Raw genomic sequence first — 288358 nt, forward strand, 5'->3', positions numbered from 1 at the left:
GGAATCACAGTGTATCTCTTCTGCATATCCAGCTGGAGATTGATTCATGCTGGCCAACATAAATACTACACAAGACCAGAGAGAAAGACATGCAGTATCAGCCTTCCCAGTCTTGTGTATTGGAAAGTGATCAATTAAATGGTCCTTGTTGAGAGGAGAAAGGGGGATGGCTTCTCTCCATGTGGTGGGCTAAGGGAACAGTGTGATCAGAAGTATGGTAAACAGACTCAGCACAGGCTAGACGTGTGTCAAAGAATCATATAACGTCTAGCGTCATTTTATGTTCTGTGGGAGACCGGAGTCAAACTCTTCCACCCGCTGCGGTTTTACTTGGAATCTGTTTTGGACCATCTGCTTATTTTCTGTCCTGAATCACCATCTCTAAGGGGTAAACATCAAAACAGTTATTCCCAATATAAAATGTACTTTGTTTTAAGAGGATTCATTTCATTCTAATTCTATTTATACAGGGATATAAATCATTTATATAGAGATATAGATCAGAAATATTCTGGTCTTGAATGTTTCAAGAGACAGCCTGATCAATGACTCCTCCAAATTGGCTACTGACTTGAATTACTACTGGACATCCTACAGGCACCACACTTTATAGATATTGGACTGGAGACACAACCCCCTTGTGGCCATTCTTAGGTCTACCAATGTTAATCCATCAATTCTTCATCACCAGGCACCTTGCAGTGTAATTGTAAATACACTTTTTCAAAAGAATTTAAAAGAAACATGGACAAGCCAACTGCAGTGAATTGAGACAAAAAGGCGTAGAATTACATTTGCATTCTTATATTTGTATTCCTCTGTTAGTTTTTAAGATTTGGATTCATGCCTAAACCTGGAATATTTTGTGTTTATCAGAGACTGTTTAGAGCTTAATATGGATAAATATTTGTTGCTAATAACTCTTTCTGAGCCCATGGTCCTGACAGTAGAGAAAAGCAACTCAGATTTATTTACACTGCAAAAAGTTAAATGTAAGCAATCTTATATAGAGTAATACATCACTTGGTTTTTTTTTTTGCGTGTTTGTTTTTTCTTTTCTTGCCAAGCTAAATGATCTAAACGTCATTGGTAGATCATTTGGCTTCTTTTAACCTTAAAAAGGCTTAATACAAGTCATTTAAATCTTATTCCAATGTATTTTACCTTCATTGTCTCGATTTACTTGATTCTGACAAGCAGCAATCACTTCAAAACATTTAGACCTACTTTATGGTAACCAAATGACTCATAATTGCTCAATCATCCTTTACACCACAAAGAATTACATTTTTGTCATCCATCTTAGAGGGAATTTCAAGGGGAAGAGGTGGGGTAAAAGATCTAGACCTCCTATTACTAAAGTGGTTCTACTTTGAGCTTGGGCTTTAATCTTTGAGTGAAAACACAAAAAAAGCCACTCAACAAGTGGCTGCTTGGCACAGCTGCTGGGAGTCTCATCTGCCTAATTCCACTCTAAAAATGTTAGTGATTTTGTATAACTTTTGATATCCCCCAAGAAGTCGATATTATTACCCCCACCCCCCAACCTCAGTGACTGAGCACCAGGGAGGGAGCAGCTTGAGGCGGCCTGGAAAGAGGCAGATTAGTGTTCCCACACACCAGGGCTTCAACACAGCAGCATCAACCCAGCTGTTGCCCAGCAACCAATTACCCAAGATATGCACTTCCTCTTTGAAGATTAAAATCCACTAACCTCCCTGCTTGAGCTTGGGTTTGTAGAGACCCGTTTTACATAATACAGTACAGCAGCGTTTGCTATATGTAGACAGTCAACCCACTTGCACCACTATTTTCGTGTTTGTTTTCAGTAACATACAATGTGTTAAATGATGAGTGAGGTATTCTGAATAGCTGACAGATTAATTTTAAGCGGGACAGCAATTACTTTGATGCGTAAGTAGGAGTGCAGAGGTTTTTGGTGCAAAACACACCAAAGAGTACCTGAACGTGTATTCACCAACTATGACTAAGTTTTTTGAAGTACTGCGTAAAATAGGATTGCAAATGGACAACTATCAAGGACATTGTCTGTTTACCTAGGATTTACAGGAAAAAACATGACTTCAGCCACATGATTGAACCCCAGAGGGCAAAACAGTAGGACGTTAATGCTGTTTTAGGTTTACTATGACCTTCTTTTTTGCTAATCAGGCACGTGTTGACAGGTCACCTCCACAGCAGCCTCATGACCAATAACAGGTTAGGCCTTGAGCCTTCAAATAGGTTAAAATGGGTGTTATGGTCGTCAGCATGTCGACAGTCAACAGAGAACAGGAAGTGATTTGAGTATACTGTAGTGGATGATCAACTACATACCGGTAGCTCCAAAGCAAGTCAGAAAACCCAAAAGGTTTGCAATTCTACATTACATTCAACATGATTATTTTAGCGCTACCTTTTAAAGTCGGAGTACACCGTTTGAGTCACTGCCTCTGATAGATAGCTCTTTAAATACAGTATCAGAGAATTTTCAAACATGATCAGGTTAGAAACTTTATTAAACAAATGAAGGCAAAGCACAGCTTAAACTCAGTCCTAAATATGTTTCAAGTGCTACTGTAGGTGCCACACCACATTACAGTTAATATTAGAATACCACAGCCACTCAGATATACTTCTATAGACCTTTGCAACATAAATAGCAGCTACAACTGTGTTTAAATAGTCTTAAATAGGCTCGACATGCTTATTCTCTGAAGTCAGTGCCCCACCTAGTGGCACCTCAGGACAGTACCATCAGACAAACAGGAGTGCAGAGAGGAGAGGGTTAAAGTGGGTGTTTTTATAGGCACAGAAGTGCTGCCCTCTAGTGGGCAGGAGGCGAAGGTGGAGACTGATGCAGCAGGGTTGTCTAGGCGACCACCCACTGGAGGATGCTGGTGTCCTTCCCGCCGGTGGAGATCAGGTGACTGTCGTCGTGGAGAAAGGCAACGTTGGTCACATGGCTGCTGTGGCCACTGTAGGTATGGCTCGGGGCCTGCATGGCGTGACAAGGAAGGGAGACAAACAAAGAGGTTAATAATTCATCCACTTCTGTCAAAAATGTCCCCTGAATGATTAACTTTGTTTAGATGCAAACAAGTTCATTTAAGTGGATGAGAAAACACTAACATAAAAGCATATAAGATGTAAATGACAACAAGCGTACCCTTGGCTGGGAGCAGGGGTTGGAGAACAAGTGCACTTTGCCAAAGTCATCAGCAGAGGCCAGCAGGGAGGAGTCATGTGACCTGCACACGGCGTTGATGTCTGTGCCGTCAGCACCGTCGGGCCAAACACCTAAATTGAACCAGCGATGTAGTGGTAAAGAAACAATAGCTGGGTAAACTGTGATTGCCAGTCGTGGTGAAGAAAAAAAGTCACGCTTAAGTGTTTGTACTTTCAAAGCAATCTTCCGCAAAAGGTGGGTAGACGGTAAACACAAGTAAACACTCTACTACTCCACCAGATAGAACCAAACCAGAGGCAGGAAACAATATAGACTCCCACTTGATACAACTGCAAAGACTAACAGCTCCATTTTAAAATGATTGACTGCTGTCACAATCACCAATTGCTAGAGTGACCTGAACCGACTGTTTAAAGAACTCCGTTACAGTTGGCGCATAGAAGTTTCATTTCTTGGATTTATAAAGCTACAGTCTGGTTTTGCCATCATTGCCCCATATCACAAGTGAAAACAGGAAGTGGTGACTCACCAAAGACGCTGAAGCCTAGTACACAAGTGGAGGTTGCCCACTCCACATTACGAACTAGGTCCATGCTCGTCACATGTTTGCCGCTGGAAGCTTCCCCTTTACCACAAACAGAAGATAAGCTAGAATGTACCACAACACTACAGTTACAGACAAGAGTTACCCGTTTGGACAAAACAGACTCACAGAATAGGATCTCGTAGTCTCCTGAGTTGGTTACAATGTATTGGCTGTCGACGGACCAATCCAGGTGGGTGACAAAACTGGAGTGTCCCTAGGAGGAAAATAAATAAACAAAAATGTTAGTGTACTAGTTTTTAAAAACAGGGATTTAATTTCCCATCAATGGGAATGTCTATTACTTACAGTGCATTTCCCCACGCGGCTGTACTTCTTGCCATTCTCCGTCACGGCATAGATGTAAACAAAGTTGTCATGGGAACCCACGGCTAGGAAGTTGCCATCTGAGAGCAGGAGAGTTAGGTTATTTGTGATTGTAGGAGGTGGTGGATAAGTACACTGTACAATCCTGTACCGTTCAGTTCAGACAGATGGTCAGCCATTTTCTGAGATTTCACTTATTGGCGCCATTAAACAACGTGTATATTTAAGGCGGGATTTGTAATATCGGAAATGACTCTTGCACGGTACCTGGGGAGTACTTGACATTAGAGATGATCTCGTTGCCATCAGTGTGCATGTACACCAGGTCTTGTGTGTCCGTGTCCAGCACTAACCACCTACAGACAGGATGAGGTAATGTAATCAAATTACATAGCAAATCCTTCATCCTGTCCAATTGAATTGTGCCGTTAGCGTTTCACTGTCCAATAAGAGATGATCCTCAAGCCAGTGCGTGAGGATCTGAAGTACCTTCCTGTCATGGTCCCCACTGCCAGCACAGCTCCACTGGGATGGAACCCTGCAGAGCGCCCTGGGTCCTGTAGGAACGGAGGGAGACATGGAGGATCAACAGGGCTGCATGGTGCCCATCGCATACAAGACAACTACTATGGACTGATGTAAATTCACTAAGCTAGATGTTTCAAGTGCCTTTGTCATTACAGCAAGGTAACCAAGTGCGGATCTGGACCAAGTACAACTCTCTTCTTGAAGCTGGTGTATATTCAAAAGGAGAGTAGCTACAGAGAAGAGCTGGAAGATTGAGCACCTCGGTGGTCTTGCTCCAGAGAGGCTGATGGGAGTTGGTGTCCCATAGGTGGACCTGCTTGTCCTGGCCACAAGTCACAAACTGCTCCATGGAAGGATGGATGTCCAGGCCCCACAGCTCATCTGTGTGACCCTGAGAGATTAAGAGGAGGCGAGAGAGGTGAGATGATAGAGAAAGTACAGAAAAAGCAAAATGGAGACAGACGAGGACGAACGGTAAAAGAGGAAGGGAGAGAAGAGAAATACGGGGGTTATAAAACAGGTAAAAACCATACTTCCTACTGATATGTTCCATTGGCAATTGACAGGTGGTGTACCTGTACTATAGGGTTGAGTGTTTCAGGGAAAGACCCTGTAAGGACGGTGTTCTTGGTGGTCCCCACTAACAGCTCCCCCTGCTTCCCCTCAGTCACGGCTCTCACTGGCCCAAACGCCTCAGGCACCTGAGAGAGAGGACACACGACAGCAACAAGCATAAAACTATACATCTCATCGGTCATTCTCAGGTAGAATTACGGCTGCCCAAAGGACACCTATACAGTTAAACGCTTGGTCTTGCTAACCGTTGTGTGCTAAAGGGGAAAGTCAAGGGAAGCTATGAGCTCAGCAGTCTCAATTTTGAGTCATAAAGAGTACAGCGTGTCCTTATCTGCATAAGGTTTACTCATCCTTCGGAGTCATCCACACCCTCTTCTCTCACCTCCATCTCACTCTGCTTGTTATAGTCGTGGTCCCAGAGCACCATCCTGCGGTCCTTCCCTCCACCGGACACCAGTGTACCATCCTTCAGCACACACAGGGAGAAGATCCCGCCCTCGTGGGCCTTCGCCACCACCTGGCTGATCCGGTTCCCACCTGTCAATCACAAACCGCTGTCAAATAATATGCTTCAAGGAGGGATGTGAGGTGGACTTCTGCGATGAGTGCTTTTTTTTCTTAATAAATTGCTTTCATATAAGAAATGGATGTGTGAACTGAACGACTGGTTGCAGAGCACTGAGTTACAGTGGCTGAGAAGGCTACGGTCTTCAAACAGACCTTTGGCCCAGACGTAGATGTTTCCACTGGAGTCTCCTGTGATGGCGTCTCCGTTCTCAGCAAAGGCCACACACAGCACGTACTTGGGCTTCTCGTTTTTCTGGGAGAAAAGGTTTAACACTTCCGTTATAATTTTAAAAAAAGTTAACAGGAGGCAGAAGTTAAGTTGTCTTTCGCTCATCCACAGACCTCAAACAGCCCCTGGCGCTTGGTGAGAGTGTTTCCGTCCATGGTCCAGAAGTTCAAGTGGGACTTCCCACAGGTGACGATCAGGTTGGCGTCCATGGGGTGGAAGGCTGCGGCCAGCACTGAGTCATTAGAGCACTGGAGGGGATGACAGCAGGAATTAGACCCCTGAACTGGCAGACGATGGTGACTGATTGCGCCACAGACTACGACACTTATTCATACCCAGGCCTACACTGCTGACGCCTTCACTTTTCTTGATTTATGATCAGTGATCAATCATGACTCGTCTTTATATGCCATGCAATACCAAGGAAAGCAGCTCTCGTCATGCATACTGTAGTTTAGTCTGAGGCCTCGTCACCTTCACATCCGCCAGCTGTTTCTCCTTCTGCCAGTTCCACACAGACAGGATGTGGTCATTGGCATCGTCGACGGCACAGAGATGAGCACCACCATTCTGTTGAAGGACAGGTGTTAGTCAAAGGCATACGCGTCATGTAAATAAATGGCTCTATTCGTTTCAGACAATTTATAGATATTTAACATATACATGCCGGCTAATGTCATGGAACATGTTTTCAAAGTACTAATGAATGACTGACTTTCTCAAAGTTCGGTCTGTAAGCAGGTTGGGGAGGGCTTACCGACTTGGAGAAGGCCACACAGGTGACTGCCCGGTCAAACACGCCCATCCCAATGACATGCAGGGTATTGAGACTGACCGAATCCCACACACGCACATGAGGAGGCAACATCTGAGAGAGAGAGAGAGAGCGTGGGTTTGAGAAAGAAATTGGATACAGTGCAGTCATGCGCTATAATTAAATATAAATATTATACAATATAAGATGGCCATAAGAGGATATAACAGGTCATTTCTTCAGAAATTGTTGATTTTAAAAGTACCTTGCCCTCTAACAGCTGATAATGAAATGAATGAAAGAGAGAGAAAGAGTGGGTCTGAGAGAGAGAAATTGGAACCACTGCAGTCATACATACATACTACTGTGAACCACAATACGATTCCCATAAGAGGTCATTCCTCCAGAATTGAAGAAGATTGTTGATTTTAAAAATGTACCTTGCCATCTTTGGAGGTTCCGGCGACTTGTCCAGTGGCTATGGTGACCATGTCTGGATGGATGCCTAAGCTGTCGGGAAGACAGAACAGTCACAGTGATGTGGTGAGTCATAAGGCCAAGCTAACCTTTCCCACTGTCCTCTGGGGAATTCTTGTTTGTTTTGTTTCTTGTTCTTGTTTCTCTGTATACAACGGGCTAAAATGCCGTCAAAGTCAACTCATTTATTCAGCCCTTTAATGACTCATGAAATAAACAAACTGTCAATGATACTTCAAAAAGCAAATAACAGGCCCTACAACAAATACACTGGTATGAAAAGCCCTTGAAGCATTAGTGTTGTGATGATAAGTAATACTTTCATGAACACATTTGCACATTTTGAAGATAATGATGTAGAATTTATAGCCACACTGAAAACAGTCCACAATACAAATGAAAGAGTATTCTGGTCAGGTATGTCAGAGTTAGCTATAGCCCAACATGTATGAAAATGATACTGTGCAAGTAGGACATTAACATATACCAGCCCAACCTTTGTTTGCACAGGAGACACCGAGCCTCGAACAAGACCTCGTTTAAATAACGTTTATTCTGAATCAATGTGTCATTTAAGGAAGTTCTCTTGGCACAGTAAGCCTTTGGAAAATGCAAAACTATCTTGCCCCGATTTAAATCAAGTGATAGCTGATGATTATCAGACAAAACTGTGAATGCCATCTAGTGTGCAATCACATTTAGCTAAATAAATTCCAGATGACACATCTTGCCCTTTGCAAAGCTTATGACGTGCATTGCTGCACTAAATGCAGTGGGGTGTCACCATCTGGAGTCAAAGCTAAAGCTAAGAAGAAGTAAAAAATAAAAATAAAAAAAATTCCAGAAGAAAAAGTTGTATGCCTACACCAGTCATCTAAAAAGGTTATGGTAGTGGGAGCTGCTGAACCAAGCACACCAACTAGCCTTACCATTTGACATCGTCGTTGTGGCCCAGGTAATGTCTCTGCTGCTGTTCCTCCACATTGTAGAGCACCACCACGGAGGCATTGAAGTAGACTATCTCCCCTGTGGGGAGCAGGTAGAGGTTGGAACGGCAGTCTCTGCCCCTGTACCCATACCTGGACAACCGAGGGTTAAGGACCACAACAATAATCCTGTCTGAACAATTATACTGTTGAACAGTAGGAGGCTGATGCCATCTCAGAACTTATGGGAGGTGGGTACAATACAAATCAAAGAAGTTACTCTCCAGAGGCCATAAAAACACACACACACACACACACACGAGTAATCAACTATAAAAAAAATAGTAATGTGGTACTATATTCATTTGTGATGACAGTACTGCAACACTGAAATGTTCTTTCACAAATGCACATTATAAACTGAGTGGTTCAAGCCCTGAACACTGATTGGCTGAAAGCTGTGGTATATCAGACCGTTTACCACAGGTATGACAAAACATGTATTTTTACTGTTCGATTACAATGGTGACCAGTTTATAATAGCAATAATGCACCTCGGGGGTTTGTGGCCAAACTCCGCGTTGCGTGGCGCCTAAGAACAGCCCTTAGCCGTGGTATATTGGTCATATACACATACACCCTCCGTGTCTTATTGCTTAAATATACTTCTATAGCCATTGTCCCCCACAAGCTTTCCCTGCCTCATCTGGGGTGTAATCCTTACTCCAACCCTATGAAACTGGGGGAAAAAATGCAACAAAAACAAGCTTATATTGGAATAGTTCAGGTAGGTTCCACCCTGTTTGTTTTCCGTTTGGTTCGTAGTGAATACACCCCTGTATGCCTTGCAGCACTATTCTCTGTTTGTCAGTGACAGAAGGATACACCCACTGCAGTTTGAGCTTGTGCTCAGGCAGTGTCCCCTTGTGGTCCAGTCTGTAGCTGTCCCTCTTCTGGTCAGGCATGTGCATGGTGACTGGCCGACCCCTCAAGAACATCCTCACATAGCCATCCTCTGATACAGGAGAGGGGGAGAGAACAGGGAGATAAGAACTTGCAGGAGAGAGAGAAATTGTTCTTTAAAAAAATGGTGAAACACTTCCTATCTATACCGCTCCTTGCTAGCATGAACGGTAGATAGTGAAATGTAAGTCTTTTGAACATAAGCACGCCGACAAATCCTGTTCCACCAGCCATGTAAGAGGCAGGATTTGTGCGTTGAATCACTGAAGCATGATGGCAAAAGATATAGCTTCAGTGTATGTCATTTCAAACGGCTCTGAAGCTTTGCACAAAAACATGACATTGAGGCACCACAATAACTCGGGGGTACCCCATAATACGGTCTCTCTTGGCTGACATAACGTTATATTAAAAACAAATTGCGGTTATGGTTGGCATTATAGTGCTGCGGCTGCTGTCATAACGGGAGTCAATTGAGCTCATTAACGGAGCAGTGTGCTGTCCTCTCTGCGGTCCCTAATCATCTACCCAAGCACTCAGAGAGGACATGGGAAAATTAGGGTAATTGGCTTGTTAAAAATGAATATAGCCCCAACAATAACAGACAGGCTATTGGTTGTTGTTTATTGGACATGTTTCATGGATTCCCATGTAGTACACTGGTCAATGCTTATTTTTTAACGGGGGGGGGGGGGGGGGGGTAGTATTTCTAAATGCTCAGTGCCTGGAAATTATGTTTTTGTTTGCATATAATGAATTATCTTGTACACTGTATTCTTCAGTCAAACTGTGGGGTATAAAAGGGCGCCGGGTATGGTAAAGGAATCACACGCAGGCCTGTTGCCGTGCTAAGACGTACCTGCATTGACGGAGCATTCTTTGCTGAAACGAGAGAAAAAAGAAAGAAGAGAAGAGTGATTTTCTGAGATGCCGTTTTTAACTCATGGTATTGCTGCAATGGACTAAATTATTCAGTGACCTCATCCTTCATGCCTCTGACTTTTCTGTCTACAGTAGAACCCATCTACCTGCGCCACAATGCCCGGTGAGCATTATCCAAATAGTCTGCAATATTAAAAGTAGTAGTTCATACTGTAGAGCATATAGAAAACAAACATTAAATACAGTATTCAAACAATGCGGACGGGAAAATACTGTATTCATGATATAGAAAATACAACTGGTGCTGTGCCATGACATAAAATAAGGCCAGTTACGAGAGTAATAGAGAATAAAATAAAGAGCAAGAGAGAGTGACTGAGACAGCACAGACAGTCAGTATCCTGTCGGGGGGCCTCTCCAGCACTCCCCTACATCAGCTGAAAAGCAATGAGTTTCTGTCAAAGCCACTGAAAGGTTGCCTAGCTAGGACAGTTTGAGATTACCATGGCAACATAGTCACAGGAGTGATGGTGCGTAAGATAAGAGAAAAGTCTAGGAGGAACATGAATTGCCAATCTGTGCATTTTAACCAATCCGAGAGTATAGAGCAGTAGGTTATTCGGAGGAAGACTGGATACAATTACAATACTGCTGCAGATTATTTTCTTTGACAACTTGTTTCATTAAATCATGCTATTCAAACGGACACTGTATTAGTGGTACATTTGGGCAAATACCAGTTTGGCTAATCGCAGGGCAGACTGAAAACATGAGGGATAAAGTGCAAGTAAACAGAGAGGCTTTCATGTTTCTGTCTTTGGCTGAGCATTCATTCACTACAGTGTATTATATCTGGAGCCTGGTTATTTGTGGGACAACCACAGAGACAGTCAGGGAAGGGCTCTCTTTAAAGTACCCACATAAAGGCCTGTTTGTCTCCCTGCATGCGGATTTTCAAAAAGAGGAGAGGCGCCGGTTGTGTCCAATGGGAGTCGCTGAAAGATCCAAAACCACTAATTAAAGCAAGGCTTGATGGCAACTGGCAAACAGGAAGGCCAGAGAGATAAATAATGGGGTGGCTTGAAAAGCCTCCGACAGTGCAGTTTATTTCTTTAAGAATCATCAAAACAAGAAATACTGTACCATTTGGTAGAACGTTACCGTTGAAATCTATGAAGTAAATACTAAAGTACCCATTATAACCTACCATCATAAGGCCTACCTAGTAAATTCCAGGTGCTACCCGAATGCAGAGAACAAAAACATGCAAATAGATCCATAGTCGACTTCAGTACAGATTGCTGCTTCATCTCATTTAAAAAGAGCAAGAGATAGAAAAGTGGTCCAACAGGCCATCATTCACTCTTCCTCTATCAGAATTTGCATGCACTCAGACCCCCCAAATCAAATTTGCCATTCAAATACATGCAATCTGTTCCTCGTCCTCAGGCTCAGCTATCCCATCAAGCCAGTCTGCAATCAGGGTGCGTCAGTCGAGATGTTTAATGCATGTGGATGAGCAAGAGTGCCAATCAAGTCATTCTGCAGAGCAAGAGGAATCCGTAATCCAGATAAACAAACTACCCATCCACCCACAATCCCAATGAAACATTGCATCAGCAAGGGGGGGGGGGGGGGGGGGGGGGAAATCAACCACAGATAGAAAAATGCCCATTCTTTTTGGTTTGTTGACTTACACATCCGTAATGCAAACTCATAAAGGATCTGCCTAAAACTGGAATGGGACATAGCTCCCTTTAGCCTATTCATAGACGCTAACCCTAGTGTATATTCACAACGGTATCTTCCGTTCAGGGAGGGTTTCAAGAGCCTCGACGCTCGGTCTGAACATTAGCATGCATCGCTTGCGGTACAGTTTTGGAAGCATAAGGACCTTATCTTTCATATCAGTGAGATTATTATTATTTTAAACAAAAGGTTAAATTAACTACACACCTTTGTGGCTAGGGTTCCCACACGGCGCTTGTTTCCGGAAGACAGAGGCGACTACCTGCGCTAATTAGCTATCTAGCACGCATCCGAACACCTGTGAGTAACGGAAGGAGGACGCCAGAATAGTGTTTGAACTGAAAAATACAGTGGGTTGCAACTGTTACAAATGGTTAAAACAGCGTACAGTAAGTGTATATTTTTGTATTTGTGAAATGAATTTGATGTGAGAGTAGAGTTTCTAAAACGGTATCGCAAGCGAGAATTAACGTTTCTAAACGTTAAAACAGTGCGTCGGAATTGCCGTGCACATGGTCCCAGCTGATGGCCAATACTTACAGCTGAGAACCCTAGGGAGAAGACAGAATGCTCCCTTGGGTTCCCCAGAGCAAAGCTCCCCCATGCAAACACTTATGTTCTTAAAGAGACGATACAATAGACAGGTCTTTGTACAGTACGAAAGAAACGTTACTTGCATTTATTTTGATTTCGTAGTCATGTGTTATCTATGGCTTTAGTTTGTTGTAAATCACAAATGGGTCTTTGCATCATTCTGGCCTTGTTTCTTTGCTGCCCCTCCCCAAACCCCATTGAAAGATAACTCATCAAAAGGTCCTACATAAGATAAAAACAGTTACTGCTTCCTGTTGGATTAAACTACCCAACGACCCAAAATGGCTTGTCAAACAATCACCTGCAAAATGTTTACGTATTAATTTACCTGGGTGATCTCTTCATGGTAACTTTTCCGTTAGGTAACAGCAACGCAGTTCACACAACAGAACCCTGTCGACAACTAACAGGCTTCCTTGTTGATTCAGTTAACTTTAGCTGTGTCCGGAGTCTGGGCACTTTTTCCACCAATGGGGAGGCACTTCCTGACTCTGCTGGACCTCCCTTCTGCTCAGTAACCACACCTCCGTTACCTAAGCCCCTTAAATTTGACACCCTCAGCAGAGTGAGCTCATTGAGGGAAGAGGGAGTGGATGGACTGACTGTATCCACCTGTCTTTCAAAGCTTAATAGCACCTCCATAAAACCAATCAGATCTTGTTATCTACTATTCAAACAATGAGCAGGTGTGGGGCGTTTCTGTTTGGCACACGCAACCATGCATGCATTTGACTGTGAATACACTGTTCCATCTTCCTTTATTAAGCGACTGATTCTGTTAAACACAGTAGCCTACATAACACTGCACCGGACTAAAATTATGGAAGTACACGTTAAACACATCAGTAGATCTGAATTTCTATATGTATGTAGACGACAGAGAGGTCAGATGACCTCCACCCGTCTCCTCTCCTCCCTAGACATTACACATACAGGGGTCTAAATGATTCAAGCCAGTCAAACATCCAGCGTCCATTCACCTGCTCTCTCCGTAGAAATACAACACCACAGTGTTACACGGCAATGCATCAGTGGTGCATTTACACAAGTTTTTTTAGGATCATTTGTCATCTGATCTGAACAGCGAGAGGGTTAAAAACAACGATCGGTCTACTGATCAGTGCCCTAAATTGGACGTCAACAAAAACCCCTGAGACCTTGGCACCTCTACTCTCGGAATACAATGTCAGCCCGAGGAATAGCTGAGAAGAACACAGACCCACACCATATGTCACCTGTCTTATCAAACAGGGAGATAGAAAGGGTATTTTATCTGGCAAGTGAGGCAGTTACGGCTGCTCAGGACGTGACGAGCTGTCTTGATATTTTCCTCAGAGATCAGAGATGAGCTCTATACCCATTCTCAGATGTTGGGTAGACTTCACAGATGTATACGGTATGCATGGATGCTCTACGCTCAGTTAGCCAGATGGAGCAGGAGTGTTTGCTGTGTCAGTGTCTGTGTTTAGGGGGTTAGCGGTGTCTGTGCTGTATCAGACAATCACCTGCTCCTGCCACATGTGGAGCTGCTTGACGAGGTGGTTCTGCTTCTGCTGTCAGACACCATCTCTCTCCTGACCGTGGACAGACGCTCGGTCGACATGCTCTTCCTAGTTGGGGAGAATAGGTGAGAGGGAGAGGAAAAAGACGAGAGGTGGAAAGAGGGGGAGGGTGAAGAGTGAACAAGGATATTGAGAGGGATATGAAATGTCTCCGGTCATAGGTTTGCAGTGCAGACTGTAGATTCAACGCCACACTGCCACCCTAAGGCTGGGCTTGGAAATGCACAATAGAAGGATACCAAGAAAAACAGTATTAGATCCACACATTCGGATGTCTTACCTTTTGATGGACTGCAACACTTCCTTTTTGGGAGAAGAGGGGGAGGAAGGGTATCCCCCCATCTGTTTCTGCTGGACATAACCATTGCTGAGAGTGAGAGGCTTTGATGGTAAGGCTTGCAAGAGTTGGCGCACTGGCATCAAAAGAGGGAGAGAAGAATGGTTCAGTAAACAGACCTTTGTTGTTGAAGTTTTTCCAATTCGACAATGCAAATTCTTACCAAAAACTACATACAGTACATGGTGTATCTCTCCATTGCAAGTTTTAAATTCATTTAAAAAATATATAAACTGTATAGTGATATTTCTTATATATCTCAGAAATAGGACAGACACTTCAGAACAAACTTCCTTAAATTATATATTTTTGACTTTCTTTATTCAATGCATTTCTTTGGGCCAAATTAAATGTTTAAATCAAATAATTTTTGTATATATATATATTTTTGATACCTTAAGGGGTCCTACAATTCCAAATCAAATGGCTAAATTATCCTGGGTATGACAATCTTAAAACAATTCCCCCTGGCTGGCAACTAACACTCTCCACGCCTTGTGCATCAGGTTTATAATGCAACCTCCTCAGTAGAAGCTTCTAGACTCTCCTCTCCTATTACAGCTAGTACTGTACGTTGACGAGACTACGGTGGTCTAACGTGGTCCCAGGCTCCCAGCTCCTCACCCTTGGTGGGTGCGGCCACGGTAGGCCTCCTCCCCCCCGCTCCGGCCCCAGTCTGAGTCAGCTCCTCACAGCCGCCCAGTCTGCGTAGCGCGTCGGCCAGTGCAGCCTTCAGCAGCTGGATCTCATCCTCCTGCAACTGGACACGCTGCTCCAGGTGGGACAGGCGGTCGTCCACCTCCATGGTGCTGCCCGCAGAGACGTTGTCATCTGGGAGACAGGGAGAGAGAGTTGGGTTTAGAGGGAGGGGGAGAGAGAGGGAGAAGGAAAAACGGACAGAGACAGAGTCAGGGGGATGGAACAAAGATGTTTTGTTGTTCACCCAGTACAAAAGCAGGAATTTGCATAATTCTCCAAGCTTTATGTGTTAGTTTTTGCTAATAAAGATTACACTAGGTTACTTCCTTGACAAACAATATGTTGGTCTTAAATTCCTACAGCAAAGAACAAAAATGACAGCGCAGTTCTGACATTAATTAAAAGCAGTATTTGCTTGAAACAAAATTGAGGCCAACCCCGTTTTGAAGACTTTACTCTTTTATGTGTTGTCAGTAGCACATCATACCTGACCCTAGTTCTAGCTCCATGGCGGCAGCAATTTGAAAAAGTATATTGTGCTGACTTGATTAGCGCGTTGAACCATGTCGCGCATCTTACTTTAAAAACTCAGTGGATAGTGCGAAAACAATGACGTCATTTCTGACGTCAATTATGCACCGTCGCCAGCTAGACCCTAACCTCTCGTCCTTCACTGGGATGGCATCATGTGGCTGTCCAATTTAATCCTCTGTTCCAGCTCAAATGCTTAACTGTGCAATATCAGATAGGATGCCCTGTAACTGAAAGGTCTGACAATTCTTTCAAATGTCTTTCAACAAAACAATGCCATTAAAACAGATTTTGGGACAATGTAACAGAATGCTGTACATACATTATAATGTTGAGTTGACGACTGTTTGCCACTTGACAAAATTCCAGTGCTTGTTATCATCATATCCCATTCAATGGTGGAAACAGTATTCAATTGTCATACTTGAGTAAAAGTAAAGATACCTTAATAGAAAATGACTCAAGTAAAAATGAAAGTCACCCAGTAAAATACTACTTGAGTAAAAGTCTAAAAGTATTTGGTTTTAAATATACTTAAGCATCAAAAGTAAATGAAACTGCTAAAATGTACTTAAATATAAAAGTAAAAGTATAAATCATTTAAAGTTCCTTATATTAAGCAAACCAGACGGCACAATTTTTATTTGATTTTTATTGACAGATAGCCAGGGGCACACTCCAGCAAACGAAGCATTTGTGTGTAGTGAGTCCGACAGATCAGAGGCAGTAGGGATGACCAGGGATGTTCTCTCGATCAGTGTGTGAATTTGTACAATTTTCCTGTCAAAATGTAAGTACATTTACGTGTCAGGGAAAATGTATTGCGTAAAAAGTACATTATTTTCATTAGGAATGTAGTGAAGTAAAAATAAAAGTTGCAAAAATATCAATAGTAAAGTAAAATACAGATACCCAAAAAAACTACTTAAGTACTGTAGTACCTTAAAGTATATTTACTCAAGTACTTTTCAACACTGATGCCATTCAAATGACCAAGAACCATTGTTAGATGAATGTGTCTTTGGAGAAGGATATGCAGTACTACCAACAGGATTTCTTAGTATAATGCTGCCCTGACTGACATGCCTATTTACTCTGCCTGTAACATGCCTGACCCAGTAGAACCAATTACCTCATCTCTCAGTCCGAAAGATTGTGGGTGAACCCACATTCAAATTGGGCATAGTTGAGAGTTTGACTTTAAAAATCCCAACACCTGTTAGATGTTTTTGATTCAGCAGGAGGGGAAATGAAAGAACATGTCAAACTCAAATCAAATTTTATTTGTCACGTGCGCCGAATACAACAGGTGTTGTATTACAGTGAAATGCTTACTTACAGGCTCTAACTAATAGTGCAAAAAAGGTGTTAGGTGAACAATAGGTAAGTAAAGAAATAAAACAACAGTAAAAAGACAGTAGTGAGGCTATATACAGTAGCGAGGCTATAAAAGTAGCGAGGCTACATACAGACAAAGTGACTATGCATACTGGATACTCTGGTTAGTCAGGCTGATTGAGATAGTATGTACATGTAGATATGGTTAAAGTGACTATGCATATATGATGAACAGAGAGTAGCAGTAGCGTAAAAGAGGGGGGGTGGTGGGTGGCGGGACAAAATGCAGATAGCCCGGTTAGCCAATGTGCGGGAGCACTGGTTTGGTCGGCCCAATTGAGGTTGTATGTACATGAATGTACATTTAAAGTGACTATGCATACTGGATACTCCGACCAACATAAACAAATACCTATTTACTTGGCTGACGCTGTCAATTAACCATGGCGTGCTTTTATAACCTTGGTCACAATTTGAAATCTGCTGAGTAAAAGCATTGATAAGATTTCAATCGCCTCTGCAGCAAATGTCAATTACACTGCCTCTGAACGGCCAAGGTACAAAACAACTACATCTACGGGGGTTTACTCCACCCATCCCCATGTCAAACTAAAAAAAAACTGCTTGAATTGTTTCTGGTAATGAAGTAATTAAGTGTGATCATTCATTCATTTAAACCTACCTAATTTTTAAACAATGTTTCCACAGGAATGCCATCCCATTACTTTGTTAATGAAACAACCTTCCCCCTCGCACTTTACACGCAGTAGCTGTCCAACAGAACAGACTGCAGGCTTATGATGCGTACTCAATAACTTTCTCTTTATTGCCTCCAGCAGATGACACAGCACAGGCAAAGGACAGCTATAGCTAGCACAGTTAAAGCAGGTGGCAGCTGTGTTAAAAAAAAAAAAAAAGCATGGCTACTAATTATATAATATTAAAATGACTAAATGGAGAGAGGGAATGGGAGGGGAGGAGGGAAGGTTAGCTCTATGGCGTAAGGTGGAGAGGGATGAACCCCTGTGTGATGCGAGAGGACAATGGAGGTCAGGGCGAAAAGCAAAGCCTGCTGAAATATTCATTGGGCTCTGGAGTCTGCTTGCCTGTCCCTACCTGTCATGCTCAGTCACTCAGCCAGTCAGCCAGTCACTCAGTCAGTCTGACAGCCTGCTCTCCTCTCCTTAGCTCTCTTGGGGGGTCCCGGGATGCCAAATCTGGGCTTCTTTCTGATGTAGGGTTTTCCCCTCGTCTCCTCTACAGCCAGTGCCTGTTCTGCCTCTCTCTCCCTGGACCAACCCCCCCTCCTTCTACTTATTCTCCTCCTCCTTTCTAGAAGTGCATGCGGCTCACAAAGAGACAGGCAAGTCACTGTTTGTAACAGGACACTGCTCCCGGCAGTCCTGCCTCCACAGTGGCAGCAGCAGTGGATGCAGCCAGAGGCTGGCTTGGCTGGGGGCCAGACATTTACACCGCTGCAGAAACAGCCAGGCACAACCAGGAAGTGAGACTGCAGTGGGTGGAATCCGAGTCTCCTCCATTCATGACACACAAATGCACCCACGCACATGCGCATACAGAGAGAGAAAAAGAGAGAGAGAGAGATGTATGTATGTGCTCACATCAGGCACACCATGGCATGGCTGGAATCATACTGTACATAATATCGATGACAGAATGACAAACACAATTCAGCCCCCTGCCTTCATCTCCAAGGAAGTCACTGAGGTCTTCTCTATCAATAACACACACACGCACCACTGGGACCAGGGTCTGAGTAACAATGTGAGCAAACCCTAGAGAGGGGATCGTACTACCTGCTGTTACACCATGTTGAGTCAATGGTTAATACACCTAAACGCTGACCTGTAGGTATTAGATTTCATGACAGATGAGCCATGGTTGTTGCACGCAGTCTGAGGCAGTCAATAACACAAATGGGCCAGATGGTCACAAGTTAAAGTGTATTTACCTTTGCAAGCCTTTTACTATCTATTGTTTGCATTCATGATAATCAATAGCTTGTTGTGGGATAAAATACACCTGTACACAATTGCTATCTCAGCTGTTAAAGTACTTAACCTATAGTGACTGTAGGAGCTAAACTGTCGCTGTCACCACCAGCACCAGACAATTCAGAGTCCAGACTAGAGCTTTGGTCACAGACACAAAGGCAGCAAACAATCTACAGTAAAGGTCAACCCTGACCAAGATGGCTCCAAAGTCAATTCTACCTCCCTTTGGCAGAGAAGCTGAGCTGCTCCCCTCTGTATTCCACCGTCTGGGGTGATCTGCAGCCTGGAACCGATCCTAAGTCTGCAGCACATCCAGGCTACCCAGCTAGCACATTTGGTTCTTTGGAAGTCGTGGGAACATATGTTTTTGGTTTCACATTGGTTGCAGGAACAAAGCCATATGTTTCATGACCTGGTAAAACTGACCTGGTAAAACTGATCCTTTTTCAAATGTTTTTCCTCTTCTGGGAATGTTTACTTTTAGGTTGCTGTGAGGTTCTGAGTGTTTTAATCTGGTTCCTTTATTTCACTGCACCTATCTGGTGTATGTGACAATAAAACATCATGTATTTGAATTTTTTATTTTTTTATTATTAATGCTCTGAGAACAGAAATTATAGATTATGTGGAGGTTTAACTTAATTAAACTTCCTTTTTTCAATAGGACTTTTGATAACACTGCTAGCTTATGAGGTTAAAAAAAAATGAACTTCGAGCACAGATAGGACACATGGAAATTCATTTCCTTTGGCATTATTTATGCAAACATTTATTTTTTTATAGCAGCATGGTATCAGTGAGATTTAAACCTATAATCTTCTGTTCTCTAGCCATGGGAATTAGTCAACTGAGCCACCAGGATGTAGCTAGCATACCATGTTTTTAAAGCATACAAAGCTGTTAATTTTAGTATTTTCAAACACACACCATTTTAAAAGTGACTAGCCATCATTAAAGATCAGGTGTGGCCAATTAGTGGACACGGGACAACACACCTAAAGGGAAACTCAAAAGCGATATTTTGGCATTTGTTTGATTAGTCCACTGTTGATATAGTCCCAAAGTGTTTTGCAGGTCTTGACATAGAATTTCAACCAGATTTAAGTCAAAACTGTAACTCGGCCACTCAGGAACATTCACAGTCTTCTTGGTAAGCAACTCCAGTGCATATTTGGCCTTGTGTTATAGGTTATTGTCCTGCTGAAAGGTGAATTAATCTCCCAGTGTCTGGTGGAAAGCATACCGAACCAGCTTCTCCTCTAGGATTTTGCCTGTGCTAAAGGTCCATTACGTTTCTTTTAATATCCTGAAAAACTCCCCAGTCCTTAACGACTACAAGCATACCCATAACATGATGCAGCCACCACTATGCTTGAAAATATGGAGAGTGGTACTCAGAAATGTGTAGTATTGGATTTGCCCCAAACATAACACTTTCTATTCAGGAAAAAAAGTAATTACTTTGCCACATTTGTTGCAGTATTACTTTGGTGTCTTGTTGCAAACAGTATGCATGTTTTGAAATATTTGTATTCTGTACAGGCTTCCTTATTTTCACTCTGTGAATTAGGTTAGCATTATGGAGTAACTACAATTCTTATATCACAGCCATTAAACTCTGTAACTGTTTTAAAGTCACTATTGGCCTCATGGTGAAATCTCTGAGTGGTTTCCTTCCTCTCCAGCAACTGAGTTAGGAAGGATGCCTGTATCTTTGTAGTGACTGAGTGTATTGATACACCATCCAAAGTGTAATTAATAACTTCACCATGCTCAGTGATATTCAATGTCTGTTTAGTTGTTTTACCCATCTACCAATAGATGCCATTATTTGCGAGGCATCGGAAATCCTCCATGGTCTTGGTGGTTGAATCGGTTTGAAATTCACTGCTCGACTGAGGGACCATACAGATAATTTTATGTGTGGGGTACAGAAATGAGGTACTAGTCATTCAAAAATCATTTTAAACACTATTATTGTACACAGAGTGAGTCCATGCAACATATTATGTGACTTGTTAAGCACATTTTTACTCCTGAACTTATTTTAGGCCATAACAAAGGGGTTAAGTACTTATTGACTGAAGACATTTCAGCTTTTCATTTATTACATTTGTAAATAAAATCGAAAAACATAATTCCACTTTGACATTATGGGATATTGTGTGTAATCTAAATGTAATAAATTTTCAATTCAGGCTGTAACACAAACAAATGTGGAAAAAGTAAAGGGGTGTGAATACTTTCTGAAGGCACTGTACATAAGACAGAAGGTTACTTCTGCAAAAACTAAATTAGGGTAGTTGGTCGGGGTGGATAGTGTTAGCTAAGATGATTTTTGAAAATTGATGAAATGAAATATTACATCTTGAAACGCTGCAGTGTTTCTACAATATTTTCAAAATCATCAGATATGACACAGGTCTTCTTTTGAGAACTTTCCCGAAATTCAGGCTGTCATAATTACTATTATTGTTGAATGTATATGTTCCAGGTACAGCATCAGTGTCTACATTGTCAACAACCTTTCAGTATTCAGATTACAACACGCAAGAGAAATTCTGCAAAATGGCGGGGGCATTTTAGCTGCGGACATTGTTGTTCTATAGCAGATAAAAATGGATTGACTGCTCAAAAATGTGCATTTGTTACTATCTGCATGTTGTTCCTTGATCAAATGCAAAACATCATAACTGTCAGCGATGTTGTTTAATTTCAATTTAACATTATGGATTTTTTTATTATCAATTAATCAAGAAGCATAAATCAAAGAACAATGATACATGGAAAGTTATACAGATAATAGCAGATAAACAGTTGTACTGATAAATACAAATCAATAAGAAATATTCACAGTGACAACAGTGTATTTATCCTAATCCTGCTCCTTAACTCCCTATCACTGTCGACATCTTAGACAGGGTTAGACGATCAGATTAAACCAACCACATCCCCAGCTAGCCTGGCACCTAAGCTGTTTCAAATCAAACGGGAACATCTCACTGTACTTCACTTTAGAGAGAATGTTTCTGTTTAAACCAGGAAATGCTGTGAACTCTCTGTCTGGTTGGGTTTTAACAGCTCTGCCTCCCTGACAACCTCCACAAAGGCTAGAATGTCCCCGGTCTGGCGACCAGCATGATGGATGCCACTGGACTTTGATGCCTCGAACTCAGCGTCTGTGGTGTCCAACATGTCCTCGACAACAATGGACTTGCTAATCCTGTCGGTTGCTTGCTCAGTCATGTTTGGACCCAGGTCCTTCAAAAATGACTTCAAGACGCTGAGGAGTTCCAGGTGTAAGTCAAGAGGGATATTCCTTCCCTTCACATTCTAGAACCTGTTCCAGGTAAGACTGTGTGCCAACAGAAGGGAAAGAGTGGCAATGACTTGCAAGGTCAGTAGAAGGGTACTGTAGGCATATTGGCTATGATCATAGGCCTTGTAGGACAACAGAGCTACAGTGTATAACCACAAAAACATCTCCCTACATGTTGGACAGGAAGAAGCCAAAGCTGAGTTTTGCCTCTGTATGTTTTTTTTTGTGTGGTCCTCCTCACTAGACTTTGGTGTATTCATTACGGAAACGGTTTACCATTCAAGAACCAAATGGAAGCAAACAGAGCAGATGGAACGAAATGGGGAGGGACCTACCTGTTTATGTCCAATTGAATAAAATGTCCAATGAATGCCCAGAATAGAATGTCCAATAGAATTTACATTGGAGTAAACAGTTTGTTGCAAAACGTTTTGCAACAGACTAAACATTTTGCAACAGAATTTGCATAATGATTAAACTCCTGGTTGCATCTGGCACTGAATCCACTACCAAGTCATGAATGTTTTCTCCCTTGCTCCCTTGTTTTCTCCCTGATGGTTCTTCCTTGCTTTTCTCTATGAGTAAAAGAAAAACTGCAACCTGGCATACGGCATGGGAGATGCTTCCTCGGTAGAGGTTGGCCCCTGGACATATTGCTGACACCGGTGGCAATGTCAGTGATGTCACCAAACATGATGAATATGTCCACGATTTGTGACACAGAGACAAGCAGCCAGCTCCTCGTCACATCAGGCGAACCACTAATGATGTGGTCGGGAATTAAACAGTTTGGGACATCTCTTAATACAAATTCAAAAAAGTGTAATAACGACAATGATAAATACATATTAGTTAATGCAATAGACATGCCAAAAGAACTATGATATTTAAAAAATATAATTTAAAAAAATTATATCATGGTAAACCAATTGTAAAGGTACCATCTCATTGTTTTCTAGGATAAAAATATATTCTCAGATATGTTGGACATTTTCAAGCATTTCATTTTTCCTTATGCACTACTAGCTAGCTAGTTAGCTAGCTAGGAGTCCAATTAATGTTCAACATAGCGTGGACTTAATTCATATCAAATTATGTATAGTTACCATTTGCATGTAACATGAACCTTCTCCACAACAATCCTCATGATGTTCTCCATACACTGTTGATGCCAGCATATTCCACCACTTGTTGTTCAGCAACCAAGACTCTGGGTTACTGAAAACCTGGCAACGTCCATGGATCCCCAGCAGTGATCCCCAGTTTCACAACCTCTCTGATCTGGTCCTCCATGAAGGGCGACCAACGGCGACAACAACGAGTATTGGGTTCTCGATCCACAGATTATTAGAGGATGCTGATTGGTCCGGCCATACGGTGGATAGAAGGAAGGGGCTCAAACGGTTTGACTCTTGTCGTGGCCAGACTGCATCCGTGTAGCCAAACATAATGTAAGCTTGCGAGGTCAGGGTGGTTCGCAATAGGCTAGAACATTACAAACATTGAAATTAGATGTAACCATATTAGATATTTTAGGAAACGTTCTTGTTAAAGTAATGAAATACCAAGAAAATAATGATTTTGTTTAGGTCAATTTACTTAAATGTGCTGAGAATGTTCCAAAGCCAAGCAACTATCCTGCGCCATTCCCAGAAAGTTGTGGGAAGGTTGTATGCAAAATAACCATCGGACAACCACACTCTCACCAAGCTCTAAGAAACATATGGTTCTTGGAACGTTATGTGCTAGCTGGGTAGGCATTGGCCATGGGAGACCCTGGCAGGACACCCAGGCTGGGTACTGGGCATACCAGACTCTGCCATGGGAAATATCTACCCAGACTTACAGGGTCAGGACAGCCTGGCCATTTGAACATATGACATGTCTCTCTCCATGTCTGTCCACCTGTCACTGAATATGATTTTATAGTAGGCTATCTTCTACATATAGGCTATATGTAGACCTACATGTAGCCCAATACACAGAACCTCTGAGTTTCACAGATTTTTGTTAATTGAATACCTTGCAAGTCTATTTAGATATGCTACACTCGCACACTGCTTACATGGCAAACGAGGCGTTGATGCATAAGTGGATTTGTGAACTATGTGAAAATGTATTGGATAGCATGGGTGCATAAAATTTAAATAAATACTTTACCGTATAAGACATTACCGATAGTGTGTTGTTTGTTTTCTTCTCACACAGTGGACACTGGACATGCATGAACCTGGTCTTGTGATGTGGCCAGTTACAGCATCATTGCATCAGTTTTTCTTTGATTATGCTCTAATGTTATGATTGCTCTTTACAGTCATGTCCAGCCCCTGCTGCTACTCAAAAAGTGAACACCATTCTCTAATTTACAACACAGTGAGATGAAGCCACAACAGTGTACTTCATCTGCCACTCTCCTCTGGAAGGCAATTCAACTTAATCTGAAACAGTGAAACCATAATATGCAAATAGTTCCGCTATTAAATATCATAGAGATAGCCTATCTGTTTCCCCCCCAGCCGGATAATGTTTTACATATAGTCAAAGAGGGTTGGCAGGACGACCATAGGCTACACCAGAGCCATATGTTTCTAAATAAATGGCTCTGGGTTACACCTATCAATCACAAAAAAACAGTGAGTGAACATGAAGTTCATGACAGCCTGCTCTATGATGGATGGATAGATCCTAGATCATTCTAACGATGCAAGCTAACATTCTATTCAACAATCTGTAGCTCGAAGCACATCTCTGTTTCGTGTAGACTGGTATGAAACCTGCAAACAGGTGCATGAAAACCTTAGTCCCACCACCGTGTGCCACGGTTCATATCAAAACCGGTCGACTTAGATGCCACCAGTCAAAGGTGAACTCACCATTGCAGTACTGGAGAAGGAGTGAAGTGGTATCATAAAGGTTCCCACATGATGAAGCGATCCTCTCCGACATTTCTTTCTTTTCAAGCAGACCCGTCACCTCCGCTTTCTTGCAGCCTCCTTATCCACACGTCTTTCCACCCCACTTCTCCACATCCAGAAACCCTCAACACCTTTCGCTGTTTGTCGCTCACCAGCCAGACTACCGTCTGCTCTCCGTATCTGTTACTATAGCAACAGCCTCACCATTGAGTTTGCCAACCATTCGGAGGTGAGGGGAGGGGGGCACGTGACAGTTAGGACGCGTTCGTAAATTCGCTCTGGCTATCTACTCCGATTTCAGAGCACTCTCGTCTGAGTGTGCTAGAGCGCAGGCTTTAACTGATGAATTTACGAACGCTCAACACCAGTTGAATATGACCGGTGTCAGTAACGTTGGAAAAAAAATAATAATCAAATTGTTGCCAGCAGCACAGTTACAGTCACCAACGCTCTGGATAACATGAAAACAGCTCTGCTATAGGGTAACGTATGTACAATGGTCAGAGTGAGGTGTCCTCACATTTATGTCTGGAAGCTAACTTTAGCCAGTTAGCTTGGGCGCTTGACTGCCGTTGTGAGGTCAGAACGCTTGGATCAACCCCCCTCCTCGGCCACGCTCCGAAGGCGAAACGCTCTGAATTTACTAACGGACAATCTGACAAAGCTCTGAATTTAAGAGCGCGCCCTGAGCGCTCCAGAGTGAATTTACGAACGCACCCTTATTTGATACCTGCATAGAAACATAATTACCTCAAAGGACAATTTGGGATTATTCAATGTGTAGAATGAGGGGATAACTCGGCGCAAAATCTGTTTTCTCTAGAAGGTGGGGTTTGTTGTGTTTTTCGCTTATCAAGCGAGGAGTTTGTGTCAAAAGAAATGTAATGGCTTATTTGATCAAATATACGTTTTTTTCTAATAATTATGTTGTTACGGGTGTACTGATATAAGTAGGACACGGCAACGTTAAGAAAAAAAAAACAATTTATGTCGGAGTATTGCCTGGTCGTCACTAGTTACCATAGCCACAAAGTCATAAACCCCGCCTATTTCTACAATTTCTCTTCTTAAAATGTGATTTTAATAAATCTAACCGTAACCAAGCTAACTGTATGCCTAACCCTAACCTTGAATTAAAGCCAAACAGCACATTTTAGTTGTCATGAATTTGAACTTCTACGATATAGCCGCGATATTTTGACATTGTGACAGGTAACTAGTGGAAACAGTTGTGCCTGTTGATCACACGCGTATCTGCCCTAAACATTGGCTAGAATGGTCCCACCTGATCTTGCCTCCTCCGACCAAGTACAGCAGTGGAGATGGAATGGGATTCTCCAATGTGAGCTGTAGATGTTAAATGTTTCTGTGTTTTGTTCTGAACCTGTTTTATACTTTCTATTCCTCCTGATTTACTACTACTGTTAATAGCACAACAATAAACTTTGTTTTAATCTTTTATAGGGCTGGTTTTCCAGACTCAAATGAATACTACTGGACTAGAAAGCATGCTCGATGGAGAATCTCTATGCCATTGGAACTGAATGTGTGGCTGTAGAAACTAGCCCATAAAGGAGTCTAAGATAAACTCCAATACCTAGTAAAATTAAAATAAAAAAATAAAAACATGACTGCAGTGTGCAATCGGGGCCGGGCTCAACGTTCGACCCCGCCCATTTGTTTTTGTCTGAGGTTTGACAGTCATACACTGAATCCAAACACACGTTTGCGCAAGCCACACGTTGAATACAAATAGATTTCATTTATTGAAGATCGTATGAAATATTATATAAAGTACCAGCAGATGTGTTGTAACACTTTTTGCTTCATGCTATATTTGAGACAAGCTACATATATTGTTGCAGTGAACAGACTTGTTATGTATGTCATGTACTGTTAAAATTGTGTTGATAAATGTTATACCCTTGTAATTATATTATTTCATATATATATATATATATATATATATACACACACATATACATATACATACATAAATCAAATAAATCAAATTTTATTTGTCACATACACATGGTTAGCAGATGTTAATGCGAGTGTAGCGAAATGCTTGTACATACACACACACAGTTACTACCTATCCTGATTTATAATGCTATTTACTTTCCTCATGGGAATGGAGACAGAATATACCAAATAGACATACTGACAAGCTGAATGTGCTTTGTACATTAAGTTATACCAGCTCCAGTACAGAGATCAGAGACTCGGGTGACTTCTACAGCATCTTTACTAAACATAACACAATTAACAATTAAGACAGCAGACAAAAAAAAGGTTTGATAACTCCTCAAAAATGGCTTCACTCCTGCTCCTCAAAAGAGGCAAAGAGTCATTTTCTTCTTGTCACATAGAACATCTCATCTCTCTGTAACATGAATGGTTTCTTGAGGAGCATCTTTAATCTTTTATCTTTAGTTCTTTAAGGGTTAATGCGGTCTTTCATCCATCCCAATTACACTAGGGAGAGAAACGGTGCCTTTAAATGTTTGGTGTTCACATCACCTTGCTGTCTCTAGGGTATCCCTTAGAACAACATCTGTATCTTTGAAGAAAAAGGAATAATTAATTTTAAGAGTAGTGCCTCATTGGGTGATCAAGACAAATTACACCCCACTTTCACAATACCACCATGCAAACAAAATCTACTATTACTAAAGGGGTTTTCAGTGATATCTATAACTACTCAACAAGTCATCACAACTAGTACATCTTGCCATGCATCAAGCCTTCAGCATTACACACAGTAGACTATATACCCAGTTCACAGCTCCCAGTTCGCCATGCGTCTTCTGCATCATCCTGAAATATATTGGAGAGGGGGGGGGGGGGTTAAATCTTTAAACATGTGTTTAAGACTATACCACTCTTCGTATGACATCTACCTGTAGTGTGTTTTGTTTTCGCCGCCTTTTTCGATCTTTCAACCTCTCTTCTTCAGATCTTAGTGAGTGAATGACATATATTACATACATTCAATATGAAAATATATTCAGATCTTAATGAGTGAATGACATATATTACATACATTCAATATGAAAATATATTCAGGTCAGTCTGTCTACAGTGAAAGAAGTGATTTTAAGGATCCATATGAAAAGTTTTTATAATGTTCAAGACTTACTGCATGGGAAAGTTCTGCAGGAGAACTAGGCACCACCATCGCCTAATTTGCTGCATGTTTTCCTTTGAAAAAGAAAATCACACAATCGGATCCCCAAAAAACATTATATCCCCAAGTGATGAGAATTTCCTCATTTATACATACCTCAGTGAAATCACACTGTGCTTCCATTGGAGTGTACAGAGCATACTGTAAGTTAAGAAAGAGTAGGTTGTTAAGTTTGATAGTTATGATAACAACAATAATGATTGCTGTTTTTGAGTTTTGATGTATGAATTGTGTATGTAGTGTAAAAACTGTAGGAAATTGGTCACATAAAGTGTCAAGAATAATAAACAAGAAAAAGTATGAGCAATAACAACAGTGTGCTATGCATGCCGCAAGCACATAAATAATAATAACTCTTCATATGTTATAACAGAAAATAGGACTAATATCATATACTGAATAGCATCTTACCATCAAAACAAACACCCCACAGTTGTTTGAGAAATCTTGCTTTGGTAGGCCCTGTGGTGTGAACAAGGTACAATTTTCAATAAAGGAATGTCAATGAATTGGTACAGTTCAGTGGAATAATTTAAAGGAATATCTAACCTTAACATCATCCACACCAAAAGTCCCCCAAGGTCCAGGGGAGAAGAATCAAGCAATGTTCCTGTGAACACAGTGTATGCGAAAGTAAAGAAAAAGTACAATTCAACAGCTTTTTAATACTCCAGCATGCATAACAGTTTTGAACAGAGTTGGAACTGAATTAGCCCGAGTATTTTTCACAACATGTATGAGTGTTGCTGGACCAGAAAATGTATTTTCTACTGCAAACACACCATTTCTCACATGCCAAAAATCTTTCTTTGGACACGGTTTCAAAGCAATGTGTGTGCTTTCTTCGTAAATGTGTTTTGAAGTTTCTCTTATGGTCCGGTGCGCTATCGAATGTGCCGCAAAAGCATGCTCGTGCGGCAGGGTAGATTTCCGGGTTTTTAAACCCAAGGTCGTTACAATACTATGCGTAGGCTGTGTAGACTCGTTATGTGTAACTAAGGGCATCAACGATACACATTTAGAGCCAGCCAAACACAACAAGGCATACATTGAATAAACACAGAAAATCAACGATCAAATCGATTACATAACTGTACATGTAAACCTGGGCTTACTGCTCATGTAGGCAAATTTGTACAAATAAAGATTCCCTCATTGTGAGCAATTAGCTAGCTCACGTGCAAATGGGTGCAAATTAACGCTATGCTAACATCGGTGCGGTAATTGGTCATATAAAAATATACCACTGCACTGGTATAACATGAATATGACAAAGTACATTATGCATAATGACAGTCTCACTTCCATGGTTTATATTTTTATCCATGTAAGTTTGATTAAGATTTGCTTTCGTTGACGTTGATACCTTCAACGTTTACCTCAATTTCGGTGATCTTTGAAGGAGACGGGAAGGGTTCGAGTTAAACGCGTTTGACTCCGCCCACATTGAGCCCGGCCCCAAACTGCACACTGCAGTCAGGTATTCTCCCTCCGACTGCTTTCCATTTTCGAAGATAATTATTTTCATTGTTAGAGCGCCTAATCTGACTTTAATTTGACTTTAGGCAACGCCCACATAAATAATTGTAAACTGTTGATAGGCCTATTAGGAAACATTAAAATATTTCTTGTTACAAAGGGGAAGTTCAAAATGTTCTCTTATATTTCATCAAGGACACATGTTCCAAGACATTAATATGTGATTTGATGAAAGGCTTCATGTCATGCCTCATAGGCCCAAAATACCAAACCTGCAATGTGTCTACAAATAATATTGGTGATTTGACGGTTTATATTTTCCTATCACTGGAGGGCGACATTACACTAGTCTTTATCACTCCATTGAATCTCAATAGTCTACTGAAGGAAGTCAGACCACCCATCCCTCTTTCCATATAACTAAGGCAATGATCTACCTTCCTGTGGGTTTTCAGTACAACCCTAAAATAACACACCTGATTCTATTTATTAGCTGTTCAACAAGACCTTAACTAGCTGAATCAGATATGCTAAATTAGGGTTGGACTGAAAACCTAAAGGACAGTAGATCTCCAGGAAGCGGGTTGGGCAGCCCTGCTCTAAGACTTCTCCAGAAATGTACTACAGAGAGGATCAGTACACAGTGAAGATGTCATAATAGTCTTTCTAGACAGATGGGTTGCCTCCCATAATATTCCATCCAGGTCTGGGATTTCCGAAAGTACCCTTGGAAGTTGTGGGAATGTACACTACTAGTCAAAAGTTTTAGAACACCTACTCATTCAAGGGTTTTTCTTTATTTTTACTATTTTCTACATTGTAGAATAATAGTGAAGACATCAAACCTATGAAAAAACACATATGGAATCATGTAGTAAACAAAAAAAGTGTTAAACAATTCAAAATATATTTTATATTTGAGATTCTTCAAATAGTCACCCTTTGCCTTGATGACAGCTTTGCACACTCTTGGCATTAATAATGGTATTTTATTGGGTTAATTGAACATTCTCAGAACTATGTGATTTTGCCTACCAAAATAGCCATGTTCCCTAAGGTTCTCTTTGGTTATTAGAAAAATAACTTTCCCATAACATTATGGGAATAGTTTTATTTACAACTATGTGGGGAACGTTATATACAAGTTATCAAATTCCAACAAAATAACGTTATTTTACAAAGGTAATTGAACTTTCTCAGAACTATGTGATTCTCCCTATCAAATAGCAACGTTCCCTTAAAGTTCTTCTTTGGTTATTAGAAACATTTCTTTCCCACAACGTTCCCACAAAGGTTCAAATATGTCTGCAGAAAGAATGGGGTGTCTTCTAAAATATGACACTGTGAGTTTGAAAAACAACATTTTGGTTATTGAACCTGTTGGTTCCACTTTTCTGGGCTCCGTTATTTACTTAACAAATAAGGAAATCTCAAAATGTGCACTTATAAATCACAACCATTTTAATCGAAATACAGCTGTAGACAGAAGTCAAAGATCAAACATCACACATACATCTGATGTCTTTCCTGAGTTCTGCAAAATAGGAAAAGTCCAAGTTGCTTTTAATATGCTACCCCAAGTCAACCCCAAGTGATGTAACTGCCGATGTCAATATCTTCTACTCATGAGACCAAACCCATGCATATACATTTTTACAAACTTGCAGGAGATACAATAGTTCCAGTGTTTTATAAGGGCTCAGCAGTAAAATGTCCACTCCCCAAGTTGCTTTATAGTGGTATGTCTGACTAGTCTCTTATCTCTTTCACTCCCCTGCAGGGTTCTGTGTCTATGTATCTCTTTTAGCCTTGAGGCACTTTCTCACAGACACCCTGTTTTGACTGCAATAACTCACACATCTCGCAGACCGTTTCTTTACAAGAGGCAGAGACTAGAAAATAACCGTGGAACAATATTAAACCTTACAATGATATATACAGTATATATTGTTAATCTGTAATTTAGCACCCTATAAATGTAGTGGGGAGGTGTCTTATAACCCTTCCCCTTCTATTAATACAACATAAGCATAATCAATCATTATAATACATCAAACATTTGGTGCAGCCCCTATCATGACCCCAAGTTTACCCCATCAAACCACAGTAGGTGAAGTGGATTTACATCCCGTAACATGGTCTGCACTATACAGAAATGCATAATTATCCATATGAATATCATGGTGATGTATCCTGAATAGGTACAAGGTAGAAATATGCAATATCCTTCTTTTGCGTAATAATATTCTACACACATACACTTCTGTGCTCTACTGTATAGTAGTACTGTACTGTTCTCTTCTGTGCTCTACTGTACTTTGCTGTCCAAGCTTGTGAAACATAGACGTCTATGATTTGTTCAGATTTGGTCCGTCCAGGGAGGACTGACCAAATTTCAACTACTTTCAACGTCCATGGACATCCATGGACAGAGGATAGGTGGGAGGTGTTGTGGTAGGTGTCAGTAAGTGCCGGGATAGGTGACATTAACTGGACAGAGAGAGAAGAAAGAGAGAGGGGGAGAGTGAGAGGGAGGGGTTGAGCTGGACATAACAGTATGCCAATGGAATAGAGCACAGTAGCAGGTGACCCAACTGTCGTTTTTGACTACTATTTCTTTGCTAGATCTAATCCCAGAGCAGAGGAAGCTAATGTGAAGCTAATTGAACTAACTAGGCGCAAACTGAACATTCCTTAAAATACATTTCTTTGGCTAGTTCTTGTATTACTTATTTACCAAGAGTGGCAGTGGCAGATGATTTCACAATTATACCATTTACAAGGTTGATTAATTTTTCCTTAGTAGCTAGCTAACAATCCAGTTTTCATTACATGGATGGCTATAGGCTCACTTATCATCTAGTTAATTATCATCAACCAAAATTAAGAACAAGAACACACACATGACGATTACAGTAACAAAGCATATTTCATTGAAAATCTTTGTCATTCATTACTTTGTCCTTTTCTGTTTCACGGGAAGCAAAGTTCGAGCTAGCAAACAGCACATTCTTCCCCCTGCCTAGCAATCAGCAGGCAGAGACGACTGCTTCATTCGCTTTGAGAACTAGCACAGACCTCAAACAAAGTTGTTTTTCTAATAATGTAGTTATTGGAAAGATGTCAGTTTGGACTCAGAAAGCGTTCGGCTTGTCATAAAATTTGCCTAAAATGTACTACCGTTACTGTGTGTGGGGGAAATATGTAATATTCGGTTACATCGTATGGCACTCCCATGAGCACAAATGCAATAACGGCTGGCTTTGGTCTACTTAAAGGAAATATTCACCCATGTTGAATGTTATATCGTATTTACACATATCTGAGTGATGTTCTATCATTTCCCGGAGTCATTTCATGTGTCACTGAGATATTCACCATTCAAGCAGGCAGAAAAACAGACGGTATGACAAGTTTTGCATCATACGATCAGATCATCATGCCAACAGTTTTCCCTCCAAGCAGTGAATGGGAAATAGATCAAGTTGTGTATGTGATTTTAGAGTGTGGGTCAGAACATTCTCCTGGTGAAACTTTTGTCATTGTCTGCCTGTTTTAATGGTGAATACCTCAGGTACACGTGGAAACATGAAATAACCCCGGGAATTGATAGAACATCGCTTCAACATTCAAAATGGGTGAATCTTTCCTTTAATAAACCCCTCTCCTTTAATAACACACCGGCTTGCCCAACGGTAACACAAAGCTACACTAGAGGGCAAACTTAGACTGATGTTTTATGAATATCCTGTAGTACTGTTTACATTGCATTGTGATGGGGAATTAACTGTCCATGTAGTGCTGTAGGCTCACATGCAGTAAACAGTACAATGCACTTTAATAGTATTTTTTGTGTAATTCATTACAAATGAACCTACGTTGCTCTATGGTCTTTTTAATCTTGTCACGTCCTGACCATAGAAAGCTTTTATTTTCTATGGTAGAGTGGGTCAGGGCGTGACTGGGGGGTTGTTCTAGTTTATTTTTTCTATGTGGGGTTCTAGGTTCATTTTCTATGTTGGTGATTTGTATGATTCCCAATTAGAGGCAGCTGGTTATCGTTGTCTCTAATTGGGGATCATACTTAAGTAGCATTTTTCCCACCTGTGGGTCATGGGATATTGTTTGTGTTTAGTTGCCTGTTCGCACTGCATTGTCGTCATGGTTCGTTTATTCTTTATTTGTTTTGTATTTGCTTAAGTTTCACTTTATTCATTAAAAGTATGTGTACGCTGCGCCTTTGTGCGATCATTAATTTGAACAACGTGACAGAATATCCCATCACACCAGGGGCCTGTTGCACAAAAGTAGAATTAAGACATCCGGGATAAATGACTCAGCTGAGCTCAATGAAGCCAAAACATGTGCGTCCAGGCTTAATTGGTTGCACAAAGACCAAGCCAGGATGAGCAGACACGGATTCATTAAGCCAGGTGAAACCAATCCTGGATAGGTGCGCGCTCACGGCTCACTCAAATAGACCCCGCCACAGATCACAGATTAACTGATTTACCATGGCAACTAGAGCCGCGTACTTTTCCCCGTCGGAAGCACAAATCCTCATGGAGGCATACGAGGAGGTAAAAGATATAATTAAGAAGAAAGGCAACACCGCCACAGTGATAAAGCAAAGAGAAAAAGCGTGGCAAAGTATTGCAGACCGCCTGAATGCGTAAGTAGTGCACAATTACACACTCACCGCTCCGCTGAAACATCACAATTACAATTCAAATATTTAATTCACATCTCCAAAAATGCAGTTGTACTGTAATTATGAAACGGTTAATTTTTTTTATTGAAATGCACTGCAGATATGAGTGAAATTGTGTAAAGTAACTCCATCACACTGTATAAAGCTATGATAAAATTTTTGATATTTTTACTGAAAACAAGACAAAAATACCAAGTAATTTTTTGCAGTGTGACTCCATTAAGTGTGTGTGTGTGTGTGTGTGTGTGTGTGTGTAGATTAAACATGAACGGGCCAAAACGGACATGGCAGCAGGTCAAAATCAAATACAAGAACATTCTGCAGAATGGTATGGTCCCTGACTAATATTTAACAAAGCACAAGCATATATTGTACCCAGAAGGTGCCTGCTCACACATTGTCTGTACTGTTTTAACAGTGAAAAAGAATACCCACAGACAAGGCACGGGTGGTGGGTCACCAAAGGCTGACCTTACCCCAGCAGAGGACATGGCCTTGGAGCTAAATAAAGGCAGGCCCGTCTTAGAGGGGATCCCTGGGGGGAAAGAGACGAGCATAGGTTCCTCCCAAGATGCCACCCGCTTCATTCAAGGTATGTCCTTCCATCTCTACATGGGATACAACCACATTCATATTGAATCAATTTGGACTGTCTGACTTTGGTTTACCTATTGCCTTGCAGTGTCTGGCAGCACTGTGTTCCTGTTAGAGCCACCAGCACAAGCACCAGACGATGCTGATCCAGTGAGTACTCCATCAAAGGCATACTGTAGGCCTGGCATGTCTTGTCTACTAGCTTCAATATGAATCCGATTAAATGTGATAGGGTGAAGGCCCCAGTGCAGCAGCAACAGCACATGATGGAGACGATGATGAGGAGGAGACCATCTCTCTGGATTCCAGAAGGCATGAGGTATCATGTTAAGACTGTGAAAGTACTATTTACTCTACAATGGTGAGGAGTCCTCATCAAAATCAAAAAATCTAATTTCTTTTACAGGACCCAGATGCTATACAGTGGGAAAACCAGCCTGGCAACATAGTGCGTATTAATAAAAGGACACCACATCCTGCCAAATTCCAGCTGCGCTAATTGTATTGTGTTCACAGAGCTCACAAGCTATCAGAAAGTTGTATGGCAACCACCTCCGGTGCCAAATAGAACTGGCAGACATAGACATTCAGTACAAGAAGAAAAAGATGGAAAATCTTGCACTGGAGTTCGAAATAAAAAAGAGGACAATTAGGAAACTGGACCTTGAAATAAAAAAACTTGAGAGGGAGGTGAGATATGCCTTCAATGTACACTGTATGCTAACTGTAACACAAATGTATTAATCATTATTTTTCTTTCCTCCCCCAGCTCCAAGAAGATGACACAGCTCAAAATAAAAATTAGGTATATTCTCGTAAAGTCAAGTGAGCCATGACATGAGCTCTTATTGTGAGCACACAGGACGGTGGCATCTTTCTAAGGTTTTTTTTATTTTCCCAGCAATCAGTACAACCAAGTCATCGTTATAAGGCATCGCCCTCTTTTGCCCACCCCCCCCCAGCACCAGGTGTGGCCACTAGCCTATATGAAGGCCCAAAATTGTGTGTTCCTTTCTGCTCTGACAATGGCATGCCCATTCGTGCGAGATGTGGTGGATGAAGAAGCACTTGTGCTGAGGAGAGCCTTCAGGTGAGAAAGGGTCTTCAGGGACCGGTTGGACCCACTGGCCTTCCCTGATGACCATCTATATGAAAGATACAGGTTTTCTGCAGATGGCATCAGGTATCTATGCAGACTACTGGGTCCCAGGATTAAGCACTGCACTGCACGGAGCCATGCACTGAGTGTGGAGCAAATGGTTTGTGTGGCCTTGCGCTTTTTTGCTAGTGGAGCCTTCCTGTACTCAGTGGGGGATGCAGAACAGCTGAACATGGCCACAATTTGCCGCACAATAAGGAGTGTGTGTCTGGCTATCAAAGCATTAGCAGATGTCTTCATCTCCTTCCCTGGCCACAGAAGACTCTGTGACATCAAAGAGGAGTTCTATAGGATTGCAGGTAAGAGGATCTACAAATTACAGGACAACTGTTAACACATAGTAGGATACTCATTACTTTGTGTGACAGGTTTCCCCAATGTCATTGGTGCAGTGGACTGCACACACATAAGGATAAAAGCCCCCTCAGGTGCCCATGAGGCCGATTTTGTGAATAGGAAATCCTTTCACAGCATTAATGTTCAGGTGAACATAACTTTTTGATATTGTCCATTGACGAACACTCTGCATTGCCAGTGATGTGCATTGATTGGTGTAATATTCCTCATCTTATGATTTCAGATGGTCTGCAATGCTGACTGTGTGATCAGCAATGTTGTGGCAAAATGGCCTGGCTCAGTCCATGACTCCAGAATCTTTCGGGCCTCTGAAATCTATCAGTGCCTATCACAAGGTAAGCCACACAACCCCTATTTATAACCATCATGGCTGTGTCAAGAATATCACTGTGTTTATGAGGTAGTAATGATGAGATTTTGTGTTGACAGGTGAATTCTCTGGTGTGTTGCTGGGAGACAGGGGGTATGGCTGCCAGCCTTTTCTCCTGACACCTTTCACAGACCCCCAGGAAGCACAGCAGGCCTACAACCATGCCCATGCCAGGACCAGGGCCAGAGTTGAAATGACCTTTGGCCTCCTGAAGGCACGCTTTCACTGCCTTCACAAATTAAGGGTCAGCCCTGTTAGGGCATGTGATATTACTGTGGCTTGTGCTGTCCTCCACAATGTGGCCTGCCTGAGGAAGGAGAGGGCCCCCAGAGTGCCACCAGCCATGGACTGGGACAATCCGGCAATCTTCCCTGATGACGACAGTGGTCGGCTGCTGAGGGACCAATATGTGTTGAATTATTTTAGTTAGTATGTGTGCTTTCAATTTTGGTTAAATATGTCCTGCGGTGGCAGAGGAATTTGGGTTTTTTTGGGTTCGTTTTTTGACGAATTTGGCCTCTTATGATGTTTGTGCGGTATACTGTGTGTAATACAAGGCTGCAGGGAGGCTACTGCATCCATTCATTTGTCTGTTCAGTTGATGTGTATGGATTTGTCCTGCATTTATTTTAGTGTGCAGACATGCAGGGTGTGTTATACACATTCAAAGGTCTGTATATGTATCATTTTGTATAATATGCTTAGATTCTGTGCTTTCCATCTTGTAGAGTCACTGTGACTTCAGTTTTGAAAGGAGCTGATGGTTTACCTGCTTTGTTTTGTCCTTATTCAATAAAGGAACATAATGTTACACATTGTGTTTTTATATTCATATGGAATGTGTATTTGTTTATATGACAGTACTAGGGCCACACTGAAGAAAAAGGATAAAGTCATAAATTTATGAGGCTGGTTCTTTCTGCAGAAAAGCTACATATTGTTTTTACAGTTTTGATACTTATGACAATGTGATACTTAATATTCTGGCACATCAGCATGTCTTTGTTTATGAAACCATACTGAAGTACAATTTCACGAAATGCCCCACATCTGTCATTTTAACAACTGTCCTTTAAAACAACTGGTTACAATATTATGACTTGTTTTTTTCCCCTCTGTGGCCCTAATACTCTAGCATTTTATATATAGCCTTATAGTCTATGGGAAACTGTAAATTATCTAATGATAGCAACATCATCTAAAAATCATTTTTTATCCAAAATCATTGAAATTAATGATCACAAACGTTTAAATAACAGTGGGTCTAGTTATATGTGATAACAATGTATAGTGAGCAGTGAAATAACTATTGGTTTCCATTTGTGGTGACTGCTGACTGACATTAGGGATGAGATTAAATAGATCCTGGAATTTAGCCTGGTCTGGAGCAGGCTAGCTCCACAGAATAAATCTCCATGGTAATTTATACCATAACATATCCTCCTGCCCCCTATCCATCTTTAGTGCAACCGGATTACGGATCAATTGAGCCAGGATCACCAAGATATCCTGGCTTAATCCCTTATCCTAGTTTTGTGCAACAGGCCCCAGGACCAAGCAGCGTGCTACAATGCTGAAAATAAGTTAGACCTGGGAGTAAATAATGGAAGGACAGGAGATCCTTCCTTGGCAGGAGTCACGGCAGACGGAAGGAGATAAAGGGGGCGACACCCTGGACCCAAACTGTTACAGACCTATATCCATCCTGCCCTGCCTATCTAAGGTCTTCGAAAGCCAAGTCAACAAACAGGTCACTGACCATCTTGAATCCCACCGTACCTTCTCCGCTGTGCAATCTGGTTTCCGAGCCGGTCACGGGTGTACCTCAGCCACGCTCAAGGTACTAAACTATATCATAACCGCCATCGATAAAAGACAGTACTGTGCAGCCGTCTTCATAGACCTTGCCAAGGCTTTCGACTCTGTCAATCACCGTATTCTTATCGGCAGACTCAGTAGCCTCGGTTTTTCGGATGACTGCCTTGCCTGGTTCACCAATTACTTTGCAGACAGAGTTCAGTGTGTCAAATCGGAGGGCATGCTGTCCGGTCCTCTGGCAGTCTCTATGGGGGTGCCACAGGGTTCAATTCTCGGGCCGACTCTTTTCTCTGTATATATCAATGATGTTTCTCATGCTGCGGGCGATTCCCTGATCCACCTCTACGCAGACGACACCATTCTATATACTTCCGGCCCGTCCTTGGACACTGTGCTATCTAACCTCCAAACGAGCTTCAATGCCATACAGCACTCCTTCCGTGGCCTCCAACTGCTCTTAAACGCTAGTAAAACCAAATGCATGCTTTTCAACCGTTCGCTGCCTGCACCCGCACGCCTGACCAGCATCACCACCCTGGATGGTTCCGACCTTGAATATGTGGACATCTATAAGTACCTAGGTGTCTGGCTAGACTCTAAACTCTCCTTCCAGACCCATATCAAACATCTCCAATCGAAAATCAAATCAAGAGTCGGCTTTCTATTCCGCAACAAAGCCTCCTTCACTCACGCCGCCAAACTTACCCTAGTAAAACTGACAATCCTACCGATCCTCGACTTCGGCGATGTCATCTACAAAATTGCTTCCAACACTCTACTCAGCAAACTGGATGCAGTTTATCACAGTGCCATCCGTTTTGTCACTAAAGCACCTTATACCACCCACCACTGCGACTTGTATGCTCTAGTCGGCTGGCCCTCGCTACATATTCGTCGCCAGACCCACTGGCTCCAGGTCATCTACAAATCCATGCTAGGTAAAGCTCCGCCTTATCTCAGTTCACTGGTTACGATGGCAACACCCATCCGTAGCACGCGCTCCAGCAGGTGTATCTCACTGATCATCCCTAAAGCCAACACCTCATTTGGCCGCCTTTCGTTCCAGTTCTCTGCTGCCTGTGACTGGAACGAATTGCAAAAATCGCTGAAGTTGGAGACTTTTATCTCCCTCACCAACTTCAAACATCTGCTATCTGAGCAGCTAACCGATCGCTGCAGCTGTGCATAGTCTATTGGTAAATAGCCCACCCATTTTCACCTACCTCATCCCCATACTGTTTTTATTTATTTATTTTTCTGCTCTTTTGCACACCAATATCTCTACCTGTACATAACCATCTGATCATTTATCACTCCAGTGTTAATCTGCATCATTGTAATTATTTGCCTACCTTCTCATGCCTTTTGCACACAATGTATATATAGACTCCCCTTTTTTCTACTGTGTTATTGATTTGTTAATTGTTTACTCCATGTGTAACTCTGTGTTGTCTGTTCACACTGCTATGCCTTATCTTGGCCAGGTCGCAGTTGCAAATGAGAACTTGTTCTCAACTAGCCTACCTGGTTAAATAAAGGTGAAATAAAAAAATAAATGGAGAACAGAGACGACGCCAGGGTTCGCGGCCACGACGCAAGCCCAAGATGCAGCCTCTTAAGAAAAATTGGGGGTGGCACACGAAGTGATCGGCAATGCCAAGGGGTGAGTCAGAGACCGAGGAGGAATATTGGGACAGATTGAGTGAGGAGTGGTCGGCGAAAGTTGAGGGGAGTGAACCAGAGACTGTCAGTGAGTTGAGGGAGAATGTGGAGGAGAGAGAAATTAGTTATTGAATTGGTGGATGATGCACGACATTTGCCCTAAGGAGCGTGTTAGCAATTTAAAGCCACCTGAGTCAGCTCTCCGTACTCATCCTGAGAAGTGTGTTAAAGTTCCGGTACAAGTGATGCCGGCTATGCGCACCAGGTCTCCAGTACGCCTTCCCAGCCCAGTACGTCCTGTGCCAACTCCCCGTACTCATCCTGAGAAGTGTGTTAAAGTTCCGGTACAAGTGATGCCGGCTATACGCACCAGGTCTCCAGTGCGCCTTCACAGCCCAGTACGTCCTGTGCCTGCTCCTCGCACTTGCCGGGCGAGGTGTGTCATCGAACCGGTACCATTGATGCGGCTATACGCACCAGGTCTCCAGTACGTCTCCACAGCCCGGTACGTCCTGTGCTGCTCCTTGCACTCTCCCTCAAGTGCGTCTTCCCAGTCAGGTACATCCTGCGCCTGCTCCTCGCACTTTCCCTGAAGTGCGTGTCCCCAGTCCAGTACGTCCTGTGCCTCTTCCCCACACTCGCCCTGAAGTGCGTGTCACTGGTCCGGTGCCAGCTGTATCGGCCCCACACATCAGGCCTCCAGTGCGCCTCCCCAGTCCAGTATGTCCTGTGCCTTCTACCCGCACTTGCCCTGAGGTGCGTGTCCCTAGTCCGGTGCCACCTGTACCGGCCCCACGCATCAGGCCTCCAGTGCGCCTCCCCAGTCCAGTACGTCCTGTGCCTGCTCCCCGCACTCGCCCTGAGGTGCGTGTCACCAGCCCGGTACCACCAGTGTCAGCCCCACCCACCAGGCTTCCTGCGAAGATCCCCAGTCCAGAGCTTCCGGCGACAGTGCCCAGTCCGGAGCTTCCGGCGACAGTGCCCAGTCCGGAGCCTCCAGCAACGTTTCACGGCCCGGAACCTCCTGCGACGGTCAACGGTATGAAACCTCCAGCTCCATGGCAGGAGCCCTCCTCTACGCCGATGCCCAGTCCAGACACGGCGTCCAGCCTGGGTCCATGGCTAGATCCGCGGGAGAGGGTTCTTCGACCCCGCACCAGAGCCACCACCAAACATGGTGGATCCGAGAGCCGAGAACTGTCGCGGGAGCTGCCTCACACCACATAGCAACCACTATTTTTCTCCATTGATCAGAGGTCCATTACCTCAGTCTCTCATTCTGAGACTTTAGATGATGAGCTTAAATGCACATACAGTGCCTTGCGAAAGTATTCGGCCCCCTTGAACTTTGCGACCTTTTGCCACATTTCAGGCTTCAAACATAAAGATATAAAACTGTATTTTTTTGTGAAGAATCAACAACAAGTGGGACACAATCATGAAGTGGAACGACATTTATTGGATATTTCAAACTTTTTTAACAAATCAAAAACTGAAAAATTGGGCGTGCAAAATTATTCAGCCCCCTTAAGTTAATACTTTGTAGCGCCACCTTTTGCTGCGATTACAGCTGTAAGTCGCTTGGGGTATGTCTCTATCAGTTTTGCACATCGAGAGACTGACATTTTTTCCCATTCCTCCTTGCAAAAAAGCTCGAGCTCAGTGAGGTTGGATGGAGAGCATTTGTGAACAGCAGTTTTCAGTTCTTTCCACAGATTCTCGATTGGATTCAGGTCTGTTCTTTGACTTGGCCATTCTAACACCTGGATATGTTTATTTTTGAACCATTCCATTGTAGATTTTGCTTTATGTTTTGGATCATTGTCTTGTTGGAAGACAAATCTCTGTCCCTGTCTCAGGTCTTTTGCAGACTCCATCAGGTTTTCTTCCAGAATGGTCCTGTATTTGGCTCCATCCATCTTCCCATCAATTTTAACCATCTTCCCTGTCCCTGCTGAAGAAAATCAGGCCCAAACCATTATGCTGCCACCACCATGTTTGACAGTGGGGATGGTGTGTTCAGGGTGATGAGCTGTGTTGCTTTTACGCCAAACATAACGTTTTGCATTGTTGCCAAAAAGTTCAATTTTGGTTTCATCTGCCCAGAGCACCTTCTTCCACATGTTTGGTGTGTCTCCCAGGTGGCTTGTGGCAAACTTTAAACAACACTTTTTATGGATATCTTTAAGAAATGGCTTTCTTCTTGCCACTCTTCCATAAAGGCCAGATTTGTGCAATATACGACTGATTGTTGTCCTATGGACAGAGTCTCCCACCTCAGCTGTAGATCTCTGCAGTTCATCCAGAGTGATCATGGGCCTCTTGGCTGCATCTCTGATCAGTCTTCTCCTTGTATGAGCGGAAAGTTTAGAGGGACGGCCAGGTCTTGGTAGATTTGCAGTGGTCTGATACTCCTTCCATTTCAATATTATCACTTGCACAGTGCTCCTTGGGATGTTTAAAGCTTGGGAAATCTTTTTGTATCCAAATCCGGCTTTAAACTTCTTCACAACAGTATCTCGGACCTGCCTGGTGTGTTCCTTGTTCTTCATGATGCTCTCTGCGCTTTTAACGGACCTCTGAGACTATCACAGTGCAGGTGCATTTATACGGAGACTTGATTACACACAGGTGGATTGTATTTATCATCATTAGTCATTTAGGTCAACATTGGATCATTCAGAGATCCTCACTGAACTTCTGGAGAGAGTTTGCTGCACTGAAAGTAAAGGGGCTGAATAATTTTGCACGCCCAATTTTTCAGTTTTTGATTTGTTAAAAAAGTTTGAAATATCCAATAAATGTCGTTCCACTTAATGATTGTGTCCCACTTGTTGTTGATTCTTCACAAAAAAATACAGTTTTATATCTTTATGTTTGAAGCCTGAAATGTGGCAAAAGGTCGCAAAGTTCAAGGGGGCCAAATACTTTCGCAAGGCACTGTATAAAATGATCACACTGGCTCTCAGCCATTTTAGTGTGTAATATGTGATCTTGATTGATCCTCCATTTTTCTCTACCTCAAAGGGCTCTTATTACAAGTCCCAGGTCCTGAGAAGTCATTTTTTCTAATTCAACGGCTTCATCATAGTCCTGTTTGGAGCAAGGCCACAATGGAACAGAATATTGCACCTTGGTGGATCTTGACTGTGATAGCGGAGTGCAGAGCACTGGCTCACGTGGAAGGCATAGCTTAAGAAAATCTCAGCAGCAGCTATGGAACACATATGACACAGCTCAAAGAAGGTGAGGCTCCCCGTATGAGCACCGCACGCTAACACAGCACTTAAAGTCAAAGCCCAAGGGTAACACTATACAGAAATGGCCAGTGATAACCTTATTTGTGTACAGGAGGAGGAGATGCCAAAGTGCATTCAGTTTCCAACTGCTGCAGATTGAGATAGATAACAAATGCTAGAGAGAGAGAGAGACATGGTGAATAATGTTATATGGTCTGGCAGTCCTATTAGTAATGGCCAGATTTAGAGTACAGCGCCTCTGCATGCACCTCTACCCTGTGATAAGAATGAGAATCACATTTCATTGACTTGCTTTACTGTGCATCAATTTGTGTTTCCCGGTTGCACTTAGTCAAGTTTGATTTCCATTTTGCCTTGAGGAGGAACTTTGGGAAGTCACACAGCGAGCCTCCTACTGAGGCTTAGGGCAGAAAAACAAAACCAGAGGCAGCTCTCCTATCTCTAGATAGGGTTTTAACAGGCTCTGATTCCTCCTGAGTATGTGCATCCACCTCACAGACCTCTCAACAGTGAGCAGACAGACAGGCAAAGCACCCGTGATACTGGATAGACTCATGTCTGCTCCACTCTCCTGAACATGATTAATATGTTTACATTAGACATGCTTTTAGATCTTCTACAGAATATATTTTCAGCAGATGCTCATCCAACCAATGGGTAGACTAACATTATTCGTGCCGTCCCTGGATCAAACCCTATGTTATATAAAGCCCTCTCTTTCAAATGCAATGAAATGGATACATGCCCGAACAGTAGGTTTTCGTGCAACAAAAAAAAATAATAGTATTTTGCTCTTAATATGTCTGTCTTTTGCATTATGAGGAGTAAAAGATGAAGAGCCCACTGGCACCAAAGAATGGACATAGCTATTATAAGAGACAGCACATTTGACACAAGCATTGGAAACACGTCATTGACTCCCTGTGCTGAAAAGTCTCCCTAGACCTCAAATGCTGCCTTACTGAAATCCAAGGACACATCTGACATTTGACAGGAGTGATATATGTCTGGCGCTGGCACTGTAACCAAAACCAGTCTGGGAGGAGAAAGGTTATCCTGTGCCAAATGACTTGCATATTCGGCTTCTACACCCACTCGTATATTTCTGAGCAATTGAGCATTTCGTCTTTGCAAAGTGCTTCCAAGATGTCAAGTAAAACCGTACAAATCTCCAAAAAGGCAATTGAACTTAATGCAAGATGACGATAATAGCAGAATACCTCAAATATATTAACTTATTTTAAATATTAACTGACAAGAAAATGTGCAACACAGTACAAGGAAATTATTATAGAAAGCAATAAAACTGCAAACAAATCCAATGCCTGCACAGCTCCTGAGCACATTACTATACATTTGTTTTATTTAACCTTTATTTTAACTAGGCAAGTCAGTTAAGAACAAATTCTTATTTACAATGACGGCCTATTACTAATCCTGACAAAAAAATGTTGTATCTATGCTTTGACCTCTAATGTTGCACAGTTGGGATGGAACTGTAGAAGGTGAGGATCTATTGCACATCTCTGCAGGTAGTGTAAGAGAATTGCCCCATTGGAGCAGGGGCTCTTGCTTTTCATGGGATTTTGGGTCCTATCCAGAGCGCAAAGCACCTCCCTGAACACTGCAGCTTCAGTGTCTCTTCCTCTACCACTAGAATGTACAGCTGATTAGTACTTCCCCTGTATTGTATTACAATTCTCTTGTGGGCCTGATGTATACACATTTCAGACTGACTCTCTGTCAGACACTCTGTGGCCTGCCATTTTATAGTGAAAATGCATTGAGATTTCTGTGCTTGACGGAATGAGACTGCATTGCAGGCCACAGTGCTGCTAAAATAATTCAGGTGCACCAAAAGGGTCCAGTGACACAGGCACGCATGTCTTGACCAACTGGCTGCTGTGTAAACCTTGCATGCCTTCCACCATGTCCAGAATAATCTATGAGCATGACATCATAATCACCTTTAACACACTCCACATTTCTCACACGACTGCCAAGACGTGTCCTTTCTACCTCCTGAAGGAGTCTGTGCTTGCACCACTGTGAGAGGATAACAAGTCTATTCAGTGGTTCCATTAAGAGGGTGGTTTGTGTATGGAAGATGAGTGATGTGCTGACTGTGCTGGCTGTCTGCCTGGTTGCAGCTGTGTACTGAGCTGTAGGCCTGTGTTTGTATATCTCCCTCTCTGCGGACTTTTATTGGCAATGCACATGCTCTAATTGTCCCTCTGCTGGCCACTGGTGGTTGTTTACTGTGTGTACCCAAAAAGCCACGGAATCTACACCACTTTGACTGCTTAACGGAAAGCTTGTCATGACAGGATACTTGATTTATTTGTGTTGGGAGTGGAGCAGGTTCAGTGAAGGAACTAATTCAACTTCCCCACTTCATTGGTTAGGTTAACATACATTAATTGGACTGTGGTCTCTGATGTATTGTTGTGATTATTTCTATGCCCTGCCTTTGGCTGAACCCCATTTACTTCTACATGTACTGTATACAAGTTTAGTATAGGGTATGTTCACTATATAACTGTAGCAATGTTTTTTTTTCTCCCCCTTTCAGGACACTGTTGTACGCTCTTGGACTGGCTGGATCAGCAGTAGGGGACACAGACCACAGGAAGTAGAGGTGGGGCCCGAAACCACAGACTTAATTTAATATTTCTTTATCCAATAAAACAAACTCCCCTGTCTATTCCATGCCTCCCCTTGTACTGCAACAACAATGAAATGAGTTAAGTAAACCGGTTGCATTTTTGTCATATCTCTCATTTTGAGTTAAACTTAGGCTGTTATTGTTGCTAATCATTTCAATCTGTTCAAAATTAAGAGGTTTATTTCAAACTTATTTTTAGGTGTCAATGTGCCAATGTGCAATTGGAGAAATATAAAACATTTGTACTAGAGTGATGCTTTTGTATGATGGAATGGGGCCCAGTATCAGACAAGAGAGGAACTACTCACTCTGAGCTCAAATACTGTATATTGTACTGTATCTTGAAGGATAGGACAATATCCTGTTTTTTTTTAGAGGGCTATAGATTTTTAATTGTAGAAATATCTTCACAGGGGAACATCAATGTTTTGGCTGAATAACTGATTCTGGCGTTGATGGTGATATTTATTCATCATCCAGGTCACTGTCTTTCATAACAAATCACAAGTGAACACAAATGTTTTTTGTTGGTTTGTTTTTTGGTGCCTTTTCTTCCTGCTGCCAAGACAACCCAGACAAAGCCATTGGTCCAATCACTTTGTGAAGCACCAATTGTGCTCAATGATCCTTGCAACCAGTCTCTTAGTTGATGAGAGGACTGGACTAGATGAATAGACTGTCCATTTCAGGGGAAACCTATCCATCCCCATCAGCATTTAGAACAATTAGTGAAAACAAAGCTGAAACACTTTCCTCAGATATCGGGTCAATGCCTTTCGTTATGCAAGTGTACACTTGCCCTAGCCCGAAGTTACTCACTGAGTGTACAAAACATTAGGAACACCTTCCTAATATTGAATTGTACCCCCTTTTGCCCTCAGAACAGCCTCAATTCATTGGGGCATGGACTACAAGGTGTCGAAAGCATTCCACAGGGATGCTGGCCCATGTTGACTCCAATGCTTCCCGCAATTGTGTCAAGTTGGCCTGATATCCTTTGCGTGGTGGGCTATTCTTGATACACACGGGAAACTGTTTAGCGTGAAAACCCAGCATCGTTGCAATTCTTGACACACTAAAACTGGTGCGCCTGGCATCTGCTACCATTCCTGTTCAAAGGAACTAAAATATTTTGTCTTGTCCATTCAACCTCTCAATGGCACACAAACAATCCATGTCTCAATTGTCTCAAGGCTTAAAGATCCTCCTTTAACCTGTCTCCTTCCCTTCATCTACACTGATTGAAGTGGATTTAATAAGGGATCATAGCTTTCACCTGGATTTACCTGGTCAGTCTGTTATGAAAAGAGCAGGAGGTTCCTAATGTTTTGTACACTCAGTGCACAAGTTACAGTATGCTCCTGTGTTTTGACTGCAGCTGTACAGTCATATTGCTGTACTAACAGCAATATGCCCTGATGCAAACACTATTGATGCAAGCCCACTGCCTTGGGTGTGAGAAAAATGCTTTACAAATTCAATGAATTATTATTACTCATTGCTCTTTCCCTTGTCATGCTCTTTCCCAACATGGCCATTCCTTAATTCTCAGATGGCTGGTCAAAGAGAGACTACACTTGCTGTTGACAAAGGGACCCCTGGAGGATCCCCACCCACAGGAAATTTTCTCTAATAAGGCAAAAACAAAATCTCAGTCTCATGGCAAAATGTGTAACAACAAAATGTTCTCTGTCTCATGGCAGGGTGTGTAGAATAGCATGAGATTAGCAATAAAACTGTACTTATTTTTCTTTGGCCCATGGCAAATGTCAGGGAATTTAGCTGTTTTGTTTTTGGGTTGGACCTGAAAATCTGAGCAGTAGATCTCAGTTTGCATTTTTGAATCAGAAAGTGATCTTGACTCCGAAAGGTTGGTGACCACTGCTCTAGTGTTTGAAAGGACCCCAGGCGTAACATTAATCCAGTGAAGAAGAGTGAATGGGAAGAAGAATATGAAGTCAATCGAAGAGACCAGCTCCATCCAAAGTGTTTACATGCTTGCTGTGTTCCAGCACTACTGGGTCACCACTGTTGCTCTTTGCGTTTGACATGGATGCCCCAGTGTGCTGCCCCCAGAACCCTGGACTGTCTGGCTTTAACATCCAGGAGCTTAACAGAGGGGCCAACATGCCTCCGAGCACTGCTGCTCAACTCCACTCCAGTGCACTAACACCAGCCTGGTCTCATAGGCTAGATGTAACATAGTAAATATAAATCCGGCCCACTCAACTTAGTATGGTTACATGAGACAGAAGGTTACTTAAGGCAAAAACAAAAGTTGGGTGGTTTGGTGGCGTATAAGCAGCCCAAAGATTGCGTGATCGAATCTCATCACAGACAACTTTAGCATTTTAGCTAAATAGAAACTACTTACTACCTTTTAGCTACTTTGCAACTAAACTCCGCAAAAAAAGAAACGTCCCCTTTTCAGGACCCTGTCTTTCAAAGATAATTAATCAAAATCCAAATAACTTCACAGATCTTCATTGTAAAGGGTTTAAACACTGTTTCCCATGCTTGTTCAATTAACCATAAACAATTAATGAGCATGCACTTGTAGAATGATCGTTAATACACTAACAGCTTACAGATGGTATGCAATTAAGGTCACGGTTATGAAAACTTAGGACACTAAAGAGGCCTTTCTACTGACTCTGAAAAACACCAAAAGAAAGATGCCCAGGCTTCCTGCTCATCTGCGTGAACGTGGCATGCTGCAAGGAGGCATAAGGACTGCAGATGTGGCCAGGGCAATAAATTGAAATGTCCAAACTGTGAGACGCCGAAGACAGTGCTACAGGGAGACAGGATGGACAGCTGATCGTCCTCGCAGTGGCAGACCACATGTAACAACCCCTGCACAGGATTGGTACATCCGAACATCACAACTGCGGGACAGGTACAGCATGGCAACAACAACTGCCCGTGTTACACCAGGAACGCACAATCCCTCCATCAGTGCTGACTGTCCGCAATAGGCTGAGAGAGGCTGGACTGAGGGCTTGTAGGCCTGTTGTAAGGCAGGTCCTCACCAGACATCACCGGCAACAACGTCACCTATGGGCACAAACCCACCGTTGCTGGACCAGACAGGACTGGCAAAAAAGGTCGGAATGGTGATGGTCGGATTCATGTTTATCGTCGAAGGATTGAGCGTTACACCGAGGCCTGCACTATGGAGCAGGATCGATTTGGAGGTAGAGGGTCCATCATGGTCTGGGGCAGTGTGTCACAGCATCATTGGACTGAGCTTGTTGTCATTGCAGGCACTCTCAACTCTGTGCGTTACAGGGAAGACATCCTCCTCCCTCATATGGTACCCTTCCTGAAGGGCTCATCCTGACATGACCCTCCAGCATTACAATGCCACCAGCCATACTGCTTGTTCTGTGCGTGATTTCCAGCAAGACAGGAATGTCAGTGTTCTGCCATGGCCAGCGAGGAGCCCAGATCTCAATCCCATTGAGCACGTCTGGGACCTGTTGGATTGTAGGTTAAAGCCTTAGGAGGGTGAGGGATAGGGCCATTCCCCCCCAGAAATGTCCAGGAACTTGTAGGTGCCTTGGTGGAAGAGTGGGGTAACATCTCACAGCAAGAACTGGCAAATCTGGTGCAGTCCATGAGGAGGAGATGCACTGCAGTACTTAATGCAGCTGGTGGCCACACCAGATACTGACTGGTACTTTTGATTTTGACCTCCCCCCCTTTGTTCAGGGACCGTTAGTCACATGTCTGTGGAACTTGTTCAGTTTATGTCTCAGTTGTTGAATCTGGTTATGTTCATACAAATATTTACACGTTAAGTTTGCTGAAAATAAATGCGGTTAGAGGTGAGAGGACGTGTGAGAGGACGTTTCTTTTTTTGCTGAGTTTACTTAGCATGTTAGCTAACCCTTCCCTTAACCCTAACCTCAACCCTTTAACCTAACTTCTAACCTTAACCTTTACCCTAACCTTAAGTCCTATCCCCTAGCCTAGCTAATATTAGTATTAGCCTCCTAGCTATCGTTAGCCACAACAAATTGGGATTAGTAACATATTAAATGTTTTGATAATTCTTAACATATTGTACAAATTGCAATTCATAACATAACATATTAATTGTAATTTCTAACATACCATACATAATGGAGGCTGGACAACCACAAATGAATACATATCATACTAACTGGAGTGTCCCGGACATACATTTGTGACCGACCGGCTCAATTCCGTCTTGTGTAGCAACATTTGAAAGGGTGTTTTTTAAATTGGATAAAAGTAGAGATTCAGATCTAGGAAATGGTACATACTACAGTTGAGGAACAATGGGAAAGTAATTTTGCTTTGAAAGTTGAAAAGTTGAAAATGGTCTTTGAATGTTTTGGTACTACTACTGGAGAACTCTTCTTTGTCTACATCCACTCAGCATCGATCTTAAGTTTTAGCCCCAGCCATCCCTTTAAGGGTTGATCCGAGTGTTCTGTCCTAACAGCAGTCAAGCACCCAAGCTAACTGGCTAACGTTAGCTAGCTTGCTAGCTACTTCCAGACACAAATGAGAGAACAGTTCACTCTGACCATTTTACTCACCCTAACAGAGCTGGTTATCCAGAGCGTTGGTGACTGCAACGGCGCTGCTGACAACAATTTAATTATGCTTTGTTGCCAACGTTTACAGGCCACATTTACTGGCCATATTCAACAGGTGTTGAACGTTCGGAAATGTGTCAGTTATTATGGACTCTGGCATACTCAGACGAGTGCTCTGAAATCGGGGTACATAGCCAGAGCGAATTTACCAACTATCAACAGTTTTTGCAGTGACATTAACATTCTAATGTAATGGTTACATGCATAGTGGAGTCTTTTGTTAAGACATGTAGCTAGCTAGCTAAACAATGAACCATAATCCCACCTCATGACATTACTACCCAGCATGATTCTGCAGGTAGCTAACCAACCTGGTTCAGTGTTAGCTAGCTAAAATTAGGCTATAACTAGCAAAGCAAATGGCACTGAGATACAAATAATATTAATACACAGATCATACACGTAACGTTAGCTAGCGAGCCAGCCAGCTAACGTTAGCTTGCTAGCTAACAGTACACTTTAACTTGAAATGAAAACTACTTTCTGACAAAATTAGAAATGTGTAATATATGAAAATGTAGCTAGCTAGACTATCTTACCTGTACATGGACGGACGCTTCTCACTCTCTGTCACGGATGCCATGGTTGACCTTAGTTTGAAGATGTAATCTGGAGTGTTTTCTCCATCTCCTTAGCTATCATACTCTAATTCCACTGATTTCAAAACTCGGTCCTCCAGAAAGTGTAGAGGAAAACGTTTTATGCAGTTCTACTACACAATATATATATATATTTTAAACGGGTTAGACAGGATTACCTACACATACTGACCGGCTCAAATAGACAGAAGCGTGCTACATGGCAAACCATTCAGAACTCATCTCTCGGCATGTCCAGCCCACTCATCATCTCAGCCAATCATGGCTAGCAGGAAGGTTGCTGACTTTTTCTGTGGCTGAACCAACTAGGCTGGTAATTTAACAATTGTATTCATATTTACAGATGGCATTCAAGTTTGTTATTAAGGCACATGAAAGTAAAAAATAATGCATTTTTCATTTTTTTAAATTAAGTTATGTTCAAATGCCTCTCCTGTGAAGTAGTGACCCACTGAAACAAGTCACATTTACTATGTTAGTCTTCCCCAGTCCAGGTTGCTAACCCAAACAAACATAAAGCCTGTCTTCATGCATTCTGCGCTGTAAAATGTGTTTTTCTGAAAACCATTCAATGTGGCTGATTTATTATAGAGCAGGGTTGTATGTATGGATGAGAGGGGCTACCAGGCTACCAGGCATGAAGGGGATCAGATTCTAGAGCCGTCACGCTCTCAGCAGGAGACTGGTCTGAAGCAGACAATACTAGCTTTAGGAAAGCGCGTCTCTCATCTTCCCCCCTCTCTGTCTGTTCATTGCTCTTTGATGGGGTGGGAGATAGGTCAAATCAAATTTTATTGGTCACACACACATGGTGAGCAGATGTTAATGCGAGTGTGGCGAAATGCTTGTGCTTCTGGTTCCAACAGTGCAGTAATATCCAACAAGTAATCTAACAATTTCACAACAACTACCTTATGCACACAAGTGTAGAGGGATGAATAATAATATATACATATAAATATATGGATAAGTGATGGCTGTGCAGCATAGGCAAGATGCAGTAGATGGTGTAGAGTACAATATATACATATGAGATGAGTAATGTAGGGTATGTAATCATTATATAAAGTGGAATTATTTAAAGTGTTTAGTGATACATTTATTACGTTCAAATATTAATTATTAAAGTGCCTAGAGATTTGAGTCAGTATGTTGGCAGCAGCCACTCAATGTTAGTGGTGGCTGTTTAACAGTCTGATGGCCTTGAGATAGAAGCTGTTTTTCAGTCTCTCGGTCCCAGCTTTGATGCACCTGTACTGACCTCGCCTTCTGGATGATAGCGGGGTGAACAGGCAGTGGCTCGGGTGGTTGTTGTCCTTGATGATCTTTTTGGCTTCCTGTGACATCGGGTGATGTAGCAGTCCTGCAGGGCAGGTAGTTTGCCCCCTATTGATGCGTTGTGCAGACCGCACTACCCTCTGGAGAGCCTTATGGTTATGGGCGGAGCAGTTGCCGTACCAGGCAGTGATACAGCCCGACAGGATGCTCTCGATTGCGGTGGTCTAGAACAGTGGTTTCAAAACTGTGAGGCATGGGTTCCTCCAATTTCTTTTAAATATACTTAAACTTACAGTACATTCAATTTTTTTGGAATGCGCTGTTGCGCCTTCTTCACCACGCTGTCTGTGTAGGTAGAACATTTCAGTTTGTCCGTGATGTGTACGCCGAGGAACTTAAAATGTTCCACCTTCTCCACTACTGTCCCGTCGATGTGGATAGGGGGGTGCTCCCATTGAGTGTGAGGCTATTTTCCTGACACCACACTCCCGAGGGCCCTCACCTCCTCCCTGTAGGCCGTCTTGTCGTTGTTGGTAATCAAGCCTACCACTGTAGTGTCGTCTGCAAACTTGATGATTGAGTTGGAGGCGTGCATGGCCACGCAGTCGTGGGTGAACAGGGAGTACAGGAGAGGGCTCAGAACGCACCCTTGTGGGGCCCCAGTGTTGAGGATCAGCGGGGTGGAGATGATGTTACCTACCCTCACCACCTGGGGGCGACCCGTCAGGAAGTCCAGTACCCAGTTGCACAGGACGGTGTCGAGACCCAGGGTCTAGAGCTTGATGACAAGTTTGGAGGGTACTATGGTGTTAAATGCTGAGCTGTAGTCGATGAAAGGGCGTTCTTACATAGGTATTCTTCTTGTCCAGATGGGTTAGGGCAGTGTGCAATGTGATTGCGATTGCGTCGTCTGTGGACCTATTGGGGAGGTAGGCAAATTGGAGGGAGTCTAGGGTATCAGGTAGGGTGGAGGTGATATGATCCTTGACAAGTCTCTCAAAGCACTTCATGATGACAGCAGTGAGTGCTAAGGAGCGATAGTCGTTTAGCTCAGTTAACTTAGCTTTCTTGGGGACAGGAACAATGGTGGCCCTCTTGAAGCATGTGGGAACATCAGACTGGAATAGGAATTGATTGAATATGTCTGTAAACACACCAGCCAGCTGGTCTGCGCATGCTCTGAGGACGCGGCTAGGGATGCCGTCTGGGCCAGCAGCCTTGCGAGGGTTAACACGTTTAAATATTTAACTCACATTGGCCACGGTGAAGGAGAGCCCACAGGTTTTGGTATCGGGCCACGTCGGTGGCACTGTATTGTCCTCAAAGCGAGCAAAGAAGTTGTTTAATTTGTCTGGGAGCAAGACGTCTGTGTTTGCGACGGGGCTGGTTTGCTTTTTCTAATCCGTGATTGACTGTAGACCCTGCCACATAGGTCTCGTGTTTGAGTCGTTGAATTACAGTAGCAGGGTGTGGTAACCCACAATGGACCTCCACCATGTGACCTGCATTAATACTGATGAAGACGCAAGCAGTGTCTTCATCAGAGAACACTGGCCAGGAGCTAGCCTTCCTTTAGTTCGGTCAGTGCATCACAAAAGAAAATGAGTCTACCTCAGAAAACATGTTGGGGTTTTTAAAGGGTCTGGTTGTCACGGACGTCATTTCCTTTATTTATGTAAATGTCGCCAACAAAACAAGAAACAAAGAAACGACCGTCAAGCTTACAAGGGCTATAGTGCCACTAACAAAGATAACTACCCACAAAATACAAAGGAAAAAAGGCTGCCTAAGTATGATTCCCAATCAGAGACAACAGTAGACAGCTGTCCCTGATTGAGAACCATACCCAGCCAAAACATAGAAACAGAAAACATAGAAATAAATAAACTAGAATGCCCACCCTAGTCACACCCTGGCCTACCCAAAATACAAAATAAAAGCCTCTCTATGGCCAGGGCGTGACACTGGCCATGGAAGTGATGACGTGACATTACGATCACTGTCCAATTGTGTACATGAGCGCTGAAAGTGTGCTACAGTCTACTAAGAAAAAAGACTTGGAGACTTGTAAATACACTATACTCTTTAACTTTTACCTCTAACACAATATCTGTGTATACTCTCAGGGCAAATTGAAATTAACCACATTTTGGCACACGAATGGTTATTTCAACAAAGAATATTTATGACTTTGACAAAGATAATTCTGCTGCTCACTGACCACAGACACCAAATCCAGTCAATGAAAAATGATGGATTCCTTTTAATTGAAACAAAACTGAAACACTCAAAGCTGTTCCATGATGGACCCGTACTAAGTTTATTAAGAGCCAGGTCTCTTTTGGATGGATGTGTTAGTTGGATGCTATGCTGTGTGAACACTGATCAGAGCGGGGTTAAATCAATCTCGGGCAGCCCCGGATGATTAGCGAAAAGCTACTGAGGGTTTCATTCTAATGTGAACTGAGGAACAGGTGATGTTGAATAATGAGTGTAAATCCATTTTAATAATTTTTTTCTCATATGCAAGTGAAAAATGTATTATAATTAAAAAAATATTTTTCGCTCTAAAGAATGCTTGACAAGTATGCATGATTGTTTTTCGTAATCCGTAGTTTAAACTTTAGACGTAGGCCTACTGTGTAGGCTGACTTTCAAAAGGTCTTAAGTCTTTAGTGATACTTTTTGATCTTACTGTAATCCCAACATGGGAGGGATCACATACAACTCTGCTTTCTGTACTACTTATGTTTGGTCAGACATCAGTGCAGGTTACTAAGTCGGGTCACATCAGGAGAATGTATGATGTGTGTCAGTTCAGTTTATTCATGGAAGAATGCACATAAACATAGGCTGCCGTTTGTTCATGTGTTCCTTCATTTCCCTCTTAATTCATTTTATACTGTACTAAACAGTGTAGCTATAGAGCTCAATAGTAATGGCATCTTTTTGTAGACACTAACTCTGCCATGGTTCGTTGGACAAAGCCTATGGGGAAATTAACGGGTTTTTGAAGGGGTTGTGGATAAACGCCAAAAAAAGGTATGTTTTTTTATTGAACCTTTATTTAACTAGGCAAGTCAGTTAAGAACAAAATCGTATTTATAATGACAGCCTACCGGGGAACAGTGGGTTAAACTGCCTTGTTCAGGAGCAGAACAACAGATTTTTTACCTTGTCAGGGGATTTGATCCAGCAACCTTTTGGTTACTGGCCCAACGCTCTAACCACTAGGGTACCTGCCGCCATAGGTGGAAATCCCAGGGGAGACGGGGGGACACGACCCCCCCATCCTGGGAAAAATATGATTTGTCCCCCCCAATATATCACTGTAAACATAACTTGTAATTTTAATAATATGCAATGAAAGCACTTGTGATGATTATAGACACTTAATAGCGTGTTTTTAAGTTTCAAAAGATTGCGACCTACCCACCCTTTGCCTCACAATGGTTTGATCCTGACCTCCAGTAAGTAGTTCAAACAAAGGATATGTTAGACATTTCTTTACTTCTACCACTCAATACAATAAAACAGTCACCTCTTCACTGTTGGCTTTGAGACTGGTGTTTTGCGGGTACTATTTAATGAAGCTGCCAGTTGAGGACTTGTGAGGCATCTGTTTCTCAAACTAGACACTCTAATGTACTTGTCCTCTTGCTCAGGCCTCCCACTCCTCTTTCTATTCTGGTTAGAGCCAGTTTGCGCTGTTCTGTGAAGGGAGTAGTACACAGCGTTGTACGAGATCTTCAGTTTCTTGGCAATTTCTCACATGGAATAGCCATAATTTCTCTGAACAAGAATAGACTGACGAGTTTCAGATGCTCCAGATACTCAACTAGTCTAACGAAGGCCAGTTTTATTGCTTCTTTCATCAAAACAACAGTTTTCAGTTGTGCTAACATAAGTGCAAAAGGGTTTTCTAATGATCAATTAGCCTTTTTAAATTATAAACTTGGGTTAGCTAACACAACTTGCCATTGGAACACAGGAGTGATTGTTGCTGATAATGGGCCTCTGTACGCCTGTGCAGGTATTCCATAAAAAAACAGCCGTTTCCAGCTACAACAGTCATTTACAACATTAACAATGTCTACACTGTATTTTTGATCAATTGGATGTTATTTTAATGTACAAAAAAAAAACAAGAACATTTCTAAGTAACCCCAAACTTTTGAATGGTAGTGTACTTGTCCATAGCTGTTGTTTGAAGAGTTGAGACACTGACTGAACAATAAATAAGTATTTTTGAAGGATATTTTGGTTGATTTATTTGGGTTATTCATTGAAGTAGTTATTTTGCTTTTAGAATTGTACTTATTTTTAGCTTTTTGTTCTTGTAAAGCTATTGTAGTAGACTCAGGCCAGTGGCACATATTTAATGACCATATAAATGTATCGGGAAAAAGTCAAATAAAAAGGTAAATTCAATACTGAGACGTTGGTTCTCAATGGAGATTTTAGATGAGATCTCGCCATGCTCGTTGTATTTACGAAAACTGCACCCATACACAGTGTACAGTACCATTGCTCCATACTGGCTTTTCTTGGTATTGCTGGTTGTAAATACAAATGCCTGCATATATTCTGGACTGCTATAACTATTATTTGTAGTAGTATTATAATGATTTAAACACTTGAACAAGTTGGAACAAACCTTCAGTTAACTATGTATCAATTATCCAGTAGTAGTAATTATGGTTCATCAAAATACATTTAACATATTATAACATAGGCTATGTGTTACAGCACTACTTTTGGTGTGTCCCTCAGGAATTGCTCTTGAGAAAATTTAATGTAATTGTCCACTCCAAAGTTGATCAGATTTCCGCCCCTGCCTGCCACCCCAAACACAGGCTTAGGAAATCTTATTTGTTTTATTCTATGGCATAATCTTCATCCGCTAACGTCCCTTTTTGAGAATGTTGATGCATTTACAGTATGTAATCAAAACAAGCACATAAAGCACCTAAAGGCTTCATAATTCATAAAGGTCATGTTAACTGACGGATATTATCTGGTGAGCATTTGACAGCTACACTGTACAGTAGCTGTCAGGTGCTATGTGGTCCTATGGCTACACACCAGTGTCAGTCAGTGCCATTTAAGATGAGGGAGGATGTTTATTTTTTTTCATGAGCATGTATATATTTCTATTGCAGCATATTGGATGACTGTCGTTAATATTCCATTCTCCCAGTTCAATGTAACAGCGATAGGTTTAGGCTACTAAATACACGATACTCTAATTTAGCCTATGCCCATCATGAGCTTGCTACAACCTAGCCCATGAAAGAAAGTGTACAACTTTGGTGCACACAGGTCGAGAGAAAATGTTGAGGTGGCAGACAGTAAGTAACACATGGACAGTGACACATGGACAGACAGTGACACATGGTGTAATCATTAGTCCAACAGTTGAAAACGAGAGTTTCTATTGGACAAATTCAGGTATGTTTATCCCCGTTCAGGTGACTTCTGTTGAAGAAAAAAAAAAAAGAACAGAATCGGCACAATGAATACAGTCCTGATCACTCGTAAACAATATTCACTATGAAGCAGCCATGTTGTATTCCTTCTCGCATGTATGCGCACTCCTCCTCTTACCTTTTCCCTTCGCTTGTGGACTTCTATGCACAACACATCAGCTGTATGTGACCTGGCGAATAATACTTTCTAAGCCAAACCATATCATAACCGCTACACACAGCCTACATCGTTGTCACCATATTAGCTAAAGTAACATCATAGTCAACATAGCTTATAGAACTAACAAGTTAGTAAACCCGCCACAATCTTGCAGTAGTGGTACAGTCAGTAAGCAGTTTAGCAATTACACCGGGGTGACCCTGGGGCAATAAATTAATAAAAACCAAAAGCTTACCTTGACTTGGAAGAGTGTTGTGTTGGATAGCCATAGCCAGCAAGCTAACATAGCATCCCTCTGTTTGAGCAGGGTGTTTGAGTAGGCTAAACTAGCTAGCTGCATTTGCTAGCTAAGTAAGTGAAACTGAAAATAAATGACAATCTTTCTCTCCATCGCTCTCTTGCTTCTCATTCATTTTGGAAGAAACTAATTTGTTCAAAACTGTACAACTATTGTCTTTCTCTCTCTTTGAGTCAACTACTCACCACATTTTATTCACTGCAGTGCTATCTAGCTGTAGCTTATACTTTCAGTACTAGATTCACTGATCCTTTTTTATTGGCTGGACAACATATGAGTTCATGCTGCAAGAGCTCTGATAGGTTGGAGGACGTTCTTCAGAAGTTGTCATAATTACTGTGTACGTCTATGGATGTGGGTGAGAACCATGAATCTCCTTGGTTTTGTTGAAGTTGTACCCAGAGGAGGACGGAAGCTAGCTGTCCTCCGGCTACACCATAGTGCAACCCTACAGAGTGCTGTTGAGGCTACTGTAGACCTTCATTGTAAAACAGTGTGTTTTAATCAATTATTTGGTGACGTGAATATATTTAGTGTAGTTTAATGTAAAAAGGATAACATTTTAAATGTTTTCAAAATGTTATTTTTATGAAATTCACTGAGGATGATCCTCCCCTTCCTCCTCTGAGGAGCCTCCACAGCTACTCACATGCATAGATGTCATGACTTACTTAACTTTTACTTAATTAACTCCTAGTGGAGCAAAGGGCCTCTGCATAGATGTAAACAACAACGTACAAGTGATACCATTCGCCAAACCTTTTGAAGTGTTAAACAGTTACATTGAGGACAACTAATGTCCAATTTCACTGTGACCACGTGTGCTGTTTGCTCTTGATTCCATATAAATGTAAAACATATGGGATGATTCAATTTAATTAAGATATTTTAATGGCAAGTATAAACCAGTCAATTATGCGGCCAACAAGGGCTGTGGAGCGTGAAGTGAGTAAAGACAACACATTAAAAACAAGATTTAATGACTGCCAGTATGGTAGGCACTAACTCACTGCCAGAGTCACTGCCAGAGGCTCCATCTAATAACACTGTAGCTTTGTGGCTTTGGGGTGTCAATGGTACAATGTCAATGAAACACTAACTCACATCTTAAACAGTATCCGGGTCAGCTAATTTTAACATCACCAGAAAGACAAAAGCTTTTCAGAGGGATTTTCCATATGTCTGAAGTCTGTTGATGATCATTTAATATAGGTATTTTGGTCTGTTCTTCATTGCATAATGAATGTACTGTAGATTATGGTACGGGATGAGGGCTTTCCCATACATAGGCAAATGACTGCTACTGTAACTTTCTCAATCATCACAGTGGGAGTCCAGTATGCTTGTGGCTTTTGTTTTATTTAACATGTTTGCACAAAGAGAGCTGCCACCAGGCTTGTCAACGAGTGGTCAAGTTGGTCTCACACACTCACTACAGCTGAGAGGCAACAGCTGAGCACTTGCTTGCCTGAACACCTATTCATCCTGCATGTTGTGAATCGTTCTGAATTGACTAATTGACTGCTGAAATATCTATAGCTTCTAGTCAGGCGAAGGGGAAACCGTCTATCAGTAGGCTACATACTGTTTTTTCAAATGGTTGCATTTCACCTGAACAACCGGTCATTCTCTAGAGTACTTTTACAGAGTCAAGTCCTTTGCTGTTAGTTAATTTCAGCCTGCAATGTAGGTGTGTTTGCTTCTGTGGAGCCGCATACAGTTCACATAGAATTTAGAGTATGCTGCTAAGGAGAGGGTGCCTTGTAGTAGATGTTGATGGATGCCTTGTCGTTGATTTTGATAGATGCCTTGTAGTTGATTTATGCCTTCTCGTAGAGGTTGCTGGACGCCTTGTAGTCAATGTTTACATGACTGACTTGCTTTTCTCCATTTTTGCTTTTGGCTCAATACATCTGTGTGTGGCATTAAGAGTTAGCCATCTTTGGTTGGACAGCACCTCCGCAGACAGATAATGGGCCACTGACCTTGACTGACCTTGGAGTATTTTCTAAATTACATTTTTTTATTTAACCTTTATTTAACTAGACAAGTCAGTTAAGAACAAATTCTTCTTTACAATGATGGCTTACACCGGACAAGCCCAGACGACACTGGGCCAATTGTGTGCGCCCTATGGGACTCCCAATCACGGCTGGTTGTGATAAAGCCTGAATTCGAACCAGAGTATCTGTAGTGACACCACTAGCACTGAGATGCAGTGCTTTAGACCGCTGTGCCACTCAAGAGCTGTAATAATGTAGACAGCTAAGCGTTGATTAAGAAAGAGAAATGGAAATGGAGCCTATTGGGAAAAGACTGGGCGAGTCCGCTCTGCATGGCCGATGCCCCGGGCAGAGACCTCTCCTTAGGAGGAACAATGGAATGTTGAAAAACAAACTCGCCCACTGGAACGTCTTCCCTAGACAAGATGTGTGGTTAGTACTTGCCCTTACTCGGAAAATAGCTACTCTAGTGAAAATGGGCTTCCATAAAGTTGTTCAACAATCTTCGGCAGATGGCCAGGATATGGATTACATCCGACTAGCTTCTACTTGGACTGTCAACCATCAAACTCGACACTGGTGTATTGTTGTTAAGTAGCTAAGTTTTCTACATTAGCTAGCAAGCTACAAGTCATTATTTGATAGGCTATGCCGTTATGATACTAGGTTGTGATACTGTAATATAACTAGCTAAATACATAGTCTCTCCCTAAACTGTACTGTGAGAGGAAGATTTGCATAGCTAACATTTCACTTGAAGACAAGATGATCCCTACTAGCTAACGTTAACTCATAATCAAGCAAACCTGACGTCATGTTTGATGCGTGTTGCCAGCTTGCTTTCAATAATGTTTCAACTTGAACTGGGTAGCTACTGTCCTTGTTTGTTCTGATTGAATGGCGAAGACACACCCAAGAAACCACCCCATCAAACCACACCCCTAGACTACTCTCGTTTTCCTTCAGTCATTTTTTTATAAGCATTCATGAAAACAAAGTGAAATCAGAAGTGCAGTCGCTCTTAAATAATAATGGATTTATTTTTGATTGAGTCATCATGTTTTAGGAAAACTTAGAGGGTTACATGGAAAAAAGATTGTGGTTTCTCTCTGTTGAAATTCAAAGCAGATGTTTTGATAAACATGAAATGGCTGGCCCTCCATTGCAGACGAGCATCTGATTTGATTTTAGGTGTGTTTGGTCATCCAACATGTTGTACTCATCAGTACCTGACAGACACTCCATGAAGGCATGCTGTTTTTAGATACAGTAAATCAACAACTGTCCCTCTCTGATTGATCCTTGCCATGTAGAGTACATGTGGTTCAATTCCAAAACGGAGCCTTCATTCCTTTACCATTACGTAATAATGAAATACCACATGTTTCTGGGAAAGTGTTTTGGTAACAAACAACACGTTAATGAGTTCTAGGACAGGATGATGAGTGAGGATATTGACCTAAGAAATTATTCTATTCCATATTCCTGCAACATTTGGCATTGCTCCACTCCTATTTGACTACTATCCTTGACTGATGATCAGAAGAAGTGTTTATAAATGCAAGAAAGTGTCTCAGTAACATTGAAATATTTCTTATGTTTGGTGTGACATTCCAGACATTTTCTGTTTTGGCATCCCATTAGGAAGAGCAATGTTTTACATGTAGAAGCATGATTAAAGAGCACCCACACTATATACCCTCACACTGCTGTTTTTGAATTTAGAGAATATATAAAAGTTCTACAATATGTCAATCCCGCCCCTAGATATTCCTACAGACACTCACACATGGTTTAAGATTTTCCTGAGTGGTGACACGCCCTCAGCTTTTCTCCTGTCACACCTATTCTTAATGCCCAGGGAGCAGATGGCGTTGAGAGAAGATCATACGGTCACCGGTCAGATTGCACTCAGGGTCCCCATCCTCTCACTCTGGGTCCCCTTCCTCTCACTCTGGGCCCCCTTCTGAAAGCAGTACTGTGGCTCCTGGAATACCCAGTAGTGTATACACATCCTTGGATTGACTGTTCTAACTCCTGACACACACTTCATTAGCAGTGATTGGGTTACCTAGTGGATAAACTCTATACTGTTAAATGGGTTCTCAGAGCCCTTGCTGATGTTGTGATGAGCTAACAACTTACTGGTCATATGACATGAAGAAATAGCTCTTTGGCCAAGATTACCAGTAGTGGATTTGGCCTTCAAAAGAACAACGCATAAACAGAAAATACCTAATCCCCACCGTAAAATATGGTGGTGTTTCTTTGATGTTCTGGGGTTATTTTGCTTCCACTGGTCCTGGGGCCCTTAGTTAGGGTCAACAGCATCTTGAACTTTATCTAGTTCTAGGACATTTTAGCCAAAAACCTGATTGCCATGAGGCTGAAACTTGTCTGCAAGTGAATCTTCCAACAAGACAATAACCCGAAAGTACTCGAAAATCCACAAAGTTAATTGACCACAAAATCAACATTTTGCCATTACCATCTCAGTCTCCGGACTTGAACCCCATTGGAAACCTGTGGTTTGGCATGAAGAGGGCAGTCCACAAACTATATCAAGGATCTGGAAAAATTCTGTATGGAGGAATGGTCTAAGATCCCTTCCCAATGTGTTCTCCAATCTCATAAAACATATTTGAATCTTTGAGATTTTTGTTCATTACTTGTTACAAAAAATCTATTTCACTGGGCAATTGTGTGATGTATAGAATAATATAATACAACAAAAACATTTTGCACACAATATAGCTCAGTATTTCTATTATTTCTATCATCTTTATCAACGGATCCAATAATTCCACGCCCCATGATACACACTGGGTGTATCATGGTATCCAGGAACCTTGCGTGGGTAACAAGCTAAAGTGTTTAAGAGTCTACTTGTCATGCTCTGCTCTTGCCTGTGATAACAAGGTGTGACCACACACTTGCTTACCGGTATTCATTTTACGGTAAACTGTGTTATAATCACTCAATGTCAGCCTTGGTCCCAACCCACAGGTGAAGGGTGGGGCATGCCTCAGTGTGTGTGCATGAGTGTGTGTGTCTTCATGGGGGCATGTTGATTGGTTATGTATGTTTGATGTTTGAACTGTGCCACTGTGTGGTGTGTGTCACGCAGCCTGCAGTGTTTGGGCTTGATGTGTGTCTTTGACACCTCGTCAGGGACACTAAGTGGGGCGTGTTGTTCCACGGCGTACCCAGCTAGCATACAATGTTCAGAGAACAATACGTTTCTTAGAGATTGGCGCAAGCATGGTTGTCCTATGGTTATTTTGCATACAACCTTCCCACAACTTGGGAATGGTGCAGAATAGTTGCTTGGCTTTGGAACATTATCAGCATATTTCTTGGTATTTCATTACTTTAACAGAACGTTTCCTAAAAGTTCAAACATAGTTACATTTAATTTAAATGTTGATAATGTTCTAGGAACGTTTTCCAACTGGTTTGACATTGGGAATGATCTCAAGTAGTTCAGAGAACATTAAGAAACAACACTCTTCTGTGGGAATTTCAGTTCAATGTTTCCTACAGGTTTCCTCATGGTTCTGTTTAAAGTCATGTTCTCAAATTGTTCCAAGAACATTAAAGCTGCAATATGTAACTTTTTGGGCGACCCCGAGCAAAATTAACATAGAAACGTTAGTTATAGATCTGTCATTCTCATTGAAAGCTAGTCTAAGACACAGTAGATCTCTTCTATGTGCGCTTTTTCTATGCTTTCCAAGTTTTGTTTTTGCATCTTTTACTCTCGTTTTTGTACTCCAGCTTCAAATAGCTGAAAATACAATATTTGTAGTTTTTGCAAAGATATTTCACAGTGGCTTAGATGGTACAAGGATTGTTTTGTCACAAACTGAAATTAGGTGAAATATTAGAATTTTAGTAACCTGGAAACGACATAGCGATTTCTGCATATTAAACCTTTAAGAAACAACGCTCTTCTGTGGGAAATTCAGTACTTAAGCATAACGTGTCCTCATGGTTCTATTTAAAGTTCTCAAATTGTTCCGAGAAACGTTAAGAATACAAGAGAACTTTAGTAATGTTCAGAGAACATTCAATTTTTTTTATTTAAAAACATACATTCCGTTCTCAGCATTTAATTCAACTCTATCCTTTATCTTGGGGTGCATTCGAGCGCAGAATAACTGATTTAATTTACAAATGCTCGGGCCTCCTGGGTGGCGCAGTGGTCAAGGGCACTGCATCACAGTGCTAGCTGTGCCAACAGAGACTCTGGGTTCGCTCCCAGGCTCTGTCGTAGCCGGCCGAGACCGGGAGGTCCATGGGGGGACGCACAATTGGCCTAGCGTCGTCCAGTTTAGGGAGGGTTTGGCCGGTAGGGATATCCTTGTCTCATCACGCAATAGCGACTCCTGTGGCGGGCCGGGCGCAGTGCATGCTAACCAGGTCGCCAGGTGCACGGTGTTTCCTCCGACACATTGGTTTGGCTGGCTTCCGGGTTGGATGCGCGCTGTGTTAAGGAGCAGTGCGGCTTGGTTGTGTTTTGGAGGACGCGTGGCTTTCGACCTTTGTCTCTCCCAAGCCCGTACGAGTTGTAGCGATGAGACAAGATACTAACAATTGGATACCACGAAATTGGGAAGAAAAGGGGGTAAACATTTTTTTTAACGAATATGTCCAGCAAAAAAAGCATAATTAAATTGTGTCAAGAAGCATAGTCACCAACGATTTAGATAATATGAAAACAGCCTAACCAGCTCTGCTAGGGCGAGTTATATGGTCAGAGTGAGGTGTTCTCATTTATGTCTGGAAGTAGTTAGCAAGCTAGCCAATGTTAGCCAGTTAACTTGGGTGCTTGACTGCCATTGTGAGGTCAGAATGCTCGGATCAACCCTACTCCTCGGGCCAGACGTCCAGTGTGTGCTCTGAACGCGCCAAGAGCGAAAGGCTCTGAATTTATGAACTGACAATCTGACAACACACTGAGCGCATTCTGGCACTCCAGGTCGATTTTGCGAACACACCCTTAATTAAGTGTGTTCAGGTGTGATGGCCACGCCCACTAATTGGCCTCACCTGATCTTAATGAGAGCTTGATTCCTTTGAAATGGGGTCTGTTTGAATAGACTAAAATGCATGACTTTGTATGTGTAAAAAAACATGGCATTCTAGCTCTATCCTGTGGGCACATTGGAGTAATTCCATGAAGGGAGAAAAGAAGATCATAGGTTCTGAAGCCGTGTCATTGTCACAATCGTTATAATGAGCGGACCAAGGCGCAGGGTGCGTAGAGTTCTACATATTTTAATTAATAGAAACTCACCAAACAAAACAAACAAACAAAACATGACGCTACTGGTGTAGACAAGATCCCACAAAGCACAATGAGGAAATGCTGCCTAAATATGATCCCCAATCAGAGACAACGATAAACAGCTGTCTCTGATTGGGAACCATACCAGGCCAACATAAACCATTAATCACCTAGATGACCCACCCTAGTCACTATCACGCCCGAACCAACAGAGAATAAACAGCTCTTTATGGTCAGGGCGTGAACGTCATAATAAAAAATAAATGTTTGCATTGTTAATACCTAAGGAAATTAATTTCTATCTGTGCTTGGAGTTCAAAATAGTTTTTTTTTTTTTTTAAAGCTAGCAGTGTTATTAAAAGTTGGATTGAAACGTTCATGAACGTTTTAAGGAAGTTGTTAAAATCTAAATAACCGATCATTTCTGTTCTCAGACCGTTAATAAAACTTCCAAGGAACCAGAGCAGAGTAAAACGTTTTCAGAACCTTGCAATCTAAAAATAAAAATGTTCAGAGCAGGCTAAATTTTCACTTCTGTTCTCAGAACAATAAAATACATTCTGTTTTACCAGTCAGGAAACATATGGCTTCGTTCTTACAACCAATGTGAAACCAAAAACATACGTTCCCACAACTTCCAAGGAGCAAAATTTGCCAGCTGGGTAGGCTGCTTGTTCATAATGGAACACTTCCATGACAATGACTCATGGGCTTCATTCAGCCTCTGCTCCTCTATGGTGAGGATTCTGCTAATTCCCCACAGTTAAATTATTTAAGAAGCAGCCTTTCGCAGTAGTCAATCTGGCATCTTGCTGAGTTTCTGCTGTACTTGAATAATTTTAGTTTATCCATGGAGTCCAAGATGTCCCTTGTTTTTAAACGATGATGTCTTATAGGAGCAACGAAAACAAACATAACATTCTAGTGTAATAGTATCATGGTGGATTCATTGACAAATGTATAAAACGATCTGATACAATCCCACAGAATCTAAAGCATGATGTCTGGCTCAGGGCTGTTCATTGCTCAGTGATCTCTGAGTCCACTGAAGCAGCTCTCTGTGTCTGAACATAAAATCCACCATTGCATCCCTCGGAACAAGCAATATGTCTGTAATATGTCTGCTTTACGTATACACAACACTAATCTACAGAGATGCCAAAATGAGCAATTCCGCATGTTCAGAATAACTGCAGCTGAGGAGAAAAGACATGGCCAGATGCCATAGATGCTGCACAGCAGGACTGTTTGATTGTGGAAATATTCCGTTATGAACCAGGTTCTATAAATAAATGTTTACATTTTTTAAAACAAGATTGATACCACCCAGTGTACCGCAATAACACCAGCTTATTGTTTCCCCCCTATGTTTGTTTGCTCATTGAACTCTGAGTGAATGGAGGAAGAGTTAAAAGAGGAGGGCGGTAAGATAATTAGTAGGTTGTGTGCTTGAAATGAAATTGAAATTTTGTGAACTCGAGTGCTTGTGTGAGCATGACACTGTTTCTCGTTGTGATAGGGCTACCCTGTGTCATAAACATGGGAAGGGGTCACGCCCATGTCTATGAAACGATGCCAGTACCTATCCCTCCAGTCACATAAGCAAGGCCATGAGGTAACAGGCAGCAGCTGGTACCCAGTCTGGTATGGCCACTGTTCACTTGGTGAGATATTAAGAAGGATATGGTCCTCCGTGGCCATCTGCACACAGCTAGGGTAGGATACTGAGGGCGGCTGCAGGGTCGAATGGCGCTAGTGGCTTTAGCAGGCTGTCCAAGTAGATTTTTGTCAGAAATGGGCCACAAGGAAGGTGCTGGGTCCCAGGCAGCAAGTTTAAGTTGGCATAAAGGTCAGTGTCGTGAATGATTTCCATGAAACTCCACAGCCCTCATTCAGTATCCTTTACCTGTATGTGTAACACCTTTATGGTGTATACACCTACATGATAATAACAGCTCCTGCAGTGGAAATTGAGAGTTTCACAAAGAGTTTACAAAGGCAGGTGTCCTAGCTTTAATGTTGACATGTACTGTAGTGTATTTGTATGCACTCTTGCACTGTATACAGTAAATACTTTGTAAGGCATGCACGGGTAAGGGTACATACAGTATGTCCAAGCTGTTCTTGCAATGTGCAGGCAGTTTGGAAACTTTACTTTCTACTCATACATGTGTTAGAGAAAGTAGTTAGGCTACATTCAAAGCTGTCACCACCCAGCTCTCATTCCCTGCCAAGCTTACATTAATAAGGATCGGCCATTTAAAAAAAAATGTTCTCCTAAAACGACATACCCAAATCTAACTGCCTGTAGCTCAGGCCCTGAAGCAAGGATATGCATTTTCTTGGTACCAGCTGAAAGGAAACACTTTGAAGTTTGTGGAAATGTGAAAGGAATGTAGGAGAATATAACACATTTGATCTGGTAAAAGATAATACAAAGAAAAAAACAAACGTTTTTTTGTATTTTTTTGTATCATCATCTTTGACATGCATGAGAAAGACCATAATGTATTATTCCAGCCCAGGTGCAATTTAGATATTGGCCACTAGATGACAGCAGAGTACATGCAAAGTTTTAGTCTGTTTTGTATCAAGACTGCCCAAATGTGCCTAATTTGTTCATGTTCAAAACTGTGCACTCTCCTCAAACAATAGAATGGTATTATTCCACTGTAATAGCTACTGTAAACTGGACAGTGCAGTTAAATGAACAATAATTTAAGTGTTCTGCCAATATCAGATATATTTAAGTTTTCTGCCAATATATGTCTAGATATGTTTATTTGTCACGTGCGCCGAATATTACAGTGAAATGCTTACTTACAGGCTCTAACCAATAGTGCAAAAAATTTATTAGGTGAACAATAGGCAAGTAAAGAAATAAAACAATTGTAAAAAGACAGTGAAAAATAACAGTGCGAGGCTATAAAAGTAGCAAGGCTACATACAGACACCGGTTAGTCAGGCTGATTGAGGTGTATGTACATGTAGATATGGTTAAAGTGACAATGCATATATGATGAACAGAGAGTAGCAGTAGCGTAAAAAAGGCTTGGTGGATGGTGGGTGGCAGGACACAATGCAGATATCCCGGTTAGCCAATGTGTGGGAGCACTGGTTGGTCGGCCCAATTGAGGTAGTATGTACATGAATGTATAGTTAAAGTGACTATGCATATATAATAAACAGAGAATAGCAGCAGTGTAAAAGAGGGAGGGGGGCACACAATGCAAATAGTCCAGGTATCCATTTGATTACCTGTTCCGGAGTCTTATAAAACTGTAAAAACTGTTGGGTAAAAACTGTTGAGAAGCCTAGACTTGGCACTCCGGTACCGCTTGCCATGTGGTAGTAGAGAGAACAGTCTATGACTGGTGTGTCTGGGGTCTTTGATAACTTTTAGGGCCTTCCTCTGACACTGCCTGGTGTAGAGGTCCTGGATGACAGGCAGCTTAGCCCCAGTGAAATACTGGGCCGTACACAATACCCTCTGTAGTGCCTTGCGGTTGGAGGCCGAGCAATTGCCGTACCAGACATTGACGCAACCATGCTCTCGATGTTGCAGCTGTAGAACCTTTTGAGGATCTCAGGACCCATGCCAAATCGTTTTAGTTTCCCGAGGGGGAATAGGCTTTGTCGTGCCCTCTTCACGACTGTCTTGGTGGGTTTGGACCATTCTAGTTTTTTGTTGATGTGAAAACCAAGGAACTTGAAGCTCTCAACCTGCTCCACTACAGCCCCGTCGATGAGAATGGTGGCGTGCTCGGTCATCCTTTTTCTGTAGTCCACAATCATTTCCTTAGTATTGGTTACGTTGAGGGATAGGTTGTTATTCTGGCACCACCCGGCCAGGTCTCTGACCTCCTCCCTATAGGCTGTCTCGTCGTTGTCAGTGATCAGGCCTACCACTGTTGTGTCGTCTGCAAACTTAATGATGGTGTTGGAGTCGTGCCTGGCCATGCAGTCGTGGGTGAACAGGACGTACAGGAGGGGACTGAGCACGCACCCCTGGGGAGCTCCAGTGTTGAGGATCAGCGTGGCAGAAGTGTTGCTACCTACCCTCACCACCTGGGGGCTTCCCTTCAGGAAGTCCAGGATCCAGTTGCAGAGGGAGGTGTTTAGTCCCAGGATCCTTAGCTTAGTGATGAACTTTGAGGGTACTATGGTGTTGAACGCTGAGCTGTAGTCAATGAATAGCATTCTCACATAAGTGTTCCTTTTGTCCAGGTGGGAAAGGGCAGTGTGGAATGCAATAGAGATTGCATCATCTGTGGATCTGTTTGGGCGGTTTGCAAATTGGAGTGGGTCTAGGTTTTCTGGGATAATGTTATTGTTACTTACAACCTCATGCTAATCACATTAGCCTCCGTTAGCTCAACTGTCCCGCAGGGGAACCACCAATCCTGAAGAAGTTTTAAGGAAATAGATTCTAAATGTATTAGTTTTCACCCTTCGACTAAACAACGTTGTTCGGACACATTCAAATAATACCTCGGGCTATTTTCAAAGTACACCACCCACACCATTTACACATGTTCCTTCAGTAGTGGTTAGAATCATGAAAACATATCAAAACAGCTTGAAGACTAAACCAAGGGTTATTTTACATTTAACAGTAGCGTGGTTCATTTGCTGGGTATATTGTTCTCAATAGCCTGTAAGCCACCATCAGCAGCCTTGGGCTATATTTTTCTTTGATATATAGTGCCTTTGGAAAGTATTCAGACCCCTTGACTTTTTCCACATTTTGTTACGTTACAACCTTATTCTAAAATTGATTCAATAGTTGTTTTCCCTCAATCTACACACAATACCCCATAATGACAAAGCAAAAACTATTCTAAACATTTTTGATAATAATTTTAAATAATGAAATATCACATTTGCATAAGTATATATGACCCTTTACTCAGTACTTTGTTGAAGCACCTTTGGCAGCGATTACAACAGTGCGTCTCCTTGGGTATGACGCTGCAAGCTTGGCACACCTGTACTTGGAGAGTTTCTCCCATTCTCCTCTGCAGACCATCTCAAGCTCTGTCAGGTTGAATGGGGAGCTTTGCTGCACAGCTATTTTCAGGTCTCTGCAGAGACTCGAAATTGAACTCAGGTACATCCTTTTTCATTGATCATCCTTGAGATGTTTCTACAACTTGATTGGAGTCCACCTGTGGTAAATTCAATTCATTGGACATGATTTGAAAAGGCACACACCTGTCTATATAAGGTCCCACAGTTGACAGTGCATGTCAGAGCAAAAACCAAGCCATGAGGTCGAAGGAATTGTCCGTAAAGCTCAGAGACAGGATTGTTTTGAGGCGCAGATGTGTGGAAGGGTACCAAAAAATGTCTGCAGCATTGAAGGTCCCCAAGAACACAGTGGCATTCATGATTCTTAAATGGAAGAAGTTTGAAACTAAACACTATTCCTAGAACTGGCCACCCAGCCAAACTGAGTAATCAGAGGAGAAGGGCCTTGGTCAGGGAGTTGACCAAGAACCCGATAGTCACTCTGACAGAGCTCTAGAGTTCCTCTGTGGAGATGTGAGAACTTTCCAAAAGGACAACCATCTCTGCAGCACTCCACCAATCAGGCCTTTACGGTAAAATGGCCAGATGGAAGCCACTCCACAATAAAAGGCACAAGGCACTACTTGGAGTTTGCCAAAAGGTACCTAAACGACTCTTAGACCATGAGAAACACGGTTCTCTGGACTGATGAAACCAAGGTTGAATTCTTTGACCTGAATGCCAAGCGTCACGTCTGGAGGAAACCTGGGACCATCCCTACGGTGAAGCATGTTGGCTGCATCATCATTCTGTGGGAATGTTTTTCAGCAGCAGCGACTCGGAGACTAGTCAGGATTGAGGGAAAGATGAGCAGAGCAAAGTACAGAGAGAACCTTGATGAAAACCTGCTCCAGAGTGCTCAGGACCTCAGATTGGGGCAAAGGTTCACCTTCCAACAGGACAACAACCCTAAGCACACAGTCAAGACAACGCAGGATTGGCTTTAGGACAAGTCTCTGAATGTCCTTGAGTAGCCCAGCCAGAGCCCGGACTTGAACCTGATCGAACATATTTGTAGGGACCTGAAAATACCTGTGCAGCAACGCTCCCCATCAAACCTGACAGAGCTTGAGAGGATATGCAGAGAAGAATGGGAGAAACTCCATAAATACATGTGTGCCAAGCTTGTAGTATCATACTCAAGAAGACTTGAGGCTGTAATCACTGCCAAAGGTGCTTCAACAAAGTACTGAGTAAAGGGTCTGAATACTCATGTATTTGTGATATATATATATATAATATATATATATTTTTTTTACAAAAAACGTTTTTTGCTTTGTCATTATGGGGTATTCTGTGTAGATGAGGGAAAAAACAATTTAAGCAATTTTAGAATAAGACTAACGTAACAAAATGTGGATAAAGTCAAGGGGTCTGAATACTTTCCAAATGCACTGTACATGAAATAAATATAAGGGCCGATCATTGCATAGCTGACTGCATGTATTTTTCTTCTGACTCATAATCACTTCCTGTTAAAGCCTGATTGGACAGTGTTCTGAGGCAGGCTGCCGGCTCGGAACAGATGGTGATGAGATACCACTGGCCATTGGAGCATTATGGAACTCGCTTTACTTGTTTGTTCGTCATAAATAAAGAAGAGCTTCATAGACAACACTGCCATAAGGTACACCTTGAGTGTTCTTCAGTTCTGACTACACATGAGTCATTACATTAATAAAACAGCAGTAGCCTAGGCTATAGGTCATTCTAATTTTAGCATATCCCTCCACCTCTGTGTCATTAAAATAAATGTTACTTTTAAAGATGCACTCTCAAACTTTTGTATAATTTCAGCCACTAGTTTTGAAAGTGGGGCTCAGGAGCCAAAACGCGTCAAAGTTTTTCGTGTACTAATTAATCTAATTGTGTACTATGTCATCCATTTTGTGTTTAGATACAAATTCAGCAATTTGTATGATACCATAAGATATTTGCAATCGCGATATTCCAACGAATCAAATTCGTGCAAGTATGAGTCTATGTAGTATGTAAATATGTATGCTAATGATAAAGGTTTCCTGGGGTTCAAACTTGCATTAGTCACTAGCAGAATACAATCTCCAATACTCCTCAGGTTTCTTTTATCTTCTTTTTCCATGCGGAGTAGTCGAACAGTAAAAGCTGACGTTCTAATAGAGAATCTGACCAGCAGTTGTTAATTCCAGCCCCTGGTCTAAATAAGGCTTACACTTGTGTGTTTCTGGGAAAGTGAGGACCAAATGACAGTTAATATGGATGGGTGTGATTTATAACATTCCCAATACAAAGATGTATGCACTCCTACTGTAAGTCACTCTGGATAAGAGTGTCTGCTAAATGACTCAAATGTCAAAATCTAAAGTAGACAATATTGGTTTTGTACAAGTCCTTGACATTGCATGTCAGACGCCTCCAAACAAACCAGTAACATTCCCAGAACATTATCAAAGCTTCCCATTAGGTTCTAGTTAAAGTTTTATCTAACATTAAGATGATACCATCCCCAAAACATGTTTTTGATAACAAATATATATATTTTTTGAAAATGTTTGCAAATTAAATATCCTTGAAATGTTCACCTAAAGTTCACTAAAATGTTGCCCACAACATCTGTAACAACCACCTGTCACGCCCTGACCATAGAGAGCCCTTGTTTCTCTATGGTGTAGTAGGTCAGGGCGTGACTAGGGGGTGTTCTAGTTTATAATTTCTACGTTGTGTTCTAGTTTATATTTTCTATGTTGGCGTTTTGTATGATTCCCAATTAGAGGCAGCTGGTAATCGTTGTCTCTAATTGGGGATCATATTTAAGTCGCTATTTTTCCCACCTGTGTTTATGGGATATTGTTTTGTGTTTGTGCATGTCCGTAGTCACGTTTAGTTGTTCGTTTATTGATATGTTTTGTTTTGTTGAAGCTTCTCTTTGAATTAAATATGTGGAACTCAACATCCGCTGCGCCTTGGTCCCGTTCTTACGGCAGCCGTGACACCACCACAGATCATTCCCCAAACATTCTCATTAGGTTTCCAGGTAACGTAATAACACAATGTATCTGTCATGTTTTTAGAACGTACTGCCGCAACAAAATGGCAGAGCAATCTAAATGGTTCTGAGAAAACATTACGGGAACATTCTGATAAGGTTGATGGAGATGTCATTAAAAACATGCATAACCACAAGCAGGGAATATTCCCACAATGCTCACATAAAAATATACCGTGACGTTATGACGACAACGTTCCCCAAACATTCTTCAGCAATCATGTCAGGATTCAATTAAATTGGTTCTGAGAAAACGTTACTGGAAAGTTCCGCTAACGTTAAGATACTCCTTAGGTTGCCGGGGGGGGGGGGGGGGGGGGGGGGTGTAATAACACAATGTTCGGGTAATGTTCTTGGAACATACTGCCACAACAAAGTGTGGGTGCAATAGAAGAACAAGACTATTCCTACAATGGTCTCATACAGTTAAGTGTGTGACATTATGACCTGATGGTTCTAATAACATTCCCTGGACATACTTCAGCAATAAAACGTTGGAGCTATTGTTGATGGAGATATTACCACTAACAACAAGAATAAGAATAAACAAGAAACGTTCCTGCAAGACTCTTATAAAGGCATTCTGTAAGGTTATGACATGATCATCCCAGAATTGTTCTAAAAACACACTTTAACGATAGTACAAGTAGTTCTGCTAATATTGATGTGTAATCTAACATTACTATGTGAAGTTGCCAAACTTCGAAAACAAATGGCATTTCAATCTTCTTACGTCATTATATTTTATTAGGGTATTGTCCAAACATACAGTAGCTACAGCTTTTTAAAAGAATGGTAATCAAGTAGATTTGAAGCTGCCATTTTCAAACCCTGCAGGCTACTTAGTCTGCTGTGTCACCAAGACCCTGATGTTTCTAGTGGATTTCCCTTTGTACTGAAATTGTAAAATTATTATTCAAACTATGGCTATATGTCTTAGTACATATGCAGGATTCAGCTAATGAAATCAGTGCTTTAGGACTTTCTCTTAGGCTGTTGTGTCGTTGTCTGCTCTGGCCCATCAGACCATGTGGTTCATTGTCCCTAGATGGGTTTGAGACAGATAGAAACAGTGAGCCTGCCAGCCAGCCTGGCATTTAGCACACTATTATCCACCCACCCAACCACCCACGCACAGTCAAAACCATGTAGCTTGTCCATTGTTGACAGGCAGTAGTGTCGTGCAGTTTTGCGGGTCCTCACAAAAAGTCCAAACATTTTGCAGTTTTATAAACATCTCATGCTATTTTACATAATTTGTAATGAGGCTGAGAGAAAATGTTTCCTGCTATTCTACACATTTTGCAATTTTGCAATGGCGCCGGGAGGTTACCAAGGCAGAGAATTCCTGAACATTTAAAAAATCTTTATTTTTTATTTGTTTTTTGTTTGAATCTTTTTATTTTAGGTTTTGAATAGCTAAATGCGTATAAATTAAGCCTAGGTTACATCTACTTGTTTCGTGCACCTGGAATTTGATGGCATTTGATGGCTCTTTGAACATTCTGTAGCTAGCTAACAATGCTAGCAAGTTAGCTATCTAGTTACCTAGTGTGTTTTGATTTGAATACACCACCTTATTTTCTGGTTGTTTCTAAGGTCTCCTGACCCCTGAGGACTCCAATGGATGGCCAGCTGGCAGTGATAATTCCATTGCTTAGTCTGAGGATTCCTCCAAAGTTTTCTCCGGACTGTCGTCATTGAATGAGAGGGAACTTAACAACGAACTTCATCTCATACAAGGCAGTCAGACGGCAGGGATGGCGAGGCGCTTTTGAGACGCCTTGAATGGAGAATGAACTGTGCTGCCTGCCTGCCACCGAAGTACCTGCTCATCTTTCCCTGTTGACAAACCCCTCCCTCTGTTCCTGCTATGTGGAACCCATCTGTTGGAGGTTTGAAACACCCAAAACGTTCAACTCTAGCTGACAATAGTCCAGACTTAAAATATATATGTAGCTACATAACAGAGAGTATGTGCTACTTGTTTATTTTTTATTTTCAAGCGCTTTGAGAATCATTCTGTAGTTAAATAAATTATTATAAATTATTATTATAAGGTTGAGAGAACAATCCATTATTTTGTTCGGTGTCGGCGTTGATCCCATACACTTCTATGTACAGAGGATCTCAGAGGGCAACAGAGCAGTCTACTGGATCCTTTAAAGGGCAATGAATGTCATTGATTGGGTAATGGGGGGGGGAGCAAAGTTTAGATTGATTGAATTGAACTATGAGAGCTTAAAAGCAGATGACTATCTGTGGGTGTTTGTGGACAGAGCCTCTCAATGTGTACTTTGTTCATCTGCCAATAACAACAAAGCCTTTATTTGCTGTGTGGTCTGACCGGACACTCTACAGGGAAACACTGGGATGTTTACATGTTTGTTGAACTTTTACTCATTGCTGTCTATTCAGAAATGTGTGTGTGAATGACTTTGTGTGTGTGCGTGTGTGGGTTCACGGAAGCGTGTGGGTGTTTCCAGTCTGATGCACACAGTATATACAGTGCATTCGGGAAGGTATTCAGACCTCTTGACTTTTTCCACATGTTGTTATGTTACAGCCTTATTCTAAAATGTATTAAATCATTTTGCCCCTCATCAGTCTACAAACAATACCCCATAATGACATCTTTTTAAATAATTTTTGAAAATGTATATAACCCCAAAAAACAATAGCACATATAAGTAAGTATTCAGGCCCTTTACTCTGTACTTTGTTGAAGCACCTTTGGCAGCGATTACAGCCTCAAGTCTTTTTGGGTATGACCCTACGAGCTTGGCACATCAGTATTTGTGGAGTTTCTCTCAGGCTCTGTCAGGTTGGATGGGGAGCGTCGCTGCACAACTATTTTGAGGTCTCTGCAGAGATGTTTGATCGGATTCAAGTCCGGGCTCTGGCTGGGCCACTGAAGGACATTCAGAGACTTCAGAGTCACGAAGCCACTCCTGCCTTGTCTTGTCTGTGTGCTTAGGGTTGTTATCCTGGTGGAAGGTGAACCTTCACCACAGTCTGAGGTCCTGAGCACTCTGGAGCAGGTTTTCATCAAGCATCTCTCTGTACTTTGCTCCGCTCATCTTTCCCTCGATCCTGACTAGTCTCCAAGTCCCTGCCACTGAAAAACATCCACACAGCATGATGCTACCATCACCATGCTTCACCGTAGGGATGGTGCCAGGTTTCCTCCAGATGTGATGCTTGGCATTCAGGCTAAAGAGCTCAATCTTGGTTTTATCAGACCAGAGAATCTTGTTTCTAATGGTCTGAGAGTACTTTAGGTGCCTTTTGGCAAACTCCAAACAGGCTGTCATGTGCCTTTTACTGTGGAGTGGCTTCCGTCTGGCCACTCTACCATAAAGACCTGATTGGTGGAGGGCTGCAGAGATGGTTGTCCTTCAGGGAAGATTATCACATCTCCACAGAGGAACTCTAAAGCTCTGTCAGAGTGACCATCAGGTTCTTGGTCACCTCCCTGACCAAGGCCATTCTCCTCCGATTGCTAAATTTGGCAAGGCTGACAGCTCTAGGAAGACTCTTGGTGGTTCCAAACTTCTTTGAATAAGGCTGTAACATAGCAAAATGTGGAAAAAGTCAAGGGGTCTGAATACTTTCCGAATGGCCTGTACTTTCTCTCTCTCTTTCCAATAGGGGGACAGAAAGAGGCTTGGGAATAGGTCTGTAGATTAAAGGTAGTTTCCATGTATTGGCTCCTCTGTGCCATAGTCCAGTTGCATTTGCTTGTTGTAACATGTTCCAGCTGAAATTGAAACCACATTCATGTTTTTGGTGGAGGTCCCTCTTTAAAACCCGTTCCTGCAGTCAAATTACCTTGTGGCCTCAGGTGAAATATTATTCATATTTTTCATAATTTCATAATTAACAAATATTATTATTTTAAACCTGCCGAAAATCTGGTGTTTCTATGTCAAACGGTTTAGTCTTCTGTGATGTAATATTTGGATGCAAACTCAAAACGGAATACATTTCAACTCCATATCTGACATGGTACCATGTGTCTTCTTTTTTTAAGCCCATAACCATGTGTGTTAGGTGTTTACTTTTGTTTAAGACTACCAAGAAACATTCTGTGTGACCCTGATTTAGCCCACTGCAGTAAAATGTTAGTTACTTAAGCATTAGAGGAATCCTGTATGATAAAATGGTTGTTTCTTTTCCAGTCTTGTTATCAAGCATCCATCCAGAGAGCACCCCAGGAGATAAGACTGAGTAACTCTGACAGCTTACCAACGACGTTCCAGCTCCGACATCTGGAGCCCCAGGCCTGTGTTGCCTGTCTGCACTGAAGCCTGTAGTAATTATGACAGTAATCGTACTAGGCCTTTTAGATGTCGCTATCCTTTTGATCTAATAGGAGAAAAAAGTATACAAATAACATTTTAAATGAGGACAGTGCAATAGTTATATTAATAGATTGTAAACGCTCTGTCTTTAATAGAGTGACGTATGGTTTTAAATTCCTTTCTATGCAGTACTGAAGTTCACCCTAAAGTTCCCATTAAGCTACTCTCTCTCTCGCTCCGTGACTCCTCCTTAGGTGTCCAATCAATGCTGAAATGGTCACATCTCTGAACCCCTCTCTCTCACAGGCTGAAGTACCTTCCACACACCCTACTTACAACCTCTGGACATTAATAACAAGTGGGAAATGCTGGCGTGCAATCCTGGAGAAAGCTTTTTGCTGAAGGACAGGACAGCTAGTAAAGAATGGCTAATGATTGACCTTACTTCGCCATCTGGTGCCAAGCCTCCACTGTATTTTTTATTTTATTTTACCTTTATTTAACTAGGCAAGTCAGTTAAGAACAAATTCTTATTTTCAATGACGGCCTAGGAACAGCCTTGTTCAGGGGCAGAACGACAGATTTTTACCTTGTCAGCTCAGGGATTCGATCTTACCAGTCCAACGCTCTAACCACTAGGCTACCTGCCTGACATTCATCTCCAAAGGGTTGAACCTTGTTGGTGAGTGGTTTTTAAATTGAATACATCTTCCATCTTCATCACCGCTAAGAATAATATAGCTGGCATTACACTGAATATAATGCACCTGCTTCATATACATCCTAAGGGACATCTTTTAGCACGCCACCATCCATTTATCTGGAGGGTTTGGCGTGTGGGCGTGGCCAGGACAGTGCCTTCAAAAAGGGATTGGCTGAGGAACACTTTTTTTACACCCCTCCTCCCCTTCCCCTGCTCGCGCTTGCTTTTGAATGATGTGTTTAAATGCAACCTCTGAAAGTGAAAAGAGCCTGTCCTCCCCCCATCATCACTGAGAAAAGATTCCTTAGGGACTCTGGCCCTTTTTTAAACCAATCCAGCAGCATTATTACATAAGTAGCAAAAGCACTAAACTGGCACATTCAAGAGTCATTCCTCTCCTTATTAATCACCCCCCTAATTCCAATCACATGAAATGGGGCCTTAAACCGGGGGTGAGTTAGTTTGACAAAACGGGTAGTTGGTTTGAGAGCCAAACTTGCATAAGCTCACTTACTAAGCAAGGATATTTCTCTGGTACATTTAACGACATAGTTACGTTTTGTGGCTCCAGTCCGTGGCCAGTCTGTGGATAACGTCTGGGGACGATCAGCTCAGAGTTCTCTTACAATGATCAAGCAGTTTAAACTAAGTTGTCGTATAAATTGACCAGATTCTGCAGGACTGCTTATAGTACGGTGCAAGCTCCTGAAATGCCTCATTATATAAAACATTGTCAATCAACACTGAATAGGCCGTCATAATCATCCACCAATAATCCGATAACACGTCTTAGAGTGGCAAACAAACACTTGAAGAGGTTGACCTAGGACCTCATTCGGATGAAAGGAATACCAGTCGTTATAAAACCATCTTAGAAAACGTTGGAGAAAATAGAAGGTTGCTGTCAATTTGTTTTAACCCTAGTTTCAAGGATGGTTGAAATGTGGTACCTGAGAACCAAAAATCGATCCAACCTCTATGTTTGTTTATAAACTGACTAGGGATATAACACTTTTGCAGGTATAAGACAGTAAGTTATGGACTGGTATTGTTCACAAAAAACTAAAACTCCTTGTCCTTATTATGTCTGTGCCTTGCTCTACATAATAATCCAGGATACGTGACAGACTGGTGAAGGGTCTGTGCAATGTGAAACGGTCTATATCCAGCCCAGTAAGCATGACCCTGGATGATGGGGGTATTTTGGCAGCCTGTTTGTGCTCTTGAAGCTCATGAGGCTTACAGCAATCAAGGCTTGGCTCACGTCCATCTCAGCCACAGATATGATGCAATGTCATGGATTGTTGCAATGGACACTTTCCATTCCTTTTTTCACAGGTTATCCACTGTTTATTCACCTACCCCTTTTAATGGCTTGGATAACCTTTACACTGTTTTTTTCATTCATCAATGGTAATATGTCAGCTGTGAAAGGGTATTATAACAATACATTTTCCCCCCCCGAGTGTGATGTGGAATATTTAGCTTATTGAAAAGACTACTGTTTCTTTTAGCACTCTTCACGTAACATTAATGTTGAATCTATACAGGTACTTATTGTATACTGTATCATCTTTTTATTACCCCTTGTATGCTTGCCATATTCATCCTTTAAGTAATGGTTACACAGGGCTTTATTGCATTTTAATGTCACATTGTTAATGTTTGATTGTTCAACAGTTTAATAAAGGGTCGTTCCCCCACCAGAAATATCCCATATTTTGTATATTTCTGTCTTTCCACTCTTGCTTGGACTGCAGTGATTAAATGGTACATTTGACAGATATCAAAGCCTTATCATCTCCATCCGTTTCTCTGTCTCTTCTTCTTTCTCTCTCTCATCTTCTGAGAGACATTCTGAGTGATATGGATCAGATTGGAAATCCTTTGCATTTCGGTTATCAAATGAAGAGTACATAGCATTAGCACCTTGGTGAGATGAGACATTTATATGGATGACATCATTTTTTTGCTTGTTGTAAGCCTAGAGAGGTCATACTCCATCTCCTTCTCATGTAGCCAATCACGATCATCATTGAACAGCAAAGCACTCCAGACTGCAGAGAAAGAGCTTTTTTTGCGTTTTTGTTGAATGGTTTGTTTCTTGGAATAAATCATTTCTTATGGTTTTTATAGTACAGTACATCTAAAATAGTACAGTACATCTAAAAACCATGTACATACTTATATTTGCCTAAGCTGTCACTTGTCAAGAACACGTGATTTAAGATATTAATGACCAATATTATTGACCAACTACTTTTAACTGGACATTTCTTCACAGACCACTAGTTGACAAAGATTTCACATCCACCCATACTAAGTCTATAGAAATTTGATTATTCGACCTACTGTGCCTGTGAGAAATTTGTTTGTCAAAACTGGTCGATGTTGCTTCGAACATAACACATGCAGTATATTTATCCAGCCATGTCTATCACAGATCTGCATGCATCTTGTCGCAGCTCTGTTTAGCGCTATTGCTGTCTTTGCACTTTCTTCAGTGATAATCTTGTGGTCATCTCTTTGGTTTTTATTGGCACAGTGTGTAGAAATGTTAATAGAGTGAGTCAGAGTCTTTGGTGAACTGTGCCAAGCACCTGTCTCTGAACTCAATGTTGTGAAATGGTTATCCACGTGGAATGTTTCAGACCAAGTGAACCCTTAAAAATTAGAGGCTGTCATAAGTCAGCAGGATAAAATATACCACACCTCTCATAGCCCTAAGTCTAAAGAAGGATTAGACTGAAATCTATGAAACTGGGCTCTGGATTCTTAAGGATTAAACAGGACAATGGCAAAATGACATTGAGAGAGGAGGACATCAGTTCTGTATGTTAATCCATGATAACAATGACAGAAAAATCTGATTATCTCGAGGGACAATTATGGCGGAACAACATTATTGTGGGCGGAATTGCAGAATTTGTAAATGAGACCTGGACGGAGTCTGAGGACAAAGTGAGGGAAATAATCCCAGAGAAACAGAAGATGGATCACAGGACTGGAAAACCCACCACCGGTCCAGATGACAGGCCCGATAGTGTTAAAGTTCGAGGTTCAAGGACAAGGTAGCTGTTCTGGAAATAGCCAAGAACTTGAGAGGAATGTATATCTTCTATCCTGAAGCTGTGCGCCAGAAGAAGAAAGAACTTATCCCAGTAGTGAAAGCTGCCAGAGTGTGTGATGACATTGCTGACATCCGCTATGAGATTCTCATTGTCCACCCACCCTCCCAAAAGCTTGGGAAGGATGAGAGAGCCAAGCTTATTGGTTCGTAGCTTCAACACCCCAGCAGCATGCAAACCACACACACACACACAAACACAAACTGATTATGGACTGCTGATTGTTTTGTTTTTTCTCTTGCTTTGTTTGCTCTTTTCCATATTATGTCTACCTCTGATAAGCTACCCAGGAAAGGGCTGAAAATAGCCTATATGATAATAAGAAGATTGTGCGAGCTGTACTGTTAGATTTCAGTGCAGCTTTTGATATTATTGACCATAACCTGTTATTGAGAAAATGAATGAGTTATGGCTTGTTAACCTCTGCCATATCGTGGATTCAGAGCTATCTATCTAATAGAACTCAAGAGGGTTTTCTATAATAGAAGCTTCTCTATTGTCAAACATGTAAAGTGTGGTGTACCACAGGGTAGCTCTCTAGGCCCCCTAATCTTTTCCATATTTACCAATGACCTTTCACTGGCATTAAACAAAGCATTTGTGTCCATGTATGCTGATGATTCAACCATATACGGACTAACAACCACAGCTAATGAAGTCACTGAAACTCTTAACAAAGAGGTGCAGTCAGTTTTGGAATGGGTGGCCTCTTTGGGCTAGGGGGCAGTATTTTGAAGTCCGGATTAAATGTGTGCCCAAAGTAAACTGCCTGTTACTCAGGCCCAGAAGCTAGGATATGCATATAATTGGTAGATTTGGATAGGAAATACTCTAAAGTTTCTCAAAGTGTTACAATAATGTATGTGAGTATAACAGAACTGATACGGCAGGCAAAACCCAGAGGACAAACCATAAAAAAAAAACATTTTTTCAGCCTACCACTGTTTCCAATGGCTATCATGTTTATTATGAGGCGAAATTCTCCCATATTGCAGTTCCTAGGGCTTCCACTAGATGTCAACAGTCTTTAGAAAGAGTTTCAGGCTTGTTTTTGGAAAAATGAGCTAGAATTTGTAGTTTTTCTAAGTGGCTCCCATTTTGGCTCTAGTGTTTTCATGCGTGTGGATTTGAGCGTGTTCTTTGTAGTTCATCTCCAGGAAAGACAATAACGATTTTCCGTCTGAAATTGTATCATTTATTTACGTATTAGGGTACCTGAGTTTGATTATAAACGTTGTTTGACTTGTTTAGAGAAGTTTATTGGTAACGTTTGGGATTAATTTTGTATGCATTTTGAAGGAGGGAAACCGGTGGATTATTGAATGAAGCGCGCCAGCTAAACTGAGTTTTTGGGGATATAAAGAAGGAATTTATCGAACAAAAGGAACATTTGTGATGTAGCTGGGACCTTTTGGAGTGCCAACAGAAGAAGATCAAAGGTAAGGCATTTATTATATCGCTATTTCGGACTTTTGTGGCGCACCTGCCTGGTTGAAAAATGTTTTTCATGCTTTTGTATGCGGAGCTTTGTCCTCAGATAGTCGCATGGTGTGCCTTTTTTAAATCTGACACAGGGGCTGGATTAACAAGAAGTTAAGCTTTATTTTGCTGTATGACACTTGTATTTTCATGAATGTTAAATATTTATATTTCTGTACTTTGAATTTCACGCTCTGCAATTGATGTTGTAGAGGTGGGTCGCTAGCACCATGTTAATAAACTGGTCCTGAACATCTTTAGGAGACTAGTACCTTAGATTGTAAACTGTCATGGTCAGAACATATAGATTCAATAGCTATAAAGATGGGGAGAGGTCTGTCCGTCATAAAGACATGCTCTGTTTTTTTGACGCCACACTCCACAAATCAAGTCCTGCAGGCTGTAGTTGTATCTTATCTTGATTATTGTCCAGTCATATGGTCAAGTGCTGCAAAGAAATACCTAGTTAACCTCTTAATTTTGGCCTAAAATGACATACCCAAATCTAACTGCCTGTAGCTCAGGCATGACCTAAAGCAAGGATATGCATATTCTTGATACCATTTGAAAGGAAACACTTTGAAGTTTGTGGAAATGTGAAATTAATGTATGAGAATATAAGACATTAGATCTGGTAAAAGATTTTGGCCAGCAGTGTACATGCAAAGTGTTAGACTGATCCAATGAATCATTGCATTTCTGTTCAAAATGTTGTATCAAGACTGTCCAAATGTGCCTAATTTGTTTATTAATAACTTTAAGTTCATAACTGTGCACAGTCCTCAAACAATAGTATGTGCACTCTCCACAAACATGGTATTCTTTCAATGTAATACCTACTGTAAATTGGATAGTGCAGTAAGATTAACAAGAATTTAAGATTCCTACCAATATCATATACGTCTATGTCCTGGGAAAAGTTCTTGTTACTTACAACCTCATACTAATCGCATTAGCCTACATTAGCTCAACCCGTCCAGCGGGGGATGCCATTATGTGAGCCATGACCAACCTTTCAAAGCACTTCATGGCTACTTACGTGAGTGCTACGGGTCGGTAGTCATTTAGGCAGGTTACCTTGGTGTTCTTGAGCACTGGGACTATGGTGTTCTGCTTGAAACATACAGGCATTACAGACTCGGTCAGGGACAGGTTGAACATTTCAGTGAAGACACTTGCCAGTTGGTCAGCGCATGCTTGGAGTACACGTCCTGCTAATCTATCTGGCCCTGCGGCTTTGTGAATGTTGACCTGTTTAAAGGGATTACTAACATCGGCTACGGCGAGCGTGATCACACAGTCGTCTGGAACAGCTGGTGCTCTCATGCATGCTTCAGTGTTACTTGCCTCGAAGCCCACATATAATTGATTTAGCTCGTCTGGTAGGCTTGTGTCACCGGGAAGCTCGCGGCTGGGCTTCCCTTTGTAGTCTGTAATAGTTTGCAAGCCTTGCCACATCCGACGAGCGTCGGATCCGGTGTAGTGGGATTCAATTTAAGTCCTGTATTTACGCTTTGCCTGTTTGAAGGTTCGATTGAGGGCATAATGGGATTTCTAGAGTCCCGCTCCGTGAAAGCGGCAGCTCTACCCTTTAGCTCAGAGTGGATGTTACCTGTTATCAATGGCTTCTGAATGGGATATGTACGTACGGTCACTGTGGGAACAACGTCATCAATGCACTTATTGATTAAGTCAGATTTGCCAAATGGAGAGCTTTGTACACGTCTCTGTGTGTGGAGTAAAGGTGGTCTAGAGTTTTTTCCCTCTTGTAACATTCTGGTAGAAATTAGGTAAAATGAATTTATGTTTCCCTGCTTTAACGTCCCTGGCAACAGTTTTTAATGTCCCGATGGTAGGATAGTCTTGAACTGAGATCATCCAGTTTATTCTCCAGTGATTGCACGTTGGCCAATAGGACAAATGTTAGAGGCGGGTTACCCACTCGCTGACGAATTCTGACAAGGTACCCAGACCTATGTCCCCTGTATCAGCGTCTTCTCTTCGTTTGAATGACGGGGATTTGGGCCTGGTCGGTATCTGGTGTAAATCCTTCCCGTCCGCCTCGTTAAAGAAAACAATCTTCATCCAGTTCTGATATCCAGAAGCTCTTTTCGGTCATAAGAGACAGTGGCATAAACATTATGTACAAAATAAGTTACAAACAATGCGAAAAAACACACAAAATGGCAGAATTGGTTAGGAGCCCATAAAATGGCAGCCATCTCCTCCGGCGCCTATCTGTGTGTATGTACTGACGTACTGTATGTGTAACGGATAGATGCACAAACACGCACACTACATGTACATTTTTCGTTATTTGTCAGACCCCAGTAACACTAGCTGTCACCATTGTTGTCAGCTAATGGGGATTGTGATTTCAAAAGTGTATATACTGTAAAATGTTATTTTTTCCTCATACTCAAACGGCCTACTATGTAGGATGCAAGTATGGGTATTCGGACACGACCAGTGGCTTTGGTTTACCAATCTGGAATGTCATCAGTGCAGAACCCTTTGGACTAGATAGATGAATTTCCTGGATTTAGTCCTTATGTTTGTTCTTTCTCTATGTGTGTTACTTTTCCCAGTGGGATTTCCATGTGTATGTTTTATTGTTGTCTTAAACACTGTTGTTGGATAAATCCAACAAGTTTAAAGACCAATAGATATGGCACTGTCATGCCCTGATCTGTTTCCCCAGTTTATTTATCCCTGTGTTTCCTGTCTCTCTGTACAGTTCATCTTGTTCTGTTTCAAGTCAACCAGTGTGTTTTTCCTGTGCTTTTTTTGTGTTTTTCCTGTGCTCCTGCTTTTGCTAGTCCTCCCAGTTTTGACCCTTTCCTGTTTTCTGAACTCTGTACCCTCCTGCCTGACCAGTCTGCCTGCTTGCCCTGACCTCGAGCCTGCCTGCCACTGTCGTGTCTTTACTGTCATTAAATTGAAGACTTAGTTTTTAATCAAAGATTCCTGTAATTAGTATTACGCGATTAAACTGAATAATCATGTAACTGTAATTAACTAGGAAGTCGGTGCACCAATGAAAGTATTCAGATTACAAAGTTATAATTTCCCAAAATAACCTTTGATATTTTCATATCTGATCAATAGTCTTCTGATTAATGATTAATTTATTTTACCTCACATTAGTCTCATTCCAAGCGTCGTAAATTGTTGGTTATCTGCAAGAACCCAGTCTTCACTGAGTCATCCATGCATCAATTGTCTTAAATCATTTATTTATTACTAACTAAGTAACTCACAGAAATGCATAAAACAAACAAACATGGTAAATGTGGTTACATGAAATGCTAGGAAAATGTGCCCTAGTGGGCTGAACCGGCATGGCGGCTTGTTAGACAAAGGAGAAGTGGGGGTCGACTAAGAAGTCACTACAGAGTTAATTATAACAATTGAAATGCTAATCCTTTACACATGAACGCTCACTCATTTGGGAACAATTGCAATGAATGAATGAATGAATGAATGAATGAATATATATATATATATATATATATATATATATATATATATATATATATATATATATATATATATATATATATTTACGCTCAGTGTGTCATCTTGATCGCTGGTGAAAAATCTTTCTTTTGTGGAATTGTCCATCTCTCTCCCTCTCTCTCTCTGTCTTGGTTAGAGGGGATAGTTCAAAAAGACATTCGTTATATGTTTCGGCGGTTGTCGTTCTTCGCGTTCAATGATGCCGAATTCCTAGCTGCAGACTAGTAATTAATATCAAAGACTTGTTCTTATTCTTATTTAATATATACAGTGCCTTGCGAAAGTATTCGGCCCCCTTGAACTTTGCAACCTTTTGCCATATTTCAGGCTTCAAACATAAAGATATAAAACTGTATTTTTTTGTGAAGAATCAACAACAAGTGGGACACAATCATGAAGGGGAACGACATTTATTGGATATTTCAAACTTTTTTAACAAATAAAAAACTGAAAAATTGGGCGTGCAAAATTATTCAGCCCCCTTACGTTAATACTTTGTAGCGCCACCTTTTGCTGCGATTACAGCTGTAAGTCGCTTGGGGTATGTCTCTATCAGTTTTGCACATCGAGAGACTGAAATGTTTTCCCATTCCTCCTTGCAAAACAGCTCGAGCTCAGTGAGGTTGGATGGAGAGCATTTGTGAACAGCAGTTTTCAGTTCTTTCCACAGATTCTCGATTGGATTCAGGTCTGGACTTTGACTTGGCCATTCTAACACCTGGATATGTTTATTTTTGAACCATTCCATTGTAGATTTTGCTTTATGTTTTGGATCATTGTCTTGTTGGAAGACAAATCTCCGTCCCAGTCTCAGGTCTTTTGCAGACTCCATCAGGTTTTCTTCCAGAATGGTCCTGTATTTGGCTCCATCCATCTTCCCATCAATTTTAACCATCTTCCCTGTCCCTGCTGAAGAAAAGCAGGCCCAAACCATGATGCTGCCACCACCATGTTTGACAGTGGGGATGGTGTGTTCAGGGTGATGAGCTGTGTTGCTTTTACGCCAAACATAACGTTTTGCATTGTTGCCAAAAAGTTCCATTTTGGTTTCATCTGCCCAGAGCACCTTCTTCCACATGTTTGGTGTGTCTCCCAGGTTGCTTGTGGCAAACTTTAAACGACACTTTTTATGGATATCTTTAAGAATTGGCTTTCTTCTTGCCACTCTTTCATAAAGGCCAGATTTGTGCAATATACGACTGATTGTTGTCTTATGGACAGAGTCTCCCACCTCAGCTGTAGATCTCTGCAGTTCATCCAGAGTGATCATGGGCCTCTAGGCTGCATCTCTGATCAGTCTTCTCCTTGTATGAGCTGAAAGTTTAGAGGGACTGCCAGGTCTTGGTAGAATTGCAGTGGTCTGATACTCCTTCCATTTCAATATAATCGCTTGCACAGTGCTCCTTGGGATGTTTAAAGCTTGGGAAATATTTTTGTATCCAAATCCGGCTTTAAACTTCTTCACAACAGTATCTTGGACCTGCCTGGTGTGTTCCTTGTTCTTCATGATGCTCTCTGCGCTTTTAACGGACCTCTGAGACTATCACAGTGCAGGTGCATTTATACGGAGACTTGATTACACACAGGTGGATTGTATTTATCATCATTAGTCATTTAGGTCAACATTGGATCATTCAGAGATCCTCACTGAACTTCTGGAGAGAGTTTGCTACACTGAAAGTAAAGGGGCTGAATAATTTTGCACGTCCAATTTTTCAGTTTTTGATTTGTTAAAAAAGTTTGAAATATCCAATAAATGTCGTTCCACTTCATGATTATGTCCCACTTGTTGTTGATTCTTCACAAAAAAATACAGTTTTATATCTTTATGTTTGAAGCCTGAAATGTGGCAAAAGGTCGCAAAGTTCAAGGGGGCCGAATACTTTCGCAAGGCACTGTATATGTGTCGTCTTGATCGCTGGTGAAAAGTCTTTATTTTGTAGAATTGTCCGTCTCGCTCCCTCTCTGTCTTGGTTAGAGGGGTTAGTTCAAAGTGACATTTGTTATAGAATGGATGTTTCGGCAGTTGTCGTTCGTCACGTTCAATGATACCGAATTCCAGCTGCAGACTAGTAATTCATATCAAAGACTTGTTCTCATTCTGTCGGTATCGATAGTCTAAGAGTTTAACGACAAGGTATGGTTAAAAGATTCTGCAACCTTTAGTCATCTCGTAATTGAGGTAAGCTCGGTCTAGTGATAATTTTTCAAAGTTGGGTTTTATTCGGAATGGCAGAAAAGGGCTGTCCCAGGATGTCTGACCCTAACTGGGCTCAGGGGCGGTCCTCTGATTTAGTTCAAATCCAATTCTCTTTTTGAGTTTTCCTTCATTAAACAGTCCAAAATCACATTGTAAAATTGTGTAAACAGTATCATACTCACTCATTCATCTTAAACAACAATTAGATGTAAACCTTATATCTGAGGCTATTATATAAACAGCGTTATGGTAATGTGGCCACACCGTCTCCCATGAGCTTCCCAAAGTTATGAGAAACAGACCAGTTCGTAGCTGGATTCTTCACCGATCTTTTACACTTTCTCCGGAACATGAAATTTGTTCGTACCTCAAGTTCTGTGAGGTGGAAGGATTTCCTTTGTCTCCATGAAAAACTACTCTCTATAACTGTGTGTCCATGAGGTCTTCTCAGGAATTTATGACCTCTGACCACAGCAGTCTAGTTGAAGGAGGCAGGGAGAGGGGGATATGCTTGCTATACCCAAAGAGGCCAACGTCCTGACACCACTCTGTACCTCCTGTACTCTGATCTGGTTTTGACCTTTTGCCTGTCCACGGCCATTCTCTTGCCTAGCCCTTTCGGGAACTAATAAATATCAAACACCCAAAGCATCTGCCTCCCGTGTCTGCATTTGGGTCTAGCCCTGAGCCCTTGCAGGCACATCACTTGAAGTGTCAACAAATTTGACGTCCAAATGACATGACACCTTAGACAACTCGTCACATGAACAACTCGTCACATGAACTGGAGAGCCCAATGTGTTGTATTCCTAATATACTGTACAAAGCTATAGCTTCTAACATAAAATCATGGACATACCAACACCATCAACAACCAACACCATCAAAAGAACAACCAAATCTTTGTTTCCATTTGCAGGTATTATTTACTGGTGTTTATTTGCTTTATACAGGGTTTCTTCCAGGGGTCGACATGCAAAATGTAAACGGTTCTTTACTCTACAGAGCTTAATCACCATGACACTCAAGATTCAGGGTCTAGGAAGGTGCTACAGTTCAATTTCTTTGAATATGAGGCATGAAGGGTAGACACACATCAGTGCCACTTCATTTGTTTCATGTGTTGTTCCCCCTGCTTACGATGTTTCACTGTTTTACTCTGCTCACTGGTTGGTTCCTATAATGGAAACCTCAGTGAGAGAGAAAGGAAAGGGGATACCAAGTCAGTTGTACAACTGAATGCATTCAACTGAAATGTGCCTTCCACATTTAAGAGGGAGATGCTTTAGTAGTTCTAAGGCTCCAAACTAGAGAGGTACTGTACAGTCTGTGTAATGGGAGTAGAATTGGTTTGTCTGAGTTCGACACATGGTTATGATTTTGAACAAACAGCAGAGAGCGATTATGTTCTCATGGCTAATTCATAGATTGCGCTTAGTCTGACATTAGGGCTCATGTATGCCCTCATAATGATGCACTACACTGGATTGCCATTCTCATGTTGCAACGAGACTCATTAGAAAAATGCCTCCCCTGCTGTGTTCTTACCCGGGGCGTCAGATAGACACGAGTGACTGTTTGCTAATGAGGTCATTGTCACCATCCATTATGTTTCAGAAGGGAACGGTCAGCACTTTAAGAGACCCTGAGAGGAACATTTCCTATCCAATTTCTTTGAATGGATCTGAATCTAGCATATCTAGAGTCTGTATTGAATGTATGGCCCTCAATCTAATTTCAAATTAGGCATAAATGGGAGCTGTTGCTGCTATGTGCCCTTGCACTTTTCTCAGTGCCCAAACTCTGCACAGCCAGCAGTGGGAATAATAACAGGAGGCAATTGCCCTACCTTGAAGCGTAATCACTCCTGTACTTCGTTTTGGGGACACTTGAGACAATGACATTGTAGAACCTTGAATAGAGTCAGTGAGGATAAAAAACGACCACGACACAAGCCCCAGATGCAGACACAGGAGGCAGACGGATTATAATAAATACCAGAGCTCAAACCAAGGGATGGACAAAAGGCAGGTCGGGGACAGGCAAGCTTTCATAGCCAGGGCAGAGTCCAAAACGGTACAAGGCGGCAGGCAGGCTCGAGGTCAGGGGCAGGCAGAGTGGTCAGGCAGGCTTGAGGTCAGGCAGAGTGGTCAGGCTGGCTCAGAGTCAGGACATGCAAGGGTCAAAACCAGGAGTACCAGAAAGAGAACTGGCAAAACCCGGCGCTGAGAGAAACTGGAACAGACAGAAAACACCGGTATAAATACCAAGGGGATAAGAAGGGCAACACCTGGAGGGGGGGGGGGGGGGGGGTGGAGACAAGCACATGTGAAACAGATCAGGGTGTGACACAGACAATTAGTCATGTAGCCTTGTCACAGACAGAACGCACTTTATTCATTAGATATGATAAATAGACATGCCCTGGATGTCTCATGGGCCAGTGGAAGAATCAAGTGGAACATTTCAAAGAAAACACCAGAAGAACCATAACCACACACACAAAAGTTGGTGACCCAGTGACACGTATGATTACTGAGCTGAATATCCCTGTGTGGTGCATGAAAAAATGACTTGGCCAGTGTTAAATCACTGTGCTCTTTATATAGTGTTGACCTATTTTCCCAAGAGGCACTGTTGACGGCAACATCTTAAGCGATGCAGTTGCCTCATTAAGAAAATATTGAAAAGAAAGTGTTAAATGTTCATGTTAACGGTTGCTTTTAAAACCTCTGATCAACACAACTATCCTACTGTCTTTTCCTTGAGCATTTCTCCCCTGCAGCAGGGGTCAATGCAGAAAAAGTCAAACAGGGCATTTATTTAAGATTGCAATCAATGACAAATGCCACGTTACCCCGTGCCAGTACTATAGCTATGCTGCTGTATGTGACCACACTCATAACATTTCAGTGAGAATATTTATTTAAATCTTGTGTATTGACACGTGTTTGGCAATTTGGACACACTTTTGGACGACAGGGTTTGGAAAGCTAGGGGAATAACCATCATTGTGATTTCATAATGCCTAACACGAGTGCTGTGCCAAGCCCTTTTTTGGATTTGCGGGAAACATTAAAAAAAAAAAAAATTGGTCTTCACACATAGGCATGGTTTTTGTTTGGGTTTTGATCAGTCTACCTGTTCCCCCATGAAACTCTCCACATGATGCTAATTTTTTCCCACACAAATAACAACAAGACAGAAAGTGATGGACCATTCTTTAATGTATGAGCCCTATTTATGAAATATCTAATGTACCACATTGACCTGTGAGCACGGCATTTGCTCACACAGCAATCAATGGTAAAGAATTCCAGTCTCCCGCAAGTTAAAAAAAATTCCTGACAGGTGTTGTATAAGAACTTTACATGTAAATATTCAGACCATCCACAGTTCAATATAATTGTGTTGACTACCATCCAAATCAGCACTGTCGAGAAAGTGCTGATTTTTACAACATTTCTGATAATTACCTGACTGCTTTTCCTGATACATGTCACAGCAGATTTCCTCCTCTTCGTCTGAAGAGGAGTTTATTTTTTTTTATTTTTTATTTTACCTTTATTTAACCAGGCAAGTCAGTTAAGAACAAATTCTTATTTTCAATGACGGCCTGGGAACAGTGGGTTAACTGCCTGTTCAGGGGCAGAACGACAGATTTGTACCTTGTCAGCTCGGGGGTTTGAACTCACAACCTTCCGGTTACTAGTCCAACGCTCTAACCACTAGGCTACCCTGCCGCCCCAAGTAAGGATCGGACCAAGATGCGGCATGGTAAGTGTTCATCATTTTAATGGAAAAACTGAACACTACAAAACAACACCGTGACACTAATGAAACACTATGCTAACAAGCAACATATCATAGACAATCACCCACAATGACAAAACAGGCTACCTAAATATGGTTCCCAATCAGAGACAATGACTAGCACCTGCCTCTGATTGACAACCATATTAGGCCAAACACAGAAACAGACAAACTAGACATACAACATAGAATGCCCACTCAGATCACACCGTGACCAATCAAAACATATAAACATACAAAGCAAACTATGGTCAGGGCGTGACAATACAACTCAATATAATTTCTCCAACACAGATGTCAGTACATTAGTAGAGTCAATGTATTGACTTAAGGTTATGACTCAAGCTGGTTTTAGGACAGAAAGTGCTCGAGAAAAAGGATGGCTATCAGCCAACACAGTCATAATCCATCCAACAATCCTTCTGTGGCCAGCTCAAGGACAGCCTTCCACTGGTTCCTGGTCTGCTGGACTATGCTGCGCTTCAGTGTCTTATTGATTCAAGTAGTTAATTTACTGAATGTGGTAGAAAATCACCCTTTAGGGCAGGGATCATGATCTAGATTTTTTTTCTTGAGCGGATGGTCAGGGGACCGGAACAAAATGACAAATAATTTGTAGACTGCAAATTGACCGCAAGAAGCCCAAACAGATATAATGTTTGACTAAAACATAATAATTTCCAACCTTGCTTTCATTTGTATATGATCATGTGTCTCTCTATTATGCGTGGGAATACTTGGGAACAGATTTCTTAGATACAAATCCTGGTGTTTTTACAGCGTTTTATGTCCAACAATAAAAAATGTAAAAAGTCATATTTTAAGTACATATTTTTGTTCCAAAAATGTTGGGCCGCAAGTTGGGGAGCCCTGTTTTAGGGTTATCAGGAATGGATCAAGTTCATCTCAGTCAGGAGGAGGGTGTGAGTTCCTGGAGACAAGAGAAAAACACATGCTATACAAGCCTCAATGCTTTCATTCCAATCACTCAATGAATCATTTGTCTAATGATGGTTGGAGTGGGCCAGATCAGCTTCCTCTCTCGTACTGGGAGTAGAGGTGTGAATCTGACATTCAGTTTGGTCCTCCAGGACCTGAGATGGGGAGCAGAGCTAAAAGATATCAGCTGTGATGATGCTCACGCATTAAGCCACTTACCGGCTGGAACACTTTGGCCTGCAGCCATACAACGACATTCAGACAGCATCCCAAATGATCCCTGACAAGTGCAGGAAACAACCACCGCCCAGCAATGGGAAGTTTCCACTTCTGATATGGTTCTATGTTTCTCATGTGTTTCCCTGCATATCCAGATCTTGTCATCTCTCCAGCCAGGGGAGATTATATCCTTCTATTACTAAACTCAGCTAAAAAAAATAAACAGCCCTTTTTCAGGACCCTGTCTTTCAAAGATAATTTGTAAAAATCCAAACAACTTCACAGATCTTCATTGTCAAGGGTTTAAACACTGTTTCCCCTGCTTGTTCAATGAACCATAAACAATTAATCAACATGCACCTGTGGAACGGTCGTTAAGACACTAACAGCTTACAGACGGTAGGCAATTAAGGTCACAAGTATGAAAACTTAGGACACTAATGAGGCCGTTCTACTGACTCTGAAAATCCCCAAAAGAAAGATGCCCAGGGTCCCTGCTCATCTGTGTGAACGTGCCTTAGGCATGCTGCAAGGAGGCATGAGGACTGCAGACGTGGCCAGGGCAATACATTGCAATGTCCGTACTGTGAGACGCCTAAGACAGCGCTACAGGGAGACAGGACTGACAGCTGATCGTCCTCGCAGTGGCAGACCACGTGTAACAACCCCTGCACAGGATCGGTACATCCGAACATCACACCTGCAGGACAGGTACAGGATGGCAACAACAACTGTCCGAGTTACACCAGGAACGCACAATCTCTCCATCAGTGCTCAGACTGTCCGCAATAGGCTGAGAGAGGCTGGACTGAGGGCTTGTAGGCGCTTCACTGACGAGTCACGGTTTTGTCTCACCAGGGGTGATGGTCAGATTCATGTTTGTCATTGAAGGAATGAGCATTACACCGAGGCCTGTACTCTGGAGCGGGATCGATTTGGAGGTGGAGGGTCCGTCATGGTCTGTGGCGGTGTGTCACAGCATCATCGGACTGAGCTTGTTATCATTGCAGGCAATCTCAACGCTGTGCGTTACAGGGAAGACATCCTCCTCCCTCATGTGGTACCCTTACTGCAGGCTCATCCTGACATGACCCTCCAGCATGACAATGCCGCCAGCCATACTGCTTGTTCTGTGCGTGATTTCCTGCAAGACAGGAATGTCAGTGTTCTGCCATGACCAGGGAAGAGCCCGGATCTCAATCCCATTGAGCACGTCTGGGACCTGTTGGATCGGAGGGTGAGGACTAAGGCCATTCGCCTAAGAAATGTCCGGGAACTTGCAGGTGCCTTGGTGGAAGAGTGGGATAACATCTCACTGTAAGAACGGGTAAATCTGGTGCAGTCCATGAGGAGGAGATGCACTGCAGTACTTAAGTGCTTGATTTCCAACCCCCTTTGTTCAGGGACACATTATTCAATTTCTGTTCATCACATGTCTGTGGAACTTGTTCAGTTTATGTCTCAGTTGTTGAATCTTGTTATGTTCATACAAATATTTACACATGTTAAGTTTGCTGAAAATAAACGCAGTTGACAGTGAGTGGACGTTTCTTTTTTTGCGTTTATGTCTCTTAGATTTTAATACTGTATCACCCTTAGAGCAACATTTATTAAAGCTTAGTGAGTTATTCAACTCTCTCCTATGCTAATATATAATGTGCTCCCTGGACAAACACTATGACTGGAGTCATATTAGCTGTCAGCAGCACCAGCCTCAGCTGCACGAGTAACAAAACAAATATTTTTGTGATGAGATGGTCCTTAGGAAACTATGCAGTATATTGTTTTTTTATGTGTTATTTCTTACATTGTTAGCCCAAAAAATCTCAAGTGTTATTACATACAGCCGGGAAGAACTATTGGATATAAAAGCGACGTCAATTTACCAACATTACGACCAGGAATACGACTTTCCAGAAGCAGATCCTTTGTTCGGAACTCCACCCTGGATATGGGATCTTATCTCAGAGGCCGATCCAAAACAATGCGGTCGCCGCAGGAGAGGCAGACGGAGCGGCCTACTGGTCAGACTTAGAAGACGAGAACACCATCCTCCGATTCCGAGCATATTACTCCCCAATGTCAAATCTCTAGACAACAAGGTGGACGAAATTAGGGCACGAGTTGCCTTCCAGAGAGACATCAGAGATTGTAACATTCTCTGTTTCATGGAAACTTGGCTCACTCAGGATATGTTGTCAGAGTCGGTACAGCCACCAGGTTTAGTCACACATCACGCCGACAGAAACAAACAACTCTCTGATAAGAAGGGCGGGGGTGTATGCCTTATGATTAATGGCTAATGGTGTGATCATAACAACATACAGGAACTCAAGTCCTTTTGTTCACCTGACCTAGAATTCCTTACAATCAAATGCCGACCGCATTATCTACCAAGAGAATTCTCTTCGATTATAGTCACAGCCGTGTATATCCCCCCCAAGCAGACACCTCGATGGCCCTGAAAGAACTTCACTGGACTCTAGGTAAACTGGAAACCACATATCCTGAGGCTGCATGGGGATTTTAACAAAGCTAATCTGAGAACAAGACTTTCCAAATTCTATCAGTATATCGAATGCACGACACGGGCTGGTAGCATTCTCGGCCATTGCTACTCTAACTTCCGCAAATCATACAAAGCCCTCCCCTGCCCTCCCTTCAGCAAATCTGACCATGACTTCATTTTGTTTTTCCCAGTCTATAGACAGAAACTAAAACAGGAAACACCCATGCTCAGGTCTATCCAATGCTGGTCTGACCAATAGGATTCCAGGCTTCAAGATTGCTTCGATCACATGGACTGGGTTATGTTCCGGGTAGCCTCAGACAATAACATATACGCTGACTCGGTGAGCGAGTTTATTAGCAAGTTCATCGGTGATGTACCCACTGTGACTATTAAAACCTTCCCTAACCAGAAATCGTGGATTGGTGGCAGGATTCGCACAAAACTGAAAGTGTGACCACCGCTTCTAATCATGGCAAGGCGACTGGAAACATGACCAAATACAAACAGTGTAGCTATTCCCTCTTCAAGGCAATCAAACAAGCAAAGCGTCAGTATAGAGACAAAGTAGAGTCGCAATTCAATGGCTCAAACACAAGACGTATGTGGCAGGGTCTACAGTCAATCAAGGAGTACATAAAAAAAACAGCCCCGTCGCAAACACTGACATCTTGCTCCCAGACAAATTAAACAACTTCTTTGCTCGCTTTGAGGACAATACAGTGCCACTGACACGGCCCACTACCAAAGCCTGTGGGCTCTCCTTTACCATGGCCAACGTGAGTAAAACATTTAAACTTGTTAACCCTCGCAAGGCTGCCAGCCCAGACGACATCCCTAGCCGTGTCCTCAGAGCATGCGCAGACCAGCTGGCTGGTGTGTTTACGGACATATTCAATCATTCCCTATCCAAGTCTGCTGTCCTCACATGCTTCAAGATGGCCCCCATTGTTCATGTTCCCAAGAAAGCTAAGGTAACTGAACAAAATGACTATCGCCCCATAGCACTCACTGTCATCATGAAGCACTGTCATCATGAAGCATCATGAAGCATAGCACTCACTGTCATCATGAAGTGCTTTGAGTCAAGGATCATATCACCTCCACCCTACCTGATACCCTAGACCCACTCCAAATGGCTGACCGCCCCAATAGGTCCACATACGACGCAATCGCCATCACACTGCACACTGCCCTATCCCATCTGGACAAGAGGAATACCTATGTACTGTAAGAATGCTGTTAATACAGCTCAGAATTCAACACCATAGCACCCTCCTGGTCCACCCACACAGTCAGCGATGTGAAGAAGGCGCAACAGCACCTCTTCAACCTCAGGAGGCTGAAGACATTTGGCTTGTCACTTAAAACACTCACAAACTTTTACACATGCACAATCGAGAGCATCCTATCAGGCTGTATAGTAACTGCTTCTCCCACAACCGCAAGGCTCTCCAGAGGGTAGTGCGGTCTGCACAATGCATCAATAGGGGGCAAACTACCTGCCCTCCAGGACACCTACTTCACCTGATGTCAAAGGAAGGCCAAAAAGATCATCAAGGACAACAACCACCCGAGCCACTGCCTGTTCACACCGATATCATCCAGAAGGCGAGGTGCATCAAAGCTGTGACCGAGAGAGTGAAAAACAGCTTCTATCTCAAGGCCATCAGACTGTTAAACAGCCATCACTAACATAGAGTGGCTGCTGCCAACATACAGACTCAAATATCTTGCTACTTTAATAAATGTAATAAATGTATTTCATAAAGGTATCACTAGTCACTTTAAATAACAGCACTTTGATCATGTCTACATATCCTACATTACTCATCTCATATGTATATACTGTATTCTACACCATCTACTGCATCTTGCCTATGCCACAAGGCCATCGCTCATCCATATGTACATATTCTTATTCATCCCTTTACATTTGTGTGTATAAGGTAGTCATTGTGAATTTGTTAGATTACTTGTTAGATATTACTGCACTGTCGGAACTAGAAGCACAAGCATTTCGCTACACTCGCATTAACATCTGCTAACCATGTGTATGTGACCAATAGAATTTGATTTGATTTGATCTTGTGAAATGCTTGAACTTGAGCATTGTGCCTAGAGGGCTTCTGTGGGCTGCCATTGTTACAGTGTGTTTAGGCAGAGACTTTGCCACCATAGTCTCTCCGACTGCTGTTGCAGGTCTTGTTCCTTCTACATGCATAACCCACTCGATGTCACAGTATCCAACTCTCTGTGTACATAATATCGTAATCCTCTCATTATTTCTCTCGAGCTACCTACCAATATTCCCTTCCTTGCCCCCGCCTTCTTTTCCCCATTCCCTTTCTCCTTAAATCTGTAAAGTAAGAATTTGACAGCTCTCTTCTGACCTGGGTGAACCTTCTAAATTGTGATGCATCGGTTCCCTTGGAGTGATGTTCAGATGTTTATGAGGCTCTGTAAATCAGGTCTGACTCCTGTTGACTGGCTTTTCCCTTGTACTGCTGCAGGATGTGGTACTGTAGTATCTGTTTGCCTTGTGATGGTCATGGTGCTGAGGATTGCTAGAATGGTTTGTTTCTATTTATCCTGATACACCCCAAGGTTGCTATTATTTGAAACTAGAGATGGTGGCTGAACGAGGATTTGGAAAGTAAGCCATGCTGCTGTTGTACCATCCATAACATTGATTCCCACACCCCACCAATGAAAATGTTTTTTTGAGAATGTTTTCTCTCTCCTTTCCTCTCCCAATATAGCCATGCTGCTCTTATTTCTCATATTTTAAATATATGGTTTTACACATATACTGTAGCATGTTTACAACAACTTCCTTGGAACATTTTCACATACACAGTCCTTGATCGATATGCCTGGAGATTAAACAGTGCAGTTACCACTTCACCACCCCCCCCCCCCAAACCCACCTCTAGGGATGACCCTGGGGATGATCTGTTTGGGAGTGAGTGAGAGTCCCCATCAGTTCTGTTTATTGACGATGAATGGGCTCGTGCTCAGGGTGAATGATGGCTTATGAAACAAAGCTCAGTCTTTCATTCTTCACCATGAAGAAAAACAAACCATTGAATCAACAGTGGGCTAAACAAGCAGGGTGGTTAACCGTAATTGCCTGGGGGTTTCTTCTCTCCCATACATCCCAATCAGCGTTGAAGCCCCAAAGCGGTGCTGGAACCTGCAGCTGCAATCCATCACTTAATGAAGCACACTTCAAAAACAACAGCAGATACGGCGTATCAGGGAATCAGCCAGTGTCCTCCCAGAGGTGTGCTGAGACACATAATGGCTGTCAGAGATAATGGTGGTCACACACAAAGCATGTTTCCTAGTAGAAGGCTTTAGACAGAACACAGGGCAATAAGTCAGATGGATAGAGAATGATGTAATTGATAAAGAGAGGGTGTCACTCATATGGGAGTGTTATGACAACAATTGTGTGCTAGTATAACATGCTCACAATCCAGGTTTATGGATAAATGAGTCACACTTCTTTACCATGAGGGGTGGAGGTCCAACTTCAGAATAAATACAATACCTTAGCAGTACACTAAGGTCTCCCTGTATGTCCCAGAATGTGAGGGTGGAGTGTGAGGAAAGTCTCCCAACTGGTTGACATTGAACCCTGCACTCTTGTCCATTGTAACCCTGATCCAGTTTGCTGGTTGCTTGTTGCTGGTGTGTTGGGTCTAGTTTGGGCAGTCATGTGGTATTGGAGAGATATAGGTTTTGATGGATCAACAATCACAGTACCTTTGTGTGGACAAGTGTGCATGAGAGCAGAACAAACATCGAAACAATAGGTTGCTCAACAAACAGTGTGATTCTGGCACGCACATTTTACACAGTTAATATTCATTGAATTATTGTTGGTTTAGCAAAGCAGTAAATAGTCCAGTGTTCTTCTCTTTTGACCTCGAAATATCCTTTATCCAGGGTCATTCTCGGATAAACATTGAATTTAAAAAAAATACTTCACGTGAATCTTTGGGCGTTTCCAAATTGTTTTGCTTTGAAAATGAATACTCTTAGACCCATCGCTGTACGTTTAAAGGGGCAATCTGCTGTTACTACATCCACTAATGGTATTATAAGTGAATGATATAGACTAGTTTAGTTCAACTGTTGCAACCCATCAGAAGCCAAACTATAAGTTTGTTTGTTCAATGTTTGTAAACAAAGTATATGTCAACAAACACTGTATGGCCTCAAAACATGGTTAAAAACTATCATTTTGATATCATGGATGGTCAGTCATTGCATCCATAGCTCGGTCTATGCATTTGAGTGTGTTTAAATTCATACAGGCAAATCGCTTAATCTCTTACCGAAACAGTGGCGGGGAATGGGAAAATGCTTTGTTATTGTTTCGACTGCGTCGGTGACAGACATAGTTTTCCAAGTGTTTAGTGATTCACTGGTGTTTCCGAGCTCACAGCGCAGTCGACAGACAGTGGGCGAACCGGATGATAATTTGGTTCAATTCCTTGCAGAGCGGTTTTATGCTTCACATGTATCTCAGTGGAGGCGCCTCTGTCCTATAAACTTTATGGATTCCGCTACAACCCTGTAATTTTGAAATACGCTCTGTATTTGGCGTTTAAAGCCATCTCAATTGCGCACGGGATCTAGACAATTAACTGGAAAAAAATGATTCCCCGAACGGTAGGATTCTGCTTTCAGTATTAATCTCAGTGATAGTATTTATTAATGGTCTCTATTGCATTGGCAACTTTGTAGTCTGCATTGATAAAGAAATGCGTGAGATACTTTTTGAGCACGAGTTATCTAAAAATGTTATTTTTTAAGTGGTTTAGCTCAGTGTGAGCAACATAAGCCACTTACTAATAATTGTGCATCATTTGCCCAATTATGTGTAACATGATTACAATTCGGGGAATTCAGGCGTCCAGGCATATGCAATACTATTTAACATGATCAGAAAGGAGACTTGCCTGGAGGAATTGATATTCGACCTAATTACAAAATATATGGATCATTATCACAGTGAAAATGTATTACAAATTGTAGGCTATATCATTCTTATTATTAGTAGTAGTAGTAGGCCTAGTGATATGTATAATATTAGAGTAGACTTTATATTGTATATGTTGCACTTAATATTTTATATTGCTACATGTTATTCGTTTTCTTATTAGGGTTTTTCGTTTTCCTTTCCATTAGGCCTATTTATCTGATATGGGATGGTTACATTTTTGTTTAATTTTCAAAATGACACGTTTTCAAACGCCAGTAGGCTTGTTGTTACATCAAGATTATGATAAGTGGTCGAAAGTTGATATGTCGGCGATAACAAATCATGGTTTTGCATGCCGGCTGCTGGTAGGCTTCATCTCAGTGCCTTGCGCACAACTAGCGCTCTCTACCCATGACCCTTGCCCTTGACAGCTCTAGTGCAGAATGATTGGAAGGCGCTAGTCTGGTATCATTTTATCACTTGGTCAACCGTTTTAAATGTATTGGTTGGACAAAAAGCTGAAATGTCTTTGGTTTGAGGCCCGCGTGTGGTTTTACCTATTTTCTGTCATAGACTGTACAATTATTTGTGTGGCGTGGTGAACAAGCGTTGAATATGGAGAAGATCTTTGAACCAACAAAGAACGGAAACCTCCGGGGCGTTTTACGAGAAAGCATATAAAACATTATTGCTCTTTTGTTGAGGTTTGAGGTGAGTTCAGGGGTTATTGAACACATGACCTCATAAAAAAAAAGAGGTGAGTTAATTACTGATTTTGTTATGTGATGTGTTCGAAACTGGGTATCAAAGTTGTTATAGCAAGTAGCTGCAAGAAGTCATATCTACAGGTGAATTCTTCTTCAAGAGGCAATGATGAATTCCTGGCAAAAGAGAACTGTGCACTGACTTGCATCATTTGGATTAGATTAGTTGTTATGATCCCTATGATTTATGGTTAGAGATGTTAGTTCAGAGTAAAGTGTCCGTACAGTACATTGCTGATAGGCAATCACAGATTTGTCTGAATGACAGTATTGATGGAGTGTTACATATATATTTTCCTTCACCCTGCGCTCTCCACCCTCCTGTTAGTGGTAGGGGGTTTATGCAACACAAACCTTGGCTTCCATTGTCATGCTGTAACATAGAGTACGGTTCATCATTTTTTAGACCAGTGCTGTCTCCTTAACATCATCCCCAAACACAATCACCTCACTACCAATGCCTCTTACTGGTAAAACATGCAAGCAAGATGATAGTACTTTTACCTTTTGAACATGTGAGAAGAAAGCACTGGGTAACAGTTCAGCATGGCTCATTGCTTCTTCTTTGGTAGCAGGTGCTGTCAGAAAGTTGTTACATGCAGTGCATATACACATATTTTTTACGGTACTTGGACATCTTGATGCATTCATATTCACAGAGATCACCACAGGCTACACAGACACACAAAAAACTGAGCAAATCACACGCACATATACTGACTCTCCATACCTGTCTCTCTCAAACACACTCTCTGTCTTTCACTCTTTGAGAGAGAGGATCACGGGCGCCAGTTGTAGTAAGAGTCCTGTTATGTAAAATGAGAACTCTTTCTGTCAGGGGTGTCAGTGTTAATTGGGCTGGCACCTAATGGCTCTGTGTGCTCCTCTGTTGTGTAGTGTGTCTGTCAAAATACTGGTCCACGCACCTGACACCACTCAGAATGACAGGGTTGTGACATCAGGCGCTCCATGAATGTGGTGCCAAGGGGTTCACGGTTTAGAGAGCAAAGGAATTTCATACCAGCAAGGGCATCTGGTTGCTGGGATATGCCACAGCTCCTATACTTTACAAGGAGTCTATGAGTACATTACTGTAATGCTTTGGTTGGCTTGGTAAACATCAGTGGCTTGGGGCCTCCCAAGTGCTAGAGGCGTCACTACAGATCCGGATTTGATCATGAAGCGGCGCACAACAGGCCTAGCATCGTCCGGTTTAGGGGAGGGTTTGGCCGACTGGGATGTCCTTGTCCCATCGCCCTTTAGCGACTCCTTGTGGCGGCCAGGCGCATTCACGCTGACTTTGGTCGCCAGCTGTAAGATGTTTCCCGACGACACATTGGTGCGGCTGGCTTCTGGGTTAACCGAGCAGTGTGTCAAGAAGCAGTGCAGCTTGGCGGGGTCGTGTTTCGGAGGACGCATGGCTCTCGACCTTTGTCTCTCCCGAGTCCGTACGGGAGTTGCAGCGATGGGACAAGACTGTAACTACCAATTGGATATCACGAAATTGAGGAGAAAAAGTGGTGGAAAATAAATAAAATAAAAGTAAATAAACATCAGTGGCTTGCAACTTCTCTAAAGAGAATCCCCCGGATTAAGTGTAGACGGACTCAAAATGGATGTTTTGAGCAAATAAAATAGTGTTATCTGAAGTACAAAGTAAAGTGTGTGTATGTGTGTGTGTGGCATTGCCCTATGGCACCTGGAAGAAATAGATTTTTGTTATTCCACTGCCTTGTTGTGTCCTGAGTCCTGACCTATTTGTGCTAACAGTGAGCCAAAATACCAATATTTCTTATTTCATTTAATAGATTGTATTAAAAATATGTACACATAAAATCTAGGGAGAATGGTCAATGCTTGCTTGTTCAAGGTTTTCTACTTTTGAAGATTATAAAATGTATCTGTCCTTGAATATTATCAATGATCTTCCATACTTTTTTTCAATTATTCTGTTTGTAATTTCCCGACATGAATAGTGTTTATGTACCGACATCAAGACGGGGAAAAGTCTCAAAGGGAGATTTCCTTTTTATCTTGTTTGCCGTCTTGAAAATACAAGTAAACAACACAAGCATGTTGTGGGTGGTTAGTTGATTACTTTCCTAATTTAAATTACGCATGCAGTATAACCTTTCATTCAGTCATACCCATGATCTGATCAAGCCCTCAAGTCCAATAAATCCAATTTGGTCAATGAGGTCAGCATCAATTGGCTGAAGTCTATGGAGTCCCTAAATTGTACAGAAAGTTGATCATGGCAGGATAAATGCCAGTAACACCAACTTCCAGTCAGATAAGCATACATAAAGCATCTATGACCATCTTTTGAGGCAACACCCGACATAGACATCAACAAAAACAATAAGACAACAGACAACAACAAAAAATGAAAAGCTCGCTTTAAACACCCAATCCTGTTATTCACTATGGAAAGTTTACGTCTCGATTTCGCGTCTCAGTTATCTCCTCTTTTTCTTCACCCTCTAACTTAGGTAGACTTCTAAATGGCCCGAGGGGTTTCGTTTGTTTCTAATCCTCCTCTATTTATGTTTCTATGTTCTGCCCATTGCTGTTCTGGATTATTTCACTGCAGAGCCTCTAGCCCTGTTCACTATACCTTATCCAACCTTTCAGTTCCACCACCCACACATGCGATGACATCATCTGGTTTCAATGATGTTTCTAGATATGATGTTTCTAATATCTCTCTCATTATCACTCAATACCTAGGTTTACCTCCACTGTATTCACATCCTACCATACATTTGTCTGTACATTATACCTTGAAGCTATTTTATCACCCCCAGAAACCTCCTTTTACTCTCTGTTCCAGACGTTCTAGACCACCAATTATCTTAGCTTTTACCCGTACCCTTATCCTACTCCTCCTCTGTTCCTCTGGTGATGTAGAGGTGAATCCAGGCCCTGCAGTGCCTAGCTCCACTCCTATTCCCCAGGCGCTCTCTTTTGATGACTTCTGTAACCGTAATAGCCTTGGTTTCATGCATGTTAACATTAGAAGCCTCCTCCCTAAGTTTGTTTTATTCACTGCTTTAGCACACTCTGCCAACCCGGATGTTCTAGCCGTGTCTGAATCCTGGCTTAGGAAGACCACCAAAAATTCTGAAATTTGAATCCCTAACTACAACATTTTCAGACAAGATAGAACGGCCAAAGGGGGCGGAGTTGCAATCTACTGCAAAGATAGCCTGCAGAGTTCTGTCCTACTATCAGTTCTGTACCCAAACAATTTGAACTTCTACTTTTAAAAATCCACCTCTCTAAAAACAAGTCTCTCACCGTTGCCGCCTGCTATAGACCACCCTCTGCCCCCAGCTGTGCGCTGGACACCATAGGTGAACTGATTTCCCCCTATCTATCTTCAGAGCTCGTGCTGCTAGGCGACCTAAACTGGAACATGCTTAACACCCCAGCAATCCTACAATCTAAGCTTGATGCCCTCAATCTCACACAAATTATAAATGAACCTACCAGGTACCACCCCAAAGTCGTAAACACGGGCACCCTCATAGATATCATCCTAACCAACTTGCCCTCTAAATACACCTCTGCTGTTTTCAACCAAGATCTCAGCGATCACTGCCTCATTGCCTGCATCTGTAATGGGTCAGCGGTCAAACGACCTCTACTCATCAATGTCAAACGCTCCGTGAAACACTTCAGCGAGCAGGCCTTTCTAATCGACCTGGCCGGGGTATCCTGGAAGGATATTGATCTCATCCCGTCAGTAGAGGATGCCTGGTTATTTAAAAAAAAGCCTTGCTCACCATCTTAAATAAGCATGCCCCATTCAAGAAATTTAGAACCAGGAACAGATATAGCCCTTGGTTCTCTCCAGACCTGACTGCCCTTAACCAACACAAAAACATCCTATGGCGTTCTGCATTAGCATCGAACAGCCCCCGTGATATGCAACTTTTCAGGGAAGCTAGAAACCAATATACACAGGCAGTTAGAAAAGCCAGTGCTAGCTTTTTCAAGCAGAAATTTGCTTCCTGCAACACAAACTCAAAAAAGTTCTGGGACACTGTAAAGTCCATGGAGAATAAGAACACCTCCTCCCAGCTGCCCACTGCACTGAAGATAGGAAACACTGTCACCACCGATAAATCCACTATAATTGAGAATTTCAATAAGCATTTTTCTACGGCTGGCCATGCTTTCCACCTGGCTACCCCTATCCCGATCAACAGCACTGCACCCCCCACAGCAACTCGCCCAAGCCTTCCCCATTTCTCCTTCTCCCAAATCCAGTCAGCTGATGTTCTGAAAGAGCTGCAAAATCTGGACCCCTACAAATCAGCCGGGCTAGACAATCTGGACCCTTTCTTTCCAAAAAATTATCTGCCGAAATTGTTGCCACCCCTATTACTAGCCTGTTCAACCTCTCTTTCATGTCGTCTGAGATTCCCAAAGATTGGAAAGCAGCTGCGGTCACCCCCCTCTTCAAAGGGGGGGACACTCTTGACCCAAACTGCTACAGACCTATATCTATCCTACCCTGCCTTTCTAAGGTCTTCGAAAGCCAAGTCAACAAACAGATTACCAACCATTTCGAATCCCACCATACCTTCTCCGCTATGCAATCTGGTTTCAGAGCTGGTCATGGGTGCACCTCAGCCACGCTCAAGGGCCTAAACGATATCTTAACCGCCATCGATAAGAAACAATACTGTGCAGCTGCAGCCGTATTCATTAACCTGGCCAAGGCTTTCGACTCTGTCAATCACCACATCCTCATCGACATACTCGACAGCCTTGGTTTCTCAAATGATTGCCTCGCCTGGTTCACCAAATACTTCTCTGATAGAGTTCAGTGTATCAAATCGGAGGGTCTGTTGTCTGGGCCTCTTGCAGTCTCTATGGGGGTGCCACAGGGTTCAATTCTTGGATCGACTCTTTTCTCTGTATATGTCAATGATGTCGCTCTTGCTGCTGGTGAGTCTCTGATCCACCTCTACGCAGACGACACCATTCTGTATACTTCTGGCCCTTCTTTGGACACTGTTAATAACAACCCTCCAGGCGAGCTTCAATGCCATACAACTCTCCTTCCGTGGCCTCCAATTGCTCTTAAATATAAGTAAAACTAAATGCATGCTCTTCAACCGATCGCTGCCTGCACCTGCCCGCCTGTCCAACATCACTACTCTGGACGGCTCTGACTTAGAATATGTTGACAACTACAAATACCTAGGTGTGTGGTTAGACTGTAAACTCTCCTTCCAGACTCACATCAAACATCTCCAATCCAAAGTTAAATCTAGATATGGCTTCCTATTTCGCAACAAAGCATCCTTCACTCATGCTGCCAAACATACCCTTGTAAAACTGACCATCCTACCAATCCTCGACTTCGGCGATGTAATTTACAAAATAGCCTCCAATACCCTACTCAACAAATTGGATGCAGCTTCATACTCGTTGCCAAACCCGCTGTCTCCAGGTCATCTACAAGACCCTGCTAGGTAAAGTCCCCCCTTATCTCAGCTCGCTGATCACCATAGCAGCACCCACACCTGTAGCACATTCTCCAGCAGGTATATCTCCCTGGTCACCCCCAAAACCAATTCTTCCTTTGGCCGCCTCTCCTTCCAGTTCTCTGCTGCCAATGACTGGAACGAACTACAAAAATCTCTGAAACTGGAAACACTTATCGCCCTCACTAGCTTTAAGCACCAGCTGTCAGAGCAGCTCACAGATTACTGCACCTGTACATAGCCCACCTATAATTTAGCCCAAACAACTACCTCTTTCCCTACTGTATTTATTTATTTATTTTGTTCCTTTGCACCCCATTATTTATATCTCTACTTTGCACATTCTTCCACTGCAAATCAACCATTCCAGTGTTTTACTTGCTATATTGTATTTACTTTGCCACCATGACCTTGTTTTGTCTTTACCTCCCTTATCTCACCTCACTTGCTCACATTGTATATAGACTTATTTTTCTATTGTATTATTGACTGTATGTTTGTTTTACTCCATGTGTAACTCTGTGTTGTTGTATGTGTCGAACTGCTTTGCTTTATCTTGGCCAGGTCGCAATTGTAAATGAGAACTTGTTCTCAACTTGCCTACCTGGTTAAATAAAGGTGAAATAAATAAATATTGAGGATGTGCCAAGGCATAGCCCTGCTGCAACCGGGCTGAAGGCAAACAGCGCATAGAGCTTTTCTGTCACGCCCTGACCTTAGATCCTTTTTATGTCTCTATTTTGGTTTGGTCAGGGCGTGAGTTGGGGTGGGCATTCTATGTTTTGTGTTTCTTTGATTTTCTATTTCTATGTTTTGGCCGGGTATGGTTCTCAATCAGGGACAGCTGTCTATCGTTGTCTCTGATTGGGAACCACACTTAGGTACCCTTTTTTCCCCACCTGTGTTTATGGGAAGTTAACTTTGTTTGATGGCACATTGCCTTAGACATCATGGTTTGTTTTGGTATTGTTTATTGTTGGCGGCATCTACTATTAAAAGTATGTACGCTCACCACGCTGCACCTTGGTCCAGTTCTTCCTTCAACAGCCGTGATATTTTCTTATCTGTGTCGTGTAGAGAGGGAATCTGAGGTATTTGTGCAAATATGAGATCTGAATCTCTTTACCCTATTAAGGATGATATTGGGATGTGAAGCAACACACAAAGCTCCAGAAGTCCAAGCTTGTGTTAAGAAGCTATAGAGTTTGCATGAATGTACTGTTTCTCTCACTACCTTGCCGCACAAATTGTTGATGTTAGATTCTTCTTTGGTCTTGACCATCAGTGGCTTGCAACTTCTTTAAAGAGAATCCCCCGGATTAAGTGTAGACGGACTCAAAATGGATGTTTTGAGCAAATAAAATAGTGTTATCTGAAGTACAAAGTAAAGTGTGTGTATGTGTGTGTGTGGCATTGCCCTATGGCACCTGGAAGAAATAGATTTTTGTTATTCCACTGCCTTGTTGTGTCCTGAGTCCTGACCTATTTGTGCTAACAGTGAGCCAAAATACCAATATTTCTTATTTCATTTAATAGATTGTATTAAAAATATGTACACATAAAATCTAGGGAGAATGGTCAATGCTTGCTTGTTCAAGGTTTTCTACTTTTGAAGATTATAAAATGTATCTGTCCTTGAATATTATCAATGATCTTCCATACTTTTTTTCAATTATTCTGTTTGTAATTTCCCGACATGAATAGTGTTTATGTACCGACATCAAGACGGGGAAAAGTCTCAAAGGGAGATTTCCTTTTTATCTTGTTTGCCGTCTTGAAAATACAAGTAAACAACACAAGCATGTTGTGGGTGGTTAGTTGATTACTTTCCTAATTTAAATTACGCATGCAGTATAACCTTTCATTCAGTCATACCCATGATCTGATCAAGCCCTCAAGTCCAATAAATCCAATTTGGTCAATGAGGTCAGCATCAATTGGCTGAAGTCTATGGAGTCCCTAAATTGTACAGAAAGTTGATCATGGCAGGATAAATGCCAGTAACACCAACTTCCAGTCAGATAAGCATACATAAAGCATCTATGACCATCTTTTGAGGCAACACCCGACATAGACATCAACAAAAACAATAAGACAACAGACAACAACAAAAAATGAAAAGCTCGCTTTAAACACCCAATCCTGTTATTCACTATGGAAAGTTTACGTCTCGATTTCGCGTCTCAGTTATCTCCTCTTTTTCTTCACCCTCTAACTTAGGTAGACTTCTAAATGGCCCGAGGGGTTTCGTTTGTTTCTAATCCTCCTCTATTTATGTTTCTATGTTCTGCCCATTGCTGTTCTGGATTATTTCACTGCAGAGCCTCTAGCCCTGTTCACTATACCTTATCCAACCTTTCAGTTCCACCACCCACACATGCGATGACATCATCTGGTTTCAATGATGTTTCTAGAGACAATATCTCTCTCATTATCACTCAATACCTAGGTTTACCTCCACTGTATTCACATCCTACCATACATTTGTCTGTACATTATACCTTGAAGCTATTTTATCACCCCCAGAAACCTCCTTTTACTCTCTGTTCCAGACGTTCTAGACCACCAATTATCTTAGCTTTTACCCGTACCCTTATCCTACTCCTCCTCTGTTCCTCTGGTGATGTAGAGGTGAATCCAGGCCCTGCAGTGCCTAGCTCCACTCCTATTCCCCAGGCGCTCTCTTTTGATGACTTCTGTAACCGTAATAGCCTTGGTTTCATGCATGTTAACATTAGAAGCCTCCTCCCTAAGTTTGTTTTATTCACTGCTTTAGCACACTCTGCCAACCCGGATGTTCTAGCCGTGTCTGAATCCTGGCTTAGGAAGACCACCAAAAATTCTGAAATTTGAATCCCTAACTACAACATTTTCAGACAAGATAGAACGGCCAAAGGGGGCGGAGTTGCAATCTACTGCAAAGATAGCCTGCAGAGTTCTGTCCTACTATCAGTTCTGTACCCAAACAATTTGAACTTCTACTTTTAAAAATCCACCTCTCTAAAAACAAGTCTCTCACCGTTGCCGCCTGCTATAGACCACCCTCTGCCCCCAGCTGTGCGCTGGACACCATAGGTGAACTGATTTCCCCCTATCTATCTTCAGAGCTCGTGCTGCTAGGCGACCTAAACTGGAACATGCTTAACACCCCAGCAATCCTACAATCTAAGCTTGATGCCCTCAATCTCACACAAATTATAAATGAACCTACCAGGTACCACCCCAAAGTCGTAAACACGGGCACCCTCATAGATATCATCCTAACCAACTTGCCCTCTAAATACACCTCTGCTGTTTTCAACCAAGATCTCAGTGATCACTGCCTCATTGCCTGCATCTGTAATGGGTCAGCGGTCAAACGACCTCTACTCATCAATGTCAAATGCTCCGTGAAACACTTCAGCGAGCAGGCCTTTCTAATCGACCTGGCCGGGGTATCCTGGAAGGATATTGATCTCATCCCGTCAGTAGAGGATGCCTGGTTATTTAAAAAAAAAGCCTTCCTCACCATCTTAAATAAGCATGCCCCATTCAAGAAATTTAGAACCAGGAACAGATATAGCCCTTGGTTCTCTCCAGACCTGACTGCCCTTAACCAACACAAAAACATCCTATGGCGTTCGGCATTAGCATCGAACAGCCCCCGTGATATGCAACTTTTCAGGGAAGCTAGAAACCAATATACACAGGCAGTTAGAAAAGCCAGTGCTAGCTTTTTCAAGCAGAAATTTGCTTCCTGCAACACAAACTCAAAAAAGTTCTGGGACACTGTAAAGTCCATGGAGAATAAGAACACCTCCTCCCAGCTGCCCACTGCACTGAAGATAGGAAACACTGTCACCACCGATAAATCCACTATAATTGAGAATTTCAATAAGCATTTTTCTACGGCTGGCCATGCTTTCCACCTGGCTACCCCTATCCCGATCAACAGCACTGCACCCCCCACAGCAACTCGCCCAAGCCTTCCCCATTTCTCCTTCTCCCAAATCCAGTCAGCTGATGTTCTGAAAGAGCTGCAAAATCTGGACCCCTACAAATCAGCCGGGCTAGACAATCTGGACCCTTTCTTTCCAAAACATTATCTGCCGAAATTGTTGCCACCCCTATTACTAGCCTGTTCAACCTCTCTTTCATGTCGTCTGAGATTCCCAAAGATTGGAAAGCAGCTGCGGTCACCCCCCTCTTCAAAGGGGGGGACACTCTTGACCCAAACTGCTACAGACCTATATCTATCCTACCCTGCCTTGCTAAGGTCTTCGAAAGCCAAGTCAACAAACAGATTACCAACCATTTCGAATCCCACCATACCTTCTCCGCTATGCAATCTGGTTTCAGAGCTGGTCATGGGTGCACCTCAGCCACGCTCAAGGGCCTAAACGATATCTTAACCGCCATCGATAAGAAACAATACTGTGCAGCTGCAGCCGTATTCATTAACCTGGCCAAGGCTTTCGACTCTGTCAATCACCACATCCTCATCGACATACTCGACAGCCTTGGTTTCTCAAATGATTGCCTCGCCTGGTTCACCAAATACTTTTCTGATAGAGTTCAGTGTATCAAATCGGAGGGTCTGTTGTCTGGGCCTCTTGCAGTCTCTATGGGGGTGCCACAGGGTTCAATTCTTGGATCGACTCTTTTCTCTGTATATGTCAATGATGTCGCTCTTGCTGCTGGTGAGTCTCTGATCCACCTCTACGCAGACGACACCATTCTGTATACTTCTGGCCCTTCTTTGGACACTGTTAATAACAACCCTCCAGGCGAGCTTCAATGCCATACAACTCTCCTTCCGTGGCCTCCAATTGCTCTTAAATATAAGTAAAACTAAATGCATGCTCTTCAACCGATCGCTGCCTGCACCTGCCCGCCTGTCCAACATCACTACTCTGGACGGCTCTGACTTAGAATATGTTGACAACTACAAATACCTAGGTGTGTGGTTAGACTGTAAACTCTCCTTCCAGACTCACATCAAACATCTCCAATCCAAAGTTAAATCTAGATATGGCTTCCTATTTCGCAACAAAGCATCCTTCACTCATGCTGCCAAACATACCCTTGTAAAACTGACCATCCTACCAATCCTCGACTTCGGCGATGTAATTTACAAAATAGCCTCCAATACCCTACTCAACAAATTGGATGCAGCTTCATACTCGTTGCCAAACCCGCTGTCTCCAGGTCATCTACAAGACCCTGCTAGGTAAAGTCCCCCCTTATCTCAGCTCGCTGATCACCATAGCAGCACCCACACCTGTAGCACATGCTCCAGCAGGTATATCTCCCTGGTCACCCCCAAAACCAATTCTTCCTTTGGCCGCCTCTCCTTCCAGTTCTCTGCTGCCAATGACTGGAACGAACTACAAAAATCTCTGAAACTGGAAACACTTATCGCCCTCACTAGCTTTAAGCACCAGCTGTCAGAGCAGCTCACAGATTACTGCACCTGTACATAGCCCACCTATAATTTAGCCCAAACAACTACCTCTTTCCCTACTGTATTTATTTATTTATTTTGTTCCTTTGCACCCCATTATTTATATCTCTACTTTGCACATTCTTCCACTGCAAATCAACCATTCCAGTGTTTTACTTGCTATATTGTATTTACTTTGCCACCATGACCTTGTTTTGTCTTTACCTCCCTTATCTCACCTCACTTGCTCACATTGTATATAGACTTATTTTTCTATTGTATTATTGACTGTATGTTTGTTTTACTCCATGTGTAACTCTGTGTTGTTGTATGTGTCGAACTGCTTTGCTTTATCTTGGCCAGGTCGCAATTGTAAATGAGAACTTGTTCTCAACTTGCCTACCTGGTTAAATAAAGGTGAAATAAATAAATATTGAGGATGTGCCAAGGCATAGCCCTGCTGCAACCGGGCTGAAGGCAAACAGCGCATAGAGCTTTTCTGTCACGCCCTGACCTTAGATCCTTTTTATGTCTCTATTTTGGTTTGGTCAGGGCGTGAGTTGGGGTGGGCATTCTATGTTTTGTGTTTCTTTGATTTTCTATTTCTATGTTTTGGCCGGGTATGGTTCTCAATCAGGGACAGCTGTCTATCGTTGTCACTGATTGGGAACCACACTTAGGTACCCTTTTTTCCCCACCTGTGTTTATGGGAAGTTAACTTTGTTTGATGGCACATTGCCTTAGACATCATGGTTTGTTTTGGTATTGTTTATTGTTGGCGGCATCTACTATTAAAAGTATGTACGCTCACCACGCTGCACCTTGGTCCAGTTCTTCCTTCAACAGCCGTGATATTTTCTTATCTGTGTCGTGTAGAGAGGGAATCTGAGGTATTTGTGCAAATATGAGATCTGAATCTCTTTACCCTATTAAGGATGATATTGGGATGTGAAGCAACACACAAAGCTCCAGAAGTCCAAGCTTGTGTTAAGAAGCTATAGAGTTTGCATGAATGTACTGTTTCTCTCACTACCTTGCCGCACAAATTGTTGATGTTAGATTCTTCTTTGGTCTTGACAGAGTAGGTGAAGTCCTGTTTGTTCTGTTTACAGTAGGTAGGCTATTGCATTTATAGGGAAACATTTCTTATGTTTAGTTTGTCCTCCATATTTCACCTTTGAATTTACTGATCTATGGTGTCTACAGCCTAAGTTACTCCCAGGGAATGTCTGCTTAATGATTGATTAACTTAATGATTGATTAACTTGAGTACTAATTAAAAGGACTAAGGCCCACTTATGAGGAAACATCTGCCTATCATCAAGCCTTCAGGACAGAGAAAAATAAACATGGGAATTTAATGATGCCTTCCTCTTTTGTCATTGTGGTTGCCTCATGATTTATCAGGGAAAGATCCTAATGTAACCTATCTGTTATGAGATGTCAGACATTGCTATTGTTTGTTTTATCATTATCACATTTCAAGGTAAGACCCAGGTAAGACGGCAGGCAGGCTCAGGGTCAGGTCAGGCAGAGGCTGGTAAAGCAGAGTAATGGGGCAAAGGTACAGGTCGGCAAGCAGGCAGGCTCAGGGTCAGGACAGGCAGAAGGGTCAAAGCCGGGAAAAACCAGAAAACAGGAGCAAGGGTAAAAATGCTGGTAGGTTCTACGAACAAAACGAACTGGCAACAGAAAAACGGAGAACACAGGTATAAATACACAGGGGATAATGAGGGGAGATGGGAGACACCTGGTGGGGTGGTGACAAGCGTGTGTGTGTGTGCGTGCGTGCGTGCATAATAATAATACATTTAATTTGTATAGCGCTTTTAATTACAAAATTATCTCAACACATTTAGAATCAAGGAAGGTTAAATAGAGAGTGTGCTAGTGATAGTCTGTAGAAGTGAGTTTTAAAGTGGGTTTAAGGCCTGTTTTAAAAGGGGCAAGGGAGCAGAAGTCTTGGTCCCCAATAGTTTGGAGACGTGTCTTGGGGACTTGAAAGTGGCTGGAGTGAAGAGTACGAGGTGGTTCGCTGATTGAGATGAGGTCGCTGATGTAGATGGGGCTCAATCCAACAAGGCTTTAAATGCAAGCATGAGGATTTTATAGTCGGTCCTGTAGTTGACTGGTAACCGGTGGAGTTGGGCTAGGATTGGGGTGATGTGGTCTGACTTCTTGGTCCTAGTCAGGACCGTGGCAGTACTCATCTGGATTAGTTGGAGCCTCTGTAGTGATTTGGCTTGGAGGTCCCCAAACCGCACATTGACGTAGTCGATCCGAGCGAAGATAAAGTTGTGAATAGTTTCTCTGCATATGGCTGGAAGAGTGATGGTATAACCCAGGCAATATTTTTAAGATGGAAAAATGATGGTTTACCTATTTGTTTTATGTCAGCAGAGACAGAGAAGGATCAAACTTGACTTCTAAGTTGGAGATGACAGAGGACAGGTGGATGGCCTGGCCGTTGATTGTAGGGCAGATGTTTCCAGCACTGGTGACCTGCTTGGGTGTCCCAATAAGCATAACCTCAGTCTTGCTACTGTTCATCTGGAGGAAGTTCTCTTTCATCCATACCAGTGTAGGCTGCTGAGGGGAGGACGGCTCATAATAATGTCTGGAATGGAGAAAATGGAATGGCATCAAACACATGGAAACCATGTGTTTGATCTATTTGATACCGTCCCACTAATTCTGCTCCGGTAGTTACCATGAGCCCGTCCTCCACAATTCTTTGTATACATTCTCTTGGAATGTTATCAGCCCTGGGGAACTTTGTGTGGAGATATGTTTTATAAAAGAAGACAGAGAGGAACCTGTGTCTGGTGCTCTGTAGACCTACAACCTCTGGTGTCTTGCCATCAATGCTCCTCCTGTGTGGTTGGAATTGTAATTTAATCACCCTTTCCTCTTTGGCATTGGGTTGTATCATGATTTATCAGGAAAATAATATGAAGTAGCCTCAATCTATTATATATGCATACACACAATAATGATAAAACACAATATTTGACATCTCATAATTAGGGCCAAGATGTTTATTTACCCCTTTTGCGATATCCAATTGGTAATTACAGTATTGTCCCATCACTGCAACTCCCGTACGGACTCAGGAGAGGCGATGGTCAAGAGCCATGCATCCTCCCGAAACACAACCCTGCCAAACTGCACTGCTTCTTGACACACTAGTGTTGCTGCAGGTAAGAAATCCTAGGAAACGTTCTGTAATTGACACAATCAGTTAATCAATGTCTGGTTGTGCGTGTCTGTTGGGGGGATTGCCTAAGCCAGGGGAGGCGTAGCTCTGCGAATCTTAATCACACGTAACCTATTATTTTGCAGGGAATACTATTTGTAGATCAGTGATTCTACTTCTCAATTTGCTCAAGCTGATCCTCTCCAATGGACTCAGAAGATGTTGCTAAAAAAATAGGTCAATTTGGGGCAGTTAAAGTGGAGAGTCAATGAAACCAACCATGAAAGTAGCAAATTCCAGGGGTAGCCCTCGACCGGGACTCGAACCCAGGTCCAGTAACTATCATGCCAACACTTTAACCGTTACTGAATGTTTCCTAGCATTTCCTACCTGCAGCAACACTAGTGGACAATGCTGGAAATACCAAATAAAAGCACAATGCCTCAAAAGTGCCCCAAAACACCTGGCCCAAATTATGAGGTGTCAGACATTGTGTTTTATATTAATTGTGTGGGTGGGTGCGTGCGTGTGCTGGCTGTCGTGCCTGTGCATATCTGCATGCATGTCTTTGCCCATATTTGTGTACTTTGCCATACAGTATACCAGTATCTGTGCATAAACAGTGCCATGTGGAAATGACAGCTCTCTCTCTGAAGTAAAAATCATTCAGTGGTTACTATGTGGATCCCCCCAAGCCCTCCCTCCCCTCTTCTACACAACAAGATGATTGGAAAATGGATGTCACACAGGGAGAGGGGCCAACGTGTCCGCAGCTTCTTGTAACCTTCCACTGCTCATCAGAGTTCTGATCTGCCTCAGTTATACTACAGCAGCAGGAATTCAACAACAATTCCTCTCCTCTGACCTTGCAGGCTATAGTACTGAATCTGAATTTGAAAAGGCATTCATCCATTTTATCGCTGTAGATTCCATCATCCATGCACCACACATTTCATTTTTGAAATATGCTGGCTACATGTTAAAGTGCTAATGCATAGAGAAGGTTTAATTATTCCCCGCTTCCTGTGTCTACAGCAGTGTAAAGGGAGCAGTGGGTTGTGCTGGCTTGCACCAGCTTGCCATAGCTAGACGGCCTCTGTGTGTCTGAAACCGATCGGATCAGGTCCCACCCATCTTTCCCCTAGTTATGCACACAAGCTCAAATCTCCAGTTCTAATCTTTCCCCCGTTTGAAGCTGCCGTGCTTCCAGACCTTGGTTAGTGTTATTACCTTAGTCACAGACAATGAGTTGGAGGGGCCACAAGGGCCACTGGACTGGCCTGAAATAGCCCTGGTGTTAAGGAGACCCAGAGCCTAGCTCTGATCCTCTTACACCTCCTGCCCAAACCGTTTCCCGTTTGACCATTATGGAGAGGGTCACACGCTATCCACTCTGTTTTAAAAGCATATCTGCCTTTGAGGACAAAAAAACTGTGACAGCACTGGTAAGAGACAGTCCCTCTACTGCAAGTTATACGCAACCAACCCCTGGCTCATGTGCTTCCTTTTACTGTCAGTGAAAGATGCCAGCTTCCATGGACACAAGATTAACTTTATTGTAGAAACTTTGGGAAATAGGAAAAAAAACAACCTGAAAAACTATAGCGCAGTTTAGATAACACAACTGACCAGATATCCTTATACCTTGGGTTTCCCTTGTTTTCATTCTCAAAAGACTGTGACTCTACTCTATATCACCAGGCTGGCATTGATACATGAGGTCATTGCCATGGTAAGTAGACCTGAAATACAATAAATAAATATCCGTCTAGATCTGTGCACTATAGACACTATATCAGACAAATCTCCAGGCTGTAATTGGTGACTATTACTTTTGAGATGTGCAAACTATGGCATAAGGGAACGATGAGCGGATAAGAGACATTCCGTAATTTCGATTAAGATATTAATGAGCGAGCTAAGACGGACATGGTCAATATAACTGTGTGTTCAGCACTTTTGAAATGTACAGCAACAGAATGCAGAACATGGCCTGCTTTGACAGTATTTTCCCTGTACACCAAGTGAGAACCGTAGGATAAATAAAGGGGGCATTTAAGCAGACAATGAAAGCTCTTACAATATTAGATGATGACATTTCTCAAAAACAGGTTATAGGCTACATGTGCACCGTCGAGTCAGAAGAGTAACATTAGGCGAAATTAAGAGGTGAAAATAGACCAAATTATTAGGGTGAGGCACATGGGCTACTAACAGCTTACTACACAACATACACTTAATATTACTTTCTTAGGTACAATATACATATCTCCCTGGCAAATTACATCATTTATGCAGCAGCATACAGTATAATACATTTTTGGACTCCCCTTGTTGTGATGTGCTCACTTGAACAGGAAGTTGGCACGGCGGTCCTTCATGGGTAAATGTTGTCATCAAAGAAAGAGAAAGATTTACAATTCCGAGTTGGATGACCGTTCAAAACGTATTTTCCCAGTCTGAGCGAGTTTATTCCCGACTTCCCAGTTGCAATGCTTGCGGTTAGCCATTGTCACCGATTCCTTCCAAACAACTCATTGTTGAATTTGCGATTTCCAACTTGTAATGTGTAATGTTTATATCCAATGGCCGATGAGCACCGATACGTTTTATCTATAATTTATCTTCATTATTTCTCTTCATATGACAATGATTAGAAAGGATTTGCCAGTAGATTGTCTACTTGATTCATGGTGATGACTGCTAGCTAAGATTTTGAAAGTAATATGTTGACATGATCAGTCCAATCAAAGCTACTGTAGATATAACTTGATTTCATTTCATCATTTTATCTGTGGCCAATGACCTTGAGCCTTCTTGGAAGGGAACTTCTAATCTGTCTATGACAGGACCCAAATGGCTCACATTCTTGATGTGTACCTGTACTAAAGGAGGGTGACGTAGTGTCCCCATGAGTGACAGAACACTGAGCCAATCACGGTGCAATGCTCCTATTTTCTGCTGGCCTGCCCCACCATCACAGAAAGCACTGAGCTAGGCTGAAACACCTGCATTTTGGAGCTGCCCCCCAAAATATATATTATTTATTTATTTAGCAAAAAATGTGGGGCTCTGCCGGGTCGCCACTGTATGTTACGATGTAAAATATTGTCTGTTGGATAATGTGGAACTTCCTTTTCTGTTTTGTGCGGCCATAGTACCTGTATGGGTTGGATTAGGGTTCAGTAGCTTGGCTGACATGTTGACTTAAACGAAGAGGTGTTTATCATGATGAGATGACATGGTAATTATGGCCAGGTTGTTGTTATATGTTATATGTTATATCAGGTTGTTGTTATATGTGGCTTCTTGGTTTTAGTCTAATACCTTCATGGGTCAAGGAAACCCCCACAGTTAGTGTGCTTGTTCAGGAGTTACTAAACAAGTTAATCCAATGGCATCTCCAGCTTTGGACCTTAATTGTTATTTTCAGAGCGTTTTTCTGGAGTGAAGTCAAAGCTTTTCAGGGTGTTTTGAAATGGCTGCTCATAGTTTGCGAAGGAATAAAGTCCAGGCAGTGTACTTTGGATCCCAATCTGTCTTTTGAGTAGCTACTCTTGATGTTGTGTGTATGCTACAGTGTTTGACCGCAGACCTACTGGATTCTTTTGTATAGAGGAAAAAAATAGAGACACCTGCTGGGAATTGGCCCCTGAAAAGAAAAATAAGCTATTGAGATTGAAAGCAGGATACAGTGCAACTCCCCCTCAACTCTTTTCTGGCCTAAAACTTAAAACATGTCATGTTCGATAAATGTACACATTTGGGGTTATTTTTGTAGGCTTAGAACGTTTTTCAAATCATGAGAGCATTAGCACAAGAAAAAATAGAATTCAGAGAAAAATACATCTTGTCAATGTGACTGATGTTAATGCATACAAATTTCCAAATTACTTGTGCAGAAAAAAAGGACCCGTCATAAAGGAAAATAAATTGATTAGATTAGTTGATTAGATTACAGCACTTTAATTGGATCCTCTGCGTGCATGAAGCAAGGCCCCAAAAGCACAAACAATGATGCTATCACAGTACAGTATGTACATTGAGGGAGTTGCTGTATAGACCAATGTGTTCCAGCTCTATAAGTAACATAGCAGGGACAATGGGAACAATATGTTATGTTCAGTGTTTGTATTTTTTTTAAAGAGAAATCACGCAGTTGTCTACACTGTTTAGCACAACACCCCCCCCCCCCCCCCCCACACACACACACACAAAACTATTAATAATTGACTGCAACCCGGTCATACATGATTTAACAGAACACTTTGTCTCTGGATTCAGGCTTCTTCAGAGCTATATTTAGAGAGTTAGGCCAACTTTTTGAATTTTGAATATTGTTTTCATTTGAGATATTCAGTTATATAGCATTATACCATGGCATTGTTGAATACTCGTTTCTGATTAGCTTGAAGGGCATTCCAGAGTGTGGATTATCTTCCTATAACGCACGGGACTGATGGTTTGGTTAGCGAAACTAGCAAGTCTTTATGTATGGTTACCAAGGCACTTACTGTAGATACAGTATCTATTAAACTTGTTAGCTACTTCAGTAGCCCCGTGTAAATGATCCATTACTTGTTTAAATATTCCCCATGTAATGTCAATGGTTGGCAAACATGGCTGCCATAGAATGTTGTTGTGTCATGCAAATGAATCGCAATGCAGAAACCTCAATGTCCTCTCTAAATACAGTACATGTCTCTGGGCTTCTTTATGTAGATGTTCACAACATTACAACGATTGGCTCTCCCATCAGATTGTCAGATAGCACTCTGGTTAGATTTCATTGAGAAGTTTTTGGGAGACGTGGGTGTGGACACGACGTCGATGCTCAAATTGTGCTGCCATTTGTCTAGTAACGCATGCAATTGTCTCCAATCCAGTCCCAAGTAACGAAGTGCTGACACACCCAGTGTCATTGGGAAATAGTGGGCTGAAACCTCTAGTGCTCTAATCAGCTACATGGTCTAATTGGCCAACGTTTTGACTTCCTTTCCACAAATCAAATGCCAAATCCTATGCCCATTGTGGACCACAAGCTTGTTTTAGCGTAATCGGTGATAAGGATTGTAACCCAAACCCATATTATGTGATTGCTCTGTACTGTATGCCGTAGGTCTAACTGATTGTGTGTGTTGTTTTGCAGGGTGCGGGCTATGGGGTGGAGGTCTGAGGCATGGCCTGGTTCTGGGCCCCCTGGGTGAACAACACCCAGTAGCCCTGAGATGATGAGTGGCCGTCCGCCCTGGCACTCCTCTAAGTGATGAAGACCCCTGCCATCCTCCTCCTCATCCTGTCTGTCCTGTGCAGAACTGTGGTAGGCACTTTTAACTTTGTTTCTGCTCATTACGGCAGTAGTGATTGTACTTAACATCACTTTTCAACTTCAATCCATCCATAGAAGTGTGTCAGGTCATTAGACGCTGTCGTTGTTAGTTTGTTGGATTATCCTTAGGAGCTGTTATGAAATGTAAGTCATGTGAAGATGATTCACCGTTCTGAATCACTGCAAATAATAATGGTCTGTGTGCTTTATAGAACACAATCAGAGTGCTGGGAAGCTGATCCGAACAGCAGTGCCAGTATAATGTGCTTTGCATCCTCAATCGATGCAGCTGGTTTAGTGGATGTGTCAGCTTTTATGGAGAACTTAAGTTACACCACTAGAGTAAGCCAAGGAATTTGTGTTTTATATCCAGTCAGATTTTACACCCAGTCAGGCCCACTACAGTTAGATATTGTGGGGCTTACCCAGGTGAGCCCGCTGGGGTTGACCCCTGACCCTCCATCCTGTGATTTGTGTCTGGCAGCTTGTGTCAACGAAGTCGGTGAAGCACACAGTGGAGGAATGGAACAAATACAGGAGCGAGTGCCTGCTGAGAATGAGCATGGACCCCACACCCCCAGGTAAGACTCAAAGACCTGTCCTATGTCCTAATCAGGCACACCCGATTGTGGGTTAACTAATAGAATAGAATAACATATAAAGCGTTATTGGGTAGACAGTGGAAATATGCCTTTGGCTTCACAGTTATAAAAAAACACCAGGAGCTTCATCCACAGAATCTACCCAATTCTTAGGATAAGTACCATGAGTCAGGCTTCAACTTAATGTCTGACCCAAAGGACTGGATCCATTGCAGGGCAGTATCCTCATCATTACTACTGTTTTCCCAGCTGGTCTTCCTCCAAACACTAAACAGTCTCTATCCTGCTTAGTTTAAGACAAAATCTTAGGGATTCAGGGTCTGCTTGCTGCTTATATACTTACTTCTACCCCCAGGCTTATTCTGCAGCCGCATGTTTGACATGTACGCCTGCTGGCCGGAGGGCATCCCCAACACCACCGTTAAAGTGCCCTGCCCGTGGTACCTTCCCTGGTACAACCAAGGTACTGGTGTGGCATTGGTTAGTGCTTTATGGTTTGGTAGAAGAAATGAGATTCTGTTTCATCCAACTTCTAGCTAGGAGGTTAATGCTAACACCGTTTCTATCTAAAGCCGTGCAGAATCAGGCCCCCGGTGTCTGGTCTGGTGCGTGAAATCACAAGCTCTGCTCGTCGGCTACTGCGTAGAAACCTAGAGGGGGGGGAAAGCCCTGGGGCCTTATTTATAACCGTGCTCCATTTCTGGAAGTCTGTGCACTTACAAAAATATTGAGATTTATAAACTTGACGCACGCCATATGTGTATGCATATTTCCCATTATAAATCAGCCCTGTCGTAAAACTGTGGATACGTGAACGAGCATTAAAGCCTGGAAAACGCTTCACCTTTTATGGTGACAATAACGCCCTTTATTTGCTGTATAATTTGGAACTATTGGAATTACGCCATGGCATACAAGAGACACGTTGTTGTTTAATAGTTTATCAAAAGATTATTGGGTTTTTGGTTGTCCTGCCTTGGTATAGACTCTGGGATTAAATAAGCAATGATGTCGCGCTCCTATCGCACAGCAATACTGTAACCTTACCCTGTCAAATATTTTACATAAGCTACCAGCCTATTTACTGTGTTGGCAAAATGTTTTCATCTTTAGCAGTGATTTATGATGTGTCTGGAACAGGACAGTGTTCGTTTCTGAACGTGAAAACAATGGCAAATTGTCATGGGCCTGCCAGCAGAACGTTTGAATTCAATTTTATATCGACTTTTCCCCCAACCTAAATACGATGGACTGCCCGCGCATTCTGAAACATTGTAGGGCTGCTACATTTTTTAAATTACAGTACTTACAGTTCTATTTCTCGTGTACTTTTGTTCTATTTGGCTTTTTTATTTATTATAGTACTACTGATTTTCATTACTGTATTGTTGGGAAAGAGCATGCAAGAAAGACATTTCACTGTATTTGTGAAAGTGACAATTAAAATGTGAAACTTGATTCATACTGTAGACCTACTTCAATGTAAACGATCGGCTGTTAAATTCGACTGTAGCCTAAATTCTGTATTATAAACTGCGCTGCCTATGCTATTGCTAATCCTGAAATACATATAGCCTCTTTACATGGCTACTAGGTCCAATTAAACGAGAGATGCACATGGTAATTGTTGTATGGCTCCTTCGGGAATATGAACCCATCACGGACAGAAAAGTGAGGAATATATTCTGCAATAGTTATGAAAATAGGAAAGACATTTCTACGTCTAATGATAAGATTCCTATGTCAAATTGTTTTTGACCAAACGAATCTAACAAAGATTTTCGCCCTTCTAACTAATGGAAAATGTTGCATTCTTGTTAATATGTTTTCCTGTTTTTAGTTTTTTATGAGTAAGCTTTTCACCATATCCCCATATCCCCATTTGCACAAAACACTTACTTACCAGCTTGCCATACAATATCTCAACCACTAGCAGATGTGCTTGTGCATGGTCTAAAGTTTGCGGGAAAGTGAACACATTCTCATATCAAGTATTTTTTTGAAGTAAATACCTACTTTTGCGTGAAAACTGGCGCACGCACATTTTGGGCTATATTTTGTACATACACACGGTTTATAAATGAGGCCCCTGGTCTGCCCTAAAAAGCCTATGTAAATTACGATCGACAGAACGGACCCAGCAAAAAACTATTTTGGCCTCTAAAATTGGTTTATTATGATTATGTTCGATCCCCACTGTGAATAATTTTAAAGTCCACTACAAATCGAGATATTAAATTAAACTGTGATCCATTCTGACTACTACATTTGTCGTCACACAGGACCGTGTGCTGACACAGACCTATCACGGGCCGGGAGGCTAGGATGAAAGCGACTACATTAACCATGATCCTTTGCTAGTTATTGCCACTTTCAACATGATCCTTAACAATTTTGTGGTGCCATTCAGACCCATTCAGCGATATGGCGTGCTTACAATTCAAATAGTTCCGGCTTCATGCGCCATTGGGAATACGTGTATGACGTCAGCGCTATCACTATCTGCTGGTTTTAATGTCTATGTGCAGAATTGAATTTGTCTCATCTGTTTGCCTTCTTCCTTTATCTCTCCCTCCCCGTGTCTGTGCAGTTCGTAATGGATATGTGTTGCGGGAGTGTGGGCCTGATGGCCAGTGGGCCGTTAACAACACCAGTAGCACCTGGAGGGACCACTCCCAGTGCAACGCAGACAATAACCAGCAGGTGGCACAGGTAATACCCATCATGCACCATTCCTGAAGTAGACCCTCCTCTCAGAGCACATAATAACATGCATGGCTAAGAGTAGGACAGTAGACTTTCAAATGATTCATGCTTTTAATGACTGAATGTGACTTTTAGAAAACTACACCAGTAGTCTTAGGAGACCCACCAAGTACTGACAGATGTTTTGAGAGGTAAACTAATTAATAGCCATTCAAAAAGCAAGGATTAATAGAGTAGGTACTCCATTGGGATTCCACCTGTAGGGGACATAGAAACGCAATTACCAGAATGGCCATTCTTTTACGATAATGCCAGAGTGCTCTGATTGCTTATGAATGTTGAGGTGGGCTAGCAGCAGCAGCAGCCGTCGCTGTGTCCTAATGTTGACGTCCACTCATCCCTATCAGCATGCTCAACTCGCGTCCTCCTTACCCTCTCTTAATTTCACATCTAGTGCCGCACTCCATTACGAGCTCAGTAATGAATGGCCCGTTTACTACGTAAATATAAAAGATCTCATTACTTAGTCGGTATTACATACAGGGTTATAGATCTGCCAGGGCTACGGGGGTGAGCTCTGAAAGACACGCAGTCCTTTCTTTATGAAGAGGGAGACAGCCGTCACCTAGGGGTTATGTTGTTGCTGGCAACCGATGATGCAATGCTGCTTTGCCTCATTGGCCCCACAACTGAAATGTACTCCAGTCTGCTGCCAGACTTTCTGATGATAAGAAAAATAGGTGGGCAAACGTTTATCACCGTTCACGGCCATTCGTAGTGAATAAAACAACGCTCCCTATGTTTCCAATGCATTTTTCCATGATAGGTGGGTAAATGTGCGTTTTACGCTCCACTTCACCATTGTTTGACACCAGTTACACTCACATGTTCTAATCTGTGAGATTCATAAACCTAGAGTATACAATAATGTAGTGTCACATATTTTCAACAGGAGCTTATTAGTGTACTGAGCGTCATTAAAGCGTTCATGAGCATTTTCCGAGGCATAATAGGCATCAAGACAAGAGGACTTCTTGCAGTCAGTGCATCTGCTTCGTCTGTATCTGTGTCCCTGTTTGCACTCTACTAAAAGGACAGGACATTCGTTCAGTACAGCACATCCATAAGAGAGTCAGAGAGTTATAGGTGAAAACAGGGTCATGTTGTTCCCTCGTCTACTTGGGATTTGAGTGCAGGTCTTTGTGTGTCCACAGGAGAACCAGATGGTCATCTTGGCCTACTTCCGGGTGATGTACACTGTGGGCTACTCTCTGTCCCTGGCCAGCCTTTCCCTGGCCCTTGTCATACTGCTCATCTTCAGGTAAATACTGGCTCTGACCACAGTTGTAAACAGCATACAGTACATCTTTATATGTCAGGATTTGACTCTATGGGACTGTTTGGACAAGGCAATGGCTTCACTTCTAGTATTCTGATGTGAATTAGGAAAATGTAAATCATACAGTAGTAGGGAAATAACCCTGCAGCAACAGGAAATTTGAATTATTATGTGGATTATAATTAATGGATATTTTTTGTTACTGCAAATTCTGACATTTTAAAGTGTAAATTACAAACTTTAGAACCTTGGATACACTACAAGTTTGCATTTCCTGCTGTGCAGGAAAATTCTCAGTAACAAAAGAGTGATCAAATGAAGATCCTACATCTGTATATGACATATACATGATGCTGGAAATAATTTTGTGATACAGTAATCTCAATGTCAAGTGTTGTACCCTAGGAAACTAAGGTGCACCAGGAACTATATCCACACCAATCTGTTTGCGTCCTTCATCCTGCGAGCCATATCCATCCTCACCAGAGATGCTGTTCTCACCAGGGACACCCCCGAGTTCAGAGACAACAGAGACGTGTCCAATGTCCTTAGTGATCAGGTCGGGAACTAAAGGCTATACACACTAATGCAGGTTATAGAAACACACACTCACACAAACAAACAGTTTACAGACTCAATTCATCACTCCGCCCCTGACCTTTGCCCCCAGGCTCTCTCTGGCTGCCGTGTGGCCCAGGTGCTGATGCAGTACTGTGTGGGGGCTAACTACTACTGGCTGCTGGTGGAAGGACTGTACCTTCACAACCTGCTGGTGCTCATGGTCTTCTCTGAGAACAGCTACTTCTGTGGATACCTCTTCATTGGCTGGGGTAGATACATACACACACTCACACATACAGATGGACACACACACACACACACATATGATAAATTATATAAATGCTGTTTCCTGACAGTAATGTATGGGTTTATGACACTGTGTGTAGGAACCCCAGTGTTATTTGTGGTCCCCTGGATTATAGTTCGGTACCTGTACGAAAACACACGGTGAGTCACTCTCATTTCCATTCCGTTTTATTTCCTCCTCATCTGTTACTAAAAACAAAATTACAACTAAGAGATTGTGACTCACCTCCTCCCAGGTGCTGGGAGATCAACGAGAACATGGCACACTGGTGGATCATCCGCACACCCATCCTCCTGGCCATTCTGGTGAGTGTGTGTTGATGTGCGTGTCGACTGTGTTGTGCGACCCTAAAGCAAAGGGGGCCTATGGGTGAGTCATTCGTCAATGCCCCACTCCCCCCCCCCTGCAGTTTTGTCTCTTTGAAGTTAGCAGACCGTGACAAACCTGGGGAAATGGTGCGAACGTGAAAGCTGACTGGTGCATGTTTTGGTTTCCGGAATGCACTGTGCCTTAAAATGAATGGATGACTCATAAACCCAGAAGAGATAAAAATGAATGTCACCTGGTTTCTTTTCTTTTCTTAGTAACACTTAGGAATAAGGACCTAGACTTTTAATATTTATGCTTAACACGTTCTTGAAGCTTGAATCCACCTTATCTTAAGAGTGTTTAATTAGCATCTCTCAGTGAAACTCCGCGAGGAAGAGAATCTACTTTTTTTCTGTGGTATTTTGCATCAGAAGCAACATGCCAGAAGAGATGAGGATTCACATATGACTTGCCATTTGTCCCACAACTCTCGCATTTCCCCTCAGGACAAAATGCCTAACATGGTTTGACATAATCACTAATGTTAGACAATTACTGTGTTTTGCATTTCTGTTTCACCTTCCGTATTGTACTAATGTGTATATATTTGTAATTACACGGCTCATCTGTAAAAGAGGCCTTGGTCTCAGCATGACTTCCTGTGAAGATAAAGGTTAAATAAATAAAATGAGTAATTCATACGTAATATGGCGTGCAGCTGCACTCTGTCACCTGGACTTTGCAGTTAATACCCCTAACATGCTGCAGTCTGACTTTGGAACTCAAACGTTAGCTTTTCACATTATTACATAATTCTCACATACTCACCCTACTTCAACAGTAGCAGTTATCCTTGTTTCACGTTCTCATATAATACTGAAATGCCGCAGAACAGACCTATTAGGATATATATCCTTTTTAGATGTCAGATTGTTACATTTTCTTGTTGGCGTCAATATAGCTAATATTGGGTGGTTTGATGTTAATTTTTTTTTTATTCCAGGTCAACTTTTTCATATTTATTCGGATCATACAGATCCTTGTCTCCAAATTAAAGGCACGCCAAATGAGGTACACAGATTATAAATTCAGGTAAGAAAGATACAGCACCTTCTAACCCATGAATTACGTAACAGCAAACCAGAATAAAAACACAAAACAAACACCGTATTGTAGCTTCTGAAACTGATTTAGTCAACTCATTGCTTACTCATGTCTATGTGTTTCTTGCCACGTAACTTTTGTCTCTGTCGTATGCCTTGTTAAACGCCCTTCCATTCACGGAACATTGCTGTACGATGCTGTCAACTATCGTCTGGCGTGAACACGCAAGGACTCTGCTCTTGTGCGAGCCAGAAGACATTGTGATGACCTAACACTATCCACACTAAAGACATTTGCTTCAAACTCTGTTGACATCCATTACCTCAATAATCCATCACTAAGTTGACTTGCACTTCTACTAACCCTTTGTTGCATGCAGAGTAAAGGGAGCTGTGGAATCCCTTTGATGTTTCTGTGGTATTCGAAGGGGCCTTCCCGTCCTTTGATTGTGAGTCGTGGTCCTTTGAGACGGCATAGACTTTTTTTTTTTATGGAACCAGCCACATCCAGGAAACCAGTCGCATACCTAATCCTCTGAACTAAGCCTGGCCTCGAGGCACGCTGGACGACATGAGTCTGATTGGAATCTAAGCACAAATGCAGCTGATACACAAGATTCTGATCCACCAAAAGAGTCCCGGGAAGAGGAGGCTTTTTTTGATTTCCCAAGATGCTTTGTTTGAAGCCGTTACATACCATCCCTGACTCTGAGTCCAGGTGTGGAAGTTGTGGCTTTCCTTTTTTGGCGTTTTATGTTTTTGTGTTTGTGTGAAACGTGAACCATCCATTGATGTCATTGATGAAAGTGATTCACCATATAGGACCAAACAGACCTATCTAATAGTTGCCCTTGCTTGGCTCTGTAAAGGATGCTCTGTGTGTGCAGGTTGGCAAAGTCCACTTTGACCCTCATCCCTCTCCTGGGCATCCATGAGGTTGTCTTTGCCGTGATGTCAGAGGAACAGACAGAGGGCATCCTCCGAAATATCAACCTCTTCTTTGAACTTTTCTTCAATTCTTTCCAGGTAATATGATGAGGTACAAAGGTTATGTATGTGTGTGTGTGCGTGTGTGCGTTCGTGCAGGCATTCTTTCTTGTTACTGCATGTTATTTCTCTCAGTGGTGCTTCTGTTAGGTGTGTGTTAGATGTGTGTGTTAGAAAATGGAGAGCACTCTTCTTCTGATACCTGTCTCTCTCTCTTCCCGCAGGGTCTCCTGGTTGCCATCCTGTACTGCTTCGTCAATAAAGAGGTGAGTAGTAACGAAGTGAAGTGTGCTCTCAACCAAGCCCAGGTCAAAACAAGTGCACTTGAACATCAGTAGCAAACACCTGAGGTGATGGCACATTCATCTCTGTTTGTTCCTATGAGAAGCCAGCGCTTTCTGTGACCTGCTGGGTATGTCACCTTGTCACTGTGGGTTAGCTGTCACACAGAGAAGCTCACTACCTACGTCAATGGGGAAACGGGATGTCAGTGAGGGGCCCAGCCATGTGTAGAGTCAAGAAGTGTATAGGCCACTGTGACATGAAGGGTCCAATGTATCTCCTGTGGAGATATGGGCTAGTTTGGTTGAGGTAGCCTACAGAGTAGTGAGTAAAGAGAATAATGATACAATTTGATATAATTTGTCTTTTGGTCTGACCAGATCAAAAGGTCAGGGAAAACTCATTACTTTCCCTCGTTCATCCCTCTCTCTCCCTCTCTCCCTCTCTCCCTTTGTCCATCTGTCCCAGGTGCAGTCAGAGATAAAGAAGAAGTGGCAGCGATGGAAGCTGGGCATGAACGTCCTGGACGACCTTCGCAACACCGGCAGCAACACGCTACAGGGGGGCACCAGCGGAGGGCAGTGCCACCACGACCCGCCCTGCCAGCCTGACTGTCCACAGAAGGATACCCACAATCTCTCCTCAGACGCCTCCGCCTCAGGGCCGCATGCCCACCCGCGCCCACACTACCACCCAGGGGCCAAGAAGGGCAAGGCCTACTGCTACATTTCCGCCCGCAAGCAGGTGCTGAACGGCCTTGATGGAACTCCGCTGGGCAACGGGGGAGGAGAAGGAGTCATCAAATACTCTGAAAGCTACTGCTGAGTGGCCCTGTTGGGGTCTAATGAGGGCTAACGAGTAGCTGACTACCTTTGTCATTTCTAGTGGAAAGAATCCGAACCAGACAATCACCTGCTTCCAATTCAGTTGTGTACTTCCAGATCTATGTGGCCTACTTGGTGTTTCGTGGAACCCATGTCTTAATAATTGTGTGAACATGATCCGGGACTCTTTGGATGATTGCCAGAATGCCTTTTCTGCCCTGGCCAATCAGGCTATGTGTTGTGACTCCCATAGGCTTCCAGTGGGAGATAAGATGACCCATCCCAAGTGCAATATCGCCGCAATCGACCCAGATGTTGAGGAAAGCTACTACTTAAATTAGGAAATGATCACCGTCCAACCTTTATCTGCTCAGCTTTGACTGTTTTGGGGGGTTTGCCTCTTTGTTCTCTACCTCTCGCTCTACTTGTGGACAAAATGGAAAGGTTACGTACCAACCGTGGACCGTCTTTTCATGTGCAATGGATATTATAACAATAGTTTGTTTTATATGTTGGTATTGGAAAATGTCTCTCTGAGGGACTTAGAGAAGGCAAGAGGTGAGCAAACCAATATTGTCTTCCCCAGTGAGTTAGACACACACACACACACACACACACACACACACACACACACACACACACACACACACACACACACACACACACACACACACACACACACACACACACACACACACACACACACACACACACACACACACACACACACTATGGTTTCCCTAGGAAACTCTGTGTTTTGAATTCCTCTCACCCAACCGTTGAAAACCTGTCATTCCCCTTGCTCTCTAGTCATACATTTATGGCAACCTTATAGTCATAGTTATGGTAGCCTGTTACTCACCACAAATAGTTTTTTTCTTGTAGCTTTTCCAGACTAACCACAACCACTTACCACCCAGCTGAAGGCTTTACATCCCGCTGAGCACAGGTCGTAACATCTCTCCTCTGCGTCTGGGGATTAAGGTCCCAGCACCCTTGCTGCCATGTAGCTTAAATCAAAATGGGGCAATAGGAAATGGCTCTCTACACGATAGACCACAGCCACAAAATACACATTTAGTATTCTGCTGCGTGCGTGTCGATGGTATGCTGTAGGTCTACATGTCCTCTGTGAAGATGTCTGGTACTTTACATACATCTATGTAAGGTTGCCAAAAACTCGGTTCTCCATGCCGGAATCAGTGAGAAACAAAATATTTTGCACTGAACTCACCCTCAGTGAAGTTTTGAAATACCAATTACCCAATATGAGTTTAGCTAACGGTGCTTTATTTTAACCCAGCTAATAATCCCCCACTCCTATTTAAAGACTGGTTTCAATCTAAAACTAGTACAGCACAACCCTAACTTCTCCAGATATAGCTTGACTACTCGGTGTGTATGGATCTGTCTGAGCTTCCAGAGCCCTCAACTCATTTTACTGTTTGTAATTAGTCTCTTCTTGAGGGTCACATTGCACCTAAAGGCTCCCCACCGGTTGAACAGGGGTTCTGTATAAATGTAGGCAATTAAACCAGACAATTTCCAACTTCCCTTTTGAAATAGCTCCTCTAACCCGCATACACAGAGGCCCCATCTTCACACATGCCAATGGAGTAATGAGGTAGCCTTGTTTTTCTGTCTTCCCATTCACACCAAATGGGGCTAACCCATTACCCAAACATGTCCACCATCATTCAGTGCCATCAAAATGTAGCATGTCATACTAATGAACATTCATTTTATCACCAGGAGTATTCCTACTAGGGTCATTACTGGTGCTTGACAGAGGGGCCTTAACGCCTCTGGTGGCATAGATCATTACCCTAGTGTGTGTGTGTGTGTGTGTGTGTGTGTGTGTGTGTGTGTGTGTGTGTGTGTGTGTGTGTGTGTGTGTGTGTGTGTGTGTGTGTGTGTGTGTGTGTGTGTGTGTGTGTGTGTGTGTGTGTGTGTGTGTGTGTGTGTGTGTGTGTGTGTGTGTGTGTGTGTGTGTGTGTGTGTGCGCGCGCTATTATCTTAATTTCCAAAGTGGCTTGGCTGATCCTCACAACTGAAATAGCATTCACAAACTGAGCATTGCACTTCACAAATATCTTCTAGTATAATATACCTTTGGCAACATGCACGCGTAGCCTTTGGAATTTCTTTGGCAAACATTACAAATGTTTGCCAAACAGCTTATGTCAGACATTGACCTTTCAATTAAAAAATGACCAGATGTAGCATATAGTTAGTTAGCATTGCTAGTATGTGTCACAGTGGTGCCGTGACCTGGATCTAGAGAGTGGACCCAGTAAACCGAGGTCAAAGGGAGGTAGATTCAGTGGATGCTTATGTTAGAACCGTGCAGTGGGTTAGGACTGTACTGTCACCCTGGACCCACAATACATTGGGTCCATTGTGGCAGAGGTGGAACGTGTTACATAAACGGACATGACCTTCTGACGTGACTCCACATGTTCTATATACCTGTCAACAGGTAAACTTGGCGCACTGACACTCAAATGATATTTAACTCTGTGTGAGTAGGTTATCATCACAGGGAGATTACTGTACAAAGAGCAGCACTAAATCTCACATATGTGACATGAATGGACACTATTTTTACTCACTTTTTATTTACATGTTTGTTATTTAAATTAAATTATTCTTAATCTGACAGTGTTTGTCTATTGTTTTTTTGTATCTAACAAAAAATGGGACATTAATAATGACGTGACAACTTTGCTGTTGAGCTTCCTTTATTCAAAAAGTAAATCACATAGAATTTCATCCAGATTAAAAGCTGTTTGAGCAATTAAATATTTGGTGTCCTGAGTTTGACATAGCAGGTGTAGGGGCGCGCCAGGCGACCATGAAAGTAGGATACTACACTGGCGTCAATTTCCTCTGGAGGTTTGGTGCCCCTGAAGGTGAAGCGCTGAAGAAGAGAAGTAAAGAATAGGAAGAGCACCGTCCTGGGAATCCCCATCTCATCTCCCAGGCAGCACCGCTTCCCTGATGGACAGTGAGAGAGGAGAGAAGTTACCTTCAGCGGTCAACCTACAATCCTAAGACTGAAACCTACACATTGGCCTGGATTGATATATGCAAAACCTATCAAACAAGATGCTAGCCATGTGTATGTACATTGTGTGATGATGTTGAGACTTTTTTTTTCTGAGAGCTACTACAGAGTGGTTATTGTTTTTCACATTCTCATATTATTCTATTAGACAATTGTAACATCATTTTACCCAGTCCAAAAACAAGAAATCCGTTGTTTTCCTTAAAGACTCCATTGTCATCCAGGAAGTTCTCTGGGTCAAACTGATCCGGGTTCTTGAACAGTTTGGGGTCAAACAGCACAGATGACAACAGTGGAAACACTGTGGTTCCCTGGAAGAATTACAAAAGAGTACTTACATAAAACAATTGACAGCTTAACAAGTAAAAAATAATAGACGTGTAGGATAGGTTTGCGGAAATGGTGGTCACCTTTGGGATGCGGTAGCTGTGGAACGTTGTGTCTCGGGTCATTTGGTGAGGGAAAGCAATGGGAGCAAGACTCATACTTCTCTGTATTTCGTGGATGACAGCGTCCGTGTAGGGCATCTTATGTCTGTCGTCAACTGTGGGGACTCTGTTTGAGCCAATCACCTCGTCTATCTCCTTCTGAACTTTCTCTGAGGGAGAGAGACAGTCATAGGCCTTCATAGTATTTGGGTTAATATACAGTGTTTATAGTCTGTTGGGAATTAAGAAATGCCCGCATGTATGTGCTGCTTACGTGGTGTGTAATGTAAACTCTCTGTTGCAGCTATTTGGCTGATTTACCAGTACTATTTTCTATTTAGCAATAAATTAGTATAATTTCAATAACAGTGATACAGAAGAAAAAATACCTTGGATATCAGGGTACTTGATCATCATCAGACAGGCGTGTGATAGGGTGGAGGACTGGGTCTCCGTGCCGGCAGCAAACAGATCCCACACACACGGAAACAAGTTGTCATAGTTGAACTCGGTCTCGGGCTGACCCTTCTCCTAAGGAAAGTTGGAAGACACCTCTAAATCCTATACTGATAGATTTGTGAAAAAGTAAGATTTTTGCACAAAGATTCAGACAAAGATTCAGACCCACGTAAACATTGATCATATATTGTTGATGCTATTACAATATTTTGATACCGTGTAAGAGGTTCAACATCAAATTCCAGGAATCAATCACTGTTTTACCTCCAGCATTTTAACAAGGAAGACGTCGAAGTAGTCCTGGGGATTAGAGGTATCCAGGTTTTTAAGGCGACGATCTGCTTCCTCTCGTATGTAAGCTTTGGCCTTGTCTATGGCCTTAAACAGCTCATGGTGTTTTCCTGGAAAGCACTCAACAATTCTCGGGGAAATGTTGTACAGCTAGAAGAGACGCAACATTGGAAACATGGGAAGGAAGGAAGGGGTGGTTGTTATATTCAAATGGTGACCCACATACTTTTGTTATCATTATCCATTTTGGCAGGCAAGCTCATAAGACACAATCAAGTCATGCTTTGGAAGAGCTGGTATAGATAAATAACAGACATACAGTGCATATCATAAGTATTTATCCACCTTGTTTTTTTTTCACATTTTGTTGCATTACAAACTGGGTTTGAAATGTATATATTTATGATTTCTTTGTCACTGATCTACACAAAATACAAAATAATGTCAGTGAAAATAACATTCTATACATTTCTACAACAAATGCCTTTGTTGTGGCAAGCCTTATTAGGTTCAGGAGTCCCCTTGAGTAATGTTTTTTTGAGCACAGATTCAACCACATTGGCTTTTCCAATGCCTCGCAAAGAAAGGCACCAATTGGTATATACAAATTATTTATTTTTTTACAGACACTGAATAACTCCTTGAGCATGGTAAAGTTATTAATTAGGCTTTAGATTGTGTATCAATACAACCAATCCTAAAAAAAAGTTAAATCACTGAGCGGTTTCCTTTCTGGAAACTGAGTTAGGAAGGACACCCTTTCCCCCCCCTCCCATCTATCAATAGGGGCCCATCTTTTCAAGACATTGGAAAACCTCCCTGGTCTTTGTGTTTGAATCTGCATTTGAAATTCACTGGTTGACTGAGGGACCTTACAGGTAATTGAATGCACTGTATATGCTACCATACCATTGCCATTTTGCTTTTTAGCATGTCGAAGTATGTATAGACAGGCTTGTAGAGGATCTGAAACTCTGGGTCGTTGTATTCAAACTTGCGCCCAAAGACGATGGACCAGAATAGGTTGATAATAGAATGGAACAGGAGTTCTTTGGGGTTGACAGTGGAATCTGGAATAGAGACAGCAGACAAGCATAAACACACATGCTTGCACACCACAGGAGGTTGGTGGCAAATTATATATATATATATATATATATATGTATATATATATATATATATATATATTACCCCTTTTTCTCTCCAATTTCATGATATCCAATTGGTAGTTACAGACTTGTCCCATCGCTGCAACTCCCGTACAGAATCGGGAGGCGAAGTTCGAGAGCCATGCGTCCTCCCGAAACACGACCCTGCCCAGCCTTACTGCTTCTTGACCGAAGTCAGCGTGCATGCGCCCGACCCGCCACAAGGAGTCACTAGAGCGCGATGGGACAAGGATATCCCGGCCGGTTTCTATGTGTTTGATGCCATTCCATTCACTCTTTTCCAGACATTATTATGTACCGACAGATGTCACAGACAAAAACAACATACCTCCATATTCACTGAAGGCTTTCACTAGACTCTTAGCTTCCTCTTGGACCCTCTCCTCGAGGCTCCTGCATCCTTTTCCAAGGTTTTTCAGGGACATCAAGGAGAAACTGCGAAGAGTTTTCCACCTCTGCCCATTACTCAATCCCACCCCTAGATCGATGTGTACAACAGGACAGAGAGATAGGATGAACTATGCACAGTACTTCCCTTTTCTAAGCTAAGTCCATTTCCACACAGATTACGACACTATGACACGTGTATCTTACTACATCCCTCTTCCAGTCATTTTACTCACCGTGTTCGTTAACGAGTTTCAGGGTAATGGCAGAGTTGGCTCTTCCATTGAACTCTTCTCCTTGGTTGACAAAAGCATCCTTGATAGCCTGATAGCCAGAGATCACCACTACAGGTTTGGAGCCCAGCCATACAGTAAACACTGAGCCATATGTCTTACTGAGCTGATGAGAGATGAGAGGAACCCATTGATTCTTGAAGAATATAACTTATAACTCCTTCATGAACTTAGTACAACTGTCTTATCCGTTCATTGTATCCCATTGTCTTTAAGCAAACGATCAGGGCTGAGTAGATTACTTTGGAAATATAATCTGTTACAGTTGCTAGGTCCCTGTCCAAAATAAGAATCAGTAATGTTAACTTTTGAAATATCCAAACTCAGTAACATTAGTTTCCCCTCAAGAGGCAATAGAAAAAGACACAAATGATCCATCAAACTAATTTGGCGTGTCTTCATAGTGGTCTCTGACTCGTGATCAGACTCGCTCAGGTGGAACAAACTTCAACATGTGCCTTTTTTAAATGCAGAATTAAATGTCATTGACAAAAAAGTATATATTTTTATTGCAAACATCCTTTCTGAATAATCCAATAAGTAATCATCTCATTTTTCAAAAATATCTGTAATCTGATTACAATATTTTTGGTGGTACGTAACTGATTAGTTTTGTAATCAGATTACACGTAACTGATCACAGTACATGTAATTAGTTAATCCTCAACACTGCAAACAATGTATACTGTAGCGTCAAATTATTACAACTATAATATTGATCTATGACTGCAGTACTTGCATCCGTAGCTACATCTATGACTTTAAGAGAGTCAAACAGATTGTAGCTTTTAACTGACCTTCATGTAGGACTTGTCCGGTCGTTTCAGATCCACTTGTAACAAGTTACCAAGCAGAGGAATTGGTGAAGGACCCGGAGGCAAACGTCCATAGCTGCTCTGTTTCCCCATGTACTTCCAAAGTAGAATAATAACCACTATAGCCATTATTATGGACAAAATGTTAGTCTGCAGTACATGTAGTAAATCCATGTTCAAGTCACTTAAGGACTAAGATGTGTCCGAGCAGTGTGGCAACTCTTAGCTATGTACTGTAGGCAAAGAGAGAAGGAGGGTAGACAGGAACTATCATTTAGTGAATGACTAATAAACAAGAAAGATGTGTCTGACGACTGTCATAAAAAAATAGTGACTCTTTTAAGGGCTCCTCACAACACCCTTGGGGTATGTAGAGTACGCTCTCCTGCACTGTATGTAGCCTATTTTAACCGACAACGTGTATAGCTGATTTGTAAAAACGCTAAGCAGACAAAATCAGTTCAGAAAATAAACCGCACAATAGACGGGTTCAAATCAAAATGTATTGGTTGTGTACACATATGTTGCAGATGTTATTGCAGGTGCAACGAAATGCTTCTGTTTCTAGCTCCACCAGTGCAGTAATACCTAACAATACAAGACAATACACACAAAGCCAAAAAAATTCAATTAAGAAATTTCAGAACGAGCAACGTCAGACTCCAGAATATAAATATATATGTTTATGATGGTGTGTATAGACATTATGGACAGTATATGAATAGAAAAGGTGTGAAAAGGTGTGAACAGCACCTGTTCTATAAGGATGAGCCTTGCCTAGACAACAGTATATACATATGAAGTGGGTAAAACAGTATGTAAACATTATTAAAGTCACCAGTGTTAAATGACTATTGTACAGTTGAAGTCGGCAATTTACATACAGCTTAGCCAAATACATTTAAACTCAGTTTTTCACAATTCCTGAAATGTAATCCTAGTAAAAATTCCCTGTCTTAGGTCAGTTAGGATCCCCACTTTCTTTTAAGAATGTTAAATGTCAGAATAATAACAGAGAGAATGATCTATTTCAGCTTTTATTTCTTTCATCACATTCCCAGTGGGTCAGAAGTTTACATACACTCAATTAGTATTTGGTAGCATTGCCTTTAAATTGTTTAACTTGGGTCAAACATTTTGGGTAGCCTTCCACAAGCTTCCCACAATAAGTTGGGTGAATCTTGGCCCATTCCTCCTGACAGAGCTGGTGTAACTGAGTCAGGTTTGTTGGCCTCCTTGCCCGCACACGCTTTTTCAGTTCTGCCCACAAATTGTCTATAGGATTGAGGTCGGGGCTTTGTGATGGCCACTCCAATACTTTGACTTTGTTGTCCTTAAGCCATTTTGCCACAACTTTTGAAGTAAGCTTGGGGTCATTGTTTATTTGGAAGACCCATTTGCGACCAAGCTTTAACTTCCTGACTGATGTCTTGAGATGTTGCTTCAATATATCCACATAATGTTCCTGCCTCATGATGCCATCTATTTTGTGAAGTGCACCAGTCCCTCGTGCAGCAAAACACCCCCACAACATGATGCTGCCAACCCCGTGCTTCACAGTTGGGATGGTGTTCTTCTGCTTGCAAGCCTCACCCTTTTCCCTTCAAACATAAAGATGGTCATTATGGCCAAACAGTTCTATTTTTGTTCATCAGACCAGAGGACATTTCTCCACAAAGTACAATCTTTGTCCCCATGTGCAGTTGCAAACCGTAGTCTGACTTTTTTATGGCGTTTTTGGAGCAGTGGCTTCTTCCTTGCTGAACGGCCTTTCAGGTTATGTCGATATAAGACTAGATTTACTGTGGATATAGATACTTTTGTACCTGTTTCCTCCAGCATCTTCACAAGGTCCTTTGCTGTTGTTTTGGGATTGATTTGCACTTTTCGCATCAAAGTATGTTCATCTCTAGGAGACAGAACGCCTCTCCTTCCTGAGCAGTATGACAGCTGCGTGGTCCCATGGTGTTTATACTTGCGTACTATTGTTTGTACAGATGAACGTGGTACCTTCAGGCGTTTGGAAATTGCTCCCAGGGATGAACCAGACTTGTGGAGGTCTACCAACTTTTTCTGAGGTCTTGGCTGATTTCTTTTGATTTTCCCATGATGTCAAGCAAAGAGGCACTGAGTTTGAAGGTAGGCCTTGAAATACATCCACAGGTACACCTCCAATTGACTCAAATTATGTCAATTAGTCAATCAGAAGCTTCTAAAGCCATGACATCCTTTTCTGGAATTTTCCAAGCTGTTTAAAGGTACAGTCACCTCAGTGTATGTAAACTTCTGACCCACTGGAATTGTGATACAGTGAATTATAGGTGAAATAATCTGTAAACAATTGTTGAAAAAAATTACTTGTGTCATGCACAAAGTAGTCCTAACCGACTATAGTTTGTTAACAAGAAATGTGTGGAGTGGATGAAAAATGAGTTTTAATGATTCCAACCTAAGTGAATGTAAACTTCCGACTTCAACTGCATATAGGGCAGCAGTCTCTAAGGTGCAGAGTAAAGTGTCGGGTGGTAGCCGACTCGTAACATTGACTAAGTTCAGGGCAGGGGACTGGGCGGAGGCTGGCTAGTAACAGTGACTAAGTTCAGGGCAGGGTACTGGGCGGAGACTGGCTAGTAACAGTGACTAAGTACAGGGCAGAGTACTGGGTGGAGGCCAGCTTGTGGTGACTATTTAACAGTCTGATGGCCTAGAGATAGAAGCTGTTTTTCAGGCTCTCTGTGCACGCTTTGATGCATCTGTACTGTCTCCTCCTTCTAGATTGTAGCGGGGTGAACAGGCTGTGGCTCGGGTGGCTGAGGTCCTTGAGGATGGGGCAGGGGCAAAGCCAAATTTCTTCAGCCTCCTGAGTTTGCACCTTCTTGACCACATTGTCTGTATGGACTGACCATGTTGGGTTGTCAGTGATGTGGAAGCAGATGAACTTGAAGCTTAATGATGAGCTTGGAGTGCACTATGGTGTTGGTTGACTAGCAACAAAACCGATGTGTGCACAACTATGGGGCAAAACAGACTGAATTGGCTTAGATTGTTGATAACATGTAAACTATATTTTGTGAGCACCGGTCTCTCAAATACATCGTTATGGTTGTTGGTAGCTAGCTAGATAGCTAATATTAGCCATATTAGCAGAAATGTGACAGTCAAAACACCTCAAAACAAGATATTGTATCAACAGCCAGATCAAATGAGCTGAAACGAGCCACTTACGGTCCACGACATGGCAGTTTCGTGTCATTGTTGTTAGCTATCTGGCCATCCAGAACCATAACATACATACTTTCTGTCCATTTGAAGCGAACATTGTTTTCATGACTTTGTTAGCTAGCCAGTCTATTTTCTTGCAAGTATCACTGACAGTGAAAAGGTACTTGCCCCCCTTTCTGATTTTCTCTATTTTTGCACATTTTTTAAAACTGATTACTTTCAGATCTTATTAGATAAGGGAAACCTGCATTTACCAATAACAAACTAAATGTATACTTATTTAATGTATTTAATGAACAAAGTTATCCAACACCCAATTCCCCTGTGTGAAAAAGTAATTGCCCCCTTGCACTCAATAACTGGTTGTGCCATCTTTAGCTGCAATGCCTGCAACCAAATGCTTCTTGTAGCTGTTGATAAGTCTCTGACATCTCCGTGGAGGAATTTTGGCCCACGCTTGCATGCAGAACTGCTTCAACATTTGTGGGTTTTGCCAGAAGACAGTGTTTCAAAACACACAATCAAGTGTACATGAAAATGGTTCAAAAGCAACACATTTGAAGTTTTGGAATGGCCTAGTCAAAAGTCCAGACCAAATCCCAATTGAGCTGTCGTGGCAAGACTTGAAACGAGCAGTTCATGCTTGAAAGTTAAAGAAGTTCTGCATGCAAGAGTGGGCCAAAATTCCTCCACGGCGACGTGAGAGGCTGATCAACAACTATAGTAAGAGTTTGGTTGGAGTCATTGCAGCTAAATCTGGCACAACCAGTTATGAGTGTAAGGGGGCAATTACTTTTTCACAGGTGCATTGGGTGTTGGATAACTTTGTTTGTGAAGTAAGTATGTAATCGTTGTGTTATATGTTCCCTTTATCTAATAGATTTCGGTTGAAGATCTGAGCACATTCAAAAGAAAAAATATGTCAAAGTAGAGAAAATTAGGACAGGGGAAAATACTTTCACAGCACTGTAGGTTTAAGTTTGCAAACAAACTCAATAATATCAGTTGTGCCAATCACAACCATTGTGTCAAAAGCATATGCAAAATGTGTTGTACCATCACAAGACTATTTTCATGAGTTAATGGTAACCTCTAACATTCCAGTCACAGCGTTCTGCTTCTGTCAAACAGATATATGTGTACATGGATATACTTGTGTGTCTACTTGTAGTCCTGAGTTTGATGTAGCAATCATAGGAATGTGGCATGCGGCCAAAGCTGGAGCACGCTGGCTCGATGTTGATCTCCTCTGAAGGGTTTGGTGCCGGTGAAAGTGAAGCGTTGCAGGAGGGAGGTAAAGAAGAGAAAGAGATCCACTCTGGCCAGAGCCTCTCCCAGACACACCGCTTCCCTGAGGGAAAAGAGAAGGGAGAGGTCATTGTCAGTCAGCTGAGCCTATAACTGAATTGAAGTTGACCAGAGGTTTCTTGTTAAGTTTTTTAAATGAGTGGGGAAATCCTAGGCTGGTGGATCAGGCTAGCTCCACCAGGCTAGGGCTGTCACGCCCTGATCTGTTTTACCTGTCCTTGTGATGGTCTCCACCCCCTCCAGGTGTCGCTTATTTTCCCCAGTGTATTTATCCCTGTGTTTCCTGTCTCTCTGTGCCAGTTCATCTTGTATGTTTGTCAAGTCAGCGTGTTTTTCCTGTTCTCCTTTTGCTATTCTCTTTTTGATAGTCTTTCCGGTTTTGACCCCTGCCTGATCATCCTGCCTGCCCTGACCTTGATTCTGCCTGCCTTTCGGTAACCTTTGGAACTCTGAACTGGTTTTGACCTTTTGCCTGTCCATGACCATTCTCTTGCTTTACCCTATTGGATTATTAAATATTGTAAGACTCCAACCATCTGCATCTGGGTCTCGCCTTGTGTCATGATAAGAGCAGTCACAATCCTCTCATATTGTAATGTTTTTTTGTGGATATGATAGATACAGGAACTCACTTAATCCACAAACTACTTGCAGCATGATCTTACCCACTCCAAAAGCGAAGAATCCATTTTTCTTGAAGCATCCATTTTCATCCAGGAAGTTCTCTGGGTCAAACTCATCTGGGTTTTTAAACAGTTTGGGATCAACAAGCACAGAGGACAGCAGAGGCAGGACCATGGTACCCTGAAAGAATGACAAAATAACACCCTTCACTTGCTATGAAAACTGCATGTTGATCAGTAAAACAATTTTAACACTTCCACGTCAAACAAAATATCGTGGAATGTAACATTCAGTGTTGGTACAGTCACATAATTGTGGTCACCTCTGGAATGTGGTAGTTGTAGAACTCTGTATCTCTGATCACTTTGTGGGGTACAGAGGTGGGACTGAGGTCCATGTATCGCTGGACTTCGTGAAGCATCCGTGTAGGGCATTTTAACTCTGTCGTCAACCCTGGGCAACCTTTGAGCCAATCATCTTGTCTATCTCCTTCTGAACACTCTCTTAGGAAGATTTAAGTCACACTTTATGCTGCACTGATACCATGTATGGATTGTTGTTGGAGTTATTACATGTAACTACATCGTAATAAATGTCAAACTATTTATAGTCCAGGACTATTCTTTTGGGGATTATAATGTTATCTAATAGGTCTAGGAGACTTGGACACAATCGATAAAGAGCTGGGTAGCAGCGAACCTTGAATGTGAGGGTACTTTATCATCATCAGAAATTAGTGTTCTAGGGTGGATGTTGTGGTTTCTGTTTCAGCAGCAAAAATGTTCCATGCAGTCATCACCATAGTCTCATTGTTGGGATCTTCTTTCTCCTAAGAGAAGAGAATAAGTCACCATCAGTTATGTAAGTAAACAGCGATATCTGGTGGCTAGTGGATGCCATCTCCACATACTTATTGTCACTAAATACGTTGGAAAACCAAAGATTGGCCTCTCACTTGTCTATTCACTCGTGATAGCCAAACTCACATAAGTGGACATGGATGGTATCTTAATTCCAGCCACATTCCATATTTTCATAATGTGTAAGAAGTTCACCCTGTATTATCGAATAGATATTTGAAAAACACCTTGAGGATTGATTATAAACAACGTTTGCCATGTTTCTGTCAATATTATGGAGCTAATTTGGAATATTTTTCGGAGTTGTCGTGACCGCAATTTCCGGTCGATTTCTCGTGAGTCTCGTGAGTGAAAATATCCGAAGCTCATCAAAGGTAAACAATTTAATTTGATTGCTTTTCTAATTTTCGTAACCAGGTTGCCTGCTGCTAGCTAGGCATAATGCTATGCTAGGCTATCGATAAACTTACACAAATTATTGTCTTGCTTTGGCTGTAAAGCATATTTTCAAAATCTGAGATGACAGGGTGATTAACAAAAGGCTAAGCTGTGTTTCAATACATTTAACTTGTGATTTCATGAATAGGAATATTTTCTAGTAATATTTATGTCCGTTGCGTTATGCTAATTAGTGTCCGTTGATGACAACGCTCCCGGATGGGTAGTACCAAGAATTAAGATGGATTTCTGCTTGCCTTTGTGTGTAATCTTTGGCCTTGTTTATGATAGCAAACATCTCATGGTGTTTGCCTGGAAAGCACCAAACAATTCTAGGGAACATGTTGTACATCTGAAAGAAATGGGAGGGGGTTTTGTTAGTGAAAACAATGGCTTGGTCAGCCCAAGGCCATTTTGTGCAATTACTGTGAGGGAGTTGAGAGCAATGGAAGATTCTATGAAAAGAGATGAGCTGAAAAGTTACTGTACCGTTCCAATAGGGCTGCGGAGTACATGGAAGTAGGCATCAACAGCCTTTTGGATGAGCTGAAACATTGGGTCATCATTTTCAAACTTGGGTCCAAAGACTACGGAGCAGATCACATTGCCAACACAATTGCAAAGCAATTCTTTGGGATTGACAACTGAATCTGGATTAGAGAAGGAAAGCAAGGACAGACAAATACTTTAAAATAATTGATTGGTTATCCATGAAGTATATAATATTATGATGGTGAAACGTTTAGAAATAGCTGTGAGAAGCAACAACTACGTTTGAATTAAACACTAGATTTTCCATGTCTTTTAAAGTAAAATGGTACCTTTTCAATTACATGTTTAGCGTGAAAACCTTGCTGAAGATAATATACTGAGAATAATGTATACAAATACTTCCTTATCTGTGATGACATTACCCCTGCCCCAGTTCTCAGTTACACTGATTACAAAACAAATGTTATACTACCTTGTAATTTAATTCTAGGGTCCTGGAGGGAGAGGCAGGTCCTGGCAAAGTGCTCTGTCTGGTTTTGTACTGGGGAGGTTTTACCAGTGGCAGATTTACCATTAGGCAGAAGAGACAATTCCCTAATCAAGGGGCCTCGCTTGTGATTTGGCAAAAAAAAAAATATATATATATTTCTACGCTCGAGGCCCCCATGCTCCGCTCGAGGATATTGCCAATAAAGTTATGATAAAATATATTTCAAAAGCAAGAAAAATACTCAGAAAACAATCTACCTCCATATTCACTGAAGGCTTTCACCAGCACCTTAGCCTCTTCTTGGACATGTTCTTCGATGCTCCTGCGCCCCATCCCAAAGTTGTGAAGTGCCTATCCAAGAAGGCTCAAGGCCATTGGCCACAGATAAAATGTCAAATCACGTTATACAGTGGGGCAAAAAAAGTATTCAGTCAGCCACCAATTGTGCAAGTTCTCCCACTTAAAAAGATGAGAGAGGCCTGTAATTTTCATCATAGGTACACTTCAACTATGACAGACAAAATGAGGAAAAAATGAGGAAAATCACATTGTAGGATTTTTTATGAATTTATTACACTCTGACTTTAGATATCTCTGTTTTCTTTATATTTTAGTTTAGGTTAGGTCAGGGTCAGGGTGTGTCAGGGTCAGGGTGTGACGACGACAATATCCTGTACCGGCTCTGCGTACTATGTCTCCGGTGCGTCTGCACAGCCCAGTGCGTCCTGTGCCAGCGCCCGCACTTGCCTTGCTCAAATGAGCAATCAGCCAGGACTCATTGTGCCAGCTCTATGCTCCAGATCTCCAGTGCGCCTCCACAGTCCAGTACGTCCAGTGCCTGCTCCTCGCACTCATCCTGAGGTGGGTGTCTTCAGCCGGTGCCACCTGTACCAGTCTCACGCACAAGGCCTCCAGTGCGCCTCCAGAGTCCAGTACGTCCTGTGCCTGCTCCCCGCACTCGCCCTGAGATGCGTGTCTTCAGCCCTGTACCACCAGTGCCTGCACCACCCATCAGGTCTCCAGTGCACCTCCACAGTCCAGAGCTTCCGGTGACAGTTCCCAGTCCAGAGCTTCCGGCGACAGTTCCCAGTCCAGAGCTTCCGGCGACAGTTTCCAGTCCAGAGCTTCCGGTGACAGTTCCCAGTCCAGAGCTTCCGGCGACAGTTCCCAGTCCAGAGATTCCGGCGACTGTTCCCAGTCCAGAGCTTCCGGCGACAGTTCCCAGTCCAGAGCTTCCGGCGACTGTTCCCAGTCCAGAGCTTCCGGCGACAGTACCCAGTCCAGAGCTTCCGGCGACAGTACCCAGTCCAGAGCTTCCGGCGACAGTACCCAGTCCAGAGCTTCCGGCGACAGTACCCAGTCCAGAGCTTCCGGCGACAGTACCCAGTCCAGAGTATCCGGCGACAGTACCCAGTCCAGAGTATCCGGCGACAGTTCCCAGTCCAGAGCTTCCGGCGACAGTACCCAGTCCAGAGCTTCCGGCGACAGTACCCAGTCCAGAGTATCCGGCGACAGTTCCCAGTCCAGAGCTTCCGGCGACAGTACCCAGTCCAGAGTATCCGGCGACAGTTCCCAGTCCAGAGCTTCCGGCGACAGTACCCAGTCCAGAGCTTCCGGCAACAGTACCCAGTCCAGAGTATCTGGCGACAGTTCCCAGTCCAGAGATTCCGGCGACAGTACCCAGTCCAGAGCTTCCGGCGACAGTACCCAGTCCAGAGCTTCCGGCGACAGTTCCCAGTCCAGAGCTTCCGGCGACAGTACCCAGTCCAGAGCTTCCGGCGACAGTACCCAGTCCAGAGTATCCGGCGACAGTACCCAGTCCAGAGCTTCCGGCGACAGTACCCAGTCCAGAGTATCCGGCGACAGTTCCCAGTCCAGAGCTTCCGGCGACAGTTCCCACTTGTCTCTGATTGGGGATCATATTTAGGTAGCCATTTTCCCTTTTGTGTTCGTGGGTTCTTGTCTATGTGTAGTTGCCTGTCAGCACTCATTGGTATAGAGTCACATATCGTTTTGTTATTTTGGTTAGTTTGTTCAGTGTTCATTCTTATAATAATAAAGAATGATGGCTCTGAATGAACTTTATTTGACTCTTTGCAAACTGGATACCATTTATCATTGTAGCTGGGGATTTTAACAAGGCTAATCTGAAAACAAGACTCCCTAAATTTTATCAGCATATCGATTGCGCAACCAGGGGTGGAAAGACCTTGGATCATTGTTACTCTAACTTCCGCGATGCATATAAGGCCCTGCCCCGCCCCCCTTTCGGAAAAGCTGACCACGACTCCATTTTGTTGATCCCTGCCTACAGACAGAAACTAAAACAAGAGGCTCCCACTCTGAGGTCTGTCCAACGCTGGTCCGACCAAGCAGACTCCACACTCCAAGACTGCTTCCATCACGTGGACTGGGACATGTTTCGTATTGCGTCAGACAACAACATTGACGAATACGCTGATTCGGTGTGCGAGTTCATTAGAACGTGCGTTGAAGATGTCGTTCCCATAGCAACAATTAAAACATCCCCTAACCAGAAACTGTGGATTGATGGCAGCATTCGCGTGAAACTGAAAGCGCGAACCACTGCTTTTAATCAGGGCAAGGTGTCTGGTAACATGACTGAATACAAACAGTGCAGCTATTCCCTCCGCAAGGCTATCAAACAAGCTAAGCGTCAGTACAGAGACAAAGTAGAATCTCAATTCAACGGCTCAGACACAAGAGGCATGTGGCAGGGTCTACAGTCAATCACGGACTACAGGAAGAAATCCAGCCCAGTCACGGACCAGGATGTCCTGCTCCCAGGCAGACTAAATAACTTTTTTGCCCGCTTTGAGGACAATACAGTGCCACTGACACGGCCTGCAACGGAAACATGTGGTCTCTCCTTCACTGCAGCCGAGGTGAGTAAGACATTTAAACGTGTTAACCCTCGCAAGGCTGCAGGCCCAGACGGCATCCCCAGCCGCGCCCTCAGAGCATGCGCAGACCAACTGGCCGGTGTGTTTACGGACATATTCAATCAATCCCTATACCAGTCTGCTGTTCCCACATGCTTCAAGAGGGCCCCCATTGTTCCTGTTCCCAAGAAAGCTAAGGTAACTGAGCTAAATGAGTACCGCCCCGTAGCACTCACTTCCGTCATCATGAAGTGCTTTGAGAGACTAGTCAAGGACCATATCACCTCCACCCTACCTGACACCCTAGACCCACTCCAATTTGCTTACCGCCCCAATTGGTCCACAGACGACGCAATCGCCATCACACTGCACACTGCCCTAACCCATCTGGACAAGAGGAATACCTATGTAAGAATGCTGTTCATCGATTAACAGCTCAGCATTTAACACCATAGTACCCTCCAAACTCGTCATTAAGCTCGAGACCCTGGGTCTCGACCCTGCCCTGTGCAACTGGGTCCTGGACTTCCTGACGGGCCACCCCTAGATGGTGAGGGTACGTAACAACATCTCCACCCTACTGATCCTCAACACTGGGTCTCCACAAGGGTGCGTTCTCAGCCCTCTCCTGTACTCCCTGTTCACCCACGACTGCGTGGCCATGCACGCCTCCAACTCAATCATCAAGTTTGCAGACGACACTACAGTGGTAGGCTTGATTACCAACAACGACGAGACGGCCTACAGGGAGGAGGTGAGGGACCTCGTAGTGTGGGTCAGGAAAATAACCTCACACTCAATGTCAACAAAACAAAGGAGATGATAGTGGACTTCAGAAAACAGCAGAGGGAGCAGCTCCCTATCTACATTGACGGGACAGTAGTGGAGAAGGTGGAAAGTTTTAAGTTCCTCGGCGTACACATCACGGACAAACTGAAATGGTCCACCCACACAGACAGTGTGGTGAAGAAGGCGCAGCAGCGCCTCTTCAACCTCAGGAGGCTGAAGAAATTCGGCTTGTCACCAAAAACTCTCACAAACCTTTACAGGTGCACAATCGAGAGCATCCTGTCGAGCTGTATCACCTCCTGGTCCGGCAGCTGCTCAGCCCAAAACCGTAAGGCTATCTAGAGGGTAGTGAGGTCTGCACAACGCATCACCGGGTGCAAACTACCTGCCCTCCAGGACACCTACACCACCCAATGTCACAGGGCCAAAAAGATCATCAAGGACAACAACCACCTGAGCGACTGCCTATTCACCCCGCTATCATCCAGAAGGCGAGGTCAGTACAGGTGAATCAAAGCGCGGACCAAGAGACTGAAAAACAGCTTCTATGTCAAGGCCTTCACTGCTGCCAACATACTGACTCAACTTCAGCCACTAATAATGGAAAAATTGATGTAATCAATTTATCACTAGCCACTTTATATAATGCTTACATACCCTACATTACTCATCTGATATGTATATACTGTACGCTATACCATCTACTGCATCTTGCCATCTTGATGTAATGAAATGTGTCACTAGCCACTTTAAACAATGCCACTTTACATAATGTTTTCATAAACTGTACTCTATACCTCTATATCTACTGCATCTTGCCTATGCCGTTTGGGCATCACTCATTCATATATTTTTTATGTAGATGTTTGTATTCATTCCTTTACACTTGTGTGTATAAGGTAGTTGTTGAATTGTAAGGTTATATTACTTGTTAGATATTACTGCATGGTCGGAACTAGAAGCACAAGCATTTCGCTACCCTCACATTAACATCTGCTAACCATGTGTATGTGACACAGACATTTTGATTTGATTTGAGGCTGTAATTGTTGCCAAAGGTGCTTCAACAAAGTACTGAGTAAAGGGTCTGAATACTTAGGTAATGTGATAAATAGATTTGCAAAAATGTCTAAAAACCTGTTTTCACTTTGTCATTCTGGGGTATTGTGTGTAATCAATTTTAGAATGAGGCTGTTAAGTAAACATTTTCAGAAAAAGTGAAGGGGTTTGAATACTTTCAGAAAGTGTACACGGCCCAAGTCACTATTTTCATGAGTAAATTGATACATTTTTCTGGTAACCACTAACATTCCAGTAACAGCGTTCTCCTTCTGTGAAACAGATATTATATGTGTACATGGATATGGCTATACTTATGTGTCTACACTTAAGGCCAAAACAACAGTTATATGTGAGCAGGTAATCGGAACACGAAGCTTGCTTATTAATGACAGGTCTGGACACACAAGATATTGTTTGAATCTGGCTGAAGTGTGCAGTACTATTTATTAGTTGAAGCAAAAATGACAACCAAATGTTGTGTTACAATACATCAGCAGAATAACAAAGTGACCCCCACAGTATACATAGTGTACAGTACCTCTTAAGTACTTTGCCAGTATAGATGTACAGTCCTAACCACGTAACAACCTACAAAACAAGACCAAATTCAGTTGCTTACAGTTGCTTATTAGCATTAAAATATCAACCCATACTTTAGAGATCCTACCTGAGGATGATAACAAGAGGCATACAACTCACTAACGCTTATATAGTTGTCTACAAGAAAAAAAGGTGGTAAATGTAAGGCTATGGTTACTGTATAATGACAAGCAGCTGACTGTGAAGCTGAGCCTGTGACCTCTCCACAGTAAAGTGGTCACTCCTCAGTCCTGAGTTCGATGTAGCAATCATAGGAATGCGGCACGCGGCCAAAGCTGGAGCACAATGGCTCGATGTTGATCTCCTCTGGAGGTTTGGTGCCGGTGAAAGTGAAGCGCTGCAGGAGGGAGGTAAAGAAGAGAAAGAGCTCCACTCTGGCCAGAGCCTCTCCAGGACACGCCCGCTTCCCTGTTTTTTTTGTGGATAGGATAGAGAGATACAGGAAAGTTATTAGGAGAGTGTGCTGAAAAGCAGCGGGTCAGATTCAAACCAAACCCATGCGGGCAGCGGAACATAGTACCTCCAGAGAGGCAGCAGCTTACTGTCGACCGCAAGACCACCCCAGGCCACTAGGTTTCTTGATTTTAACTCACATAATTCACAAACATGATCTTACCCACTCCAAAAGCAAAGAATCCATCATTTTTCTTAAAGACTCCATTTTCATCCAGGAAGTTCTCTGGGTCAAACTCATCTGGGTTTTTAAAAAGTTTGGGATCAACAAGCACAGAGGACAGCAGAGGCAGGACCATGGTACCCTGAAAGAATGACAAAATAACACCCATCACTTTCTATGAAAACTGCATGTTGATCCGTAAAATGTAAATCATCTTTTTTAAACAACAGTTCCACCACGTCAAACAAGATACAGTGAGATTGAACATTCAGTGTTTGTACAGTTACACAATTGTGGTCACCTCTGGAATGTGGTAGTTGTAGAACTCTGTATCCCTCATCACTTTGTGGGGTACGGAGGTGGGACTGAGGTCCATGTATCGCTGGACTTCGTGAATGACAGCATCCGTGTAGGGCATTTTAACTCTGTCGTCAACCGTGGGCACTCTTGAGCCAATCACCTCGTCTATCTCCTTCTGAACACTCTCTTAGGAAGATTTAAGTCACACTTTACATTACACTGATACCATGATTTTGTTGGAGTTATTACATGTCACAACATCGTAATAACACATTTGAAACAATTCATAGTCCAGAATGATACTTTTTTGTATTACAATGTTATCTAATAGGTCTAGGAGACTTGGACACAATCGATAAAGACTTGGGTAGTAGGGTACCTTGAATGTGAGGGTACTTTATCATCATCAGAAATGATTGTCTTAGGGTGGATGATGTGGTTTCTGTTCCAGCAGCAAACAGGCTCCATGCAGTCATCACCATATTATCATTGTTGAACTCAGTGTTGGGATCATCTTTCTCCTAAGAGAAGAGAATAAGTCACCATCAGTTATGTAAGTAAACAGTGACATCTGGTGGCTAGTTGTTGTCATCTCCACATACTTATTGCCTCTAAATACGTTGGAAAACCAGACATTGGCCTCTCACTTGTCTATTCACTCATGATAGCCAAACTCACATAAGTGGACATGGATGGTATCTTAATTCCAGCCACATTCCATATTTTCATAATGTGTAAGAGGTTCAACCTCCAATGTGAGGATCATGCTGTGTTTTCTACCTCCAGCATTTTAACCAGGAAGGCCTCGATGAAGTCCTGAGGTTCAGAGATGTTAAGGGTTTTAAGACGGATTTCTGCTTGCTCTTGTATGTAATCTTTGGCCTTGTTAACGATAGCAAACATCTCATGGTGATTGCCTGGAAAGCACCAAACGATTCTAGGGAACATGTTGTACATCTGAAATAAAGGGGATGGAAGGGGAGGGGGTTTTGTTAGTGAAAACAATGGCTTGGTCAGCCCAAGGACATTTTGTGCAATTACTGTGATAGAACTTCAGTTTAGCAGGGCGTTGAGAGCAATGGAAGCTTCTATGAAAAGAAATGAGCTGAAAAGTTACTGTACCGCTCCAATAGGGCTGCTGAGTACATGGAAGTAGGCATCAACAGCCTTTTGGATGAGCTGAAACATTGGGTCGTCATTTTCAAACCTGTGCCCAAAGACTATGGAGCAGATCACATTGCCAACACAATTGCAAAGCAATTCTTTGGGATTGACAACTGAATCTAGATTAGAGAAGGAAGGCAAGAACACACAGATACTTTTAAAATACCTGATTGGTTATCCATATATAATATTGTGATGGTGAAACTTTTAGAAATAGCTGTGAGAAGCAACAACTATGTTTGAATTAAACACTCGATTTTCCATGTATTTTAATGTAAAATGGTACCTTTCCAATGACATGTTTAGTGTTAAAATCTTGCTGAAGATAATATACTGAGAATAATGTATACAGTTACATTATTCTGTAATCCATGTATCTCAGTTACACCGATTACAAAACAAACGTTACCCCTAGGGTCCTGGAGGGACAGGCAGGCCCTGGCAAAGTGCTCTGTCTGGTTTTGTAGTGCGGAGGTTTAACCAATGGTGGACTTACTATTAGGCTCACATCATCAAGGGGCCTCGCTCGTGAGCTGGGCATAATATTTTTGTTGTTTTAAATAAATAATTTCAAAGCTTGATGCCCCCCCCATGCACCACTTGAGGCCCCCCCCAACCCGCTGTTGTGTACTGCTCAGCTCGTCGCTCTCATTCTGTCTTGCATCATCAGGTTGGTTCAGAAGCAGAAAACTCTGCAGGAAGCTTTAAGGTTGCAAGGGAAATTGGGAGGGAGGGGGGTTTTGCCTGGCCACTGTGCCCAGGTTAATGAGGCCACATTGTTAGGGGGGGGGGGGGGAAGGCTTTGAAAAAAAGTTAATTAATCCATCCAATAATAATTCATAGTACACAAATAACTTATTTCCATACATATATTTCATATCAATAGTAGAAACTTTTATAATTTATTTTTCCTATATTTAACTAGGCAAGTCAGTTAAGAACAAATTCTTATTTTCAATGACGTCCTAGGAACAGTGGGTTAACTGCCTGTTCAGGGGCAGAACGACAGATTTGTACCTTGTCAGCTCGGGGATTTGAACTTGCAACCTTTTTGTTACTAGTCCAACACTCTACCCACTAGGCTGCCCTGCCGCCCCATTAATCACCCACGGACAGGTTCATAATAATGGACCATTCCACCCTTACAGAGTTCCCACAATATTATTGCAAAAGTAACTTATTGAAATTAAGCTGCAGCAAAATGAGGCACTTTCTGAGCAGGGCAGAGAAAAGAAAGGTCATTTCTTGTTAAAATTAAATCTTACATTTATTTGGTAAAAAGGACAGGTGCTGCTGACAATGCCATTGTGGTGGAGTCTGAGGACATGTATGTATAGCCCATGTATCTGATGCTGTCTGGACAAAAAAGTATGGCATGTCATACCTTTCAGACCCCTTGACTTTTTCCACGTTATGTTACAGCCTTATTCTAAAATTGATTCAATATTTTTTCCCCCTCATCCATCGACACACAATAGCCCATAATGACAAAGCAAAAACAGGTTTATAAATTTTAGCAAATTCATAAAAATAAAAAACGGAAATATATAATTTACATACACTACTGTTCAAAAGTCTGAGGTCACTTAGAAATGTCCTTGTTTTTGAAAGAAAAGCAAAAAAATGTGTCCATTAAAATAACATCAAATTGTTCAGAAATACAATGTAAACATTGTTAAGTTGTAAATGACTATTGTAGCTGGAAACGGCAGATTTTTTTATGGAATATCTACATAGGCGTACAGCGGCCCATTATCAGCAACCATCAGTCCTGTGTTCCAATGACAATCTTGAATTAGCTAACACAACATATCATTTTAAAAGGCTAATTGATCATTAGAAATGTCACACCCTGACCATAGAGAGCCCTTGGTTCTCTATGGTATAGTAGGTCAGGGCGTCACTAGGGGTTGTTCTAGGTTAATTATTTCTATGTTGGTGCTCTTGGTATGGTTCCCAATTAGAGGCAGCTGAGGTTCGTTGTCTCTAATTGGGGGATCATACTTAACGGTTCCCTGTTTCCACCTGCTGTGTGGGATACTGTTTTGAGTTAGTGCATGTAGCACCGCTGATGTCATGATTCGTCGTTTGTTTCTTTTTGTTCAGAAGTTTTGTTTAAATAAATATGTGGAACTTTAATCACGCTGCACCTTGGTCAGTCTCTCCACACAACCGTGACAAGAAAACCCTTTTGCAAATATGTTAGCACAGCTGAAAACTGTTGTTCTCATTAAAGAAGCAATAAAACTGGCCATCTTTATAATAGTTGAGTATCTGGAGCATCAGCATTTGTGGGTTCGATTACAGGCTCAAAATGGCCAGAAACAGCACTTTCTTCTGAAACTTGTCAGTCTATTCTTGTTCTGAGAAATTTAGGCTATTCCATGCGAGAAATTGCCAAGAAACTGAAGATCTCGTACAACGCTGTGTACTACTCCCTTCACGGAAAGGAGTGGGAGGACCCGGTGCACAACTGTGCAAGAGTACAAGTACATTAGAGTGTCTAGTATGAGAAACGGATGCCTCACAAGTCCAAAACGGGCAGCTTCATTAAATAGTACCCACAAAACACCAGTCTCAACGTCAACAGTGAAGAGGTCTCGGATGCTGGCCTTCTTGGAAGAATCTTGGTGGTTCCAAACTTCTTCCATTAAAACATTTGAGGCCACTGTGTTCTTGGTAAACTTCAATGCTGCAGAAATTATTTGGTACCCTTCCCCAGATCTGTGCCTCGACACAATCCTGTCTCGGAGCTCTACGGACAATTCCTTCGACCTCATGGCTTGGTTTTTGCTCTGACATGCACTGTCAACTGTGGGACCTTATATAGACAGATGCGTGCCTTTCCAAATCATGTCCAATCAATTGAATTTACCACAGGTGGACTCCAATCAAGTTGTAGAAACATCAAGGATGATCAGTGGAAACAGGATGCACCAGAGCTCAATTTTGGGTCTCATAGCAAAGGGTCTGACTTATGTAAATAAGGTGTCTTTTATTTTTATACATTTGCAACATTTTCTAAAAACCTGTTTTCGCTTTGTCATTATGAGGTATTGCGTGTAGACTGATGAGGGAAAAAAGTATTTCATCAATTTTAGAATAGGGCTGTAACGTAACAAAATGTGGAAAGTCAAGGGGTCTGAATGGTTTCCGTGAGACAGAGGGGCGTTGTTTCGCTTGAATGCTTTCTCCGATGAGATAAATTCGCAAGTGGCTGAAACTAAGGAAAGTAAAGTAATGTGAAGAAATTATGGGTTAATAAATGAATAACGGGCAAACACTTGTATTGATTGTTTCATTCTGGGTTATAACAACATTCAACCCACATAATGCATACTGCACTTCATGTTTAAAAAAATATTTAAATCGTGATTTCTAATCAAAACAAACAGCAACAATCCCTCAGAACTTAAAAAGGTACATGTTTACAGGTAAATTACATGTCTATACATTAAAAACCCTGTACACCCCATGGATTTTACTGTTACTATATTCTGCAATAAACCATTTATCTTCTGTTTCTTACATTCCAACAACCTGAGTAATATTGCCCATAAAGTTATTATAAAATGTATTTCAAAGGCAAGAAAAATACTAAGAAAAACAACCTACCTCTATATTCACCGAAGGCTTTCACCAGCATCTTAGCCTCTTCTTGGACACGTTCTTCGATGCTCCTGCGCCCCATCCCAAAGGTTTTAAGGGTCATCAGCGAGAACCTGCGAAGATCTTTTGATCTCTTCCCACTGCTCACCAACACCCCTACAGTAAACAGTATGACAGAAGCACAAAGAAGAAGAATTAGAATAGCATAACATAAACCTAATGTAACGTAATTTCCACACAGACTGACTTTGGCAAGGACAATGACACCCACCCACTCCCATTAAAAAAATATATATAAAATCACCCACCATATCCTTTAGAGACTGTCATGATGACGGGGTAGTTGGCTCTGCCGCTGAACTCTTCTCCTTGTGTGACAAAAGCATCCTTGATAGCCTGAAAGCCAGAGATCACCACTACAGGTTTGGAGCCCAGCCATACAGTAAACACTGAGCCGTGTTTTTGTCCTGTCTAGGGTTTTTGTATGTTTATGGGGTTGTTAACTAGTCTAGGTGTTTTGTATGTCTACGGTTGCCTAGATTGGTCCTCAATTAGAGGCAGCTGTTTATCGTTGTCTCTGATTGGGAACCATATTTAGGCAGCCATATTCCTTGGGTAATTTGTGGGTGATTGTCTATGTATTAGTTGCCTGTACTTATTCTATATAGCTGTCACGGTCGTTTTGTAAGTTTGTTGAAGTGTTCTTTGTTTCATTAACATAAAAGATGTATTCACATCACGCTGTGCCTTGGTCTCATCCATACAACGAGCGTGACAGACCATTCAACCGCGATCTAGAAGAAAAAGAAACGCACACCTATTAAGACGAGGTGCTGGCTAGCGGGGTGGAAACTTGAAAATAAAATAGAAGAGACGCACACTCTTGGAGCTCAGATGCAAAAATTGAATACCAACGTTTCGACAGCCAAGCTGTCTTCTTCAGGGTATAATCACAAACATTCAACCACGCCTGAAAGTGAGGACTTGGTGGACTGTATATTCTGTAGGTTAGGTTTACTTTATGTGTTCGCTCCCTTGTGCTGGTTGTAACATCCACAGTTATTTAGATGGCTTATGTTTATAAGAACTGAGGTAGGGGCGTTTGTATACTTTAGTTTAACTTTACTCAGGAGTATGCTGGTATTACACAGTTCACATGGCATATCACTCCCGCTGTCTGGCTACTGTAAAACATGGAACCGGAATCCTACAGTACCAATACACGGGCTGAATTATGGTTTAATGATCACTACATTACACTAGTAAAGGCACAGATGACAGACAGGTAGGATTCCAGTTGAGGTGGTTTAATAACGGCTAAGATGCACAGAACAGCACCGCACAGTGTATGTAGTATGGATGGGATAAGGCACTTAGTGGTCTGGCAACTTGCTTCAACCAAAGTGTGTGTGTGTGTGTGTGTGTGTGTGCGTGGTCTGCAAGTAAAGAGAAATAAATATACAATATTAAATGACAGAATACAGTCTCCAAATCACATCTCTTATAAACAATATGCATGGTTTAACCCTGCACTAATATAAATAACATGAGAATATCTACTTCTGCTAAACTTCCCAGTAAAGCAATGAAAACAAGCAAGCATCCAGAAAAGTGCTCAAAATAGCCCACGTTAACATATGTAGCTTAAGAAACAAAGTTAATGAAATTAATAACTTGCTAGTAACAGATGACATTCATATTTTGAAATCTCTGAATCTCTGAATCTCTGAACATCTCTGAAACCTACTTGGATAATACCTTTGATACAGTGGTAGCAATACACGGTTATAACATTTACAGACCAGACAGAAATGCGAGTGGTGGAGGTGTTGCTGATTATATTCAGAATTACATTCCTGTAAAGTTTAGAGAGGATCTCATGTTAAATACTGTTGAAGTAATATGGCTACAGGTTCATCTGCCTCACCTAAAGCCCATCCTTGTGAGAAGCTGCTATAGACCACCAAGTGCTAACAATCAGTATCTGGATAACAGTTGTGAAATGCATGTGATATGAACAGAGGTATATTTTCTGGGTGATTTAAATATTGACTGGCTTTCATCGAGCTGCGCACTAGTTCAGGATATCAGTCAACCTACCAAGGTAGTTACAAACAGCACAGGAATGAAATCAACATGTATTGATCAAATCATGACTAACGCTGCAGAAATAGGCTTGAAAGCAGTATCCAGATCCATCGGATGTAGTGATAACAATATCGTAGCCATATCTAGGAAGATCAACGATGCAAAGGCTGAGCCTAATATAGTGTATAAGAAGTCACAAAAAGTTGTAGTGATTCCTATGTTGATGTAAATAATAGTTGTTGGTCCGTGGTGTGTAATGAGGAGCAAACTTGACCAAACTTGACCAAAAACCTCAAATTTGGACTCATCAACTCTAATTAACTTATCCTCTGCAGCAGAGGTAACTCTGGGTCTTCCTTTCCAGCAGCCGTCCTCATGAGAGACAGTTTCATCAGAGCGCTTGATGGTTTTTGCGACTGCACTTGAAGAAACTTTCAAAGTTTTTTGGAATGACTGACCTTCGTCTCTTAAAGTAATGATGGACTGTCATTTCTCTTGCTTATTTGAGCTGCTCTTGCCATAATATGGATTTTTACCAAATAGGGCTATATTCTGTGTACCACCCCTACCTTGTCACAACTGATTGGCTCAAATACATTAATTAAGAAGGAAAGAAATTCCACAAATTAACTTTAAACAACGCACACCTGTTAACTGAAATGCATTCCAGGTGACAACCTCATGAAGCTGGTTGAGAGACTGCCAATATTGTGCAAAGCTGTCATCAAGGCAAAGTGTGGCTTCTTTGAAGAATCTCATATAAAACATTTAGTTTTGTTTAACACTTTTTTGCTGACTACATGATTCCATGTGTTATTTCATAGTTTTGGTGTCTATTATTTATCAATGTAGAAAATAGTACAAAAGAAAATAAACCCCTGGAATGAGTAGGTGTGTCCAAACTTTTAACTGGTACTGTATATCTGAATTATGGAAGACAAGCATCATCATTTTCCGCAAAGTGAGGTTGGAACAATGTCATACTCGTTTGGACCAGACAGCATCAAACAGATGGCCTACAACTAGAGAGACAGAACGTTTTTGGCAACCACAAATCTGTTCAACCAAAGGTTAATCTACAATATCATGTATAATATCACATTATACAAAAAGTCAAAAAGTCACTGCATTTTACAGTAGTAGTAGTAAATGCACAAAGGCTGTGGGTTTGAGCATGCAAACCAACACATGCACAAACAAGCAAATACAGTACCAGTCAAAAGTGAACCCTTGAATGAGTAGGTGTCTTTCTTTCTTTTTAATTATTTTCTACATTGTAGAATAATAGTGAAGACCTCAAAACTATGAAATAACACATATGGAATCATGTAGTAACTAAAAAAGTGTTAAATCAAAATATATTTCAGATTTTTCAAAGTAACCACCATTTGCCTTGATGACAGCTTTGCACACTCTTGGCATTCTCTTGACCAGCTTTATGAGATAGTCACCTGGAATGCATTTCAATTAACCAGTGTGCCTTCTTAAAAGATAAGAAGGAAAGAAAATCTACAAATGAATTCGTTTGAGCCAATCAGTTGTATTGTGAAAAGGTAGGGGTGGTATACAGAAGATAACCCTATTTGGTAAAAGACCTAGTCCATATTATGGCAAGATCAACTCAAATAATCAAAGAGAAACGACAGTCCAACATTACTTCTAAGACATGAAGGTCAGTCAAAACGGAAAATGTCCTTGTCACAACACAACTGATTGGCTCAAACGCATTAAGAAGGAAAGAAATTACACAAATTAATTTATGTAATCGATATATATACACACACTTTTTCAGTTCTCAAATACATGCATGTAGTATACTTTGAATGAATATTGAACCCAGAGGGGCAATTCAATAAAAATGTACAGAAGGTTGGTAACTAAGCAGTCACATGAAAATACTGAACTGCTTTGTTGCTACAGTAACCAACACAGAAAATAATGTAAAACAATAATAATCTAACCTACATTTAGCTTGTATTGATGCAAATAATCAATTTTTGCCAAGTTCTGTGGAAAAGTAATTAAATGGATATCTCATTCTACACCTGATTCTGCATCTTTGACCTAACCTTGTCCACTGATCTAGCTCAAGTATTTGACTGACCTCCATGTAGAGCTTGTATGGCGCTTTCACATCCATTCGTAACAAGTTACCAAGCAGAGGAATCGGTGAAGGACCAGGAGGCAAACGTGAGTTGCTTTGTTTGCCTCGATTCATCCACAATAAAATAATAACGACAAATCCGATTACAATAGACACAAAGTTCGTCTGCAAAATATGAAGTACATCCATCTTCAGTAGAGTCGAGGACATTGATCGCCTACGGAGTTAACAGAAAATCTGATATCGGAAAGCTTTATTCTGAAGTTGTGCAATAGTTTGCACAGTTGTGAGTTTCATCAGTGATGATCCATTATATTGACAAGAAAGCCAAGTGACTGCGCAAATATTGTGCAGTGTTGCCAACTCCTCGGTAAGGAAAGTAGCTATTGGCTGTCCTAAAAGTCTCTAGTTAAGTCTCTAAATTACGTCATTGCCTAATTTGCATAATTGCCCAGGTGCATGTAATTGTGATGCTGTCGGGGAGAGGAATAACATTGTGGGAGAGTCAAAAACACCCTAAATATGTTTAGAACTACAAATTAACTTTCTATCGATTCTTGTTTTTTTTTAATGTAACAATTCCAACCCTCCTCCTTTATCCAGTCTTGGGATCGGCAAAAGTGACCCAAAAGAGGCACTCCGGTCGGAGTTACATCGTTTTTCATTTTTTATTTGATTTGGTTTGGTTTGGAATTGACTCAAATACTTCAATTAGACTTTATCACAGAGAGCAACAAAGCCGAGTTAGTTCATGAAACAACTGAATCTTTATTCTTAGTGCTTGGTTTTTATACAGTCTTACCCTTGTCATCACCCAATTTTACGAATCTTGTTGTCTTACTTAGTTTCCATTCTCTAATTGGCTCAGACATTGGGGCATAGATTCTATTGGTGGCATGACATGCACACCACTTAGCTAATGTTCCTGCCCAGAGGTCTTTACAAGTTCAGACCTACATTATCAATGTATGCTTAACTTATGTGCGTGTCCAGTAGCCTTCACAAGATTAGATATGGCCCAGACCACTCAAGTCTTGTTGGTTTACCTTGCCGCATCTACACAGATTCTGCTTATGTTCTGTTCTTTACATGTCAAATGGTCAATTCGATGTTGCTCTAGCTTGGACACTCATAGGTTTAGCCTTCATTCTGCTTACATATCTCAATGTAAGCTTATATTGATTATTCTATCTACTTCAAAGAGAACAGTATAGGTTACTGAAAATCATCAGATGACTGGAAAATCTCCAACATAACCCCCCCTTTGAAACTCAGTGTCACACACAATTACATTTTCCAGTATAGATGAGAATGGGACCTTCTGAAACTCTATAGAGATAATCAACTTCACATCCTTCTTAACAATTTGAGCTCCACTTTCCCATATACACTGGTGAGTCAGGACATACTGTATAGAGTTAAAGCATGTGCATTTCTTAGCCTTACCTTGAATACAAGATAAATAAACAATAAAATCAATCAACTAAACATCCTAAACCCTTATATTGTCATTCTCAGTATGACACCTAAACATATTGCCCTTCCTCAAAGACACCTCTCTAACATCTATTTTTGACATAAGTGAAAAACTGGTTAGAAGATTGAGGACAAACCCTTTGTCACATACATGTCTAGAACAGATATTCAGAAGGTCTAACAGCATTTATCATTCAGCAACTGTTACATTGAGTACATAGTAATACTTTTTTCTGGCCCCACTGAGCCCACTTATACCAGCCATTTGTTAATGCTTTTCTACATTTTTGGTCAATGTTTGATTCTGGGGTAGTTTCTTCATTATGGCTACACCAGTTGGTAACAGATGTCCAGATTTTCTGCATCAACCCACTTTCTTGTGGTTTTGTCATTGTCTTAGTTGGTGTACTAGTGCATGTGGGAGGTGAGTTTACAATTTCTTCTAGGTTGGTCGCTGTTGCTGTCAAGGCCATTCTACCGTTCTTCATCTGTCCTGGTTTTCACTCTGTTAGAAAGTCTCCTTCCCAAAGTCTCTTGTCGTTGTTTCTTCGTCCCCTTAGACAGTGCCTCCATCAGGGGTATCTGCCAGAGTATATATGTCATTAGGAGCAACAGGCATGTCACTCCTCCCTATCCCTGGACTCTGGATATTCAGAAGATGCTCCTTGATCCGCCTCTACTTCGGCTTCTTAGAGAAGATTACTCACGCTTTTGCCCAGTCTACCCCTTTTGGCCCCAGGTTCCGAGAGGTGTTCCCAAGCCATGTCATTTAAACTTTTTTATTGCCACTTAATAGGCACATCTCCTGATAGGCAAGTGCGTATCCCTAATCAACGTACATCCTCTTGAGGTAACTCAGCACTGTATATGCTTTCACATTAATGCCTTCAACGTGTTGTTTAGAGTACAGTTACCCTAACATCTATCCTTTTCATATGATGCATTAACCAATAGAACAAGTAGCGCCTAGACTTAACCCATCTGTATGTATGTCTACAGTGGAATCTAATCTCTCTCTCTTTTGCTCCGCTTCCTCTGTCATGGTGTTATTTTGAATAACCGCATCCCCTGTACTCCTACCAGTTTCCCAGTTACCAATCCATGTGGGATGAGTCTTCATAAACTGATATCCCAACAATGCTACTTAAGTGACCCCTGCTACTACTAACATGGCCCATGCCTATAATCTCCTTCAATTGCGATCCCTTCGGCAACTGCTGTGAGAATAACTACTGCCTGTAATCTATCAAGTATTCGCCGGCTGTTAGAAATTGGGAAAGAGATTAATGAGTTGGAAGAATATTCAACCTACATATTGTGAGGATTTATGTCTATGCTCTATAACCCACTACTATATCACGTAAGATTGAATTGTTTGAACAGCAGTTGTCTGTGTGTGTGTGTGTGTGTGTGTGTGTGTGTGTGTGTGTGTGTGAAGGACCGAGCAACATGCTGAGACTGTTGCAAAACTGTAGATAACAGCCCAGCAGATGCTTTGTCCTTGTGTTTGTATGTGACAATATTGAGCACATGGTGTGACTTGCTGTATCTTACAAAGTTGTGATTAATCAGGTACAGGGAGGGGAGGCTCATCACAAGGTTTGATTGTATTAGAAAATACTGAATAACACAATAACAGATAACGGGAACTGAGTAGTTGCAGTAACTAGGGTATGGCACCAGAACAGTGAGAATCTATACATCAACAGAGGGTGGACTCCAAGAAGCGCCAAGAGATTAGGACTAGTCTGAGCGCCTGCGATAGGCTGAGCAAAGTCTAAACCACACTCAGCCTCTACTGTGATAGTTCCAACCCGTCTGTTGGCCTATGTCTATCACAGTATAAGAACAACTGTTTACGTACATCCTGTCAGTTCTCTGTTTGCCCTGCGAGGTAGGACAGAGAGCCCGTATATACGAAAATTGCATTTACCATTTATTGCTTAAATTGAATTAAAGATAATTAACAACAGATTGACTTTTATTCTTCCTGATACCGGATTCAAAAAACACAACTCTAACAATATCCTTCCATCTAACCCATAACACACGTCACTACTCCTAATTTACTACCACAGTTAGAAACATACTAAAAACATTCTCATATCAATTTAGTCAATATACATCAATCCCTCCTTTGAAACAAAGATCACTCTTATGTTCCACAAAACCTAAAAACATATTGACCTAACAAGAAAAGAGAAAAATAAAAGTTAAAATACATCCATGTTTAATAACTTCCCACTACTCGTAATGGAACTAAAACTGGGGAAAAACGTCATCCGTTACGTGCCCATGTTATGCTGGTCTCCATGCTGTCTCCATCTCCATCGTTGGGTGTCATTACAAAACACAGACTATAAACCTTACATGCAATTACTTGTAATCTATCACCCAGACATCTCTATTTATCGATACAATGTAACATTAACATTATGACATAATAAAACAAAATAAACAAAAACCAAACAAAATCCTTTCGTTAACCAAAGCTTTCACCCAATAAATTCTAACCCCCCCTAGCAAAGAATACTTAGAGAAGGTTTCCAGGGCTTCCATAGGCCTAATAAATCTAAACAGTTCTATATCCAAAACATTTTATAAATTATCCAACCCAAATTTAGAATAAAATTCCTTATAGTAAGCACTAACTCACATTCAAACTTCTCAATTTAGCACACATCATCCCTATTAAAATGTACATTTATAAAAAAAATGAAACAAGTAATAACTTATCACAGCCCCCTCAGTCCCTGTGATAAGTGGCCAAGTCATGAAACATCAGTAACTCAAAGCATACTTTAGTCCAAACTGTTGGCCGTGTGTAGACTCAGAAGTGCCAAAAAGTCACTGTTGAATTGCACACCCTTATTGCCCTTTCTCCAGCTGGTTAGGGAGGGCTTTGAGGTTTCACACACACTGTCTGTGGTACCATGTGTCTTAATCCAATCAGACATCACCTTCTGTGATAACTCCTTTGTTCTACTGGCGACCTCTCAGGACAAGTTACAGATCATGGAGTTATTCTCCTAACCCTTCCTAGAATCCCACACTCCATAAATCCCAATCTGGTGAAATTTGTATCGAAACAAAAACAAAAAATGAAATCATCAATACATGTATCACAATCCATTTGGAGTAACTACCATCCCTTGTTAACATATATTTTCCCTTCCATATGCAGACTGAACAAAGTACCTTTGCTTATTTACCCAAAGACCATGACCCCAGGGAACTGGTAATTTTCCCTTTGAACACGTGATTCAAAAACAACACGTTAAATAAAAAATAAACATAGTTGAATAACTAGTTATAATAGTTGAGTATCTGGAGCATCAGCATTTGTGGGTTCGATTACAGGCTCAAAATGGCCAGAAACAAAGCACTTTCTTCTGAAACTTGCACTGTCAACTGTGGGACCTTATATAGACAGGTGCATGCCTTTCCAAATCATGTCCAATCAAACGAAACGTAACATATCATACTAAATGGAGTATAATGTACAAAACAATACAAAATGCTCTGAGACCAGGCTGAATTTAGAAGGATCTTCCTAGAAGGATCGGGTTAAACTGTGACAACTTGTTTTCATGTGTGGGATAGTGGTGCTCGGGTCAGCTGTTTGTTCACCCTCCCAAAATGGCTAATAACCCATTGGCAACCGCTACAGATATCTAACTGAACATTCGCATTCTCTCAAGATGCTGAAAGAAAGAAATCATGTTTCTCCACTCCTGTTACCGAGTCAACATTTTGCCTACATTTGGTGTATCGTTAGACTGCAAGAAATGCTTAGTTCTGCTGGAGTTAAATATCAAGGCCACAGTATGTGAGAGGTTATAGACCTACAGTCAGATTCAAAATGTCAGTTTTCATTTAACCCATCCTTAAGTAACCTTCTGTCTTATGTAACCATACCAAACTTAACATACTAATTTGCTAACTCATACAATGATGTCAATAGGAGATTTGGCTCTGGTGGCTAGATTGTATTTTGATAATGTGTAGAGCGGTCCAACATCCAATTCCAGGAATATATCATTGTTCTACCTCCAGTGTTTTAACCAGGAAGACTTCGAAGTAGTCCTGGGGATTAGAGGTATCCAGGTTTTAAAGGCGACGATCTGCTTCCTCTCGTATGTAAGCTTTGTCCTTGTCTATGGCCTTTAACAACTCATGGTGTTTTCCTGGAAAGCCCTCAACAATTCTGGGGGAAAGGTTGTACAGCTAGAAGAGGTAATATAGGAAACATGGGAAGGAAGGAAGGGGTGGTTGTTATATTACAACGGGTTGGTCTAATCTTGAGTGTTTATTCCACAAGTTATCACCGGCTAAATCTATGACGTTAAAAAAGCCAATTCACTCTGTTCCTTCTGACTGTGCAATCCACTCTCTCATAAGCCCAGCCAAGCAATTTATAAACTTGATCTCCACTATAAAAGCATCTTGACATTATCTCACATTTCTTTTAGACTAACATTTAGTTTTAAACAGCAGAGATTTGTATAACTCTTGCAGCCTGTCTCTCCGACATTTGCCACAGTTTCAATATTCAAATTCGATCTCCAGCTGTCCCATAATAATGAACGTGTCAGGAGTTGTGACGAGACAGACAGGCAGGCACCGTTTTTCAGCCAGTCGAAATAATGAATCAGCTGGCATCATTTTTATGGATACAGTATATACAAAGAAAATGTCAATTGATGAAAGGTCAAAAGAAATGAAGTGCAGCTAGTTTGCAGTCTTTACAGCTTCAGTTTCAAGGGATTGTGTTAGCTGTGTTGTTGGCTAGCTCCTCTGGACAAGTGCCCTGACGAGTGAGTACATTTTCTAAGCCAGGCGATATCACGCCTCATTAGCTCATTGTTATGGATGTATCCAAAAAAAATTCACGAGAAAACAGCTTAAACAAATACAAATGCTGAGACTTTGCTGTTATTCTGGATGCACTTTTTGACGTGACTGTAAGTTAGCCGTAGTTGGCTAGCTAGCTAGCAAGAAATCAGGAACTATGCCAGCCAGTATGGCAATGGAACATTTAGAAGGAACGACTGGGTCGCCCGCGTCTCTAGCAACTGAACCGATTGAACGAACGACCAGCCGGCTTGGGTAGCAACCCTAGATTTGTGTCGGACTATATCTTGTGGAAGGATTAAATAGTATGAATAAATTCATCACAATAACTATTTTAATGAAACTATGCCAATCATTATTTTAAACATGTTGGTAACCCGTTATATAAAAGTGATAATGCCCTCTAAGCCAGTGTTTGGAGGATATATTGGTACGGTTTGCAACACCCATGTCAATTTATCCTCCAAACACCGGGTTCTCGGGCATTATGACTTAATGGTAACACACATGTTCTTTTGTCATTTTGGCAGGCAAGCTTACGACGCAAACAAGCCATGCTTTGGAAACAAGCATAAACACACATGCACACACACACACACACACACACAAACCTTACTCTTGGACCCTCTCCTCGAGGCTCTTGCATCCTATTCAGAGGTTTCCCAGGGATGTCAAAGAGAAGCTTCAAAGTTTTCAATCTCTGCCTAGTAAACAACTGAGCAATATTTCTTACTGAGCCGATGAGAGATAAGACAAACCCATTGATTCTTGAAGAATATAACTTCTTCATGAACTTACAACTTTCTTATCCCCGTATACCCCCAAATGAAGCTGGGACTGGGTGACTACTCAGTATCGAGAGAAAGATGAACGGAGCAAAGTACAGGAGTGGGAAGGTGAACGAAAAGGCTCTGGAGCAACGAACCGCCCTTGCTGTCTCTGCCTGGCCGGTTCCCCTCTTTCCACTGGGATTCTCTGCCTCTAACCCTATTACAGGGGCTGAGTCACTGGCTTACTGGGGCTCTTTCATACCGTCCCTAGGAGGGGTGCGTCGCTTGAGTGGGTTGAGTCACTGATGTGATCTTCCTGTCTGGGTTGGCGCCCCCCCCCCCCCCCCCCCCCTTGGGTTGTGCCGTGGCGGAGATCTTTGTGGGCTATACTCGGCCTTGTCTCAGGATGGTAAGTTGGTGGTTGAAGATATCCCTCTAGTGGTGTGGGGGCTGTGCTTTGGCAAAGTGGGTGGGGTTATATCCTTCCTGTTTGGCCCTGTCCGGGGCTGTCCTCGGATGGGGCCACAGTGTCTCCTGACCCCTCCTGTCTCAGCCTCCAGTATTTATGCTGCAGTAGTTTATGTGTCGGGGGGCTAGGGTCAGTTTGTTATATCTGGAGTACTTCTCCTGTCCTAATCGGTGTCCTGTGTGAATTTAAGTGTGCTCTCTCTAATTCTCTCTCTCTCTTTCTTTCTCTCTCTCGGAGGACCTGAGCCCTAGGACCATGCCTCAGGACTACCTGACATGATGACTCCTTGCTGTCCCCAGGCTACCTGGCCGTGCTGCTGCTCCAGTTTCAACTGTTCTGCCTTATTAGTATTTGACCATGCTGGTCATTTATGAACATTTGAACATCTTGGCCATGTTAATCTCCACCCGGCACGGCCAGAAGACTGGCCACCCCACATAGCCTGGTTCCTCTCTAGGTTTCTTCCTAGGTTTTGGCCTTTCTAGGGAGTTTTTCCTAGCCACCGTGCTTCTACACATGCATTGCTTGCTGTTTGGGGTTTTAGGCTGGGTTTCTGTACAGCACTTTGAGATATCAGCTGATGTACGAAGGGCGATATAAATACATTTGATTTGATTTGATTTACAGGGAGATCCTTGATAAAAACCTGCTTCAGAGTGCTCAGGACCTCAGACTGGGGAGACAGTTTACCTTCCAAAAGGGCAACCACCCTAAGCACACAGCCAAAACAATGCAGGATCGGCTTTGGGACAAGTCTCCGAATGTCCTTGAGTGGCGAGACCTGAAAATAGCTGTGCAGTGACACTCCCCATCCAACCTGGCAGAGCTTGAGAGGATCTGCAGAGAATAGAACAAACTCCTCAAATATAGGTGTGCCAAGCTTGTAGCGTCATACGAAGAAGACTTGAGGCTGTTATCGCTGCCAAAGGGGCTTCTCTTTACTGAGTAAAAGGTATGAATACTTAGGTAATGTGATAAATAGATTTGCAAAAATGTCTAAAAACCTGTTTTAATTTTGTCATTCTGGGGTATTGTGTGTAATCAATTTTAGAATGAGGCTGTTAAGTAAACATTTTCAGAAAAAGTGAAGGGGTTTGAATACTTTCAGAAAGTGTACACGGCCCAAGTCACTATTTTCATGAGTAAATTGATACATTTTTCTGGTAACCACTAACATTCCAGTAACAGCGTTCTCCTTCTGTGAAACAGATATTATATGTGGACATGGACATACTTATGTGTCTACACTTAAGGCCAAAACAACAGTTATATGTGAGCAGGTAATCGGAACACAAAGCTTGCTTATTAATGACAGGTCTGGACACACAAGATATTGTTTGAATCTGGCTGAAGTGTGCAGTGTTATTTATTAGTTGAAGCAAAAGTTACAATCAAATGTTGTGTTACAATACATCAATCATGTTGAAAACAAAGGCAGAATAACATAGTGACCCCCACAGTATACATAGTGTACAGTACCCCTAAGTGCTTTGCATGTATAGATGTACAGTCCTAACCACGTAGCAACCTACAAAACAAGACCAATTTCAGTTGCTTACATTATAACACCTGAAACTTTTGGTCCTTTCACCATAATGTTTCAATAGAGAATTTAATATGAACCTATAGGCCTATTTTACAAGGGCACAAAGCAGGTGAGTGTGATATACGGCATAGAGATATGGGGACCAACATCTCTGAAGGCAATTCTTGAAACCTAACCAAAAACAAGCTTTAAAAGACATGAATGTAGACAGTAATTAGCCTTGAAATATCAACCCATACCTTAGAGATCCTACCTGAGGATAATAGCAAGATACATACAACTCACTAACGCTTATATAGTTGTCTAAAGAAAAAAGGAGGTAAATGTAAGGCTATGGTTACTGTAAATTGACAAGCAGCTGCCTGTGAAGCTGAGCCTGTGACCTCTCCACAGTAAAGTGGTCACTTCTCAGTCCTGAGTTTGATGTAGCAATCATAGGAACGCGGAAGGCGGCCAAAGCTGGAGCACGCTGGCTCGATGTTGATCTCCTCTGGAGGTTTGGTGCCGGTGAAAGTGAAGCGCTGCAGGACGGAGGTAAAGAAGAGAAAGAGCTCCACTCTGGCCAGAGCTTCCCCAGGACACGCCCGCTTCCCTGAGGGAAAAGAGAAGGGGGAGGTCATTGTCAGTCAGCTGAGCCTATAACTCAATTGAAGTTGACCAGAGGTTCTCAGGTTTCTTGTTAAGTTGTTTTAAATGAGTGGGGAAATCCTAGGCTGGTGGATCAGGCTAGCTCCACCAGGCTAGGAAAGGCCCAATCCTTTCATATCTTTTAATGTTTTTTTTGTAGATAGGATAGAGAGATACAGGAAAGTTATTAGGAGAGTGTGCTGAAAAGCAGCGGGTCAGATTCAAACCAAACCCATGCTGGCAGCGGAACATAGTACCTCCAGAGAGGCAGCAGCTTACAGTCGACTGCAAGACCACCCCAGGCCACTAGGTTTCTTGATTTTAACTCACATAATCCACAAACTACTTGGACCATGATCTTACCCACTCCAAAAGCAAAGAATCCATCATTTTTCTTAAAGACTCCATTTTCATCCAGGAAGTTCTCTGGGTCAAACTCATCTGGGTTTTTAAAAAGTTTGGGATCAACAAGCACAGAGGACAGCAGAGGCAGGACCATGGTACCCTGAAAGAATGACAAAATAACACCCATCACTTTCTATGAAAACTGCATGTTGATCCGTAAAATGTAAATCATCTTTTTTAAACAACAGTTCCACCACGTCAAACAAGATACAGTGAGATTGAACATTCAGTGTTTGTACAGTTACACAATTGTGGTCACCTCTGGAATGTGGTAGTTGTAGAACTCTCTATCTCTCATCACTTTGTGGGGTACAGAGGTGGGACTGAGGTCCATGTATCGCTGGACTTCGTGAATGACAGCATCCGTGTAGGGCATTTTAACTCTGTCGTCAACCGTGGGCACTCTTGAGCCAATCACCTCGTCTATCTCCTTCTGGACACTCTCTTAGGAATATTTAAGTCACACTTTATAATACATTGCACTGATACTATGTACGGATTGTTGTTGGAGTTATTACATGTCACATCGTAATGACACATTTTAAACAATTCATAGTCCAGAATGATACTTTTTTCGATAGCAGTGTTATCTAATAGATTTATGAGACTTGGATGCAGGGTAGCCTAGTGGTTAGAGAGTTGGACTAGTAACCGGAAGGTTGCAAGTTCAAATCCCTGAGCTGACAAGGTACAAATCTGTCGTTCTGCCCCTGAACAGGCAGTTAACCCACTATTCCTAGGCCGTCATTGAAAATAAGAATTTGTTTTTAACTGACTTGCCTATTTAAATAAAGGTACATTTTTTTAAATTGTTAAAGACTTGGGTAGCAGGCTACCTTGAATGTGAGGGTACTTTATCATCATCAGAAATGATTGTCTTAGGGTGGATGATGTGGTTTCTGTTCCAGCAGCAAACAGGCTCCATGCAGTCATCACCATATTATCATTGTTGAACTCAGTGTTGGGATCATCTTTCTCCTAAGAGAAGAGAATAAGTCACCATCAGTTATGTAAGTAAACAGCGATATCTGGTGGCTAGTTGTTGCCATCTCCACATACTTATTGCCACTAAATACGTTTGGAAAACAGAGATTGGCCTCTCACTTGTCTATTCACTCATGATAGCCAAACTCACATAAGTGGACATGGATAGTGTCTTAATTCCAGCCACATTCCATATTTTCATAATGTGTAAGAGGTTCAACCTCCAATGTGAGGATCATGCTGTGTTTTCTACCTCCAGCATTTTAACTAGGAAGGCCTCGATGAAGTCCTGAGGTTCAGAGATGTTAAGGGTTTTAAGACGGATTTCTGCTTGCTCTTGTATGTAATCTTTGGCCTTGTTTACGATAGCAAACATCTCATGGTGATTGCCTGGAAAGCACCAAACGATTCTAGGGAACATGTTGTACATCTGAAAGAAAGGGGATGGAAGGGGAGGGGGTTTTGTTAGTGAAAACAATGGCTTGGTCAGCCCAAGACCATTTTGTGCAATTACTGTGATAGACCTTCAGTTTAGCAGGGCGTTGAGAGCAATGGAAGATTCTATGAAAAGAGATGAGCTGAAAAGTTACTGTACCGCTCCAATAGGGCTGCTGAGGACATTGAAGTAGGCATCAACAGCCTTTTGGATGAGCTGAAACATTGGGTCGTCATTTTCAAACCTGTGCCCAAAGACTATGGAGCAGATCACATTGCCAACACAATTGCAAAGCAATTCTTTGGGATTGACAACTGAATCTAGATTAGAGAAGGAAGGCAAGAACACACAGATACTTTTAAAATACCTGATTGGTTATCCATATATAATATTGTGATGGTGAAACTTTTAGAAATATCTGTGAGAAGCAACAACTATGTTTAAATTAAACACTCGATTTTCCATGTATTTTAACGTAAAATGGTACCATTTCAATGACATGTTTAGTGTTAAAATCTTGCTGAAGATAATACTGAGAATAATGTATCTCGGTTACACCGATTACCAAAACAAACATTACCCCTAGGGTTCTGGAGGGAGAGGCAGGTCCTAGTGCTCTGTCTGGTTTTGTAGTGCGGAGGTTTAACCAATCGTGGACTTACCATTAGGCTCACAACATCAAGGGGCCTCACTCGTGAGCTGGGCATAATATTTTTGTTGTTTTAAATAAATAATTTCAAAGCTTGATACACCCCCCCCCCCCATGCACCACTCGAGGCCCCCCCAACCCGCTGTTGTGGACTGCTCAGCTCGTCGCTCTCATTCTGTCTTGCATCAGCAGGTTGTTTCAGAAGCAGTAAAATCTGCAGGAAGCTTTAAGGTTGCAAGGGAAATTGGGAGGGAGGGGGGGTTTTCCCTGGCCACTGTGCCCAGGTTATGAGGCCAGATTGTTTGGTGAAAAAAAGCCTTTGAAAAAAGTAAATGAATCCATCCAATAACAATTCATAGTATACAAATAACTTATTTCCATACATATATTTCATATCAATATAATCCAAGTTTCTCATAATAGTAGAAACAACTCTTATTAATCACCCACGGACAGGTTCATAATAATGGACCATTCCACCCTTACAGAGTTCCCACAATATTATTGCAAAAGTAACTTATTGAAATGAAGCTCCTGCAAAATGAGGCACTTTCTGAGCAGGGCAGAGAAAAGAAAGGTCATTTCTTGTTAAAATTAAATCTTACATTTATTTGGTAAAAAGGACAGGTGCTGCTGACAATGCCATTGTGGTGGAGTCTGAGGACATGTATGTATAGCCCTGGACAAAAAAAGTATGCCATGTCACTCTCTACATGGGATATAGTGTCTTCGGAAACCTATCAGACCCCTTGACTTTTTCCACGTAATGTTACAGCCTTATTCTAAAATTGAGGGGAAAAATGTATTTAATAAATTTTAGAATAGGGCTGTAACATAACAAAATGTGGAAAAAGTCAAGGGGTCTGAATAGTGTCCGTGAAACAGAGGGGCGCTGTTTCGCTCGAATGCTTTCTCCGATGAGATTTATTCGAAGTGGCTGAAACTAAGGAAAGCAAAGTAATGTGAAGAAATTATGGGTTAATAAATGAGTAACGGGCAAACACTTGTATTGATTGTTTCATTCTGTGTTATAACAACATTCAACACACATAATGCATACTGCACTTCATGTTTTAAAAACATTACTGAAACCGAAAACCACAATAATCTAATCGAAACGACCTCAAACATCAGTTATCCCTCAGCACATGAGGTACATGTTTACAGGTATAATACATGTATATACTATAAAAACCCTGTACACCCCATGGGTTTTACTGTTACTATATTCTGCAATTAACCATTTATCTTCAGTTTCTTACATTCCAACAACCTGAGTAATATTGCCCATAATGTTATTTTAAAATGTATTTCAAAGGCAAGAAAAATACTAAGAAAAACAACCTACCTCTATATTCACCGAAGGCTTTCACCAGCATCTTAGCCTCTTCTTGGACACGTTCTTCGATGCTCCTGCGCCCCATCCCAAAGGTTTTAAGGGTCATCAGCGAGAACCTACGAAGATCTTTTGATCTCTTCCCACTGCTCACCAACACCCCTAAAGTAAACAGTATGACAGAAGCACAAAGAGGAAGAATTAGAATAGCATAACATAAACCTAATGTAATGTTGTTGTTTTTTGACTGTGTCAAGGACAATGACACCCACTCCCATTTAAAAAATACACTGCTCAAAAAAATAAAGGGAACACTTATACAAAATAATGTCACTCCAAGTCAATCACACTTCTGTGAAATCAAACTGTCCACTAAGGACAGGACACCCCCAATAAAGGAGTGGTTCTGCAAGTGGTGACCACAGACCACTTCTCAGTTCCTATGCTTCCTGGCTGATGTTTTGGTCACTTTTGAATGCTGGCGGTGCTTTCACTCTTGTGGTAGCATGAGACGGAGTCTACAACCCACACAAGTGGCTCGGGTAGTGCAGCTCATCCAGGATGGCACATCAATGCGAGCTGTGAAGGTTTGCTGTGTCTGTCAGCGTAGCTTCCAGAGCATGGAGGCGCTACCAGGAGACAGGCCAGTACATCAGGAGACGTGGAGGAGGCCGTTGGAGGGCAACAACCAAGCAGCAGGACCGCTACCCCCGCCTTTGTGCAAGGAGGAGCAGGAGGAGCACTGCCATAGCCCTGCGAAATGACCTCCAGCAGGCCACAAATGTGCATGTGTCTGCTCAAACGGTCAGAAACAGACTCCATGAGGGTGGTATGAGGGCCCGACGTCCACAGGTGGGGGTTGTGCTTACAGCCCAACACCGTGCAGGACGTTTGGCATTTGTCAGAGAACACCAAGATTGGCAAATTCGCCACTGGCGCCCTGTGCTCTTCACAGATGAAACCAGGTTCACACTGAGCACGTGACAGACATGACAGAAGAGTCTGGAGACGCCATGGAGAACGTTCTGCTGCCTGCAACATCCTCCAGCATGACCGGTTTGGCGGTGGGTCAGTCATGGTGTTGTGTGGCATTTCTTTGGGGGGCCGCACAGCCCTCCATGTGCTCGCCAGAGGTAGCCTGACTGCCATTAGGTACCGAGATGAGATCCTCAGACCCCTTGTGAGACCATATGCTGGTGCAGTTGGCCCTGGGTTCCTCCTAATGCAAGACAATGCTAGACCTCATGTGGCTGGAGTGTGTCAGCAGTTCCTGCAAGAGGAAGGCATTGATACTATGGACTGGCCCGCCCGTTCCCCAGACCTGAATCCAATTGAGCACATCTGGGGCATCATGTCTCGCTCCATCCACCAACGCCACATTGCACCACAGAATGTCCAGGAGTTGGCGGATGCTTTAGTCCAGGTCTGGGAGGAGATCCCTCAGGAGACCATCCGCCACCTCATCAGGAGCATGCCCAGGCGTTGTAGGGAGGTCATACAGGCACGTGGAGGCCACACACACTACTGAGCCTCATTTTGACTTGTTTTAAGGACATTACATCAAAGTTGGATCAGCCTGTAGTGTGGTTTTCCATTTTAATTTTGAGTGTCACTCCAAATCCAGACCTCCATGGGTTGATAAATTTGATTTCCATTGATAATTTTTGTGTGATTTTGTTGTCAGCACATTCAACTATGTAAAGAAAAAAGTATATAATAAGAATATTTCATTCATTCAGATCTAGGATGTGTTATTTTAGTGTTGCCTTTATTTTTTTGAGCAGTGTATATATAAATCCCCCACCATATCCTTTAGAGACTGTCATGATCACGGGGTAGTTGGCTCTGCCGCTGAACTCTTCTCCTTGTGTGACAAAAGCATCCTTGATAGCCTGATAGCCAGAGATCACCACTACAGGTTTGGAGCCCAGCCATACAGTAAACACTGAGCCATACTTCTTACTGAGCTGAGGAGAGAAGAACCACAGGATTATAGTTAGGGAACCAGGACAGTGATGTCTCAGATCCCAGGTTTATATGGAGCACAGCTGACAGTCCTGTGATGTATGACATGGAAGTTAAATGATTGTGGCTTTGCTATTCCTTTGGATAAGTGATGGAGAGACACAAGAGAGCAATAAATGCAGTGGCAAATTATGGAGTACATTATACTCACTTAGATATCCAAAATGTGTCAAAATAAGTGTATTTATAGCATGTCATTTTATGTTCCCAACAGTAGCGGTGTGTGGGTAAAATCACTGATGAAGTCGAGCCCCCCCAAGCCATATTACAACTTATGTGTTGTGATAATTTAATTGTTTGCTCCATAACCTTTCAATTCATATGCCTTGCAATATATAGGTCTAAAGGTCGAGCCAATAAGAAGATCATTCAACCACACCTGTAAGTGAGGACTTGGTGGACTGTATATTCTGTAGGTTAGGTTTACTTTGTGTTCGCTCCCGTGTGCTGGTTGTAACATCCACAGTTATTTAGATTGCTTATGTTCATAAGAACTGAGGTCGGGGCATTTGTATACTTTAGTTTAACTTCATTCAGAAGTATGCTGGTATTACACAGTTCACATGGCATATCACTCCCGCTGTCTGGCTACTGTAAAACATGCAACTGGAATCCTACAGTACCAATACACAGACTGAATTATGGTTTAATGATCACTACATTACACTGGTAAAGGCACAGATGACAGACAGGTAGGATTCCAGTTGAGGTGGTTTAATAACGGTTAAGATGCACAGAACAGCACCGCACAGTGTATGTAGTATGGATGGGATAAGGCACTTAGTGGTCTGGCAACAAGCTTCAACCAAAGTGTGTGTGTGTGTGAGGTCTGCAAGTAAAGAGATAAATAAAGATACAATAGTAAATGACAGAATACAGTCTCCAAATCACATATCTTATAAACAATATGCATGGTTTAACATGACTATGATGACTTAATGCTATACAGGACCATACAGCGCAAAGAAACTTGAATCTGACTGTACTCATTTGAGATTGTACGGGGAGCCGCCACACCTGTACTCCAAAGCATACCATCATCTTCAGTACAAGGCTACAATTGCGCAATTAACTTGAATACCTCTAAACAGTGAAATAGGATCTAATACCCATATAATGATGTACCATACAAGTATACAATTACTGGGCATATAAACGACACACTGGGGGCATTACCCTTTCCAAATACAGGGTTAAATGTCCAAAATGACGACAACCAAAACAGAGCTAGCCAGCGCACAATAGCTATAGTAGCTAGTGATAGAAACTACTAATGAGCAAATACCATAAATACAACATTATTGTCGCAGAGTGCATCTTCAGACATAAACACCTGAAAGATATGAAATATGAACTTACATATCATAAAGGACTTGGCTAACAAAATGAAAGTTAACTGGTAGGAAAATAAGGATGGCTGGAACTTTCTCTCGACTTCTCTCAAGCTGATCTTCTCTGAGCTGGAGCGAGCCCAGCATGCTCTGCTCCACTTCACCAGTGCGTGGTGCTACAGCTCTGATATGATTTACTAACATTACTGATATGATTAACTACAAATACATCACAGCCTATTGTAAAACACCTTTGTTTAATCACAAAACCGGAGAGCAACCTCTCTCCAGTTGTGGGATTCTGTATTTTACATTATAGCCATTACTACAGTGCCTTGCGAAAGTATTTGGCCCCCTTGAACTTTGCAACCTTTTGCCACATTTCAGGCTTCAAACATAAAGATATAAAACTGTATTTTTTTGTGAAGAATCAACAACAAGTGGGACACAATCATTAAGTGGAACGACATTTATTGGATATTTCAAACTTTTTTAACAAATCAAAAACTGGGCGTGCAAAATTATTCAGCCCCTTTACTTTCAGTGCAGCAAACTCTCTCCAGAAGTTCAGTGAGGATCTCTGAATGATCCAATGTTGACCTAAATGACTAATGATGATAAATACAATCCACCTGCGTGTAATCAAGTCTCCGTATAAATGCACCTGCACTGTGATAGTCTCAGAGGTCCGTTAAAAGCGCAGAGAGCATCATGAAGAACAAGGAACACACCAGGCAGGTCCGAGATACTGTTGTGAAGAAGTTTAAAGCCGGATTTGGATACAAAAAGATTTCCCAAGCTTTAAACATCCCAAGGAGCACTGTGCAAGCGATAATATTGAAATGGAAGGAGTATCAGACCACTGCAAATCTACCAAGACCTGGCCGTCCCTCTAAACTTTCAGCTCATACAAGGAGAAGACTGATCAGAGATGCAGCCAAGAGGCCCATGATCACTCTGGATGAACTGCAGAGATCTACAGCTGAGGTGGGAGACTCTGTCCATAGGACAACAATCAGTCGCATATTGCACAAATCTGGCCTTTATGGAAGAGTGGCAAGAAGAAAGACATTTCTTAAAGATATCCATAAAAAGTGTAGTTTAAAGTTTGCCACAAGACACCTGGGAGACACACCAAACATGTGGAAGAAGGTGCTCTGGTTAGATGAAACCAAAATTGAACTTTTTGGCAACAATGCAAAACGTTATGTTTGGCGTAAAAGCAACACAGCTGAACACACCATCCCCACTGTCAAACATGGTGGTGGCAGCATCATGGTTTGGGCCTGCTTTTCTTCAGCAGGGACAGGGAAGATGGTTAAAATTGATGGGAAGATGGATGGAGCCAAATACAGGACCATTCTGGAAGAAAACCTGATGGAGTCTGCAAAAGACCTGAGACTGGGACGGAGATTTGTCTTCCAACAAGACAATGATCCAAAACATAAAGCAAAATCTACAATGGAATGGTTCAAAAATAAACATATCCAGGTGTTAGAATGGCCAAGTCAAAGTCCAGACCTGAATCCAATCGAGAATCTGTGGAAAGAACTGAAAACTGCTGTTCACAAATGCTCTCCATCCAACCTCACTGAGCTCGAGCTGTTTTGCAAGGAGGAATGGGAAAAAATTTCAGTCTCTCGATGTGCAAAACTGATAGAGACATACCCCAAGCGACTTACAGCTGTAATCGCAGCAAAAGGTGGCGCTACAAAGTATTAACTTAAGGGGGCTGAATAATTTTGCACGCCCAATTTTTCAGTTTTTGATTTGTTAAAAAAGTTTGAAATATCCAATAAATGTCGTTCCACTTCATGATTGTGTCCCACTTGTTGTTGATTCTTCACAAAAAAATACAGTTTTATATCTTTATGTTTGAAGCCTGAAATGTGGCAAAAGGTCGCAAAGTTCAAGGGGGCCGAATACTTTCGCAAGGCACTGTATATATATGATTAAATATTATCTGATGTTGGCTGTGTGCGGTATCTGCATTTGTGCACTTGAGCATCATCATGAGATTAAACAACTGCTTGCTACATCTACTTGCCTGTTTGTGTGTGTGACAAGAACTGAGTAACATGGTGTGACCTGCATGTTGCAAAACTGTAGATAACAGCCCAGCAGATGCTTTGTCCTTGTGTTTGTATGTGACAATATTGAGCACATGGTGTGACTTGCTGTACCTTACAAAGTTGTTGTTAATCAGGTTTAGGGAGGGGTGGTCATCACGAGGTTTAACTGAGATGGAAAAATACTGAACAACACAATAGCAGGAACTGAGCAACTGTTATAACTAGGCTGCGATACCAGAACAGTAAGAATCTATACATCGACGGAGGGAGGACTCCAAGAAGCGCCAAGATGCGGGGACAAGCCTGAGCGCCTGCGATAGGCTGAGCAAGTCTAAACCACGCTCAGCCTCTACTGTGATAGGCCAACAGACGGGTTGGAACTATGTCTATCACAGTATATGAACAGCTGTTTTCTTACATCCTGTCAGTTCCCTGTTCTGCCCTGCGTGGTATTACAGTGAGCCCGTATATACGAAAGTTGCATTTGCCATTTATTGCTTAGCTAATAAAAGTACATAGAGTACAATCAGTGACTCAGTGTTATAACTTGTTCTGATACCAGATTCGAATTGACGCAACCCTAACACAGTGAAGTCCACAAAGCATATTGCATGTACAGTAACAGACAATTACATGACCTACAGCATGGTCAAGCAAGTTCATGTTTCCAACATTTTCGGACCACTAAACAACTATTGATTTAGAACAACAGAGTTACGACAAATCGCAAAGAAAACAGTAGCTATTCCAGCACCATTTCAACTTCAACATTTCAGCATCATCAAATCACCTCTACTTAGTCTAATAGAGTGAGAACTAAAAGATACCAAAAACAATTTGGTCCAATCAACATAAGCTAAATATGACATGGCTGTCCAGGGTTCTGATTTCAAAGTAGAAAAATATGTTGACTCACCCTACTTATAGAGAAATGCCAATGCCATCGACGTGGTTAGCTTTTAACAGTTAGGACCGCTATTTCTTGTCCCGGAATCCCTCTGAACCGACAGGTTGAAGTCTGCTTGACAGAGACACTAACCTAGCTAAGCTGCTAGCCATCAAGCTCACAAAGTTAGTCCAAGACAAGTTTTACAATGGAGCTCTCTTTGTCTGGAGAAGTAAATTAACGGTTCCAGCGCTGTAGAAGCTGAAACTACTACGCTTTGTTTCGAAACAAACTGGACCACTCCGAGTTCCAATGCGACAATTGTTTGTTTGACGAGGGTTATTGGCTTGAGCATTTTATGATGCTGCCGTCTTATCGGCTTTTAACCAACCATGCTATTTTAATTTGTTTTGCGTTGTTCGTAACTTGTTTTGTACACAATGTTGCTGCTACCATCTCTTATGACCGAAAAGAGCCTCTGGACATCAAAACTGCGATGACTCACCTCAGATTAGACAACAAGTTTTTCTTCAATGAGTTGGACGGGAGGGATATACTACAGTGAAGATCAGGCAATGAGTGGCTAATCAGCCGTTGCCTTCCGTCCTGCTAGCTAACGTTCAATCGCTGGAAAATAAATGGGACGAACTGAAAGCACGTATATCATACCAACGGGACATTAAAAACTGTAATATGTGGCCTCCCGGGTGGCACTGCAACGCAGTGCTAGCTGTGCCACCAGAGACTCTGGGTTCGAGCCCAGACTCTGACGCAGCCGGCCACGACCGGGAGCGTCGTCCGTGTTAGGGAGGGTTTGGCCGGCAGGGATATCCTTCTCTCATAACGCACTAGCTACTCCTGTGGCGGGCCGGGCGCAGTGCATGCTAACCAGGTAGCTAGGTGTACGGTGTTTCCTCTGACACATTGGTGCGGCTGGCTTCCGGGTTGGATGCGTGCTGTGATAAGAAGCAGTGTGGCTTGGTTGGGTTGTGTTTCGGAGGACGCATGGCTCTCGACCTTCGCCTCTCCCGAGTCCATGCGGGAGTTGTAGCAATGAGACAAGACTAACAATTGGATACCACGAAAAAGGGGGTAATAAATAAATTAATATGGCTGAACAATGACATTAAGAACATACAGCTGGTGGGTTATACACTCTATCGGCAAGACAGAACAGCAGCCTCTGGTAAGACAAGGGGCGGGGTAAACAAAAGCTGGAAAGAAGTCTGAAGGTTTTGCTCGCCTGAGGTAGACTATCTCATGAAAATCTGTAGACTACACTATCTACCTAGAGAGTTTTCAAATGTCTACATACCACCACAGACCGATGCTGGCACTAAAACCGAACTCAATGAGCTGTGGCCGGGGACTTTAATGCAGGGAAACTTAAATCAGTTTTACCTAATTTCTATCAGCATGTTAAAAGTGCAACCAAAGGGAAATCAATTCTAGACCACCTTTACTCCAAACACAGAGAAGTGTACAAAGCTCTCCCTCGCTGTCACAGCCTGGCCTTAGTTATCTTTGTTTTCTTTATTATTTTGGTTAGGTCAGGGTGCGACATGGGGGATTTATGTGTTTTGTTTTGTAAGTTTAAGCGACTTACAGCTGTAATCGCAGCAAAAGGTGGCGCTACAAAGTATTAACTTAAGGGGGCTGAATAATTTTGCACGCCCAATTTTTCAGTTTTTGATTTGTCCTATCTGGTGCATAGACACAAAGACAGAAGACAACCACCCACAAAACCCAACACAAAACAGGCTACCTAAATATGGTTCCCAATCAGAGACAATGACTAACACCTGCCTCTGATGGAGAACCATATAAGGCCAAACATAGAAATGGGAAAACTAGACACACAACAGAATGCCCACTCAGCTCACGTCCTGACCAACACTAAAACAAAGAAAACACAAAATAACTATGGTCAGAACGTGACACGGGCTATATACAGGGGTTAAAGAGCAGCAGTAAATAACAATAGTGGGGCTATATACAGTGCCTTGCGAAAGTATTCGGCCCCCTTGAACTTTGCGACCTTTTGCCACATTTCAGGCTTCAAACATAAAGATATAAAACTGTATTTTTTTGTGAAGAATCAACAACAAGTGGGACACAATCATGAAGTGGAACGAGATTTATTGGATATTTCAAACTTTTTTTACAAATCAAAAACTGAAAAATTGGGCGTGCAAAATTATTCAGCCCCCTTAAGTTAATACTTTGTAGCACCACCTTTTGCTGCGATTACAGCTGTAAGTCGCTTGGGGTATGTCTATCAGTTTTGCACATCGAGAGACTGAAATTTTTTCCCATTCCTCCTTGCAAAACAGCTCGAGCTCAGTGAGGTTGGATGGAGAGCATTTGTGAACAGCAGTTTTCAGTTCTTTCCACAGATTCTCGATTGGATTCAGGTCTGGACTTTGACTTGGCCATTCTAACACCTGGATATGTTTATTTTTGAACCATTCCATTGTAGATTTTGCTTTATGTTTTGGATCATTGTCTTTTTGGAAGACAAATCTCCGTCCCAGTCTCAGGTCTTTTGCAGACTCCATCAGGCCAGATTTGTGCAATATGCGACTGATTGTTGTCCTATGGACAGAGTCTCCCACCTCAGCTGTAGATCTCTGCAGTTCATCCAGAGTGATCATGGGCCTCTTGGCTGCATCTCTGATCAGTCTTCTCCTTGTATGAGCTGAAAGTTTAGAGGGACGGCCAGGTCTTGGTAGATTTGCAGTGGTCTGATACTCCTTCCATTTCAATATTATCGCTTGCACAGTGCTCCTTGGGATGTTTAAAGCTTGGGAAATCTTTTTGTATCCAAATCCGGCTTTAAACTTCTTCACAACAGTATCTCGGACCTGCCTGGTGTGTTCCTTGTTCTTCATGATGCTCTCTGCGCTTTTAACGGACCTCTGAGACTATCACAGTGCAGGTGCATTTATACGGAGACTTGATTACACACAGGTGGATTGTATTTATCATCATTAGCCATTTAGGTCAACATTGGATCATTCAGAGATCCTCACTGAACTTCTGGAAAGTAAAGGGGCTGAATAATTTTGCACGCCCAATTTTTCAGTTTTTGATTTGTTAAAAAAGTTTGAAATATCCAATAAATCTCGTTCCACTTCATGATTGTGTCCCACTTGTTGTTGATTCTTCACAAAAAAAGACAGTTTTATATCTTTATGTTTGAAGCCTGAAATGTGGCAAAAGGTCGCAAAGTTCAAGGGGGGCGAATACTTTCGCAAGGCACTGTATATAGCCCCACTATTGTTATTTACTGCTGCTCTTTAACCCCTGTATATAGCCCGTGTCACGTTCTGACCATAGTTATTTTGTGTTTTCTTTGTTTTAGTGTTGGTCAGGACGTGAGCTGAGTGGGCATTCTGTTGTGTGTCTAGTTTTCCCATTTCTATGTTTGGCCTTATATGGTTCTCCATCAGAGGCAGGTGTTAGTCATTGTCTCTGATTGGGAACCATATTTAGGTAGCCTGTTTTGTGTTGGGATTTGTGGGTGGTTGTCTTCTGTCTTTGTGTCTATGCACCAGATAGGACTGTTTCGGTTTTTCACATTTGTTGTTTTGGTATTTTGTAGTGTTCACGTTTATGGTCTTTATTAAACATGTTGAACTCAAATCTAACCACGCCGCGCTTTGGTCCGATCCTTCGTCCACAGAAAACCGTTACAGCCCTGCTATTGTTATTTACTGCTGCTCTTTAATTATTTGTTATTCTTATCTTACTTTTGGGGGGTATTTTCTTGAAACTACATTGTTGGTTAAGGGCTTGTAAGCATTTCAATGTAAGGTCTACTACACCTGTTGTATTTGGCGCATGTGACAAATTCAATTTTATTTGAGATGGCTTCCTTTATCACGCAGGTCGCCAGCCTACGTAAGAAACTGGGGGAAACTCACAGTGGAATGTTTACCTTTTCTACGCTGGAAGTGGTTCGCACTTGTTTGATGCATCTCCGCCTTGTCGTTTGTCATTATCCGACTGACCGGAGTTTGTTCACCAGGGAGTCATCTCCTCCTCTCCTCCCCCATCTGATAGCGGAGTCGAAGGAGCACAGCAAGAGGAGCATGACAATCAACGATGCTCGCATGTTACGAGCCGTGAAAGCTGCCTCCCGCAAAGAGATGGAAATTGATTATATCGTAGTCCATGTGGGATTTAAATTACATTATGAAGGGCAGCTCTGAATAATTGAAACTGGATTTTAAAGAGCTGATTGACTCTCTGCTAGACACTAATAAAAAGACCCATCATATGTTCCCTCTCTGGACCATGACGTTGAGCGCTTTAGCAGGATTCTCGCTCTTCACAACTTGCTACGTGATTATTGCAGCTCAATTGGTGTAACGTTTGTTGACAATTTCGATACCTTTTGAAGACAAAACACGTTTTATAAAGAGGATGGGATCCACCCGAAGCATTTGGGTTCATGGATCCTTTCACAGCATTATAAGGTTGTGTTGAGACAACGATTTATCAATGACCCAAGCCCAGCTCAGTTAATCCCTACCATTATGTTGCTGAGTCGTCATAATGCTTTATCAAATGTACATTATACCAGGAACGTTGGTAGACAATGAAAGTAACCTAATTTATGTCCCTCTAATTGTCATGAATACCTCCTACAACTATTGTATTCAGCAATCATGTGCCTATTGAATGTATGTATGCTGTTGGCACTGAGGCGGTGTACCCTAGTAGGAAGTCCACTGTGTGCAGCTCACCCTGCACTAAAGTAGATAACATGAGAATATCTACTTCTGCTAAACTTCCCAGTAAAGCAATGAAAACCAGCAAGCATCCAGAAAAGTGCTCAAAATAGCCCATGTTAGCATATGTAGCTTAAGAAACAAAGTTAATGAAATTAATAACTTGCTAGTAACAGATGACATTCATATTTTGAAACCTACTTGGATAATACCTTTGATACAGTGGTAGGAATAGAAGGTTTTAAACATTTACAGACAAGACAGAAATGCGAGTGATGAAGGTGTTGCTGATTATATTCAGAACCACATTCCTGTAAAGATTAGAGAGGATCTCATGTTAAATACTGTTGAAGTAATATGGCTACAGGTTCATCTGCCTCACCTATAGCCCATCCTTGTGAGACGCTGCTATAGACCACCAAGTGCTAACAGTCAGTTTCCGGATAACATTTGTGAAATGCATGTTATATGAACAGAGGTATATTTTCTGGGTGATTTAAATATTGACTGGCTTTCATTGAGCTGTGCACTGGTTCAGGTTATCAGTCAACCTACCAGGGTAGTTACAAACAGCACAGGAATGAAATCAACATGTATTGATCAAATCATGACTAACGCTGCAGAAACAGGCTTGAAAGCAGTATCCAGATCCATCGGATGTAGTGATAACAATATCGTAGCCATATCTAGGAAGATCAACGATCCAAAGGCTGGGCCTAATATAGTGTATAAGAGGTCACATAAAAAGTTGTAGTGATTCCTATGTTGATGTAAATAATATTTATTGGTCCGTGGTGTGTAATGAGGAGCAAACAGAAGCCTCACTTGACTAAAAATCTAAAATTGGGACTCATCAACTCTAATTAACTTATCCTCTGCAGCAGAGGTAACTCTGGGTCTTCCTTTCCAGCAGCCGTCCTCATGAGAGACAGTTTCATCAGAGCGCTTGATGGTTTTTGCGACTGCACTTGAAGAAACTTTCAAAGTTTTTTGGAATGACTGACCTTCGTCTCTTAAAGTAATGATGGACTGTCATTTCTCTTGCTTATTTGAGCTGCTCTTGCCATAATATGGATTTTTACCAAATAGGGCTATATTCTGTGTACCACCCCTACCTTGTCACAACTGATTGGCTCAAATACATTAATTAAGAAGGAAAGAAATTCCACAAATTAACTTTAAACAAGGCACACCTGTTAACTGAAATGCATTCCAGGTGACAACCTCATGAAGCTGGTTGAGAGACTGCCAATATTGTGCAAAGCTGTCATCAAGGCAAAGTGTGGCTTCTTTGAAGAATCTCATATAAAACATATTTAGTTTTGTTTAACACTTTTTTGTTGACTACATGATTCCATGTGTTATTTCATAGTTTTGGTGTCTATTATTTATCAATGTAGAAAATAGTACAAAAGAAAATAAACCCCTGGAATGAGTAGGTGTGTCCAAACTTTTAACTGGTACTGTTTATCTGAATTATGGAAGACAAGCATCATCATTTTGAATTCCGCAAAGTGAGGTTGGAACAATGTCATACTCGTTTGGACCAGACAGCATCAGACAGATGGCCTACAACTAGAGAGACAGAGGGGCGTTGTTTCGCTCGCTCAGTGCTTTCTCCTGTGAGATGCGTTCAGCCTCTTGCAAATTGAAGGGAAATTATGAAAACACAGAGACGAAAGATTTAAAACAAAATAAATGTGTCAACGATTTTGGTTCCCAAATATATTTTACAGGAGCACCTTTTCCACAGTAATATATCAACCAGGATGTGTCTGTGTCTACTCTGTTCGACATGTTGCAAACCAACACATGCACAAACAAGCAAATACAGTACCAGTCAAATGGACACCTACTCATTCAAGGGTTTTTCTTTATTTGTATTATTTTCTACATTGTAGAATAATAGTGAAGACCTCAAAACTATGAAATAACACATATGGAATCATGTGGTAACCAAAAGTGTTAAATCAAAATATATTTTAGATTTTTCAAAGTAACCACCATTTGCCTTGATGACAGCTTTGCACACTCTTGGCATTCTCTTGACCAGCTTTATGAGATAGTCACCTGGAATGCATTTCAAGTAACCGGTGTGCCTTCTTAAAAGATAAGAAGGAAAGAAAATCTACAAATTAATTTGTTTGAGCCAATCAGTTGTATTGTGAAAAGGTAGGGGTGGTATACAGAAGATAACCCTATTTGGTAAAAGACCTAGTCCATATTATGGCAAGATCAACTCAAATAATCAAAGAGAAACGACAGTCCAACATTACTTCTAAGACATGAAGGTCAGTCAAAACGGAAAATGTCCTTGTCACAACAACTGATTGGCTCAAACGCATTAAGAAGGAAAGAAATTACACAAATTAATTTATGTAATCGATATATATACACACACTTTTTCAGTTCTCAAATACATGCATGTAGTATACTTTGAATGAATATTGAACCCAGAGGGGCAATTCAATAAAAATTTACAGAAGGCTGGTAACTAAGCAGTCACATGAAAATACTGAACTGTTTTGTTGCTACAGTAACCAACACAGAAAATAATGTAAAACAATAATAATTTAGCCTACATTTAGCTTGTATTAATGCAAATAATCAATTTTTGCCAAGTTCTGTGGAAAAGTAATTAAATGGATATCTCATTCTACACCTGATTCTGCATCTTTGACCTAACCTTGTCCACTGATCTAGCTCAAGTATTTGACTGACCTCCATGTAGAGCTTGTATGGCGCTTTCACATCCATTCGTAACAAGTTACCAAGCAGAGGAATCGGTGCAGGACCAGGAGGCAAACGTGAGTTGCTTTGTTTGCCTCGATTCATCCACAATAAAATAATAACGACAAATCCGATTATAATAGACACAAAGTTCGTCTGCAAAATATGAAGTACATCCATCTTCAGTAGAGTCGAGGACATTGATCGCCTACGGAGTTAACAGAAAATCTGATATCGGAAAGCTTTATGCTGTACCGGGTCAGAGCCTTCTACTGCAAAAAGTGGATAGAAGTTGAAGTTGTGCAATAGTTTGCACAGTTGTGAGTTTCATCAGTGATGATCCATTATATTGACAAGAAAGCCGAGTGACCGCGCAAATATTGTGCAGTGTTGCCAACTCCTCAGTATGGAAAGTAGCTATTGGCTGTCCTAAAAGTCTCTAGTTAAGTCGCTAAATTACCTAATTTGCATAATTGCCCATGTGAACGTAATTGTGATGCTGTCGGATAGAGGAATAACATCGTGGGAGAGACTGAGTCAAAAACACCCTAAATATGTTTAGAACTACAAATGAACTTTCTATCGATTCTTGTTTTTAATGCAACTATTCCAACCCTCCTCCTTTATCCGGGCTTGGGACCAGCAAAAGTGACCCAAAAGAGACACTCTGGCGGAGTTACATCGTTTTTCATTTTTTATTTAATTTGGTTTGGTTTTTAACCTTATGGTCCACTTAGGAGCCTACAACAAGTCACAGTAAAACATGAACATTTTTAACCACAACATTTGTTACATTTTGTTTGTATACAATCTACATTAACAATCTAAATGGACCAAAAAGAGACAATAGAAAAAACTGTCAATGGCAATGTGAGAAAATTATGGTAACTATTCTGGCCCTAATTCAGGTTAGCTGCTCTGACTGCAGCTGGGAGGGACTACTGCGCGAGGACTGGGCCGCTTGTGAGTGCTGTGGACGGGGTGGGGCCCATGGCACCCTGTCACGCCCTGGCCATAGAGAGGCTTTTATTCTCTATTTTGGTTAGGCCAGGGTGTGACTAGGGTGGGCATTCTATGTTTCTTTTTTCTATGTTTTTGTATTTCTTTGTTTTTGGCCGGGTATGGTTCTCAATCAGGGATAGCTGTCTATTGTTGTCTCTGATTGAGAACCATACTTAGGTAGCTCTTGCCCACATGGGTTTTGTGGGTAGTTGTTTTCTGTTGAGTGTTTGTATCTGCACCAGACAGAACTGTTTCGGTTTCGTTCGTTCACTTTGTTGTATTTTCAGTGATCTATTCCTATTAAACCATATGAACACGTACCACGCTGCACCTTGGTCCTCACCTTCTTCCACCAACGGCCGTTACACACCCGCTGCTCGTTCAGAAGAGTAAGAACAATACGTGCTTTCACATCAGTCTCCAATAACACCAGAAAAAATTGCTAGATTTGTCGCTTGTCGCTTTTTTGAAAATGTGTCGCTAGAGGGGTCTTAATACTCCCTAAATATAGCAACAACGTCGCTAAGTTGGCAACACTGATATTGCGGGCGTTATATGGACCGGTTTGAACCTGGCAATGACCCGGCACATCATGGAGCGAAAGTGGGGAGGGAGGAGCACCTTTCTCAAATCAAAAAGTTATATGCGCCGCTCTGTAATGTTGTCAACAAGGCAGCTAGGAACAAGTAAAAGAAGTCCCGCTATGACCTCTGCAGAGTCACCAAACTAGCTAAAGGACAATATAGGAATAAGGTGGAATCATATTACAGAGGCTCCGACGCCCTACGGTACATTATGGATTACAAAAAGAAGACCCAGCTGTGATCTGCCCAATGATGCCTCTCTACCAGACAAATTCAATGTATTTTATGCACGCTTTGATAATAACATCGTTTCAGGTATGAGGGCCGCCACAGACCCAGAAGATTGGGTGATCTCGCTCTCCGAGGCCGATGTGAGTAAAGTCTTTAATCAGGTGAACACCCTCAAGGCCCATACCACGGTGCTTTGTCAGAGAATGCGCAGAACAGCTGGCAGGCATATTTACCGTAAATTTCAACCTCCTGGTGTCACAGTCCACACATTGTAAGATGACCACCATCATTCCTGTTCCCAAGAACTCTAAGGTTTCATGCCACAATGACTACCGCCCTGTAGCACATGAAGTGCTTTGAGAGGCTGGTTATGGTACACATCAACTCCATCATCCTAGACACCATAGACCCACTCCAATTTGCATACTGCCCCAACAGATGCATAGACGACGCAATCTCAATTGCTCTCCACACTGCCCTCACCCACCTAGAATAGATGAATACAGCTCAGTGTTTAACACCATTGTCCCCTCCACGCTATTCACCAAGCTTAGGACACTGGAACTGAACACCACTCTCTGCAACTGGATCCTCAACTCCAATCAGAAAAGTAGATGCACTCTCAGAGTCCTTCACAACAACAAAGTTCACCGTCAGGTCACGTTTTTCTCTGGATCACCTGAAGAGATTGGAGTGGGATCCAAGGCCAGCTTTGGCCATTCTTCCTTTGACTTCAAGAGAAAGTCTGGGCCCTCTATTCATCTTTTACAAGCCAAAAAGCTGTCAGCCAACAAACCTCTGGAGACCTCATCAGCAGGATTATCCTTGATGCTGATATATCTCCACTGAGAGACTTCTGTGGCTTCTCTTATGAATGCTACTCGGTTTGCCACGAAAGGTGTGAAATTGTCTCTTCTCACCTTTATTGTACTTCAATATTGCCATGCCGTTCGCCCAAAAACTTACTCGCCTACTCGTTTTGTGTGTGTAGGGGGTGTTTCTAATGATGGCTTTGTTTGGCATATTGACCAACTGACCATCCTACCGATCCTCGACTTCGGCGATGTCATTTACAAAATAGCCTCCAATACCCTACTCAATAAATTGGATGCAGTCTATCACAGTGCAATCAGTTTTGTCACCAAAGCCCCATATACTACCCACCATTGCGACCTGTACGCTCTTGTTGGCTGGCCCTCGCTTCATACTCGTCGCCAAACCCACTGGCTCCATGTCATCTACAAGACCCTGCTAGGTAAAGTCCCCCCTTATGTCAGCTCGCTGGTCACCATAGCATCTCCCACCTGTAGCACACGCTCCAGCAGGTATATCTCTCTAGTCACCCCCAAAACCAATTCTTTCTTTGGCCGCCTCTCCTTCCAGTTCTCTGCTGCCAATGACTGGAACGAACTACAAAAATCTCTGAAACTGGAAACACTTATCTCCCTCACTAGCTTTAAGCACCAACTGTCAGAGCAGCTCACAGATTACTGCACCTGTACATAGCCCACCTATAATTTAGCCCAAACATCTACCTCTTTCCCTACTGTATTTATTTTATTTATTTTGCTCCTTTGCACCCAATTATTTTTATTTCTACTTTGCACATTCTTCCACTGCAAATCTACCATTCCAGTGTTTTACTTGCTATATTGTATTTACTTTGCCACCATGGCCTTTTTTTTCCTTTACCTCCCTTATCTCACCTCATTTGCTCACATCGTATATAGACGTGTTTATACTGTATGTTCGTTTTACTCCATGTGTCGTTGTATGTGTCGAACTGTTTTGCTTTATCTTGGCCAGGTCGCAATTGTAAATGAGAACTTGTTCTCAACTTGCCTACCTGGTTAAACAAAGGTGAAATGAAAAAATATATATAGAAATGGAAGATGATCGTAACTAGTTACCAAAGCCACAAAGTCTGAACCCCGCATATTTCTATATATAAAAAACGTTTTTTAATTTAACCACACCGTGTGTAACCTTATATCTAACCCTAACCTTAAGTTAAGATCAAAAATACGTTTTTTTCATGAATTATTAAGATATAGCACATTTTCTGACTGTGGTATCTAGGCGAATTCGTGTGCCTAGGAAGGACACACACAATGGTAGCCAACGTTGTGGTCCATGGGCGCTCACGCCCGTGACGCAGGCACAGAGAAAGACCTTCGCAGCAGTACAGCAGCATTTTCAGCACCATTGCAGTTCTCATCTAGCTGAACCGCGAGGAAAAGCTAGAGATAATCGACAAGGCTTGTTTTCAGGTAAGATGAATACCATTCATGCATATACGATTCTAATTATTGGATATATTTAGTTTGATTAGATTTATTTGCGTCTGTGTTTTTCACAGCCGGTGTGTTTGTCTTGATACGGAGCCTAGAAAGATGGAGATGCTCTGAAACACTGTTCCATGAACTCTCACGGGCAGATGTTTTTTTTTTTTTGCGCCCATTTTATAATATAAGTGCAAACAGAAGACGTCAGCGCATTGTTATTAGATCAAATTAATAGTTGCACATGCCATGTGTATATTCCTCCTCCAGCATCTTTCTCATTGTTTGCCAACGGGGCGTTTTTTTCCTCGTTGGCTGAGTACACGCCCTCTGCTACGCACAAGTCACGAATTGACACATTTTCTCATATAGGCTTGTCAAAAGCTCTGTTATCATACACGTTGTTGGGCGATGTGATATGCACATTTGCATTATTGCTCATTGCAACACTAATATGTTGTTTTTATTTATCGTTAATAACTCGAAAATACCGCTCTGGCCTATTGTTTTTGTCATTAGTGTGACCCAGCCAAATGATCAAATGCTATTCATTCCATTACAGTAGGGATTGAGTAGAATATCAACATCTGTCAAGTTTGTCGCACCATTTCTTTTCTCCTATTTTGCTATCTGAATGTATTTGCCTCCAAAAATGTATACATCTGGTTGACTCATATGAGCACTATTGCATAAGACTTAGTTGTATACAGTACTCATTTAATTAAACAAATAATGTGCTCATGCTAATTATACGTCACATCTATACCAGGGAAAATGCTGTCTGTGACTGAGACTTTATTCATGAAACACACTACTGTCAGATCAGGGGTAGGAACTAGGAGGAGCCGGGCAACTCGGAGGAGACGATGATGGCTGCCTTAACTGGACTCTGTTAGCAGTATAGTCATAATAGGTGACAGGTACTGCACTGCACAGGTATAGTTGTTATCTGCTAGTCATTGGACGCTATATCATGGATACCCTTTATTTCAACATAATCCTTTTGGGATGTCAGGCAATGTGTTTTATCACCCATTCTGCAGTGGCTATTGATTCAGCAGCAAATCGTGGGAAGCGGTAAAGAAAGTCTATAATTAAAGGAAGAAATAAAAAGACACAAACTGCACAGGGACAGTTGCTCCCAAATCATCCAGGCCGTGATCTATCTTGGCTGTGTCACACCCTGACCTTAGTGTTCTTTGTTTCCGTGTCTGTGTTTGTCGCCACACGGTACTGTTTCGGTTTGTTCACGTTTATTGTTTTTGTATTCATAGTGTTTATGTTTTTTAAATAAACAACCATGGACACTTACCACGCCGCATCTTGGTCCAATCCTTGCTACACCTCCTCTTCAGACGAAGAGGAGGAAAACCTTTACAGGCTTTGTATCCATCTTATGTATCCATATCCAAACACGACTAGGAATCCCCCTCAATATGATGCAACTGAAGGCAACAGGCAACTCATAGAGAGAGTATCAGGAGGGTGGTATCTGCCTGAGTGCGGGTTGTTCATTTGGCTTTGAGTATATGTCTGTATAACAGCAGAATCGGTCTCTGTTAATGTAGTTTCTCTAAGCTTAATGAATGCAGCACAGACCAATGTATGGCCTCTGTTTTGACTCACTGTTTGACCCCATAGTGCTTGGGACAATGAGTTGGTAGACTGATACAGTAGCACAGTTGCGCAACAGGATCAGGCTTTTACTGATTGTGTGATTAGCCCTCTCTCTCTCTCTTTCTCCCCTCTCTCTGGACTTTTTTCAAAATACAAAAGGCTTAGCAGAGGCATGGATGGACAATTTAGTCCGTGTATTAGATTACTTAGCAGATGAATCATTTTACATGGGGTGTGCTCACTGTGCAGTCAGACTATGGAGGAGGAAACCCTTGGACTTGACTAAAAAGACCCAGTGAATAATTTCCACTAACATAGACTTTGTTCCCATTTCAATGTTGGGATAAATAGTGGTTATTGGTTCTGTTCTAACGGGGTGTTTATTAACACATACACATAACTTATTTTCTGACCCTAGATGAGAGTGTGAACATTTATTTTAGGATGGAAATCTAGTCAGGTGAATGTGAATGTTATAGGCCAAAGGGTCCATTGTGTTGTATACAAAATTGCATTAGCGTTGGTATACTGATACTATAGGGCTTTTACATAGATGTTTTACGGTTTGTTCAGCAGCACTTTAGAAATTAGTGCTGCAATGTCCAACACATACTGTACAGTACACGCATCCCTGATTTGTCATAGGACGGATGTGCGAGATATGCTGATGCATATACTATTTGGAAAATATAGCTCAGCCCATTAGCTATTTCCAGTTCAATGATGGACATTAAGAGTTAGCATTAGCATGCACTGAAATGGTACAATACATTAGCCTGCCTGTTAGTCTGCCTGCTCCCTGAATCTCCTCATCTCTTGTCAGTAAGTGCAGTTATCAGTGAGTCACTAGTGAACGTCTCTCACAGGCCCTAGAGCCAAACATAGAGCCTGTCTGCTCTGGGAGGGGCATCTGCAAGGCATAGACTTGCCAGAGTAGAGAGACTGTCATGGGAACAAGACTCTTATAAGCAACTACTTCATGTGACTCTTGGCTGAGTCACAGACGTATGACAACTGTTCAGAGAAACCTGCGATAGAGCTGTTTGATTTGTAGCGCCACTCAATAAATGTGTGTCATCTTTTCCAGGCCTGGCAACATCTAGCAGAATGACTAAAGAGCAGACTGCCGAGGTGGAGGAGGAGGCCCAGCCTGCCTCTGAGTACCAGAGCCCAGTTCATGAGCCCCGGAAGAGGCCCATGGTCCACCCATCTGCACAGGCCCCCCTCCCCAAAGACTATGGTGGGTCCTAGGTCTCAGGCTCCAGGGCCCGTATTCACAGGAAGTGTCTCATAGTAGGAGTGCTTTTTATTTAATTTATTTCTAAAAAATTTTACCCCCTTTTTCTCCACAATTTCGCGGTATCCAATTGTTAGTAGCTACTATCTTGTCTACGATTATATGGACAGGGGTGACCTGATCCTAGATCAGCACCTTGGGATGTTTTGTGAATACAGGCCCAGGCCCTTTGTTAATGCACCCTACCCAACACTGCTTTATATGTAACAGTGGATTTTGGGCTCTGGGACGTGTGCTACTGTAGCCTCGATCCACAAAGAGCCTTTCACCAAGCACAGACTGCCTGGTCAAAACAACCTCTGCAGATTCATAGAAACATAATTAAAATATTTAATGAAATGTATATTATCGTAAATAAGTGAACAAGGACATTTATAGCATGTTATTGATTATTTTAGTAGATGGATCTTGGCTTTGGGGCTGTTATATGCAAACGGTATGATACTGTCGTTCTTATTCCACTCTATGCCAATGAATGTAAGTGTTTTCTGCAGACTAGTGTGATGTAAAGCTTTTCATTTCAGTTTACCCACAAGCTTCAATGCATCTTATGATGGTGTGTTATAAAAACAAAGTAAGAATGATCGTGTTATTTCAGTGCAACGTTTCCACTTTGATAGGGTTTCAATCTACCTCGTGCTGCTCATAGAAACAGTGCTTTCAGACAGGACAGAACGATTGGATGTTCAACAGAGAGAACTCCATAAGTAATTAAATAGAGCGCACTAAGAGGCCTACTGAAAAATACAACCCAAAATACAAATGACATTTTTACAAGATAAAAATATGTTTGATATTTAATGTCACACATTCAGAATGAGTCAATATGCTGTCTGGAAAAGAACGAAGAAAAGCAAGAGAGGCACATTTCATAGTGATTTCATGAGGAGGGTAATAATCTTGTTGGCATTTTCCTTACCATTCCAGTCTTCACATTCTTTGACCCAAATGATCCTGCGTGTCTGGAGATCCTGCTGGATCCGCGCACCACCATCCCAGAGCTTTTCGCCATCATCCGTCAGTGGGTCCCACAGGTCCAGCACAAGATCGACCTCATCGGAAACGAGGTGAGTTACTGCCAGTAAGGACTTTCAGCAGACTACAGGCCTGACTACAGCTCACACAACACTGGCAGAAACATACAGATATATGTAGAAATCTGTAGGCCTAGAATAGGGATGGGCAACTTTGATTGGGTGGGAGGCAACAAGAAATCTGAACTCTTCATGTGGGGCGCAGTGGCTCACGGGTCTGCGTTCATACCCACACATGCCGGCCCTAGCCTTTTGGGGGCCTTAAGCAAAAAAATTGTTGGGGGGGGCCAACCTCCTGAGCGAAACATTTTGCTTCTCTTGACAGCAGAAAGGAACCTTTTCAGTACATTTCTTGCAATTCTATAAATTTTACCATGGGGCGTAGAGAAAATATTGCAGTTACAAAGCAAGTTTGCTGCAATTCTACACATTTTGCCATGGGGCGGATAGAATATTTTGCCATTTTATAACTAATTTCATGCCATTCTACTCGTTTTGCCATGGGGCAGAGAGAAAAATGTGCAGTTTTACAGCAAATGTCCTGCAATTCTACACGTTGTGCCATAAGGTAGAGAGAAATGTTTGCAGTTTTTAGTATGATATCTGAGTGAGAGTGACTAAGAGAATCAGTGGGGGCCCCACAGTCGGTAATTCGGCTATGATTGCTACAAGTTTACATAGCTGGCTAGACAAATTTACCAATCTAAAAAATGTTAGCTGACATGGGATAATTGAGTGACTGTCCGACTGATATCTCAGGAGAAAGACTTCTGATGCACAACCAAATTTGCACCTTGTGTATTGTAATATTCTAACTCTCAACAACAAGATGAGATCCTGACTTGGTTCCTAAAAGTTCTGAGTTTTTTTGTGGAAATTGATCCGCGAGCCTACAAAAGTGGCAGGACACAAGTTGCCCATCCCTGGCCTAAACGTATCAGTATTGGTATCCAATCTTCTGAATGTTCCAAAGTTGAATTTGGCGTCCCACAAGGCTCAGTGCTTGGAACAGAATACTTTTCTTCTTTATTTCTACTGTGTATATAACAGTCAGATACAGTATATTACTGCATAGTGCACCAAAGATACAGGTCTCCAACCAAAATACAATACACACAGGAAACAAAATACAGTGATACAGTCATTAGTTGAAGAGAACATGGAACGGCAGGCTTTGGGTTCAGTTGGAGGCATGACTTACAACCCGTTGGGTTACCTTAGAAAAGTTGAGGCTCTACTAGTGTGCTTTAAAAGAAAACACCTTACTATAAGGTCATATAAGGTGTAGTTTATGTTTCAGTTGATTCCCTTTATTTTGCTGTTGCTTAGATGAAAGTGCACATCTTTAGCTCAGGACCAACCATTACTGCAGTGTGAGTAGTGGTAATGTGATCGTGGGAGCGGGAACTCTCATAACCCTGAAGAGGAAGAGTGATGAGGGTGGGTTGTGAATCAACATAAAGTATGCATACTTCAAGTTTCAGATTCATTTCTTAATCCTGCTCTACTGTCTTGGAGAGAGGGAAGATATGCCCCATAAAAACACATGTACACACACACACACATACGTATCCACACATACAAATACACACTCTTAGTTAACTCGATTTCCTCTTATTGATGCAGTTTTAGTGTTAGGACTGATCGTAAAGTCAGCCTCAGTTCCTGGGTGTCCCCCAGGACGCCGTGATGGCTGTGATTGATGGCTGAGATAATAGGTCCTTCCCATTACCCATACAGGCTCTGCACTAAGACAGACTCTAAATCAGACCAGGCTGTCAGATATGGGTAAAGAACCACGTCGCTGCATTGTCAGTAAACAACCTCAGCCCTCTGGCAAATTTTACAGTATTTTTATTAACAGAGATGCATTGTCTTATCTACAAAAGGCTGTGTGGGTGTAGGCTTTTGCTCCAATCATAGTTTTAACGCACCTGATTTAACCTAACAAAGTCCTAAATTAAGTTGAATCAGATGTGTAAGGCTAGCTTCGTGTTAGCACTGCAGCTACGGGGATTCACCTTATAGAATCCATGTTGAATCATGAAAGTGTGCATGGGGGTGTCATCGTTAAGCCTCAGGAGAGGACCTGTCTGATAATATCATGTTAATTCAGTTGGACTACATGTCTCTGTATGAAAAGGCATAATGTCAGGGCTTGAGGGGAGTGTGCTCATTTCGTCTCTCTTGATTGACACTGGTGGATAATGAACTGTCCCGAGATAGTTGCTAGTCTTGTTCGGGAATCCGGATGGGTCCTTTTTCACTTGTCACTCGGCACCCGTCACTGCTGTCTGCTGGCACCAGAGGAAAGAGCTAATTAACTGGAGTTTCACTGCTTCTTCAATCTACACCATTGGGAATATGGCTTTGCATTACACTCAGCAAGACATTGATGGAGGTTATTCAACATTGTAAAGGCTGCTATGAATAGTTTGCTATTAACTCCTATTTGTACTATTTTCAATGTACCAAGTACAAGCTTAGATATTCAGCTGAAACAGCATAGTAAATTAATGTCACTTCTGGTAACGACTGCCATCGTTTCAATATTTGTGTCCCTCAAATGTTTTACCTATCCAAAATGGGTGCCAGTTCCTCATGTTGACGTATGCTACTCAGCAATGATAGCCTCTGATGAAATTGCAATGCAGTGAAAATAAATGTAGTGCTTAATTCATGACTCAGCAGGATCTCATGACTCCCCATCATTAGACTTCGCCGACATGTGTCGTCTGTGCGAATTGGGTGTGAATGGCTCATCCTGCTAATGTGGCTACGATAAGCACAGGAAGCATCTCTCAGAGAGATGAGAGGCTATAGCCCTATAGTCTGTATGTGTGGTGTTTTCAGTGTTTCATAGTGTTTAAAAAGGCATATGATACTACTGCTCTCTCTGCCTTTCCCCTAGCATCTCTCTCCCTCTCTCAGTTCACTGAACAGTTCTTGTCTCCTTTTACAGATCTTAAAGCGTGGTTGCCATGTCAATGACCGTGATGGACTGACAGACATGACCTTGCTCCACTACAGTTGCAAAGCCGGGGCCCATGGTGTTGGTGAGACTCTCAAACCTTGAACTGATTGTTCATTTCAAGTGTCTGATTTCTCAATAAAGCTTTCATAAAATAAAGTGGTTTTAAGCTTAAGATTCAATGTAGTTTCCTACCAGTTTTGTCCATCTTGTGACCCCATCCAGGTGACCCTACCGCTGCCCTCAGGCTGTCCAATCAGCTCATTTCCCTGGGGGCAGACGTAAGTCTCCGCAGCCGCTGGACCAACATGAACGCCGTGCACTATGCTGCATACTTCGACGTGCCAGAGCTGATTCGCATTCTCCTCAAGGCCTCCAAACCTAGAGGTGAGTAGCATCAACACAACCCATGTAGTCTACCTAGCCAACTAACAACATAGTCAGTCTTGTCAGTTCTGGCATGCTCCTGTATGTCTGTGTTCCTCCTAACCCTCCCTAGACTTCCAATCAGAACTAACACTCCATCAAGCCCATACCAGCCTTGACCCAAGGCCATTTCATTAACTCCTACATTGATTTCTCATTGCTCCTCCACACTGACCATTGATTGGGGCCATTTCGTCTCATTGTTATTCTCCTGTCTACGGACCATGTGGCTCAAACACCACACGAGACTCCTAAGAGAAGAAGTTGGTAACGCTTTCAGAATAAAACGAAGATAATAGCTGTCTTTGGAAATCAAATTCAGATTGATTTGATCTGAACCTGGTTGTACTGTCTCTGTAGTACTGAATTCCACCTGCAGTGACTTCCACCATGGCACAGCCCTGCACATTGCAGCCTCCAACCTGTGTCTGGGATCAGTCCAGTGTCTGCTAGAGCATGGAGCCAACCCCACTGTCAGGGTAAGAGCACTATTGACTGTCTAGACCTCTGTTTAGTAGGTTTCTTTCTCATAGTAACTAACTACAGACATACAGTTGAATTCAGAAGTTTACATACACCTTAGTCAAATACAGTTAACCTCAGTTTCACAATTCCTGACATTTAATCCTAGTAAAAATGTCCTGTCTTAGGTCAGTTAGGATAACCACTATTTTAAGAATGTGAAATGTCAGAATAATAGTAGAGAGAATTATTTATTTCAGCTTTTAATTCTTTAATCACATTCCCAATGGGTCAGAAGTTTATATACACTCAATTAGTATTTGGTAGAATTGCCTTTAAATTGTTTAAACTTGGGTCAAACGTTTAGGTTGCCTTCCACAAGCTTTCCACAAGAAGTTGGGTGAATTTTGGCCCATTTCTCCTGACAAAGCAGGTGTAACTGAGTTAGGTTTGTAGGCCTCCTTGTGTAACAGATGTGAAACGGCTAGCTTAGTTAGCGGTGCGCGCTAAATAGCGTTTCAATCGGTGACGTCACTTGCTCTGAGACCTTGAAGTAGTAGTTCCCCTTGCTCTGCAAGGGCCGTGGCTTTTGTGGAGCGATGGGTAACGATGCTTCGTGGGTGACTGTTGTTGATGTGTGCAGAGGGTCCCTGGTTCACGCCCGGGTATGGGCGAGGGGACGGTCTAAAGTTATACTGTTACACTTGCTCGCACACGCTTTTTCAGTTCTGCCCACACATTTTCTATAGGATTGAGGTCAGGGCTTTGCGATGGGCACACCAATACCCTGACTTTGTTGTCCTTAAGCCATTTTGCTACAACTTTGGAAGTATGCTTGGGGTCATTGTACATTTAGAAGACCCATTTGTGACCAAGCTTTAACTTCCTGACTGATGTCTTGAGATGTTGCTTCAATATACAGTATTCACAATTTTCCTTCCTCGTGATGCTATCTATTTTGTGAAATGCACCAGTCCCTCCTGCAGCAAAGAACCCCCACTTCATGATGCTGCCACCCTCGTGCTTCACGGTTGGGATGGTGTTCTTCGGCTTGCAAGCGTCCCCCTTTTTCCTCCAAACATAACAATGGTCATTATGGCCAAACAGTTCTATTTTTGTTTCATCAGACCAGAGGACATTTCTCCAAATGTACAATATTTTTCCCCATCTGCAGTTGCAAACCGTAGTCTGGCTTTTTATGGCGGTTTTGGAGCAGCGGCTTCTTCCTTGCTGAGTGGCCTTTCAGATTATGTCGATATAGGACTCGTTTTACAGTGGATGTATATACTTCTGTACCCATTTCCTCCAGCATCTTCACAAGGTCCTTTGCTGTTGTTCTGGGATTGATTTGCACTTTTTGCACCAAAGTACGTTCATCTCTAGGAGACAGAACGCATCTGCTTCCTGAGCGGTATGACGGCTGCGTGGTCCCATGGTGTTTATACTTGCGTACTATTGCTTGTTCAGATGAACATGCTACCTTCAGGCATTTGGAAATTGCTCCCAAGGATGAACCAGACTTGTGGAGGTCTACATTTTTTTTCTGAGGTCTTGGCTGATTGCATGACATCATGGGAAAATCAAAGAGGCACTGAGTTTGAAGGTAGGCCTTTAAATACATACACATGTATGTACACCTCCAATTGACTCAAATGATGTCAATTAGTCAATCAGAAGCAACTTAAGCCATCACATAATTTTCTGGAATTTTCCAAGTTGTTTAAAGGCACAGTCAACTTAGTGTTGTTACGTACGCCTCTAGGAAGAGGGAACGCAACACCCTGCTACAACTCAAAATCCCCGTGGAGCAAAAGAGTTATGAGACTTTAGGTGCGAGTAAGGATGACGAAGGCAGAGAATTTACTGTTTACTGGGAATTTATTCCGTCAAACGGTAATTCAGGAATAGGGGCTGAACGGAACCAGCAAGTTAATGTCAAAGCCCCCTCTACCTTACCTGCCTACCCACCTAACTTAGCACCACCTGGTGCGCTAACCAAAATACAGGGGATGGTCCACCCAGGTCTTACCTAGTGTGTATAGACAGTAAATACTACGGGTTATGTATGCCCGCAGGCCTCTTGCCTAAGCACTCCCTAGGTGCCTTCCCCTTCCCCCCTGGGAACAAAGACAGAATACAAACATAAGTAAACCATTTCAATAAATCAAAAGCACTGCCTCCTATGGGGAGACACATACCTTAAAAGCAGTGGCTACAATGTACAAAAACCTGTCTCTCAGCAAAAACCAACACAGGACATACTAATCAGCTCTCTCTCAGCAACAACCAACACAGGACACACTAATCATCTCTCTCAGCAACAACTAACATAGTACATACCAAATCTCTTTCTAAAAAACAACCTATACAGGCTATCACCCTCAGCTCTCTCCTAACAAAGGAACACTGGCTCATATACAGCTGTAAAGGGGATATCCTCTGATGAGAGGGCGGGGTCAGCTCCAATTAGCAATGGGGCCGACCAATCAGCTGCTTGGGGGAATTTCAGGAAGCAGAAAGAACACAGAAACTGGGGTACGTAAACAGTGTATGTAAACTTTTGACCCACTGGAATTGTGATACAGTGAATTATAAGTGAAATAATCTGTCTGTAAACAATTGTTGGAAAAATGACTTGTGTCATGCACAAAGTAGACTTGCCAAAACTATAGTTTGTTAACAAGAAATGTGTGGAGTGGTTGAAAAACGAGTTTTAATGACTAACCTTTGATAGAGGAATGTCGGAGTGGCATTGATAGAGGAATGTCAGAGTGGCATTGCCTAAAATACAATAGAATAGAATACAGTATATACATATGAGATGAGTAAATCAGTATGTAAACATTATTAAAATGACTAATGTACCATCATTAAAGTGACCAGTGATTCCAAGTCTATGTATATAGGGCAGAAGCCTCTAAGGTGCAGGGTTGCATACCCGGGTGGAAGCCGGCTAGCGATGGCTGTTTAACAGTCTGATGGCCTTGAGATAGAAGCTGTTTTTCAGTCTCTCGGTCCCAGCTTTGATGAATATGTACGGACCTCGCCTTCTGGATGATAGCAGGGGGAACAGCCCATGGCTCGTGTGGTTGATGTCCTTGATTAACCTTTTGGCCTTCCTGTGACATCGGGTGCTGTAGGTGTCCTGGTAGTTTGCCCCCGGTGATGCATTGTGCAGACCGCACCACGCTCTGGAGAGCCCTGCGGTTAAGGGGGGTGGAGTTGCCATACCAGGCAGTGATACAGCCCAACAGGATGCTCTCAATTGTGCATCTGTAAAAGTTTGTGATGGTTTTAGGGGCCAAGACAAATTTATTCAGCCTCCTGAGGATGAAGAGGCGCTGTTGTGCCTTCCTCACCACACTGGCTGTGTGGGTGGACTATTTCAGATCGTCAGTGATGTGTATATCGAGGAACTTGAAGCTTTCCACCTTCTCCACTGCTGTCCCGTTGATGTGGATAGGGGCTTGCTCCCTCTGCTGTTTCCTGAAGTTCCGATCAGCTCCTTTGTTTTGTTGACGTTGAGGGAGAGGTTATTTTCCTGGAACCACTCTCCCAGGGCCCTCACCTCCTCCCTGTAGTCTGTCTCGTCATTGTTAGTAATCAGGCCTACTACTGTTGTGTTGTCTGCAAACTTGATGATTGAGTTGGAGGCGTTCAGTCATGACTGAACAGGGAGTACAGGAGGAGGCCTAGTCACGCACCCCTGTGGGGCCCCTGTGTTGAGGATCAGCGAAGTGGAGGTGTTGTTTCCTACATTCTGGGGGCGGCTCGTCAGGAAGTCCAGGACCCAGTTGCACAGGGCGGGGTTCAGACCCAGGGCCTCTAGCTTAATGATGAGCTTGGAGGGTACTATGGTGTTGAATGCTGAGCTGTAGTCAATGAACTACGGAGGGAATAACTACACTGATTGTATTCAGCCATATTCCCAGTCACCTTGCCATGGTTAAATGTGGTTCTCGCTTTCTATCCACAGTTTCTGGTTTGGGTAGGTTTTAATAGTCACAGTGGGTACAACATCTAATATACACTTCCTGATGAACTCAGTGACCGTATCCGTGTATTTGCCCAATGTTATTCTCAGAGACTACCCGGAACATATCCCAGTCCGCGTGATCAAAACCATCTGGAAGCATGGATTCCGATTGGTCTGACCAGCATTGAAATAGACCTTAGCACGGGTACTGCCCTTTGAGGTTCTGCCGATAGGAAGGGAGGAGCAAAAGGATGAGAGAGGTCGATAGAGAATAGTAAGAATCGTGCAAGCTACACTCTTCGAAAAAAGGCTTCCAAAAGGGTCCTTTGACTGTCCCCATAGGAGAACCCTTTTTGGTTCCAGGTAGAATCCCTTTGGGTTCCATGTTGAACCCTTTTTGGTTGCATGTTGAACCCTCTGTAGAAACACAATGGGTTCTACCTGCAACCAAAAAGGGTTGTTCAAAGGGTTCTCCTATGGGGACAGCCGAATAACCCTTTACGGTTCGAGATAGCACCTTTTTTTCTAAGAGTGTAACAGGTGGGCAGCAAACTGAGAAATAACGCTGCAGTACAACAGTGGTGTGCAGAGCAGCATCTCCAAATGCACAACTCGTCCATCCTTGTCATGGATGGGCTATTGCAGCAGACGAGCACACCATTTCCCACTCCATCAGCTAAAAACAAGAAGCAGCTCCAGTGGGCACGTGATCACCAACACTGGACAGTTGAGGAGTGGAAAAACATCACCTAGAAAATGATAGCGAATTCAGTTTACTTGAGTGGCCTGCGCAGTCCCCAGACCTCAACCCAATAGAGCATCTTAGGGATGAGATGGAATGCGCTGTTCGTAGCATGAATCTACCGCCGTCCAATCTGCAGCAACTGTGTGATGCCATAGCGTCAGCATGTACCGACATCCCTATGGAACGTTTCCGACATCTTGTAGAATGCTCAGAATAATTCAGGTTGTTCTGGGGTTAAAGCGTTAAAGGGGGGCCCAACCCGGTACTAGATGGGTGTACCTAATAAAATGGGTGCACATGTTGAGGTTTCATGTCCTCTTTGATATGATTTCATGGTAACTTAAATGGGGGCTGAACTTTTATTTATTTTATTTTATTTATTTCACCTTAATTTAACCAGGTAGGCTAGTTGAGAACAAGTTCTCATTTACAACTGCGACCTGGCCAAGATAAAGCATAGCAGTGTGAACAGACAACAACACAGAGTTACACATGGAGTAAACAATAAACAAGTCAATAACACAGTAGAAAAAAGAAAAAAAGAGTCAATATACATTGTGTGCAAAAGGCATGAGGAGGTAGGTGAATAATTACAATTTTGCAGATTAACACTGGAGTGATAAATGATCAGATGGTCATGTGCAGGTAGAGATACTGGTGTGCAAAAGAGCAGAAAAGTAAATAAATAAAAACAGTATGGGGATGAGGTAGGTCAATTGGGTGGGCTATTTACCGATGGACTATGTACAGCTGCAGCGATCAGTTAGCTGCTCAGATAGCAGATGTTTAAAGTTGGTGAGGGAGATAAAAGTCTCCAACTTCAGCGATTTTTGCAATTCGTTCCAGTCACAGGCAGCAGAGAACTGGAAGGAAAGGCAGCCAAATGAGGTGTTGGCTTTAGGGATGAGTAGTGAGATACACCTGCTGGAGCGCCTGCTACGGGTGGGTGTTGCCATCGTGACCAGTGAACTGAGATAAGGCGGAGCTTTACCTAGCATGGACTTGTAGATGACCTGGAGCCAGTGGGTGTTGCGACGAATATGTAGCGAGGGCCAGCCGACTAGAGCATACAGGTCGCAGTGGTGGGTGGTATAAGGTGCTTTAGTAACAAAACGGATGGCACTGTGATAAACTGCATCCAGTTTGCTGAGTAGAATATTGGAAGCTATTTTGTAGATGACATCGCCGAAGTCGAGGATCGGTAGGATAGTCAGTTTTACTAGGGTAAGTTTGGCGGCGTGAGTGAAGGAGGCTTTGTTGCGGAATAGAAAGCTGACTCTAGATTTGATTTTAGATTGGAGATGTGTGATATGAGTCTGGAAGGAGAGTTTACAGTCTAGCCAGACACCTAGGTACTTATAGATGTCCACATATTCTAGGTCGGAACCATCCAGGGTGGTGATGCTAGTCGGGCGTGCGGGTGCAGGCAGCGAACGGTTGAAAAGCATGCATTTGGTTTTACTAGCGTTTAAGAGCAGTTGGAGGCCACGGAAGGAGTGTTGTATGGCATTGAAGCTTGTTTGGAGGTTAGATAGCACAGTGTCCAAGGAAGGGCCAGAAGTATACAGAATGGTATCGTCTGCGTAGAGGTGGATCAGGGAATCGCCCGCAGCAAGAGCAACATCATTGATATATACAGAGAAAAGAGTCGGCCCGAGAATTGAACCCTGTGGCACCCCCATAGAGACTGCCAGAGGACCGGACAACATGCCCTCCGATTTGACACACTGAACTCTGTCTGCAAAGTAGTTGGTGAACCAGGCAAGGCAGTCATTAGAAAAACCGAGGCTACTGAGTCTGCCGATAAGAATATGGTGATTGACAGAGTCGCCAGGTCGATGAAGATGGCTGCACAGTACTGTCTTTTATCGATGGCGGTTATGATATCGTTTAGTACCTTGAGCGTGGCTGAGGTGCACCCGTGACCGGCTCGGAAACCAGATTGCACAACGGAGAAGGTACGGTGGGATTCGAGATGATCAGTGATCTGTTTGTTGACTTGGCTTTCGAAGACTTTAGATAGGCAGGGCAGGATGGATATAGGTCTGTAACAGTTTGGGTCCAGGGTGTCTCCCCCTTTGAAGAGGGGGATGACTGCGGCATCTTTCCAATCCTTGGGATCTCAGACAATATGAAAGAGAGGTTGAACAGGCTTGTAATAGGGGTTGCGACAATGGCGGTGGATAGTTTCAGAAATAGAGGGTCCAGATTGTCAAGCCCGGCTGATTTGTACGGGTCCAGGTTTTGCAGCTCTTTCAGAACATCTGCTATCTGGATTTGGGTAAAGGAGAAGCTGGGGAGGCTTGGGCGAGTAGCTGCGGGGGGCGGAGCTGTTGGCCGAGGTTGAGAAATACTTGTTGAAGTTTTCGATTATCATGGCTTTGTTTTTCAGCTTGGATATTAACACTGAAAACCAAACCAGAGTTGTCTTGGGGGGGGGTTAATATGTGTCTCTTTTGTGTGTTTTCTCACGTGGCAAGCAGTGTATGGTTTGTACATTCACTCTCCCGAAACTGTACACAGTTACAGCCACTCACCCTTCTAGATAACATGAAACAGTCTAACCAGGTCTTATGTCTTGAAGTCACCTAGGAAAGCTATTGCTAGCCAACTTCTTTCACCACTTAGTTTCAGCTGGCTGGTGTGCGACCGTGGCAAAATTTGTTTGACATTAGATACCACTGGGGCTAGTTAGGGACCATCAATAAATTACACAATGTAAATGGCACAATATTTTCATGTTGCACATATTTTAGTTGTCTCATTAAATGATTTCAATATTTGTATATGGATTTCTACAATTTATAGTTGGTTCAGACATAGCGATTTGGAGCTATTGGCATTTTCAAATATTGTTCTGTGCACATTGTGTAATTTACTGATGGTCCCTAACTAGCCCCATAGAGCTATCGAATGTCAAACCAAATTGACCATGGACATTATGATCAGATCTCGTGCAGCCGCGCAACCAAATTGATGATTACTTGGGGGCTGCCAGCTGTAGGCATGTGGGCAGGATTGAAGTAAACCCAATCCAAGGAAAACTGTCACAGTTGCCTTCATTCCGTGTCATACAATATTTTCCTATCATCTCTTAACTCTCAGTTTTGGATGAGACAAATTATCCCATTTACACTTTGTAGTCAATTTTGACACTAGAATAAATGTTTATGGCTCATATCGAAGCCACATAGGCCATTTTCAAAATGGGAAGTTGCTTTTTAGGTGCAGTCGCTCTTTGAAAACACTGTTCAGATAAAAACAGATTCTGTCTGTTATATGTAGGGATGACTTCTACACAAAACAGTAAAAATATGCCAATTTATTCCTCATGTCTCTTCATCTCTCTCTCTCCCTCCATGCTCCTATGTCTGTCTGTCTGTCTGTCTGTCTGTCTCTCTGTCTCTCTGTCTCTCTGTCTCTCTGTTTCTCTGTCTCTGACAGAATGATAAAGGGCAGGGGCCAGCCGAGGTGGTCCCTGACCCCATGGACATGACTCTGGACAAAGCGGAGGCGGCCATGGTGGCCAAGGAGCTGAAGCAGCTGCTGCTGGACTCTGTGCCACTCAGCTGCAACCTGCCCCGCGCCACCCTGCTCAACTACGACAACATCCCTGGCAACCTCATGCTCACCTCCATCGGCCTGAAACTGGGAGACCGTGTGGTGCTGGACGACATGAAGGTCTGTGTGTTTTGTCGGGATTGGGAAGCAAAGGGTGAGAAATGGGAGCCTCAAAGATTTGAAACCGTGAATTAAAATGAACTGCAGAATTTTGTGAGCACGTTTATGTGCATGAGACCATTTAAATGGCTTTCAATTATCTTTATCTTTTTTTTTAAGTGGCCAGTGTGAGGTATCATTCATACTATATGGTGGAGCCCTGCTGCTTGTTGTACTGTGTGAGAAGAGAACATGTGAATTCTAGCAAACATTTATTCCAACTTGTGTTAACATGTATAGCTCCCCAAAAAATCGAGCAGTGATGAAATTGACATCTCAGCTCTGCATCACCTGAAGCAGGTGGGTAGCCCTTCGACCTGTGTGTCTACCTGCGTAACTGAACACATTTAATTGTGTTTTCAGATGTATTTCCATGACTGACTGCATTACTGACTGCACTAAATGACGTAGTCTCACTTGATGCATTCATTTGCCATTAACTATGCATCACTCACTGCAGTTCAAATGCATTGGAAACCAATGTGTGGACTATGTGGGTTTTTTTTCTGTCTATAATGTGCAATTGTATTGCACCTCTCACTGTGTTCAAACATACACTACGTGACCAAACGTATGTGGACACCTGCGCGTCGAACATCTCGTTTCAAAATCATGGGCATTAATATTGGGAGGGTCTCCCCTTTGCTGCTATAACAACCTGAAGAGGTGCCCACACACTTTTGCATATATAGTGTATGTCCTACTGACCACAATATTACCTCTTAAAACATGGTATTGTGTTGAGATGTGTAGACTACTCTACTAACCATAGCCTAGTATGTCAGTAGTCAAGTATGACAGAAAAACAGCAGATCAGTATGCTGCCCTGGTCTAGAGAAGTCTGAGTGCTGTGGAGAAGTGTTGTTAACTATTTAATCTTGCCTGGTATCACCTTCAAGAATACAAATCATGTGTTTTTTTTCTCCAATGGGCCCCTGTGGAGAGCAACAAGGTTATTTCAATTTGCTAGTAAAAATCCAACATAAACAACAGAGGTAAATGTCAGAGCTGATGTTGAATCCTGGCCCTCACACAGTCTCTCCTCCACAGACGGGCACCCTGCGCTTCTGTGGGACCACGGAGTTCGCCAGTGGCCAGTGGGTGGGGGTGGAGCTGGACGAGCCAGAGGGCAAGAACGACGGAAGTGTGGGAGGGGTGCGCTACTTCATCTGCCCCCCCAAACTGGGTAACCACCTGTTATTGCTTCTACACCTGCATTGCTTGCTGTTTGGGGTTTTAGGCTGGGTTTCTGTACAGCACTTTGATATATCAGCTGATGTAAGAAGGGCTCTATAAATACATTTGATTTGATTTGATTTTGATTTCTTATTTCACATCACCATTTTGGGATTTTTTTTATTGAATCTATTGTTGAAGTGTGTCAAGATTCCCCTTGAGAAAAGAGCAAAGAGAAGACTTGATTTCATGACTTTTGTGTACAGCTAGTTTTCAGAAAAACAGCTGTGGTAAACCTGATTTGAGCTTGCAGCTTTTTTCAGTGTTTTCTCTAATCACTTCTATTGTCCTGAAGGTATCTTTGCTCCAGTGTCAAAAATCGCTAAAGCTGTTGAGCTGGCCCCCTCCTCTGTCACCTCCACACCCAAGACACCCCGCATGGACTTCTCCCGCGTCACAGGAAAGAACAAGAAAGAAAAGAAGGAAATAATGGAGAGAGAGAAAGGTTTGCTTTGACAATGATAACATATGTTTCCCATGCCAATATAAAGCCCTTGAATTTAATTGAATTGAGAGGTACAAGAGTCTTCCCATCAAGGGCCATTGCATTCATTCTGATATGAGCACAGCACATAAATAACACATGACTCATAGACGTTATAACACACTATTATATATTATGTTAACAAACATTTGATTGATTTTCTCCATCAGCTCTGAGGAAGAAGTCTATGTCCGTAGCCAGTCTGGACCCAGATGGGGTGAAGGTGGAACTTGGAGATCAGGTGCTGGTTGCTGGTGTGAAGCAGGGAATCATACGCTATTACGGAAAGACAGACTTTGCCCCAGGTAGGTCTGTTGTGAAATCAAGTCACTGCAACAATGTTTTTACGAAATGTTTGACAAATGATTATAGATGTTTAGTCAAGTTTAATGATTGATGATGTGTGTGTGTCCAGGTTACTGGTTTGGTGTGGAGCTGGAGAATCCCACAGGAAAGCATGATGGGTCTGTTTTTGGTGTCCGCTACTTCAACTGCATGCCCAAGTACGGTGTCTTTGCACCCCCATCTCGCGTGCAGAGGTAACATAACACCTACTTTAACGCCTGGTTCAATATACAACATGCTCTGTTGTGATTTGTAAAGGTTCATTCTGAACAGACTGACCTTCTGGAACAATACTAGCTAATGCTGTTAATGATCTCTCAGAATCTGCGGACCAAAGGACGGTCATAGCGGCGACGGCACGATGGTGAAGAAAGTCCACCAGGTGTCTAGTAAGTATCTAAGGTCAAATCCGTCCGGCCATGTTAGTCAGCGTGCCACGCCACCCCATTTCATGATGTACCTTCTACTCCCACGTCTGCATTCTATCCAAATGTTGTTCTTTGTTTATTCTAGTGAACCAGCCAAAGCGTAAATTCAACACGGTGAGGTCACCCAAGGACATCACCTCTGAGAATTCAATATCACGGTACAGCCTCTTCTTTTCCTGACTCTGTTCTCTGAGTCAACAAATAGCAGATTAGAAATAAGCTCCTGTTTATGAATGTGTCCACTGATTCGAATCCCTCTCCTCTTCCTCCTGCTCATCCTCTTTCTCAGATTGCTGTTCTGCTGCTGGTTCCCCTGGATGCTGCGTGCTGAGATGCAGTCCTAACCACCCTCCTCCTTCCTCCTCCTCTTCCTCCTCCTCAAAAGATCTACTGCTCTCCTCCTCTTAATGTCCATCTTTTATTTGTGCTTTCCTCTGGCTGTTGCTGTCAGAATTACAGTAGTGAACCACCACCCCCCCCCCCCCCCCATAATCTCAGTCAGTCCTATAGCAAAACCTAGTGCCTTGTACGTTAACTAACATCCCGCATTCTGTTTGTAACACTAATAACGAGACTAAATCATTGTAACCCGAAATCTGGGATACAAACCCTACAAAAGCAATTATCTAATAGATATAAATCACTTCGTTTTTTCTAAGTTACTCTATTTCAGAAGTTGCCAAAACGTCAGAAGTTGCCAACACCCTTTGTCCAGTCAGCCAACTTCTTATGCCATGGAGCTTCTACTAGGGAACCTTTCAAATGACTAAGTACATGATGCTGTACTCTGTTGTTTTTCTGCTGCTTCATCCTAATTCCCTGTATTTCAGAGGAGACCAAGGGCCTCAACGTAATGCCTGGTCTGTCAGTGTGAACCGACTGTAGATGGCCATGTTGCGCTAAAGGGATTTATCCAAAATGTGGATGTGTGAGTCAAATTGTGTTCCAAATAAATGTTCACATCAACATGCCTTTTATTGTGAAAAGATGAGATATGAACATACGGTCATGTTCTTCTGATGGTGTATGTTCAAAAGTAAACAGGGTTTAATATTATTCGGGATTCCGACATCTGCTATTTCTCCACTTGCACTCTGAGCATTTCCCCAAATATGCAATTGGAATGATGTATATAATATTGATTTGCTTGTTAATGGGCTTGTGTTAATTGTAGTATGCTCACAGGTGATACAAAAACAAGGTTCTGGTAGCCTACTAAATTTGTTGACAGAGCCCTGTTAAATACTAGTTACCTGTTTTACCGGTTTTAGGTAAGGTAATGCTAGCACGTACATATATGTTCATCATAATGTCCCAACTTAATTGCAGAAGGAGAACTTTATCTGCGCAGATATCTTCTGTACCCTTGAAAGACAATTTTCTAGCAATGGTTTAAATCGTGGCAATATAGACAGCGCCATTTGTCAATAACTGGGTCAAATAAGACTTTCAGAACTTGGTCTTAGGTGTTTATTGCACTTTGAGCCAGTTGGTCTCAAATCCAAGTTATGCTAACCAAAATGTCTGCTAACCCCAAAATGTAATGGCAGGTAATGTAAGGGAAAACCACCTAGATTAATATTGTTTAAGCTGTTGTCTTTATTGTGTAGCATGAAGTACCAATAACATAACTTTTGCTTAACTTTAACTTAAACGTACTGTTAGCGAAAAGCTTTATTTTTTGTTTATAGAAATCTACAAGGGTACCACAATATACTTGTTAAAGGTACATTTTTTGATAAACCAGTGCCCTCCTCCCCATCTCTAGGTTTGTTGTTGCAGCAATGGTGTTAATCTCAGGCTAAATCTGCACAGACGGAACACCTGCTAGCTCAGTGCTACCACAGTTTACACCCCCTGTTGGCTATCCTCCCATGCTTCTCTCTCCTTCTCTCTCAAAGTTAGACTTTGGTAGGTTTGTGAGTGTGAGCATTAGATACAGATCTGACCGTCTGAACTTGTGTGTGCTTAATGTCAAAACCTACGAGTATGTGCATAAAAACAGAAATATTTAACCTGTGTACTTAGCTATGTGGATACGGATAGTGTCTTTGTCTACTGAACACTATGTAAGCACATCATGAGGAGGAGAAAAAAACACCTGAACTTGCTCCTGCACTCTTTGAACACCGTTGTGAACATCCTGTGTTAATAACAGCACCGTGAAACGGCAAGAAATACTCATTATCAGGAAGGGTCTAAAAACTCGTGCACCATGTCGTATTCCGAAATCGCCACTTATCCAATGTGGTACTGAACAATGTGGAACTGAAGGCAACAATGTGTGGTTGTTTTTGATATTGCTAGCGTACGGTTATGACTAGGTCTGTAAGAGAGCCGCAGAACAACGAGGATGCTATGAGGGAGTCGGCTTCAGCTTCATTTGATCTGAATAAGGGACATTAGTATATCCAGTTTGAGAGGAACTCATTCATTACACCTCAAAGTCATGTAATGGGATACTTAGTAACCTGTGGCAATTGGAACTTTTCTCCTTTTTGTATTTCATTGAATTATGACTATGTCAACACAAAGTATTGCAAACTTTGTCAGGACAGCTCACTTTGTTCAAATCTTCTGTTAGCCAAATATACTCAAATTTTGTGTCAAGAAGGACTGAGTTTCTTTACTATTGTGAGCATTGTTTAGTAGATAAGAAAATCATCCTCGCCTCATGCTGAAGTGCTTGATAATGAGTAAGAATACATTAACCATTTCTTGTCTTTACTACTTATGTTGGAGAAATGTCATTAGAAATAAGTATAGCAACATTGTTCATATTTACTAAATGGTTGAGTTGAGTAGGTGGTTGACTGGCAGATTTAATGCTCAAGTAAAGTGACCAAAATGGTGTAGTTATTGCCTGACTTTTACGCTCTAGTAGCATAATAAGTCCCACAATATGCCAGTAGATGTCACTAATGTGTCACTTTTATCATCTCTACAACTAACAACACGACAAGAATCTACATTGATGAGTCCTCCACTCTTCAAATGTTTTTTATTTATTCAACATTATGTACGTTGATATAACCTTATTAAGTGGTGTACTGTCATTATTTAAAAAAGTTTAAAAAAAATGTTATTCTAAAACTTGATCTCAACAATGGTTAATTTTCTTCACAGACATGTCATAGCAGTTTGTTAAAAATATATTTTGATAATTTCACTAAGTGTACTTTTATTTAGTTTTGTAGTGTGTTGGTGTCTGTGTCCCAAAACAGGTAAAGGGGGCTGTAATGTTGGATTTATTATAGTGTCAGGAATAATATTTTTTGCATGCTCTTCATTTTCTGAAAGTTTCTTTTTCCAACGGTGTATCTCAGCATGAAAATGCTTATAATTACAACTCTGACTATGAATCTAATAAAAGTTTATGTTGTTTTCTACATTTTCTGTTGCTTGTTGATAAGAAAGTCCTTATCCAGTGCCTAAAATGTGATCGATACTTAAGTTTGAGATTTTTTTCGCATCCATGCTCAGAGTTAAAAGTCCCTAAAAATAGTTAGGTTGGTGCTCAGGGCTACTTTTTGTCTCACCTCTCCAACCAAGGTAACTGTCCTTCAAATGTGCACTCTTATTATGAACCCCAGATTATATACTCCTCCGTTGACACTTCAAAAATAAGAGTAGCTGTCAAATGAAATGCCTAATGGCGCATCATGGATTCACCTTTCTTGAAGATGTCCATCTCAAACTGTCCTGGTTCATCATGAAATAACATAGACATCTTTGGTTCAAAGGATAATGTCTTTGATGTCCTTGAATCAAAGTCATACACGTGATTGCTTGGAATTTGTCTATTGACTGATTAGATAGTACGGTCGAAACGGATGATACTAACTTTATGGTGCCTTATGGTGCTTCTTGGTTTATACGTTGTTGTTTTTTTTGTTTTTTTAAAGTAGATTAACATGTCAATCATTTATGTTAAAATGGTGTCAAACTATAATGTCAGATGTGCTATCAAATTAAATAATAGGCTAGGTTATGTACAGTTATGTACAGTGCATTTAGGTGTCACTGCATACTACAGAGACTTCAAGGAAAGAAAGGCCTACTGTTTGTTTTAAGCATAGACAGGTTTTACACGCTCTGGAATATAAATACAGGTGTAGGATCTTAATTTGATCACCCTTTTGCTGGATAAATTGTAGTGTATTTGAGGTTTCAAAGGCTTCTGGAGTTTCTCATTTACACTTTGAAATGTTCTATTTGATTTTCCCTTACTAGAATTGCATCAAACCCTACAAAAATGTCTAATTATAGTGCACATAATAATTCAAAGTTCCTGTAGTACCGTTATTATTTTCCTGCGGTAGCAAACTGGCTCAAATTAAGATCCTACACCTGTAGCCTAGAAAAGACAGTCGCATGAGTGAGTCTTATGATCTTTCGTATATGTGGGCTACCCAGACTTCCATTTTCAACGTCACAATTATTTTGTGAGCATTCACAGTAGCCTTTTGTTGGCATAGTTATTCATAACCCAGTTATGTGTGGCCTTTGTCTGAAATATGCTGCAATTATCTTTGTAACCAGCTGGTGGTGCCCTTTCCTAAAGACTAAAAATGTGTTTGTTTACTTTGTTGATTAGAAGCGTAAGTAGGGCACGAGCACAATCAATTGAGCAAAGCGAAAACACTTCATGAGACAAGGAAATAATCAACTACCCGATACTAGCACCCGAATCCTAACCACGAACAACGTTTGTGAAATATTGAATCCCCAAATTGTCGTGTTTGAAACCTTCTTTTGATCGGTGGTTTGAGACGGCACATGTCACTGTTTATGCACTGAACGGATCAAGAGTAATGCGCCTAGCCTACTCCATTCCAGTCAATTACTGGAGCCAATCAGAGATGCTTTGTAAAATCCCTACGTAAATAACCGAGTATAGGTTAACGTTTCTATTAGTTTTTTATGTACGCTATTCATATCTGTCCAATAGACTAACATACGATCCGTTTTTTTGTACATAGGAGGCAGGGCATCCTCAATCATGAGGGGATACTATATAGGAATATCAATAATATTTGAGAAATTTGTTTTAAAATCATACTGTATCGTTAGGAATACATTATTTATGACCATTCAGACCTTTGACCAAAGGGTTGTTTATGTTCAAAGAAAGATGTGTCTGTTAGAACTCAGTTATGACACAAGTGTCCATATGATGTTTAGATGGCATATGATCTGTGTAGGTTATATGTAAATCCATGTTTTAGATAAAAGAGGTGTCATCTCAGGCGTGTTAGACTTGCAAAATGAATGTTGACAGTACTGATCGTCAATGTAAAGAAACTCATATGGTCATCAATGAAGAAGATAAGAAACCAAACCATAGCTGGCTCTTTGATGTTAAACTATATGTAAACAATGAACTCTAAATGGGAGCGTATGTATAAAAAACGACATTTCGAATGGAGTGATCTGTCTCCCAGTGGCAGTTGAATGTTTAATGAATGGGATTCTATGGTTAACGTAGTAATTTATGTGGTTACATTGTCTTGACAATTGCAGTATGTAACATTGCGCATGCTGCCAAAGAAAAGCATATGACTTCCTTGCATGTGAAACCAGACGTCATTGCACAAACACAATCAGACAGGAGAAAGCATGCCGGGCCTTTGCTACACGGATTCATTATTACTACCGAGTACCCTCGTTTGAAGGTACAACCTCTGACAAAATATTACCCTTCAATGTCAATTTACTTCACCTGACTTCCTCTGCCTGCTGTGAATGATTTGGACAAGCATTCACTTAACAAGACTCAAGTCATCACTCAGCTTCCCTGTCTGCACACACTGAGAGTTGACTATTCTAGAGTTTTGGGCTTTAACCCAGAAATGACCTAATTCTCATAAAGTTAACCTACGTGAAATACAGAAATAAAATGTGCATATTGCACAATATGTTACCATCAGGGCCAATCTCGTTAAACTGAATAATCAAAATACAGGGAGTCTTCTTTCCCGATGAGATATTATGTCCTCTGCACCAATCATTCAGTCATACATAATGTCTGTTTGCGTGGCAAATTAAGAGACATCTTTGGTCAGCGTAAGCATTCCTCCCTGACAAAGCACAACATTGGAATGTTTTTTTTTTTTTTAATCATTGACTCCTCTAAGATTCAATCAGCTAGGATGCTAACCAAGGCTTCTACTTGCCTTGCTCCCGCTAAGTGTAACGCTAAAATATTTACTCTTGGTTGAGATGAAGACCTGAGCTGACAACTGCAGCTTTTTCCCAATGGGAGTAAGACACTCTAAAATGGGGAGGGAGGGTTCATGTTAAAGAGATGTTTTTTTTTTCACAGTGTTTATTACTAGGTTTAATTTGTGGAAATGATATCCTCTTGGGGTTATCGTGATGATGTGACTTGTTAAACTGGCATCTTAAAAACAATCTTAATGCCTGAACAATCGCTTACACACTGTAAATTGTGTCTCACGCCAGTAATAGATAGGCAATGGCTCGAAATGATAGTATTCTTCTCATGTTTTAGCTCTACAAATCAATGGCAATCACTTAATCATAATTTATCTTCAATTCGTCACCATACAGGGAATGTGAATATTATGTGAGTATCGCATCAAGTATGCATGGGAAAGTAGCTCAATTTGCCAGCCCACTTACATAATGATCTTGCTGATCAAAGGATTCAATGTTCCTACCTACTGTCTGTCTAGTGTAGTTCAGGCTATGGGCAGTAGTAGGCAATACACATGCCCCAAAATTATAATACCATCCACAGCCATTACATAACATTCCATGCTTTAGAGAACTCCTATAGATGTGCTAAGTCTAACAAAGGCAGTAGACAAGTCAGTAACAAAAAAGAAGGCTGTGAATTACATTGGAGGGACCAATCAGCATAAACATCAACAGAATAGGGGCACCATTTCATTCTAGGTTAATAGGCCAGACCAGGGACGGACATTTTGTCCATTAGATGTGGCTTTTATTAAAGGCTGTGTCTCCTGGAAGGGCTCTCCATAAATGGAAGGGATCCGCTGTTTGAGTCGCCTTCCTGCTGATGCTGCTGTGAACCCTGTCAGACCTCTGCACTCGGCATGCCTCGCTAAACGACTATCCCACCTACTCTGCCATTGACTGCCTACCTTGCTCACAACCGTGTCCACTTTATAGTACTAACTGTATATTACATATCTCAATGGAATGAATTAAGTTGGCCACAGAAGACCATTCAAACTAGGTTCCTTCCTTGTGTCTCAAATCAGGTAGAAAAAAAAGAGTTAACGCACACCGTCCAGTGAGGGCTGTCATCGTCTTCTGTATTGACTACTGAGATGCCATCTCATTCTCTCTGTGGAGCTCTGATGATGAACTTCCTCCCTGCACTCTGTCTAAAGGAAGCGTGTGGCCTCCTCACCAGTGGCTCTTCTCTTTTGTTTCTCCGGAAAGGCCAATTGGTAAGCCCCCTTCCCACTCCATAGCATAATTAAAACAGAGAGAGAGAGAGAGCATGGAGAGTAAAACCACTCTGATGTATATTTACAGTGTTTTTTGTCATAATTAGCCGATTGGGTAATCCATTCAGAAGTGCTCAGTGAGTTATCTCGCATGCCTTGCCCCTCCCCCATCTCCCCTCTCCCCTTGTTAAAAAGAGATTTGGCGTTAGATTCGGTTGGAGAGTGGGAACGCGGTAAGCATATAATCTCTATCTCTCTCACTCACTCCCCCTGTTTCTACTGAAGCACCAACGAAAACCGTCTGACTGAGCCCTCCTCTAAGACATGAGCTGAGAGAGTGAAGCAATCAATGTAAAAGCCTGAATCTGTCTGTCTCTCTCAATTCAATTCAAGGGGCTTAAGCAAGTGAGGTAGATAATATACAAAAGTGAAATAAACAATGACAATTAACAGTAAACATTACAGTCGCAGAAGTTTCAAAAGAATAAAGACATCACAATCAATCTCTCTGGCATGCTGTGTTCATGCCCCACACTGAGGCTCTGTAGCCTGTATATGTGACTACAGTGAGGGGAATGTTTGCCTTGCCGATGCCCCTCCTTTGTTTCACTGTAATCAACAACAAAGGGACTCCTTGGGGGGGGGGGGGGGGGGGGGGGGGGGGGGGGGGGGGGTGTTGGCTACCTATTAGTACAGTGTGAGTTAATCAGCTGTGCCTTCTCTAATGACACAAATACAATTACAATGCACCCTGAATCTGTATCAATTCTATCTTATTTCACTGTCCCCTAAAACCACAGGATCTACTGTAAATCATGGGGGTTATGAGTCACATCTTTATGCTAGTCACTCCACTATTTCTGGAGGCCTGAGCCAACTAGATTTACCAAGATATTCTCTGTGTTCAAGACAACTGGGGTGAAAATTATAATATACTCATTTTTGTATTGAACCTTTATTTAACTAGGCAAGTCAGTTAAGTTATACTCATATGAGTATAAAATGTTTGCAATTTAGAATTAAAATCTTATACAAGCCACTTCAACCTCTTTTTATACCATCCTTATGTAACTGGCCTACAGTATGCCTTCATTTGAATAATTACATATAAGGGCTAGAAGAGCTGTGCACATGGCCTGTATAATACATGTAAACGTTTGCATTTATTTAAAATGATCCAGACATCTGTCTTTGAATCATATATTTTTTGTATCACAGTTTAACCTTTTGAGTTAAAAAAATAAATCTATAAGAGAAACTTCAATTGAATTGTCCACTGTATTTTTCAGTTATGAAAGAATGGATAAGGCAACATTTTTTGATAGATCCTATTTTTGTCTGGGACACATGCAGGTAGGCGGAAGTTAAATGCAGGTGAGTAGAACGCGAGGGGTGTGGTTTCAAACTACCTGTGACAGGTCAAGTTACCTGCCACATTCATAACGCCGGCGTGCTCATTCGATAGTGGTTACATCTACAAGAGAAAGCAGATCAACTTCACAAATGTCATCCTATGGTTGTTTGTTTAAGTGTGCACAAACGTCCCTCCGCATTTTCGAATAGGTGTTTGTCACATTTAGGCGTTAAGCGAAATGGGGCTTCCAAGTGTCAAGACCTCCCAGCTGTATGAATTCTACCTGTGAATCCAGACGAAATAGAATCGTAAGTTGCCCGTTTGTTTCACTGTCTCAATGCTATTGGTGATTTTTTTTTTGTTGACGTCAGCATAGTTTAAACGTTCGGGTAGGTCTATTAAAATGTACAATTATAACATGTTATTTCATTCACTTTTTGTTTGGCGAGAGACAAAGTGGGTCATTAACAACATTCGAGTTTCGTCAATGTTATTACAAATTCCAAGAGCAGGCAGGAATGGTGTTTATCTCAGGTAGTACTAACATGTAGGCCTAAAGTGTAATTTCCACTGAAATTGTTTTCACAAGGAACCAGTTAATGTCTGGCTGCTGTACTATGAAACTACAGTATGCATGACTCATTTTTACAAGTGAATTCCCTGTCATGCCTTGAGGTTATTACTTTTTGAGGATGTGGCATCAATAACCTTACTGCTGGACCTACAACTCTTAGTGGAACCAAATACTCCTCAGCCATCTAATTTTCACTGAAAATTGTGCTCTTTTTCACAAGGTCTATCACTCCAGTGTTTAGTTGCTAAATTGTAATTATTTTGCCACTATAGTCTAGTTATTGCCTTACCTCCCTAATCTTACCTCATTTCCTCACACTGTATGTAGGTTTTTTCTATTGTGTTATTGACTACGTTTGTTTATCCCATGTGTAACTCTGTTTGTGTCGCACTGCTTTGCTTTATCTTGGCCAGGTCGCAGTTGAAAATGAGAACTTGTTCTCAACTGGCCTACCTGGTTAAATAAAGGTGAAAGAAAAAAAGGTAGAGTACTTTTACACAACAAATTGCACATCGCTTGCGGGCCGATGTCTAAACCTTGTAATGCCAGTGAATAAAGCAAGTTTGTATAGGCCTAATGGGAATAACCGTGTATCTTCACAGCCCTTTGACAGTCCTTTTTTCATTAGTGACCAGCAATTAAATAAAAATGATTCTGCTCCTTTGAGCAGTGCTTGACCTGAAGAAATTGGTGTCGGCTAATTAACTACTGAATCCCTCAGACAAGTGCCAGGCCCTGGACCAGAAAGCTGACAACGGTGCTGTCTGTGAAACGGTGAAACCCAACTCATGATTTTGTGAGCAGATGTCTATCAGGATATCTTAGATAGCTATTTAATTTACTATCCCTGACCTAGAGGTAAAGGGTGTAAGGACATTAATCAGAAGGAGAATTGCAGGCCTTTCTCATTTCGGTATTGATATGATACCCTCTCATCATTGAAGGTTACAGATCTCTTAATCGTGGTCACAAAATGTCCCCTCTTCAGGGGCTCAGCTCCTCAAGAATAGCATCTGGCAGTAGAGTGTCTCTCCAAGCTCCCTACGTGGAGCTGAGAGGGTAAATAAACAGATAAAAGATTTCTGAACTGGATTCGGGGTCGGTTTCATTTACCTGCTGCTCTCCTATAACCAAAACGGTATTGTTTAACAGGGACTCTAAAGTGTTGTGATTTATTTTGGTTTCCGTCCAGACATCCATTTTGATTAAGTCTCTATCTGTCCGTCTATGCCCCTCTTGCAGATGTCCATCGCAGGCCTCTAAATTGTTTCCAGAAAGGTTTTTTTTTTTTTTTTTGGCTTTCATTCCAGTCAATTTCCGTTGCATTCATAAGCTTGCTCTTTTAGTTATTTAGCAAAACACATTTCGGTCTGTTAATTTCCCCTGATGTCTAATAAATGAATTGTAGGACACAAGGAACATTGCGAACCACTGAGTCTAATTGAGTGCTCTAGCCCTCTAAGAATTGTTACATTCCCTTATCCTATACGGCATTGTGTGTGGCTGCATGATGGTCAATGATGGAGGAATGTGCTCTGCATTTGGAGAAAGATGACCCCCCCCCCCCCCCCCCCCCCCCCCAAAAAAAAAAAAATATTAATAAAAATAAATATTGTACTCTTCAGTCCTGGGCTCTTGTGTGACTTGGGTTATTCCCTCTCCCTCCTCTTAGCGATAGTATAGCTATGATATCCAGAGCACCAGTTTCCCATGCCTGATCAAGCACAACATTAGATACAGCCCTCATTAAAAGAGATTTTATCTGACACCAAACATAATCTGTGTAACCTAAAGTGTACTTGACCACACAATCTCTTCCTGTTCCCGGCCAGGCCTCTTGTTCCATTGTGTTCACGTAATTTCTCTGTTTTGGGTCTTTGTTGTTTTGTACTCATCACATACTTTAGGCATTTTTATACAGAGACTTAATCTAAAGACTGAGGTATTGCTGTTGGAAACATGGGGTCGGGTTTAACCAACGTAGCATTGCTTCCAAACGCACCTTTTTAGTAAATATTAGTAGGGAAGGCTCAGTAATTCTAGCAGCCTATGAAATATGAGAGAGCTTTTGTAGTCTATTTGATGTTTAACCACTTTTCTATTAGAGTGCAGTAGTTACAAACTAATATTTGTCTTTCAGTCACTGAGGGCTGAATACTACAGTCTCGGTACTACAGTACACAACTCACTCACTCTATCATCCTTTCTCCTATCTGTCCCTCTCTTTCAATCGCTGTTTCTCTCCTTTCTCATTCTGCTTCGCCCTCCATTTTGTCTCTGCCATTTTCTTTCTCGTTCTCACTCAATTAATGCAGAGACTTAGTTGGAGGGTGAAAAAGTTTGAGGGTCACCAGATCTCTCCTCTGGACCTGCTCCTTTCCTCTCCCGCAACTGACTGTGTTAAGTGTTCTGATCTTGGATCAGTTTCGGGGATGACTAACGGTGAGTTTCTCTCCCTGGCTGCCTCTTTCTCTGTGCAGATGGAGGGATAGATCAGGTGTCCCAGGCCTGTCTTCCGCACTCCATCCGGACAGCAGAAAGGCGCATTTGTTCACTTTGAGTCTTTTGTGCTACCGAGACAATGGCCGCAGTCTCTGGGCCATTGGGGTGAGGGGAGTGAGTTTGAGGGGGATGGGTTGGGAGCAGTTGAAGACGTGACGCTGCGCTCCATTTTCTCTGCTACTCACTGGCTGTCCCACTGGATGTCCCCCACGGCTGCTCCTCCTCACTCTGCCCGTGGTATGGCACAGAAGGGAGTGGTCGGACATGCTGCAAAAGAGACGGGCGCTGCAAAAGAGACGGGCACTGTAAACGTGTCGAAAGGCATGCTAACTGTTGGGATGAGAACAGATCAAGGTGTTTTGTTAAGATGTCATTATTTCAGCTATGGTGACGTGCACAGTTGTCACTTTTCACAAATAGTATGTAATGTTTCCAATGGCTCCGTACTTGTTATTTGTTTAATTTTGCCTGCTGTGCCTAGTCCTTTCGACTGAACTGCATTCGCCCTCCGAGTGTTGTTGAAGTACTGAACTAGTTGGCATGGACTAAAAAGTGCTGAAGTCAAAGTTAAGTTTTGTTGAGAAAGACTAACTACGTGGTCACTGGTGGTGATGTAGAGCCCATCTACTAGTATCCAGGCAGATAAATGTGATTCATGCAGCAGTGTGGTGCCTCGGTCTGTTCAGCCCTGAGCCTCTCCTCCGGGCATAGGACCTGCATACCAATAGCTGTTTTTTTTTTGTGGGTTTTTTTCACCATTAGAAGAGGAGAGGAGCTGCCTTCACACACCCGGACAAAGAACGACCTGTCCCAGCTGCTTATAAACTTTGTGTCCACCACAAGTCAGACGGCTAAAGGGATGCAATTGCCAATTAATTATTGTCCCCGAACACTGTCCCAATAAGAACATGTAGCCAGCAGTACGTGACCTGAAGGTTGAGTCAATGTTTAGGCAAATGACAGTTGATACTTTCTGTCAAAGACTGAATAGCAGACTGACTCCGCGGATTAACCTCTTTTCCCTGGTAATGTTCCGGGGGAAATCTATTTGGCTTTTTTTTATACCAGGGAAACAGTGGTGCCCACTTAACTCTTCCGGACACAAGTGTGAAGAAGTGGTTTATCGGCCTCCAAGGCTGAGGGAATTCTTAAAGAGCCTACAGGCTACTTCCACAATCTGGATTTCTATTTAACTGCATAAAAAAAATGGCTGTCATGGAAAAGAACAGTCCTGTGGTAATTTGTTGTGAAGTGTTAAGTCTCCAGGGCATCTCAAGCAAGTTGTTTATGGGACATTTTGATTGACAACACTAGTAATGTGAGCAGATTGGGTTGGCATAACGCAGTGGTAACCATGTGAACCTTGTGTTCCCTGTTTCATGTCACCGTAAGATAAGCAATATTTACTTTTGGGTCATATAATCATCCCTTTCCATTTTTATTGATGTTGTCCATAACTGTATCGCACATGATAGTAGTTCAGACTCCACCGACAGCCTGGTCTCACATCTGCCCTACATAACGTTTTTCCTGGCAGTCTCTGTGACCTATGGACTTCAGTTTAGTCATTAGTTGTGGGCATGTCACTGTCTGACAGGTTGGCTCAAATGGAGAGTTTCTCACGTCTTTGTGCCACACAAATGAACAAACTGAGAACCACGTAAGAAGTTTGCCAAGAGTTCAAACTTGATAGTGAAATCTCTGCACTGACTAAAGAACTTCTGCAATCCTGACTGTTCCTCAAGAGGATCTGAAAGGAATACTAAGTTTAGACAGTTGGGTCGATGGACTCTCACAAGTGGGATTGCAGATTGCCAGTGATGTGTGTTGGAAACATCCTCCACACTGTTCTACTTCCCCTGGAAGGAGCTGTCATTCCTTTCACATGGCAACATGCCTTCTGCCCTGAAGCATGGCAACATGGAAATTAGTTATGAATGACAATGAGAAGACTGCATCAAAAAGTATCCTCCGTAGCTAATGAATGCAAAAAATACATTTTTAAATCTGTGGTATTCAAATGTTTTTTTTTTCTCGCAGGGAGCCCATATTTTTCTCCCAATAATTATTTGCGACCCCACCCAAAATTGAATGACAAATTTACATTTTTACATCAACAAATGACCATCAATTCATTACATCAAAATGAAAGAAACCAATAAATACAATTATCTTTCTCAAAAACATTTTGTTGTCCCATACAATGATCTGTACTCGTAAGGTTTTGTTTTTGGTAACGCCACTGAAGTTCCCCCGTGATGCTACTAGGGGTCACGACCCCGACTTTGAATATCACTGCTCTAAATGGTATTTAGATAAATGTTAGTCTTTTTGCCAATCTTTTCTGTTTTATAATTCACGATTTAAAGATCTGACAGCCTCAGAAACCTGTGCCCACTCTGAAACGTTCTCACAGGCTGCTGCCCAATGTGCCATCAATCACTGAATAAAAGCGAGAGAAAGAAGGGAAGAGAAACTATTATACTTTACTATACTGTAGAGATGACAGACAAAACCAGGATTAAACAGCCCGGGCCTACAACCAGGATTAAACAGACCGGGCCTACAACCAGGATTAAACAGACCGGGCCTACAACCAGGATTAAACAGACCGGTCTGCATGAATCTAATCAAATGTTATTGGTCACATGCAGATGTTATTACGAGTGTAGTGAAATGCTTGTTCTTCTAGTTCCGACAGTGCAGCAATATCTAACATGTAATCTAACAATTACACAACTACTTAATACACACACATCTAAGTAAAGGATAGGCAAGATTATCTAAAATTCAGTGTGTATATACATATGACATGAGTAATGCAAGATATGTAAACATTATTAAAATGACTAGTGATCCATTTATTAAAGTGGCCAATGATTTCAAGTCTGTATGTTGGCAGCAAGCCTCTGTGTTAGTGATGGCTGTTTAACAGTCTGATGGCCTTGAGATAGAAGCTGTTTTTCAGGTTCTCGGTCTCAGCTTTGATGCACCTGTACTGACCTCAACTTCTGGATGATAGCGGGGTGAACAGGCAGTGGCTCGGGTGGTTGTTGTCTTTGATCTTTTTGGCCTACCTGTGACATCGGGTGTTGTAGGGGTCCTGGAGGGCAGGTAGTTTGCCCCCCGTGATGCGTTGTGTAGACCGCGCCACCCTCTGGAGAGCCTTGCGCTTGTGGGCGGTGCAGTTGCTGTACCAGGCGGTGATGCAGCCCGACAGGATGCTCTCAATTGTGCATCTGTAAAAGTTTTAGGTGACAAGCAACATTTCTTCAGACTCCTGAGGTTGAAGAGGCGCTATTGCGCCTTCTTCACCACACTGTCTGTGGGTGGACCATTTGAGTTTGTCCGTGATATGTACGCCGAGGAACTTAACTCTCCACCTTCTCCACTGCTGTCCTGTCGATGTGGATAGGTGGGTGCTCCCTCTGCTGTTTCATGAGGTCCACGATCATCTCCAATGTTTTGTTGACATTGAGGTTGGTTTGCAGACACTATACTCAGTGCCCTCACCACCTCCCTGTAGGCTCTCGTTGTTGGTAATCAGGCCTACAACTGTTGTCGTCTGCAAACTTGATGTTTGAGTTGGAGGCGTGTATGGCCACGCTGTCATGGGTGAACAGGGAGTACAGGAACGGGCTGAGCACGCACCCTTGTGGGGCCCCAGTGTTAAGGATCAGTGAAGTGGATGTGTTTCCTACAGTCACCACTTGGGGGCGGCCTGTCAGGAAGTCCAAGACCCAATTGCACAGGGCAGGGTTGAGACCCAGGGCCTCTAGCTTAATGATGAGCTTGGAGGTTACTATGGTGTTAAATTCTGAGCTATAGTCAATGAACAGCATTCTTACATAGGTATTCCTCTTGTCCAGATGGGGTAGAGGAGTGTGCAGTGCGATTGCATCGTCTGGATCTATTGGGGCGGTAAGCAAAATGAAGCGGGTCTCGGGTGTCAGGTAAGGTAGAGGTGATCTGATCCTTAACTAGACTCAGCACTTCATGATGACAGAAGTGCATGATAGTCCTTTAGTTCTCTTGCCTTTTTGGGTTGCGGAACAGTGGCGGCCATATTGAAGCATGTCCGTCGGCCACAGAGGAGAGACCAGAGTCCTTGGTAGCGGGCCGCGTCGGTGGCACTGTATTTTCCTCAAAGCTGGCAAAGAAGGTGTTTAGTTTGTCTGTAAGCAAGACGTTGGTGTCCGTGACGTGGCTGGTTTTTGTTTGTAAACCCTGCCACATACATTGAATTGCGACTCCACTTTTCTGCTGACATTTCACTTGTTCGATTGCCTTGCGGAGAGAATAACTACACTGTTTGTATTCTGCCATAATCCCAGTCACATTTCCATGGTTAAATGCGGTGGCTCACGCTTTCAGTTTTGCATGAATGCCACCATCCATCCACGGTTTCTGGGTAGGTTTTAATAGTCACGGTGGGTACAACATCTCCTATGCACTGACCAGACAAGTGCATGTTTCAGACTGGTTTAATTACACACCCTCATCTTTTGTTGTATTATTTTCTAGAGGCAGGCAGAAATGGTTAATGTCAACATCGACGGGACTGAAAGACTACTCTTTTACTGTTTTTAGTTTCCTAACCAACAGTCTGTAATGTGAAAACGTCCTCTGTTTTCAGCTCCTAACCCCTTTTTTAGAATGGTCTGAAGTGTGGGACTGCTGAGTCATAATTCATAAGAGGGATTGCTACTACAAAACGATTAGATGGCCCAGAAAATTACTTCTTGACCATTCGGGTAGTTGCCACACTTTGGGAGAGGCATTCAGCTACGCACCATCTACGCTGTCTCTCTCAATTCCTGGGTAGTCATTCAGAACTCTGTTTGTAATTACTTCTATGAATAACCCGGATGGGTTAACTCAGGTGCTCACCCAACACAGTGCTCCAAGACATCCAACCCTTGATTTATAGTTTCTTCAAAGATCGCACCTTTTTACGGAGTGCATTGAAAGCATGTAGGTTCCATCTGATAACATACTATAGACATTGTTACACGTTCGTGTGAAAAATGCTTTCAAATTAATTGCATTGGGTATATGTGTTGTGATTGTTCCCTCATTTCGGAGTGTTGTAATGCAGCGACACTTTCCCACCCCAAACAGGTGGAGCTGCCCAGGTGACAGGTGGAGCCCAAGATGCATGTGGAGGTGCAACTCCCAGCTGGTAGTCATGGACACCATTGTCCCTGCAGCATTGGAAGTGACATAATGTCGGAGGAGGATGAACGTCGAGTCGCTACCCAGTCTGTGAACAGCCCCTTGGGATTGGACCTGATCCTAGAGCACACTGAGCCCCTACTTTCTGAGTCCCATTTCCTTCCTCTTCTAGATATCGGTGAGGAGCCCCAAGACTGTCTGCCACTGGGAAGCTGCTTGATCCAAGATGGAAGCCTGTCTCTGGATGGATGTGTCCAGTAAGTGTGTATCAGAAAAGTCCCCTTTCTTAACTCAACACATTTGTTTTCTCATCCCCTATGGGGTTTTCTCATGTGTATTTGCTGACTTGAAGGATTAAGACCTAATTAACGTGGACAGTTAATTAATGGATAGTAGATTATATTGATCTACGGGGTGATTCTGCAGTCTCTCCTAGCAGTGAACCATACTACCCTAATCAATGTGCTTTTCTGTTTACCAGTCTGGCCTTTGTTTTTATCTCACAAAGGCTGGAAAGAAAATGGGTGCTATGGCATGAGTTCATGAAGGAGTGCTCCTCTCTCGGCGACTGGCTCCAATTGGCTGAGAAGTCTGCCGACTCCCCGAGATCTGCCAATGTGCTCTTTGTTACTGCCAAGGAGGAGCTCAAGAAATTTGAGGTAAAAGTGACCAGATCAGGCTGTCTAATGGCCGTCTAAAGCCCCATGTTGGTGGTGTTATTACGGCACTGTTTTGTTCACCTGTATAATAGAACAGACAGAACAACAAGTCTCTATCTAAACCCCCAGTTGTTGTGCTCTCCCCTCCCAGAGCCTGAGGACCCAGGCTGGGGCTCGGTTAGTGCAGCTGGACAGTCTGACCCTTAGGAACAGGACCCTGACCAGGCTCTTTGATGGGGCCATGCGGTCACGCCTGCTGGGCATGGCCAAGGACTGTGGTCAGCGCTGGGACCGCCTACACGGAACCGTTGAGAGTGTCTGCCGCAGACTCAAGGTAGAAGGCACAAGATGTCTAAGGCAGTGTATATAGGGGACATTTATTTTTTGCGCTACATCCAATTCCCCCCCGCTTCACATGCTCTCTTTCCTACCCTGTCTTCTCCTGCACCTCCCCCAGCACCGTGTGTCCCAGCGGGAGGAGTTTGAGGGCCAGAGGGAGGAGATGGCTGTGTGGCTTGCTGACATGGACCTTAGGCTGACCGAGGTGGAACACTTCTCTGGAAGGGACACCTGTGACAAGATGCGGGAGCTGCAGGTAAAGGACATGGCCTGGGACTGTACTGGACAGGACTGACCAGCTAAGTAATCTGACTACGTAATCAGCGGTCCTCACTTGTGCCTAACATAATTTTGCGTCTGCTTTACCTGGTAATTTATCTGTAATTCCCATTAACTGTCCCTGACTTGCTGCTACCAGATGCCAGTACCAGGCCTCTCCCCTGGTAAATGTCTCCTCTCTGATTTGACTGTGCTGTGTGTGTGTGTGTGTGTGACCTCAGACCTTCCAGGAGGCAGTGGGGGAGAATGCGAGGCGTCTGAACTGTCTCCTGGAGCGGGGTGAGGCGCTAATCCAGAGGAGCGAGCCAGAGGACGCCCAAGACATCGAGGCGGGGCTGCAGGAGCTGCTGCTCTACTGTGCCCAAGTATTTGAGGGAGTGGGCCGTCTGCACACACGCCTGCTCAGCATGAGACTGGTATGGTCTGCTTAACCTGTATCTTTAACTGCACCTGCCACTCTAAGACCCTGCTCTTCTAAGCTTCTGTCCGCTGTTCTGAAAGGCATATATGGTTTACAGGAAGCTAGTGAAGAAAAGCGAGGTGGTTTTTGGGTTGTGAAATGTCAATTTCTCTCTTGGCTCTGATCTGCTGTTGCAGGCCAAACACCGAGAACAACTCTACCAGTAGTGTGTTTTTATAGCTTCCTTATCGTTATTACCTTCCGCTTATACCTCCTCCTTTGCTCCCTCCTCCCTATGTCAGGTGTATGAGGATGACTGGGTACTGACTCAAGCCTCTGACTCCGGCTGTCCATCTGAGATCCTGTTGGAGCAGGATGGTGTGTTTGAGAAGAGCAGCGCCCCAGACCAGCGGAACCCCCCCAACCTGGACCACATGGTGCTGGAGTGGGACCCCTCCGTCGACATCGGGGGCCCCGTCTCCCAATACGACGCTGACTTGTCATATTTCAGCGCCCACACAGGTAGGCAATGAAACAATTTACAATGGATTAAAATTAAAAGTTAATGAAGCTTCTAGAATAATCCACATGTTCTATCCTCAAACATTGGGATACCATTGGAACATTTTTAAGTGATTGACGCTGTCGTTGTTTCCGATGTGCGTCGGTGAGGCTTGGCACCAGATTTGAGGTGTGCTTGTGTCGTTCAAACAGGTCGAGAGAAGCCATTGGCCAGAGATGGTGTGAAGAGGCAGAGTTACCTCAGCTCCATAGGCTCTCAGTCTGATCTAAATAACAGCGCAGCAGAGGACATGGTGAGTAGCTCCTCCTACTGATCTGTATTCTGGCTCTTCGCTCGGCCACTGTTCCCTTAGGCTCAGAGGCAGGTCAACATGTTTTTGCAAAATTATCAGGAATGTAAACTTATGTTCAACCGGCAAAAGAATTTGGTGTATACTGAAGTATGTGCAGCCGCCTGTCAGGGTGAAACAAATGATCCATTGAAATTATGATGAGTCACAATGTTGTTGTTCAATTTGATTAACAAGGAGTTATTGTGTGTGTGTGTGTGTGTGTGTGTGTGCGAGAGGTGGAAAATGTGTGTGTGTTAGAGTGAAAGCAATCTTAGTGCTCTGTTTCTAGTTAACCCTAAAGCCAATACTTCCATTATCATCGGTGTCAGTAGGGAGAAGTTTTGTTTTGCTGGTGAGACTAATATAATGCTGATTGTGTTGCACTGCTGTTGAACTCAAACCAAAACCCATTGGAATTAATAGTGGAAGATACATTAGTGTAGGACTGATTTTTAGCATCTGATTAAGCCAGCAATATAAAGACATCAAAGCCTCTGAGGATTTTGCATATTAAAGCAGAAAACCTCAATGAAATGTGTTAGTTCATTCCAGGTAAAATTACACAATCTATCCTCACTTGTGGCTGGTGTTTCCAGAGTCTGGAGAGGTTTGAGTATGCAGGTCCAGAGGTGTTCTCACCTCCCACAACCCAGAGTGTCAGAGATGACAGACCTCTACTCTCTGGCCGCTGGACGACCTCCACGCCCGATGGACCCTCCCCGGAGCCTGTGACCTTTGACCCTGCTCGCATCAGCGCTTGGCTGGGACAGACGCGTGGCCACACCGTCCCCACTAGGGTCCTTTCGGTCCAACAGCACAGAGCCTACTCCAAGGCTGTCCAGACCGACAGTACTGGGAAGGTATGCCTTAAACCCAGTAAAACTCCTCTGCCTTTTTAAGACTGATCTAGTGTCCCCTCTGACCCATATCTCCTCCAAATTAGAATTCATTGTCGTCTCAGTTAATTGGTGGAAATAATGACTTAGACAGAAACCCTCTGATCCTTTGAGGACATTGACTTTGCCCACACCCAAAAAATTTTAGCCTCTGCAGTCAAACGAGTAAAGTTGGAGGAATGAGCTGCTAGCAACAGTAGCCTTCATTGAGCGGCGTACTGCATCACGTGAGAATCTTCACGTGTGTGTGTAGCTTTCTGGAACGGCTGAGAAGATGTGCCTTGGAGCCTCCAAGACTGCTGACCTTCCACACTGATTAGATTCTGCTTATGTTCCTCTTTACCAGCATTGGTCCAGAGGGGCATGTATAGTGAGACATACACACAAAGGTGTTTGGTTCTATGCAGACCAACTTTGTGGAAAAGGCTCACTTTTTTAAATAAAAAAATAAATACAAATTATACTGTGATGAGCTCTAGGAATCGACTTTCCTTTTCAATATTTGCAGAAATGCATGGAGAATTCGGTGGCATCACGACCAAAGTGAATATCCATAGACTCATCCACACTTTTGTGTTTTGTGTCATTGCATGCAGCTTTAAATTCATTGCCCACTATTTTGGAAGTGTCACCGCCTACAAAGAGTATCTTATACCTCGTCTCACTCGTAAACAAAACAATAAAATTGAGATTTATAAATATATCGGTGTAGCAGAGGCCACGTTTTAAGTGTCACCAGAACAGAAACAGCCCAGGAACATTTCCCTTCTGTTTTTTTTTTGTGGAGGGTGCTTTTTACTTTCTAATTAAGCTGTCTGAAGCCCAGCCTGACTAAAGCATTCTGTTCGCCAGAGGGGGACACGTCCATAAGAAAGTGAATCGCTGTGCTGATGGAAAGCCTGATTTCACTGCAAAGCCTCAAACCTTGCAGAGGAAACTTTTCCAATTCAAAGGGGTTCTTGTAATTTCTTTGCGCTCGTGGCTTAATTGGCAGCTTTACAAGGACGGCGGAACGCTCTAGCGTTAACTGGATTTTTTTTTTATGTCTGTTGTAATTGCAGACGAGCGAATAAAGACACACCATAGGCCACGAGCGGTCGTCAGAACCCAGTGAGTGGATAGAGGCGCTGGTGGTTTGGTCCCATGAGAGAGAGGGGGAGGGGGGGGGGGGGTGGGTGGGGGGGTGGGTGCACGGGAACCTCATTGGACCACGTCTCGACGTCTCTTTTCATTTACAATTGGCCTTTGTTGCATAGAAACACTGCATGTAGAATGAGTCTAGCCTGTGCCGTAACCCAAACTGCTGTTGCTGTGTGTCAGTGTGCTTGTTGCTCTGAGGGAAGCCACAGTCTTGGGGACATTGCTGTTCAGACACACGCCCAGAAGCTGTGCTTGGCCGCCTGCAATTCACAGTCATGTGACCTCCAGCTCCAGTCTGATACGATGACTTGTAGACTTCAATCAAACCCACAGGTAACAGTATCACATTATTTATGAAGATGGCAGGTTGTATGCATGCAGATCACACTAAAAGTAAAAACCTTTGCCAGCTGCCTTGTAAAATGTTGTATAGGCCTACAGAGCAGAGGCCAAAATGAATGCATCCCCTGTCGGGGGGGGTGTGTGTGTGTGTGTGTGTGCGCACACACACACACACACACACAGTCCCTCTCTGTTGATTCCCCTGTTTATCTGCCAGTCTCCAGAGGAAGAGCTGCACTGCAATGCCTCATGGGAGGTGGTCCATAGTGAGCAACTGTGAGTAAAGTGGTATTCACGTGTAAATTTTGGCTGCCTTTAAACAGGAAGACCAATTCTGATCTTTTGACCAATCAGATCTTTTGCCAATAATTGTGCAAAAGATCAGCATTGGTCTTCCTGTGTAAACGTAGCCTATATGTTTTAATATTCAATGCTTTGGTTAAACTTATATTACTGTACTATCATAGTTTTTACTTATTATACGTAGATACACTCAAATAGGCTTAACTTTCATAACTACAACACTGCAAGTACCCGTCGTGACATTTGATATTCCACTCAATACCAATTAGAAGATGATAGCAAATCTCACTCCATGTGATTTTATAGACATTAAAAACAGCACACACTCCCAGTCCCCAAGGTCAATAACAACCCCTGACTTCAACGATGCTGAGACTTTGTAATTCTATCATGCTCCTTCTATCCATTTCCCTCCTCCTCTAGGCCAAATGAGTGCCCTGACAGACAAACCCAGTGCAGCTCGTGGCCCCTGGGGGCACTAAAGACTCTGAGGAGCCCAGTGTTCCTGGTCATCCTGCTGGCTGTGTTCCTAGCCCTGCTGGTCTGGCCCACAACACTCTTCATGGACCCAGAGTGCCACCGCTCCAACTCCCTTGCCCGCACCTTCCAACTGGCCCTGAGCTACGTCAACGGGCCCCCGCCAACATGAGGGACAAAAGTGTCCCAGAAGGTGGTCACATTAAATCCGTGGTGAGCCCTGAACACACCTTATTCAGGGGGGACAGTCCCAGAAAGCCTTTCCATTTCAAAACCATGAGTAAGGCATTAACAAGGAGGCCGTATGAGAAATGAGAGAAATTAAGAACTATTAGGCCCAATAAAAATGTGGCCTTGGTATTTATTATCTGAATCCCTCCACCAGCCTGCTGGCAGAAGTAGCTCATGACTTAATAGGCCTCATTTTATAACGCTCTCTAATGGCATTCATAATGTCTTACTATGCCAGGGTAGCACTTTAGTTGATTGGTCTGTCATGATGGATTTGTAACTTATTTATGTGGTGATTATAATCTATATGGACGACTTAATGACAGCAAATACTTTGAGCAATTCTCTTTTGGGCATTTGAAATGATCTGTATATCAATATTTATTATGTCAAAGCTAGAGAGAGCTTTCGATTTATTCTGCACTCTATATTGCAAGAGCTTGGGACTATTGGTTCGATCTGCATTTTTGTCCAAATTGAGTTATTGATCAAGCCTTGTTCTGTTCAATGTTCTCTACCCATATAGTACTCAACACCCCAATCTTGTTAAATTCAAAAGAATATCAGACAAACATTGCTGACACCTTTCAAACCATTGAGGGTTTGGAACTTTGAAGCCAATTATCTCAGAATCATCTATTTGCAGGTAATCGTTAGTCCCAAGCTCTCCATTTCACATGGGGTTTCCTCAAATGAATAATACTGAATGCCCGAGTTCGGATTTACTAGGGCGACTTGCAGAGATAACCCATTTGTAGGTCAATGGGATAGGTGACCTGGTTAATGCACTTAGGATAAATTAGCACTCCTTTTGTGCTGCCGCTGTGGGTGAGACCTTGTTTGCATGTGCGTGGGTCGTTCGTATATACTCAATGAATTTCTTTTACATCTGCTGCGACGCCAACGGGGTCCAGCTGGAAAACAATCAGGCAAAAGGCAACTCATCTGAGGCCAGTGAAGACCGTGTAAGCCTCTAAACATACTGTATGTGTTATGTAATGGTTTATGGCTATGTTTTTGACATAGTGGATGCAATCCTGGATCTCATCCGTATGTCACAGGGTAGCCTAGTGGTTAGAGCGTTGGACTAGTAACCGGAAGGTTGCGAGTTCAAACCCCCGAGCTGACAAGGTACAAATCTGTCGTTCTGCCCCTGAACAGGCAGTTAACCCACTGTTCCCAGGCCGTCATTGAAAATAAGAATTTGTTCTTAACTGACTTGCCTGGTTAAATAAAGGTGTAAAAAAAAAAAAAAAAAAAAAATATATGTCAGTCTTAAGAAGTGAATGGATCAAAACTCCATAATATTATGTGAGGTACATGCAGCTCATCTGAAAATGTTGGAATATGTCTGCCTTATGCTTGTAGGTGTGTGTGTTTGTTTGTGGGGGAGTGTTTGCACAGAGTTTTGATTCTTGTCCATCCAGTGTGTATCAGCGTGGAAATGTAGCGAAGTGTAACTAATCAGATTTCTTCAAATCAGATTCCTCAGCTTCTTGCATTTTCATGGATGATTTTTAAACTTCCCCTTTATACAGTAAAAGATTCCTGTTTTTGTTTTTTGTTTTTTTTTATATATGTGGAGTTCAAGATCTGTACATGCGTCATGAAATTAAAGAACAGTGTGAACAGAGGAGTATAGATCTATTTTTCTTCTACTATGGAATGTGTGTGTGTGTGTGTGTGTGTGTGTGGAATGGTATGTCGTGTGATTCTGATTTTTGCCATAGTGCGACGGCCTGTAAGTATCTGGGCTAGTGGGTGAACTGAAAGGGGGTTTTGTGCTGGTGCATGCAAAAAATGCACCCAGGAATGTTATAAATTCAATTAGTACGCAAATGAGTGAATGTCGGAAGAATTTCCAGATGACCTGTCCATGGCTGGCCAGTGAAAGTGAATTCTGATGCATAGGGTCAGGGAATCAGGATTGTGTGGCTAAAGAGGAGACATAGTCTTGATTAACAGGGCCACTCAGTTCACCCATGCTAATGAGGCAAATTGTGATGTTTTCAATCTATGCTTTTTGGTTGTTTTGTCCTGTTTTCCTAATGACTAGTAGAGGGGGAGTCGATTATAGAGAGCAAATTGCTGGTTTGTGTGTTTGGCACAACTGTTAACAACATAATTTAGGACCTGTGTAAAGACGGAAGGGCACGGCACGCTAGATTGGACTCTGGACCGAGATATACTGCCGGGGATCTGGTGCCACCGGCCATATGACTGTAAAAACGGAACAAGTAAATGCTGCTATTATCCCTTGAAGGACAAGCATTGCGGGCCCAGTGGAGAAACGGGTGTCTGCTGAGTAAATGAGACTTGTCCCCCGAGACATTCTGAGTAAACAGACCTTTCCAGCTGACTTCTAAGGCACTGACACTGATGTACCATTTGCACAGCAAGTGTGCGTACTGTAAAAGCCAGTGTGAAGAATGTCTGCATTATTCCCCTGGATTTGTCCCTGAATCCTTCTCTAACTGTACAGTACTGGCCAATGTTTTTAGGCCAATCTAGTAAAAACTGAGATGAAAGGAACTTTATTTTTTTTTCTCTGTGGATATGGTTCTCTGCAGCAAAGTGATTTGTTTTGCTATATTCCTGCTAAAGCACCAGCAGTATATTTCAGAGCCTATGAAATAAATAAATATATAAGTATGAGCTAGCATGACTCACGTTAGTTACCATCGCCAACTGAGTTTTGAGACGGCTCCTGAGAAGGACTGCAATGATCAGGCTAACTATTTGAAGTTTGGACTCCAGAAGGAGCAACTGACCTTGCAGAAAGAAAGTGCATAGACAGACAGTACTACAAGTCTCTACGCTCAATAGAAGCCTTGCCTGAAGTGTTCCCACTATATATCACAGGTTATACAGTATCTTACCTCAACTTAAGAGAAGCAAAAAAATGTATGTTATTGTGAAGCTGCTCTTGTGAATAAGCTGGCCAAAATTCCAACAGAGCTCTAACAAGGAGGCATTGTTAGCACTGTAAATAAGAAAAACAAGTTAATTGAATCACAACACAAACCAAACTGCACAAGCCATTGGGCTTCCTGAGTTGAAATCCTTTACTTTACTCCATCCTTTGCCTTGAATTTTATGTCTGATTTAAATTGTCAGCTATAAAAGTATCAACTTTCTCATATCACATATTTAATATTTGCATATTTGTCAGAGTATGTCTACATGTAAAAAAAAAAAAACAATATGGAGGGGAGGGAGTGTTGTCATGCTGGCTCACTTGGCTAGTTGTCAGGATATTTAGTGAGTAACTCCTTCATCCTGCTTTCTGCACTACACACAATGGTGGACAAAAAGTACTCAATTGTCATACTTGAGTAAAAGTAAAGATGCCTTAATAGAAAATGAATCAAAAGTGAAAGTCATCCAGTAAAATTACTTGAGTAAGTCTAAAAGTATGTGGTTTTATATATACTTAAGTATCAAAAGTAAAAGTACAAATTGAAAATTCCTTTAAGCAAACCAGATGGCACAATTTTCTTTTTAATTTATGGATAGCCAGGGTCACACTCCAACACTCAGACATAATTTGCAAACAAAGCATTTGTGTTTAGTGAGTCTGCCAGATCAGAGGCAGTATGGATGACCAGGGATTTTCTCTTGGTAAGGGTGCGAATTGGACCATTTTCTGTCCTGCAAAGTGGAGACAGAATGGCGGCAGGGTAGCCTAGTGGTTAGAGCGTTAGACTAGTAACCTGAACAGGCAGTTAACCCACTGTTCCCAGACCGTCATTGAAAAGAAGAATTTGTTCTTAAAGTACTTTACACTACTGGTTACAACTAAGCTAATGAAAATGTCAAGTGTTGGAGGAATACACACATGTTGACCTCCTGGGATTTAGGGCACAGGGTTCACATGTTCCCCACCTGTGGAAAGAGGTTTTTCACATCCACTAGGGTTGGCAGAGGGATTGACTAACAAAATGGTGTTTCACAGTTGTGTAGCTCTGTTGTTCCATAGGTATTCTGTGACCGGTCCCCTACCCTATGTCACAATGGCTAAATCCATGGTTGTTCCCCATCGCATCTCTGCCCTCAGCCTAGCACTGGTGGGGGGAGATAGCATGCAGCTAATCAACAGAATGGATCACCATTGGCCAGGGCCCCACATCACACCCCTCCCATCCAACCCTCAGCGGGAGGCTGGCACAACAACAGCCATGATTGAGATTGACAGGTTGTGCACACATAAAGAGATTATAGGGAAATCCCTGGGAAGGCATCACTTCAGGACAGGATTGTTGTAGTATTGGGTGGCTATGACAGCTGCAACGTCAAAGTCTCCCATGCATGAGCAGTGGCGTCAACGTGGCCTCTGCTGTGAGCGACACAACCAGTCGGCACATCTAGAAAGGTCAGCTTTCTGTGCTGTGTGTGTGTGTGGACCGTTCCCTGGACATCCAGATGAAGTATCTAAATGCATTGTGAACACCGATGCGGGGAGACGTGCCCATAAGACACCTACAGGTGGTGGTGGATGGACGTGTGAAGACACAGTCAGGGCATCCATTTTGGTGCGGATGAACTCTGAAGTGGCCGTTGGTTGAGGTATGGGATGATAGTCTATGGTTTAACCAATCATTGGTTTGTCTGGTTATGGGAAGGTTGATTGGGATGGTCTGACAACGCAGAGGAAGCAAACCACCTCCCTCATTTGGATAGATAACCAGAGGTGTGTTCCATATTTGCCTCATCAGTGAATCACAGTACATCAGCGGGTCCATCAGTCAACATTGTCAAACAGTCATGTACTCCATTGCTTCCTCCCTGCTCTCGATGAGCACTGAATTCAGATGATAAAAAATAATAAAGCATTCCACATATTTTCCTCCAGGGCAGGAACTGCAAAAAAAAAAAGAGATACCATGGCCCGTCACGATCTGTTTCAGAGGAGAGTGTGGCTCAAACCTAATTACACAGATTAATGTACCGTGGAAAGTGCCATTACCTAAATGGACCCAAAAAGAGAGTGGAGGACTCCGCACATCAAAACCCAAACATTTTCGGTCTAAATGCTAATGGATGCCTCAAATCGGCCAGATGAAAAAACATATCTTTGCACTGCCTTGCTCTCTCCTAAGATGGATACGATTTTGAGCACTCTTTCATTCCAGTGCCTAGGCTACTTCAGTTGACAATGACTGTTAGCCCAGATAAATTCCCCCTTCCCTATCGCCTCCACTCTGTTGTAATTCGTCTGAATGGATGTCTTGTGAGAAATATTCGGAGGCTGACCGAGGCATGCATCAAAGCACAGGCATTGAAAAGTACCCCCCCCCCCCCCTCCTCTTTTTAACCCTGACTCCTCCTCCATGGTCTTCCCATTGTTCGTCATTGTTTCTGCAGTCCACATTGATTAAATGGAAGGCTTAATCCTTCTAACACCATACTTTTATAGATAGTGATGTCGGCCTATTGTAAATCTATTTGCAGTAAATGAAGGGGCTGCAGATGCAATTAGATTGGCTGCCAGCGCATCCGAGCCAGTGTGTTTACGGCTGGGTGTCAGAGCACGTGCTGGTCATCAGGCTGCAGAAACCGGCTTCTTAAAATAAGACCTTGTCACCCTGGACAAGAGACCGGGAAATGGAGTTGACAGGAAGTGTGAGCCTGACATACATGCACACGCTGTCGCCTGGCATTAGTGAGGCTTCACTTAAATGTGTTCACACTGAAATCCCTCCGCTTGGGGGACATTTGTTTTTATGTTTCAGTCCCTGTAGGGACTCTGCTGTCTGCTGGCTGTGGGATGTCTGGGTCTGAGAGCAGACAGACATCCGATACAGAATGCCAAAAACTAAAGCCATTACTTTAACACTGTTCAAAGCTCCCATCCCTTGTAGGTTGGAACTTAATTTGTACTGACTGTTATGGTGACAAGTGGCCTAGCGGTTAAGAGCTTTAGGCCAGTAACCGAAATGTTGATGGTTCGAATCCCTGAGCTGACTAGGTGAAAAATCTGTCGGTGTGCCATTGAGTGAGGCACTTAACCCTAATTACTCCTGTAAATCACTCTGGATAAGAGTGTCTGCTAAATGACTGAAATGTAGTGGTGCATCTGAATGGGTGTTATTTATGATCAAGCCCTTGAATGGAAAATATGTCATTACCTTACACACACGTCACCAGAGGCGGCAAGAGCCTCTCCAGGCACAGACAGCTTTCCCTCTGCCTGTCTGCGACATCCAAATGACATTGGGATTTGCTCACTCGGATAGCGGCTGAAAATAATGTATTCTCTGATTGGATCAGCCAGTGATGGAGGGGAAGGAATGATGAAATATTTCAGGCACGTTGGCTCCAACCTGCCTAAGCTGGTCAGAGGCATAGGAGAGCCAGCAGTTCTAGCGGGTGATCCCACACAAAAGACAAACACCCCACTCTGGAGATAAATGACCACCCCAAAAAGAACAGCTAACTGAGGGCTACTGGGAAGAGCCCACTGTGTATTGTTGTTGAGGAAGCATAGATGGTAGAAACTCCACCTACTGTAACAGAGGTGCCATCCTCCACCCTACCAAGCCATGCCCACCAAATTATTTATTGTGCCAAACTTTGGTAACATTCTGAATTCCCGCTTCAGCTAATGTCTGCACCTTTCTTAAACCCTTTGATGCAACATCCCATATAAGGAGAGGATTTCACATGGAGCCATGCATGACACGGGGCTAGCTCGGCTGCACCATGCCCCCTGTGCCCTTAAACATTAAATGGATGCCTTGCTGACTCAAAGCCAGCAGTGTAGCCTAGCCTGCACAGATAGACATGCTGGCATCCTCCACAAGGAAATGAAGGCTCAGGGAACGAAAGAGACCAAGTCCTCGCAGATGTACTGTCTTATAAAATATGAATCACGCAGCAATGCTTTTCCAGTGTAGCGCACAATTTACTCTATCCAGGGGACAAATGTTGTCCAATATGAAAATGGACAGGCACAGACAGATATGATGGCATCCATACAGACTGCCTGAGCCCACGGCACAATGTTCCACTGCATCCTCCCTTTGCTCTGGCGCCCCAGGCCCACTGATGGAATTTTTGTGATGGGCTATTTCTCTCCATACACCTTAATTTGTCTTCTGTGTTGCTGTCTCACTGTGTGGCAAGCAAATGGCCACTTGGCTCTCCAACATGGCTGAACAATGCTGATTGGTGAGGCGAAGGCGGATACATCGTGTGGAATCAAGAGATGGTTTCCAGAAGAAGAAAAATCATGTAATTAAAGGGCTTTTCCTCTGTGTATTTAATTGGTGGTGGACATTGTGATTGATTAAATGAATTTACTTTCCAATGGACAGTTCATCCACTTGAGGTGTCAATTGTTCTTCATGTGCTTGAAGGGCCATTGTTCCCAAGTCACATGAGTTCAAGACTAAGATACAAAGCAACGGTTGGCTGCACACCAAAATTATGGGAATGGGAGCACATGGGAGGATAACCTGTCCTAAGATTACACGACTTTGCGCTTTAAATCGCACAATTTTACGCATATCAAATGCAAGTGGCTCTTCGCTCTACTGGGCAAATTACTGAGGGGAAACAAATCCGAACCGTACTCTAACCCTCTTGCCTAGTTAAATAAAGGTTAAATTACTAAAATTAACCCGCTTAGTAGTGGGGGTGGGGTGGGTGATCTCCATGGTTGCTAAGGGCAACGGGTGAGCTAGATGGTCTGTATTTGCGGAGCCGCAGCTGCGCGTCTGTTAATACCAACGCGACCCTCACGTCCCCGCGCAATTCTCCACACTGGGTTGGCTGCTTCAAGGCATGAGGATGCGAGCAGGGATTTAGTTTGTGTCTTTTCCCGTCTGGAGCAGTTTATTACCTTTCTCCCGCACACAGAAACGGATTTAGCCACACGAAACAAGGTTTGCAGAGATTATTCGTTTTTTTCTTGTAGCCTGTTTGTTAAATAAGCTATTAAATGCATATGATGATTAATTTATGCGATTTACATTAACCGTTTGATTAACCTTTTTAGTCATACAATATGGCTGGCTATTGATGATGAAGATCTTGGATGGGCAGCACAGCTTGGTTTTTGTTGAAGGATCTTAACGTTGAGGGACTATGAACAGGCTGTTGATGGGTGAACGTGCGCGCTCGGTGCATCTCAACTCTGGATAGCCTACATAAATTAAATGTTTGTCTTTTTCTGGCATTGCTTTGGTTCGATAGACACTTGTTTGGGAAGACAATTGTGCGCTCCAAAACGTACTTTGGTGCCTGAGGACCTGAGGCTCCTCATTAAATCAACTTCCACTCCCATTCGCCAGACTGCCTCCTTACACGTTATAATTTAAGGGCATTCAAGTGTGAATTTTAACGGGGCCAAGTATGACCTTAATTCCGTTTTTACAAATGTGATCTCTCACGAGAGGGAAAACATTTTAAGAGAATAGACAAGCGCTGGATTTGTTGGGAATGTGGCGCTGTTGTTTTTTTTTTTTTATCAGTGAGGATTTCATATTACTAATCACGCATGTGTTGATTCCAGGATTATATGAATGTAATATTGACTCATTCATCGAAAAGATGGCTACAAAGCATTTTTTTCCCTCGACATTACTTTTGCCAGTGATGATGCATTTACGCGTTATAACGCGGGACAGCTTTCTCAATAGGGCAGCCCATCTATTGTTCGGAATGCGTCTTGGCTACAACTTGGAAATCATTTCTGTTGTTGTGGTTAAATTAACGGGTTGAATTCTCTTACATAGGCAATAGCCCAAACATTTCGAGAGGAAAACATAAGTTTAAAATAATTCGGTAACGTTTATTTTAGGCTAGCCTGCACAAAACTGGGCTTGTGGCTTTGTTACATTAGCAATGCAAATGAGTGTTTGAAAAGCACGGGCACCTGCTGTCTCAAGCATATGCATTGGTTTTTTCACCAGTGTGTAGTGAAAAACATTAGCGTGAGCAACAACAGTGGTTTGCTTTCAAAATAAAAGTCCCCTAATTGAAATGTATACAAATAGTGGAATCCTGCCACAATTGGACTACATTCAACTAATATGCACTGTACAGCTTAATCTATGGATTGTGCACCCATGAAATGGGGTATCAGCATGCCCAGTGACACCCACAGAACATAACATAAGATTATCATCTTAGCTCTTATTGCAGGACTTTGACTGTAGAAAATCAACTCCCAACTTGGCTTGTATTGCGCAAAAGACGCTAATATGTGTGTAAACTCTACAGATTTTTGTTCTGTGGGTGTCACTGAGTAGGCTGATACATTTTATGGGTGCACAATCCATAGGTTAGGCCAGGGTTTCCCAAACTCGTTCCTCAGGATCCCAATGGATGCACATTTTGGTGTTTGCCCTAGTACAACACAGCTGTTTCAACTAATCACGAAGCTTTGATAATTTGAATCAGCTGTCTAGAGTTAGGGCCAAAACCAAGATGTGCAACCTTTGGGTTACCGAGTTTGAGAAACGCTGGGTTAGGCTGTAGAGTGCAATATGAGTTTCAATACGCATGATAGACTAACTGGGGAGGTGATTTTCCCCAGTCAAAGCCCTGCAATAAGAGCTAAGACGCTAATATTTGTGTAAACTCTACGAAGTTGTGTTCTGTGTGTGTGTCACTGGGTAGGCCGATACCCAATTTAATGGGTTCAGAATCCATAGGTTGTGCAGTGCATATATACATATCAGTGGTGGTAAAACTACAACCGTTTCATACTTGAGTAAAATTCCTTATATCCTGAACAAAAATGTAAACGCAACATGCAACAATTTCAAGTGTTTTACTGAGTTATGGGGCTGGTGTGCCATGGATTTAGGAGCAGGGTTGCTTGTTTTGTACTTAATGAGTAACCTTGGGTTACTTTTAGCTTTTTTTGCATTGTTTATGCAAGTCAGTCAATTTAAATAAATTCATTAGGCCTTATCGTAAGGTTTTCACATGACTGGGAATACAGATATGCATCTGTTGGACAATGCCTTAAAAAAAGGTAGGGGGTGTGGATAAAAATGGTGTGACCCCCATTTGCTTCATGCAACGGGACACATTTGGCTGTGCAAAGTAACTGGATATTGGCGGGAACTGGAACACGCTGTCGTACACGTTGATCCAGAGCATCCCAAACATGCTCAATGGGTGACATGTCTGGTGAGTATGCAGGCCGTGGAGGAACTGGGAAATTTTCTGCTTCCAGGAATTGTGTACAGATTTTTGCGACATGGGACCGTGCATTATCATGCTGAAACATGAGGTGATGGAGGCGGATGAATGGCATGGCATTGGGCCTCAGGATCTCGTCACGGTATCTCTGTGCATTCAAATTGCCATCGATAAAATGCAATTGTGTTCGTTGTCCTTAGCTTATGCATGCCCATACCATAACCCCACCGCCACCATGGGTCACTCTGTTCAGCAAACCGCTCGTCCACACGAGTGCATACACTCTGTCTGCCATCTGCCCAGTACAGTTGAAAATGGGAGTAATCCATGAAGAGCACACTTCTACAAAGGTGAGCATTTGCCCATTGAAGTCGGCCCATTGAGTTTCCCTGAGACGGTTTTTGACAGATTGTGCAGAAATTCTTCGGTTGTGCAAACCCACAGTTTCATCAGCTGTCCGGGTGGCTGATCTCAGACGATCCAGCAGATGAAGAAGCCGATTGTGGAGGTCCTGGGCTGGCATGGTTACACTTGGTCTGCGGTTGTGAGGCCGGTTGGACGTACTGCCAAATTCTCAAAAACAACCTTTGGTAGAGGAATGCACATGAAATTATCTGGCAACAGCTCTTGAGGACATTACTGCAGTCAGCATGCCAATTGCACACTCCCTCAACTTGTGGCATTGTGTTGTGTGACAAAACTTGTGTGAAAAAACACATTTTAGAGTGGCCTTTTATTGTCCCCCAGCACAAGCTGCAGTTGTGTAATGATCATGCTGTTTAATCAGCTTCTTGATATACCACACCTGTCAGGTGGATAGATTATCTTGGCAAATGAGAAATGCTCACTAACAGGGATGTAAACAAATGTATTCTCAAAATGTGAGAGAAATAAGCTTTTTTGGAAAATGTATGCTATCTTATTTCAGCTCATGGAACATGGGACCAACACTTTACATGTGTGTTTATATTTTTGTTCAGTATATTAAGCAAACCATCAGGCACAAATGGCTTGTTTTTTTATTTTATTTACGGACGTACAAGGGCACACTCCCAACGCTCAGACATCATGTACAAACACACTATTTGGTGTCAGGGAAAATACATGGGAGTACAAAGTACATGTTTTCTTTAGGAGTATAGTGGACTAAAAGTAAATAGTAGGGATGCACGATATATCGGTGAGCATATCGGAATCGGGCCGATATTAGCTAAAAATGCCAACATCGACATTGGCCGATTGTCTAGGTTAACACCGATGTGCAAAACCAATGTCAATGCTGACGTGCATACCTATAAAACATAGGTAGATGACGTAATGAGGCCACGAAAAATACAGCGCTACACAGAACAAAAGCAGAAAATTACTAAGCAGACACTTCCAACAACCAAACAAGTTCAAGTCGAGCAGTCATTTGAAAGAGTAAAAAAATTCAGCGAGACAACTCAAAGGCGAAATCCATTGTCAAGATGATGGATTTTCATTGCCCTTGACAATCAACTGTTCTCTGTTGTGGATGATGTTGGCTTTCGCTGACTGGTTGAGCACCTCGAGCCCCAGTACACACTAACCAAGTAGGCGCTATTTTTCAGATGTTGCCCTACCGGAGTTACACAGTATTGAAATTAGAGGTCGACGATTATGATTTTTCACCGCCGATACCGATTATTGGAGGACCAAAAAATGTATCGGCCAATATATATATATATATATATTTGTAATAATGACAATTACAACAATACTGAATGAACACTTTTATTTTAACTTAATACATCAATAAAATCTATTTAGTCGCAAATAAATAAAGAAACATGTTCAATTTGGTTTAAATAATGCAAAAACAAAGTGTTGGAGAAGGAAGTAAAAGTGCAATATGTGCCATGTAAAAAAGCTAACATTTAAGTTCCTTGCTCAGAACATGAGAATATATGAAAGCTGGTGGTTCCTTTTAACACAAGTCTCAATATTCCCAGGTAAGAGGTTCTAGGTTGTAGTTATTATAGGAATTATAGGACTATTTCTCTCTATACCATTTGTATTTCATATACCTTTGACTATTGGATGTTCTTATAGGCACTATAGTATTGCCAGCCTAATCCTGGGAGTTTATAGGCTTGAAGTCATAAACAGCGCAATGCTTGAAGCACAGCGAAGAGCTACTGGTAAATGCAGGAAAGTGGTGTTTGAATGAATGCTTACGAGCCTGCTGCTGCCTACCACCGCTCAGTCATACTGTTATATCCAATCATAGACCTAATTATAATATAACACACAGAAATACAAGCCTTAGGTCATTAATATGGTAAAGTCCGGAAGCTATAATTTCGAAAACAAGACGTTTATTCTTTCAGTGATATACGGAACCGTTCCGTATTTTATCTAACGGGTGGCATCCCTAAGTCTAAATATTGCTGTTACATTGTACAATCTTCAACGTTATGTCATAATTATGTACAATTCCGGCAAATTAATTACGGTCTTTGTTAGGAAGAAATGGTCTTCACACAGTTCGTTACGAGCCAGGCAGCCCAAACTGCTGCATATACCCTGACTCTGCTTGCACAGAACGCAAGAGAAGTGACACAATTTCCCTAGCTAAAATAAATTCATGTTAGCAGGCAATATTAACTAAATATGCAGGTTTTAAAATATATACATGTGTATTGATTTTAAGAAAGGCATTGATGTTTATGGTTAGGTACATTGGTGCAACGACAGTGCTTTTTTTCGCAAATGCGCTTGTTAAATCATCACCTGTTTGGCGAAATAGGCTGTGATTCGATGATAAATTAACAGGTACCGCATCGATTATATGCAACGCAGGACAAGCTAGATAAACTAGTAATATCATCAACCATGTGTAGTTAACTAGTGATTATGTTAAGATTGATTGATTGTTTTTTATAAGTTAAGTTTAATGCTAGCTAGCAACTTACCTTGGCTCTTGCTGCACTCGTGTTAAAGGTAGTCAGCCTGCCATGCAGTCTCCTCGTGGAGTGCAATATAATCGGTGTCCAAAAATACTGATTACCGATTGTTATGAAAACTTGAAATCGGCCCTAATTAATCGTCCATTCTGATTAATTGGTCGACCTCTAGTTGAAATGCACATCTGTGAGCTACTTGCCAAAAAAAACTATATTGGATATTGGTATCGGCCAAAAATGTAATATCGGTGCATCCCTAGTAAATAGTAAAGTACAAATTAAGTTAACCCACTGTTCCCCAAGCTCCGTGGATGTTGATTTAAGGCAGCCCCTCTGATTCAGAGGGGTTGGGTTAAATGCGGAAGACACATTTCAGTTGAATGCATTTAGTTGTACAACTGACTAGGTATCCCTCTTTCCCTACTTAGTTAGTTACACTATAAATAAATCGCTCTGTTATTTCCTGGTTGCTAAAACTCTTAACAGTTCACCTAATTTTTGTTTACGTGACAAAATGTAGAGAATCATTGTACCATCTGTGAAATATTTTTTCCATAACCTAACCTTTTTGTTTGAGCAAGTATATGTAGTGTAGAGAATCATTGTACCATCTGTGAAATATTTTTTCCATTTGAAGTTGGTGTACAAAACTGAAAGTAAAATATGCAAAAACAAAACTTGAAAACGGGAAGCATAGAAATAGGGCACATAGAACAAATCTACCGCTTCTTAAACTTGCCTTCAAGTAGAATGATAGATCTATAACTCACATTTCTATGTGAATTTGGTCGGGTCGCTTATTTATTTACTTATTTTTTACTTATTTTTTTTAAAAAACCTAAGTACTTTACACCATTGATAAGTAGTGCAGTGCAATTACAAGATATATATATATATATATATAAAGGACAATTATGGGCGAACAAATATATATATTTGTTTTGTTTTTTTTTTTGGGGGGGGGGGGGTAAACTAATAATTGTCCTTTGTTGACTTTATATAACAACATTCGCCCACAAAAATCTAGTCCAATTGTGGCATGATTCCACTATTTTGTTATCTATTTGTATTAGTTTCAATGGGGTACCTTTATTTTGAATGCGAACTCCCGAGGCCCCCCCCCCCCCATTTCTCTCGGTCTGTCCCTCATTAAAATTATGTTCTATTTCTGCAGCGCATGATTGGAGCTCACAGCTAAACTCAATCGCAGGGGCATCTTAAACCCCCTCGCTCTCACTGCCGGTTTAACATAACAAAGGGGGAATAGAGTACTCGGATGAAAACCAGACAAAAAGGCTAAAGCGCGCGATTGTCCTTGTGGCAGGACATGCAAGCGTGGTCTCCACTCCCTCCACAGACGCACATTTGCCCGCAGTAGAAACCTAACTGGGAAATCAGATTAAAATGTGTTATTAGTATCGTGCTCCTTTCTCGAAATACAAGAAAATTGTATTACAATGTATGTTGCTGTATTCATTTTACGTCACATGCAGTCACAGGGACCGTTTGAATCATCGAATATGCCAAAGTATGACTAGCCGACATCATAAGGTGCACCTCTGGTGTTTTAGATTGGAGAGAGAATCTATTTCAAATTCTCAGATGGATGATTCGGAGAGAACGTGAAATCGGTATTAATCTATAAAGATAGTTTAACCATGGATGACATTGCTACGTTGCAAAATAACCCAATGCAGACTGGAGAACAAGGGCAGTGCTCCAAAACACAATATGAGATAAACGGGTTGTCTGTGGGTGAAGAGATGTCTATTATAAGGGGGTCTATAGAAGTCTATAGAAAATCATGGCCAGAGAAAAAAAAAATCATTTATTTTTTGCCTATAACCTTGTAATGATGTTATGATGCATTTATAAACACTTTCCCAGATAAAAAAATTATCAAGGTGGCTTTTACTTTGGAAGCAGACATGTAATGTCTTCAAGCAATAGACATTTTAAAATTAGCTACGCCTTTTTCTTTGTCATTTTCCATTATGGAGATTTGCTGAAGATTTTCGATTTTCACTCGCCTCTGCTGTCATTCCATGTTATTGTGTAAGCGTACTATCTAGAATGTCAGCTTGTTTTTCCTGGATACTAAAGCCCAGACATAAACCCTTCAAATGGTGCTGAATACTAAACAAAACCACTGATCCACTTTTCTAAACAGCAATGCTCTCTAGCCTCTAGGTGACAGGAGTCAAACCCTTGTGGCAACATGAGATTATCTGGGGCATGTTATGCCCTGTGTTTATTCCCCTCTGACTGCTCAGGGCCATACATGTCATTTCCACATTCTTCAAATTACCCATCACCTCTCACGTAGAATTTGTCACGTTACATTATGTTGGTTTGTGGTTGGATGCATTGGCTTTAAATCTTTTTGTGCAGAGCTTTGCTGTTTTAGAGATGCAGTGTGTATTGCATCTGCTCTGTCTGGAGTACCCTAGACTAAGTAATGGACTGTCTGTGTTGTTGATTTATACATTGAATCCTTTCTAATTTCATTTCCACCAGGTTCGTGGCCCCCATTCTCACCACGGAATATGATGCAGAGGTCCTCCTCTCCGAAGGGAAGTTGGATGGGAATACTGCCATACGTGTCAGCTCGTGATCAATGAACTCAGTCCATTCAATCACTAAAGGAACTAACCTGAACTACTGAAGAAAAAGAGGGGATATAACGACACAGACACCTTTTTGCGGATATGGCGGCGACAGATGCATGTGCAGCACCTGTACAGGAAGATGGCACCACCACCACCGAGACCAAAACAGAGGTGGAGCCCACAAACTCAGACACTGTCACAGAGGCTGTCACGTCTCCACCCGAAGAGGTACAACCTGCCGGAGAGACCACAGAGAGCACAGAGCAGCCGGCCGATGGCAAAGCTAAACAGGCCTCTGAGAATATTTTCTCTTCCTTCCTGAATAAGAGTGGACTGGGAAAAGTCATGGGAGGGAAGAAGAAGAAGGAGCAGAGCACTGAGGCTGTGGAGGCTAATGGAGAGGGCAACACAGAGCAGAAAAAGGCCTCTGCCCAAGCAGAAGAGCCGGCAGCCAATGGCACAGAGGCAGCGGCAGAGGACCAGGCCAATGAGAAAGTGCCGGAGAACCAGGTGAAGGTCCGATCCAAATCCTTGGACAGGTTAGAGGACCCTGAGGCCCTCAATGCCACAGTGGACACATTGGAAGATGTCCCGGCAGCAGAAGAGTCAGAGAAGCCTGCCTCTAGTGCAGCGACCAAACACATGAAACGCTGGCATTCCTTCAAGAAGCTTATGGCCCAGAAGAGTCACAAGAAGAGCACAGAAGAGTCTAAGGACGCTGAGGGCAGCGAGGGTGCATCTGGGGGCACTCCTGGTGACACAAGTACACTGGACTCCAAGGCCTCAGAATCCAGTGGCCAGAAACGGTGGAAACTGAAAAGGTCATGGACATTCCAGGGGCTGAAGAGAGACCCGTCAGTCATAGGCATCAGCAAAGCCGATAAGAGCGAGAAGGCGGAAGGGGAGGAAAACCCCACAGAGAACGATGAAGCGGCTGCGCCTGAAACAGACGAAGCCAAGGCACAGGTAGACGGTGAAACACAGGAGAAGACCAACACAGACGGAGAGGAGGAAAAAGGAGCCACCGCCGCCCCACACAAATCAATGAACCAACACGCAGATGAGATCTGGACCTCCTTCAAGAAACGTGTGATCCCCAAGTCCAAGCGGTCAGCAGACACGGTGGCTGCCAGCGGGGAGGAGGAAGGTGCTGCTGCATCTGAACTGGCCGAGCAGACGGAAGAGGCAGGTAAAGAACAGGCCAAGTCGGCCAAGACCAAGCGAACGCACTTCAACCGTGCCGTTTCGCTGAAAAACTTCATCATGAGAAAGGGGAAGAGCACCAGCGTGGACCAGGGAGACGGAGCTCCGAAAGAGGGTGAGGAGGCAGAAGACGGGGAGGCGAAGAACACAGAGGGCGCGGCTGCCCCAGCTGGCACGTCTGACAGCCGGCAGGGAGAAGCAGACGCTGCCCAGGGCGAGAGCAACGACAAAGGAGAGGTTCAGGTGGTCAATGAGCACACAGTCGCCGACGGAGAGGCAAAGGAGCCCACAACGAGCACACCGTCTGGTCCTGAGCCAGAGAAGGCCAACTCAGCTAAGCCCGCAGCACCAGCAGAGTCCGTGGCAGAGGTGAAAATCAACGGTGAGAATGGGTGCTCGAACGGCACGCCCGAAGAAGACGCCATACACAATCATGAAACGACCCCGAAGAAAGACGGACCAACAGACGAGGCCAAACAAGAAAACACAAACTCCATGAAGGACGCGAAGATGCTGAACCTCGGTACAGGAAATGCAGTTGCCCAAATTGGTGAGTTTGCAGTAGAAATAGACTGTGGTGATGGTGACCTCCAGCAAAATAGAGCTAACATGATGACACAGGCCAAATTAGAACTAGGGACTAGCTTTGAGAGGGGGGTGGGGATTCCTCAAAATGGAGGGTCCCATTCTGAGTCAGGGGAGGCCAACGCTGAGCCACGTGACCAAGAGGAAGCGCGGAAGAGGATGTTCTATGAGGCTGCTGCATCCACCGTACAGACAATTATGTCAGCGGCCACTGGACAGTTAGAAAATGAGAATAACTTTCTGGACAATGGTCAAAAGTGTTCTCATTGTGCCAATAGTGGGAACACTTTTGACCGTTGTCCAGAAAGTTCTTCTCATTTTCTAACTGTTCAAGAAAAGGTCATGTGATATTGACCTCAGTTTTCGTCATTGAGCGTTTACAAATATGGTGCTGGGTGAAGCTTTAAGTGGAAGCGTAGTGTAGTTATGTGATACTGGAAGCCGTTCACCTACTTTGATGCAACACTTTGAAATCCCTTTAAGGACACTCAACGCTGCAGTAGGTACATGAAGCATGTAAATAGTCAGGGAAAGAACCACTGAACCAAACGGTTACTCATAGGTATCCATGTCACAGCACACAATAGACAGGTCACTGTGTATAACAGGGCCACTTCATTATTGTAGGGAAAGAGGGTCAAAGAACATCAATAGCATTTAGTCAATCAAAGGATTAGTTAAATCAAAGTGTCACTTGGGCTGTCTAGGAACAAGATTAAGCACCTTTCTCCCTGGGGTACCAGTTTATCGATGAAAGTAGTTTTTCCTGCATGTTCGATTCACAGTTTTCAGTCAGGGGCCATGTCTACAATATTGTGATTCACTCTAAGGAGTAAGTCGAATGTGCTGTGAATCTGTCCAATAGTCTTTGAGTAATACTAACACTTCACAAAGACTAATTAAAATGTTTTCTATGAATGTTCTGATTTAAATGTATATTTTAATACATTTCATTTTTTTCTGTTATTATTTACCAGAGAAAAAGGCGGGAAACGTGTGACGACACACAAAGAGGATTAGATCTGCATGGGATTCGTTCAGCAAGGAGATTTGACACCCCCCCCCCCCCCCCCCCCCCCCCAACGGAGTAATCACATGTTTTTCGCCACGATTCTTCATGGTGAGAGCGATGCAATCCATATAGATGAAAAAATACTCAAAAGCAATAAATCAGTCATCAATCAGCGCAGTTCTTGCTTACCATTCCATGATCAATGTAAATGTTTTGCTTGTCCTCTACTAGTGAGATTTTATATTGTCAGCAGAAGGGAAGACATTCCATCCTTGTCAAATGTTAATCTCTATGATCTCTCATTCCAGGATCAAAAATACTTAGTTTTATATCAATTGCCATTTTTGTGTGTAGTTTTGTCAATAGATATTTCAAAGTGCACATTTGAAATGATTGCCCTAAAGACTGCCTCCCCCCCACCCCCAATGTGGATTCCTTAATTAAGTAATGTTTTAATCTCTTTCTGTGTTGTTTTTAGACTGTTGTGTACATGAATAAACCACCATAAAATATGAAGTCAAAATGTTTTTTTTTTCTTCTAAACACATCTTCTCACTGTTAATGCAGATTGATCTGCCGTTGATATGTTTTGTTGATCAATGATGTCACGTGTTCGCTAGGAAATTGTCAAAAACTAGAACAATAAAGATTCAAATCGAACTAAAAAAAACATAATTGTGGAGGCTATTTATGCATAAGATGTTGACCTACTGTGTGTAGGAAGGCATTATGGAAATGCTATTGGTCATTAATCTCTATTTTGATAATCCTACATCCTTTTACATAATGGCAGATTTGTGCAGTATGCATTATCTGGAGTACTTCCATTTCACAATGAATTGCGTCAACAGGTGAGCTCCTTCAGAGTAAATGACATCCTGTTGCAGATAAACATGTCTGCTATAGTCAGTGTCACTGCCCTGGCAGTTGAGGGACATGTCTGTTACCGTTCTAGTAAATACGCTTGATAAAGCACGATACATGAAATCACCACCATACTGTTGTCTGTTAAAACTAAATCTCTGGGATTAAGTTATTATAGAGATGACAGACAGTAAGAGCATATTATAACAGATATTAACCCAACATAATAGATACATGTTATGTAACGTTATAGGCTAGCTAAAAAAGGAAAAATGGGACACAAAATGGGCATGAAGTGATAACCTGCAGTGACAGGCAAATACAGGGCGGCATCACTGAAACGGGATGTTACCCACAAGCCACAGCCATCCCAGGAATGTGGTCTTCAACCATCTAAAGGTGTTCATGACAGTCATTACATTCCTGTTGTTCTGCCAAATGACAAATCAATTAGGACAAATAAAGGCGCCGTTGTTTTCGTATGTGTGTTAGCAGTTCATTTTTTTAGGAACAAACAAAAGCTCACAATATGACTTAAAATGTATTTGTTTTTGGCAATGTTGCACAACTGTAATACAATATTGTTGGAAATACTAAGTGAAAGCTGTAAGATAAAACACCCCAGGGGTCTCGTTGTTGGATGTGTTGACCAGATAGTTGGTGGTTATCAGTGGGAACAGACACAATAAATCCATTCTGACCCACGCAGTGATGGTGCTCTGCCCTCAGGCAGGTCACTGTGTATTGACTATAATGTCTGGAGCATTAGATAAACAGTCACTCTTTAAAAAGGCTACTGTATGATACACAGATCAGTGGAATGTCACTAATGGCCACTTGTGTAGAAAAATGAAAGAAAAGGGTGAACCAGGGACTGTAGTGCAGTGTGTGTGTGTATAACAGTGAGCGAGAGAGGGACAGTCAGAGATCAGAAGAAAAATAACGAGTCTGTGTATGGGGAGATTTGTAGGGGAGTGTGTATGATTGTGCTGGGCCAAGTGCAAGACTACATACTGGACAAAAAAAAACACATTTAATCACATTCCCGCACTTCACCTATGTAAACAGTGAAAGGCAAGATACAAGTTGTAGTAAAGAATCTAAAAAATAAATAAACCAGATATCCACAAAAATATAAATAAGCAGGCATTCAAAAATAAAATTAAAATAGTGAGCTCATTACGTCATAGTTTATCCCATCGTATTTACAACCGCTGCTTACAAAGCTCATAAGGGATAATATCCTTCATATACAGACATAGGGTTGTCTCTGTCTGCAGTGCACATCGTCTCCCTCGGTCTATTCCATTTTAGACATCTCAAAATTGGTTGTCATGGTCTCCTGTGGGTAAATAAAAGCATAGTTGGAATGACTTTCCAAAGGCGACATGGTGGACTGAAAAACAAAGATGGACATTGAAGTCAATCGATCTTCACAAAAGCTTTAATAGAAAAGATACATGCGATCTGATCTACCGACGACCCTTTCCATACAAGTATATTCACATTTTGAAGCAAAAAATATATCTTAAAGATATCCCTTGCATTGACAATCCTAATGGCTTTATTTGATGTGGGGTTTAAAAAAAAATTAAAAAGATACACCACCCTTCCACACCCTCTCATTGTTCAAGCCAGCAAGAAAACAGGGAGGGATAAACAAGCTGATGTAAACCCGACGAGCTACTGCTCTTTAATAAGCATGGAGCTGGCACCACCTGCTGTTCACACCAGGAATAACACCTCGTCTTAACTCGTCAGTCCAGTAGAGGGGGCAGTGCACTGGGACAGAAAGGAAAATATGTTGGCTTGATTTACAGCTGAACTGGATTAGTCGTCTTCTCAGTCAGAAAAATCAACTATCCTTTCTGTGCTTGTTTCACACATCACAGAGTGTAAACTGATATAATTAAGTTGAGTTTCAATGTTCTTACTATGTAATAACCACCCTGTAATACACTTTAGTCAAAGTGATTATATTATCACTGTCAATCATGGTTAATGTTTCTAACGTTTTCACAACTTCAATTTGTTCGCACTTACACATCTGCCATTGAAGATGGGATATTCTCTTCGACCCATTTCAGATCCTCATCCTGGGGAAAAAAAAATAATCCTATCACCAAGACAACTTCTCTGAGCCAGAAAATGTAGTTTATAGCCTATATTCTTAGTATGGGTGGTATCGCTGTGCTATGGAGGAGGCTCTTAACACTTTGTTCGGCTTGGCTGTTCCATTTGTCTCGGACTTCAGACCCCTCGTCTTCACACCCTCTGGAAGTACACTAAATAGGATAGGATCAGAAAGACAGATATGATTACCGTATGTTGGCTGAGTCAATTACGTTCTATCAAAAATGGCTGCTTGGAGAGAGAACCAAGGTACATTCATCCCATAGACTATCAACACACTATGGGCGTGTGACAACTAGGCCAAAGAGGTCTAACTACCTATCAAGACCTGGTAAGATACTGTATTTCATCCTGCAGTAAACCATATGCAGTATCAACTTGTGTTCCTATGACTGAAATACCAAAACAGCAGTGACTCTTACCAAATGTATCATTCATCAGCTGTTCCTTTGCCTCGCCGTCACGCTCCTCATCCACTAGGGGGCTGAAGGCGTATCTAAGGGGAACAGGACATGACATCACAGATCAGGGGCACGTTCAACATGACACAATGTTGTGGAACGTTCAGATAGACATATGCTATGTGGAACAATCAATATTCTCTGACATACAGACTAAGGGATCACGCCGGCTCTATTCATGGGATTCCTATCGGCAACGGTCGACAACATTTGGCTACTGAACGTGGCCCACTTAGGCTCAGTGCCATCTCAATTCAATTTGAGTTGACTTGGACATGGGATTTCTCCATACAAGTGCAATTTTATGTCCTGAATTGACCCCAACTTTGCCACAGATGTCTCTGTTGACATACTGAAAGATCCTAGCCAGTAACCCAATCCCTAGATTAAAAAACAAACATGACTTTGGTTGAGAGGGTTTTGGCCTTGTGTTGAACTGTTTAGCCGTGACCTCTTACCTCTGGTTGTTGGCAGAAGGCCTCCACAGAAACATGATGACCAGGATGGTGGAGAAGAGGAACCGCCAGAAAGCAGTCTATCCACAGCTCCCTCCAGTCCTGGAGAGATACAAAGAGAGAGTGAATAAGAGACGGGAGAGGAAGAGAATGTGAAAGATAATATATCTAATGCCAAATACCAGTTCACTAGAGGTCAACTGTGTGTGTGTGCGGAAAATTGGTTATATTTCCTCGCCGTCAAAATTGTCAAGAAAATGTTATTTCCGATGCTCTCTGACCGTCTAGCTTTTCGTTTGTTAGCGCGCTGGAAACAGTCAAGAAACTATGAATGTGGGTTCATTATAATTTCTACAGTTTCGATTTTGTTTTAGACATTTTACAGTATATTGAGTTCGATTATTATTATTTTTACTCAAACCACACGCACGTGTTTGGACACCCGTGGCTTAAAAAGTTACGTAACGTAGTAAACAAACACTACTCACCGACTATCACTTTGAAACCTAGGTCTTCATCATCCAGATAATGAAAATTACTGAGGCTGCAGAGTAGAACAGTGACAGGCCAAATATATTTGATTAGTGAATGCTTGTAATCATGGGCACACCAAGGTGTATAGTACACTATGTATGAAATGTCTCTGTTAAGTGGTTGCAGTAGCACAGCCGCAGACAGCTCCTCACCAATAACGGCGAATATGAGGGTGTTGGTAAAGTGGCGATACAAGGAAAGCTTGACCACGTTTCTTCGGAGGCGAAGGAGCTTCATGGTCTGGGCCAGGCTGATAAAGATGTGATTGGCTGTCAAGGACTCCCAACATAACTCCAGGACACACCCGGCTAACAAACAGCCCACCTTTTGAAATACAATTCTCAAAGAAAGTGAGATGTGAAGGGGAGTACAGTACAGGATATCCACCAGCAGAGGGTAGAGTCGAGCACAGCTAACGGAATGGCAGCAAGCGGCACCAGATCATCTTCAGCCTGAAAGGGACAGAGAGGGGAACGGATACAAGCACAGGGGGGAGTGACAGAGGGAGCGAGGGGACATTATCACATACTCTTCAGGCAGCCATGCAGATAGACAGATACACACCAAGAGGACCCGTGTATAACCAAACTGCCACTCAAAGAGGGTTGGAATCAAACTTGTTGGAGAAGTTATGAGAGACACTGGTAAAAGGGATGAGGAGATCTGAGTAAGCTTTGGAAACACAGCTCAAGACAAACATGCCCAGGAGGGAGAAAAATAAAAGAGGTCTTAATACTGACAGACTAACTGCATACAGTGACAACTAGATTAACACGCTGACTGACAGACAGGCAGACTGATGGCCTCTGTCTGACCACTCCAAAAGGATATCCACCACACAATGCACGAGTCAGTGAACGCCAGAATAATGTCACACAGTAGTCTGCTACTACCCCCTTGACCCTGTGAGAAAGACAGGCAAACACTGACAGTGGAATGACGGTACTACTACACACACAAGATTCCTGGCATCCTTTGGCCAAAGATGAAGATATTCAACAAAGAGCATCATGGCATTGTTTAGTTTAGTTTCGTATCAAAAACGTATCAACATGTTTTAATAGTCTAGTTAGGTGGACAATATATTTTGGGGAATACCGAGGTAGTATATTGATCAGAAAGGAGAGGACAGAGACCAGACTTACCCGAATTGACCCTCAGGATTCCCTCGACAACGGAGAATATAAGGTAAAAATAAAGGTAAAAATAAAAATGAAATGAGCAGTCCCACCCCAACCACCCTGTGTATCAATGCACTGAGCCTTGGCCTACGGAGAGAGAGAGAGAGAAAGAGAGACAGGCAGGCAGAGAGAGAGCGACAGAGACAGTGAGAGAGACAGAATTGGAAATAGAGTTTAACACTCTCCACTGTCTTAACAATGTGACCTCTTATGAAGGGACTGACTCCCTTGACAATTCCATAACCAAGACGAGCGATGATGACGAGCACACGGGCCAGGGTCCGCACTGCTGAAAGGATCTCCACAAAAACTACTGCCCCCTGGACTGTTGGAGGACACAGCACACAAATAAAGCTTATTAAAATGGAGTACAACAGCACAGTTAGCACCACACTAGGAGCAACTGTCTTTTACCCAATTCCAACCTTGCCCACCAGGAAGATTTAGGTAGAAAAACAAAATTGGCTGAAAATATGTGTTTAGGGGTGTCCACCAAAAATGACCACTTAAACCCCATGTTGATTTCCTTAAAAGACCAATTACAGACAAAAACGTGTTTCTCAAGTGATCACGTGAATTTCAAGTGACATTTCATAAGTGAAATCAAGTGGCTTTTCTGTAAGGTTCTTGTCTCTCCCCCTCCTGACCGGAGAGGCCGTCATAGCGGATGCTCTGGAACTCGGCGTAGTACACGGCCTTCCCCAGCATGCCCAGGAAGATGACCCCGCCGATCCAGAACTGGATCCCGAGCAGCTCTCTCCAGTAGCAGGCTGACAGCCAAGGCCACAGCAGGCCCAGCAACACATAGATGACCCACATCACCATGTAGAACTGCAAAAGGGACAGTTAGGTGAGCTGGCAAGGAACTAGAGAGTCTGTATTGTCCGGTAAGATAGAGAGTATGTCCTATAGGACCACACCTTAGAAGCTACTTGTGTTCATTATACTAGTGTTTTCCATGTAGACAACTTACCACGGCAGAATTGACTTACGATCATAAGTCATTCTGAAACAGATGTAGTCAAAGGGTTCCCGTTCCTACTGACTTCCACTGCAGGGGGTGAAGGACATAATAATATTAGCCTATACGTTAATGCAGTTTTAATGTATTGGACACAGGTTTCATGTGATCGGTGGACCTCGTTATGTTGGATGTCCCAGTTCTGTGGTGGGACAGAGTCAGTGGCGGCGCTGCTCTTCTCCTTGATGTGGGATGATGAACATGTAAGGCCATCCTCCCAGGTCTGAGCCATTGCATCAAAGTGATGCTGGGGAGTCTAGGAGCATAGAGCTACATTTTAGGATCTCTACGTCTAAGACAGCCAGGCATTAGGAAATAGCTAGCTGAACAAATGTTTTCCCTGCGGTACAAGAAATGAAGAACGGCAATTCAAGAAATTGTGTGCTGGTGTATCTAAATCACACTGCTTGTTTAGCCAATGTGTATGTACACCATACATACAGTTGAAGTCGGAGGTTTACATACACTCAGGTTGGAGTCATTAAAACCCGTGGCAGCATCATGTTGTGAGGGTGCTTTGCTGCAGGAGGGACTGGTGCACTTCACAAAATAGATGGCATCACAAGGAAGGGAAAGCATGTGGATATATTGAAGCGACATCTCAAGAGATCGGTCAGGAAGTTAAAGCTTGGTCGCAAATGGGTCTTCCAAATGGACAATGACCCCAAGCATACTTCCAAAGTTGTGGCAAAATGGCTTAAGGACAACAAAGTCAAGGTATTGGAGTGGCCATCACAAAGTGGTGATCCTAACTGACCTAAAACAGGGTTTTTTACTAGGATTAAATGTCAGGAATTGTGAAAAACTGAGTTTAAATGTATTTGGCTAAGGTGCATGCAAACTTCTGACTTCAACTGTGTCTTCATTCTGGCATGGTTCTTAGGGGACAAGGAAACACTCACCACTTGTTTCTTTGCAGCGGGGGCTGGGGCATTGCCTGTGGCCACAGCTGCCTCTGCTTTGACAGAAAACGTCTAAAAGAGAGAACATATGATTAAGCTGATTTCCCTGATATGGAGGCCTGTTGCTAGGCTGGGAATCACAGGACCCAAATCGCCTTATTCACATACATCTACATACACTTAGCATATATTTGATTATGATATCAGAGGGTGTTTGAGTTGATTTACCTCCTTTCGATTCTCAGCACTCCTTTTCCTCATCTCTTTGTCCTTGACAGTGACAGGCTAAAACAGGGGGATAAAGACAGTCATTCCAATGACACCTCGGTGAATTACTGTGTTATTCTCAAGATCTTACACACTAATGAGATGCTATTGAGCCCACACTGTCTGGCCCAAGGGCTACATGCATTCTGGTAAGTTTTGATTACAATACTGGGTGGGGTGAATATATTTCATATGACATACTTTATTTTTTGTTAACTAGCAAATAGTAGCCTACTGCTAAGTGTTTCAATCATTTCTAACTTGTTTACAATTTCTGGTAGTTAGTTTTTGCTAACATGTGGGTTTTAGCTTACTTGAGCCTGCTAACTGAGGAGTGTTAATTCGCCTGTTTCTATACGTTTTATTTTAAAACATTTATCTTACAAAGGAGTTGTTTAATCTAACTGCTTAACGATTTATCTGTACATGGAATTGCATTTGTGTTTTTTTTACTAATTTGTTTCTAATCTTTACAGGAAAATGCCACGGCACTATCTGATGTGTGGAGAAATTTCACTGCAGCTGATGTAGAAGGAAAAGCTGTGTATATTTGCAAATACTGTGCCAAATCATATGTGAAGAATGCAACAAAGACGCAGAATCTGGCCAAGTGCATAAAGTTCCCTCAGCGCTCACAAGCAACCTCTGACAAAAGTCCCTCTACTTATATTCGAGGTGAAAATGATGAAGCAGACCCCTTTATTGATAGCAACAGCTCATGTTCCTCCTGGAATTATACGTTTTTTTTTTACTCAATGGAGGAACGTAGTCAGAGAAATGCTAATGAATGTCTTGCTCGAGCTGTGTATGCAACTGGTTCACCTCTGATGCTCACAGGCAATGTGTATTGGAAGAGATTTCTGAATGTTCGTCGCCCAGCATACACCCTTCCAACCAGATATGCTTTATCTACTCATTTGCTGGATGCAGAGTTCAACAGAGTTCAAGTAAATCATAGAGAAAGCAGACTGTATTGAAATCATCTCTGATGGGCGGTCAAATGTTTGCGTGCAAGGAATTATTAACTACATCATCTCCACCCCTCAACCAGTATTTTACAAGAGCACAGACACAAGGGACAACAGACACACCGGTCTCTACATTGCAGATGAGCTGAAGGCAGTCAATGACCTTGGACCACAGAAGGTATTGGTGACAGTCAATGCTGCTTTGTGTAAAGTGGAGTCCTACCCTCACATCATACCCATTGGCTGTGCTGCTCATGCATTGAATCTGCTCCTCAAGGATGTCATGGCACTGAAAACAGTGGATACACTCTACAAGAGAGCCAAGGAAATGGTTAGGTATGTGAAGGGTCATCAAGTTATAGCTGCAATCTACCTCAAAGCAAAGTGAGAAGAATAAGAGCATTACATTGAAGCTGCCCAGCAACACCCATTGGGGTGGTGTTGTCATCATGTTTGACAGTCTCCTGGAGGGGAAGGTGTCTCTCCATGAAATCCCCATATCACAGTCTGCCGATATGGACAGCCCCATCAAGAGGATCCTCCTGGATGATGTATTTTGGGAGAGAGTGGTAAGCAACCTGAAACTTGAAACTAGACATTGCACGGATTGAGGGAGACAATGCCATCCTGTCTGATGTTCAAACTCTGCTTGCAGATGTAAGAGAAGAAATCCGTAATGCCCTGCCCACTTCACTGTTGTTCCAAGCAGAGGAAACTGCTGTTCTGAAATACATCAAAAAGCGTGAAAACATCAGCCTGAAGCCCATACATACCGCAGCGTACATGTTGGACCCCAAGTATGCTGGCAAGAGCATCCTGTCTGGCGCAGAGATCAACAAGGCCTATGGTGTCATCACTACCGTGTCTCGCCCCCTTGGCCTGGATGAGGGCAAGGTTCTTTGCAGTCTGGTGAAGTACACTTCCAAGCAAGGGCTTTGGGATGGAGATGCAATATGGCAGTCGGACCAACATCTCATCCACCACCTGGTGGAAGGGACTTTGTGGATCAGAGGCGCTTTCCCCTGTTGCCTCCATCATCCTCCAAATCCCATCAACATTAGCCACCTCAGAGCGCAACTGGTCCTTGTTTGGGAACACACACAACAGGCTGACCAATACAAGGGAAGAAAAATTTGCCCAGATGGCCACCAATTTGAGGCTTTTTGAGCCTGACAACAAGCCATCCTCAACAAGGTTGGAAAGTGACAGTGAAGATGAGGCCTCAGAGTCTGATGTTCCAGAGGTGGACATTGAGGAGGTCCAATGAGAAGACATGGAAGCCTGAGAGGAAAACAACCAAAGCTTTAGTTTACAGAATTTGAAAAAAAAGCTTTAGTTTACAGTAAGCCTAGTCGGCTCCTCAAATCTGTTGAGAAAGACCTGTTACTGAAAACAAAGCAGAGTAGCAACCATTAGACAATGATACGCTGTGAACTCCATAACTCCATAACATAGCCTCGCCATGAGCTGTAATGTATGAAAACACTTATTCAGAATTACAAGCACTTCACAATGATCAGTTACGAGCTGCTATATTTAGGTCACACTTTTGTGAACAAACAAACTCAGGAAGACAACATGAAAGAGTGAGGTGGAACATATGTTCACCGTTGTGCTGTTTGTAGTATGCTTTTTCCCTCACTTTATTTCACTATACTGATCCCACTAGTTCTACTTGCCATTTAATAGGAAGTTAACTTCGCTAGTAGCTATCTTATTTAGAACCAAAGAAGGTCATTGCTGTGTTATTAATCTCACAAAACCAGATGTTGTAACGGCTCTCGTGGGTTGAGGAAGGAGACCAACGTGCAGCGTGGTAGGCGTTAACTGAACACCGCAACAAAATAACAAAGTAGAAAAAACAAACGTGCCTAGTTCTGTCACGCAACAAAACAGCTAAACAGAAAATAACTCCCCCCACAAACCCTAACGGAAAATCACAACTTATATATGATCCCCAATCAGAGACAACGATAGACAGCTGCCTCTGATTGGGAACATCACTAGGCAAAAAGAAATAGAAAACATAGATTCTCCCACCCGAGTCAAACCCTGACCTAACCAAACATATAGAATAAATAAGGATCTCTAAGGTGAGGGCGTGACAGATGTGTATCTCTGAATATTGCATTATATGGCGTAGCTGTAGAGTCTGGCACACAACATTACTGTGTAATTAATATTTGACCATGTAAATGCAGGGATATTTCTGAGGTACCATAAAATAAAGTGCCACCATACTTTCTTATGAGACCCTCCATTGCCATATAATGTACCTCACTGTGGGTCATGTGCTGTTTGCACTCAATGGCAGGGTACTGATAAAACACATAGAACCCACTGCATCCTTCCTGCTTCACAGTTGTCGTTCTGAAGTAGCTCCCTGCCTTCAGAGGCTGCAAATCAAACAGGTATGATAAAGTTAATAAGTAAGTTAATAAGTATTTGCACAAACCACACTGTCTATACAGTCAAAAAACATGAATGACACTACTCTCCCTATCGAGACACTAAATCTTGCATTGCCTGTTGTTAAATTGAGAACAATTGGAACTAGCTGAAAAAAAAGGAAAAGCTGGAGAGTTTATGGAATACAACAGCCTGAATGAGCCCATTCAGAGTGCAGTGAGTTTCTAAATGAGATAGAGGAACTTACGTGGAGACCAAATACCTCGTGGAAGCAGCGGGAGCTCCTTAGGCACCAGGAGATGTTGAGTTTTACCGGAGGTTCACAGTGTTCTGTCAACCCTGAAACAGCAGACATCTTATGAAAACAACTTAGTCACAGAGCTCTCTCCAGATCTGTTCCTGTCTGAGGGCCAGAGCCAGGGCTAGAGGCTACTACTTCCTCCCCCAACAACTTCCTCCACATGCTCTTATAAAGTAGCTTATTGTGTACAGTAATGATATCATACAAATATCCTGCATTGACAGTACACCATCCTACAATACTAGTTAGAAGAAGGGGCAATCATGTTCTTGCTATATGATATTCTACAAGGTTCAGTAAATAACTGAGTTTTATCCTAACTTTCAGGAACATAAGCAAGGTTATCGCCTACTTACATTTTAGCTGAATGACAGTATTGTTAAACATTGTCTTGGTGAAGAGGGAAAAAAAAGCTCTGCTTTTTCAAAGTTTCCTGTAACACAAGCTGTGAAAAAATGGCAAACATATGAGTACTGCAAATAGATTTGGACAACATTTAGATTAAAAACCTGTTGGGTTTTAAATGATCTGAACAAAATAGCTGAATAGTTGGAACGTAGGTAGGCATGATGGTGAGCCAATATTCAATATTTGCTCAGGGGCAGGATGTCTATGAATGAATGGATCGGATCACTTACTATTTATTACTTGTATTGACTAGTCGTGAAACAAACCCATATTGACTAACACTGATAGAGTAAAAAAATAAGGATCATTTGGCCGGCCTAATCAAGGGAGAATGATAGTGTTACATTGCGTATAATACAGTGGAAGCGGTTACAATGTTACATTGTCGCCAGAATGGTGCACGAATGGTAAAACGAAGGCAAGTATTGTCTCAATGCCTCCTTCTGTAGATTGCGACAGTTTAATCAACTGTTGAAATAGATTAATCTGGCTGAACTAAACAATGTTCTTAACAATATATCATAGCCTATCTAGGCTACCTATGATGCTTTGATAGCATAATAAAAGTGACATTTTTATTAACTTGTATTCACATTACACGCCCGTTAAATGCAGTGTCAGAGCCGGGTAAACGGACCTTACACGTGAACAGTGTACGTTGTCTTGTCTTGTGCGTGGTCAATAACACTGTTTTCATGGCGCTCGCCATTTGTACCAGGACGAATCCACAGCGACAACTTCCCGAGCGCTCCTGCATCCTGCCTGGGTCCTTTGTCTGACATCACAATGTAGGCGGTCTTCCGTGGACAACAAACCGGAGAAAACGTTTTCAACTTGGGAAGGATAATGTACTTTCTTATTGGACAAGTTCACACAGCGTAGCTTCTTCGTTTTCAAATGTTTCCCCCCGTTTCAGACATCTACATTGCATGCAAGATGTAGGTTATGCAAATAGGTCTATAGTTCGAAAGGAAAAAATGGCATTCTAAAAAATGTTTTATTAGGACATTAAATCTTATGCCATTGTTTTGTAAAACAGCATCAGTTAATGCAATGAACATTAGGACTTGTACCCTCAATTGATCATTATTTTAAATCTATGTGACTCAAACATAATACAAGTGTTGTAAAAGTGTCGTCTGAATTAGTCTCATCATCCCTAATATCATCATTAGGGAAATGCTAGTTATTCTTGACATAACCCTACGGGTTCTAGGACCCAGAGTCCTTCCGACCTGTCTCGCCCTATGGTGCGCACTTCTCTATTGGGCAGGGGCGTGGAGCTCTGATGCATTGAAAAATAACTCCTTGCGGAATTGGGTTTGTACCAAAAAGGAGTGCCGTCAAGTCAGTATCTGCCGAATTCAGCAACGCATTTGTTCCCTGTAAGTATTATTATCAATTTAAGGAAATCAGATTGCCTTCACAAGTTTATCAGACTGTTTGACGTTGATTTGTTTTGTCTTCTTCGTCACTTTTGACATCTGCTGCAGAGGTTATACTGTTTGTGCTACTTACCAATACAGGCCAGGGAGAAAAAGTTTTCAGAGGGAGCCCCAACACCAATAACACATTTATTACAGCCAGACATACTGTATTATGGCTCGTTTTCTCTCTCTGTTGTCGCCTTTTTGTTTAATCGATCAGATGTTTGATGTCAGATGTTTCTCTCTTGACTCCTTTTGTAGATTTTCGCCTCTGTCCCTTCACAAGATGTTTCTGGCCAAAAGACTCATTGGTGGCATCCTGGATGTTGTGAGGTAGGCTTGGCTCCTTTTCAGACACACACACACACACGCACAAACACTGTCAGTATACTGACTTCATTCATGACATTTCTAACATTTATTAAATAGTAATAGGTCTTTCTTGTTTTCTCCAACAGCAACATCGACCCTGGTCAATTTGTGCCATCAGATCCTGTGAGTAAACCCTTTAGCACCAATTTTCCTTCAGAACATCATCAATCAATCAATCAAATGTATTTATATAGCCCTTCTTACATCAGCTGATGTCACAAAGTGCTGTACAGACACCCAGCCTAAAACCCCAAACAGCAAGCAATGCAGGTGTAGAAGCACGGTGGCTAGGAAAAACTCCCTAGAAAGGCCAGAACCTAGGAAGAAACCTAGAGAGGAACCAGGCTATGAGGGGTGGCCAGTTCTCTTCTGGCTGTGCCGGGTGGAGATTATAACAGAACATGGCCAAGATGTTCAAATGTTCATAGATGACCAGCAGGGTCAACAGTAGTTGTCGAGGGTGCAACAGGTCAGCACCTCAGGAGTAAATGTCAGTTGGCTTTTCAAAGCCGATCATTCAGAGTATCTCTACTGCTCCTGCTGTCTCTAGAGAGTTGAAAACAGCAGGTCTGGGACAGGTAGCACGTCCGGTGAACAGGTCAGGGTTCCATAGCTGCAGGCAGAACAGTTCAAACTGGAGCAGCAGCACGGCCAGGTGGACTGGGGACAGCAAGGAGTCATCAGGCCAGGTAGTCCTGAGGCTCAGGTCAGGTCCTCCGAGAAAGAAAGAAAGAAAGATTTTTAAAAAAGAGAGAGAGTGAGAATTAGAGAGAGCATACTTCAATTCACACAGGACACCGGATAAGACAGGAGAAATACTCCAGATATAACAGACTGACCCTAGCCCCCCGACACAAACTACTGCAGCATAAATACTGGAGGCTGAGACAGGAGGGGTCGGGAGATACTGTGGCCCCATCTGACGATACACCCGGACAGGGCCAAACAGGCAGGATAAAACCCCAACCACTTTGCCGAAGCACAGCCCCCACACCACTAGAGAGATATCTTCAACCACCAACTTACCATCCTGAGAAAAGGCCGAGTATAGCCCACAAAGATCTCCGCCACAGCACAACCCAAGGGGTTGTCTTATGATAGTGCACTCACTGGCGACTGGAAAGTTTTAGAAGTTAACACTACTCTTTTGAGCAAAGGAGCCACAACTGTTGCTGTCCTGCATGCCAGACCGCATTGAAGAGGGATGTGAGTGTTAGTGTTAACAGAACTCTGTGTTTGTGTCCTAGCCCCCACCACGCAGACCTCTGGCCTACGCGGAGCAGAATGAGAACGACGAGGAGAGACAGTTCCGCAAGGTGTTCCAGCAACTTGCTGGGGATGTAAGTAGTTATTGTTTTTCAACCTATGCACTCCTACTACTATCATATCTGATCCTATTGCACCTCCAAACCTACTGTCCTTTCCTATCCTATTCAGAGAAGTAAAGAGCCCAGATAAGTCAAGTCAAGAGTGCCTCTTGATTCTCTTGATTCCAGCTATGAGTCATTGAGAGACGTTCACCTAAGGCTTTCGGCTATCAAATTCAGTTTCCATAAGTGTGCCATTGTATAATCAGGTCTGTTGTTGAATGTTTTAAAGAGACTGTTTCGTTATGTGGGTTTCCACAAGGACAACACATAGTTGTACAAATTATTTACATTAACCTACTGTTAGTGGTTTATTGTAATATAGTGCAGACCAATGACCAGTGTGTTAATTCAGTTCCAGTATTGTTTGTGGTATATTATCTTTTGTAGGTGCAGCCAACTATCCATGGCATGGATGGTATTTCATTTTTGGGCTGATGATACACTGGCACAATCAGTGTAACCCTGTTGTTGCCTCTTGTATCCCAGTTAAGTCTTGTTTGCATTCCAAACCCCTCCCCTCCAGCCATTCACCCTGCTTAATCTGGAGCCAGTCTTCAGAATGTGGTTCAACCATCTACACAGACATGGTGAATTTGAGGCTTCAAATGTGCTGTCTGTAATGTACTGCTACCAACTAATAGGAGCCTTTTGGAAGAGTACAGTGAAGAGCTCCGGTTGGCTTAAATCATTGATTCTGCCCCATTGGTTATAGTCACTAAAGCCCAGGGCTCCACAGACATTTCCTTCCCGTGACGAACACTGCATCATGGACTTTGACAACTTCATTGGGCGCCTCGTTGCTCACAATGATTCACTGCTGTTGGATCAGGCAGTGGTGGAGTAAGAGACCGGGGATGTGGTTTGCTGACAACCCAACCCTGGTTTATTCCACTGACAAGAAGAGGGACTGGTTCCTCCTCTATGTGCTTCCTACCATTGTCTGACAGGGCGGCTCTCTTGCCTGTTTAGGTTTTGTGGGGGTGGGGTTGTAGATTGTGTGAGTCCTAGATAGGGGTGGATACATGTTCTACTGGTAGGCTCAGCTGGCAACGATCGACTTTCAACTGATGACTAGCCCAAACTCATTGAGGCCTTACTCATAAGGGGGGGGGACACAAGATTCATATGGAATGAAACCTGAAGACATACCTGCCGCAAATGTGTCTGCTGAAAGTTGATACAAATGACTTAGGTTGTTCTAATATGTCACGCACAAATCCAGAGAGAGCGATGCATTGGGTCCATGATTGTACTCCTAAAACATATGTTCATTAAAGTAGTCTCAGTGTCCTTATCCTTTTGCGAGTTGACTTGTGACCCAAGTACATGTAGGCATATAGAGCGTATGAGGATTTACTGCATCTCTCTGTGTATTATAGGACATGGAGGTGAGCCCCACTGAATTGATGAACATCCTCAACAGGATCATTGGCAAACGTGAGTCCTATTCTTACACAAACACCATGCTTGTGTCTATATTTGTCTTTGTACACCTCTTGCACACATAATGGAGTCGAAGCGCAAGACTGGTTCCAGGGAATTCTGTATTGTAGTGAAGGAGTGGTCTGTCTGTGTTCATTTCAGGTAGTGACCTGAAGACTGATGGCTTTAGCATCGAGTCATGCAGGAGCATGGTGGCTGTCATGGACGTATCCTTCCACATCAGTGTCTGTATTAGGATGGAGGACTATACTATTCTATACTATTCTATACTTTACTGTACTATACTATACTATACTATCAGAGTAGTTGATATTAAGTTTTACCTTAACCCTGAGCACACAGAGCGACAGCACAGGAAAACTAGGTTTCCATGAGTTCAAGTTTTTATGGAACAACATCAAGAAATGGCAGGTGAGTTCAGTCCTCTTGTTACATTTTTGACAATCGGCACTGTATGAACAATTGTGTGAAATGATGGACATTTCTGTGAAAGGTTTGCTTTGAACTAGAAATGATTTACATGTATTTGCAAGAAATTCCTATAACACCCCATACAACTTCCAACTGTCCTCTTACTCCATTAATGTAAGAATGTTGTTTTATAAATGTTATGTTAATACACTCTTTTTATTACATTGACACCCCCCCCCCCCCCCCCCCCCCCTTCCATTTGTTTTGTACACTACTGTTACTCGCTGTTTATTATCTATGCATAGTCACTTCACCCCTACCTACATGTACAAATTACCTTGACTAACCTGAACCACCCGCACACTGCCTTGGTACCGGTACCCCCTGTATATAGCCTCGTTGTTACTTTTTATAATTAATTTTATTTTTTGAACTGCACTGTTGGTTAAGGGCGTGTAAGTAAGCATTTCACGGTAAGGTAATACCTGTTGTATTCGGCGTAGGTGACAAATAAAGTTTGATTTGATGAACTTTGACCTCTCGGTGTAACTTTATTTCCGCTACGATTCAGTGCATCTACATATCAAATGACGCGGACCGCTCCGGGCTCATCTCCTCACAAGAGCTTCCTGCTACCTTCAAAGCTGCAGGTGAGCTCAGAGATCATGAGAACCGAAACATGGAAATGCATATTTCTTTGTCATCATAAGGCCTTTATAACAGTGTCATAACAGTGACAACAATCAGCCATGATAACTGATGAAAGCTACACTACCGTTCAAAAGTTTGGGGTCACTTAGAAATGTCCTTGTTTTTGAAAGAAAAGCAATTTTTTGTCCAATAAAAAAACATCAAATTGATTAGAAATACAGTGCAGACATTGTTCATGTTGTAAATGACTATTGTAACTGGAAACAGCTGATTTCTAATGAATTATCTTCATAGGCGTACAGAGGCCCATCATCAGTAATCATCACTCCTGTGTTCCAATGCCACGTTGTGTTAGCTAATCCAAGTTTGTCATTTTAAAAGGCTAATTGATCATTGGAAAACCCTTTTGCAATTATGTTAGCAAAGCTGAAACTGTTGTCCTGATTAAAGAAGCAATAAAACTGTCCTTTAGACTAGTTGAGTATCTGGAGCACCAGCATTTGTGGGTTGGATTACAGGTTCAAAATGGCCAGAAATAAAGACTTTCTTCTGAACCTCAACAGTCTGTTCTTGTTCTGAGAAATTAAGGCTAATCGATGCGAGAAATTGCCAAGAAACTGAAGATCTCGTACAAAGCTGGGTACTACTCCCTTCATAGAACAGCGCAAACTGGCGCTAACCAGAATAGAAAGAGGAGTGGGAGGCCCCGGTGCACAACAGGGCAAGAGGACAAGCACATTAGAGTGTCTAGTTTGGGAAACAGATGCCTCATAAGTTCTCAACTGGCAGCTTTATTAAATAGTACCCGCAAAACACCAGTCTCAACGTCAACAGTGAAGATGCAACTCCGGGATGCTGGCCTTCTAGACAGAGTTGCAAAGAAAAATCCATATCTCAGACTGACCAATAAAAGATTAAGATGGGCAAAAGAACAGACACTGGACAGAGGAACTCTGCCTGGAAGGCCAGCATCCCTGAGTCGCCTCTTCACTGTTGACATTGAGACTGGTGTTTTGCTGGCACTATTTAATGAAGCTGCCAGTTGAGAACTTTTGAGGTGTCTGTTTCTCAAACTAGACACTCAAAGGTACTTGTCCTCTTGCTCAGTTGTGCACCGGGGCCTCCCACTCCTCTTTATATTCTGGTTAGAGCCCGTTTGCGCTGTTCTGTGAAGGGAGTTGTACACAGCGTTGTATACAGCGTTGTATGAGATCTTTAGTTTCTTGGCAATTTCTCACATGGAATAGCCTTCATTTATCAGAACAAGAATAGACTGACGAGTTTCAGAAGGAAGTGCTTTGTTTCTGGCCATTTCGAGCCTGTAATCCAACCAACAAATGCTGACGCTCCAAACACTCAACTAGTCTACAGAAGGCCAGTTTTATTGCTTCTTTAATCAGAACAACAGTTTTCAACAGTGACCCCACACTCTTGAAAGGTAGTGTTTGTGTTTGGTCTCATTGGTGTCTCTCCCCTGTTATGTCCGTGTGCAGGCTTCCCTCTCAACGACCAGCTCTTCCAGTTGATGGTCCGCAGGTACAGTGATGAACAGGGCAACATGGACTTTGACAACTTCATTGGGTGCCTGGTCAGACTGGACGCTATGTGTCGTAAGTGACTGATCCTCAACGCTCCCCTGCTCAGTCCGATTATGTTCTTGATTTCAGACTATTTCCTTTTCATTACCCTTCAGTAATAGTGTTTTGTGCATTTTCAGGAGCTTTCAAGACTCTGGACAAAGATGATAATGGAACTATCAAAGTCAACATCCAGGAGGTAAATTAGGTTTCACTATTTTCTTATTGCATTTGAACGATGTGTTTAGGGTTAGGGACCATTTTTAAGATGAATGACTGGAAATAGGAACTGAAATTAGACCTAAATAACCACACATCTTTTTGTGTTCTGCTTTCTCCACAGTGGCTTCAGTTGACCATGTACTCATAAAACATCAGGGAAAGCCTACAAAAAGCCTTCATTAATCTCTCGCTCCATTTTAAGATTTGTATTTTATATTACCATTGTTGTTATTGTTTGACAGATGTTCACACATCATTGTCGTGAATGTTCATTCAATTTATCACTAGATAGCAGCATTGCAGAAACACCAGGAAAGCACACATTTACTTTACTAGACTTTCTACAGTCCAAATATTTGAACGTTTTTGTGTTTTCCTTTTTTCTGGCAGCACACCTTTGGTCAAACATTCCACACTGCTATGTAATGTAATATATACATTCTAGTGCTCAATAAAGGGGGAAATATTACCTAATACTTGCAGCTATCTCTTTTATTACAGTTTCTGTGTTCTGCTTTTGCTCATTAAAGAAATGTTCTCTCATGTTTGTAAATAACTAATCTTTTTGTGTTAATGTAGTAATTTCACAGACTTTTACAAACCAATTCATGAATAAAGTTGATTGTTATTCAGTTATTCATCAGCACCTCTTAACTTCCACCTCTGCCGACTAATAGCCAGTGGTGGAAAGTACTTAAGTAAAAAATACTTTAAAGTACTACTTAAGTCGATTTTGCGGGTATCTGTATTTTACTATTTATAATTTTGACAACTTACTTTTTCTTCACTACATTCCTAATGAAAATAATGTGCTTTTTACTCCATACATTTTCCCTGACACCCAAAAGTACTCATTACATTTTGAATGCTTAGCAGGATAGGAAAATGGTCCAATTCACGCACTTATCAAGAGAACATTCCTGGTCATCCCTACTGCCTCCGATCTGGTGGACTCACTAAACAAAAACACTTTGGAAATTATATCTGCGTGTTGGAGTGTGCCGCTGGCTATCCATAAATAACAAAAACGTCTGGTTTGCCTAATATAAGCAATTTGAAATAATTTTAATTTTATACTTTTGATACTTAAGTATATCTAAAACCAAATACTTTTAGACTTTTACTCAAGTAGTATTTTACTGGCTGACTTTCACTTTTATTTGAGTAATTGTCTATTGAGGAATCTTTACTTTTACTCAAGTATGGCAATTGGGTACTTTTTCCACCACTGCTAATAGCCTACGCTTGGCAGCCTATTAATTTGATTTACACACTGTTAAGAAAATTATGACTAAATGACTGAACAAATCATTTTAAATGGAACTGTAACTAAGTAAACTTACACTCTGTTTTATATCTGATTAACAATATGAGTTCATAAGGGATTGTGTGACACGGACAAGGAGTAATTAAAGTTAATGAACACCATTCCAACTAGGAAGAAAGAAATGGGTTGTGGATTAAGTAAACAGATAAGGTAGTTAACCTATGGTTGAACCCGACGAAACTTAGCTCTGGGGTGTTTTAGATAAGACTGAGTGCATTCCTAGGTTTTCTGTTAGAACTGTCAGCTAAGTGGTGATCGATAATGTTGAGGGTTCAAAAGTTAATTAAGTTGTGTTGTGTGTCCTGTGTATGTGCTAGGGGGGGGTCAGAATTAACTTTTAAAGTTCCCTTTGTCCCGGTCGAGAGGAGGGGATTCTGTTAAGCAATGAAATGACGTCATGTTATTTTATATAAACTGTTGCTCGTGGTAACGTGGCAGCGCGCTCTGAGAATAAATTCTGTTACCTATTATTGAAAAGACTGGTCTCCGTCTATTTTATGCAAACAAGAATCTTACAAATTCTCATAAAATAGATTAAGGGAATTCAATTAATGAATACATATTGGTATAATTAAATTACAGTAACACACACTGCATGGGCAAAAGGAGAAGAACACAGAACAGCAGCTGATGCCAAGCACAGGTACCCGGGCTGTTTCCAGAGCATCGGGAGAGCGGCTGTTCAAGGGGGCGTGATCGCAGAGGAAGGACTAGAGACAATAAAATGAGGCACCACTCATCAGGGCGTAAGGTCGAAGTCAGCCACCAATTGGGTGAGCGGGTGGTAATCGGGGCGTGTCATCGGACTTTCCTGGGTGCAGAGCGGACCTGGAAGGCAGGAACAAAAACCTTTGAGATGATGCTGAGGGACCGGGTAGATCAATGAACAAACAGGGGACGGATGTTCCAGGGGATTGTTGGGCAAAGTCGAGGCAAACACGACCACTCATATACATTAAGTTAAAGGTAAGTTTAGAGCCGATTTAACAGTGTTTATCACTTTATAGACGTAGGTGCTTTTATCTTATAATATAGGCTATGTGGAGGCTAAGCTTGACCCATCGCATCAACACTGTTGATCTATTTATTTATTCGCTTTGACACTTTATCTATTTATTTATAGCTTAAAATAGTTACAAAGTATGGCTAAATAAGTAACCTGTGTACAAAGGCTGAAGAACATACACACATCCAGGTACTTTCCGTAGATGCTGGAGTTGTATGCAAACTCATGGAAACCAGAAAGGAAAAAGCTGCACACTGCTGCTCCCAGATGATATTTATTAACAACGTTAGGTCTATGGATGCCCGGTGAAGACCTAAGGGTCGAAACGTTAATAAAGAAGTAAGCTGACATGGAATTGTTTTAAGATGCTCATACCATGCATCATTTAGCCATTTGGTTTAGAATTTTAGTACCCCCTTAGGTATATAAAAAAAATACATTTCAAGAAAGAATTTGAAAACGATATTACGTTTTTGGCCTTTACTACTAAAGCCCATAGAAACGCATTAAATAACACATTCATAAATGTAAAAAAGGACGGTCAAAAAATAGATCATAAGAAACAAGGTTTTGAAGCGTCTGTCCTATATCTAGGAGATGTAAAAAAGCTCAGGAAATATATATGTTTCACAAATGTAACTTCTTTCTTTGGGCACAAAATTACAGTACCTCCTTTCCTCCATTTGTTTGTATGGGTTACGTTCAGACGAGTCCTGTGATACTAGCGGGGGTTGTAGAGCAAAACGGAGACCACCATCGTGTTCCCTTCCATTGAGTGGAAGTGCGACATCGGCGGATGAGGGGGATTGATGTGATCTCCTTTGTTGTACGTTACAGGCAGTGGCGATTTTAGCATGTCAATCTTTGTGGGGCAAACCAAAAAATGCTGGCAAGGCCACCACAGAACACATCACTGAACAATACATTAATTTCACTATAACGGTGACAGACAGTGTCCACAAACTGTTAGGGGGATACATAGCTGTCCTAACAGCAGAGTCCCAACAGCAGTCCCAACACCTTACCACTGCTACACCTGGCTATAAGCGGAGCCTTGCCTGGCAACAAAACAGTTCATTCAGCCTCGTTTACTGCCTTTAAAAAAAACTGAGCTGATATGGCTGACTTGGTTAAAAAAACATGGTTTCTACTGACAATTGAGATGTACAAACTATGGCAAAAGGGGACGACAAGAGGATAAGAGGCAATCCGTAATTTCGATTAAGACATTAATGAGCGAGCTAAGATGGACGTAGTCAATATAACTATTTGTTCAGAACTTTTGAAATGTACACCAACAGAATTCAGAACATGGGCCGTTCTTACAGTGTTCTCCCTGTACACCAAGTCAGAATCGTAGTATAAATAAAGGAGGCATAATAAACAGACAATGAAAGCTCTTACAATATTCAATGATTACATTTCTCAAAAACAGGTTATAGGCTACATGTGCACCACCAAGTCAGAACAGTAGGCAAAATTAAGAGGGGAAAATAAACCAAATTATTAGGTTGAGGCACATAGGCTACTAACAGCTTACTGCACAACATACACTTAGTAGTACTTTCTTAGCTACAGCCAGGAGCCCTGGCATATTACATCATTTATGCAGCAGCATACAATACATTTTTGGACTCACCTTGTTGTGCTGAGCTCACTTGAACAGAAAGGTGGTGCGGCGGACCTTTGTGCGCAAATTTTGTCATCAAAGTCTGGCACTCTCTGGATTTATGGTGCTTTCAAGACAACTGGGAACTCGGAAAATAACAAGGTCGAATCATGATGACGTCAGTGACCTTCAGGCCGGAGCTCTAGAAAAAGGCCCGAGTTCCCAACTTACAATACTGAGTTGGATGACCTTTCAATAAGTATTTTCCCAGTCAGAGCTCGTTTTTGCCCAAGTTCCCAGCCTTGAACTCACTGAAGTCAGATTTCCCAGTTCTAAGTTAACAGATGTTTTGAGTGTGGCAGAAATTATGCTGGATTGACAGCATGGCCAATGTTTAATATTTTTTTTAATTTTACTAGGCAAGTCAGTTAAGAACAGTTAAGTTAAGACAACGCTGGACCAATTGTGTGCCGCCCTATGGGACTCCTAATCATGGCCAGATGTGATGCAGCCTGAATTTGAACCAGGTGCTGCAGGGACACCTCTTGCACTACGATGCAGTGTCTTAGACCACCACGCCACTCAGGAGCCTAAAAAGAGCCCATAAAAAAAGAGACTCTTAAACCCAGACTTGGGACCACACAGCCACTTCATTGAATGCCAGGCTAGTGATTGCTTTACAATGCTTGCACTTAGCCACCGATTCCTTCCAAACCACTCATTGCTAAACTTGCTATTTCTAACTTGTTGTGTAGTGTTTATGTCCAATGGCCAATGAGCACCGATATGTTTTATCTATAATTTCTCTTCATTATTACTTTTCATATGACAAGGATTTAAAAATTATTTGCCAGTAGATTGTCGACTTGTTTCATGATGTTGACTGATAACTAAGATTTGTATGTTGCTGCCATTGTCAGTCCAATCAAAGCTACTGTAGATATAACGAGATTTTATGTAATTCTATCTGTGGCCAATGACATTAAGACGTCTTGGATGGGAAGTTCTAATGTAAATTTATGGCAACACCCAAGGGGCTTGATTTTTCGATGTCTATTCTTAGATTTGGCTGTGATGTAGTGTCCCCACAAGTGGCAGAACACTGAGACAATCACAGCGCAACTAGAGAACATTACCAACCCCTACGCTCCGTATATTCTGCTGGCTGCCCCAACACCACAGAAAGCACTGAGCTAGGTAGGCTGAAACATCTGCATTTTGGAGCTGCCTTACTCAAGAAAGCAATTCGTATGCAGCTTTATTAATTCAATTAGTATTATATTTGTCTACATTGTTTTCAAACTGATATGTGTCATGTATTACTGCCAAAATAACATGCAAAACAGGCAACCCCCCCAAAAAAACAATTCTAAAAATGTGGGGCCCACCTGCCCTGAATGACTGGGTCACCACTGGTTACAGAGGGGTTGGTGGGTGGCATGACAGCTTGTACTACATCAAGCAACTCATGGAAGATAATAATACACCCTACACCACCACTTAATCAGCCTTTTAAAAAGCATCAAAACGTGCCAAAAAGGTGCCAATTTTCCCCATGGCTAAGATATGAATCAGCATGCTTGTCTCATTTCAATCCTTCTGTTTTATTCATTCCTCAACCGTGTTATGAGAACACCCTAACTAACTACCTCTGCTCGTCATAAAACTGTGTTATGAGAACACCCTAACTAACTACCTCTGCTCGTCATAAAACCGTGTTATGAGAACACCCTAACTAACTACCTCTGCTCGTCATAAAACTGTGTTATGAGAACACCCTAACTAACTACCTCTGCTCGTCATAAAACTGTGTTATGAGAACACCCTAACTAACTACCTCTGCTCGTCATAAAACTGTGTTATGAGAACACCCTAACTAACTACCTCTGCTCGTCATAAAACTGTGTTGTTTGTGACTGTGACTTTTATATTATATATTCATTCTGTTCTTCTATTTAAGCATACGAAATCAGGCCCATGTTGCACACTACTTCACAGCTAGTTCTGTGTTTGAAAGATAGGCAACCCTTATGAGTTATGGAAATGGCAGTCATTACCATCAACGATGTGATGCGTAGGTGGGGCAGTAGGAGTGCAACAGGAAGCTTTTGGTTGAGATGTATTGTCTGTCTCATTCTGATCTGTATATCTGGTACAGCAGATACAGTGGTCATTGAATCAAGGGCAGATAAATATAAATCAGCTCTGGTTCAGAGCTCTGGTTCAGATAAATCAGCTCTGGTTCAAAGTTCTCAAAGTTTCATTCCAGGTGTGACTCCACAGAAAACCAGCTTTTCCTGTGGGCATCCTTACACAACAACTTCTAACCATCATCATATAGACAGTATGTGTCACAGTCTTTGCAGCCCATCATTCCCAGAGAAAATACACTGTTGTTAGTTCTGGTTGTCTCTTTTCTTTCCTTCTGTCTTTCTCCATCCCCCATCTCTGTGTCCAAACACATTAAGGCAATTGCATCACACATAAAACAAAAGATAAAACAATACATCATCTAACATTATTATTCCACTACATACACTACCAGTCAAAAGTTTTAGAAACACCTACTCATTCAAGGGTTTTCTTTATTTGTATTATTTTCTACATTGTAAAATAAGATTGACTGTGAAATAAGATAACTACGAAATAACACATATGGAATCATGTAGTAACCAAAAAAGTGTTAAACAAATCAAAATATTGTTTATATTTGAGATTCTTCAAATAGGCACCCTTTGCCTTGATGACAGCTTTGCACATTCTTGGCATTCTCTCACCCAGCTTCATGAGGTATTCACCTGGTGTGCATGTCAATTAACAGGTGTGCCTTCATAAAAGTTAATTTGTGGAATTTATTTCCTTAATGCTTTTGAGCTTTTTGATCAGCTTTTTGATCAGTTTTAATGCTTTTTGATCAGTTGTGTTGTGACAATGTAAGGGGTACACAGAAGAGAGCCCTATTTGGTAAAAAACGACACGTCTATATTATGGCAAGAACAGCGCAAATAATCAAAGAGAAACAACAGTCCATCATTACTTTAAGACATGGTCAGTCAATATGGAACATATCAAGAACATTGAAAGTTTCTTCAAGTGCAGTTGCAAAAACCATAAAGCGCAATAATGAAGCTGGCTCTCATGAGGACCAAGTAACAGACACATCTCAACATCAACTGTTCAGAGAAGACTCAGGCCTTCATGGTCGATTTGCTGCAAAGAAATCACGACTAAAGGACACCAATAAGAAGAAAAGACTTGCTTGGGCCAAGAAACACGAGCAATGGACATTAGACTGGTGGAAATTTGTCCTTAGGTCTGGAGTCCAAATTTGAGATTTCTGGTTCCAACCGCCGTGTCTTTGTGAGACGCTGTGTGGGTGAACGGATGATCTCCACATGTGTATTTCCCACCGTAAAGCATGGAGGAGGAGGTGTTATGGTGTGGGGGTGCTTGCTGGTGACACTGTCTGTGATTTATTTTGAATTCAAGGCACACTTGACCAGCATGGCTACCACAGCATTCTGCAGCGATACGCCATCCCATCTGGTTTGGGCTTAGTGGGACTATCATTTGTTTTTCAACAGGACAATGACCCAACCTACCTCCAGGCTGTGTAAGGGCTATTTTACCAAGAAGGAGAGTGATGGAGTGCTGCATCAGATGAACTGGCCTCCACAATCCCCTGCCCTCAACCAAATTGAGATGGTTTGGGATGAGTCGGACCGCAGAGTGAAGGAAAAGCAGCCAACAAGTGCTCAGCATATGTGGGAACTCCTTCAAGACTGTTGGAAAAGCATTCCAGGTGAAGTTGGTTGAGATAATGCCAAGAGTGTGCAAAGCTGTCATCAAGGCAAAGGGTGCCTATTTGAAGAATCTCAAATATAAACAATATTTTGATTTGTTTAACACTTTTTTGGTTACTACATGATTCCAAATATGTTATTTCATAGTTCTAATGTTTTCACTATTATTCTACAATTTAGAAAATAGTTTTTAAAAGTAAAGAAAAACCCTTGAATGAGTAGGTGTTCTAAAACTTTTGACCGGTAGTGTATCTACAATACAAAATGTATAATACCACCATACCACAACATAAGCGTGTTTAGAGTGCGTGTGCAAGCGTGTGTGCATATGCGTTTGTCTGTACCTGTGTGTGTTTCTCTTCACAGTACCGGCTGTTCCATGAGGTGTATTTTTTGAGCTGTGTGCTAGTAGTTTAAACAGACTGCTCAGTGCATTCAGCTTTTCAACACTTCTTACAAAAACAAGTAGCGATGAAGTCAATCTCTCCTACACTTTGAGCCATGAGAGATTGATATGCATATTATTAATGTTAGCTCTCCGTGTACATTTAAGGGCCAGCCATGTTGCCCTGTTCTGAACCAATTGTAATTTTCCTAAGTGTCTCTTTGTGGCACCTGACCACACAACTGAACAGTAGTCCAGGTGCGACAAAACTAGGGCCTGTAGGACCTGCCTTGTTGATAGTGTTGTTAAGAATATAGAACAGCACTTTATTATGGGCAGACTTCTCCCCACCTTTGCTACTGTTGTATCAACACGTTTGGACCATGACAGTTCACAATCCATGGTTAGTCACCTCAGCTTGCTCAATTTCCACATTATTCATTACAAGATTTAGTTGAGGTTTAGGGTTTAGTGAATGATTTGTCCCAAACACAATGCGTTTAGTTTTGGAAATATTTAGGACTAACTTATTCTTTGCCACCCATTCTGAAACTAACTGCAGCTCTGCAGCTGTTAAGTGTTGCAGTTATTTCAGTCGCTGTAGTAGCTGACGTGTATAGTGTTCAGTCATCCGCATACATAGACACATTGGCTTTGCTCAAAGACAGCTTCCCTGGGGAATTCCTGATTCTACCTGGTTTATGTTGGAGAGGCTTTCATTAAAGAAACCCTGCATTCTGTTAAACAGGTAAGTCTTTATCCATATTATAGTAGGGGGTGTAAAGCCATAACACATACGTTTTTCCAGCAGCAGACTATGATCGATAATGTCAAAAGCCACACTGAAGACTAACAAGACAGCTCCCACAATCTTTTTATCATCAATTTCTCTCAACCAATCATCAGTCATTTGTTTAAGTGTTGTGCTTGTTGAATGTCCTTCCATATAAGCGTGCTGAAAGTCTGTCGATTTGTTTACTGCAAAATAGCATTGTGTCTGGTCAAACACAATTTTTTCCAAATGATTAATAAGGGTTGGTAACAGGCTGATTGGTTGGCTATTTGAGCCAGTAAAGGGGGCTTTACTATTTCTTGGGTAGCTGTAATGAAATTCCTCTTCTTCAGAGGAGGACTAGCAAGGACCAGACCAATGTGTAGCGTGATAAGTGTCCATAATGATACATTTAATAAATCAACAGAACACTGAACAAAATTACAAAAGTACAAACAAACAACCGAAACATGTATGGTGAAAACACTAAGACAGGGTACAACCACCCACAAAACACAACAGAAAACAGGCTACCTAAATATGGCTCCCAACCAGAGTCAATGACTGACACCTGCCTCTGATTGAGAACCATACTAGGCCAAACACATAGAAATATTACAGAACAAAACATAGAAAAACAACATAGAATGCCCACCCCAACTCACGCCCTGACCAACTAAAATAAAGACATAAAAAAGGAACTAGGGTCAGATCGTGACAGTCCCAAAAATGTATTGGGGGGGTGGCACACGGGGAGTGTGGCTAAGTCAGGTAGGAGACCTGCGCCAACTCCCCGTGCTTACCGTGGAGAGAGGTGGACCGGGCAGACACCGTGTTATGCCTTGTAATGTCCTGTACTCATGCTCCAGGATAGCACAGGGTTTTGTCCCCGGGAACCATTATGTTTCTTACCATAGAACTGCCGATGATGACAGCTGGTGCAATGGCTGAGGAGGTCCAGCCGTTTTTTCCAGTGATTTTGCAAACCCCTCGAGGACTGAAGTGCGGTGCAGCCCGATGGATACGAGCCAGCTGTGGTATTCATCTTGGATGATGAATGGGCCGGAGTCTCAGATAGCCACATGGTCTGATGAGGGTGGGAGCGCTGAGGATCTGAACCCGAGGTAGAAGCCATCGGAGAGGGAAAAAGAACAGAGGACGAAGGCGCAGGTACCTCCGGATCCGATCTCGAATCCAAAGCCCACAGGCAAGAAGGCGCCGGAACAGGCAAAGCTGTTTCTGGTCTGTGTCCGGGCCAGGATTAACATCTCCAAGGAAGCCCCCATTGCTAGAGGATGATGTTTTCGATTTCTACAGCAAGTGACATATCTCCATGGCTGGTCGATAGGATTGAAAACAGGCAGGGATCCCTGCAGAGTATTGGCCAGTCGGCTGCGGAGAGCCGACACGGCTGCAACACTTCCACCAGGCCAGAGTGGTGTCCGGATACTGGGGTGGAAGATAAAGAAAAAGTTAGCAGCCCTGGATTCCCCATTAGCTTGTGTAGGTTCACTACTTGTTTGCTGAGAGTTGCCACTTTGCCTCTGTAGTCCTCTGCAAGCAAACAGTTGCTACATTGAAAGTTTGGGCGGTCCACATTGTCCCGGAAGAAAGCAAAATAAACACAGCTCATGCAGCGTTGAAAACTGTCCCGCCTGCTCCCGCTCTCCCTCAGAGCGCCAGGCTGCCCTTCATTACGCACACCTGTCACCATCATTACGCGCAGCAGCGCTCATTGGACTCACCTGGACTCCTTCCCTTTGTTGATTGCCCAGTCTATAACTGTCTACTCCCCTGTTTGTTCCTTGTGTCTACATTAATGTCATTACGTGTTCATGTCCAGACACTTGTGCCGTTCCACGTCTTGTGCCGTTCCATGTCCATTGATAGTTAAATGTTCACTCCCTGTACCTGCTTCTCGTCTCTACCAGCATCGATCCTTACAGAAAATGTTTGTTAGCGTCCTCCATTTGAGGCTCCATGCTAGCTAGGCTAGCTAAACCAGCTGGGCCTCCATTTCTCTCCACTTGACAGGACACTCCCAATTTGTCTGAGAGAGAACCACATGGCTATCAAAAATGTCAGGTCAAGGTAAGCTTACACTAAACACACAATTCATTTGAATTTTTGTGAAATTCACAATGTGAAAAATGAATGGCAGTGTAGAGTATTATAACTCAGGCTAGAAAAACTAATTTAGTCAACAACACACTCAGTGGCGAACTGGACGTGTATTTATCATACTACAAGTAATGAAACTAGAATATAGAGTGTGTTATACATATATACCACACAACATCATTGACTTACAATCATAAGAGGCCATTCTGAAGCTGAAATGTAATCATGGTTTCCCGTTCATACTGACTTCCACTACAGGGGGTGAAGGACATAACAGTAATATTAGCCTATTAGTTAATGTAGTTTTAATGTATTGGATTCAGGTTTCATGGACCTCTTTATGTTGGATGTCCCAGTTCTGTGGTGGGACAGAGTCAGTGGTTGCGCTGCTCTTCTCCTTGATCTCTTTGATGTGGACGATGAACATGTAAGGCCATCCTCCCAGGTCTGAGCCATTGCATCAAAGTGATGCTAAGGAGTTAGGGCTGTGGCGGTCATGACATTTTGTCAGCTAGTTATTGTTATGCAGATTGCTGGTCACACGGTAATTGACCGTTAGTCAGCAAAAACAGGTTTAGCATCTCCCCTTTGGAACATCTACATTTACAAAGTATAATAAATCTTAATATACACCATCACAATAAAACCATTATTTATTTTAGTCAGGTCTAAAAGAAACATTTTCATCGAAGAATATGTATTTTAAAAGAACGGAATAAAAGCTGGCCTACTGTAAGCCTATGTTTTCTGGCTAAACTGTAGGCTTGTTGATTTAGCTGACAAGATATGCGTGCAAGACCCATGCAATTATTTTATTTTATATGATTTTATAGTACGTAGAATATAATTGAACTTATCTGAATAAAATAGAAAGGGATATTTTTCCCATTTCAGAACGAGTGCGCATTTGAAGTGGCTATGTGGAGCGTACAAGTGATAATTTGAGACAGGTCCTATATGCCAGATTTAGGGTTATTTGGCAACGTTAGTTGTGAACGATACACACCTTAGAATGTCCTAGAAATCAAATCAAAACATATACGGGCTGCATAGGCTATTGATGATTTGAGAAAGTAGAAAAAAAAGCTTACGTCAGGATTTTTTTTTCACCCATCAGACTATTCTCAATGTCTTTACTAACATGTCAAATTAGTTTCGATTTAGAGTAGCCCATTATCAAATTGTCAGGAAGAGGGGGAAAAAATGCGTGTTATCTGAATGCTGCACGCTTTTCCGCCGGTCCATTATTTATTTTTATTTAACTAGGAAAGTCAGTTAAGAACAAAGTCTTATTTACAATGAAGGCCTAGGAACAGCGGGTTAACTGCCTTGTTCAAATGCAGAACGACAGATTTTTTTACTTGGTAGCTCGGGGATTTGATCTAGCAACCTTTTGATCTAGCAACCAACCTCCACGGATCAACCACTGTTTGAGGAGCATGCTCTTGCTGCCTACAGGTGATATTCCGCTCAAACTCTGAATGCCATGGGCTCTCCAACTCTGTTCCTGGATCTACCCAGCAGTGGCGGTTCTAGACCATTTCAACTGGGGCCAGTTGTACTGTTAGAGGGGCCAGTTACATTAGACGTTATTGTTGCCATATCGTTTTCTTCACTGCATTGCAGGCATTAGCAGACAAAAGACCATGTTCATAATCATCATCGTTGCCACTGTCTAATAATGGATGTAAAAAAAAAGAGAGCAAAAATTAGTTATGTAAAAAATTATTTCATACTCCACATTTAGGGGGACCACAAGGGGGTCCAAAATTGTTGTCACAGGGGCACACCCCTGTAAATTGGAATAGAATCAGCTTGATCCACTCTGTCGAAGAAGCTTGAACGTTCCTTTTTTTGATATCTTCAATGATATTGTTAACAAACACGCCCCCATAAAGAAAAGTAGGAAAAAACATGGGAGCCATGACACAGCAAAATGAAGACGTTGAGACATCTGTTTACATCTTGTGTGAAATTACTTTAAAGTTAGAGGTTGTTGGTGGTCCTGCGTAAGTAGAATTAAACAAGTTGTTGGGTCACCTAGTTCTAGGAGCTTATTGTGAATATCCACCTCATATTCAAGCCAAGTATGTTTTCCCTTGAGGAGCCACAACACTTATTCATTTAGATATCTACCACAGAGACTTGGCTTTGAGGAAAAAGCTCTGAAAAGTGTCAAATGCCCTTTCTTATAGCCAAAGTGATCAATAAAGCTGTAGTATTCAGACCCCTGGACCTTTTCCACGTTTTGTTACATTACAGCCTTATTCATAAATGTATGAAATAATTGTTTCCCCTCATGAATCTCCACACAACACCTCATAATGACAAAGTGAAAACAGGTTTAGATATTTTGCTAATTTCTTACAAATACAAAACAGAAACACCTTATTTACATAACTATTCAGACCCTTTGCTATGAGATTCGATATTGAGCTCAGGTGCATCCTGTTTCCATTGATCATCCTTGAGATGTTTCCACATCTTGATTGTAATTCCACCTGTGGTAAATTCAATTGATTGGGCATGATTTGGAAAGGCACACACCTGTGGCAGTCACGAAATTTCATCAGCCAGTGATTGTCACGCAAACAACTGTAGGTCTCACGGTAATTGAACGTTAATTAACATAAAAACATTTAGCAGCTCCTTCCTTCCACACATAGCCTACAAACCACTGATGCAGACCTTTGGAACATCTACATAGCCTACACCATCATGGCGCAAAAAAATGCTATTATTTTCCTTATATAAAATAGTGCAATTATTTATTTGTGGTAAAATGAAGATCAGCTTGTGTTAATAAAGTCCCAATTTATTGTTACACATTACCATTAGATACTTTTGGCCAAGTGTATCTGGACACCCCTTCAAATTAGTGGGCTTTTACTTTTTTAAACAGGTGTGGCTATTTCAGCCACACCTGTTGCTGACGGGTGTTTTAAATCGAACACAAAGCCATGCAATCTCCATAGACAAACATTGGCAGTAGAATGGCCTTACTGAAGCGGTCAGTGACTTTCAACATGGCTACGTCATAGGATGCCACCTTTCCAACTAGTTTGTTCATAACATTTCTGCCCTGCTAGAGCTGCCCCGTTCAACTGTAAGTGCTGTTATTGTGAAGTGGAAACATCTAGGAGAAACAACTCCTCAGACGCAAAGTTGTAGGCCACACAATCTTACAGAACGGGACCGCCGAGTGCTGAATCACTGTCAAGATCGTTGGAATGAATGGACCAAGGCGCAGTGTACTTAGAGTTCCACATGTTTAATAAATATGCAACTCACCAAAAACAATACAGAAGGAAACGAAACGTGACGTTCTGGCCTTCTCACAGGCAGCTACACAAAAACAAGATCCCACAAACAACAGGTGGGAAATGGCTGCCTAAATATGATCCCCAATCAGAGACAACAATAGACACCTGCCTAGGATTGGGAACCATACCAGGCCAACAAATAAATAGAAAACATAGATTTCCCACCCTAGTCACACCCTGACCTAACCAAATAGAGAATTAAAAGGATCTCTAAGGTCAGGGCGTGACAAGCACGTAGCGTGTAAAAATTGTCAGTCCTCGGTTGCAACACTCACTATTGAGTTACAAACTGCCTCTGGAAGCAACGTCAGCACAATAACTGTTCATGGGAAACTTCATGAAGTGGGTTTCCATGGCCGAGCAGCTGCACACAAAAAACCCAAGATCACCATGCACAATGTGAAGCGTTGGCTGGAGTGGTGTAAAGCTCACCGCCATTGGACTCTGGAGGAGTGGAAACATGTTCTCTGGAGTGATGAATCACTCTTCACAATCTGGCAGTTCTACGGACTAATCTGGGTTTGGCAGATGCCAGGAGAACGCTACCCGCCCGAATGCATAGTGCCAACTGTAAAGTTTGGTGGAGGAGGAATAATGATCTGGGGCAGTTTTTTATGGTTCGGGCTAGGCCCCTTGCAATGATTTTCTAGACGATTCTGTGCTTCCAACTTTGTGGCAACAGTTTGGGGAAGGCCCTTTCCTATTTCAGCACGACAATGCCCCTGTGCACAAAGCAAGATCCATCCAGAAATGGTTTGTCAGGATCGGTGGGGAAGAACTTGGCTTACCTGCACAGAGCCCTGACCTCAAACACATCGAAAACCTTTGGGATGATTTGGAATGCCGACTGCGAGCCAGGCCTAATCGCCCAAAGTCAGTGCCCAACCTCACTAATGCTATTGTGGATGAATGAATGGACGAAGTCCCCACAGAAATGTTCCAACATCTGGTGGAAAGCCTTCCCAGAAGAGTAGAGACTTATAGCAGAAAAGGGGGGACCAACTCCATATTAATGCTGTCATGACGTGGCCCTTTCTGGGTATAGATCATGGCTTCTCACTCTCTCCTACACCCAGGTTCTGTTATCTCAGGTTGTAAATTCCTGGCGGAGACTCTCTCCCCTTTTGATGCAAAGAGAGACCACAGAGTGAACAAAGGATTTCAAGTGGCCGAACACTTAAATACCCAAAATGGGAAAATGAAACTATATGTCCACTTGTGAGAATGTGGGAAATGTCTGTGGACACTTAAGGGACAGTTATGTTAAGTGCGTTTCATTTGGTGACCTCACGAAGGACAGGAAACACACATAACTATATCTCTGAATTTCTCAATTATGGTGTTTGCATCTAATTCTTGTATAAAATGAATGAGTAAAGATGAAACTATTTGTGAAATGATGTAATGTGATGTCAAAACTTTAATGTGAGAGAATTGTATTCCCTTTAAAGTTTAACTAAGTCATTGGCCCGCCCCTGTGAGCACAGACATGATCTGGCGTCATGGAACCGCATTTTCTATTGTTACAAATAAAACCCCCTCCTGAGGTAAATCCTCTCCAGACCACGCATACCTCGGTGTAAGCTGAGGTAGCACAGGTTTGAGTACCAAGACTAAGCAAAACCACAGCATGAGCTGTGATTGCGAATAGTTATTGAATTTATAACCATACCACGTTGAGCATTGGCTACACAGATGGAAATAGTTAAAACTCTGAGCTTATCTATCCCTACAGAATGAGAGCAAATCTTAGATACTAATTACTAGTCTGCAGCTAGAAATTATGTAAACCTGGGACGAGAATACCAACAACCGCCGAAACATCTAATCTATGAGAACATTTTTGAATGGTACTCTGAAGTATGCATTCTAACCGTGAAATACTTTGATCTTCAGGGAAACAGAGAGAGAGACTCGGATGAACTCTCCAGCAGGCGGACCGGATTCCAACAGAAAAGATCACAACGACACATGGGCGTAAATATATATTGATTGCAACTATTCCCGAATGAGTGAGCGTTCATGTGCAAAGGATTAGCATTTCAATTAATGTAATGTTCAACTGTGTGTAGTGATCCTGCTTCTTTCTCAGTCCACAACTTCTTCCCTTTGTCCACCAAGCTGTCATACCCCTGACGGCGTTGCGCGTACCCCAGTTTGGGAATACCTGTGGAAGACCATTCCATTCTTGTGGGCCGGCTCAGGAGTATTGATGTC

The 288358-nt window shown here is 42.3% G+C and overlaps 10 protein-coding genes, 1 long non-coding RNA gene and 2 pseudogenes across 22 annotated transcripts; 5 read left to right on the forward strand and 8 right to left on the reverse strand.

Moving 5' to 3' along the window:
• Positions 1–2500: 2500 nt before the first annotated feature.
• LOC110507482 (echinoderm microtubule-associated protein-like 1) lies at positions 2501–25171 on the reverse strand. 4 transcript variants are annotated; one of them, XM_021587499.2, is made up of 23 exons: positions 25020–25167; positions 14869–15075; positions 14188–14320; positions 13851–13955; positions 9980–10002; positions 9043–9172; positions 8161–8310; positions 7195–7264; positions 7020–7034; positions 6758–6868; positions 6475–6570; positions 6114–6248; positions 5925–6024; positions 5587–5741; positions 5204–5329; positions 4888–5019; positions 4590–4657; positions 4368–4456; positions 4083–4180; positions 3903–3990; positions 3720–3815; positions 3170–3300; positions 2501–2998 (listed from the first exon to the last, which is right to left on the reverse strand). In XM_021587499.2, the coding sequence occupies exons 1-23, from the start codon at positions 25090–25092 to the stop codon at positions 2873–2875; spliced, it is 2457 nt and encodes an 818-aa protein (XP_021443174.1). In that variant the 5' UTR covers positions 25093–25167; the 3' UTR covers positions 2501–2872. The 4 variants fall into 4 exon arrangements, with proteins under 4 accessions (XP_021443174.1, XP_021443175.1, XP_021443177.1 ...); XM_021587500.2 differs by lacking the exon at positions 7020–7034 and having other exon boundaries at positions 25020–25171; XM_021587502.2 differs by lacking the exons at positions 13851–13955; positions 14188–14320; positions 14869–15075; positions 25020–25167 and adding an exon at positions 12674–12841.
• Positions 25172–27060: 1889 nt separating this feature from the next.
• Positions 27061–29752, reverse strand: LOC118944782. Of its 2 annotated transcripts, none has more exons than XR_005040096.1 (8): positions 29631–29752; positions 28801–28861; positions 28663–28713; positions 28348–28392; positions 28204–28265; positions 27965–28022; positions 27839–27881; positions 27061–27624 (listed from the first exon to the last, which is right to left on the reverse strand). It is a non-coding gene; the product is annotated as an uncharacterized LOC118944782 (long non-coding RNA). The 2 variants fall into 2 exon arrangements; XR_005040097.1 differs by lacking the exon at positions 29631–29752 and adding an exon at positions 29034–29510.
• Positions 29753–101361: 71609 nt separating this feature from the next.
• Positions 101362–133869, forward strand: LOC110507484 (glucagon receptor). The gene is made up of 14 exons (XM_021587504.2): positions 101362–101665; positions 122011–122181; positions 122675–122771; positions 123148–123255; positions 125383–125504; positions 126713–126819; positions 127243–127396; positions 127508–127667; positions 127785–127845; positions 127941–128010; positions 129018–129106; positions 130005–130143; positions 130329–130370; positions 130855–133869. Exons 2-14 carry the CDS (start codon positions 122128–122130, stop codon positions 131209–131211), a joined length of 1560 nt encoding a protein of 519 aa, XP_021443179.1. The 5' UTR covers positions 101362–101665; positions 122011–122127; the 3' UTR covers positions 131212–133869.
• A 17-nt stretch (positions 133870–133886) lies between these two features.
• On the reverse strand, positions 133887–138395 carry LOC110507485 (cytochrome P450 2M1-like). The gene is made up of 9 exons (XM_021587505.2): positions 138102–138395; positions 137248–137410; positions 136953–137102; positions 136365–136525; positions 135429–135605; positions 135095–135236; positions 134688–134875; positions 134447–134588; positions 133887–134207 (listed from the first exon to the last, which is right to left on the reverse strand). The coding sequence occupies exons 1-9, from the start codon at positions 138291–138293 to the stop codon at positions 134008–134010; spliced, it is 1515 nt and encodes a 504-aa protein (XP_021443180.1). The 5' UTR covers positions 138294–138395; the 3' UTR covers positions 133887–134007.
• A 4025-nt stretch (positions 138396–142420) lies between these two features.
• On the reverse strand, positions 142421–146565 carry LOC110507064 (annotated as a pseudogene).
• Positions 146566–150715: 4150 nt separating this feature from the next.
• Positions 150716–188523, reverse strand: LOC110507487 (cytochrome P450 2M1-like). The gene is made up of 10 exons (XM_036964848.1): positions 188349–188523; positions 160789–161025; positions 156905–156992; positions 156603–156752; positions 152946–153106; positions 152604–152780; positions 152203–152344; positions 151825–152009; positions 151524–151665; positions 150716–151315 (listed from the first exon to the last, which is right to left on the reverse strand). Exons 2-10 carry the CDS (start codon positions 160996–160998, stop codon positions 151125–151127), a joined length of 1446 nt encoding a protein of 481 aa, XP_036820743.1. The 5' UTR covers positions 160999–161025; positions 188349–188523; the 3' UTR covers positions 150716–151124.
• On the reverse strand, positions 169689–188456 carry LOC110507486 (cytochrome P450 2M1-like). The gene is made up of 9 exons (XM_021587506.2): positions 188112–188456; positions 176145–176307; positions 174353–174502; positions 172515–172675; positions 172173–172349; positions 171772–171913; positions 171195–171379; positions 170894–171035; positions 169689–170495 (listed from the first exon to the last, which is right to left on the reverse strand). Exons 1-9 carry the CDS (start codon positions 188319–188321, stop codon positions 170305–170307), a joined length of 1521 nt encoding a protein of 506 aa, XP_021443181.2. The 5' UTR covers positions 188322–188456; the 3' UTR covers positions 169689–170304.
• A 3509-nt stretch (positions 188524–192032) lies between the features above and the next one.
• On the forward strand, positions 192033–214351 carry LOC110507488 (CAP-Gly domain-containing linker protein 3). Its single transcript, XM_021587509.2, has 14 exons — positions 192033–192207; positions 194924–195076; positions 196061–196200; positions 199130–199223; positions 199364–199525; positions 199925–200043; positions 208192–208428; positions 209518–209653; positions 209999–210148; positions 210358–210492; positions 210603–210726; positions 210854–210921; positions 211046–211118; positions 211250–214351. The coding sequence occupies exons 2-14, from the start codon at positions 194944–194946 to the stop codon at positions 211302–211304; spliced, it is 1626 nt and encodes a 541-aa protein (XP_021443184.2). The 5' UTR covers positions 192033–192207; positions 194924–194943; the 3' UTR covers positions 211305–214351.
• Positions 214352–219790: 5439 nt separating this feature from the next.
• Positions 219791–234987, forward strand: LOC110507489 (nesprin-2). Of its 2 annotated transcripts, XM_021587510.2 has the most exons (12): positions 219792–220064; positions 227954–228264; positions 228516–228666; positions 228818–229000; positions 229124–229261; positions 229506–229700; positions 229987–230206; positions 230399–230499; positions 231135–231398; positions 232755–232907; positions 233134–233192; positions 233643–234987. In XM_021587510.2, exons 2-12 carry the CDS (start codon positions 227987–227989, stop codon positions 233866–233868), a joined length of 1968 nt encoding a protein of 655 aa, XP_021443185.2. In that variant the 5' UTR covers positions 219792–220064; positions 227954–227986; the 3' UTR covers positions 233869–234987. The 2 variants fall into 2 exon arrangements, with proteins under 2 accessions (XP_021443186.2, XP_021443185.2); XM_021587511.2 differs by lacking the exon at positions 231135–231398 and having other exon boundaries at positions 219791–220064.
• A 6576-nt stretch (positions 234988–241563) lies between these two features.
• Positions 241564–253088, forward strand: LOC110507491 (A-kinase anchor protein 12). The gene is made up of 3 exons (XM_021587512.2): positions 241564–241813; positions 249527–251371; positions 252384–253088. The coding sequence occupies exons 2-3, from the start codon at positions 249718–249720 to the stop codon at positions 252404–252406; spliced, it is 1677 nt and encodes a 558-aa protein (XP_021443187.1). The 5' UTR covers positions 241564–241813; positions 249527–249717; the 3' UTR covers positions 252407–253088.
• A 722-nt stretch (positions 253089–253810) lies between these two features.
• LOC110507493 lies at positions 253811–258871 on the reverse strand (annotated as a pseudogene).
• On the reverse strand, positions 257246–265375 carry LOC118936429 (transmembrane protein 87A-like). 7 transcript variants are annotated; one of them, XR_005039989.1, is made up of 10 exons: positions 264960–265301; positions 264271–264359; positions 263861–263952; positions 263481–263600; positions 260198–260254; positions 259970–260041; positions 259186–259323; positions 259020–259097; positions 258011–258877; positions 257246–257317 (listed from the first exon to the last, which is right to left on the reverse strand). XR_005039989.1 is itself a non-coding variant. In XM_036964998.1 (9 exons), the coding sequence occupies exons 2-8, from the start codon at positions 264299–264301 to the stop codon at positions 259068–259070; spliced, it is 525 nt and encodes a 174-aa protein (XP_036820893.1). In that variant the 5' UTR covers positions 264302–264359; positions 264960–265375; the 3' UTR covers positions 257802–258877; positions 259020–259067. The 7 variants fall into 7 exon arrangements, 5 of the variants coding, with proteins under 5 accessions (XP_036820893.1, XP_036820892.1, XP_036820891.1 ...); XR_005039988.1 differs by lacking the exon at positions 257246–257317 and adding an exon at positions 257630–257768; XM_036964998.1 differs by lacking the exon at positions 257246–257317 and having other exon boundaries at positions 257802–258877; positions 263876–263952; positions 264960–265375.
• A 265-nt stretch (positions 265376–265640) lies between these two features.
• On the forward strand, positions 265641–272269 carry capn4 (calpain small subunit 1-like). Its single transcript, NM_001124331.2, is given in 11 exon segments — positions 265641–265707; positions 266011–266082; positions 266208–266244; positions 267369–267461; positions 268871–268928; positions 269076–269140; positions 269277–269345; positions 269917–269995; positions 271490–271606; positions 271714–271772; positions 271917–272269. Coding segments are annotated over 10 exon segments (651 nt in total). The 5' UTR covers positions 265641–265707; positions 266011–266035; the 3' UTR covers positions 271944–272269.
• Positions 272270–288358: the final 16089 nt, after the last annotated feature.

The sequence above is a fragment of the Oncorhynchus mykiss genome, chromosome 27, assembly GCF_013265735.2.
Source record: "Oncorhynchus mykiss isolate Arlee chromosome 27, USDA_OmykA_1.1, whole genome shotgun sequence".
NCBI lineage: Eukaryota > Metazoa > Chordata > Actinopteri > Salmoniformes > Salmonidae > Oncorhynchus > Oncorhynchus mykiss.

What these genes read in the sequence shown, in the direction of transcription:
- LOC110507482 (XM_021587499.2), bottom strand. Translation starts at nt 25,092, where the DNA reads ATGTCGGAGAGGATCGCTTCATCATGTGGGAACCTTTATGATACCACT. An exon ending in AAGCTCAAACTGCAGTGGGT is followed by an intron (nt 8,311 to 9,042) that starts GTATCCTTCTGT and finishes TCGGTTGTCCAG; the next exon opens with GTATGGGTACAGGGGCAGAG. An exon ending in ACAAGCAGAGTGAGATGGAG is followed by an intron (nt 5,330 to 5,586) that starts GTGAGAGAAGAG and finishes CCTCTCTCTCAG; the next exon opens with GTGCCTGAGGCGTTTGGGCC.
- LOC110507484 (XM_021587504.2), top strand. Translation starts at nt 122,128, where the DNA reads ATGAAGACCCCTGCCATCCTCCTCCTCATCCTGTCTGTCCTGTGCAGA. An exon ending in CCAATGTCCTTAGTGATCAG is followed by an intron (nt 127,397 to 127,507) that starts GTCGGGAACTAA and finishes CTTTGCCCCCAG; the next exon opens with GCTCTCTCTGGCTGCCGTGT. An exon ending in TACACAGATTATAAATTCAG is followed by an intron (nt 129,107 to 130,004) that starts GTAAGAAAGATA and finishes CTGTGTGTGCAG; the next exon opens with GTTGGCAAAGTCCACTTTGA.
- LOC110507485 (XM_021587505.2), bottom strand. Translation starts at nt 138,293, where the DNA reads ATGGATTTACTACATGTACTGCAGACTAACATTTTGTCCATAATAATG. An exon ending in TAAAAAGCAAAATGGCAATG is followed by an intron (nt 135,606 to 136,364) that starts GTATGGTAGCAT and finishes CGTCTCTTCTAG; the next exon opens with CTGTACAACATTTCCCCGAG. An exon ending in CAAGTACCCTGATATCCAAG is followed by an intron (nt 134,876 to 135,094) that starts GTATTTTTTCTT and finishes TCTCTCCCTCAG; the next exon opens with AGAAAGTTCAGAAGGAGATA.
- LOC110507487 (XM_036964848.1), bottom strand. Translation starts at nt 160,998, where the DNA reads ATGTCCTCGACTCTACTGAAGATGGATGTACTTCATATTTTGCAGACG. An exon ending in GACAGTCTCTAAAGGATATG is followed by an intron (nt 156,753 to 156,904) that starts GTGGGTGATTTT and finishes TGTTTACTGTAG; the next exon opens with GGGTGTTGGTGAGCAGTGGG. An exon ending in TCAGCAGCCCTATTGGAGCG is followed by an intron (nt 152,781 to 152,945) that starts GTACAGTAACTT and finishes CCTTTATTTCAG; the next exon opens with ATGTACAACATGTTCCCTAG.
- LOC110507486 (XM_021587506.2), bottom strand. Translation starts at nt 188,321, where the DNA reads ATGTCCTCGACTCTACTGAAGATGGATGTACTTCATATTTTGCAGACG. An exon ending in TCAGCAGCCCTATTGGAGCG is followed by an intron (nt 172,350 to 172,514) that starts GTACAGTAACTT and finishes CCTTTCTTTCAG; the next exon opens with ATGTACAACATGTTCCCTAG. An exon ending in ACAACTACCACATTCCAGAG is followed by an intron (nt 171,036 to 171,194) that starts GTGACCACAATT and finishes TCATTCTTTCAG; the next exon opens with GGTACCATGGTCCTGCCTCT.
- LOC110507488 (XM_021587509.2), top strand. Translation starts at nt 194,944, where the DNA reads ATGACTAAAGAGCAGACTGCCGAGGTGGAGGAGGAGGCCCAGCCTGCC. An exon ending in CATCTGCCCCCCCAAACTGG is followed by an intron (nt 209,654 to 209,998) that starts GTAACCACCTGT and finishes ATTGTCCTGAAG; the next exon opens with GTATCTTTGCTCCAGTGTCA. An exon ending in GAAAGTCCACCAGGTGTCTA is followed by an intron (nt 210,922 to 211,045) that starts GTAAGTATCTAA and finishes TGTTTATTCTAG; the next exon opens with TGAACCAGCCAAAGCGTAAA.
- LOC110507489 (XM_021587510.2), top strand. Translation starts at nt 227,987, where the DNA reads ATGCATGTGGAGGTGCAACTCCCAGCTGGTAGTCATGGACACCATTGT. An exon ending in ACAAGATGCGGGAGCTGCAG is followed by an intron (nt 229,262 to 229,505) that starts GTAAAGGACATG and finishes GTGTGACCTCAG; the next exon opens with ACCTTCCAGGAGGCAGTGGG. An exon ending in GACTTCAATCAAACCCACAG is followed by an intron (nt 232,908 to 233,133) that starts GTAACAGTATCA and finishes TTTATCTGCCAG; the next exon opens with TCTCCAGAGGAAGAGCTGCA.
- LOC110507491 (XM_021587512.2), top strand. Translation starts at nt 249,718, where the DNA reads ATGGCGGCGACAGATGCATGTGCAGCACCTGTACAGGAAGATGGCACC. An exon ending in AAATGCAGTTGCCCAAATTG is followed by an intron (nt 251,372 to 252,383) that starts GTGAGTTTGCAG and finishes ATTATTTACCAG; the next exon opens with AGAAAAAGGCGGGAAACGTG.
- LOC118936429 (XM_036964997.1), bottom strand. Translation starts at nt 264,301, where the DNA reads ATGTTTAACAATACTGTCATTCAGCTAAAAT. An exon ending in AGCACATGACCCACAGTGAG is followed by an intron (nt 260,255 to 263,480) that starts GTACATTATATG and finishes CCCCTGTTTTAG; the next exon opens with CCTGTCACTGTCAAGGACAA. An exon ending in CCGCTGCAAAGAAACAAGTG is followed by an intron (nt 259,324 to 259,969) that starts GTGAGTGTTTCC and finishes CTATGCTCCTAG; the next exon opens with ACTCCCCAGCATCACTTTGA.